This window comes from Peromyscus maniculatus, chromosome X (genome assembly GCF_049852395.1).
Source record: "Peromyscus maniculatus bairdii isolate BWxNUB_F1_BW_parent chromosome X, HU_Pman_BW_mat_3.1, whole genome shotgun sequence".
NCBI classification, from domain to species: Eukaryota; Metazoa; Chordata; class Mammalia; order Rodentia; family Cricetidae; genus Peromyscus; species Peromyscus maniculatus.
Window position 1 is genome coordinate 52,589,986 of NC_134875.1, and position 279,914 is coordinate 52,869,899.

The 279,914-nt window shown below is 37.3% G+C and overlaps 3 protein-coding genes and 1 pseudogene across 6 annotated transcripts; 1 reads left to right on the top strand and 3 right to left on the bottom strand.

Moving 5' to 3' along the window:
• Positions 1 to 7,139: 7,139 nt before the first annotated feature.
• Positions 7,140 to 40,274, bottom strand: LOC143270962 (uncharacterized). Its single transcript, XM_076562431.1, has 4 exons — positions 40,198 to 40,274; positions 9,703 to 10,053; positions 9,020 to 9,163; positions 7,140 to 7,314 (listed from the first exon to the last, which is right to left on the bottom strand). The coding sequence occupies exons 2-3, from the start codon at positions 10,037 to 10,039 to the stop codon at positions 9,045 to 9,047; spliced, it is 456 nt and encodes a 151-aa protein (XP_076418546.1). The 5' UTR covers positions 10,040 to 10,053; positions 40,198 to 40,274; the 3' UTR covers positions 7,140 to 7,314; positions 9,020 to 9,044.
• Serpina7 (serpin family A member 7) lies at positions 18,587 to 24,862 on the top strand. Of its 2 annotated transcripts, none has more exons than XM_042269149.2 (5): positions 18,587 to 18,643; positions 20,154 to 20,801; positions 21,744 to 22,017; positions 22,780 to 22,927; positions 23,622 to 24,862. In XM_042269149.2, the coding sequence occupies exons 1-5, from the start codon at positions 18,637 to 18,639 to the stop codon at positions 23,823 to 23,825; spliced, it is 1,281 nt and encodes a 426-aa protein (XP_042125083.2). In that variant the 5' UTR covers positions 18,587 to 18,636; the 3' UTR covers positions 23,826 to 24,862. The 2 variants fall into 2 exon arrangements, with proteins under 2 accessions (XP_042125083.2, XP_076417839.1); XM_076561724.1 differs by having other exon boundaries at positions 21,780 to 22,017.
• A 33,969-nt stretch (positions 40,275 to 74,243) lies between the features above and the next one.
• LOC102922648 (small ubiquitin-related modifier 1 pseudogene) lies at positions 74,244 to 74,610 on the bottom strand (annotated as a pseudogene).
• A 42,583-nt stretch (positions 74,611 to 117,193) lies between these two features.
• On the bottom strand, positions 117,194 to 225,397 carry Nrk (Nik related kinase). Of its 3 annotated transcripts, XM_076562818.1 has the most exons (29): positions 224,963 to 225,397; positions 217,924 to 217,989; positions 177,246 to 177,302; positions 175,941 to 176,012; positions 172,120 to 172,245; positions 170,460 to 170,570; positions 168,971 to 169,061; positions 166,655 to 166,785; positions 163,899 to 163,953; positions 162,483 to 162,561; positions 161,119 to 161,294; positions 159,275 to 159,338; positions 157,678 to 158,848; positions 155,112 to 155,210; positions 151,685 to 151,752; positions 149,243 to 149,337; positions 146,862 to 146,959; positions 145,248 to 145,609; positions 143,819 to 144,119; positions 141,800 to 141,980; positions 140,923 to 140,994; positions 138,851 to 138,994; positions 135,334 to 135,492; positions 132,478 to 132,582; positions 130,852 to 130,994; positions 130,452 to 130,601; positions 127,331 to 127,466; positions 124,217 to 124,356; positions 117,194 to 120,803 (listed from the first exon to the last, which is right to left on the bottom strand). In XM_076562818.1, exons 1-29 carry the CDS (start codon positions 225,017 to 225,019, stop codon positions 120,708 to 120,710), a joined length of 4,605 nt encoding a protein of 1,534 aa, XP_076418933.1. In that variant the 5' UTR covers positions 225,020 to 225,397; the 3' UTR covers positions 117,194 to 120,707. The 3 variants fall into 3 exon arrangements, with proteins under 3 accessions (XP_076418933.1, XP_076418932.1, XP_015843269.1); XM_076562817.1 differs by lacking the exon at positions 130,852 to 130,994 and having other exon boundaries at positions 132,482 to 132,582; positions 143,828 to 144,119; positions 224,963 to 225,396; XM_015987783.3 differs by lacking the exon at positions 130,852 to 130,994 and having other exon boundaries at positions 132,482 to 132,582; positions 224,963 to 225,395.
• Positions 225,398 to 279,914: the final 54,517 nt, after the last annotated feature.

A 279,914-nucleotide genomic window follows, 5' to 3' on the forward strand; every position in this document is an offset into this window, starting at 1 on the left:
CAGTCTTAACAGTGCATGACTCTACAACCTACAACTATCACTTTGCTTCAAATAAAGTTATCTTGTTCTTTCAGCAAATCTGTGTGAGCTCTTATTTTTAATGCTATGGATAAGAGACCAAGAACCTAACCAGACAAAACCTGGGCCCCATCCACTAGTAACACTTTTTATTCCATAATAATTCCACCATATAAGGACCCAAGAGGTTAAGTTTGAATTTATAATTCTTTGACTGCTATACATTTTACACTATCCATGTGGCAAGACCAACTACCACCCTTCTAGCCCCTTAGCCCGAGGTAAGCCTGTAATCTTTTGTCTCCACCCACTTTCCATCCCTCACATTGATAGGATACATCTATATGCATGTGAATACCTCAGGCCATGGTCTGACGTGGATATTCCAACAGTCCTCAGACAAACAAAAAATAATTACAGGCAGAGAATATTAAGATTAGGGCATGTACATCAGTTTCATCTAAAAATGTCATGTGGGTAGCAAAAAGCAATACAAACTCCTCAAGGTATGTCCCAAAGGCCACTGGGGAATAAGTAAACTAAATATTTAGTATAGCTGTGTGATTGTTTTGCTTGTTGCTGTGATGAAATACTTGGTAAGAAACAACATAAAAAAGGAAAGATTTACTTTTGGCTCATAGTTTGAGGGGATATAATCCATCATGGAGGGGGAACATGGCAGTTAGTGGCTCCATGGTGAAAATAATGTGCAGCTGGGACTCCTCATCTCTGAGGAACAGGAAGCAGGGAAGAGATAGGAAGTAGAGTTGAGCTATAAGGCCTTAAATCCTGTGCCCAGTTACCTACATAGATAACTTTCTATTGTTTTGCACTTCCATATAAACAATGGTGATCAAAGGACCTGTGCCTTCTGTCTCACTTGGTGATAAGGAATACTATGTGATTATACATTTTTTAACTTTCTTTTTTATTTATTGTGTCTTTCACATCATGCATCTCCATCCCATTCATTCATATCCTGTTCCTTCATATCCAGCCTCTGCCCTTGCAACCTCCCCCCTCAAATAAAGTAAAATTTTAGAGAAAAGAAGAGAGAAAAAATCAATCTCGCCATGGAAGCTGTAGTGTGACACAGAAAGTCACAGAGTTTATCCTTCTATCTCTATATCTTTACTTGCAAGTGTTCATTGCAGAGTCTGGTTTGAGGCCTCTCATTTCTGCTACACTATCAGTGCTGGGCCCTCACTGGAACTCCTCTTGGATATCCTGTTGTTGCCCTGTGTTGTGGAGATCCTGCAGGTTTGGACCTGCAGGTCCAGCCCCTTCACCTGCTCCTGCAGATCACAGATGGGGTGCATGTTGGAGTGGGCCAACTCATAACCCTGGTTTTGGGCCTGGGTAGTTGCAGGGTTGGTCAGCCCACCAGCTCTCCCTTGACTTACTACCAGGGTAGTTCACCCTATGCAGAGATGAGCAAGGGGCAGGGCCAGTTCTCCTGCTTTCATGTCCTTAGGATCAGTTCTCCCACACCTACTCCTTCAGGGCCAGCTCTACTGTGCTGCCCAGGCATGGCATAGGGGCCACTCTCTTGAGTGCTGTAGCTGATGAGGGGCAGGGACCTCAGGGCCAGCTTTCCCACCTGCCTCAGGCATTGATGGTGGGCATCTCTCCTATGTCCACACTGGCACATGACAAACAAGTAATGGGGACAGCTCTCCCATGCTCACAACTTCAGGGCTGACTCACCCACACCTCTGCCAACAGGATTCAGGATTGGCTCTATTGTGCTCTCCAGGCGAGGTGCATGGCCTGTTCTCCTGAGTGTTGCAGCTGGTGGGGGACAGGGGCAGCTCTCCTGCTCTTATGACCTCAGGGCCAGCTCTCTCACCTGCCTCAGGCATTGATGGGCATGAGGGGAAGGGCATTTCTCCCTCAATGGTTATACATTTTTTAATAATCAATACTAGTGACAGAAAAAGGTATGTTTTGGATGCATTTTATTCATTTAATTTTAATATATTAATTGAACATAGACAATGGTGAAAACAGTAAAACAAATTTTTTAAGGCCTCAAATATTCAGAATTTCATAATGCTTGGGGTGTCTGAAAGGGTAGGCTTGTAGATACACAAATATAAAAATATAATGTGCACATCAGCATGGGTGGAGGAGGGCTCACAATGCCCCACCTCTGGCTGAGGAGCTGTTGGCAGTTGATGGCTGTTGGGGGTTGGGGGAGGCACTTTTCTTAGGAGGTGTTTCAGTTATAGGTTGCCTATGTCCCAAATAATTCCACACAGAAGGGAATAAAGTGACGTATAGGACAATCAGTTTTTTTTTTCATTTTCACTAGCATTTATTAATTCCCTTACAAGATATTTCAGACATATGTATAATATACTTTGATCTTTGTAAATCTATTATACCCTCTTCCCTCTCCCATTGCTCTCCTTCATTTATGCCCAAACCCGACTTCTATTTTCATTTTCATATACTGTTTTTTTCTTTTTCTTATTTATTATTTTTGCACATATGCATACATATAAATACAACCTGATGGGTCCATTTAGTGTTGTCCATTTGTATATGTGTTTGGGGCTGACCCCTTGGGATTGGATAACCAATCATGGGGCTTGTCCCTGGAGAATACTGGTTTTCCCCAACTCAGCAAGAATTAGATGCCCGTAGCTCTTCATCTAGGGCTGGGGCCTTGTGAGAGTTTCTGCAGTCATGTCTCCAAGGTAACTGGTGCTGTCATTGTTCAGGTCTTGTTTCAAATGAGATATTGTTGAGATTTCATGGGTGTAGCTTCCCTGTCTGTAGGAAGTTCTGAAGGAGTGAAATCCTCAGTGAGTGTGTGGTGTTTGCCTGGGTCATGTCAAAGACCTCAGAGCTTCAGACCCATGGAGAAATGGCAAAGGCTACCCTCTTGAGGTGAAGCTCAGTGAGAAATGGTGAAGCCTTTCTCAGGGAACTGAGTGATTACAGAAAATGTCCACCTATAACTACTTCCCCTAGATATCAATGACCTGAATATTGCACCAGTACAGAGACTATTCTGTTGTGAGATATTTGATCACACTGTGAAACTCCGAGACTGTGTTAATAAAATTAACAGCCCAACTAGCTCATTTGGTAGAGTATGAGACTCTTAATCTCAGGATCATGGGTTCATGCCCCACATTGGGCACCAAATGTAATCAGCAGCTTTTCTGCATCCCGCCAAGTCCTGCAGCCACTTATCATTCAGAGGCTTAATATTAATTATAATTTTTTGGCTGATGGCTCAGGCTTATTACTAGCTAGCTCTTAATTTTAAATTAACCCACTTCTATTAATATGTGTATCACCACCATTGCTTACCAGTAATGCTCTGGCATCTTACTCCTCCAGAGGCTGCTGTCATCTCCCTTAACTCCACCCTTCTTTCTCCCTGTATTCAGTTTGGCTTTCCCTCCTAGCTATATTTGCCCTGCTATAGGCCAAAGCAGCTTTATTCATCAACCAATAAAAGCAACACATATTTGCAGCATACAGAAGGACATCCCACATCAGTTAACCTTGGATCAGTGGGCAGAGCTGGCAACTAATTGACAAGAATTAGCCATAGAGAGTACAGAGGACCCAGGGAGTCCCATAGACATGCAAGAAGTAGTAGGGAAGAATGTGTGGAAAGAGATGCACTTACTGGGAATCCAGTAAAAAAAGGGGGGGGAGGTCAGCTGGATACTCCCCCACTCTTTGATCTATAGCCTTTTAGCCCAGTATCTGACTCCTGAGTCTTAATTGGTAATAGAACAACTTAGATAAAACAACAATGCTCCTACTCAGATTAGCTAAAAACTGCCTCCTTGATCCAGCTGTATACCATAAACACTGACTCCTTGTTCAGCTGTATGCAATATCCTGTCTCCCTGTTCAACTATATATATTAAACATGCTGAGGCTCCAGGGTGTTGTGGTTTCTCCAGCAGAAATCCCAGTCCACCCAATCCCTGCTGTTTTGTTTGTGTGTATGTATGTCTTTTCTTCAACCACTCTCCCCTTATCAGGGCAAAGTCCCTGGAGCCATGCATGGATGCAACAGATGTTCTATATAGAAGACACAACCTCAAAGCAAACATCAGGGCTCTCTGGCTTTTACAATCTATATGACCTGTTGTTTGCAGGTGTAGAGGTTGTGTTACAGGTTCATCAACTGAGGCTGGTCACCCCATAGTTAGTTGTTCTCTGCTTTTTTTACCAGTTGAGGCTTTCTGTGGTGGTTTTTGTCTGCTGCAAAAGCAAGATGAGGGGTGAGAACCACACTTATCTGTGGGTAGAAGGATAAGTACTTACAATGCAGTTAGAAATTATACTGGTTTAGGAAAATGGCAGTTGGACGTTCTCTGGGGTCCATGACCTCACCAGTTGGCACAAATTTCCTGCTTTTGAGCAGTCCTAAAGTACAATTATAAGGATGTTGATTACCCCCAATATATAAGTGCCACTACTGCACCTTTGGGGACATTTTGCCTTGCTGGTGGTTATTGCGGCTCATAGGCTTTACTGCTGACTAGAACTATCGATTGTTTTTCTCCCTTGACAGCTTGCATAGCACCTTCTAGAACTATTGGAGAAGGCTTCCTAGTCAATTGTAGCTTGAAACCTCCAAGCCCTGTTTCCAAAGTGTGTGGTGTGTTCAGCAATAGGAACTTACCCTCAAAGTCTGAGAGGCAAGCAAAGGCAATGGCAGTAGACTATCATGTTCTGGGAGGTCTCTTGGACTGCCCTGACTAACAACTTGAAAAAAGGCATGCTGTGGATATTGCTCTATATAAATAAAACACTGATGGCCAGTGACCAGGACAAGGAGAGAGGAGAATTGGGGAAACAGGAAGAAGGGGAGAGACACTGCAGCCACCGAGAGGACAAACAACATGGAAAGACACCGGTAAGCCACCAGCCATGTGACAAGGTATAGATTTATAGAAATGGGTTAATTTAAGATATAAGAACAGTTAGCAAGAAGCCTGCCATGGCCATACAGTTTATAAGTAATATAAGCTTCTGAGTGATTATTTTATATGTGGATTGTGGGACTGCGGGGCTTGGTGGAACCTGGAGAGAAGCCCTCCAGCAACAAAGGCAGAAGCCATTTTTGTGTGTGTTATTGTTTGTCTATGGCTTTAGGGGTGGAGCATTGTGATTCACAAGTGGCATAAATTCATCTGAACTGTGTAACTATATATACATACATACACATACAATACACACAAGTATTATGTAGTCTTAGGTAAACATCAAATATGATTCCATATGGATTTTTCAAACTAAAGGGTATACTGTGAGACTCAACGGGCCACACTACAGCTTCCATGATGAGATTCTTTTCCTTCTCCAATTTTTTTGTTGTTGTTTGGTTTGCTTTTTTGGTGTTTCTTTTAAATTTTGCTTTGTTTTTTGGGGCGGGGGTTGCATGGACAGAGGGCAGATATGAGGGGGCAGGGAGAGAAATGAGATTGGGAAACATGATGTGAAATCCACAAAGAATCAATAAAAGTTTGAAAAACAAAACAAAACAAAGAAACACAGGATGGAATTATCCTAGATTTCTGTTGAATCTTAAATCCAATGATTAGTGTTCTTGGCTAAAGGAAAGGGTAGGAAGGAAAAAAGTATGCCATGCATGAGCTTTCCTCAGGAGATGTAGAAAACTATTTATTCACCCCAGATCTAGCACTAGCCAACCAAAGAAAAGATTCCATGCAAATACAGCTTGATGAACCAATGGGCTTATTGAGGTTATATATGGGTGATTCACCAAGCTATCTGAACAATTTACCTGAAACAGCTGAAGAATTCCATTCACCTCACGAATGACACATAAAATGCCATGCCTCTGAAGACTCCTCATGGGCCTCATACTTGGAGCAATGCCACCAGAGCCCCACACCTTACCAACATTCCACCTCCTACAGAATGTTGAGGAAAGAGGAGTCTTGGGAAGATTTCTCAAGGATTTTGATTCCCATAATCCCTCTGCTAGGGAAAGATAGCCTGATATCAGAAGGTTGGAGATGTAAATTATCATAGATGCTCTGATTCAAGATGGTAATGGTCATATCCATTCTGGAGGAAACAGATAAACATGAGAAAATCACATGAAAAGTGACCAGAAGTTAGAGAAGCAAGGATTCTTTCCTAAGCCTACTGAGTGAGTGTTCCTGGATTAGCAAGTTAATTTCAGACTTGTGACCTTCAGAACTGTCTGAGTATAAACTTCTCTTGTTTTAAGCTATTTGATTTTGTAGGAATACTTAATCACAGATTTATAAAACCAAGAGTACCTTCTCCGAGTGAATTCTACATCCTTTATCTTCTCAGATAGCCATTCTCCTAAATAAGATGTTTACTATTGTCTTACACACCTCTGTTCATCCCTTCTCTTCTTTTATTCGTATGACTCTGTTATCAGTATATGGTTCTTTTATACATTATAAAATGTGTATATATGACATCATAACATTGGTATATTTCTAGGACTAGCTTTCTCCCTTACCTATTTTCCCCACTTCCACAACATAATCTTTAAGCTTCCACATCTTTATGACCCAATTCTGAGGAATTCAAGTCTCATCCTCAGCCTTTATTTCCCTGTTCCATTTACTGAAGAGTCTCACATGAATTAACGAACACCCATAAAGCAGAAACTTGGCCTCCCATTGCTCTAATCTAGTGGTTTTTCAAGCATTAATGTGCTTTAGAATCACCTTCAAAGACTTAGAAAAACAGCTTTTCAGTTTAGCCTGACGATTTCTTTCTCAGCTTGTCTGTAGTGGACTTGTGTAATTGCATTTGTGCCAAGTACCTGGATAGTGCTTCTTTTGCTGCTGACATCACCGCCGCCGCAACAACCGCCACTGTCCAATGACACCATCTGGCTTCCAGGCAAGCCAGTACATTCATTCATCAGCTTCCTTGAATAGAAGCTAGACCTCTGCCTATCTCTTGAAATAAATTGTTTAACACTTATGTTGTAGTAGCTTGGGGCTACTAATGAAAGAATTTAAAACATAGTTGCAAATGATTCCCTTTAATATCTGCTAAGCCAAGACAAAAACAATATTAATAAATGGAGACAGTGTTATTTATGCAAAGAATCTTCTGCTTATGCTTATCAAATCTTTTATTTTGAACTGAACAGACATTGTGGGTTATAGGAAAATAATATGGGAAAAGAATAATATAACAGTAAAGTTAACTTAAAAGGGTGATGAACTTTGAACCACAATCAGTATTAATAAAATTCTCATGGGTTTCTTCCTTCCTGAATTTCGTTTTTATGCCTTCAAGCTGTAGGAAGTAATAAGGGATAATTAGCACTTGTAGAACATTAACATTCGCTAACTACTTTGCAAATCTACGAAAGCAGTCAACCCAACGTGTGTGCACTGTTTTAACATTTCTCCACACTATCTCTCCATCATAGCCTAGATCCTTGGGAATGAAAGTGTTTATACAGAATATGAAATCAATCCCCCTCCTACCATAGCAATTTCATTTTTCTCACTTTCCAAGCATTGAAAAATTCAGTTTTGGAGCCAGGCGGCAGTGGCACATGCCTTTAATCCCAGCACCCAGGAGGCAGAGCCAGGTGGATCTCTGTGAGTTCGAGGCCAGTCTGGTCTACAGAGTGAGATCCAGGACAGGCACCAAAACTACACAGAGAAACCTTGTCTCAAAAAACCAAAAAAAAAAAAAATCAGTTTTGTTGTTTGGTTTGGAGAACCTATTCTGGGATTTTAGTATAGTTTTCTATTGAAGAAAAAAAAAAAACCAAAAAAAAAAAAAAAACCAAAAAAAAAAAAAAAAACAACTCCTAGCTAGTCATGATGATGCACAGCTGTAATCTCAGCACTCAAGATGTGAAGACAGGAAGTTTTGAGTTTGAGACCAGCCTGGTCTCAAACCTATACAACAAGTTCTAGGACACTGTGGTCTACGTTATGACACTGTAAAATATTCACAAATCATACTCTCTTAACCCACAGGTTCTACACTGGTAAAAAGGATAAATGGAATGATGCAATTAGATATAAACTAACTACAAATTCATTGGGAAAATAACCTTCCTATGACTAAGTTTTTGGTTGACTGTTAGATAAAATAGTAATAATTTTGACTAAATGAATACCAGATACCAATCACAGTGATTCTAATTATTATAATTTTGTAAGTCATCGCAACCTCAAACATTCTTACTGTTAAAATAGATTATTTCTGTTCCTACAGGATGAAGTCTCAATTACTATATGTAAGTACTAATTTAGCCACTTGTTTTGGGTTCTCAAAATATCATGGGCTCAACTACCCAATGTGGCAAATCTTCTGTTGATCCTTACAGCTATAGCTGAATGAAAGGAAAAGAAGACCATTTGAGCTAGGCATATGACTTGGCAGTTAAGAGTGCTTGCTACATGTGCATGAGGATCTTGGTTTTTATCCTAGCACCCATGTAACAAGCTAGTCATGGCCTTGTGCACACCTCTAACTCCAGTACTGAAAGAAGAAGAGACAGGATCACTAGGACTTTCTGGTTTGCCAACTTAGCCAGAAAACCTTGAACTCTAGGGTCATAGATGCTGCCTCAAAGGAAAAAGGTGATGAAGGCATGCACCCTCTTCTGATTCCTGATTGCATACGTATGTACATCCCATGTATGAATATACCACACTGAGCCATACCTCACACACATACATACACATGTACACACTCAACCACACACAAATATTTTTTTAAAAAGAAAATAAAGAACATTTAAGAACATGTTGTAGTCTGTGCTGTCTAGTGTTCATTATTAACTTAACACTGAATTTATGAACTAATTTTTTAAATAGTTCTCATTATTTTGTTTACCAAGGAAAATGTGTGTGTGTGTGTGTGTGTGTGTGTGTGTGTGTGTGTGTGTGTGTGTGTCTGTGTCTGTGTCTGTGTCTGTGTCTGTATGTGTATAAACATAGACAGGAATGATTGGATATTATACACTGCATATAGATACCTGGATTGTAGGCTTTGTTTTCAGCTTAGCTTAGATTATGGTCATCTTTCATCTCCTGGTTTTCATTTTCATTCTCAGCATTTGCCTGAACTACAGCTTCTCTGGTCTCCTCATGGGAGCATTCATATGTATGGTCATTTCCTTCTATAAGTAAAGAAATATACAGAAATTAAGACTAGAACTTCCACAAAATTCTAGTTTACAATCAGCAGTAATACCTAGCACTGTACTCTCAGTACAAAAGTAGAAACAAACAAAATACCAACAAATATCTGGGTACCTTCCTTGGGGATGAAACTACATTTCTATAGTCCTCAGATTGTAGCTGAGGGCTGAACTGTAAGTGGTTGATAGTTTTCAGTAGCATTCCCCTCTCTTTGCAATAGATCTCACATCCTATGCAGCTAATTATTTCTGACTCTTGGAACAAGAATAAACACAGCCACTTGGGTCTGGTGATATTTGCTGCCCTCTCCCAAGAAAAATATTTATTTGCATTTACAAACTAATAAAGCATATGGTTTCCCCAGTCTGAGTGTTTTCCCAGGTCCACAGTAGTGTCTAACCACCACACAGCCTACATGGGCCCATGAGTGGGATGTAGGCATTACAATAGATATGTTGTATAGGAGGACATACCATATCTCAATTAAAGTGCCAAAATCCCATTGCACATAACTCACCAGTGCCTGTATACTCATAATAAGCATCATCATCATCATCACCGTCTTCCACATTGTGAATCCAGTCACAATCTTCCATGACCTCAGCCTGATTCTCCTCTTCCTCCTCCTCATCTATTTGCTGTGCATGAAGCCAAATGACCTCCTCCCCTTCCTCCACTGCCAGAGGTTCTTCCACTTCTGTTTCCAAAGCCACAGGGATCATGGCGTCTGGGACTAAGGACTCATATTCCTCAGGCAGCAAACCTTCTTCATCAACAATCTGATATGGGCTCATTTGTCTACCAACTCCAACCTGATGTCTTGGGAATGGGCTTCGCTCTTGGACATAAAGCATGGTTCAGCACACACCTGCCAAGAAATATGGTTGGGCTGCAGCTATTTTCTGGAGAGGGACACAGTTGGCCAAGAAGCCTTCTGGGAGGTGGTGAGGACAACTGTTACTTCACCCTGGGGCCTCAGATGAGCAAGAAGGATTCATGTTGGCAGTTGACATGGGTGTAACCTGGATGAATCATCAAACACTGTTCTATTTTTCTAACTTGCTTGAAGCTCATTTGCTGACAGGTGATGATTGACATATTTTGTGTCCAATGAATGACCTAGGTCCTTATCCAGTGGATTATCTTAGTCACCTGTCTTTTGAGACTTTAGGTTTCTGGGCTAACTTTAGATTCACTGATACCCTGCGTATTTGATAAATTTCACCATTGCCAGAAGAAGTAAAGTGTTATAATATGCTGGTACTTCGAGGCATGGTACACTATAATGTTTACCCTTCTGATTCCAACCCAGGGAAGACTCATGTCAACAGGGACAGAAGCATTAAAAATAGTATAGAAACCAGATCTTAATAGTTTTAGAAACCTCTCAGAAAAAAAGAGATGGAAATTGTTTGAATATTTTAGTGTTACTAAGCATATTTATTTTAAAAGCATGTAAAGTTGAAATATATGAATTTTGAATAGGTTGAAGAAAAGCTTTAAAAAAAGCAAAGCTGGAAGTCATGCAGCATGTAGCCTTTAATTCCAGCACTTGGGAGGCAGAGGTAGATGGATCTCTGTTGAGTTTGAGCCCAGCCTGGCCTACGTAGCACACTGCAAGCAAGCCAGAGATTAAAAAAAAATAGAAAGAAAAAGAAACCAATCCATCATCATCACTAACAATAAAAAAAATCAATGAAATAAACAGAAGCATAAGTTATTTAATGAATACTTCTCAAATTACACAAAACCTCCAAAGAGTACATATGAATAATATTTTGAAAAGCAACTATGCTATTATCAATAACTCCACCTCAGTTTATTCCTTTTTTTGACTCATTCTGAGAATGTGACCTTTACTCTGCACAGCAGAAGTGCTTTACTTCTAGTTAAAAATAAACTGTCATTTAGATTCTATCATTGCTTGATCACTATAAAACTCCAGACTGCCCAACTCAAGGCATCTGGAAGATGCTGGTTTTCTGCATGTTGCTTCTATACTGATTTATGTACAAAAATCTAGTACTTCTCTAAGAGCTTGGAAAAGGAGGAATTGAGACCAATTTTCTTCCCCTTTCAAGTTTCTACCATCTTCATTAAAGCTATTTTCTTTTCTCAACACTTGTCCCTTGGTCACTGGTCCTGGTGACATGCTTCTGAGTAGAAATTCGGTTAACAGTTTCTCAGTAAACAAAATAAGACTATGATTTGTCAATTAGCCCTTCCTAAGCCATGACCTGATTTAAAATATTTCTCAAGATTATAGAGACATCAGAGGTTACATCAAATTTTTTTTTTAAAAAAAAGAACAATATTTTGTGTATCATATTAAATTTAGAAAAACATTTTACCATTACAAACAGCTTCAGAAATCCCAGATTTCAGAAAAATAATACCAATAGATCTCTTTCATAACTTTAAACAGAGGTTGCAATGCTTTTAAATTTTGCGTCTGGTCCCACCTTAACATGAGAGCACAGAGGTCCTCACTCCTTTGGCTTAAATGTGAAAGGGAATGTAGAGAAGTTCTGTCTCACAACAAAACTGGATCACAATCACCTCATTCTGAGATGTAAACATGGTTTGATCCTGAGCTCTCTGATGTGACTTTTGGTGTGTTGTCATTCTGAGAGAGTAGTTTTATAATTTACCAAATTAATAAATTGGTTCCCTCATTGCTCCATAAGATTGCATTGAGAATCATTTAAGGTAACAAAAGCACATTTTGCATTGTGGTGTGCTACACATGCATAAATCAACAGGTTAAGTATCCCTTATCCTAGATGCTAAAAATGTATTTTGTTTTTTAGTTCTTTTAGACTTTGATAAATTTGTGTGTACATGATGGTATATCTTGGCAATGGGACTCAGGTCTAAAAGTGAAATTTCCTTATATTATATGCCCTTTATATGCATTTCCTGTATGTAATTTTCTACAATATTTTTGTGCACCTGCATTTTGACATTGACCTTTCATATAAGCACAATTATGAAATTTCTGCTTGTTGTATTATGTTGGATTTTTTTGGATTTTGAAGAATGTCAGATTTTGGATTTTAGGTGTATTAAACCTCTAATGCTTTTATCTCAATGTTGTATTTGTGTGAGGCCACTGATTATTAGTTTCTTAGGCCTCCAGAGAAAAATCTCTAATTTAGTTTTGGAGGAATCCATTTTCCCATATACAATATTTATTAGGGAAAGTGGTCCTTCTTTTCTAAGCAGCTTCTGTGGAGACTAAGAAATTTGCTCTCTGAAAGAAGGGATTTTCAGTAGACATTTGACTACACACTACTGTAGAGAAGCAGGACAATGATTTGGGTACTTTGGCTTATTCTAGAGCGCAGTGTGAGCCTCAACTTGCAGGACATGGGGTCAGAAAGAGGGACATGTAAGGGAAAATGGGACTTTGTGGTGGTATTGTGTTCCCCAAAATATTGTGCACGCTGATAAACTTATCTGGGGTCAGAGAACAGGACAGCCACAATATTAAACATAGAGGATAGGCAGTGGTAGCACACGCCTTTAATCCTAGCATTCCAGAGGCAGAAATACCTCTGGATCTCTGTGAGTTCAAGGCCACATTGGAAACAGCCAGGCATGGTGACTCACACCTTTAATCCCAGGGATTGATGGCAGAAAGCAAAAAGATATATAAGGCATGAAGACCAGAAACTAGAAGCATTTGGCTGGTTAAGCATTCAGGCTTTGGAGCAACAGTTCAGCTGAGATTCATTTGGATAAGGACTCAGAGGCTTCCAGTCTGAAGAAATAGGATCAGCTGAAGAATTGGCAAGGCGAGGTAGCTGTGGCTTGTTTGGCTTCTCTGATCTTCCAGCATTCACCCCAATACCTGGCTTCAGATTTGTTTTAATTAATAAGACCTGTTTTAATTAATAAAACCTTTTAAGATTTATGCTACAGGACTTGAAAACAGGATGGCACCACTGTCTCACAGAGCCTTTGTACCTTCCTAGGCATACAGATTCAATGTCTAAGTAAATGGGACCTTTGGGAAAAGCAGTGTTAGTCCTGTCACAACTTCTTAAACCTGGAATAGAAAGGAAAGAATCAAAAGGCAGAGGAAAGTTGTAGCTAGAGGCATGAAGGTGGCTACTACCATTGACAGCATGGTGAAACATCATATAGCAAAGAGGATTCCAGACTTACATCATCCTTCAAAGAAAAGCTGTCTGGGACATGTATTTGGTTTTAGCAAACTTACATTTGTCTTAATTAGGGTTTTTATTTATATGATGAATCACCATGATCAAAAGCAACTTTGGGAGAAAGCAGTTTATTCCACCTTAGAGTTTATAGACCTGAGGGAAGTCAGGGAAGAAACGCAAGCTGGAAACCTGGAGGCAGGAACCAAAGTAGAGACAATGAAATAGTGCCCCCCCCCCATGGCTTGCTCAGCCTGCTTTCTTATGCAATCCAGGAACACTAGCCCAGGGGTAGTACTGCTCACAGTGATCTTGGTCCTCCCGCATAAATCAATGATCAAGAAAACTATCTACAGAGGCTAATCTGATAGAGGCATTTTATCAATCAAGAATCCCTCTTCCCACATATGTCTAGATGTGTGTCAAGTTGACAGAAACCAACCAGTACAACACTGTACAAACTTCCCACAGAACAACTGGCCACCTTAGTTGTTAATGCGTTCATATTTCACTTCTGAGTAATGAAAAGAGCAAAAGCATCCTTCTACATCTCACAATGCTGCTTTGCCACGTGTAACTCAAAACACGTGAAGCTTTTTTTTTTTTTTTTTTTTTTTTACAAAGGAGGATACCAAGTCCCTGCTTTGGTCTGAGTGTTTGTGTTCTTTTCAGATCTCAAGTTCAAATCCTACACCCTGGCGCTTCAAGTCAAATGCTTAATGCACAAGCATGAGAACCTGACTTAGATCCATAGAAGCAATGTAAAAAAGCCGGGCAATGGTGGTACATGTTTGTAATTCCAGTGCAGGGGTCATGAGGGCAAAGACAGATGGATTGCCCAGGGCTCACTGGCCAGCCAGGAGACTCTAATCAGTGGGATCCAGTGAGAGACCTTGTCTCCAAAAGCAAAGTGGATGGAAGGAGCCTGAGGAACTACACCCAAGATTGTCTTCTTGTCTTAAACAGGCACATGCAAATATACTGTCACTCACATGAACACAAACTGGTACACAAACACACAAATTGTTTTTACAAAAGAAACCCTACTACTTGAGATGATAGTATTAAAAGAGGGCTTCCTAAGGATAGGATGAGGTTATGGTAACATACCTGTCGTGGATGGGATTAGTAACCTCCCAAAAGAGGCCTTGAGTTATTCCTTGATCACTTATATCATGAAGACATAGGTAGAAGGTACCGTCTATGAACCTAAAAGCATTCTGTGATGGTTAGTTTTAGATGTCAACTTTATCAAATACAGTAGCACCTGGAAAAGGCTGTGGGCATGTCTGTAGGGGATTGTCTGGATTGATTTAGGTGATGTGATAAGACCCAGTCCACTCTAAGCAGCACCATTCCCTGAGGTTGAGTCCCACACTGTATAAGAGTGGAGAGGGTGAGCTGAATAATAAGCATATATACATTCATTCCTGAGGCTCTTTACTGTTGGTGTGACTAGTTGCTTCAGACTCTTCCCTTGACGTTCTAGTAGTGATGGACTGTCACCTGGAATTGTAAACGGAGTAAACCCTTTCTCCCTTAAAATTTCTTTTGTTAGGATATTTTATAATATTAACAAGAAACAAAATTAGAGCAGATGTAGAATCTTTCAACACTGTGAATTTGGCTTTCTCAGCCTTGAGGATGTTGAGAAATACATTTCTGTTGTTTAAATACAACTCAGTTTATAGTAAATTGCTGTGGAAGCCTTCATGAACCAAGGTAGCCTTTTCATTTATCTCTGGATGGTGCTCATTTCTGCTCTGTGTAGTGGTTGTCATGCTGAGAAATTAAGTAAAATTAACATATTTTATGTAAATATGAGTGAGTTTAGGAATAAAAGTAGAATAAATATGTAATATTGATATAGGTATATATTGGTACTAGCACTCTAATTTTCTTCTCCTATTTCTACTCATTCTATATTCTCCATGCCCTTAACATATACCACATATGGTCACATTTCCTTATCTGCCTTATCTGGTTGTTTGACCCCAACATTCATTTCTTCTCTACATCTACATACAGAATGAGATCTCATTATTTCTCTTAGACTATTTGGAAGGACAAATATCAAGTAAAACCAGGGGGGAACATTTACAAAAGAAAGTAACTGAAGAAATAATAAACATTTGTAAAATAAAATTTGGAAGATATTGTATGGCAATAAATTATGACATTTATGAAAAATAACGTGGATAATATTAGATATGAGTGAATTAATTAATATGCTAACACTTTTAAGACAGTTCTGATTCACTTTGCTTAAGGACCCAGTTCTTGACTTGCCTTTAAGACTTAGATAACAGGAAAAAAAGCCACTCTGCTAATTTTACCATTCCATATCCATTATCTTCTCTACATCTATATCGTGATACTATTGAGACAAGCTTAACACAATGTTAAAATTATGTTAAATATGACTTTATAAGAGGTATCCATTTCATCTTAAAGAGAGAGTGTTTACTGAAAAAAGAACAGCAGGATGGAGTGGGCAGTTAAGTGAGATGAGAACCTGATTTCTGCTGATGAAATGGAGACAATGAAATGGAGTTTCTGGATTCCCAGTACGTGTCAGCTTCTAGTCAATACTTTTGTATGGTTTGGGTGATTTCAATGTGTCCCCTAAGGGTTCGTGTGTTGAAAGCTTGGTCTTCCTCATGTCAGTGTAGAGGTACTGGAAACTTTTTGAAGTGGGGCTTAGTGTTAGGCCATTGCCCACTGTCCTTAGGAGGGACTAAGTGCTTGGGGTGTCCTTGAATTAGTTGTTTTGTTAATTTGTTGCTTTTGTTTTCTGTCATTGAGACAGAATCTCATTATGTAACCTAGACTGGCTTAGAATTCATAATTTCATCTCTGTGCCTCTGTTTCCCTAGCATATATGTGTGTGTGTGTGTCCCTCATGGTTCCCTTAATTTTCATTGAAAGCCTGAACCTGTGCCATTGTCTAAATATACCACCAGAGGGCACAGGGTTGAAAAATTTCTTTCTTTATTTATTTTATTTAATTATCTTTGTTTCTTCTGCAAGGGTTTACTGGAGCTTATAGCATCTGAGAAAACACACAATATGTTGTTTTATTATAAGGGTTGAGTTTGAATTGAACTGGTAGTCAAGAGACTCAATCTAGACATGACTTTCTGTGTAACATATGTGCCATTGACCATCCTATATGTGAGATGTCACCTTACCTATTGAGTTTGGGCAGTGATGCCATGACATCACAAAGGCCACTTTGATGGGGGATGAATACTCTGCATTCACCTTTGCAATCTCAGTGTTGAATGTGCTGTTTTGTATACAGTAGGACTTTACTATATTTGTTTGAAAAGAAACAGTGACATGGTATAGTCACTTACACTGTACTTACCTCCTTTCCAAAAATCCCCCAGTGTCTTTCCAATGGACTTCAGTTAAAGTGTGTCCAATTTATCTTGGATTTCAAGTCCTTCCATAGACTATATGTAGGATTAACTTGAACTAGCCCTAGTTACTTCCACTGCTCCCTTGATTCGCATTGATCCTTTTTTCTTCAACATAATATTTGTGTTGATTATTTGGGAATTTCACAACGTGCACCCCATCACACTCACTTCCCATTCCTCCCAGGCCTGCCCCCTCAACCTTGTGGCTGCTCTCCCCAAAAGAAATAAAAAGACAAATCCAATTTGTGTTGCCCACATAGTCACTGGAGCATGCTCAAACTCCCAGTGGCCAGCACCTGAAAGAAAATGGAGTCTTTTCCCACCTCTACCCCTGCCAGAAGCCATCACTTGTGGAGAGCTACACTTCAGCATCCTTATCACAATTTTTAAGAATTCTCTTCAGTGGATCCCTGTCTAGGCTGTTACTGTGGTGGTGGTGATGGTGGGTTGGGGGTGGAGTGGGGTGGGGATAGGGGTTTTCACAGAACCCTTATATGCCTTTCTCAACTATGAGTTTCCAGTCATCAATACCACTACAAAAGAGGCTTCCTAAAGGAAGCCCCCTTGCCCTTTATAATCAGCAGGAGCATGGATCATGGATTTCCACGTGGTTTCTGGCCACAGCACAGACTATGGACAACCATATAACCTCCAGCATCAGCATGAGCCACTTGGACCTCAGTATGGTCTCCAGTGGCTGTACAGATCACAGACATCAAAACAGCCCTCTGCTGCAGCACAGGCCATGGACACCATCATAACCCGCAACAGCAGCAGCAGGAGTAGCAGCAGCAATACAAGACACAGACATCAACATGGCCTCCTGGGTAACATGTGGCATGGACACCAATATGGTATCCCGTGGCAGCCTAGCCCATGGATATCAACATGGATTCACTGAATGCCATGTGCATGTCTGTGATCTATGCTGCTGAGTGACCACATTGATCTTTAATGTAGTTCCTAGGGTAGCTGTTTGGGGGGCTAGGTGCTTTGTGTCCTGTCATGTGCTTGATCAAATAGCAGGAGGAATTACTGTTACTACTATCACTATACCTAGAAACTGACAGAGTCAAGGCTAAACTGGAGTTTCTTGATGAAATATAATTATTTTTCTCCTTCATTTGTTTGTTTTGTTTTGTTTTGTCTTTTGAGATAGGGTTTCTCTGTGTAACAACAGTGCTGGCTGTCTTGGAACTCATTTGTAGACTAGGCTGGCCTCGAACTCACAGAGATCTACCTGCCTCTGCCTCCTAAGTGCTGGGATTAGAGATGTGTGCCACCACTGCCCAGCTTCTACTGCTTCTTTTTGTGTATAGCACACAGTTAATCTCAGGTAGAAGATGTTTGTTTTTATTCCACATTATTGGTCCCTTCTGTACCATATTCTGGAGTTCTTGGGTTAGAGGAGGATGTAGTGGACTTTTGTGATCAGAAGACATGACTAGTTTCCCTTTGAGCATTAAAAAGTCTAGGATTTGACAACATTTTCTCCACTTATGCATAAACCATCCTATAGCACCAATTAAAAAGATTCAACAAGTCTGCATATATCTTTTTCTCAAAAGTCATCCTGTTCTGGCACTGTTTGGCGTTGGCAATAAGAACTGTTTTAAATGAGGGATGTATGTAGAAGCCAAAGTATTATCTAAAGTTTTACCCAGAGTACAAACCTTATTTTTTTTAAGCTTTTTTTTCCACTTGGCCTTGGTTTTGTGCATCAGCATTGGAAATGTCATCGCAACGTTCATGTCATGGTTAATTTGTAACTGAGAATGCTCTAGTTTTGCAATCAAGGGCATGTTATAAAGATGGAAAGGTAGGTGTTGCTGTCTGAGAGATGCAAGTGACTTCTTGGGCATGTGCTGTAAGTATTTTTTCTCCTTGGGAACACTGAACATTTCTTCCAAGACAGAGTTCCAAATAACTGAGTTTGAAGTTTGCAGAGTGGTCAGGAAGCAAGGTCTAAGAGTGGTCATCTGATAACTGACCTTCTAACCAGCCTTGATAACTTTGATTGGAAGAGTATTCTGGTGAAAATATGGAAATTTGATATAGAAGTGGATGAAGGAAGGCTGGAGGAGATAGAAGGCCCCCTGTCATGCTAGGAGCTGATAAAACTTAGGGAATGGGACTTGTAAGTAGAGATGGAAAGAAAAGAAAAGTTTTGGTAAGTATTCAGGAAGTATTCATTGGTCATCATGGCCACTAGAACTGGAGAATAAAAATGAAGCAAGCCCTTTGATATGGGTCTGTCTATAAACAGGGGTGCAATATATTGGACTATGGAATGAAAAAGAAAAAGGGGGTTGGGGGAGTTGAGAGAATGTGTTTACATTTGGAAATTGGGATTTCCCAGTGGAGGCTGAAGTATGAATGGGCAAACAGGGTGTATATGTCCAATAGCAGCTGGGTAGATGAGTAACAATTCAGTAAGACAGTATGGACAAGAAGGACATTTATAATACAGCAGTTGGCACCTAAGTTGAGACCACTCATGAAGAAAATGAAAGGCTTAGGAAGAGGCCCTGTACTGACTCCATGGATCTTTTTTCTAACCACTGGTGTATGAACATCTTTGACTCTACATCATGCTCCCTGCTTCTTTGTACTACTTCATGCTTAGAAAATTTTAGGACTTCCTCTCTAATTGGTATAAAATGGCATGCATACCTATAAGAATAAGATTGTTAAGCTCTGTTAGAAGTAAGAAATGGTTCTTTAGGTAGTACTAAAAGAAAGAAGTCTCTAATACAAGAATGTTATACCCTCACTTTCCTATCATTTGAAAATATTCTTGTGCCTCCCATACATTTCACAGGTGTGTGAATTTTGGCTTGTCATGTTGTACATGACTTGATGAACCATTCCTCTTCCATTCCAACTAGTCATTTCTTGGAGGAGTTGTTCTCATTTGGTCATATCACAAATGTTATCCTAAGAAAACACCAACTTAAAATACACACATACACACAAACCAAAATTCTAATGTACATGTGGCATAAACAGAGGGAGTGCTTGCTGTGTCTAATGATTCTTCATACCCATAAAAGTGCCCTTCATTCAAATGGGACTTGATTCCATTTCCATGAGTTTCATTATTTTCATGTGCTATTATCATATGTTAATGAATTCATGACATTGTATTTCTGTTGCCTAGGCCAGCCATTTCTCCTGCTCTCTTTCCAAAGTAGACATGTCACTAGTCTTTAGAGAAGAGAGAGACTATTTATCTCCTTTATTCTTTGCTGAACACAACTTCAAATACTTTCTTTTGTTGTATAAATCAAGGTGGGTAACTTTTATGTTTCTCTGGATCAGAAAGTATTTCATCTTTCTAAACTCCCCCAATGGTTATCTCACTTCATGTTTTGTAGATCATCTTCACTCCAGAATGTCAGTGTTCCTCTATCTGTTTTTCTTGGTATTTGGGCTTCAGGCTACAATCCATTGTGCACAATATAACAGCTCTGAAGGCAAAGTAATGACCTGTCATTTGCCCCAACAAAATGCCACTCTCTATAAGATGTCATCTACCAATGCTGACTTTGCGTTCAGGCTGTATCGTAGGTTCTCTGTGGAGAACCCAGATTGGAACATCTTTTTTTCCCCTGTGAGCATATCTGCTGCTTTAGCTATGCTTTCTTTTGTATCTGGCTCTAGCACCCAAACTCAGATTCTGGAGGTTTTGGGGTTTAATCTCACAGATACTCCAATGACAGAATTTCATCAGGGCTTCCAGCATTTGATCTGTTCATTGAATTTCCCAAAGAATGAACTGGAATTGCAAATGGGAAATGCAGTTTTCATTGGGCAGCAGCTGAAACCACTGGCAAAGTTTTTGGATAATGTCAAGACCCTCTATGAAACTGAAGTCTTTCCTACCGACTTCTCCAATGTTTCTGCAGTCCAGCAGGAGATCAACAGTTATGTGGAGAAGCAAAGCAAGGGGAAAATTATAGGCTTAATTCAAGACCTTAGACTGAACATTATCATGATTCTGGTGAACTATATTCATTTCAAAGGTAAGGCATTAAGACATCAATTTCCAGTCTAGTGTTAAGATAGAGAACTAGGGGGGATTTATGATCTCTTATCACTAGCATCAGTAGGTGTCCCTCATACCACAGTGATTTGTCACTATTGCCTCTATCTATGCATTGTGTTGGATCATTCCAGGATGACACGCAGCTTTGTATATGAGCCCAGGAAATTTTTAGGGAGATAACACTTTTAAAGATTCGGTTGACAATGTTATGAATGTTCTGATCATATCAGGCTAAAGACCTATAGTTTCTAAAGTATTTAATGAGGTGGGAAAAGCCTGTGCTTGGCAAGTCAACTGAATTTGTATCTAGGCATAATGTGGTCCCTACTTCTGTGCACATTGGGATACCTTGCATAAATAACTTTTAATATATATAAGTACCTACTATGTGTGATTATGCTGCAAGTATACAAATATATACCATTGATAATTTTCAGTGCTAACTTTTCCAGCAAGGCTATCTAGCCCTAAAGCTAGAGCTTACAGTGATTTCTGAAAGCATGGTGCCCAGATGATTCCTCTTGGTTTTATAGAACCTGTCTTTCATGTTTGGATGAGTGATTTTTTGCATAAGCCATACACCTATATATGATTAAAATGGCAGAACACTTTGTTATCTCATTTCACTCATTTTTCTTGGCACTCATATACCTTTTCATGGAAGGAGATACCATTTCTGATGGGTGTAGAAAGTATAGTGTTTCTAAAAATAGACTGTGAAGTCAAGCAGAATTGGAGGGGACTTCTGTTTTTGCCATGTGGTAGTTGACTGATCATGTCAGGTGACTTTGTTTTTCTGATCTTTAGTGAGTCACTTATTTATAATCACTTGGAAAACTGGTTGGCAGTATACAGTCTTAATTATTAGATGAATGACTAATGGTTTCAAAGAAACATCTCTTCTCTTTCTTGTTTTAAGCCCAGTGGGCAAATCCTTTTCGTGTATCTAAAACAGAAGCGAGTTCCAACTTCTCAGTGGACAAAACCACCACAGTACAAGTGCCCATGATGCACCAGCTAGAAGAATACTATCATTTTGTGGATGTAGAGCTGAATTGCACAGTACTTCAAATGGACTATAGTGAGAATGCTCTGGCACTTTTTGTCCTTCCAAAGGAGGGACATGTGGAGTGGGTGGAGGCAGCCATGTCAGCTAAGACACTGAAGAAGTGGAACCACTTACTGCAAAAAGGGTAAACAATTTAGAGGGTATGAGGGGCTGTGGGTGGGCCTATCAGTAGTGGAGGTGAGGCTACATTCAGAAGAAACCTAGAGGTAGGAAAATTACCCAGAAGCACGTGGCAGTAGTAAATGATGTTTAGAGTATGTCCAGTACAGTGTGCCTGACACTTTTCTGGATACTTTCCACAGTATTTCCTCTAAGCATATTGAGAAAATGCCAAGGAGACATATGTCAAATTAGAAATTCCCATAAAGCTCCCCAAAGTGAGTATGCTAGGATGCTAATACCTTTTTAAGGACCAAATAAAGCTTTGGGATGGATAAGAATTGATGTTGGCACAGAGTTGGCAGTCATTTTTAGCTAGAGCTTCAAGATAGAACACCATGAAAACCCCTGTGCACTACCCTTTGATCTTCATGCCATTAGACCCCTGTCCTTGCTCAGTACCACAGAGATACATTTTTCTGATAACAAAGGGTCAGGGCACCATATGTTGCAGTCCAATATTTTCTGAGTCTGAGACCACTTCTACAACAATACCTTCTGTGGTTATGGTACCATGTTAATGGTTGTCAGTGTTCAGAGGAGTAGCCAAGGAGAGAGGGAGGGAGAAAGGGAGGGAGGGAGGGAGGGAGGGAGGGAGGGAGGGAGAGAGAGAGAGAGAGAGAGAGAGAGAGAGAGAGAGAGAGAGAGAGAGAGAAAGAAAGATCTTGAGATCTTAAGTGTGATTAGTGTGGTGACTGTCATGTCTCCCTTTCCTTATTCCACACAGATGGGTTGAGTTGTTTGTTCCAAAGTTTTCCATTTCTGCCACATATGACCTTGGAAGTACACTTCAGAAGATGGGCATGAGGGATGCCTTTGCTGAAGGTGCTGACTTTCCTGGAATCACGGAAGACAATGGTCTAAAACTTTCCTATGTAAGTTGGTGGATGTTTTTTACTGTATGAGCTGGAGAGAACATTGAGAGTCAATTAATTCACCCATATCATTTAGTCAATACAGGAATCTCATGTCTACATTGACAATGTGATTCTGTTAGGTGACTATTATATGAGAGACATTCTTGTTTCTTAAAATAAGTCATTTTAGAAGTTATTTCTGGGTCTGGAGTGATGGCTTTGTAGATAAGAGCACTGTTTGTTCTTCCAGAAGATTCAGGTTCAATTTCCATAACCAACATAACATGGCAGTTCACAACTGTTCTGTGACTTTAGTCCCATGAAATTTGGTCTGATTCAAAAACACACATGCAGGCCAAACACAAAAATACATAAATAAATAAATGTAATTTCCATCCCTAACCCTCATGTTCTAAGATGACTAACGCAACGGAAAGTCTTATTGATCAGAAGTGACTCATGAGACACAGTGCTAGAGGATGTGAGAAAGGCACCCAAGAGATAACTTCTAGAGATGGAAGGTGATGGAGAATGAGATGCTACCCAAACAAGTAGTCCTAAAATCACAGAAATTCATTAACTACACTCATCAATGTAATATATTCAAGTACCATCAACATAATACATTGTATTTCGTTTTGTACTTCTCACACACCCCAAAGACTGTTGCCACTTTTTCAGGGGACCTTCAGTGTGTGTTCTTTTCTCACAGGCTTTCCACAAGGCTGTGCTGCACATTGGAGAAGAGGGAACCAAAGAAGGAATTGTTCCTGAAGCTGTGTCTCTGGATCAGGCAGAAGTAGCTCCTCTTTACCCTATTATCCGATTTGATAGAACATTCTTACTTATGATTTTGGAGAAAAGGACCAGAAGCATTCTCTTTTTAGGGAAGGTTGTTAACCCAGCAAAAGAGTAATTGGGGAAGAGGCCATTGAGTGCGTACATATTATAATGGGAAATAAACATTTAACATAGCTTGATGTACTTGCTGTGGGCTTAGGCTTTATGTCTTTTGTGCAAGGCATAAAGGTGGATTTCTTCTGGACTACATTGGCTGTGGAAGTGGCTAATCCTGTGACCAAACACATAGATAGTCAATGAACGATTGTTATTTTAGACTAGAGGAAGCATCAGTGTTAGTAAGTCATTGTAAAGCTACTCATCAATTAGCTAAATCTAGAAAATTTGACTGGGATTACAAATGCCTTTGGATATATCATCTGGACAATAGCTGTAATACAGGTCAAGTCTTCATATTACAGTATTCCAACAGCATGATCAATGAACATGCAAATGCTTTGGCTTGTATATGAGTTTCACAATAATGTCTGCTCTTTCTACCTATTCAAAATGAGTCTGTGATTATAGCTACTGCTAGTGCTAAAAAAGCTTCTTTCACTACACTGTCTAGCCAAAGATTGAATGCTTTTATCTAGGGATGTAGTGTTTGTTACCTAACATGCTTTCAACAAAAGAATGGAGAAAAATGAATTTCCTCATGCAAGCCACATGCTCACTAGCAGGTCTCCTTGTTTTTAATTCATAAAGTATTCATGGAGGGACAATTAATTTGCGCTGTATACTCTATTCATTATTTTTTTTTTAGATTCTTTCCAAATATTGAAAATCTGCCCCACTTGATCTCATGGAAATTTCCTGCTTAACCTATCTTTTTGTCTGTATTCCTCAATAAAATACATTTGTGTCCCTAAAACTTCCACTGCCTACATATGCTATTCTATCTTTACCCACCAAAGTAGATTTATTCTCAACATCATGTATTCAAGCACCCATATTAGAATTTAGAGCACAGATATCACAGTGAGTGTTAATTTTGTAGTAACCAAATTCTGTCTATTCCAATATTTCACTAATAGGAAAATAGCAATGAGTTTGTAAGTACTATGTATATGTGCTTCCATATTAAAATAAATAAATATGTTTAGAAATATGTTTATAACTTTTTAATCTTTTCTTATTAGACATATTTGCAGGGAGGCTTGAATATCTTTTCTATAATACTTACTTTGGCTTTGTGGATAAGGAATTGGAAACAGAGAAGGATAATGACTTATGGTACAGAAAAAAGTTCATTCTTGACTTGATATTTCATTTCACTGTAGTTAGATTACAATATTGGTTCTGTTACTTACACTGCTTTGTGATCTTTGGCAAAGCACAAAAACTCTACCACTTCTTTTCCTTATGTGTAAAATGTAAATGGTAGTAATATCCATGCTGTTATAACCTCACCAAATCCTATGAAATGTAGTGAAAATGCAAGACACCCCTCAAACAACATAGGCTATTGATGCTGCCCTTGGTTGCCTCTTAGAACTTCAATGTAAGACCTTATTGCTGAAGATACTGCACATTTAAGACACAGGACTTAGAAGAATTGAGCTAGAACTGACCTGGAAACCTTCTCCCTGAGGACTAGATATCTGAAGTGCTATGCAAACTGTCAAGGGAGAAAAGCAATCAATAGTTCTATTCAGTTGTAAAACCTATGAATCACACCAATGACCAGGCTGGTAGTGATGCAATAGTGTCACTTTTAGCTTTGAAGTAATCAACAACTGTTTAATTATATTTAAGGCCCACTCATTGGGAGGGAAGTCATGCCAGATATTGTAAACCTAGCTAATTTTCCTAGCTAGAGAGGTTATAGACCCTAGAGAACCGACCACTACCATTGCCATCAAAGCACTATAATTTTGAACTGTATGATAATACTTGTCTTTATATACACAAGTAAGTGTAGCTTTATCCCCTTATCAAAGATGCTCCTTTTAGCAAATATGGAGATGATTACAGAAATCCACAAGGTATCAATATGCAGAGAATAAGTGAATATGGGCTACTCAACCTAAACAGATATATCTATAACACAACTCCTGTTCCTAAGAGTCAGTGAACATTGTGGAAAGAGGGGGTGGAAAGATTCTAAGAACCAGATGACCAGTATGTCTGCTGCTACATAATGTCTTATAGACATGATAGGGATGCTACACACCCATGAAACTTCAACAGTATGGCTACTTAACATACCTGCATAATGATAACAGTTATCAGGCATGCCAACATGGATGGGAAAACTTTTACAAGGCCTCATCCCTAGATGAAGAACTACAGTCAATGGCTGTTGGGGAAGGGAGGATCAGTTTCCTCAAAGGATGGGCCTCTTGATATGTTATCCAATACCAAGCAGTTAGCTCTAAACATGTCTATATTAGCAATGCTAAATGGACAGTAGGCATGTATGCGTGCATGTGCACGCTTGTGTGTGTGTGTGTGTGTGTGTTATTAGTTACCTTTCTCTTGATGTCACAAAATACCATGGCCAGAAACAACTTTAAAAAAGTTATTTTGACTTATGGTGACAAAAGAGAAGTCCATAATGACAAGAAAGATATAGCAGCAGGTAACCAGAGTGGGAAAGTTACTGATCACATTTCATTAAATCGGAAGCTGAGAGAGCAAACTGGAAGCTGTATGAGGCTATATAAGCCTGCCCCTAGTGATGCACTTTCTCTAGCAAAGCACCACATCCTAAAAGTTACATACTCGCAGCCCCAAACAATGCCACCAACCAGGACCCAAGTGTTTAAATGTGTGAGACTATAGGGGACATTTCACACTCAGACCACAGCATTTCACTCTGTGGGCTTCATCCAGGCTTCTACTAGAATGGCTTATTAAGCTCTGCTTAGAACATTTAACCATTTTTCGTATCCAAAGTTCTAGAATCTCCCATAAAGCAACATGGTCAATGTGATGGTTAACTTTGGTTGTTATCTTGACACACCTTGGAAGACGGAACCTTAATTGAAGAATTTCCTCCACTAGATTAGCTAGTAAGCATGTCTATGAGGCATTTTCTTGATTGCTTATGATATGGGACAATTCCCTCTGTTATTGTATGCAATACTATCACTAGGCATATGGATCTGGTAGTTGGATGTCAGCCTGGGAACAAGCCAGTAATCAGCTTTCCTCCACAATTTTGTTTCTGCTCTTGCATAAGTTCCTGGCCTGGCTTTGCTTGTGACCTGAAAGCATAAACTAACATGAAATATTTCCTACCCAAGTTGCTTTTAGAAATATATATTAATATAACAATGATAGTTATAGAAAAGAAGGTCATGAACTTCAGAAGGAGTAGAAGAGACACAAGAGGAAGTGGATGGTAGAGAATAAAGGGTGGAAATAATGTCAATTTAGCATTCATGTACGAAATTCTAATTTGCTGTGAGAATGTGTATCCTGGAAATGGCAGGGAAGCTTCAAAAGTATAGCTGTCTAAACAAGACCAGAACAAGGACAAGACCCAAAGGGCATGCTATTGTGGAGAGGGGAAAATCTCATGGGGCCTTGCACTTAGATGAAGACTACAGGCAATTAAGAAATGCTGAAAGTGACAGAATTAATCTTCAGGGATGAGCCACCTAATTAGTTATCCAATACAAAGTGGTCAGCCCTGAAATCACACATATACATATACAGTAGTAACAGTAAACAGACTGAGCAGATTACATTTATATATACTTATATATGTATACATTATATGCACATACATATGTATATATAATGTATCACAACTAAAAAAGAGGTCATGAATTTGATAGGAATCAAAGGGTAGAGAACATAGGAAGGATTGGAGTGAGGAAAAGGAAGTGAGGAAAAGATATACTTATATTTCAATCTTAAATTGTTATTTTAAAAAATCCACAGCCAAGCACCATGCTGAGCTACAGGAGTCTAGTCAAAGAGATTGAAGAGGGATTATATGATCAAGGGCGTGGGGGGGGCAGGTTCAAGATTATGATGGGGAAATCTACAGAGACAACTGAACCAAGCTCGTAGGAACTCATGAACTTTAGACCAACAGCTGTGGAACCTACATGGGACCAGACTAGACTCTCTGCATACGGGAGACAGTTGTGGAGCTTGGTCTGTTTGAGGGACCCCTGGTAGTGGGATCAGAATCTATCCCTGGTGCATGAGCTGGCTTTTTGGATCCCATTACCTATGGTGGTATGCCTTGCTCAGCCTTCATGCAAGGGGGAGGGGTTTGGTCCTGCCTCACTGAATGTACCAGGCTTTGCTGACTCCCCATGGGAACCCTTACTCTTTTGGAAGAGAGGATGTGGGGTGAGCCGGGGGAGGGGGAAAAAGGGAGTGGAAGGAGGGATGAGAGGGGCATCTGTGGTTGGTATGTAAATGAATAAAAAATTCTTAAATAAAAATAAAGCAAATTAAAATTGGTTTATTTGAATAAATGATACAGGGATGTGTTGATGTAACTAACCGTCTTATTAAATAAGAAACACAGAAACAATGTAAAAGAGAAAGCCGAGAGGTCAGAGCTCAGAGCTAAAATCTCACCCTTCCGCCTGCAGTGTCCCAGCTTCCCGAAAAGAGAGCTACTTCCTGTCTGTACGTCTTTTTTATAGTATTATTGTTCTGCCTTCTCATTGGTTGTAAACCCAAACACGTGACTGCCTCATCACTGTCTGAATGTACAGCCCCCTAGGTCTTAAAGGCATATGTCTCCAATGCTGGCTGTATCCCTGAACACACAGAGATCTATGGGACTAAAGGCGTGTGCCACCACCGCCACACTCTGTCTATGGCTCTAATAGCTCTGACCCCCGGGCAACTTTATTTATTAACATACAATCAAAATCACATTTCAGTACAATTAGAATACCACCACAGGGATGAAGACAATATGACATGCACATGAAATGGATCATTTCTGTTTCTACAAGTATGTCTAAATCAGTTGAGGTGGTTTTAGCCAAGTACCATTGACTGGGTGACTATAAGCATCAGAAATTCATTTCTCACATTCCTATAAGCTTGGAGTCTAAGAACAGGCTGTCAATGTATTTAGTGCTGGTGCTCTTAGCTTGCTGGTGTCCATCTTCTTCTACTAATTTATATATACATTACATGCTGGAACACAAGCTAGAGAGTGCTCACATAAAGTTTTTAAAGGTATGCTGATCTTCATGAATGCTCTGCCCTAATGACCTAATTAACATCTAAAAGACTGTCTCCTAACACTATCAACCCGGGGAATAGAATTTTAACACACAATGTCAGTAATTTTAATCATCCCAGCCATAACACAATGTGTGAAAAAGTATCATTCTGTAAGCAATGAAAATTTCACTCTTTTGGTGTGTGGTGATACCATCTGTATTCATCTCTGAACCAAAATTTCCATGTTAGTCCACCCTCTGTCTATGGGGTGGCCAAAATGAACAGGGATTCTTCTTCCTACCTCTGTTCCATGAGCACAGGCATCCTGAAACGTCTAAGCAACATCCATGTCTTATTGTTGAATGCCTCTAAATTAAATTTCATGAGAAAATATTCGCCCCTCAGTTTTTATGATTTACAGATGCCCCTCTCCCAGCTTAGCACTGTAGAAACTGGAAGCAGTCTCCCAGTGGGTTATTAAAAGTCACTATTCTGTCCATCCGTTGTTTCACTGAGCTTTACATTCTTCCTACTGGGGACACAGGACACACCACCATAGAGGATTATGATTAAAGTTAGTTTATCGTATTTTAAGGGAACAAGCCAGTATTTCAAAATATCATCTCTGAACCGGAACTTCAAGCAAAGCTTAAGCAAGTGTATTAGTCAGATTTTCTATGACCATGACAATGTATCTAATAAAAAGTATGTTAAGGAAGGGAATATTCATTGGGCTTAAGGTTTCAGAGGTTCAAGTATATGATCACATTACTGAGTTTTTATTGAGGCACAACATCATGGCAGAGAGTGTATAGAGGAGAAAATCTGCCCACCTTCTGGCAGCCAGAATGGGACTGAAAATAAGGTGTACCTTTTGAAATCACACCCCAAGTGACCTACTTCATCCAACCAGATGTCACCTCCAAGCTACCATAAATAATGCTTTAACAAGCATTCCTATAGCTCATTTGGTGAATAAATATATACGAACTCATAGAGACTGTGGAAACACACATAAGACCTGCACATGTTCAAGCCAGACAGAGTCTAGCACTGAGAAGGGCAAGTGAACATGGTGTGGTGGTATTGTGTTCCCCAAAATATTGTGTACCTTAATAAACTTATCTGGGGTCAGAGAACAGAAAAGCCACTAGTTAGGCAGTGATAGCACACGCCTTTAATCCTGGCATTCCAGAGATAGAAATCCCTCTGGATCTCTGTGAGTTCAAGGCCACATTGGAAACAGCCAGGCATGGTGACACGCCTTTAATCCCAGAGAGTGGTGGTAGAAAGCAGAAAGGTATATAAGGCATGAGGACCAGAAACTAGAAGCATTTTGGCTGGTTAAGCATTTGACTGGTTAAGCTTTCAGGCTATGGAGCAATACGGTTCAGCTGAGATTCATTCTGGATGAGGACTCAGAGGTTTCCAACCTGAGGAAACAGGACCAGCTGAGGAATTGGCAAGGTGAGATAGCTGTGGCTTGTTCTGTCCTCTGATCTTCCAGTTCACCCCAATACCTGGCTCTGGGTTTGATTTTATCAATAAGAACTTTTAAGATTCCTGCTACATCTGGCGTCCAACGTTCGTGTTATGAATTCATGAAAAAGCTGTTTGCCTGTGGCCTTGTGAGCCTAAGCTCAGGCCCAAGCTACACTTGGCTGGTTGTGGTGGTGCAGGCCGGTAGGATTTGCTGAAGGAGACAGAGGCAGTAGGATCCCGAGTTTGAGTCCGGCCTAGGAGGCTTGGGAGAAGCTTTGGCCTGGACTGAGCCACAAACAGTGGTGGGACCATGGAAGCAGTGGCTACTGCTCCACTTTGCCAGCTCCTTCTCATCGTGTTGGTGACTGCGGTGATGCTGCTACCTGGGACAAAGGGTTTACTGCTGCTGGTTCAGAGGAGAATTGCCAGGACCATCGTGTTACAAGAAAACATTGGCAAAGGTCAGTTTGTAAAAGTTTGGCAAGACAAATGGTGGGGAGAAATTGTGAAGATTTTCTGTTCTAGGGAAGAATGTTCATGGTTTCGAGAGACAGACATTTATCAGACTGTGATTGCTCCAAACCACAGAGGAAGCACAAAAAAAAAAAAAAATCTGCATGGAACCATGACCACACCTAACAGCAACTTTGAAATCTTCAAAAGGACTATGGTAAAGCCATTAAGCTGATTAACACCACAGAAAGATCTGCTTTGGACTACAAACTGCTTAGGACAATTTTGAGATGGCTAGCTGAGATGATCCAGCCTGACAGACTACTTGAACAAGGACTTAAAACAAGCCCTGAACTTTCCTTTTATGCAGAGACTGGACAAATGATACAGGACTTGGCAATTAACCCCAAAATTTTCTTTTCAAGATTCCCTAAAGATATCTTCACCCCTAGAAAGCAAAAAGGAAAAGAGAATACAGATATGAGATAGATCATCGAATCTACTCTGAGAGAAAAGATAAAGAAATAATAGGATAAATAGGTAGATCATTGAATCTACACTGAAGAAAAGGGGGAAGATATAAAAATGACAAAAGGTAGACTACTGAATCTATTATGAAAAGAAAATAGAGTGGATATGGAGATGATAAGATAAAAAGGGAGATTATGGAATCTACTTTTAAAAAGGAACTACTTGTTTTAAATAAGATAAGTAATGAAAATTTTTTGGTCTGAGTTTATCAGATGTTACTGGACTGGACATTGTTACTATATATAATGGAGTTTTTTATCTGAATCTGTCAAATGTTAATGGACTAGACATCATTATTGTAATTTTTGGCTGTATCTATTGTATATACTTATTGGATAGTTTTTCTTGTATTAGTTATAAGCTTTCTTTAATTTTAGACAAAAAGAGAGGAAATGTGGTGGTATTGTGTTCCCCAAAATATTGTGTACCTTAATAAACTTATCTGGGGTCAGAGAACAGAAAAGCCACTAGTTAGGCAGTGATAGCACACGCCTTTAATCCTGGCATTCCAGAGATAGAAATCCCTCTGGATCTCTGTGAGTTCAAGGCCACATTGGAAACAGCCAAGCATGGTGACACACGCCTTTAATCCCAGGAAGCAAGCCTTTAATTCCAGAGAGTGGTGGTAGAAAGCAGAAAGGTATATAAAGCATGAGGACCAGAAACTAGAAGCATTTTGACTGGTTAAGCATTTGACTGGTTAAGCTTTCAGGCTATGGAGCAATACGGTTCAGCTGAGATTCATTCTGGATGAGGACTCAGAGGTTTCCAACCTGAGGAAACAGGACCAGCTGAGGAATTGGCAAGGTGAGATAGCTGTGGCTTGTTCTGTTCTCTCATCTTCCAGTTCACCCCAATACCTGGCTCTGGGTTTGATTTTATCAATAAGAACTTTTAAGATTCCTGCTACAACATGTGGTCCCACCTACAACTAAGAAGCTATTTGAAATTCATATCCGTGGCAAATGGAAAATTGGTTTTCTATAGTGCAATGTCACTGGGTATATCAACCATATTTGCACAGTATTTGCCCAAGATAAAGAAACAAAAACAAAAACAAAAAACAAAAAAATCAAACAAACATGTTTTTATGGATTTTTTTGTTTCATTTGTTTATTTGTCTTACTGTTTTTTTGTTTGTTTTGATTTTCTTTTTTGTTCATTTTTTTGTTGAAAGGGATAGAGATAGAGAGATGATGGATGGATGGAAGGAAGGAAGGAAGGAAGGAAGGAAGGAAGGAAGGAAGGAAGGAAAGAAAGAAAGAAAGAAAGAAAGAAAGAAAGAAAGAAAGAAAGAAAGAAAGAAAGAAAGAAAGAAAGAAAGAAAGAAAGAAAGAAAGAAAGAAAGAAATAGATAGGTGATAGAGTGACAGATAACAGTTTTGGGTGAGTTGAGAGGTAGGAGAGATCTGGGAAGAGTTGGGAGAGGGGAAACATGATTGTAATGTATTATATGAAACAAATTAAATAAAAATTATATAGAAAAAGGATATCAAGAAATAGGAACTGGCAGATTAGATAATGCACATATAACCAGCTTCCATATCTCTCTAGGGCAAAATCTGAATTCTAGTACATTTTGTTTGGTAAATTTAGTTCAGTGAAAGCTGTCATGAATCTCTCTGTCCAATGAATTCAAATCACCCACTTGAGTTCTCTGCCCCCTCCTCAGGTTTTTTTTTTTTTTTCAGAATTCCATCATGATTTTCTGTTATTTTTACTTACAGCTTCTTTGCAATTGTGGAAACCATCACTTGTCTTTAGAGTGGTTCTGTCTGTGTACCTAAATTACCCCATATCTCGTTTTTTCCCCCTCTGATCACCAAAAAAAGAATCTGTTTGTTGATTCTCCCAGCAGCTGTTCTCATGGAATTGACAATATCCCCATAGAATAAATTAAAGTTAAATTTTTGACACTGCTTGGAAAGGCGCTATTCTATATGGATTTTTTTTCCTTTAGTCAATATGACCTCTGTCAATTTCAGATGTCTTTAAAACTTGATTTTAGTTAAGTGACCCAACTTTACACAGTCATTCTTTATAGGAACATTTGCCTGCCATGAATTTACTCCATCTATATTCAGGGAGAAAAAGTTATTTATTCTCTGAAGTTTCCTGGAGTATTTGAATTTGTAGACTAGACTGAGGAACATTGTTTCATTTTTGTTATTATTTTTTATTTTTATTTATTTATTTATTTATTTACTTATTTATTTTTGTGACAGGGTTTCTCTGCGTAGTTTTGGTGCCTGTCCTGGATCTCACTCTGTAGATCAGGCTGGCCTTGAACTCACAGAGACCTACCTGGCTCTGCCTCCCGACTGCTGGGATTAAAGGCATGTGCCACCGCAACCCAGCTGAGGAACAGTGTCTTAAGCAAACATCAAACATGTACTAAAGACATGTGTCAGGAAGGTTGCAGTATTAAAGTAATAAGGAATGTTTTCAAATGCCCCAAATGTTCACTGGTATGGAATTGAATATATTGTAGTATATTCATAGAACATAGTGGTGTTCAGTCATAAAAATAGATTGATAAACATAAATATCTAAACAGGAATATAATACATGTACACACATGCACACACACACACACACACACACACACACACACACACACACACACACCATATCTTCAAAAAATGCAGCCTGATAAAGATGAAGACCACAACTAAATATGGCATTAGATTGGTTTAAAAAAAATCACAAAATTATATGCTTGCATTTCTGGAGACCTATTGTACAGAATCATGAACAGAGTCAATAAAATTGTACAACATACTTGAAAATTGATAGAAGATTGCATTTTAAATCTTTTTGTGATAGTTTACTTAAGTGGTGGCTGTAGGTTCTCCTCCAACTTTGATTTGTGGGAAGGTTTGGAAGGAGGGAAGGGAAGGGGGCAAATTGTGTAATTATATTACGATCTCAAAAAGTAAAATACATAATGTAAAAATCTTATTGTGATAGTTAATTTTGATTGTCAACTTGATTGCATCTGGAATCAACTAAGATATACACACCTCTGGGGGCAGGGGTTCATAAGGATTTTTCCTAAAAGGATTAACAGAGAGAAGAGTTTCTCAGTGTGGACTGAGGAAACCCAGATATAGGGAGACTAAAGAAATGATCTGTTGTTTTTTGCCCACTGTGGGGAACTGAAGAACCCTTGAGTGAATATATAAAGAATGGAGGAAGTTCTAAGCAAATGTGCATTGTTTGAGGCAGGCTGTGGTAAGTGCATCTGTTTGGTTGCTACTGCTGTTACCATCATTTGCTGATATTGGAATTCATCTTCTTCAGACTTCCAATGTACACTGAAGATATGAGGCTTTCAAGGAGTCTATTAGAGTTTCCTTGGCAGATTGATGCTGCTGAGGCATCTAGCCTTGTGGACTGAGAAGCTATTGGGTTCCTAGTTTCTCCAGGTCATTATAGGACTACCCAAACCTTCTCATGTAAGCCAATCTAATCAATTCTCTTGAAATATATACTAATTTTATGATTTCTCTTTCTCTAGAGAACATTGACTAATACATTTGTCAAATATAAAATGTAAAAAAAATGCTATGTGATATCCTACCAAAAATTCTGCAGATTTAATGACAGTCCCATCAAAATTCCAACACAATTCTTTGCAGAAACTAGAAAAAAACCTAAAACTTTATAAGGAAACACACACACACACACACACACACACACACACACACACACACACACACACACAAACAGGCTATTTAAAACACATCCTTAATGATAAAAGAGCTTCTGAAGTTACCAATATCCCAGATTTCAAGTTGTACTATAGAGCTGTAGTAATAAAACCAGACATGTTGATCTACGGAATTGAATTGAAGACACACACACCTATGGACACTTGGTTTTTGACAAAGAAGCCAAAAATACACACTGGAGAAAAGACACAATTTTCCATAAATAGTGCTGGTCAAACTGGATGGCTGCATGTAAAAGAATGCAAATAGACCCATATCTATTATCCTGCACAAAATTCCAGTCCAAATGAATGAAGGATCTCAATGTAAGACCAGATACTCTGAATCTGAAAGAAGAGAAAGTAGGGAATAGACTTAAACTCATTTGCACAGGGAATTACTTACTGAACAGAAAACTGTTAGCACAGGCATTAAGACCAACAATTAGTAAATGGGTCCTCAGGAAACTGAAAAGCTTCTGCAAGGCAAAGCAACATCCTACAGAATAGAAAAATATTTTTACCAATTACATAACTGATATTGAGTTAGTATCTAAAATATATAAAGAACTAAACAGACAGACAAACAAACAAAAAACTAGACACATTTAAACAGTCCTAAGAGAGACATTTATAGTTCCCGGTGCCCACATTTAAAAATCAGAAAAAGCAGTAATACATGGCCTATTGACACAAGTGAAAAGTTGAAAAAAAAAACCCACAAGAACAAACCAAATTCAAAGCTAGATGGTGGCAAGAAATAATAAAAATCAGAGCAGAAATCAATGCAACACAAAGCAAGCAATATAAAAAAATCAAAGACCCCAAAGGTTGGTTGAGAAGATAAACAAGATTGACAGACCCATGGCTCAACTGATAAAAAGAAAGAGATGACAGAAATTACCGGAATCAGAAAGGAACAGGGAAAAATTACAACAGACACAAAGAAATATAGAATATTATACAGGAATATTTTAAAAATCTGATGCCGGGCGGTGGTGGCGCACGCCTTTAATCCCAGCACTCGGGAGGCAGAGCCAGGCGGATCTCTGCGAGTTCGAGGCCAGCCTGAGCTACCAAGTGAGTTCCAGGAAAGGCGCAAAGCTACACAGAGAAACCCTGTCTCAAAAAAACCAAAAAAAAAAAAAAAATCTGTACCCCATTAAGTTGGGAAACCTAAAAGAAATGTATGAATTTCTGGATTCAGACAACACCCTGAAATTAAACTATGAAGAAGTCAACAGCCTAAACAAAACCATAATAAATGAGGAGATTGAAATGATAATAAAAATCTTTCCAGCAAAAAAGGGGCCAGTACCAGATGGGTTCACTGCAGAATTCTACTAGACATTCAAACATCTACAGGGAATCCTTCTTAAACTATTGAGGAGGAGGAGGAGGAGGAGGAGGAGGAGGAGGAGGAGGAGGAGGAGGAGGAGGAGGAGGAGGAGGAGGAAGAGGAGGAGGAGGAGGAGGAGGAGGAGGAAAAAGCAGAATGAACACAAGAAATACTCCCAAATTCATATACATATATGTCCTAGGCAATTAATAAAAAAGAGGCAATAAATGTAAAAGAGAGCAAGAAAGGGAATATTGGAGAGTTTGGAGGGAAAAGATATATGATGTAATTATAATTTCAAAAATAAAATACAAAATAGAAAGTTGTAGATTTTTATATGGCATCTTTACACATCATCTTTTTTTAGTTAACCCTTCCTTCCTGCCCCTTCATCCACAGAAAATTTAGTTCATATATAACCTCTTTGATGAAGTAATCTGTCATTCCCATAACTAGACTCAATAGCTCCATGTGACCTATGCCTGTAGCTTCTTATCGTGGCATCTAAATGCAATCTATTTCAGTAACTTATTTGTAAGTAACTAAATGGAACTGGGGGTCATTTTAAACAAATAAGACCAGACTCAGAAAGTCAAGGATCATACATTTTCTCTTGTGTAGACTCTAGGTCTAAAAAGGAAATGAATTTAGAAGAGGAATTAACAGAAAATAAGCAGGAGATCAGTGCGAGGGGAGGGACATACAAGTTTGTGTAATGGAGACATAAATTTAACTGAAGTATGTGATATACATGTGTAAAAATACAATAACAAACCCCACCATATTTTTCAGTTAATGTACATTAATAAATATATTTGTGTATATGTTACTAGTCCCATATGAAAAAAAAAATATACAAAGAAGCCCCTCCTGCCCGTAAGTAGTCGGCTAGATTCAGCTGAATCAGAGTAATTGGAGATGAGACCTGGCCTGAATATTTTTCAAGAACCTCAGCGATTCTAAAGCATAGCCATTGTAAGCATCATTTCCTTTGGTTTGAACCCTGTGCAAAGTTTCTGAAAGTTGAGTGAAGACTGTCTTTGTTAGCATTTGTTTCTAGCTTCCAGCAACAGAAATAGCATAAAGCTGTGGCTTATCCTGTGTTATCCTGGCAAAACACCTGTGGCACTCCTGTTAATATTAAACTGAGGCCACCCATTTCATAAGACTATTAAGGAACAAAAGGAAGTCACTGTCAGAAACAGAAGTAGTGACAACTACAGGCTCTTGAAACTGTAAGTTACGTTTTTTTTTTTTCCTTATTATAAGAAGTTATAGTTCCTTGAAAGTCTGTGCAGAGAGAACCCCTGGGTTTGGGGTTTTGACTGCTTTGCATATAGCATCACCTTAGAGAAAATGATGGATTAGATCTAGAAAAATTCACATTAGGTTATTTTCTATGGACAGAAACTTCATACAAAATTATGTGATATTTTCTTAGTTCAGTGTGATGGCTAATTTTCCATGTCAGCTCAGTTTGGCTGTGGTACCTTGACTTTGGTTACTGCCCTAGATGCTGCTGTGAAGTTGTTATTCTGATGTGATTTGCAGTCCACTAAGACTATCAGTGACTACATTCACTTGAAGGTCTATGGAAAAATAAGGAATTCTGCCTCTGGACTACTTTGAACTTAACAGTGAAGTAGTGAAGAATCAGCTTGTTCTTCCAGTTCCTACCTGCTGGTCTGTTTGATTCTCTACTTTCCAGCCCCCAACAATGAAGTAAGCCAATTCTCTCTCTCTCTCTCTCTCTCTCTCTCTCTCTCTCTCTCTCTCTCTCTCTCTCTCCCCTCAATTATATATATATAATATTTCTCCAGATCTTCCTAATACAAATTGAACATTTCTTTGAAGTAAAATATATTATTTTTCTGTAACAAGCCATATTGATGGATCATAAACATGCAACCCCTTTAATAGTTCCTTTATTTATCTAGTAACTCCCAAGCAAGTTTAGTCACTTAGGAAGTTTTCCTTTTCCTTTTGTATGAATGTGTGGTCCAAATTGAAATTGTCGTTTGCCTTATTCTAGCTACTCCATGATTTAACTAATAAGGAAGACAAGGGGTTGCTCTTGTATTAGCTTCATGCTCAAAGGTAGTTAACATCTGTACACAGTGGCTTCTGCTAATATTTCAACACTGGCATTTATCCATTCCTACTGCCATTGGCTCTATCATGCCCTGCCCTTCATAGGTGTCCCTTTACTCCAATGCCCAATGCCAACTTATCTTCCACTCCTCTGGTTCTTTGGCGAAGCTTTAGGCAGGGATTAGCATCTGCTCTCCCTACACCATACAAGGTTGTCCTCATGCACATGTGCATCAGTTCTTCTTTTGGCTGCCGTTGCTACTTTTCTAAAATACTATGTCTCATTCCTGGCTTGTCTACATAGGTTTTAGACTTTTGGAAGGCACACTAGTAAAGGAAGCTAGTAAAGGAAGATCCTTGTGGCCTGAACTTTCCTAGTGAGATGTCTATTCACTGCAGATAATGTCAGATCAAAGAAAAAGTCCATCCAAGTCAAGCTTGGTGAATCAATGCATTCACTGGGATGACTTCAGAAGCAGAAATGAATGGTTACTTGCAAGAATGTAGGTGGTCTTGGAAGAGCTGTATTACTGAAAGTTTTCACACCAACATGGCTGATGACCTCCCAAGTATCATATAGATGGAGTGCCCCTTTTCTATTATTTTGCCACAGGCCGACTCATTTTCTATTATTTTTCGTTTTTGTAAATACAGGTAACTACATGGGCCAAATGCTAAGCTAAGAATAGCTGCAAGTAATACCTGTGGGAAAGGCAGAGGAAAGCATCCAACACACCCACGCATGGGCCATGCAAACTGGCATAGGGGTGCAAAGTAAGATTTTCAGATCTTAAAATTAACAAAAGACTTGCAACAAGCCCAGAGAGCATTTAACTCAAGAAAACAGACTGACTCTCAGTTTGAAACAGCGAGACATGTAGTATTTCCCTTCTCCCAGCTACCCCCTCAACTCCCCTCCCCAGCCCTGCAGCAGCCTGACAATCTAGCATCAGTCAGGCCCAAGAAAGCTGGAAGGCTGTAGCACTGTAGGGAGCCCACTCCTGGAGAACCTCCTCAGCCTGTTTTAGATGACAATGGCTTATCACTGCACTAGCTTGGGATAACAACAAGTGGATGAAAGTGTAAGAAGAAAGCTGGGCAAAGAAATGTCTGGAATGGAGCCTAGAAAAACTCCACCACATCTGTAGAATCTGAAAGGTGGCTTGCATGCCTACAGCTGAGCACATGTTCCAGGCTCTGAATGCTTGAAAAGGACAGGTGGCTTTGGTACTAGCTGAGTTACCCCAGGCTCTCAGCAAGCAGGAAGGGAAGGTTCCTGCATCATAGTTACCTGCTTGCTGGAGAGTTCAGAATCACCCTAGCATTCAGACAGCACAGCCATGCAAAGGCTGCAAGAATTCCTGCCCAGGGATAGAGAAACTTCCATCCAGCCATGAGCAGCCTGCTAAACTGAGTGCAGACTCCAGAGCCATGCTTGCTGAGCAAGCAAATCACACCACCAAACCCAGGACCAGGAGCCCCAGAGTGTTCTGAGCTGGTATATTGTAGAGCAGTCTAGGGTGTGATAGAGGACATGGAGCCAGCTTTCCTTGAAGCCACAAGATTCTGTTTCAATGTCAAGGATGCAGTGACAAATAACAGCATGGTGGCGCCTCTGAGGAAGACCAGAGACAGATGGGGCATGGGATGGGGGTGGGGGGCCTCTGAAGAGAAGAAATTGGATCTCACCTGACAGAAGTGGGAGCCCTCCTTTTCTAAATCTTGTACCTCTACTGCACTGGAGTACCTCTGGAGCGCATGTGAATGATGAGATAGAAGGAATAGTTGAGAACCTGATGACTTCACTCCTTTCTATGATGAAACATTTAAAAGGCCCAATCAGAAGATAATGTCTATGACATGTGCCGAGGACAGCATTCTACAATACTACATCCTTCCTTGGGTTTTACATTCATTTTGTGCCCTTCCCCATGAAAAACCTTGCATTTTTGGAGGGCTTGATACAGATATATGATTGTTTTCATCCATTTAGAGTTGGATGTTAGATTGCTACATTACAGCAGTACTTGTTTATGCTCACTAGCAATTTGACTAATTATGAGCCTTTGAAGTAACTAGTACCCATTCAAAAAGAAGCTTCCCTGAGCATGGTTCAGAGCAGCAATAATCATTGGGCTTGAACACAAATGCTTAGAAAGCAATTAGGTAATTCGATAGGCAGATCACTTCCACTAACCAAAACAAGAGCAATAGTTTCTTCAGTAGGGCCTACGACTTCTCAGCTACAGATTTTTTGTCTTAAAGTGCCAAATATCTGGCTTCTCATGTGGAGCAGGCCTTAAATTAGTGATTCACTTGGTGCTCATACCTACCTCCTCCATCCTTCTCCTACCTGATCCCTCCTGTTCTCATTCCCACCCACTCCCAATCCACCCACAAAATCTCTTCTATCTCCCCTTCCCAGGGAAATCCAAACTTCCCCTTTTGGACCCTCCTTGTTACCTAGTCTCACTGGGTCTGTGAATTATAGTCTGGTTATCCTTTACTTACAGCTAATATCCATTTATGAATGAGTACATACCATGTTTGTCTTTCTGGGTCTGGGTTACCTCACTCAGGATTTTTTTTTCTAGTTCCATCCATTTGCCAGCAAATTTCATGATGTCCTTTGTTTTGTTTTGTTTTGTTTTGAGACAGGGTTTCTCTGTGCAGCTTTGGAGCCTTTGTGGAACTCACTCTGTAGCCCAGCTCGAACTCACAGAGATCTGCCTGCCTCCTGAATGCTGGGATTAAAGGCCTGTGCCACCACCACCCAGGGATTTTTTTTTTTTACAGCTGAGTAATACTCCATTGTGTAAATGTTCCACATTTTCTTTATCCATTCTTTAGTTGAGAGACAACTAGGTTGTTTCCAGGTTCTGGCTACGATGAACATAAAAAACAAAGCTTTTATGAACATAGTTCATATTACACACACACACACACACACACACACACACACACACACACACACACACACACACACACAGTATACAGTCTGTGTGTGGCTTCACAAATAAATATTACAGTGCATATGTGGAGGTCAAATGACAACTTGCAGGAGTTGGTTCTCTTTTTCTATCCTTTAGGTCCCAAATTTCAATTTCAGGACATCAGTCTTGGTGATGAATACCTTTATCTGTTGTGCTGTCTCAGTGGACACACAATCATTCCTCATGATCCACTGCACTTACAAAGGCTCCTGAGGATTTCCATACCCCAAAGGAGCTAGGCCTGATCTCATAGTAAAGGGGAGCAGGGGACATGATAAACTGCTCTTCCTGCTCCAGTTGGGTCTAATAGACTAGATTCTGGTATTATAACAGGACTCTGTTTCCCCATTGGGCACAGCCGGCTTCTAAAGTGTACTTGTATGGGTGGAAAATCCCTAACCGCGAGAGAGAAATATACACAAGGTCCTCTAGGGCGGTAATTTCACAACCATATGCCAAATTCTATCCCTTCCACCTGCACTACTCTATTTTCATATCTATCCACTTCTGGCCATTGCTCTTGATATTTCCTAAAGGCTGCAAAGCACAACTGGCTCTGGCATCCACCCAAGCCCACATATTCAGGGCACACTGTAAGAGGAACAATAAATCTACAATTCAGTGTCTAGCGTGGCTTCCATGTACTAAATCCCCTACCTCTGCAGCAAACTGCCACAAGAGGAAAAACCTCATCTGTTTGGTGAACTGTGGCACCCCTGATAAAGCATGAATGACAAACCAAAGAAGCAATCCCATTTAAGTCCAGTTTCCTGAACCATTGAGTATATTGAGCTCACTTACCACAACATGGGTGAGGGTTTATGTACAAGAATGGAGATAATCCCTAAACAGCTATGTTACCACGAAGTCCCATTCTGGCATGAGTGGAAACCACTCACTCCTATATAGTCTAGCTTACTCTGAGACCAGGTGCACCTAATTGGGGTTATGTGCAACTCAGCAGAGGCACAGGAGAGAGTGGCTATAACATCAGGTGAGGGTCTGATCACAATAACCCTTTCTATAAGGATTTTAATAGGACATTCTTATAGCTCATGCAGGTATTCATGGTTATTTTGAATTTAAGATGATAACAGTCATGCTATGGTCAATACACCATAACAATTCCTAAATATATCTGGAGGTTCCTTTAGCCTCTCCATTTAGGACTCAGCCAAGTTAAGTAGAAGATATAACATAAGAGCAGGTTCCACGTTCCTTTTTTAGAGTCTGGTGGATTAATCTGTGCTTCAAAGTAAGTGGAACAGAAATACCATTTATACACATAGTCTGGTATTTCTTAGAATGGGAGAAACATTCTGTTCTAGAGAACTGAATTAAAGATCTCTTGTATATACCTAAGTAGAAACCATATTTAAGACACATGTACAGAAGGAGGTAAGAACAAAGGCTTTTCTAAGTCAGTAGGACTAACCTGAGAAACCAGGGTAGCTAGAGTTTTCCTGCCTTGCCCACAGTCAGGAAAAATCTCTGTCACCCGCCAGTCCCACAGCCGCTCAGACCCAGCCAAGTAAACACAGAGACTTACAAACTGTATGGCCATGGCAGGCTTCTTGCTAACTGTTTTTATAGCTTAAATTAATCCATTTCCATAAATCTATACCTTGCCACGTGGCTTGTGGCTTACCAGAGTCTTCACATGGTGCTTGTCATGGCGGCGGCTGGCAGTGTCTCCTGCCTTTCCTGTTCTTTCTTTTCTCCTCTCTATTAGTCCTGCCTATACTTCCTGCCTAGCCACTGACCAATCAGTGTTTTATTTATTGACCAATCAGAGCAACAGATTTGACATACAGACCATCCCACAGCACTTCCCCTATTTTTTTTTTAAAGGAAGGTTTTAACTTTTACACATCTCCAAAGCCAGCTTGGTATATTGGGGAATTTGGGCGTAGCTTCTCATACTACTTCCTGCTGGAGGGGGGCGCTGTATCTTATGGGGACACAAAGAAAATTTTAGGATCATGGAGTAGTCCATGAGGCTGTATTGTCTGAGCCAGTTGCCTTGAAACGATTCTGGATGTTGGATCATCTGGGCCATGGTGTCATCAGAGACCTTTCAGGGGGTCTTGGCTGGTCAAACCTGATGTATCTTAATCTGGAACAAATCCATAGCCTCTGGCTTTCTGTAGAAACAAAAGCAGAGCCTCTTTTCCAAAGCAACATATCCTTATATCCAAATTTTGAAGTCAAGGTACCTTTAAAATATACATTTTGACATAACTCAACAGCTTTTCCAATCAAATGTTTTTCTTCAGTTACTAATATCAAAGACAACATAATCCAGATTCTCTGTGTGGTAGCCATCTTTACATGGCTTGTTTTTTATATTACCTTGAGCCTATTACTTTAAACTGTAGCCTTTTAAGCCTAAAACAGCACTGTGGCTGCTGGCTCTGCCCACTTCAGCTTCCCAACATGGCAGTGGTTCGTTTTCTGCCAGCTCTGGGAGCCATCAATTCTCAGAAATAATGGGTCTATGCTTCTATCAAAGCAGCGTGTAACACAGAAACCTCTTTTTGTTTTGTACTAGCAAAGCCTAAATCCACCACACAGAATGTGCCACTTGCAGAGGCCTCATTCCCGCCATACTGCAGGTCGAGCGCACACACCAGGAACCTGCCATAGTAGCTCAAACATGCAGGCTGCTGCTAACTTGAAAGACACAAGTAGGAACTGTTTTTAGCTCTGTTTCAGAATCTATTTTTTTTTTTTTTTTTTTGGTTTTTTTCAAGACAGGGTTTCTCTGTGTAGCTTTGCGCCTTTCCTCACTTGGTAGTCCAGGCTGGCCTCGAACTCATAGAGATCCGCCTAGCTCTGCCTCCCAAGTGCTGGGATTAAAGGCGTGCGCCACCACTGCCCAGCCCCTTTTCAGAATCTTTTTACTCAGGTTTTAGGTGGAAACTCTTGCCAACACATTGGGCGCCATTTGTAGCTAGAGTTTTCCTGCCTTGCCCACAGTCAGGACAAATCTCTGTCACCCGCCAGTCCCACAGCCACTAACCAGTCATTATATGACACAAACAATAATAATAACAATGTATACTTGTGGTATAGGGACATTGAAATATCAGAGCATTCATCAAGAGAAATCTTTTACTTAAGAAATTAACAACCTCCTGTAATAATACTGAAAATGACTTTGAAATTGATGATCAAGTCTTGCATCATGAAGATTAAGATATTGAAAGTGCACAAATGCTTTCTTGGTTTCTGTGCCAAGGTTCCTGAGTGTTCAGAAAACCCACTCTAAGTTAATGAATAGAGCAAATGATCTTCATTCTGGGTATCAACTTGACTTTGTGTATTTCCTTCACAATTCTTTTGAATATGGGCATTAGAAAACCATTGCAAATTCCTTGACAGACAGGGGTAAGTAATGTGGGGAAAAATATACCACTCTGAAGGAAGATTATCTAATTAGGGAGAACAGTGTTTGATTTAGAAAACATATCCCAATGTGAATCCTTTCCTAAAGAGTAAAAGGCAAGCTGCTGAAGGAAAGAAGTAGAGAACAGTTGTGATTTGTTACAGTATTTGCCTTTTATTTTCATATAAATCTTTATTTTAAAAATAAGTGATATCTGAAAAGACTATCATATTTATAGATTGGAATACCTAATATTTTAAAGATGACAGTTCCACCTGAACTGGTGTACAGATACAATATAGCTTCCGCCAAACTCCAAAGGTCAATTTTTCATTTTTAAATTAATTATATTTGCTCCAATTATGCTGATATGCATATGTGTGTGAGGGCATCCACTGGGATATGGAAAACCTACCAGTGGCCACACTTCCAAACAGTCAGTATCTCCTCAGTTGGGGTGAATCTTGGGAGCTTTTCCCACTTCATGTTTCAATTTTGAACTGGTTTGATCTTGTGTAGGTCTTGTACAGGTAAGCACAGGTACTTTGATTTCACAAATGCACAGCCATGTCATGTCCAGATGACAGCATTTCACAGCACTCCTTCACATCTTTTGGCTCTCACATTCTTTCCACCTCCTCTTCCAAGATGTTCCTGAATCTTGGCAGGGGTAGGAAGTCCATTTAGATGTCTCAACTATGACTGAACACTCTGTCGCTTTCCACCCAGTACTTTGAACAGTAATGAGTCTCTACAGTAACTGCTACCTAATGAGATAAACTTCTCTGCAGAGGTCATTTTTGGAGGGAGAAAAAAAAATCTCACCCTAAAATTCTCATGGTGTGTCAAAGGACTCAAAAATCTTAGGAAAGGATTTTATTATTAAGAAATGATATGAGGGTTTTTTTTTTTTGAGACAGGGCTTCTCTGTGTAACAGCCCTGACTGTCCTGGAACTGGTTTTGTAGACCAGGCTTGTAATTATGAATTATATTAATTATAAATGCTTGGCTGATAGCTCAGGCTTATTACTACCTAGCTCTTAAATTTAAGTTAACCCATATTTCTTATCTATGCTTTGCCACATGGTTTTTGGCTTGTTACCTCATCTTCTACATGTTTTGCTTCTTCAGTAGCTGGCTGGTGTCTTCCTGATTCTGCCTTCTTCTCCCTGTCTCTCTGTTTTGCTTTCTCACTCAGCCTTATTCTGCCTGGCTATAGGCCAAATTAACCTTTATTATCAACCAATGAGAATAACACATATTCACAGTGTACAGAAAGACCATCCCACAGCATTTTCCCCTTTCCATTTAATCAAATAGGAAGGTTTTCACTTTAACATAGTAAACTTTCATATAACAAAAACAGTTATCAACTAAGAATCAGTTACAATATCTAATCTATTTGTATTTGGCAAAATTAAAGATAATACTCGATCATCTATCTTTGTATGTCTAAAGTTTCATATCTAATTTGTCTTTTATCAATAACTAAGGAAAACAATAATTATAACTATCTAGTCTTCAACTCCATCAAAGACCCCAGAAGGATATAATATTACCTAAGTAAACAGGAAGTGCATTGTAAGCAACTTTCAACACTCTAGAAATGACAGAGACATTTCGCTGCCTAGAAAGTCACCCAAAGTTCTTCTGTATCATTGGGGCATACATCTTCAGCCTACAGGCCTAGAGTATCTGGCAGACATTTTAGTGAAGCAGGGAATTTGAAGAACTGTCTTACCTATATTAGCAAACTTCGTCAGTCATTTTCCTCTGTGTCCTGCAGAATGTCTGGCAGATTCTTCTGTGAAACAGGAACCTGAAGGACCATTCTGCCTTGTTTTGGCAAAGTTTAGTGGTCACTTTTCTGTGGGTCCTGCATGTCCAGTTTATACAGCATACTGTCAAGCAGTCCATGCAAGAACAGTTTCTTGTCCAAATGGCTAGCCTTTCCACATTGAAAGCAAACTCCACAAGGAGTTTCTTTGATACCCATCATTCTCTTTAAAGTAATTGGTGCTGCCAGGACCAGACATGAGCTGTTGAGAAAAGTCTAAGTTCTTAAAAATTTTTAACATGTCATATATTGTAGGTCATTGAAGTATTTGAAGATTACCTATCTAATTGAAATGTATCTTTGTATACCTAGAAAACCTAACTAATTATGCCTATAAATTTGACTATTATAGATGACTACTAATCTGTATTTTTAATTATACATCATATTTTTAAATGATTTGCATAAACATAATACCTTAAATAAGAGTAGAATTATCCACATAGTTAACAAAATTGACTTAAATTTGTACCACTAAACTAAAATCCATACCAATATAAAGTATTTTGAGATTAACAGTTGTTAATAGAAATATAAATTATGTATTGTACATTGTAGCCAGAAGTTTTCCTGGTCCTATTGGACTCAGAGCCACTCAGATCCAAATAAACACATAGACACTTACATTATTTAAACTGTTTGGCCTAATGGCTCAGGATTTTTGCTATCTAGTTCTTATATCTTAAATTAACCCATTTTTATAATTCTATACATTGCCACATGGCTCATAGCTTACCAGCACTTTACATGTTGCTTCTCATGGTGGCAGCTGGCAGCATTTCCTCTCAGCCTTCCTCCTCCCAGAATTCTCTTCTCTGCTTGTCCCACCTATACTCCCTGTCTGGCTACTGGCCAATCAGCATTTTATTTATCAACCAATCAGAGCAACACATTCACAACATACAGAACATATCCACAGTACTTCCCCTTTTCTTTTTTTTTTCAAAAAGGAAGGTTTTAACTTTAACATAGTAAAATTACATATAACAAAACAATTATCAAGCAAGAATTGCAGTTACAGTATCTAGTCTATTTATAATATCTAGTCTATTTGTATTTGGCAAAATTAAAGAAGATAGCCTATCTATCCTATATTTGTGAGTCTAAGGTTTCATATCTAACTTATCTTTTTTTATAATCAAGGAAAATTATAACTATCTAGTCTTTACATCAAAAACTTCAGAAGGATATAATATTACCTGAGAAATGGGAGAAGGATGTAAGCAACTTTTGGGAGTCTTGCAAGAGTAGACAGAGACAGCTGGCAGCCTGAACAATCATCCAAAGTTCCTCTCTAAAGTTTGGACATCTGTCTTCAGCCCACAGGCCTAGAGTCTCTCAGTCACTTCTCTCTGTGTCCTGTAGAATGTCTGGGAGTTTCCTCTGCAATGTAGGAACCTGAAGGACCATTTTGCCAAGCAAAGTTCAGTGATCACCTTCCTATGGGTCTTGGATGTCCAGTTGATACATTTTTTTTGTCAAGCAGTCTAGGCAAGAACAGTTTCTTGCCCAAATGGTTATTTTTGCCAAGAAGAAGATAAATTCCATATAGAGTATCTTTGATGCCCATGATCTTCCTTGACGTATTTGGTGCTGCCAGGAGCAGATAGGTCTCTTTGTCCAGAAAAGTCTAAGTTCTTAAAACATTTATTTTATTTTATTTTTTTATTTATTTATTTTTCCATTACAGGCAATTTATTTTGTTCTATTCATTCACAGTTAATACAGAAAATACTTGGAAACATTTCCATATAATGTTTGACACAGAAATCATCAAATAGAAGTATACAATGTTGACAGGAGGCAGTACATTTATAATTTATAACCCCAAATGTATTTATAAATTAGAAATGGAAAGATCTACAAATGAAATTATGAAGGTTCATCAAAGTCATTTAATCTGTCAGTTTCTCATTCATTTTTATGTCTTAATAATATTCTATTGTATGAATAAGCCACATTTTATTTCTCTCCAGTATTTGATAGCTATTTGAGTTGTTTTAACTTTTTTTACTATTAGCAACACACTGCTGTAAACTTTCATGTACATGTTTCATAGGTGCACATTTTCAGTAGTTTGAGGATATATTCCTAAGGGTAGAATTGTTAAGTAACAGAATAACAATGTTTTGCATTTTGACCAACCACCAAACTGTTTTGCCAAAGTGGCACACCATTTTACAATCTCACCAAATCCTTGTTTTTAAGGCTCTGATTTTTGTACAAAAGCATTCAATCATTCTGTCAGACCAAACCAGGAAAAGTAAGCTATAGTTCAGAGCTGTTCTATTCCATTTACTATGCAAGGCCATTCTTGGCGTTTGCAACTCTCAGCCCTTTTGAGTATTCTTGCAGTGTTCACCTTTTCCTCCACCACTTTTTTTTTCTTCTTTTTTTCTGGTTTATTTCTATCTATTACAAATGTATAAAAAATCCTCCATCAATGCTGCTGTTAGCAGCAGAACCTTGAGAAATATACCTTTGGTTTGCCTCAGAAAAGGAACACATATTGCACTGTAAAGTTTATAAAATTGGCGCAAAACATTGTGATAATGTTACAATATCAGTTTTAAGAGTTCAGTGACTAATGGGGAGCTGATGGGATACATGCAGAACTGTGAAAGCAATCTCACTTAGCCAGCTGTACACGTAGACTGTAAATCTACATTCAGATCATTTCTGAACGAAGACTATCATCTCAGTTTATCTGTTGAGGTCAACCAGGAAACCCTAGAATATACCTTGATTTTTGCAAAAAACAAAATAGGGGGAGGGGTTTCTTCAGCATTTCAGTCCACGAATAACAGTATCCTAACAGGCAAAGTGTTCTCTCACTGTCAACATAGAATGAACTGCTGCTGGAGGTCAACTTGGGTTTTAATTTGCATTAGCACTTACATGCATAGTAGTCCAAGTTGTTGACCTCATGACTTTAAAAAGTAACTCTAAAAAAGTAAAATGGCCCTTCTTGGAAGACTAAAGAAAGAAATCCAGCCACAGTTGTAAAAAATCTCATCAAAACAATATACCCTTTTATGAATTACTCCTCAATTAAAAAAAAAGTAGCCCCAAATAAGAAGCAGCTCTGAAAAAGAAAATATAACTTAAGATATTTGAAAAAAAAACAAGGTGAATACAGGTTCAAAAATAATTAAGATACATTTTCTTAAGGCTACCTAGAATTAGGTTTTAAAGAATTCTACCATTTCAAGTTTACCACTAGTTACTAGATACCTATTTACAAACAAGATGTTCACTTTTTTTGTTCCTTTATCAAGAGAAAAATCTACCTTCAGACTATGAGGGTGGTGATGGGGAGGGACCAGAAAACAAGATTCAAACAATCCCATGCAAATATCACATTTTTCAAATGGAAGAACTCCAAACTGCACTAGAAGTTCCAATCACCAAGACGCTTTCCATTGAAATGATTCAAGTACAACTACATGGCACCAAGGCCTAGGCCTAACATAGGCCTGACAAACAAGTCCTTGCTTTCTGGAAGAAAGGCCTCAAAAGTCCCACTCAATTCCACATAACAATACTTCAAAGATCAATTAGGTTTTCCTTTCCTTAATATTTTTGTTTTTGACTTCTAATCTTAAAGACTAGATTAAAACTCAGCTCATTTCCTATAAGGCATTGCTTCCCTTTGCTCCACGAAAGAGTCCACCAAGACCTCTTCCTCAAAACCATCCAGCCCTCAGCCTCCAGTCTGTGCCCGTGATGCATCTTTCTCAACATCCTGAAAAGGCAATGTAGGTAAAATATGCTCACAAACACTAAAACTAGCTGTCAGAAAGACGTAACTAGCTTTATAATTTAAGTTCCAAAACACAAATACTTGCAGCTTGATCTGCACTGACAATGTCGAAGCCCAGAATTCAACATTCACAAATTCTCATTCACACACACAAAACACACCATTATCACACAACCTGTGTCTTGAGAGAATCTTCTGCTCCTTAAATCTTTGGCCTCCCAGTCAATCCCAAGTTCAACCAACTTTAACCAAAACTTCACTTAGAATTTCACCAAGCTTTTCACCCACACATTAATGCCTGTCGCATCCTTCATCAACTGTCAAAATCTGAAGCCTGCTCAGAGATCGCCAGGTAAAAGAAAACAAATGAAATACACAGAGGCTATTTCAAAACAGAACATGACCATCATCCAAAAAAAAAAAAAAAAAAATGTCACGATTCCCGATTGGGATCATCTTTTGTTTCCCACGTTGGACTATTTCACACTCCGGCATTGGCCAAAGGACACGAGAGCTGGTTCTGGAGCATACAGTCTCTCACACAGGTGTCCCCAGAGGAACACCAGAGACAAAGTCACTCGAGGCCTCTTCCGCACAGAGACTGTCCCACAGGGGCAGTGAGGGAGGACACCCACTAGTCTGTGGAGATCCCTGAGAGAGCACGATCCTCAAAATCTGGACTGTACACAATTCACATCAGCCCTGCCCAGGCACCCACTGGAAGAAAGATGCAGCTGTTTGCCAGAACTCAGCACTCCACTCTAGATCTCTGCTGCCTTAGTCTCCGTTGTGGATTTCCGAGTTCTGGTAGTTACCTGGACCACTGAGGCATTGCCACAAGACTTCTTCTCTTTTGAAACATCCTTTTTCTCTAGATATTAGGATAGCTACACCAGCTTGTTTCTTAGGTCCATTTGCTTGGAAAGCCTTTTCCCAGCCCTTTACTCGGAGGTAGTGTCTGTCTTTGAAGTTAAGGTGTCTTTCTTGTATGCAGCAGATGGATGGGTTCTGTTTTCTTATCCATTCTGTTAGCCTATGTCTTTTTATAGGTGAGTTGAGACTATTGATATTGATGGATATTAATGACCAGTGATCGTTAATTCCTGTTATTTTTTTGTGGTTGTGTTGTGTTGTCCTTCTGTGGTGTATGTTGGTGTCGGATTATCTATTGCTTGATTTTTCATGGATGTGTTTAGCTTCTTTGGGTTGAATTTTCCCTTCTAGTGCTTTCTGTAGGGCTGGGTTTGTAGACAGGTATTGATTAAAACTGGTTTTATCCTGGAATATTTTGTTTACTCCGCCTATGGTGATTAAGAGTTTTGCTGGGTATAATAGTCTGGGTTGGCATCCGTGGTCTCTTAGTGTCTGCATGAGATTTGTCCATGATCTTCTAGCTTTCATAGTCTCTATTGAGTAGTCTGGTGTTATTCTGATGGGTTTACCTTTATATGTTACTTGGTCTTTTTCCTTTGCGGCTCTTAATATTTTTTCTTTGTTCTGTGTGTTTAGTGTTTTGATTATTATGTGATGAGGAGACTTTTTTTTTTGGATCCAGCCTATTCAGTGTTCTGTAAGCTTCTTGTATCTTCATAGGTATTTCTTTCTTTAGGTTAGGAAAGTTTTCTTCTATGATTTTGTTGAATATATTTTCTGTGCCTTTGAGTTGGTATTCTTCTCCTTCTTCTATCCCTATTATTCTTAGGTTTGGTCTTTTCATGGTGTCCCATATTTCCTGGACATTTTGTGTTACAACTTTTTTGTCTTTAGTGTTTTCTTTAACTGACGAATCTATTTTCTCTATCGTGTCTTCAGTGTCAGAGATTCTCTGTTCCATCTCTTGCAATCGGTTTGTTATGCTTGTTTCTGTAGTTCCTGTTCGTTTTGTCAGGATTTCTATTTCTAGCATTCCCTCAGCATGTGCTTTCTTTATTGTCTCAAATTCATTTTTCAGATCTTGGAATGTTTCTTTCATCTGTTTAATTGTTTTTTCTTGGCTTGATTTGATTTCTTCCCATTTTTTGTTCCTTTTTTCTTCCATTTCTTTAAGGAAGTTTTTTATTTCCTCTTTAATGGAGTTTTTCATTTCCTCTTTAAGGGAAGTTTTTATTTCCTCTTTAATGGAGTTTTTCATTTCCTCTTTAAGGAAAGTTTTTATTTCCTCTTTAAGGTAGTTTTTCATTTCCTCTTTAAGGAAAGTTTTTATTTCCTCATTGAGGGAATGTTTTATTTCTTCTTTAAGGGCCTCTATCATCTTCTTAAAGTCATTTTTAGGGTTGATTTCTTCTATTTCTTCTGTCATGGTATGTTTAGGTCTTGCAGGTGTAGAATCACTAGGTTCTGATGTTGCCATATAGGTCTTTATGTTGTTGCCTGTATTTTTGCAATGGCATCTACTCATCTTTTCCTCTGTGTGGTGCAGGTGGTGTCTGTGTCTGAGAGTGCCTCTCTTGTTCTAATTTTTAATCTTGGTTTAGTAGGGGTTCTTGGTTAAATTGGTGCTATTGGGCTGTTTCTTCAGGGGCAGCTGATTTCAGTTGGTGAATTATATACTTATGATTCTGGTGATCTGGTTTAGTGGCTGGGTAGCACCTTCTTGTGTTCCCAGGTCACGTTTCGTTCATTTGTCAACTCCTCAGCTGATCTTGTTTCTTCAGACTTCAGACTTCAAACTGTAGGCATCTGAATCCTCTCCCAGATGGGTTTCAGCTGAGCAGGGTAGTCTCACCAACACCTCCAAGTTGTTGGGTTTCACAGGATCAGCAGTTGGGCCCTGGGTTGTCCCCAGACGGAGTGCCCAGACTCGCCCTGGTTCCGACCCACGGAGATAGCCTCTTCCCCAGGTGTTGGGGCCAGGGGCGTCCCCGCTCCAAGCTGCGTCCGCCCCTCTCCGTCCCCGGGCCTGTCCACCCCTGTGGCCTGCCACCGCATCCACTTGTCTCCTCTGCCGGGCCTGTATGTCCCCCGTCAGCTGCCGCTGGGTCTGTCTGCCCCTGCGGGCCACCAACGGGCCTGTATGTCTCTGCTGGCTGCCGCCGCGGGCCTACCCACCTCTGCTTGTCACTGCCGCCGGGCCCATCCACCTCTGCAGGCCGCCACCGGGCCTGTATGTCCCTGCTGGCTGCCGCTGGGCCTGAATGTCCCTGTCGGCTGCTGCCACCGGGCCCGTCCACCTCCGCAGGTCACCGACCTGCGTCTGCCTGTCTCTGCCGCGTGGCCTGTCCACTTCTGTGGGCTGCCGCCGGGCCTGAATGTCTCTGTTGGCCACCGCTGCCGGGCCCGTCCACCTCCGTCTGCTTATCTCTGCTGCAGGGCCTGTCCACCTCTGTGGGCCGCCGCTGGGCCTGAATGTCCCTGTTGGCCGCTGCCGCCGGGCCCGTCCACCTCCGCGGGCTGCTGCCACAGGCCTACCTGCGTCTGCTTGTCTCTGCCATCTTGAATCTCTCCCTTAAAACATTTTAAATGACATATTATGTAGGTCTTTGAAGTGTTTGAAGATTACCTATCTGAAACATCTATTTATACCTAGAAAACTTAATATGACTGGAAGTTTGACTACCACAGAAGACTAATTATTATTTTGTATTTTTAATTATCCATTACAATCTAAATGAGGCACATAAACATAATACCTCAAATGAGAGTAGAAATATATATATATATATATATATATATATATATATATATATATATATATACAGTATAACAAAATTAAGTTTAAACTTGTATCAATCAACTAAAATCCAAAGCAATGTAAAACATTTCTAAACAAGTTGTTGCTCTTTAAAAGTAGGTTAATTAATCTACCCTTTTCTACCCTTTTATCCTATCATATGTATACTATCCCCTTTTCTTCTTTAGAAAGAGATTGCATTTATAATCAACCTATTTTAAATAAAAATATTGGTTTTTCTCTGTCCCACACCAGAGGGCTCTTCTGATATAGGACAGGAAAATCTTTCAACCTTTTTTTTTTTTTTTTTTTTTTTTTTTTTTTTTTTTTTTAGCAATATGCTTGGGTTTGGAGGAGTGAGCCAATTCCATCTCCAAAGCCAGCTTGGTATATTTGGGAATTTGGCATAGCTTCTCATACTACTTTGTGCTGGATGAGGGTGCTGTGGTATATTTGGGAATTTGGCATAGCTTCTCATACTACTTTGTGCTGGATGAGGGTGCTGTATTCTTATGGGGACATAAACAAAGTTTTAGGATAATGGAGTAGTCCATGAGGCTGTATCATCTGAGCCAGTTGCCTTGAAACGATTCTGGATGTTGGATCATCTGGGCCATGGTGTCTTCAGAGACTTTTCAGGGGGTCTTGGCTGGTCAAACCTGATATATCTTTTTTTTTTTTTTTTTTTTTTTTTTTTTTTTTTTTTTTTTTTTTTGGTTTTTCAAGACAGGGTTTCTCTGTGTAGCTTTGCGCCTTTCCTGGGACTCACTTGGTAGCCCAGGCTGGCCTCGAACTCACAGAGATTCGCCTGCCTCTGCCTCCCGAGTGCTGGGATTAAAGGCGTGCGCCACCACCGCCCGGCCCAAACCTGATATATCTTAATCTGGAATAAATCCATAGCCTTTTGCTTTCTGTGGAAACAAAAGCAGAGCCTCCTTTCCAAAGCAACATATCCTTACATACAAATTTTGAAGTAAAGGTACCTTTAAAATATACATATTGGTTCAACTGGGCAGTCTTTACAATCAAATGTCTTTCTGTAGTTAAAAATCTCAAAGACAACACAATCCAGATTCTCTGTGTGATATCCATCTTTACTATGCTTATTTTTTATATTACTTTTACTTTCTCTTTAAAGACTACTTTTTAAAACTATTTTTTTATATAACTGCATATATTACCTTTTTCTCTCTTGCAAGCCTACATACATTTTTACATACATTGTAAACCGTTTAGAGGTTTATCCCATTTGAATCTGTCTTACTGTGAATCTATTGCTGTAAACTGCAGCATTACTAAGACTAAAATGGCAGCTGTGGCTGCTGGCTCTGCCCACCTCAGCTTCCTAATATGGAGGTGGTATGATAACTGCCAGCTCTGGGTCTGGAGGCCATGTGTATCATCAACTCTCAGAAGCAGTGGGTCTATGCTTCTATCAAAGCAGCATGTAGCCCAGAAACCTCCCTTTTTTATACTAGCAAAGGCTAAATCCACCACACAGCATAGTATGCAGCTTGGAGACACCTCTGTGTAACATGGCGTATGTCAAGCCTGCATGCCACAAACCCACCATAGAGTAGCACAAGCACAGCTAACTTAAGAGAGACAATTATGAAGATGTTTTTAGCTTCATTTAGAATACTTGTTTATTACGTATTCTCTGGTTTAAGGTGGAAACTCGAGCTGTTGGGTGCCATTTGTAGCCGAATTTCTAAACAGTCTTATTAAATAAGAAACTCAGAGCCAAATACAGAGTTAAAGCCAAAGAGATCAGAGCAAGAGCCACCTCGCTTTAGCTTACCATCAGCAGTAGCTTCCCCAGAGAGAGAGCTTCTTCCTGTCTGACTTGTCTTTTTATTGCCTTCCTGTTCTGTCTTCTCATTGGCTCTAAGCCCAGCCACCTGACTTCCTCTTCACTGCCTGTCTATACAGACCTCCAGGTCTCTATGGTTGGTACTGGGATTAAAGGTTCATGTCACCACACTTGGCTGAGCCAGTTAAAGATAATTTTTTTATTTTATGTTTGGGCAGGTAAAATATACGTTATATATCTTGTTACTTTAGGTTTATTTTCTCAAGTCTGTAGTTAGGATTTCAGGGAGTCTTCCTCAATCAAACCTGATTTTTCTTAATCCAGAATGAATCTATAGTCTCTCATTTTCTGTGAAACAAAAATATAACCTTTCCCCCAAAGTGACATGCCTATTGACTTAAATTTTGGAGTCAAGATATTTTTTTAAATATCCCCAACTCTCTGTTTGGCTTTCCCACCCAGCCTTATTCTGCCTGGCTATAGCCCAAATCAGCCTTTTTTAATCAACCAATGAGAATAACACATATTCACAGCACATAGAAAGACCATCTCATAGCACAGGCTAGCCTCTAACTGAAAGATCTGCTTGCCTCTGCCTCCTGAGTATGGGATTAAGGTTTGTACCACCACTGCCTGTTGAGAAATTTTTGTATCACATGCAATATTGTCTGGGAAGCAGAGAATTGATGTCTTCCATAAGGAGGCTTAGAAACCTTCTTGGGAGTGAAGATTTATACAGATGAAGTCGGTGCTCGCCAAAATAAGTATGACTATAGCTCAGTAGTGTCCAAGAAGTTTCACTGAGAAGCATAAAGAAAAAGATAGAAGTACATTTATCCATAGCAATCTGTGAAAGCTTACAGATATTGGCTAAATACATTGACACAAGTGCCTTCACTTAACCTTTAGACTGCAGAGATCTTGCAATGAAGGGACAATTTTGGAAGACTTTAAACTGATTAAAAATAATTATAGTTTATCTGTACCAAGTTAGTTAAATATATGGATGTATAATCTAGTTTTTTTTTAAACAAAATCAGTAACTACAAAATGGACAACTGCCTTGCGATTCCTACAAAAATCTTTGGACAGAATATAATCTAGTAATGCAAATGAAGCAAATTGGAAAATGGCAAAGATGACACATTTGCTATTCATAGCACAGCTCATCATCCTGCACATTACTGTGAAAACAAAATGCTGATTGAATCTAATTTATCAAGGAGCTGGCTAAAATCATTTAAGCCATTGAGACAATTAGAACATGGAATTAATATTCACTCAGTGTAATGATCTATAGTTAATAAAAATTTCAGCTTCCATAAAAACAAAAACAAACAAAAGAAGTAGTGGGAGAGGAAGGGTACACACGAGCAATACAAATGGCTAGAAGGAGAATAGATCTGCTATTCAGGAGTTTACTCTGTGCCAGCCATTATACTAAGCATTTTACATACATTATCTTAATTTTTCACAAATCCCTATGCAGTAGTGTCCAAATAAGATAAATTTTCTTATCTGCCCTACTCTTGGCTGCATGGTGAAGGAGAATTCTGGAAAATATACAGCCAATGAGGGGTAGCTAAAATGTCTATCTATTCCTGTGCAGTTAAATGTGGTAATATGATTGATTCTTGTCCTAGACTGAATAAAGTTTTTCATGGTTGTAAATACTCTAAGCTGTGTAACCTGTGAATTTTAATTTACATGAAAAAAGAGATCTTGCAGATGAATAAAATTAAGGATCTTCAGGTGGTGAAATTAGCCTCAACTATCCAGGTGGCTAATAAATGTTCCTTTAAGAGGGGGGCAGAGGGGTATTTAATCACTGAAGAAGGTAATGTAATCAGAGAAGCAGAGAGAGCTGTGAAAATGCAATATTGCTGGCGTTAAGGTTGGATTAAGGTCCTATAGGTCAAGGAATGAATTAATTTTCTCCTAGTACCTCAAGATAGAATACAATGCTGCTTATCTCTTCATTTATTCACAGTAAGTCTACTTTGGATTTATGATCTCCAGAGATTTAAGGAGATTTTTTTGTTGTTTTCAGCAGAATTTATGATAACTCGCTGTATCAGTCATAGGAAACCTTATGAAAGAGCAAGGATATCAGCAGGATTACACAGCTCTTTGCACAAATCCCAGGTATTTTGACTTTATAAGCATTTTTTTCTCAATAAAATTATTTTATGACTGCATTGATACAAAGATGAACATGATCTTGGCTTAATTAACTGTGTCCATAATTATCATAATTTCTGGGTTTTTTTTTTGGTTCTGTGTTCATATGTGTGCAGGTGTATGTGTGTGCAGGTGGGGAACAGAGATCATTCCAGTTACATGCCATTCCTCAGGAGCTAGCCTGCTACTTAGTGACTGGAGTTTGACAAGCAGCCTAGGCAGGCTGAGTAATGAGGGGTCATCCTGTCTCCCCGCCACCATTTCAGCCTTCCTAGCACTGTGATTATAAGGGAGCCCCCATACCTGGAATTTTTTTTTGCATGGGTTGTAGGTCTTCATAGTTGTAGGGAAATCACTTTACTTCCTGAGATACCTCTTCAGTGTACCATTTTTAAATTACATTTATTTATTTATTTAATTTGAGGAGAAAGTGTGTACATATTGCACATGTGGAAATTAGAATATAACTTGTGAGAATGTTTCTTTTCACCATAGAGATTAAACTCAGGTCATCAGGCTTGGTGGCAAGTTGAACTGCCCTCCTGTTTTAAAATATATTGAAACCCTTTATGTGGATCCTATATTAGTTTGTTTTCTATCGCTGTGGTAAAACACCATGAACAAAAGCAACTTTTGGAGGAAATGGTTTATTACGTCATATAACTCTCATGTCACACACACTTCCTCACTGAGGGAAGGAAATCAAGGCAGGAACTCAAGGCAGGAACCTGGAGGCAGAAACTGAGCAGAAAACTCGGAGGAGCACTGGTTACTGGTTTTCTCAGCCAGCTTCTTATACCATCCAGGGGTAGTACCACCCACAGTGCAATCTGATGGGTGCATTTTGTCAATTAAAGTTCCCTCTTCTCAGATGCCTCTTGCTTGTGTTAAGTTGACAACAAAACAAACAAAAACTAACCAATACACTTGACCCATTGTCATTTGACACACAAATACATCACTATTAAATCATAAACTTTCCTTTCTTGTTTGTCTCTAAGATGATGTCAGATTAATATCACAATATGAAACATAACATAACTTTAAATGTTCCTTGGTCTTTTAAAAATTTCAACACTTTAAAAAGCCCATGCTAGGGAGCTGGAGAGATGGCTCAGTGGTTAAGAGCACTGACTGCTCTTCCGGAGTAACCCGGGTTCAATTCCCAGCACCCACATGGCAGCTAGCAACTTCCTATAACTCCAAGATCTGACACCCTCACACAGACATGCATGCAGGCAAACAGCAAATAAATAAAAATAAATAATTAAAAAAAGTCCATGCTCTCCTTTTTTTTTTTTTTTTTTTTTTGATTTTTCGAGACAGGGTTTCTCTGTGTAGCTTTGCGCCTTTCCTGGAACTCGCTTTGGAGACCAGGCTAGCCTTGAACTCACAGAGATCCGCCTGCCTCTAGCCTCCCGAGTGCTGGGATTAAAGGCGTGCGCCACCACCGCCCGGCAAAACTTTTTTATTTTATTGTTTTTTTTTATTGTTTTTTATTGTCCATGCTCTCCTTAAAAACCCAATGTCTCCTTAAAAACCCAATGTCTCCTTAAAAGTCCAAAGTCTTTTAACTGTGGGCTCCCATAAAATAAAAAAATACTTGAAAATTTTTCTTGATCCAATTAGGGGAAATAAACAGCACTGTCACAACTAAGTCAAAGCAAAACTGCTCCCAACAATGTAAATACCTGGGATCACTCACAATCTTCTGGTCTCCATACTAAGGCAGCTCCACCACTCTGGCTCTGCCTTTGATAGCACACATAGCATGACTCATAGCTCAGGCTGGCTCCAAGCCACAGCTGCTTATGTTCTTGGTGGTCACCCCACAGTCCTGGCATCTCCAATATGCTTGGATCTCCACAGGCTGCACCTTCGCCAATAGATTCCTGTCCTCTCTTTAGTAACTCTGACCGTGCCACATGTTGCCAAGCCTCAGCTGTTTTTTCATGACCCCTTCAAATCCTGCAGCTCTCATGTGGCCCAGTAACGTGGGAGACTCTTACAAATTACCAAGTTCAGCTGCCAGCATGAAATGCAGCCTTGGCTCCTTCTGGACCACGCCTTCTGTATGCTGACCCTGAGGGAATACTTCCAGAAGATTTCACTTCAACAAGGCTGGTCTCTTGTTAATCGTTGCTAATTTCTCAGCTCCAGCCCATCAACATTGATTTTTTTTTTCCCCTGTAAAGCAAAAGTTTTGTTTCAGTGGTTCTGGTCCCTTAATTAAAGCTTTAGCCCTAGAGACAAGAATCATGGATTCTTAATTCAAAATATCATACGAGCAGCTCTGACAGAGTATTTAGGAGACTCAACTTAAACTTCTCTATTAGACTCGTAAGCGAGGCCTCCATCATCTGCGCTGCTCTCCACACTGTCTTCCAAGTTCCCATGATAGTTCATTAACTCTGAGAACTAACGGCTTTTCCAGCCTAAAATCTCAAACACTTCTACATCCTCCTCTGAAACAACACAATCCGGTCTTTCATAGCAGAATCTTACTCCTCACACTAATTTCTATACTAGCTTGGGTTCGATTGTTGTGATAAAACACTGTGACCCACAAAAACTATTTCAGCACACTTCATCATGAAAGAAAATTAGGGCAGGAATTGAAGGCAGAAATATGAAAGCAGGAACTGAAGCAGAAGCCATGGAGAAACACTGCTTATTAATAGCTTTCTCCACAGGGCTTGCTCTGTCTGCCTTTTTATATCACCAAGGACCACCTGCCCGGGGGCAGCACCACCTACAGTAGGCTCGGTCCTCCCATATCAGTCATTAATTAAGAAATGTCCTCACAGACTGGCCTAAAGGCAATCTGATAGAGGCAGTTCCTTAGTTGATGTTCCCTGTACCTAAATGACTGTCGTTTGTGTCAAGCTGACAAAAAATGACCAGGGTGGTTACTATTTAGTAGATTTAGAAAGCAGCTAAAAGTGCCTTAAGAAGTGTATAAATTGCCATGTTGAGGCAGAATATATCTATAATGTAACCTTACACTGTGAGGATTTACCTTAGTGATAAATTTATGTGAAGGAAAGAACCAGACATTGAAAAAAGAAATATTGGTACCAAGCATGTATAGTGGAAGAATATTGGGTGAGTTTATCATGTGTGATAACGTGGAAATCATATCAAAGATGTACAGTAGTTGAATCTCTAGAAGCTAAAGATAATGTTGGTAGTGAAGACTTGTTTAGTTGTGGCATTTTAGCAAGGTAAATAAAGAAGCAGATGCATTTGAGGTTAAGGGAAACAAACAATAATTTACCATTAGTGGTTGTACTAGTAATCTAAGGTTGCTACAACTACATACTATAGAATAAGTGACTTAAGCGAAAGAAATCTATTTTCTCACGGTTTTGAAAGACTGAAGTCTAAGATTGAGATCCAGCAGTAGCATCTATATTTGGTAAAGGTTTTTCTCCTGGCTTGTAGGCATTTACCTTCTAACTGAATTCTCTGATGGTCTTCTATGTATGAAGAGAGAAAGTGATTTTCTTTTCTATTTCAATAAGGCCACCAACCCTATCAGATTAGGGCCACAACATCATGATATTATTGAATCTTAGTTGTATCCTAAAAATCTTTGTCTCTAAATACATTTATATTGGTGCTGAAGACTTCAACACATACATTCTGTGGAGACAAAAATATATCCCCTTGTAATGGCCTTATAAGTTTTAAAATGCCAGCTACTGCTGGATCCAAAATAGAATTCAACATGAAAATGTCTTTAAGTAAAAGGGTTAATTAATTGATATGCCTCAATAACAGAGAAGATATTAGAATAAAGAACTCTATAATCCTATAGGATCACAAAATCAACCAACTAACAATAATGGGTATAATCACTTTTTCAAAAGTCCAGACACTATCCAAAAGCTTCAGAAACTAGATACATTAATAATTGAGAAAAATTTGGTAGAATTAGAATAGAAAGAGTGATTTGTGAAATTTTAAATTGTATCGATTCCCCAACTCAATTCTGGCCTTCCAGACAACAGTTTCTTCTAAAGAGAAGTACCACAAGGAGAAGAATGAGCATTTTTCAGTGGATTGCTGTTACTTATTATTTTTTTTATGTCTGTGATGGCTCCCTGGAGGGAAGTCTGTGAATTTTTATTTTACCTTGTTATCTCACTGATGAGATGGCTATCCAAGAAATTGTTGTTGAAACTATTTAAAGATAAATAACATATGTTGGGGGAAAGGGCTAGAAATGAGGTCTTTTGGGGCATATGACTTCTCAAATGTTCTAGCATATTCTTAGGAATCAAGTAAGTACATATACATATGGATCCATCCTCAAGAAATTACTAGAACATAAACTTAATATCCTGTTCTGTGCAAACAAGAAGTGGCAGCTAAAAAGAGTTATAACAGCCAAACTAAGTATTGAAAACATGTCTTCATAAGTACACTGAGCATTAACCTAATATAGGAAAGCCTTTATTAAACACACACACAAAGAACATAGGCTTTATGAAACTAGTCAAGAAAAATAACTGCTGAAGTCTCAAATATAGTACAGAAGCTCACAGCTTGAATGCTTGGTCCTACTTGTTGGTGCTGTGGATATTGCTCTATATATAAATAAAACACTGGTTGGCAAGTGGCCAGGCAGGAAGTAGGTGGGACAAGGAGAGAGGAGAATTCTGGGAAGCGGAAGGCTGAGGGGAGAGACACTGCAGCCACCGCCAGGAGAAGAGCATGTAAAGACGCTGAGAAGCCACCAGCCACGTGGCAAGGTATAGATTTATAAAAATGGGTTAATTTAAGATAAAAGAACAGTTAGCAAGAAGCCTGCCACGGCCATACAGTTTATAAGTGATATAAGCGTCTGAGTGATTATTTTATAAGTGGATTGTGGGACTGCGGGGCTTGGGGAACCTGGAGAGAAGCCCTCCAGCTACAAATGGCGCCCAACGGCTCGAGTTTCCACCTTAAACCTGACAATATTTAATAACCAATTCTAAACAGAGCCAAAACCAGGTTCCTGCTTCTTGTCTCATACCGGCAGCTAGACAGCGCAAGACGCAGGTTTAAACACTATATGAGCAGCTAGATGCCGCAAAACGCGGGTTTGAACACTGGCGGGTTCCTGGCGGGTGCGTTTGACCGGTACTATGGCGGGAATGAGGCGTCTGCCAGCGGCACATTATGCTGTGTGGTAGATTTAGTCTTTACTAGTATTTAAAAAAAAAAAAAAAAAAAAAAAAGGTTTCTGGGCTACACGCTGCTTTGATAAAAGCTTAGACCCACTATTTCTGAGACTTGATGACTCCCAGAGCTGGCGGAAAACGTACCACTGCCATGTTGGGAAGCTGAACTGGGCGGAGCCAGCAGCCACAGCGCTGTTTCAGGCTCAGAAGGATGCAGTTTAAAGCAATAGGCTCGAGGTAATATAAAACATAAGCCACGTAAAGATGGCTACCACACAGAGAATCTGGATTATGTTCTCTTTGATATTCGTAACTGAAAAAAAACATTTGATTACAAAAGCTGTTGAGTTATGCCAAAATGTATATTTTAAAGGTACCTTCACTTCAAAATTTGGATTTAAGGATATGTTGCTTTGGAAAAGAGATTCTGCTTTTGTTTCCACAGAAAGCCAGAGGCTGTGGATTTGTTCCAGATTAAGATACATCAGGTTTCACCAGCCAAGACCCCCTGAAAGGCCTCCGGTGACACCATGGCCCAGATGATCCAACATCCAGAGCGGTTTCAAGGCAACTGGTTCACACAATACAGCCTCACGGACTACCCCATAGGCCTAAAAATTTTCTTTGCATCCCCATAAGATACAGCGCCCCCCTCCAGCAGGAAGTAGTAAGAGATGCTACGCCCAAATTCCCAAATATACCAAGCTGGCTTTAGAGGTGGAATTGGCTCACTCCCCCTCTAAACCCAGACATATTGCTTAAAAAAAAAAAAAATTGGTTAAGAGATTCTTGTGTCCCAAATCAGAAGAGCCCTCTGGTGTGGGACAGAGAAAAACCAATATTTTTATTTAAAACAGGTTGATTATAAATGTGATCTCTTTCTAAAAAAGAAAAGGGGATATGATATAGATATATAGGAGAATGTGGAGATGATGAGATAAAAGGGTAGATTAATGAACCTGCTTTTAAAGAAAACTTGTTTGAAATGTCTTACATTGGTATAGATTTTAGTTCATGTTTAAAATGTTTTACATTGGTATAAATTTTAGTTTATTGATACAAACTTTAAGTTAATTTTGTTATACTATATATATGTTTCTATTCTTGTTTGAGGTATTATGTTTATGTAACTCATTTAAAATTGTAATGGATAATTAAAAATAGATTAATAATTAGTCATCTATGATAATCATATTTGTAGCCATGTTAGTTAAGTCTTCTAGGTATACATAGATATATTTCAGATAGATAGGTAATCTTCAAACACTTCATAGACCTAGAGAATATGGCATTTAAATAACTTAGAATTCTGTTGACGTGAGACACAATTGCTCCTGGCTGCACCAATTTGATCCCGAGAGAATGTTGGGCTTCTAAGACATTTCTATTTGGAAGTTTGTCTTCTTGGCACAAAATGGCCTACTGGGCAAAGAACTGCCCTTGCCTTGATGGCTGACAGTACAAATGCAATGCTGTCCTTTCTGGACAAGCGGGACACAAGGAAAGCGACCACTGTACTCTGCCAAGACAGGGTAAGATGGTCTTTCAGAAATCCTGCTTCTGAAAATGGTCTGTCAGATACTCTAGGCCTATAGCCAATTTGAATGCACCAACAATGCTGAGAAACATTAGGTGACTGTCCAGGCTGCCAGCTGTCTTGGTCTACTCTTGCAAGATTCCCGAAAGTTGCTTGCATCCATCTACCATTTCTCAGGGACCATTATGTTCCTTCTCAGGTCTTTGATGTGGTTGAAAACTAGATAGTTGTAATTTCCTCAGTTATGATAAAAGATAAGTTAGATATAAAACCTTAAACTCACAAATATAAGATAGATAGGACATCTTCTTTAATATTGTAACTGTAATTCTTGCTCGGTAATTGTCTTGTTATATGTAATTTTACCATGTAAAAGTTAAAACCTTCCTTTTTAAAAAAAAGAAGAAAAGGGGAAGTGCTGTGGATATTGCTCTATATATAAATAAAACACTGGTTGGCAAGTGGCCAGGCAGGAAGTAGGTGGGACAAGGAGAGAGGAGAATTCTGGGAAGCGGAAGGCTGAGGGGAGAGACACTGCAGCCACCGCCAGGAGAAGAGCATGTAAAGACGCTGAGAAGCCACCAGCCACGTGGCAAGGTATAGATTTATAAAAATGGGTTAATTTAAGATAAAAGAACAGTTAGCAAGAAGCCTGCCACGGCCATACAGTTTATAAGTGATATAAGCGTCTGAGTGATTATTTTATAAGTGGATTGTGGGACTGCGGGGCTTGGGGAACCTGGAGAGAAGCCCTCCAGCTACATGTTGGCACTATTTTTAGGGTTTATGTGAACTTTGGGACATGGAACCTAACTGGACAAAGTGTTTATCTGGAGCTGGCTTCATGGAACGATGATCCTTAGAAATTCCTGGCTCATTCTCTGTTTCTTGAATGCTGTAATGTGTAAATCCTCTGAACATCTGCCACATACTACTACCACCATTGAGTGAACTGTTCTACTATTCATTCCCCAACAAAACTGTACTGAATCCTCTGAGATCATGGGAGGAAATAAATGATTCCTTTAAATTGTTTCTGTTGGGTGTTTTATCACAAAAAATTAGAAAAGTAATAACTAAATAAACAAGAGTAACAATTATACTAAATATGGATAACAACCAAACCCAAGAAATAGGATCTGATTTCTACAATTGCCTTTTATAAAATTCAAGTCTCAGCATTTGATAAGAAATTATACAGCATGTAAAGAAATGTGAAAATATAGCCAATAAATTGTGGGTAAAAAGAAATTAATAGAAAATTTCCTGGTAGAACACACATATTGAACTTCCTAGACCAGGTCTTTAAAATAAGTAATTTATACTCAAAGAGCCATTGTCAGATTTAAAAGAAGCCAAGAAATGGTACATCACTAATTAAAGCATAAAAACAAACCAATTATAAACATTGTAGTTGAAAATACAACAACCCATGTCCCTTACTGGATTCAGTAGCAGATTTGAATAGGCAGAAGAGAGTTGGCAAGGCTAGTAAAGATAGATTATCTGAGAATCAGAATGGTGAAATAAAAGAATGAATGATGTACAATATTGGTTGGATCGACATATAAATAATGGGAATCCTTTAAGGGAAGGAGGAAGCAAAGGTCTTTGAAAAAGTAATTATGGAGAAATCTAGCTGGAATTTGAATTAGAATAAAGTGAAAGAGATCAATGCTGAGATATGCTATAGTCAAACATTCAGAGGACAAATGGAATGGTGATCTTGAATACAGAAGTAGAGAAGCAACTTCTCAGTTCTATCTTTTTAGTACTAACTTACTTGTCATCAAAAATCATTGAGGATGAAGGAATTTGAAGGTGTATTTACAATAATGAAAAGCAAAAATATATCAAAAGAGTGTTTTTTTAATCCAGCAAACTATCCATTGAAATAAAGACAAATTACAATATTCCTAGACAGAAAAAAATTAAAAGGAATGTTATTAGTAGTGTTGCCTTAAATGAAATATTAATTTCAGGATGAAGTAAAAGACGATCAGCTAGTACCTCAATTCCACAGAAAGAAATTAAGAATAACTTCAAAGGTAAGAAAAAGAAATATATGGTTTGGGGGAAGGAAAAATTGTGATCAAATGCATTTTATGAAAAATATCTAAATAAAAATTTTTAGGAAGAAAAAAGATATGAATAATCAAATCTCATCTTTCAATCTCCAACAAAATTCCTATAGACAATAGAGTTCAATTGCCCATGGGAAGGGAGGGAGAGAAAGAGGAGGAATGAAGGGAGGGATGGAGTATACAGGAGAGTTTGAAGTAAAGGACATGGAAGTAAATGGAATGTGGAGAAGTGAAGATTAGTCTTCAGTCTTGATAACTGCCTTTCAAATGATGATGAAAGAAGAAATAAAGAACAACAACAAAAGAAATAAACTAACCTGCTGCTGATGACATTCTCGTATGCTTTATAACATACAGACCTGCTAAAAGAACCACTAAAGCTAGTTAATATAGTCAGTAGTATTTCAGGATGAAAAGCCAACATATAAAAGTAAGTCCTGTAGGTATCCATCAGGAATGAACAATTGCAAAGAAAATGTAAAAATTCCATTTACACTCATACAATAGAGATGAAAATTCCTGGAAATAGACTTTACCAAGAAATTTAAGACTTGTACACTGAAACTATGAAACATTGTTGGAAGAAAACAAAACAGACCTGAAATAAAAAGCTATCCTGGGTTCTTTAGAAAAATTATATTGTTAAGATGATATTATTATTATTTCTATCAATTTGTATACTCATTGTAATTCTTAGCAAGATTTTAACATCCTTCCTACACAAAGACAAGAATGTTACAAGGCTTACCTATCTCTATTTCTAATCTTATAAAAACCTGTCTTAATAAAAAGCAGTGTGGTACTGGCACTGATAAGCATGCAGCTCAATCAATGAAATAGAAATGAGAGTCTAGAAATAGCTTGTACTTTTATGGTGAACTGATTGATTTTTTTAACAGAGACTTCATGACCATTAAAACAGAAACAGTTGTCTAAGAGGATAGATGCTGGGACAACTAGATATCTATATGCAAAAGAACGATAGGACTCTTATGCCATATAGAAAAATCTATTCCAGGCACGAAAACTTCAGAATTAAAGAGTTTATAACCACAGAAGTCCATTGAGACCTGTCATTTAAAATGATGGACTCAATCCTTCAACAAAGATCAAAGGAAGGTTCTTTCATGCTCAACACAACTGGTTCAGATAGTGGCTGAAGATGCTGTGTAAGCTGCCAAGGGAGGGAAGGAACTGAGAGTCCTACCTGGCTGTAAAACCTTTAAACTACAGTAATAATCAGATGGCGAGATAGAAGGTGCAATAGTGGCATTCATACCTTGGTGGCAACTAATAACTGTCTAAATGGACTTAAGACCAGCTCAACAGGAGGGAAATCATACCTGGTACTAGACTACATTGGGCCAGTGAGATCACATATCTTAGAGGAGAACCTACTACCATGACTTTCCTAAACTAGCATAATTCATACATATATATGTATGTGTGTATAAACTTATTAATATACTTTATTATAAAAAATTAAAACAAATTTAAAAATTGCCCACCAAAATTAACCAGACTAACCTACTATTGCCACCTTACCAGCATAAATTCCTAACTGTATTCTAAATATGCATCCTTCAGGATAGGTGTGCCTCCCATCTCTCATCAAACATCTTAGTCAAAACAGAGAGAGCAACTGATCAGGGGGTTCTCGGCACCAATAGCTATATACGCAATACAACTCCTACACCCACGGACAAGGAACATTGTGGAAGAAGGAGCAGAAAAATTCCAAGATCCAGAGGGCTATGAAATGTGCTGTGAGATTGTTTCTTAGAAATGACAGGGAAGCTTTATCCATGATACCTTGACAAAACAGCTACCTAAACAATATCTGAGCACAGACAGCATAACTAGGCATGCTAACACATAAGTGATTAACCTCACCTAGACAAACAACCATAGGCAACTAAGGACTACTGAGATAGGGAGAGTTAATCTTTCCCAGGGAAGTTTAAACTAAAATCATTTAAAACCTTTAAAGACAAATTAGAAAATAAATCTGATCTTGAGAAAACTAAACAAGACAGAGCAAATCATGGAATGTAGTCTTGTGGGTAAAGTACAGTATTGGTTGGATCAACATATGAATAAAAGGAGACCCCAAAGGGAAAGAGGGAGAAAATATATTTGAGCAAATAATGATGGTGAAAACCTGCTTATATTTTAAAAGATATGAGTACACATTTACAAAGCAGAGACGAGCTGAGATGGCTCTCTGAGTAAAGTGTTTGCTTGGCAAACATGAGCTTGTGTCCCTAGCAACCACATAAAAGCCTGGTATGGAGGGATACACTTGCAATCTCAGCTCTGGGAAGTGCAGAGATAGTTGACTTCCTGGGGTTCTCTGGACAACCTGTCTACCCAATCATGGAACTCTGGGCTCAGTGAGGGACCTTGTCTCAACAAATAAGGTTGACCTTTGGTCTCCACGTGCACATGTACAGGCAAACACATACATACACACACATGCACACATACCCTGACACATGCCCACAGAAAAGTCAGAATGGGCTGTTACTAAAGAAAGAAAGCAGAGAATAATTGTTTAGAAAAGGGCTAGGTATGCTTGCAGGTGCACACAACTACTTGCCTGTAAATAGAGCGAAAGGTTACTAAGTTTTGAGATATTTATACTGCTAACAAAACCAGAATGTCAGTTTTAAAAGATAGACTTCCATTGGACAAATGTGTTGTTGACAAACAGTGGCATATCCATGGTTTGTGTTTCTCAGACTGACTTAAATCTAGATGGATGCTGTGACTTGTTCATATCAATATATTGGGAATGATCTATATAATCTGAGTCAAGAACATTAAGTGGCAGAAATTCCCATCATTGCTTTTCTCATTTAGTCTGCTGGATATAGGCTATTCCAGAGCCAGAGGGTACAGAATAGTCAGTCCTAAGACAGGAAGGAGCCTGGACATCCGAATCACTAAGTGACAAAGATCATAAGCCTCTTCACATCTTAAACGACATTGAAAATAAAATAAAGGAAAAATGGATCCTTTTTTTTTTTTTACAGTTTAGCCAAACTAGGGAGAGAGAGACTGAATACATTTCCTCCTTTTCTATATCAGTGTTAGAATTTTATAGAAAAAAAGGATGAAACAAAACCCAGGAAATACACATATGTTAATTGAAGTTGTCAGTGTTGTGTGAAATCTTTTCTGGGAAGTCAAATTCCTCCTCTAGCTAGAATAGCAGCTGTTTCTGTCCCCCTGGAATGGAATTCCTGGGGAAATTTTAATTCTTCAAGGTTCATAGTTTCAATAGTCCGATAGCCAAAAAGAGAGGCACAAGAATCTCTCTTTATAATATCTTCTCTCCTGTCATGGAACTAACAAAATGATCCATCTGTCATAAACAACTGCTTTTGATTTATACACGAGTGAAACAAACCACTAATTTATTAAGCCATGGAAACAGTGATAATGTTAATAAAACATTGCTCAGAGATAGAAATGTACCAATATTGTCCCCCTCATGGAGATGAGGAAAGAGAGTCAGAGAAGGCTAAGGCACTCACTCAAAGGCACATGGGTATTTAGGTGTATAATTACTACTGTCTCCTCTGGACTGGGATTTTCCCTGCCTCCTGGGAAATGATTGTAACAGGGGCAGTGACAGCAATAGTGGCCTTTTTCCAAAGTTACTTAGTGTTGCAGCAGAAAGCCAGCCACAAGGTAAACAGAAGGCAATAAACAAATGTAGTCAGAAAGCTTTACTGGGTTTTGAGAAGGAATCACCGGTTTCCCAGAAGTCAGTTAGGAAGTTGCAATATGATACTAGAATCCCAACATCTCCATCCAAAGGAAAAGCTTACAAATCCTCTGATGACACATTCATTGATTCTTGCGCTTGACACACACCAGTGGAAAGCCCAGAAGGGCATGTTTTTACGAGACAGAACGAAACATGACTCCATATGGACTGGACACTCTAAGTGTGGCACAAAAGAGTGCAGTGCTGTGACAAGAAGCTATTAGAAACTGGTAGCTACTTGGAGAGGAAGACTGTTTTCTACAGGGATGTGGCTCTTGGAAGACTCCCCATGCTCTAGTAGATGGTTTTATACTTAAGTCTACATAGACAGTACTAAGTGTACTCAGTGAGCTTAAAAAAAAGCATATGAAATTTGGAAGGAATAGTGGTATGGAGACTAGGAGAGAAGTTGGAGAGGGAGGAATGGGGATAGATTTGATCAAAGCACATTAAATTTATTGATAAAATTCTCAATACAAAAAAATTAAATTGTGGTGATATATTGTATACTCTAATAAACTTTGCCTGAAGATCAGAGAATAGAACAAGCCACAAGATTAAACATAGATGCCAGGCAGTGGTGGCACACACCTTTAATCCCAGTACTGGGAAGCACACATGCCTTTAATGGATGGGCGGAGAAAGGTATATATAAGACGTGAAGAGACAGGAGCTGAAGCCTTTTAGGCAGAGGAAGCTCATTCAGCTAGAGGTCTATGGGCTGAGGCTTTTTCTGGCTGAGGAGTCCTAGAGGCAAGAGTCAGCTTGTTCCTTTGTCTCTCTGATCTTTCAGCATTTACACCAATATCAGGCTCTGAGTTTTTTATTACGAGACCTTTAGAAATTTGAGTTATTTTCAACGAAAGAGCTTTGAGAACAATAAAGCTGGTATTGCCATTCCCAGCCAGCTCTGCCTGCTGGAGAAACTAATCTCTTCTCTCTCTCTCTCTCTCTCTCTCTCTCTCTCTCTCTCTCTCTCTCTCTCTCTCTCTCTCTCTCTCTCTCTCTCTCCCCCCCCCCCCCCCCGCTGTGATATCCTCCACTTCCCGGAATCAGGGAAGAAATGCCCCCACCCCCACAAGAGCTAAGTTGATTTTGCCTGTTGCTATCACTTACTTGTTTTGTGTCTCTGTAATGATTAACCTTGCTGAGGGAGATTTTGCAAGGGCTCGCTTTAGGCCGCCTCTCCCTTACCCACTATGTCGTCACAAATGTCATATTTACTCTCCATCTGTTACTGACAAACACAAGGCCCCTTTGCTGGTTGTGAGTCTGCAGTGCAGTCTACTGTGGAGAAACCCCCTGCAAGATTGCTTCACTCCCTCCCTGACTCCAGGCTCAGTGTGTCCCCCTCCCCCACTCCTTGCCTGCAAGGAGCAGGACCAGGATCAGGATGCTGGGGTTTGAAGTCAAAGGTACCTGAATACAAACCCTTATTCTACTAATTATCTCCTAGGGGAATCTGGCAAACTACATAATGCCTAGCCAGGTAACTTACAATAGCTATAACGCTCAAAAGACATTTTGGATCATTACATAGGTAGGAGATAGGGATAGGGTGCTTTTTCAGTTCAACTTTTCTCAAGGAGGAGTTTCAAAGTCTCAGAGAATCTAACAATTCATTTGAGTATATCACTACATCTTTGATGTGCTAGCATACATGCTAAGCTGTTAGCAGTAGTTAGGCCTGAATAGTAGAGGGGGAAAGAGGTAAAGGGGAAGGTAGGGATATGAGGCATTTAAAATTGAATTTTGTATACCTAACTTTTTCTAAATAGAGCATGTGGAAATTATACAACTTTAAAACTGTTTTTTTTTCCCCCTTCCAATAGCATTTTCTTAGGTAACTCATTTAAATAACCTTTCTAGGTGAGCATTTTATCTGGCTGAAATCTCCATGGTTAGTCATTACAACCATTTTCTTGGGTGTGCCCTTGACTCGCTCTTTGAGTTATTTTCTATTACATGGGCGAGAGGCACAATCTCACTGCTCCCTGAAGCAATCTGAGATCTTCTTTAGAGAGACATCAACACAGCTGTATATAGGATTATTGACTTCATCAAAGGAAAAAATGAGCCAATATGACCTGGAGTTGGAGTTTAGTGGGTGAATGTCTATGTGTAGGGGGTGTGGGGGTGCATTTGCATGTGCATGAGTGTGTAGATATCATAAGTTAACATCCGGTGTCTTCCTCAATCACTTCTCTCTACCTACCTAATTAATTAATTAATTAATTTTGAAACATGCTCTTATTATGTAGCCACTGGATGTCATGGTACTTGCTAGGTAGGCAAGGCTGCTGGTCCGGAAATTGACAGAGATGTGCCTCGCAACTGCTAGGATTAGAGGTATGCATCACCATGCCTGGTTCAGCCACCTTTTTTTTTTTTTTTTTTTTTTTTTTTTAGATTGATCTTCCTCTGAATCTGGGGTTTATAGATTCAGCTACACTGATTAGTCAGTAACTCCCTGAGGTACTTCTCCAGAAACGGGATTCCGAATTTGTGGTTCCCAGCTCTGTCTGCCTGAGTGCTGGAGATCTGAACTTAGGTCCTCGTGTCTGTGTGGCAAGCATTTTGCTGACTCAACCATGGCCCCGGCACTAAAGCTGGAGCTTATTAAGTAGAGGTTTTTGAGATAGATGGAAGCACAGGAGTTAGTAAGAAAGAGCGTTCCTGGAAAGAATAAGAGGCACCCAAGTGCACATCCTGACTATTTAAGGAAGAGTCTTAACTATCTTAGCAGTAAAAAAATATGCAATTTTAGAGGCTGTCAAATTACATTTCAAAGGGTTGCTACGGGAGTTTTCCCCCTCTTTTTTCCATTTTCCTTCCTTTTTATGGTCTTTAAAAATATTGTTTATTTTTAATGAAGTTGGTACAGACGATGTCCCTAAAAACTCATGTCCTAGGCCAAAAAGTACAAACAGGATCAAAAGGAGCAGTGTCTGTTTCGTACACTTCTGCATGAGTAACTGCTTTACTAACTGCTGATGAAAATGAGACTTTCCTGGGCCCTTCAGACAGCTTGTCTTACTCTTTTTTTCTTTCTCTCCAGTGAAGCCATCTTTGGAGTTGTTACTTTCACTGTATCTGCTTCTTGACTACAAACACTATACTCTTCTTTTGGTCCAGATCCTCAGATTTTACAAGGAGCTTCAAGTTGAGGGAAGGTCATTTTCCCACAGTTTAGTTCTGAAAGACTTCCATCTCCCACTGAAAATCACAGTCCAGGAGTGAAGCAACTGCATGCTGGAACTCCAGGGCCAATTGGGAGGTCATGGGAAAGCTCACACTGGCCGGTCTTTTTATCATCACCAACCTGGAAATGAATTGTCCTGAAAAAGGTGGCCTCTCTGTGCACACACAACACTTTTTTCTAAAGGGAGAAGGGAGATATTAAGGGAGCCGAGGTTTGATCACCAAAAAACCAGCACAACAAAAACAACCATTAATGAATATTGAACACTAGAATTCAGATTAGCAGATGTTCTAAAGAGCTGGAGTGTCAGGATTCAGTTTTCATTTTGAACACCACATTGCAAAAGAACCATTTTTAAAAATAAAAAAGGATTGAGAGGAAAGGAAAAAATAAAGAGAAGTGTCTAATGACACTCCCTCATCCCCTGGTTGTTCTTGATGAACTTCAGCCCCATTCCCAGTTCTTCCATCCCCAGTTGTTTGGGAGTATGCCAATCAATAAGTCTCTGTCTGTCAGAGAGAGATCTGAGTGAATTCAGTGGAACTCCTTCCTTGCCTTGACACTGCGAGTCTGAGTTTCTTGAGATGTGATGTCATTTTCACCCCAATAACTTTGAGTTTAATGTATTCCCCTTCCTTCTTGTCCCCCTAAGTCCTCAGTTAAAGGTTTTACCTCCTGGTCAGACATGGTGACAGTGGCTTTATCGGGCGGGGGTCTCTGCCCCACAGTGGCCTCTGGCAGGCAGACTCTCACGCTCTATTTTCCTTCACTTTTCAATAAGTGAAATTACAAGGTGTCTTCAGGGTTCTGTATCTTGGATTGTTTTGTAATCTGATAAACCATGGGTCACAAGGGTTGTACAAAGGTGTGAAGTAAAGGCATGTCCTTTATTGCAAATTAGGTTTCTTAATGAGATTCCTAGAAAATTGTAGGTTTACTGCTGGGAAAGAAGAAAGACCATATATTGCTTAGGTCTTAAGCATAGTATATTGGTGTTTTAACACGGTTATTTAAAATAGGTTTCTTTAAAAAGTTTTATTTGTTTTTATTTTATATGTGTCTTAGTTGTTGTTCTATCACTGTGAAGAGACATCATGACATCATCATGACAAGTCTTGTAAAAGAAAGCAATTGATTGGGACTTGCTTCCAGTTTCAGAGGTTTAGTCCACTGTCATCATGGTTGAGAGCATGGCAGCATACAGGCAAGTATGGTACTGGAAAGGTAGCTGAGAGCTATATCCTAATCCACTGGAAGCAGGCAGAGACTCTGGGCTGGGTGTGGGTATTGGAAACCCCCAAGCCAACTTCCAGTGACACATCTCCTCCCATAAGGCTACACTTTCTTCAACAGAGACATACCTCCTAATCCTTCCCAGACAGCTTATCAACTGGAGACCAAGCTTGTAAATACAAGAGCCCATGGTGGGGTGTGTGTGTGTCAGTCTAACTCAAATAATCACATTCCACTTCCTGGCCCCATTAGGCCTGTAGCTGTGTCTTAATACAAAATGTGCTTAGTCCCAGTGCAAAGGTCCCCAAAGTCTTTCTCAGACTCAGCACTGTTTAAACGTCCAAAGTCTATTCTGAGACTCTGAGACTCATGGAAATCTTGGAAATGTAATCCCCTGTAAAATCAAAGTAAAAAACCAGATCACATATTTCCAACATACAATAGCACAGAATATACATTACCATTCCCAAAGGTAGAAAAGGGCACATAGTGAGGAAATACTGGACCAAAGCAACACTGAAAATCAGCAGGGCAAACTACAAATTCTGTATTTTCATGTCTGATGTCAAAGTGCTCTTCAGACCTCCAACTCCTATCTATTGGAGCACATTTCTCTTTCCTGAGCTGGTTCCACACCAACTATACTACTTTACTTGACAGGTATCCCAGCATTCTGGCATCTCCAACATCTTAGAGTCTTGGAAAGCTTCAACTTTGCAGCTTCATGCATTGGCCTCTTTGAGCCTCAGCAGCTTTCCTTAGACATGGAGGGAGATTGCACAACCTCTTTCTTTATTCTTGACTCTAAAGTCAGAACTAAGTGGCCCCAAATCTGGCAAATTCCGCTGCAACCTAGGACTGAACCTTGAGCCTCTGGATTACTTGTATTTGCCTAAACTTTGCCTTGTTGAGCATGAACATTTCCTCCACCCCTGAAGCGTTCCTTCAATTCTTTTATACAAGTTGGAAATTTAGCTGTGTATGACCTTGCACTCAGGTCACCTCTCCTTTTATTCCACTTAGGATCAAGCATTTCTTTAAACTTTTGATCTCCTTGAGCACAGGATTTAGCTCGAGCATCACTCTTCCCCGTGTCCTTTTTCTCTTCACACTGCACATTTTGTATTTCTCCTAGTCCCACTTGCATTGTAGCTCTGCATCAGAGTGATTGCTACTAACTACATGATGGTACTCAATATTAGGCTGCCTTGAAATCTCCCCTGCCAATTCCATGAGTCCAGAGTTCTTCAATTTAGCCTCTGGCTGAGGACAAGGGCAAATAGCAGCCACATTCCTTATTAAAATATCACAATAATGGTCTTTAGGCCACTCACCAACATTTTTCCTCTCTGGAACTTCTTGTGCTGGGCTGTCACTGTCCACATTTCCCTTAGCATCCCTGTCTATGCTCCTACTCAGATGGTCCCGTAAGCCCAGCTTAAAGAATTCAACCATTTTTTTTCTAGACCAAATTCCTTGAGTCGGGGTGGGGGGCAGTTAGTGGTATGTAGTGGTTTGAGTAAGATTCACAGCCACAGGCTCATGTATTTGCATGGTGGTCCCATTAGTGTGCTGTCTGGGAATGACTGGGGGGTATGGCTTTGTTGAAGGAAGTGTGGCCTTGTTGGCGGATACGTGTTACTGGGAGTGGTCTTGGAGCTTTAGAAAGCCCATATTCATGCCAAGGTCTCTTCCCCCTCCTTGTTTGCTGCCAGTGGATCAGGGTGTAGCTCTCAGCTACTTCTCTAGCATATGTGTGTCTGTGTGCTGCCGTGTTTCCCACCACAGTGATCATGGACTCACCCTCAGAAACTATAATCAAGGCCCTGATTAAATGCTTACTTTTATAAGAGTTGTCTTGGTCATGATATCTCTTCACAGCAATACAACAGCAGCAAACCTAACATAATACATATATGGGCCTTTCACCTGCATGTATGTCTATGGACCATGTATGTGCAATGCCTGTGGAGGCCACAAGAGGGCATCAAATACTCTGGAACTAGAATTACAGATGTCTGTGCACCACCTGTGGGTGTTGGGAACCAAAGCAGGGACCTTTGCAGGAGAGGTATGTGCTCTTCTCAGCCATCTTTCCAGTTCCTAAAATACTTTCAGATAAAAGGAATGTTGTCTCTCCATAGGCAACCTTCCAGCAAGTGTTGTCAATGATGGCACGAGGCACCACTCTTCAGGGTTAAGGGCTCCTTTCCCTTTTCATGTTCCCTTTGGTTTCCCAGTGTTTCTATCCTGTTTCAAAGATATCTGACAGAAACAACTCAAGAATGGAAAATTGTACTTCAATTCACAGTCTCAGGGTATTCCAGACCATCACAGCAAGGAGGTCCCTGACAGCAGTGTCCACAATGGTCACTGTGGCAGAAGAGTGTGGTGTCTTCTTTCACAGGGTCAAGAATGAGGGGCTGGCTGAAAACTTTGAAAGGCTTTACCCTAATTACTAAGTCTACCAGCAAGGTTCCACCTTCCAAATATTCAATAGCCTCCTAAAATAGTGCCACCATCTGGGAACAACCTATGAGTATGTTGGGGACATTTTAGATTCCAAGTAACACTTGCTAAGTACTTTGCCCTTTGAGCACACTTAGGTGGGAAAGTCTCAAAGTTTATTTAATTGTACTTTCTTCCATGCCCCTACCTAAAATCATTACTGGAGAAAGTGTTGCCCAACAATAAATTGATAACCTCATATTTAAAGTAAGCTTTAATGCTGTGAGAAAACATTATTTTTTTTACTCATCCATTAAATATTTTTTACATTCTTCTGTCTTCAAACTTCCCACAAAATGGAGAATTTTTAGATTTATCACTACTGCTAGCTACTTGGCAACACTGTATCCATATCAGCTAATGCTTATTTCAAATATGAACTTCCCTTACTCTGGTCTAAAATCAATGGCTGCAACCATTATTTTATATCCTTTTGTGTACTTTTGCCTTGGGCTACATCTGTTTTTTCCTTTTTGTGTCCTGAGCATTTTTTTTTTTACTTTAGTATGCCATTCCAATAAACATACATATATCCTATCTTGTTCTATCGTATAGGGAACTATCTCATGACATCACTTCCTTATTTTTTTCACATCACATTCTTTTAATCAATGTGCAAAGCAGAAATTAAAAGTTTAACAGCAGGGGCTGGAGACATGGTTCAGTTCTTCCAGAGGTCCGGAGTTCAATTCCCAGCAACCACATGGTGGCTCACAACTATCTGTAGTGAGATCTGGCACCCTCTTCTGGCCTGCAGGCAGAACACTGTATGCATAATAAATAAATAAATCTTAAATAAAAAGTTTAACAGCATTTGAGTCTGCAATTTCCCCCTTTCCACTAATTTTATCTTACAATCCCCAGAGTTGTTACTTTACATTTGGAGCTTGGGCCCTCACGGACTAGGCTTTGGTACTCATTCTTCCTAGACCATGTAAAGATACAAATATGGAAGTTTACTTAAGTGTCCTCGCAGGCTCAAATAATTGAAATCTTGGTCCCCAATCCCTGGTACTGTTTAGAGAGGTTATGAGGAAGTGCAGCCTTGTTGGAGGAAGTTCATCATTAGAGTAGGCTTGGAACTTCATACCATCAACCTACTTCTAGTTTTTTCTCTTTCCTGCCTGTTAATGGAGATGTGAGCTATGAGTTTCTTGCTCCTGTCAGCATGTCTGTCCCTTCCGGCCATGCTTCTGCCAAGATGGACCCTTATCCCCCTAGAACCCTAATCTGAAGTAAACTCTTTCTCCCATAAATTGCTTTTGGTCCCAGTGTTTTCTTTTTTTTTTTTTTTTTTTTTTTTGGTTTTTTACGAGACAGGGTTTCTCTGTGTAGCTTTGTGCCTTTCCTGGAGCTCACTTGGTAGCCCAGGCTGGCCTCGAACTCACAAAGATCTGCCTGCCTCTGCCTCCCGAGTGCTGGGATTAAAGGCGTGCGCCACCACGCCCGGCTCTCCAGTGTTTTCTTATAGTCACAGGAATGTATCTAATATAAGTAATGGTGAAAAGCAAGGAAAGAAGATTTATTTAATGGAGTCACAATGACAAGAGGAACAAAACAAGTGGTCCAGTGATGCCTTATTTCTCCCAGATCCATCTCTGGGCCACTAGTGTGAGGTTCAGCTTTATATAGGATGCAAGACAATGCATAAATAAGCATTCCTGGTCAGGATCTGATCTTCCTCATCATTGATCCATAATCAATACATTATCATCTACATGAAGTTGTCAGCCCTGTGTGAAATCATTTTCTGGCAAGACAAGTAGGCCCTGTGTTGGGCCTCAGAAGCCAGACCTTTTCTTTCATATTGGGAGGCTCCTAAGGAAGTTCCAATTCTATGAGGTCAATTGTCTCTCTAGTCTAATAGCAGAAGGGAGGGGCACTCCTGCAAAAAGATTTATAATCTCATCTTATCTCGTCTCTTCTCAACCCATCTTATCCCCTGTCCCCATCCTATCCCATCTCATCTCATCTTATCTTTATCTCCAGCACTACTTTGCCTGCCCTCTATATGTATATTCATGTTTTATTACAATTTACATGAAGTAAGATAATTGTATTTGAAGTATACAGTTATATAAGCTTTCACACGTATGCAGTCTCAAAAGTCCACCTTCAAGTTGAGAAATGATACAGTCCACCCAGAGAGTTCCCACAGTTTAATCGAATCTTAAATTAAATTTAACTGTATTCAATATTTCATGGACAAATCCTTTCATGTCTAGATTCTTTAATTGCAAATCTTGACATGCCTTATGCTACCTTTGTATTTTTGAGTCTCACAGAGCCCCAAGTTTTAGTGATGAGTTCTCATACTCATTCCAGGAATGCTCCATGAAAGCTAGAAAATGGTCCTTCCAGGCTAGGCTCCCTATTGGCTGAATCACGTGGTGTTCAATCTAGCCTTCACTGGACAGGTTTCACATTCTCTGTGGTCTGTGAAGCTAATCAAAATCAGCCTCCTGTGGAAAGTAGGAATCACTCCATCCATCTTTCACCAGAGATTTCCCTATCACAGCCTTTGTTAGTCCCAAAGTTCAAGTTCCACGTGGCCCTGCATGGCATGTGGCATCTTCTTCCACAAAGCTGTGAGTGTATGTGACAAACAATTGTCAAAGTCATCTGTTCAGAGTAAAATGTTTTGTATCCATCGATTCCCAAAAGCCTTGGCATGACTCCCTTCCTAGTGGACATAGAGTAGGAGTTGATGAGGTTCAAATTAATGTATTTTAATTTACTGTTCTAGTTTTATTTCTGTGACTGCCATAAATCCTCTCCCCCCCCAAAAAAAAGCAACTTTGATGAGAAAGGGGATTACTCAGCTTACAATTCCAGGTTACAGTCCATTATTGTGAGAGGTTGGGGTATAAACTTTAAGCATCATATTCACAGTTAAGAGTAGATAGAGAATGGACATATGATCCTTGTTTGCTTGCTGTTTAATGTTTAGCTAGTCCTGTGTATTCTAACACAGTCCAGAGCCTGAAACTGGGGAATGGTGCCACTTACAATGAGCTTTATCTTCCTACATCAATTAACAATCAAGACAATCTCTCTCACAGATGTGCCTATAGGCCAATCTGATCTATGTGCAATTCCTCAATTTAAATTCTCTTCCCAGTTACATCTAATAAGTGCAGTTGCTTACATTGTTATATGTAGCACCAGCTTATTTCCTGTATTGCTGAGTAATATTCTGCTATATGAATACACTATAGTTTGCTTATTTAAATCCCTTTTCACAGACAGTGGGTTAATTTTCACATATGGGGCTAGTACACATCAAAGATGCTATTAACATTGTTATATAAGTATTTTGTGAGCACAGATTTTCCTTTCTCTACAGTAAATACATAGTAGTAGAATTGTTGGATTCTGTGTTGAGACTATGTTTAACTTTGTGGGAATCTGCTGAACTGTTTCCTAAAGCAGTAGTACTGTTTTGTGTACACTCTTCATGTACAAATGTTATAGTGGTTTCACACACTTGCTAACAGTAATGGATACCAATATTTTCTATTTCATCTGTTCTAGAAAGTATAATTTGTTTTTACTTTGACATTGCTTTTATTTTATTTTATTGTATTTTTATTTACAAGCATTTGGGTTTATTTTAAGCCTCCTACTATATTGATTATATGGCAACCTTTTTTTCATTTGCCACAGGTTTCTTTCTTTTATTTATTAATTAAATATTTTATTTAATAGTAATGTATGCATATAATGTTTTTAGATCCATTACACTCTCATCCCTCCCATTCCTCCCCTATTACCCACATTTTTTCTTCCCAACTTCATGTGACTTTTTCCCTCTTTTTTTAAAAGTTTAATACCCAAGGAGTCCACTCAGTGCTACCAGTATGTACACGGGTGCAGTGCCATCTACTGGAGCATGGGTAGCTTCTCTTATGCCGCATCCTTAAAGAAAATTAACTCTCCCAGCAGCTGTGTGCTGTCAATAGCTTCTCAAACTGAGGTGGGAATTCATGAGCCCCTCCCTCATCCACATTGGGATTTGGGTTGGCTCAGTTTTGTGCAAGGCTTGTACATTCTCACAGCTGTTGGGAGTTCATGTGCGCAACTGTGCTGTCATGTCCAGCAAATACATGTTCCACTAGAGACACTCACTTCCTTTCACTCTTACAATCTCTCCACTCCCTGGGCCTTGGGGAAATGAGGTGTGTTATAGATATCACATTTAGAGCTGAGCAGCCCATGGTATTTTCTTCTCTGCATTAATAGTTAAGAGTTTCTGTATTAATCACCATCTACTGCAAAAAGAACCTTTTCTGATGAGAGCTGATAGATGCCCAAATCTATTAGTATAAGTGTAAGAACTTAGGGACAGCTTATTATTATTCATTTAGCAGAATAAAAGAACTAAGTTCTTACCTAGGGCCTATGACAGAGCAATCACAGGTTTTTTCCCCAGGTAATAGTATTGATCATGGGGTCCCACTTACGGCAAGGATCTTAAATCTAATCAGAAAATGGCTAGTTTAGATGATAACATTTGTATCAGTATTGCACTGATGGGCATATTTTGCAAAGATAGCCATTATTAATAACTTGCATGTTGTACAACTAAGTAAGATTGATGATGACTTTTCTTCCCAGGTAGTGTGAATAGAACGTCTCAGCACTATGAAGGTTAGCCAATAGGAATGAAGCTTCCAGGTTAGTAATAGCTTGATTTTTCCATATCTTCCTCCTTTAATCTATTGATGAGTATTTAGAGATGTCACACAACTTTAGAAGGCTTTGTTTTCTAGGACAACATTTCGTTTGTAAAAGCAATTGAGTGGGGCTGAGGGCGTAGCTCAGTGGTACAACATTTTTTTGGAATGGACAAGGGTGTGAGTTCAAATACTAGAGCTGTGAAAAGGAACTGAGGAATAGAACAGAGTTCCAACTATTCTTAATTCTTTCAAGTTCCACCAATAATTATCATCTTGATTTAATGCTGTCCATTTCATACAATTCACAGCAAACAGTTTTGCATTATTAATAGCTAAAAATAATTGCTTACAATAACTTTAATTATTGGGCTTATACAATTCTAAGGACTTGATAAATGCATGATGGCATATCTATATCAAAACATGTAATTGCAGGTATCCAGGATAGTTTCTTTACTATCTAAAAGTCCCTTGTATTCTACCTGTGTATCTCACACAGGCTATCCTAAGACCTTGACAATCACTGATCTTTTACATTTTCCATATTTTTGTCTTGTCCAGAATTTCATATGATTTGGATCATATGGTATTGTAGCTAAAGTTTTCCTGTGTCTCGCCCTGTCCACAGCCACTCAGACCAAAGTGAACACACAGAGGCTTATATTAATTAAAACTGATCTGCCATTAGCTCAGGCCCACCACTGACTAGCTCTTACGTTTAAACTCAGCCCATTTCTGTTAATCTATATGTTGCCACATGTTTTATGGCTTTACCTGCGTGCCATTACATGCTGCTCCCTGGACGGCGGTCTAGCCTCTCCTGACTCAGTCTTTCTCTTCCCAGAATTCTTCTTGTCTGCTTATCCCACCTATACTTCCTGCTTAGCTACTGGGTAATCAGCATTTTATTAAACCAGTGTACAAAAACATTATTCCACAGCAAAATATGTAGTTTTTGAAACTGGCTTCTTTATCTTAGAAACATGCAGTAATTTTTCTCCCATTTTATCTTTTCATAAATTTGTCAATTCATTCATTTTTATCTGTAAATGAAAACCACAATTTGGTTGCTTGTTCACTTCTTGAAGGATAACATGCTTTGACAATTATGGATTAAACTGCTATAAACAGTCATGTACAGATTTTTGTATTTACATAGGTGATTAAATTGTGAGGGCTAAATTCAGCATTGTAAGAAAAATTTCCAAGTGTTTTCCACACTAGCATACTACTTTATAGTCCCACCTGTCCTCAAGAAAAGAGCCTGTTGTCAGTATTTGGCATTGGCAACTTTAAAAATATTTTTTATATCTTCACAGTTTTGAGTTGATACATTAATCTAGTTTTAGCTCTCATTTTTCATATGGCATGCTAGAAAAGCATCATTTACAAACATATATCCATCGGTTCAAGTTTTTGTTCATTTTAAAATTATTTGATCATGTTCAAATGTGTGTAATATAAGTTTTACCATGTTAACTAGTTTTAAATATATCACACAGTAGATATTGTTTAGTTCACATTTTTGTACAATCAATCTCCAGAATGATTTTATCTACACAAAATGAAACTTTATACATATTAAAGAGTCCTGTTTGCTCAGCTGCCTTCATTGTCTTCAGATCTTATTTGCTCCATTAAATTTTCTTTGTCTATGCATTTGATTACTATAGCATTTTATTTGTCTACTTTCATACATTTAACATTTGATTGTTTTATGGGACTGAGGGGATGGCTCAGCTCAGTAGTTATGATAGCTTGCTGTGCAAGCATGAAGATCTTGTTGGTCATGGTACTGTACACACCATTAACCCCAGCACTGAGTGGGTTGCAGACAGGAGGTCTCTGAGACTGCTGCTTTCCAGCTTTGTGTGTGTGTGTGTGTGTGTGTGTGTGTGTGTAAGGGTTGGGAGCTCTAGACTGAGGACATATCTTGTCATGAAGAACTAAGGCAGAGGGGGCTAGAGAGATGGCCCAGTGGTTAAGATCAGAGGTCTTGAGTTTGTTTCCCAGAACCCATGTCAGGTGGCCCACAACCAACTGTAACTCTAACTCCTGTTCCAGGGGGATCTGATGCCTCTGGCCTCCTTGGATGAGTACATACGCGCGCGCGCACACACACACACACACACACACACACACACACACAAGAGAGAGAGAGAGAGAGAGAGAGAGAGAGAGAGAGAGAGAGAGAGAATTAAAAATAATAAAAATGAATTTATATCATTTTTTATTTTTCTTTTCCCTCAAGAAAAGATCCTGTGCCTGGATTTGAGATTGTCAAATTTGATATATATTTTTGTTTTTTTACATGGTATCAGGTTGAGCTGGTATGTAGTTTTAGTTTACATTTTTTCTTATGAGATATAATATTGACATACATATATCCATATAGGGCCACACAAATACACAGTTAAAAGTAATAAAATCCATTACAAAAACAAGACATAGAATAACAGAGAAAATCAAATGTACACATAGACAGGTAGAACCTCCCCCCCCCCACATATATACATAAATCACACACATATACCATGCTCACATATACACACAGAAAAAAATAATTATTAATTGAAAGTGAACAAAGTTTTAGCTACAGAGAGGTGGCTCAGTAGATAATGTGTTTGCTGGGCCAACATGAGGATCTGGGTTCAGATCCCTCGCACTTGCATAAACAAAGAGAAGAAGGGAAAGAGGGTCTATGGCGTCACCAGCTCGGAGCTTTGCTGGTTAGTTTTTGTAAACTTGATACAAGCTAGTCACCTAGCAAGAGAGAACCTTGACTGAGGAATTGCCTGTAGGCAAGCCTGTAGGGGCATTTTCTTGATTAATGATTGATGTGCGAAGGCATGGGACACTGTGGGCAGTGCCACCTCTAAGTAGGTGGTCCTGGGTTGCATACGAATTCAGGCTGAGCAAACCATGAAGGTCAAGCCAGTAAGTCACACAGCTCTTTGGCTTCTGCTTTAGTTCCTGCATTTTGTTCCTGCCCCGACTTTCTTTGATTGTGGACTGTGATGTGGAACTGCAAATAAGCAAAACATGCCCACTCTTGCAAGTTGCCTTTGATCACTGTGTCACAATGGAAACCTAACTAAAACAGAAGGGAAATGTTTATTTATAGTGACTTATTTGCAAGATATTTATCATCGTTCGAAAACGTATTAGTGGACCAGTGAGGTAGACCAATGAATAGGGGCACCTGTCGATAAGTTTGACAATCTGAGGTAGGTCCCTGGGACTCAGGTAGCAGTGGTGGAAGAAGAAAATGAATTTCTATAAGTTGTCCACTGACCTCCACATGCGTTTCTGTGGCACATGTTAACACCCTCTCCATAGGAAATAAATAAGATGTAAAAGAAAAAAACATTCATAGCAACATGTACATTAGTGTTTGAACAAACAATTGAGTACTATAGCCTTGCCAGGTGGATCTGTAGCATTCCTCATCACAGAAGGCACCTTAGTTACTCTATTTTCTCCAGAATAAACTTTGTAATAGCTTTAGAATCCCTAGTGGCTCCTGTGATGACATTCTCATTTCTATTATCTGCAATCTTTCCCCAGTTCCATTGTACTAAAGATGTATCAAAGAACCATCTTTTCTTTTCATTGATTGTCCCCATTGTTTCTTAGTTTTCTTTTTCATTAACTTCTAGTCTGACCTTTATTAACTTAATTTGGGTTTTACTATCTATTTCAGGATTTTGTAGGTAGAAGTTGAGGTTAGCAACATGAAACCGTATTATTCAGAAAGGAAGGGAGAATAACTAATTCCAGTACTGTAGGCCCCATACTCTTTGTTGCAACTTCTGAATTCTGCCATCATGTTTAAAGAACATTCACACAAATACATACATGAATTGGTGTGGTTTGGGTTCCATAAAACAGTACTTATCAAAGTAGGGAAAAATCTGCCTTAGAACTTTGACTTCAGTTTGCTGATGACAGGTGAGGGTCAAAGGATGAGCATTTGCATTCCTCTTAAATTAGAGTTGAATGAGGGCACAGCTATAACTTGAATTCAATTTGCTGCATAGCTGATGAAGCTAATTCCCAATTGCACCAGTGGCACTACTTTTAATTTGAGAGTATTCGATTTGCAAGAGGCTTAGTCTGTAGTACCTAATATTTTAGGTTCGTTTGGATTCTAGTTTGCACAGTCTAAAATCCAAGAACTATAGGAACATAATTATTGCAGTTTTTCCTCTGTCTTCTCTCCTATTTTCCACTGATATAATCTGGACAAATATTCAGGCTGTATTTGTGCAATGAATCATTGGTTCATGTGAATTCTATTTGCATCTGGGGCTCAACTAGTTCGTATATACGGTCTATTTTTAGCACAGCACACACAGTACTCTTTTCATAGTGCACATTAGATTGTGTACCTCTCCTGTCTCAACCCCCTCCAAGAGAGTCAAATTTAAATCAGAGGCAAAGACACTGTCTTTATAATTGCCTACAGGGCCTTCAGCTTCTGTCTGCTATACTTAATCATCTAATCTCTGCTCCTAGAATATTCCTTTTGTCTTTTACTCCATCAATGTGGCCTTATTGATTTTCTGCTGATATATCAAGTATGATCTTATTTTAGGTTCTTTGCGCTGGCTCTACCCCACTTGGATTGTTTCCCCAGATATCTAATTGAGTATGAATTGAGTATGTTTTTCCACTCCCTTCAAATCTCTTCTTCAAAATCAGTTTCTCAGTGAGACTTACCAGAACAAAAGCTATTTAAAATTGCACACTGTTGGTATGTTTTGGCTTTGAACTTTTATTTTTAAATCAAGATTTATATATTATAACATAGATGAACTTTAAGGGCAATATATTAAGTTAAACCAGTCGCAAAAGAACAATTACTACATGATTCCGTTTCCATGACATGTATAAAGCGGTCAAACACTAGGAGCAGAAAGGAGATTAATAGTTCCCAGGTGCTGGGGGAGTGAGGAAAGAGGAGTTAAGGCAGCTAGAGTCTCAACTGGTGTGCTTTCAGTTCAGCCAGGAGGAAACGCTCCAGAAATATGTTGGAAGCAATGCACACTACTTTATTGTACACTTTAAGTTTCAGGCTGTGTCTTTTTCACAAACAGAAAAGAAATAAACAACCACAAATTAAATTTAGCCAATTAAATGAAATAGAAAAAAATCAATTTTGACTTCTGGTTTAATCTTGAACACAGAAAAACCTGAGCAACCACTGTTCCCATGCTCACAAAAACTGAAAGTTGAATGGATTCAAAACAAATAATATCTTTGCGCTTGAATTGTTTGTATTTCTTTTTTTTTCACTAAATATATAATTTTAGAAAAGAGGCTAACAAACTGCAGGGGAGGGTATGGGAGGAGTTTGAGGGTGGGTAGCTCTGGGGGCCTGAAGGAAAGAAAGGGAAAGGGAAGTGATGTAATCCCATTTCAATTCAAAACACTACAAAATTATCAGGCTAAATTTTCAGGGCAAATACCACATTTCAATATAGACAGACAGAGAACCCAGAGACTCACATCCAAGTTTTCTTTTTTTTTTACTGGGGACAGAATCCACTAAAGCCATAAACTGATGGGAAAACATAAATGGTGATGTGGAATACTGTGAGGAGAAACCTCTGGAATCAGAGCAATCAGAGGGTGAGATCACTACAGTTTCTGAGTTTTATCTCCAGAAATCCTGTCAGCTTTTCATAATGGAAAGCCCAAAGGACACCACTTTTTGGCAGGAGAAAGAAAAAGTATGCATTGCCAAGACCTGCTTTCCACAGGAACAGATTTTACCAGAACTTCATGGAATCTGAAAAAGTATCCGTTGGCTTCAATCTCCTCCAGTCTCTTTTCCCCTCGCCCCGCCTCTCTCCCTCTTTCCTTCCTACCCCCTCTCTTTTTGAGGGTGTCCTAGTCAACTTTTTAATTTTTTACTTTTATTTAAATTTTTATGTGGTATATTTTAATCATATTCTTTATCCTCCCCCAACTTATTCCACATCCTCCCTGACTCTCTACTCACCCAAGTTTATATTCATTCTCTTAAAAAAAATCCCACAAAATAGGAACAACAACACCCGCCCCCCCAAAAAATCAAAACAGACAAATGAAAGAAAGAGAAAAATCAACAAAACAAAACAAGAAAGAAAAAGAAAATTCATCAAAAACTTCTGAAGTCTGTTTTGTGTTGGCCAACTACTTCTGGGGATGGGGCCTGCCTGGGAGTGTGGCTGACATTCCTACCACCGCTGCTTTGGAGAAAACGGATTCCCCCCTTTTCCAGTAGGTATCAACTGCAAATAGCTTCTTGGTTAGGCACGGGACTTTGTGTCTGCTGGGAGTTTGACTGGTTTGAGCCTGTACAGGTCTTGCATGTGCTGTCACAGTCTTTGTAAGTTCACATGTGTATCAGTCCAGTTGTGTCTGGAAGATGCTGTTTTCTTGGGACCGTCCACTACCTCTAGCTCTTCAAATCTTTCCACCTCCCCTTCTGCATTCTATTCTGTAGTCTACCATTTGGCTGGAATGACAGTGTACTTTGCTGTTTAAAAAATAATAGTCCATATATGTAAACAGAGAGAAGTGGGAGATATTTAAATTGGTGGTGGAAAAAAAAAAGAACAACAAAGGACTTAAAATTGTGTAACCATAAAATAAAATTCAAGAAAAGTTCAGCCTGTTAGCACAGGTCTATATTCCTAGTTACTTAGAGGCTGAGGCAGAAAGGTTGTAAATTCAAAGCCTGCCGAGGCTACAGACTGAAATCGTCGCTGCCTGGGAACCTTAATGAAATCCTGTCTTAAATAAGCTAAAAGAAGCTATGGCTTAGCTCAGTTATGGTGCTTGCCTATCATGGGCTAAGGCTTCAGTCAATCTCAAATATCACAAAATAAATTAAAATACAAAGACAAAAAAAAAAAAACGAAAGAATTCCTTTTCAGGCATTTTTTTACTCTAAGACAATGATTCTCAACCTGTAAGTCGCAACCCCTTTGTGGGTCAAATGACCCTTTCACAGGGGTCACCTAAGATCATCAAAAAATATAGCTATTTACATTGCAATTCACAATAGTAACACAATTACAGTTATGAAGTAGCAAGGAAAGTAATTTTATGGTTTGGGGTCCCCACAACATGAGGAACTGTATTAAAGGGTTGCAGCATTAGGAAGGTTGAGAACCACTGCTCAAAGAACATAAAGATGTTTTCTTTAGGGAGAAGGGACTCTATAAGTAAAAAAAAAAAAATGGTTTCATATAGAAACGGGAAGAATTCCAGAAGAAAAGATACAGATGAAAGCAAAAGAAAACCCTATATTTTCCTTAATTGCTCTAAAAGGCACAAGACTGATTAAAGTAATAAAGACAGCACTGTATTACAGACTTGAAGCATATGGGGATGGGAAATGAATGGTACAAGTGCCAGGAAGGCCAGGCCTGAAGAATTTGATACACTCTTTTCAAAGTTATGTGTGATGCCTAAGAAGTGGGAAAGTGTTATCTGAAGGCAGGTTTAGGCTAATTAAGATGCTTATTGAAACTTAAGGTTACTCAAGGTAACTTAAGAAGTTTAAAAATGAATGAAATGTAAGCTCAAGTAAAACCAGAAAAGGCTAAAAAGAGCAAGTGCAATGAATGGAAGATAAACATGAAAGTTACTATTACTAATCGAAATGTACTAATTGTGATAAAGGACATAGCCTGAATACATCAATTAAAACACATGACATCAATGTAAAACAGGTCCTGAGTACATATTGTTTATACAAACTTAATAAGTTTATTGAGTAGGTTTTCACTATGTTGCTTGAACTGGTCACAAACTTCTAGACTCCAGTGATCGTCCGATCTCAGCATCCTGAGTAGCTGAGACTATGGAGTTCATTATCACCCCTAGCTAACAAACCAAATTTAAATAGAAAGATAAGGGATGACAAAGATATATGTGAATAAAAGAAAGCTGGACTTTTTATTAATTTCAGTAAAGCAAATTTGAGAATCAGGATGATTACAGACAAAAACAGGCATTACAGATAATAAATGTGTCAGGTATCTAGACATAATAATCCTTAAATTGCATTCACTTAGCAATAAAACATCAAAGTAGGAGACACAAAACTGCTAACCCTACAAATAGCAATAGATAAATCCACCTCTATATTTGGAGATGTCATAAAACTGCCAGTAGTCAATAGATTAAGTGTCCAGAAGCTTGGTAAGGATTCAGTAAATTGGAAAAGCACTAGTAAAATCAACTTGAAGGAATTGACATTAATGAAATATTGAAGTATCTCACATTATAGGCCACAAAGTGCACCTTGAACTAGTCCTTGGCAAACAAAAGATGGCTGGGAAATTGTCAAATCGAAGGAGATTGAACAATATATTTATAAATAAAACATGGATCAAAGAACTCTCAAGGGAAATCTAAAAATAGCTTGAATTACATCAACATGAAGATAAAGCTAGAAATTTTGTTAAGCTTCCAGACCAATGTTTGAGTAGCATTATATAGAAACGTATTGTATGGACTCATAGCTAAGGATGGCAGGTTGGGGAGGAGGAGCTGGTAGGAGAGCCAGCCTAAATGAAAAGTTGTATGAAAATTCACTATGGTGTAAGCTAATTTTAAAACACAATTTTGTTGGGTATCGTAGTACATGTCTTGCATATCAGTGCTTGGAAGTTAGAAGCAGGCAGAATCTGTGAGTTTGAGGCCAACCTGGTCTCCATAGCAATTTCCAGGACAGCCAGGGCTACACAGTGAGGCCCTGTCTTAAAACAAAAAAACAAACAAATGAAAAACCAAAACCCCAAATAATAACAAAAATAAAACAACCAGCAAAAATAAAACAAAATAAAAATAAAAGTTTTAAATGGAGCTTCAGTGGAGGTACTCTGCATAGGTGCGTAATGCCAACCCCAGAAGCTGTCACAGACTCACTAGGCTTTCTGCATAGCTACAACCCCATCTAAGAATACTGACTTGGCTGATTGCAACTAAGGGTTGGTGCTATGTTTTGGATATTAGTGTTGAAACTTAATGCTCAGTATTAAGAAGCCAATATCAGACTCCAGTCGGATAGAGCAGCTTCTAACCTAACTTTTCTCAATTAAGCTGCTTCTCAGTTACATATGTGTGTAAGCAGTTAGTCATTTTCTGTCTCTCCCTCCCACCTTCCTTTCCTCTCCAGATACGGTAACTTTTTTTTTATGGGAGAGAGAATATGAGCTAAGATGGCAGTTAAAAGCACAGACTTGATTCCATTTGATTTTGTTATTACTTTAAAACTGTTCTATACAGTATAATAGTATAATCTAGTAATATTCGAGAAAAAAAAAGCAATTAAAGGTCTGGGATGTAGCTCAAGGTTTCTTCTCATGAATAATGTGTAAGTCCGTGAATGTAATCGTTAGCACCACAGAAAGGGAAAACAGTCCCTGAATTTGAATAGGGGTAGTGGTCCAAGCTTTTAATCCTAGTTCTTGGGAGGCAGAGGCAAGTGGATCTCTGAGTTTGAGGCCAGTCTGGTCTACAAAGTGAGTTATAGGACAGCCAGGGATACACAGAGAAACCCTGTCTCAAAACCAAAACAAAATAGACTTCAGAATTAAATTTGATGCTTCTGATCAAGTTATTTTACTTTCCCAAACTTTATTTTGCTCTGTATGAAGCTGGAGTAACCAAATAAACTACAGAGATTAATTTGCTGTAATTTGGTCACAGCAATGTATATAAATTAACACATTTAACTAATTTCAATAAACGAAAAATTCTCTATTATATGTATGCACAGATATTTACATATACATGTACTCATATGCAGTGCTTTAAAGGGAAGAGATTCAATATTTCTGTAGCATAGTGCATAATTTTTCAGAACATTTGGATTTCTAAAGAGGCATTAATATCAGGAAAATCTATTTAAAATTAATTGTCTTTGGGCATTTCTATTAATATCCTTTCTTCACCTTGAACATATTTTGGAGCAAGATCTATGCTGTCCAGCCTGGCTTTCAATTCCTACCATGTCTGTATACTGTAATTTAATAATTACAGTAGTTATGAAATAGACAAATCTTATTAACCTTCTGAGTAGCTGGGATGATACATGCATGTGATTCACTGGCTGCAAACAAAATCAAGCTTGTTTGTAATCACAGGACTCAGGAAGCAGGAGCAGGAGGAATAGAAGATGAGAGCTATCACAAGCTCTACTAGCAAGATCCTGTGTCAAGAAGCACCATCCTCACTCCCAAAAGCTTCTTTTTATTCTCTGTACTTTTCATTTTTATCAGTCAGGTATGTATCCTATAATGATCATTGTATAATATTGTATAATGTCTTCTGGCCACATCCCTCTTTTCTTACCCCTCCTCATCCTACTTTTCTCATGCCTCTCCATTCCATTTGTGTCCATTTTCCCCAACAATAATTTCATTTCTACTTTTGCTTATTATATTCATGCATGATTTTAAATTACTATATGAAATCTACAAATGATGTATGAGAGAAAATATGATGGTTGTCTTTCTGAGATTGGCTTTATTCACTTTTCATTCTTTCCCATTTGCATTGTATACATACATACATATGTACATACATACATATGTGTGTGTGTGTGTGTATGTGGATGTGTACTTGTGTCTGTGTGTATATGTGTATGAGTCAGAACTTTACATTGGAGAGGCCAGAGATAGATGGCCCTATGTTTTCCTCAATAACTCTTCAATTTCTTTTTTGAGACAAAGACTCTTACTGGACCTGGAACTCATTGGTCCAGCTAGAGTGGCTGGCCAGCAAGCTCTAGAGATTGTCCTGCTTGCCTTCCCTTATGCTGTGACAAATTTAGGAACTGAGGCTTCTGCAGAAAGCAAGAAATTTACCAACTGCACCATCTCCCCACCCCCTTCTACTCTTATTTACTTCCCTTCCAAGTATCCTTCTCTCTGTTGGTTCTACCCCTTGAATGACAATGCACCACCTTCATCCAGTTGTGGCAACCATATTGTCTTTGGATTATGCCAGTTGTCCCAAGAGCAAAATGCCTGTGAGACAATGCCTCTCTTTATCATCACTAACTACTCTAGATAATAAGATATTGAGAAGTTAGATAAAAAGTAGAGCTTTCAATTATACATTTGAGGTAGTTAACAAAGATTTGGTAAATATAGTATAAATTCCAGGCATTTATCTCTTCAAGTCTTCTAGTATATCAAGTTTTACATATGTTTTCAATACTCATAGAGCATAGGCAAATTAAATGCAGGGAGAATGGAATTTTGAATAAAAAGATGACATTCTCTGGTGTTGCAATAATCTTGCAGTTGTTATAAATAATGTGGTATGCAATGGGATAATGAAATGATGTGTCTTTCACCCCTAGTCCTTCGGCATGGTCATGCCTACCACTCTCAAGCCTCAACTTCTGAGTGCTCATTTCAAACAACATGGTGAAACTTTGGGTGGAAAAAATAGCCTATAGTTTTATTGCTATAGTTAAAGAATCCTGAGTATCATTATATGTAACAAAATAATGGAACTCAGGCTGCATGGTTCTCAAACATGAGCTTATAGCACCACTTAGTGGTTTACATAGTTCATAGACACAGGTTTAAGAATTATTTGAAGAGATTCAAGTGGTCCTAATACTAAAGGCTGCTTCTACCTTCTACATTTGATCTAACACTTACTTAAAACAGGCTACAGTAGAACCATGAAATCCAAATAATAAATAGCTGTCCCAAGAGAGCTCAGGTAAGTGCCCCATGTTTGCCCTTTTCTGCTCTAGGTTAGGCAACTCTTCTGTATCAGCCTATTCTATTCCATTCCAACAACTGGAGTTAAACCAGTAGGGGAGTTAGAGAAAGGAGCAGTGAATATTCATATAAAGAAGTTTTGAGTAAAGAGACAATATTCAACCATGCCATGTAGAATACAGAAGCAGGCCTTTCACAGGAGAGGGGACTTTCCCAGTATTTTATAGTTAAAATAATATCTAGGTTTTGAAAATAATTTGGAAAATTAAAAAATAAGCAAAATGGTTTTATCCCATGTGTATAGGCATTCTAAGAGCACAAAGGGGCTGGACGATGAAAAGTAGGTATTTTACTCAGCCAGGTAGCATTTCTCACCTTAAAGGAACATTATTAATGTTCAAAGAGTCTATGCAATATAATTCACTATATATTTTTTTTCTGTTATTGTACATCCATTTTTGCACCTTGCATTAACACTGCTTATGCTGAGTGGTCATGTGCCCAACTAGAGAGGGCATGATCCTGATAAACTTTGGCTCTTGTTACCCCAAGTAGTAGAAACCAACCCTATTATGTTTGTGTCCGTGTCCATGTCCTTGTATGTGTCCGTGTCCGTGTCCGTGTGTGTGTGTGTGTGTGTGTGTGTGTGTGTGTGTGTGTGTCCATGTCCATGTGTGTGTCCGTGTCCGTGTCCGTGTCCGTGTGTGTAGGAATACATGGTAGCTCCCCTGGTAGGGCCCTAGTGTTAACATATAGGTACCATTGAGGGGCCTTGATCAGGATTGTTTTCTCTGCCAGTTAAAAACTTAAAAGACAGGACAACTTGTGGTGATATTGTGTTCTTACAAAATATTGTGCACCCTAATAAACTTATCTGGGGTCAGAGAACAGAACAGCCACTAGATACAGAGGCTAGAAAATGGTAGCACTCACACCTTTAATCCTAGTTTTCTGAAGGCATGGATCTCTGTGAGTTCAAGGCCACACTGGAAATAGCCAGGCATGGTGACTCATGCCTTTAATCCCAGGAAGTGAAGTCAGAAAGCAGAAAGGTATATAAGGTGTGAAGACCAGAAACTAGAAGCTTTTGGCCTGGTTAAGCTTCTGAGCAACAGTTCAGCTGAGAGGCATCCAGTTGGAGGAAACAGATTCAGCTGAGGAATCAACAAGGTGAGGTAGCTGTGGCTTGTTCTGCTTCTCTGATCTTCCAGCATTCACCCCAATACCTGGCCCTATATTTGATTTTATTAAAAAGACTCTTTAAGATTCATGCTACAACAACTCTCAAGCACAACAGGTAGCACCAGGGAAAAATCTCAGATAGCAGACAGAAACAGTTGATGAAGAAAGATAATTCATTAAAGGTGAGGAAACAACAGAGAGAGAGAGAGAGAGAGAGAGAGAGAGAGAGAGAGAGAGAGAGAGAGAGAGACCAAAACAGAGACAGAGAGATGCAAAGAAGAATGGAGACTTTAGAACCTGAAGTCAGGCTTTTACTCCAGAATGGGGGATTAACCATTTCTGAGGCATCCTTTATCCCTAATTTAGAGTTGATTACTTTGAACAAATACAGGGAGGCTGATAAGCCCAAAACTTTCATGTGAACATGTCCTGATGTGGTCCTTTTCAGACTGTAAACAGACAGTTCTCTCCCACTCGCCAGTTCCCAAATAACCACTCAGAGGCTTAACATTACTTATAAATGCTTGGCAGGTAGCTAAGGCTTATTATTAACTAGTTTTACACTTAAATTAACCCCTAATTCTTATCTATGTTTAGCCAAATGGATTGGTACCTTTTCTCAGTATGGCATTCTCATCTTGCTTCCTCTTTGTCTGGCTGTCGACTCCTGGCTTTGCTCTTCCTTTTCCCAGCATTCTTAGTTTGGTTGCCCCACCAATACTTCTTGCCTGGCTACTGGCAATCAGTGTTTTATGAAACCAACTCGAGTGACAAATCTTTACAGTGGATACGAGGATTATTCCACAGCATTGGCCCACCAGCAGTGGGTCCCTGCTGGCAGGACAAAAAGTCTTCCAGTACTTTAGACCTTTGTTTCAGGAGTGTTAATAAATCAGAAGTTTGTCATCTTTGTTATGTTTTTATGTTCTCTCTCCCTGTATATGCTATCACTGATCTTTATCTCACAAACAACATGACAATGAAGAAGCAGGATGGCTTACAGACCATGATAGTGAAGTACAGAATTAGGTAAAATAGTGTTCCTCATTCATGCTGCTGGGCCCCACATTGCTCTTTTGAGGAAACAATAGAAGGAAGCAGTGGAAACTTTTTTGGACCTTGATCAAATGCCCTTAGCTAATAAAGTCTAAGACCAGTTGACACTTGCTGGAATATATAGTTGTTGGCCTTTTCAGATTCTGCCCACTTTCTATAACAATGCTTCATTATATAAAGCTAAGCTCTGGGTGTTCCACATATTTAGAAAAGCATATGAAATGTGTGCAAGCACACCTAAGCAAGTGATGATGGGCAATCAATTCTTACAAGGAGGAACGGCAGGTACAGATTTTAAATTCTTGGGAATGTTATGGTTGGGTGAGGTACAGATGATAAGTAACAAAATACCTGAGGAAAAATCCTACAAAAACTTATGTCTATAAACATTATGATAATTGTTAGAATTTTGAAAGAAGGTGCTTTGAATAGATGGCTAAAGCTTCCCTTTGAAGCCATAAGGTTAGCACATGAAAATTTCAGTACCAATTGTAGACTACTTCTGTGGGAGTTCCCAGGTAGGGAAGCCTCTAAAACCACATCCTAATAGTCCATTATTGTTGGTTGTATGACAGAACTAGATGGTAAGTCATATTGTTGTAGACATGAAGATGGGATCTCTGGTTGAAAGACATAAAGAAATCTAATTTGGACTGAAGAGGAAGTTTGTTTTCAGCTGGCTAGCATTCTCACTATTGGAGGTACTATGTATGCTACTAGGGAAGAATTGCCACAAAGTCCTTGTTCAGCTACAGACACAGCATGTTAAATCCATCAGCATGTCAAAATGTGCCAAAAAGACAAACTTCCAAATGGAAATGTCTTAGAAGCCCAACATTCTCTCGGGATCAATTGGTGCAGCCAGGAGCAATTGTGTCTCACGTCAACAGAATTTTAAGTTATTTAAATGCCATATTCTCTAGGTCTATGAAGTGTTTGAAGATTACCTGTCTATCTGAAATATATCTATATATACCTAGAAGGCTTAACTAACATGGCTACAAATATGATTATCATAGATGACTAATTATTAATCTATTTTTAATTATCCATTACAATTTTAAATGAGTTACATAAACATAATACCTCAAACAATAATAGAAATATGTATATATATATATATATATATATATATATATATATATATATATACAGTATAACAAAATTAACTTCAAGTTTGTATCATAAACTAAAATTTATACCAATGTAAAACATTTTAAACATAAACTAAAATCTATACCAATGTAAAACATTTTAAACAAGTTGTTCTTTAAAAGTAGGTTGATTAATCTATCCTTTTATCTTATCATCTCTATATCGTCCTATATATCTATATCAAATCCCCTTTTCTTTTTTAGAAAGAGATCACATTTATAATCAACCTGTTTTAAATAAAAATATTGGTTTTTCTCTGTCCCACACCAGAGGGCTCTTCTGATTTGGGACACAAGAATCTCTTAACCATTTTTTTAAAGCAATATGTCTGGGTTTAGAGGGGGAGTGAGCCAATTCCACCTCTAAAGCCAGCTTGGTATATTTGGGAATTTGGGCGTAGCATCTCTTACTACTTCCTGCTGGAGGGGGGCGCTGTATCTTATGGGGACGCAAAGAAAATTTTAGGCCTATGGGGTAGTCCGTGAGGCTGTATTGTGTGAACCAGTTGCCTTGAAACCGCTCTGGATGTTGGATCATCTGGGCCATGGTGTCACTGGAGACCTTTCAGGGGGTCTTGGCTGGTGAAACCTGATGTATCTTACTCTGGAACAAATCCACAGCCTCTGGCTTTCTGTGGAAACAAAAGCAGAACCTCTTTTCCAAAGCAACATATCCTTAAATCCAAATTTTGAAGTCAAGGTACCTTTAAAATATACATATTGGTTTAATTCAACATCTTATTGTGATCAACATCTTTTGCAGTTAAAAATCCCAAAGACAACACAATCCAGATTGTCTGTGTAATATTCATCTTTACGTGGCTTTTTTATATTAATTTATCTTTTTTTGTCTCTTTCAAGCCTACGTATTGTGAATCTATTGCTTTAAACTGCCGTATTCTAAGACTGAAACGGCGCTGTGGCTGGTGGCTCTGCCCATTTCAGCTTACCAACATGGCGTTTCCCGCCAGTTTTGTGAGTCATCGGGTCTCAGAAATAGTGGGTCTAAGCTTTTGTCAAAGCAGTGTGTAGCCGAGAAACCTTTTTTTTTTTTTTTTTTAAATACTAGTAAAGACTAAATCTACCACACAGTGTAATGTGCCACTGGCAGACACTTCATTACCGCCATACTGCCGGTCAAACGCAAACGCCAGGAAACCGCCAGTGTTCAAACCTGCGCTTTGCAGCATCTAGCTGCCCATATGAGACATGAACCAGGAACCTGGTTTTGGCTCTGTTTAGAATTGGTTATTAAATATTCTCAGGTTTAAAGTGGAAACTCGAGCCGTTGGGCGCCATTTGTTGTTGGAGGGCTTCTCTCCAGGCTCCACCAAGCCCCGTAGTCCCACAATCCACTTATAAAATAATCACTCAGATGCTTATATCACTTATAAACTGTATGGCCGTGGCAGGCTTTCTGCTAACTGTTCTTTTATCTTAAATTAACCCATTTCTATAAATCTATACCTTGCCACGTGGCTGGTGGCTTACCAGAGTCTTCACATGGTGCTTGTCATGGCGGTGGCTGCAGTGTCTCTCTCCCCTTCTTCCTGTTTCCCCAATTCTCCTCTCTCTTTGTCCCACCTATACTTCCTGCCTAGTCACTGGCCATCAGTGTTTTATTTATATAGAGCGATATCCACAGCAGTCATAGTCAATCTCTTTCTAAAAGAAAAAAGGGGGATATGGAATGGAAATGTACTATATAGGTATTATAGGAGAGAAGAGTAATTATTGAATCTACTTTTTTGGAGTTTTTCATTTTTCTTTATTAAGAAATTTTCTACTCACTCCACATGCTATCCACAGACCCCCCTCTTCCCTCCTCCCACCCCCAGGCCTCTTTCCCAAGCCACCCTGCATCCCCACATCCCCCAAATCGAGGTGTCCCATGAGGAGTCAGCAGAGCCCAGCACACTGAGCCTAGGCAGGTCCAAGCCCCTTCCCACTGCACCAAGGCTGTGCAAGGCATCACACCACAGGCACCGGATTCCAGAAGCCTACCCACAGACCAGGGACAGATCCTGATCTCCCTGCCTGAGTGTCCCCCAAACAGTTTGAGCCAAACAACCATCTTCTGTACCCAGAGGGCCTAGTCCAGTCCCATGGGGGCTCCACAACCACAAGTCCATAGTTCATGGGCTTCCACTAGTGTGGCCGGTCATCTCTGCATGTCCTCCCATCATGATCTTGACGTCCCTCACCTGCAGTATCTCTCCTCTCTCTCATCAATTGGATTCCTAGAGCTCAGCCTGGTGACTCCCGTGGATCTCTGCATCTGCCTCTATCTGTCACTGGACAAAGGCTCTATGATGACAGGTTATTTGCTAGGCTGGTCACCAGAGTAGACTGGTCCAGGCACCCTCTGGACCACTGCCAGCAGACCAAGGTGGGGTCAACATTGTGGATTCCTGAGAGCCTCCCCAGCACCCTGCCTCTTCCTATTCCCATGATGTCCTCATCTATCACGGTATCTTCCTCCTTGCCCTCCCACTCTGTCCCTGTTCCAGCTCTACCCTCCCATTTCCCTATGTTCTTTCCCTACTCCTTGCCCTCTGCCACCCCCCCACCCCCCCGTCCACTCATGTAGATCTCATCTACTTCTCCTTCACAGGATCATCCATAGGGTCTTTCCCACCTATGGTCTTTCCCTGTTAGCTAGCCTCTCTGGAGTTGTGGGTTACAGTCTGGCCATCCCTTCCCTCCCATTTAGTATCCACTTATGAGTGAGTACATACTATGTTTGTCCTTCTGAGTCTGGGTTACCTCACTCAAGATGATATTTTCTAGATCCATCCATTTGCCTGCAAATTCCATGATATCATTGTTTTTCTCTGCTGAGTAGTACTCCATTGTGTATATGTGCCATATTTTCTTTATCCATTCTTCAGTTGAGGGGCATCTAGGTTGTTTCCAGGTTCTTGCTATTATGAATAATACTGATATGAACATAGTTGAACATGTGTCCTTGTGGTAAGATTGAGCATTCCTTGGGTATATGCCCAAGAGTGGTATAACTGGGACTTGAGGAAGACTTATTCTCAATTTTCTGAGAAACCGCCATATTGATTTCTAGGTGTCTGTACAAGTTCGCATTCCCACCAACAGTGGAAGAGTGTTCCCCTTTCTCCACATCCCTTCCAACATAAGCTGTCTTCAGTGGTTTTGATCTTAGCCATTCTGACAGGTGTAAGATGCTATCTCAGAGTTGTTTTGATTTGCATTTCCCTGATGACTAAGGATGTTGAACAATTCCTTAAATGCCTTTCAGCCATTTGAGATACTTCTGTTGAGAATTCTCTGTTAAGCTCTGTAGCCCATTTTTTAAATTGGATTGTTCAGTATTTTGATGTCTAGCTTTTTGAGTTCTTTATATATTTTGGAGATCAGCCCTCTGTCAGATGTCAGGTTGGTGAAGATCTTTTCCTATTCTGTAGGCTGGCGTTTGGTCTTATTGACTGTGTCCTTTGCTCTACAAAAGCTTCTCCTGTGCCAATTCGTTCCAGACTACCTCCTCCTTTCTCTTCTATCAAGTTCAGTGTAAATGGATTTATGTTGAGGTCTTTGATCCACTTGGACTTGAGTTTTGTGAATGGTGACAGATATGGATCTATTTGCAATCTTCTGCACGTTGACATCCAGTTATGCCAGCACCATTTGTTGAAGATGCTTTCTTTTTTCCATGGTACAGTTTTAGCTTCTTTGTCAAAAATAATATGTTCATAGATGTGTGAATTAATGTCAGGGTCTTCAATTTGATTCCATTCGTCCAAATATCGGTTTTTATGCCAGTACCAAGCTGTTTTTATTACTATAGCTCTATAGTAGAGTTTGAGATTAGGGATCATGATTCCTCAAGAGGTTGCTTTATTATACAGGATTCTTTTAGCTATCCTAGGTTTTTTGTTTTTCCATATAAAGTTAAGTATTGTTCTTTCCAAGTCAGTGAAGAATTGTGTTGGTATTTTGATGGAGATTGCATTGAATCTGTATATTGCTTTTGGTAAGATTGCCATTTTTACTGTTGATTCTACCTCTCCATGAGAATGGGAGATCTTTCCATTTTCTGATGTCTTCTTCAATTTCTTTCTTCAGAGACTTAAAGTTATCATACAGATCTTTCACTTGCTTAGTTAGAGTTACCCCAAAGTATTTTATATTATTTGTTGCTATTATAAAGGGTGATGTTTCTCTGATTTCTTTCTCAGCCCCCTTTTCATTTGTATATAGGAGGGCTACTGATTTTTTTGAGTTAATCTTGTATCCTGCCACCTTACTGACGGAGTTTATCAGCTGTGGGAGTTCCCTGCTAGAATTTTTGGGGTCACTTATGTATACTATCACATCGTCTGCAAAAAATGAAAGTTTGACTTCCTTTTTTTTCCAATTTGTATCCCCTTGATCTCCTTATGTTGTCTTATTGCTCTGGCTAGAACTTCAAGTACTATATTGAATAAGTATGGGGAGAATGGACAGCCTTGTCTTGTTCCTGATTTTAGTGGAATCGTTTTGAGTTTCTCTCCATTTAATTTAATGTTGGCTGTCGACTTGCTGTAAATTGCCTTTATTATGTTTAGGTATGTTCCTTGTATTCCTGATCTCTCTAGAACCTTTATCATGAAGGGGTGTTGGATTTTGTCAAAGGCTTTTTCAGCATCCAATGAGATGATCGTGTGTCTTTTTTTTTTCTTTCAGTTTGTTTATATGATGTATTACATTGACAGATTTTCGTATGCCAAACCATCCTTGCATCCCTGGGATGGAGCCTACTTGGTCATGGTGAATAATTTTTTGATGTGTTCCTGGATTTGGTTAGCCAGTATTTTACTCAGTATTTTTGCATCAATGTTCAGGAGGGAGATTGGTCTGTAATTCTCTTTCTTTGTTGCATCTTTGTGTGGTTTGGGTATCAGGGTAACTGTAGCCTCATAAAAAGAATTTGGTAATGTTCCTTCTGTTTCTATAGTGTGGAACAATTTGAAGAGTATTGGTATTAGCTCTTCTTTGAAAATCTGGTAGAATTCTGCGCTGAAACCATCTGGTCCTGGGCTTTTTTTGGTTGGGAGACTTTTAATGACCGTTTCTATTTCCTTAGCGGTTATTGGTCTATTTAAATAGTTTATCTGGTCTTGATTTAACTTAGGTATGGGGTACCTATGTAGAAAATCATCCATTTCTTTCAGAATTTCCATTTTTGTGGAGTACAGGTTTTTGAAGTATGACCTGATGATTCTCTGGATTTCCTCATTGTCTGTTGTTATGTCCCCCTTTTGATTTCTGATTTTGTTAATTTGGATGCTCTCTCTCTGCTTTTTGGTTAATTTGGATAAGGGTTTATCTATCTTGTTGATTTTCTCAAAGAACCAACTCTTTTGTCAGGGACCAAACATGGACCATGGAAAAGTACTAGCTAGGCCAGAGAACAAGCCCCTCCCCTAAACCAGATGCCCCCAAAGATAAAGAACAGGTCAGGTAGGTCAGGTAGCATAGCAGCAGAACAATGGGCCCTGACCAGTGACCTTACCACCTAGCACAACACCCTCACAACTTGCAAGTCTCCCTTCACCTGCACATCGTGCACCCCTTCCCTCCTTCCTGCCCCCTCCCCCTCCCATGCTATTATATAAGCCTTGCTGAGGAGAATAAAATGTGCAGCTTGATCAGAACACTGTCTTGCTGTCTTCTCTCTTGTCTCCCCATCGCTTTCATTCTCTCCTGCAGGTGGGTCGCCCCCATTGACACCCTGCTGGCCGGGGCAACTGGTGCTCAACGTGGTGGCTTGACCCTCGCCTCATTGGGAGTTGAACGTCCTTCTCCAGGAAAGTCCAGACGTCTGGTGGAGATATTTTTGCTGATTGTCCCTTGAGACCGCCCGACTCGACGCCCTTTCTTGAGGATCAGGAGGAGAGCGGGAAGGACGAGGTTAGTCTAAACTTAGGCTTAACCATGGGACAGGGAAGTTCTTCCCATGATCTTTTCATTAAGGGCATTAAAGAGGCCCTCAAGACACGAGGGATAAGGGTTCGTAAAAAAAAAAAAAAAAAAAAAAAAAGACCTCAACAAATTCTTTAGTCACTTAGAGGACTGTTGTCTCTGGTTTCCCCAAGAAGGGACGATTGATGTTAATGATATCCTAAAGGTTTATTAAAAAAAAAAAAGATTTAGGAGACCCCCTAAAAGCTGCCAACCTTATGAAATTCATTTACCATCAGACTATGATAAGCGGCAGAGATTCTAACTCCTCCCTTTTAGGGAGAAACCTGCTGTTACTTCATTCAGGGTCTTACTAGGAGGTAACACAGTATTATCACACTACCAGACCTTCTGAGAGTGTAAACTAGAGTTAATGAAGTTCACACTATGTTCTCCGTAGCAGCAGCATTGTCCTGTTACAAACAGGTTTTTTTTTTTTTTTTTGTGTGTGTGTGTGTGTGTGTGTGTGTGTGCTAAAACTAAATGGATCTGAGGGCTAACTTAAGCCCAAACTTGTAAATTGCTAACTAGGAGCTTACACCAGCAGCCATCATTTAAATAACAATTCGAGCACCACAGCCAGAGCTGGTTTAAAAACTAATGGCAACTCCTAGCTCTCCTAAAAAAGTGTCTTTCTCTCTCTTTCCTCATTTTGGGTTGACTTTTAAGTTCTTGGTAATTTACAAAAATCTTGGCCAAGTACAAGAACTTCAGTTAACCCCTTTCAAAAAAAAAAAAACAAACAGATCCTGGTTAGGGGACGCCCTACTACGACCTGTATGGATTCATCAGACCCCAGAAGACGTTTGGGGGTTGGAATCCTAAACATCTGCCTTCTTCCCTCTGAACCTAACTATCTGCTATCTGCATCTCAGCTCACTCCTGCCTGTGAGTCATCTCCACCCTTCTCACCTTGCCATTTCCGGTGGCTTGATAGAGACTGGGAGCAGCTGCTACGGAAAAAAAGAAAGAAAGAAAGAAAGAAAGAAAGAAAGAAAGAAAGAAAGAAAGAAAGAAAGAAAGAAAGAAAGAAAGAAAGAAAGAAAGAAAGAAAAAAACACCCTCCTTTGTTTTAGTGTTTTACTGAGCTTATCTCATTTCATGATACACCTTAAAGGATTTATTAAATTGTTACTCTCTTCATATACTATATTTTTGAATAAGAGTTCCTGTTTCTGTATTAAAATAACTTCAGTACAAACTTAATACTTTTAAGGCTAAACCTGACAGGTATAAAACCTAAGTTCTAAGCTTATAAGGACAACTAACTTATAAATTGTTAAGAATAAGTTTACTTTAATTAAAGATAATTAAAAAATAAAACTTGTTGATTGACTGTCCAACCTAAACTGTATGTAGTGCAAGTCATTGGGATAGAGAAATATAAGATATGAACATCTAGATATGTTATAAATGATACATGAAACTCAGTAAATAACATAGAGATACTGAGGATGTATGCCTAAGTTAGATCTATGGATGAAGTTTTTATTGAGGTCTGAGATAGATATATAGGCTTTAAAAATAAACTTATGTATACCTTAATACAAAAGTCTGTGGATCTCCTCAGAAGGGACACTGGGGCTAATTATAGGCCGTAGCTCCTCGGCTGTACAAGGTTGCCCTAGGGATGTTCGATTCTGACTTTACTGGAGAGATTAAGATCATTGTACAATTCAGATTCATACAGGGCAACTCCTAAGGGACCTGCTGGTGTGGATTCTAGTGATATGGCCTTCTGGGTTCAGGAAATTAAATATTCCAAACAAGTAAACACTTAAAATACAGGGAAAGAAGATAATTGGCTTGCTAGACATAAACATAGATATTTCTTATATTTCATAAAAAAAGATTGGCCAAGTATAAATTGATGGTATATTCTAAATATTGGGCATATAAAGCCCCCCACCAGCCCTTGAGTCACCCCAGTATTTGTTGTTTAATGAAAATCAGGCTTATAGACTGTTACAAGACCTTAAGAAAAAGTAAAATTTTATTAAAGCCAAGGGGAATCTCCTAGCCTGGCTTGCCATCTCCCATGGCCATCCCCAAAAATCAAAAAATAATCATCATAGATATACAAGATTGCTTCTTTACCATACCTCCTCAACCTAAAGATTGTCAGAATTTCACTTTTAGCTTGCCTACTCACCCTGCCATGATGGAGGCCAAAGCTGACATACAGAGCAGGAAATGCAAGTTCTGTTTATCCAGGACTCATTCATTGAGCAAAGTTCCTCATTATATATACAGATTAACTATCAGAACTGTCAGTTATAGCTTCCTCACAGTCCCCCAACCTATATGTATATATACATGTATATGTATATACATATATCTTACAATACATTTATTGTACAGATGATATTATATTTATATCAAACTATGAAACTTGTGAGTCTATAGAACGGCAAATAGCTCTACAGGATATACTGACACCTTTTCATATGTCTGTCCAACAATTATAAATTCTCTCCCTATGGAAGCTTACCCATGAGGCTTATGTCCTTATGATTTATGGTTATGAAATAAAAAATAATACACCATTTCTTTCACTGCTTTTTAATTTTAGGAATACCTTGAGCTCATATATAGACAACAGCCTTACATATACTTCAAAAGCTCTTAAGAATTGGTGATTAATTTTTCATATCCCCCACTACAGGTATTCCTCATCACCACCAGGCCAAGCCACAAAGTTACACCTAAGCCTCTCTGATCTCCTCACTGGTATTTAAAAAGGTCCTGATGTTTTCATAATGTCAGGAGGAGGATACATGTCTTTATAGGACATTGACCTGCCTTTATGAATCCTGGATTGCCTGGTCACACCATATACTAGGCCACTGCAGGACAAAGGTGCTCTAAAGCTGTCAGTCTGAATACAGGCTGTTATTTACCTGTAGATTCTTAAATATTGAGCCTTGAATATAAATAAATTGATACAATTCCAGATCCTTTTTTATGAACTGTTCATCAAAACTTATAGAAATATGATTAGAACTAATTATTCTGTTCTAAATGTATTTTATTAATTTTTGTCAAAGTATTTATGAGACATGAGAGATATATAAATAACACATTTCAGACTTCATTCTCTGGCTATCCTGATGTTGTTGAGGCTCCAAGGACTCATAATTCTGCTCTGATAAAGTTCACATGTCTAAGATTTTGTGTATTAAGAAGGTTCTTATAAGCTTCAGGAGATCACGCCTGCGGTGATGGCACGCAATCAACATTTGCCAATGCCCACAAGCCAAGAAGTACTGGGAGGAATACAACCTGACTACAGTTTATTGTATCTCACACTTACAAATTTTCTTTTTCTTCTCTGGAGGTGGGGTCAGACTGCCCACAATTGCAAAATTTAATGGAGGGAATAAAGCGTAGGATGCCCCAACCCGGTCCTGCAGTCACTCTGGCTGTCCTCCTGGGGGTCGGGGCTGCAGGGGCCGGTATGGGCATAGCTTCCCTGCTTTTATCTAATCAACATTATTCAGAGCTTAGAATTTCCATAGATGAAGATATAGCACAGCTTGAGCGAGGCATTTCCACCCTTGAATCCTCCCTCACCTCCCTTTCAGAGGTGGTCCTCCAAAAATGCCAGGGCTCGACCTCCTCTTTTTATAGCAAGGAGGTCTCTGTGCCGCTCTAAAGTAAGAGTGCTGCTTTTATACTGATCACATAGGAGTAGCAAGGGATAGCATGGCCAGGGTCCTGGGAAGGCTTAGAGAAGCGCAAAAAAGAAAGAGATCAAGAGCTAGGCTGGTTCCAAAATTGGTTCTCTGCATCTCTCTGGCATCCTCCTGCCCTCCCGTCTGGGACCTTTGGTTGGCCTCATTCTTGTCTTGACATTCGGCCCTTGGACCTTGTCTCCACTAACTCGATTTGTGCGCGGTCAGCTAGCTGGCCAAACTTCAGGCGAAACAAATTCAGGTTCATTACCATCGCCTTGATCTCCATGATCGTGGTCTCGATGAACCAGATAAAGACTCAATATCAGCACAGGCAGGCCCCTCTGCTCAGGGGAGGATGCACCTGTGCCTGGGAGCTGGAGCCCACTGCATAGGGGATTGAGGGTGCAGCTGGAACTGCAGAAGGCAGGGAGACTAAAGTGCTCCACCACCCTGGGTGCCTTGGATGACATGCTCTATTGCATGGCGGTTATGCAGACCCTATACTCTTTTCTCCCAGATTCAAACCCGCCCCCTGTAAAAAACTGCATCATTCCAGCTTCCTTAGGGACATGTGGGGACGCCTACATGGACTGACCATTAACAATAAAACTTATCAGTGATAGAGCCTCTGTCACCCCTCCCCCGTCACGGCAAACCAGTTGGGCCTCCTTTCTTTGTTTTGCTATACATATAGAAGGGGGAGATGTCAGGGACCAAACATGAACCATGGAAAAGTACTAGCTAGGACAGAGAACAAGTCCCTCCCCTAAACCAGATGCCCCCAAAGATAAAGAACAGGTCAGGGAGGTCAGGTAGCATAGCAACAGAACAATGGGCCCTGACCAGTGACCTTACCACCTAGCACAACACCCTCACAACTTGCATGTCTCCCTTCACCTGCACCTACAGCACATCGTGCACCCCTTCCCTCCTTCCTGCCCCCTCCCCCTCCCATGCTATTATATAAGCCTTGCTGAGGAGAATAAAATGTGCAGCTTGATCAGAACACTGTCTTGCTGTCTTCTCTCTTGTCTCCCCATCCCTTTCATTCTCTCCTGCAGGTGGGTTGCCCCTGTTGACACCCCACTGGCCAGGGCACTCTTTGTTTCATTGATTCTTTGTATTGTTCTCTTTGTTTCTGTTTTTTTTTTTTTCCTTTTATTTTATTTTACAATACCATTCAGTTCTACATAACAGCCACGGATTCCGGATTCCCTTGTTCTCCCCCTTCCTGTCCCCCTCTCCTTTCCCCCAGCCTACCTCCCATTCCCACCTCCTCCAGGGCAAAGCCTCCCCTGAGGACTGAGACTGACCTGGTAGACTCAGTCCAGGCAGGTCCAGTCCCCTCCTCCCAGATTGAGCCAAGTGTCCCTGCATAAGCCCCAGGGTTCAAACAGCCAACTCATGCAATGAGCACAGGACCTGGTACCACTGCCTAGATGCCTCCCAAACAGATCAAGCCAATCCACTGTCTCGCCTATTCAGAAGGCCTGATCCAGTTGGGGGCCCCTCAGCCTTTGGTTCATAGTTCATGTGTTTCCATTCGTTTGGCTATTTGTCCCTGTGCTTTATCCAACCTTGGTTTCAACAATTCTTGCTCATATAAACCCTCCTCTTTCTCGCTAATTAGACACCCAGCGCTCCACCCGGGGCCTAGCCGTGGATGTCTGCATCCAGATTCCTCAGTCCTTGGATGGGGTTTCTGGCACAACTATCAGGGTGTTTGGCCATCCCATCACCAGAGTAGGTCAGTCCTGGCTGTCTCTTGACCATTGCCAGCAGTCTTCACTAACCAAGCAAGTGAAGGACCTATATGACAAGAACTTTAAGTCCCTGAAAAAAGAAATTGAAGATGTCAGAAAATGGAAAGATCTCCCATGCTCATGGATAGGCAGGACCAACAAAGTAAAAATGGCAATTTTACCAAAAGCAATCTACAGATTCAATGCAATCCCCATCAAAATACCAACACAATTCTTCACAGACCTGGAAAGAATAATACTCAACTTCATATGGAAAAACAAAAAACCCAGGATAGCCAAAAGAATCCTGCACAATAAAACAACCTCTGGAGGCATCACGATCCCTGACTTCCAGTTCTACTATAGAGCTACAGTAATAAAAACAGCTTGGTATTGGCATAAAAACCGACATGTGGACCAATGGAATCGAATTGAAGACTCTGACATTAACCCGCACACTTATGAACATATAATTTTTGACAAAGAAGTCAAAAGTGTATAATGTTTCTGTTTTATTGATTTCAGCCCTCAATTTGATTATTTCCTGGTGTCTGTTTCTCCTGGATGAGTTTGCTTCTTCTTGTTCTAGAGCTTTCAGTTGTGCTGTTAAGTCACTAGTGTGAGATTTCTTCGACTTCATTATGTGGGCATTTAGAGCTATGAATTTTCCTTTTAGCACTGCTTTCATGGTATCCCATAAGTTTGGGTATGTTGCATATTCGTTTTCATTGAATTCTAGGAAATCTTTAAGTTCTTTCTTTATTTCTTCCTTGACCCATTGGTAATCCAATTAGGCATTATTCAGTTTCCATGAAATTGTAGGCTTTCTGTAATTTTTGTTGTTGTTGAAGTCTAACTTTAAGCCATGGTGGTCTGATAAGATACAGGAGGTTAATTCAATTTTTTTTGTACCTGTTGAGATTTGCTTTGTGACCAAGAATGTGGTCGATTTTGGAGAAGGTTCCATGGGGTGCTGAAAAGAAGGTATATTCTTTTGTGTTAGGGTGGAATATTCTGTAGATATCTAGTAAGTCTATTTGAGTCATAATTTCTGTTAGTTCCCTTATTTCTCTGTTAAGTTTCTGTCTGGCAGACCTGTCCATTGGTGAGACTGGGGTGTTGAAGTCTCCCACTACTAGTATATGGGGTTTGATGTGCAATTTAAGCTTTAGTGTTTCTTTTATGAATGTCAGTGCCCTTGTATTTGGGGCATAAATATTCAGAATTGAGACTTCATCTTGTCAGATTTTCCCTGTGATAAATATGTAGTGTCCTTCCAGATCTCTTTTGGTTGATTTTAGTTTGAAGTCTATTTTGTTAGATATTAGGATAGCTACACCAGCTTGCTTCTTAAATCCATTTGATTGGAATGTCTTTTCCCAGCCTTTTATTCTGAGGTGATGTCTGTCTTTGAAGTTGAGGTGTGTTTCTTGTATGCAGCAAATGGATGGATCTCGTTTTTGTATCTATTCTGTTAGCTTGTGTCTTTTTATAGGTGAATTGAGACCATTGATATTGATGGATATTAATGACCAGTTTTTGTTAATTCCTGTTTTTTTTTTTTTTTTTTTTTTTGGTGATAGTGTTGTATGTTTCCCTTCTTTGGTATTTGTTGGTATGGGACTATCTATTACCTGTGTTTTCATGGGTGTATCTAACTTCTTTAGGTTGGATTTTTCCTTTGAGTGCTTTCTGTAGGGCTGGATTTGTGGCGAGATATTGTTTAAATCTTGTTTTATCATGGAATATTTTGTTTACTCCGTCGATGTTGATTGAGAGTTTTTCTGGGTTGGCATCCATGGTCTCTCAGTATCTGCATAACATCTGTCCAGGACCTGCTGGCTTCTAGAGTTTCCATTGAGAAGTCAGGTGTTATTCTTATGAGTCTGCTTGTATATGTTACTTGTCCTTTTTCCTGTGCAGCTCTTAATATTTTTTCTTTATTCTGTATGTTCAGCGGTTTGATTATTATGTGGTGAGGAGATGTTTTTGGATCCAGTCTATTTGGTGTTCTGTAACCTTCTTATATTTTTGTAGGCATTTCCTTCTTTAGGTTGGGAAAGTTTTCTTCTATGATTTTGTTGAATATATTTTCTGTGCCTTTGAGTTGGCATTCTTCTCCTTCTTTTATCCCTATTATTCTTAGGTTTGGTCTTTTCATGGTGTCCCAAATTTCCTGGACATTTTGGGTCATCACTTTGTTGGTTTTAGTGTTTTCTTTGACTGATGAATCTGTTTCTTCTACCATATCTTCAATGCCAGAGATCTGCTCTTTTATTTCTTGCATTCTGCTGGTTATACTTACATCTGTAGTTCGTTCCTGTTCCTTTACTCAGATTTTCCACTTCCAGCATTACCTCAGTTTGTGTCTTCTTTATTTTCAGTTTTGAAATCTTGAACTGTTTCCCTCACTTGTTTAATCGCTTTCTCTTGGCTTTCAAGGGATTTACTGATCTCTTCCCATTTTTTTGTTTGACTTTTCCTTGATTTCTTTAAGGGAATTTTTCATTTCCTCTTTTAAAATCTCTAATATCTTCTTAAAGTCATTTTAATGGTAGATATCTCCTGTTTCTTCTGTCTTGGTATGTTTGTGTCTTGCTGATGCAGGTTCTGATGGAGCCATGTTGGTTTTTATGTTGTTGACCATATTTTTGCATGGCACCTACCCATCTCTTTTTCCACTGGGTGCAAATGGTGTCTGTGTCTGAGGAAACCTCTTTTGGTCTGATTGATACTCTTGATCCAGTGGGAGCTCTTGGTCTAGTCAATGGACTTTTTGTCTTAGGGAGCAGCTCTTAGTCCAACTGGTGCTAGTGGGCTCTGTCTCAGGGAGTAGTTGCAGTCTTACCGTGTGATGGTGGTAGTCTGACCTGTCTGCAGGAGGTCTGCCTGCCAACTGCCCTCTTAGTCCAGTTGGGTGCTGGCAGGCTCTGTCTCAAGGAACAGTTGTAGTCTCGGAGGGTGGGTGGGATTTGGGGGAGGTAAGACTTGGGTTACAGGGTCTGATGCGGGATGGTGGTGGTCTGTCCTGTGTGCAGGAGGTCTGCCTGACAACTGGCCTGAAACTGGAACTGCAATGGGTGGGGATGAAGGGGCGTAGGCTTGTGCCCCTGGGCCCAAAGTCTAGGGGCTGGGGTATTCAGGTATGAGGATAAAGACTCACTTCTTATTCCAGTCGGGTGCTGGCAGGCTCTGTCTCAGGGAACAGTTGCAGTCTCAGAGCTATTGAACCTACTTTTAAAGAGCAGCAACTTGCTTAAATTTTTTACATTGCTATGGATTTTAGTTTATTGATACAAATTTAAAGTTAACTTTGTTATAATGTATGTCTATTTCTGCTCTTGTTTAAGGTATTATGTGTATGCAACTCATTTAAGATAGTAATTTATAATTAAGAAATACAGATTAGCTGGGTGGTGGTAGCACATACCTTCAATCCCAGCACTCGGGAGGCAGAGCCAGGCAGATCTCTGTGAGTTCAAGGCCAGTCTGGGCTACCTAGTGAATTCCAGGAAAGGCACAAAGCTATACAAAGAAACCCTGTCTCGAAAAACCAAAAAAAAAAAATACAGATTAATAATTAGTCATCTATGATAATCAAACTTACACTCATGTTAGTTAAGTTTATTAGGTATACAAAGATATATTTCAATTAGGTAGGTAATCTTCAAACACTTCAAAGACCTACAGAATATGGCATTTAAAATGTTTTAAGAATACAGACTATTTTGAACTACTGGAAGCATCAATTACTTCAAAGAGGATGATGGACATCGAAAAAAACCCATTAATGGAGTTTGCTTTGTTTGTGGCAAAAGTTGACCACTGGGCAAAAATGTGCCCTTGCCTCAACCGCTTGACAGGGTGTTGTATAAACAGGACATACAGGACCTATAGGAAAATGACTCCTGAATTTTGCCAAAACAAGGTGAAATGGTCCTTCAGGTTCTTGCTTCACAGAGGAGACTGCCAGACATTGTGCAGGATATAGGGAGAAGCGACTGAGAAACTCTAGGCCTATAGGCTAAAGATATCGGGTGATTGTCCAGGCAGCCAGCTGTCTTTGTCATTCTAAATTTTTGGAAGTTGCTTACAATGCACTTCCTGTTTACTGATGTAATATTATATCCTTCTGGGGTCTTTGATGTGGTTGAAGACTAAATAGTTATAATTTTCCTTGGTTATGATAAAAGATAAATTAGATATGAAACCTTAGACTCACAAATACAGGATAGATAGAATATTTTCTTTAATTTTGCCAAATACAAATAGACTATGTATTGTTTTTCATCTTAGTTATTATTGTTTTTTCATTTTTCTTTATTAAGAAATTTTCTACTCACTCCACATGCTATCCACAGACCCCCCTCTTCCCTTCTCCCACCCCCAGCCCTCTTTCCCAAGCCACAACACATCCCCACATCCCCCAAATCGAGGTGTCCCATGAGGAGTCAGCAGAGCCCAGCACACTGAGCCTAGGCAGGTCCAAGCCCCTTCCCACTGCACCAAGGCTGTGCAAGGCGTCACACCACAGGCACCGGATTCCAGAAGCCTACCCATAGACCAGGGACAGATCCTGATCTCCCTGCCTGAGTGTGCCCCAAACAGTTTGAGCCAAACAACCATCTTCTGTACCCAGAGGGCCTAGTGCAGTCTCATGGGGGCTCCACAGCCACCAGTCCACAGTTCATGGGCTTCCATTAAGTGTGGCCGGTCATCTCTGCACGTCTTCCCATCATGATCTCGACGTCCCCCACCTGCAGAATCCCTCCTCTCTCTCATCAGTTGGATTCCTGGAGCTCAGCCTGATGCCTGGCCGTGGATCTCTGCATCTGCCTCCATCAGTCACTGGACAAAGGCTCTATGATGACAGGTTATTTGCTAGGCTGGTCACCAGAATAGACTGGTCCAGGCACCCTCTGGACCATTGCCAGCAGACCAAGGTGGGGTCAACCTTGTGGATTCCTGAGAGCCTCCTCAGCACCCTGCCTCTTCTTATTCCCATGATGTCCTCATCTATCACGGTATCTTCCTCCCTGCCCTCCCACTCTGTCCCTGTTCCACCTTGACCCTCCCATTTCCCTATGTTCTCTTTCCCTACTCCTTGCTCTCTGCCACCACCACCCCCTCCCACCCAGTTCATTCATGTAGATCTCATCTACTTCTCCTTCACAGGATCATCCATAGGGTCTTTCCCACCTATGGTCTTTCCCTGTTAGCTAGCCTCTCTGGAGTTATGGGTTGCAGTCTGGCCATCCCTTCCCTCCCATTTATTATCCACTTATGAGTGAGTACATACTATGTTTGTCCTTCTGAGTCTGGGTTACCTCACTCAAGATGATATTTTCTAGATCCATCCATTTGCCTGCAAATTTCAGGATATCATTTTTTTTTTTACTGCTGAGTAGTACTCCATTGTGTATATGTGCCATATTTTCTTTATCCATTCTTCAGTTGAGGGGCATCTAGGTTGTTTCCAGGTTCTTCCTATTACGAATAATGATGATATGAACATAGTTGAACATTTGTCCTTGTGGTAGGATTGAGCATTCCTTGGGTATATGCCCAAGAGTGGTATAACTGGTAGACTAGCTATTGTAACTATAATTTTTGCTTGATAACTGTTTTGTTATATATAATTTTACTATGTTAAAATCTTCCTTTTTGATTAGACATAAAAGGGGAAGTGCTGTGGGATATCTTTCTGTATGATGTGAATATGTATTGCTCTGATTGGTTGATAAATAAAGCTGCATTGGTCTGTGGCAGCTTAGAGGCAGGGAAATCCAAGCAGATATATGGAGAGAAGAAAGGAGAGGAGAAAGACACCAGCCCGTCACTCAGTGAGCAATATGCCATCAGACTGTCAATGCTACAGCCATGTGGCAAAACATAGATGAATAGAAATGGGTTAATTTAAGATGTTAGAGCTATCTAGCAAGAATCTTAAACCATTTACCATACAGTTTGTAATTAATATAAGCCTCTGAGTGATTATTTTATAAGCAGTTGCAGGACCGTGAGGCTGGGTAGGAGTGGAGAAACCTTCTGGCTACAGCCAATGATTCACCAAGCTGTACTTGAGTGTAATCATTCCCATGATCTGTCACTGAGGTCCTATATGGAATGGATATATGTTTATTCATTTTCCCTAGGCTAAGTAACACAACACTGCTCATGGAGAGTTACCTAAAAATCTTAAAGGGGTTATTAGTGGAACATGAATGAACCTATTTTTAAAAGTCTAAGTTTGTTGGCATGACTATATTAGATCATTCTTAAAAGTGAATGGAAAGAGGTAATTGATTATACATGGGAGGGGATGGGGTACAGACAGAATTAAAAGGTTATTGGAGACAGCTTCTGTGGGAGTGGGATAGGATAAGAGGAACTACAGTTTGCAAAGAAGCAGTAATCCAAATGTTCACAATACCCAGGGAGGAGGTAGGCCATTTGAATGTGATCCAAGGTGTTTGGGCACCTCGCCCAAAGACTCTCATGGATACTCATGCCCAGGAAACCTCAAAGCCACTTCAAGGAATCAAGTATTTATTTGGATGAGAGTAGACAACAGACTAGCGGAGCAGTATCAAATGTAGCCCATATTTTCCCAGCTTGTCATATAATTTTAACTTTACCTATGGAAAAGAACTTTACATTTTGGTTATTCTATCAGTTTTGAACTCCATTATGTTGATTGCTATTTCAACTTGAGAGACTCTTCTTTCTGGTTTGGAATACTTTTTTTTATTGGCTTCTTCCCTAAAAATAATTTAACTTCAATGAATGCATGGAATATATTTATTTATAGTAATGTAACATTTGTGGATGAAGACATATTCAAAATCATATTGAAAACTTTTCACATTTAAACACATCTCAGGATGATACAGTATAATTTGTAAAAAAAAAAAAAAAAGAACCACATACAAAACAAATGTTTGTATAAAACCAGAAAGTAAATGTCTTATTTTTGTGATGTTTGATGTAACTAAGAAAACTTTGTCATTGCCCATGAGCCTTGAACTATATAAAGGTCACAGTGGCCTCCTTTGTGTTTCTTTTCAAGGTAAATAATAAATTACGAAGATTATTTTGTTGACTTATCTTTAAATTGCAAGTTTGTGAGGATCTTTTGAAATGAACCAAAATGAGCCATATTCATGCAACCACTGGATCAGATGATCCTTGGAATAAACAACAAATGAATTTCTGAATTTCAAGTGGTTGCAAATAAAATAGCATGCAGAATAAGCTCAGCCTCCCACTGCCAAAGCCCCTAATTTTCCTTTATTTCATGCATTTATTGAACATTTTCCCTGTGACCAAATGAGGAACTTTAGCATATGGGTGGTATAGCCATAAGACAGCTCCAAATCTGGTTTTTCATTTATCTACAGTATTGACCAGCTTCTGAAAACATAAATTAAGAATTCATTTTATTTCTTTTGGAACTATTATTTTGAATCAGGTTGATATGTTTCTGACTATAAATAACATGTGACAATGCCATATTTATGCTCTCTTCTATTTTCTGTTATCAGCCTTTACAACCCCTCTTTTCATTGCTAATAAACTATATATATGTACTCTCCTCTTTGAATAAGGTTCCTACTTTTCATTCTCCACCAGACATGATGATACTGGGGTAGGATATGAAGGAAGGTAGTATTGACATTTGCTTGGGTTTACCCATACTGAATAACTCTGAGATACCTATGTGTCCACCACAGTGTTCCCTGTGTACCCAAAATATGTCATACTCTATCCTATTTGATTCTATGTCTATATGTTCCGCATATCTAGAGGAAACATTATTAGTTTCTATTTTCACAGGTGTAGCCTCAGAACAATTTTGCTAGATATTATGTGTGCATGTGTATGTTTCCTATATATGTTCACGTACACTTGGAGGGCATAGATAATCATCGGACATCTTCCTCAGTTGCTTGCCACCTTATTTTTTTCCTTATTGAATCAGAAGCTCTGATTTGGCTACAGTGGCTGGCCAGCAAGCTCCAGGAATCCACTTGTTACCTCCTCCCCCGGTGCTGAGTTTATAACAGTTTTACTATTACTTTAGGACTCCACATTGACACTTCTGAGTTTGAATGACAAAGTCTTTACTGGCTCGTATCCCCAGTCTATAGAAAGAGCTCTTAGTAGATAAATACAGCTTTCCTTGACCAGAACTGTACAACAGAGAGACCCTTGAATATCCTCTAATAGGTAGATTCTTACCTATTTTAAAGATATTATTCCTCTAATGAGCCCAAATTTCAAGACACCATGGTTGTGTATTTCAATAATGATACAAATCAATAACTGCAAATTTTTATTTAAGAAGCCAAACAATGATACATCACAGAGTTTTTGATCAAACAATTAGTTTCAAAGATTAACTCCATACAAATTGAATATAAGTGATTCAAACAGGCACATAACTTGAAACAAATCAAAAAGTACTTAAAAGATCCCACTGAGAGTGTGTGGCATTGTTCCTTATCTTATGGAGACTGTCTCAGATGAATGAATTGTGTTTTGTGTGTGTTTGTATGTGTGTGTGTGCCTGTGTATGTATGTGTATGTGTGTGCTTGTGTATACGTGTGTGATGGAAGGGGAAACAGAGAGATGTAGGGAGGGAGGGGTGGAGGGAGGGAAGGGAAGGAGGAAAGGAGGGAGGGAGAAGAAAAGAGGAGAGGGGAGAAGGAGGAGGGGAGGGAGGGAGGGAGAGAGAGAGGGACCAGAGAGAGAGGGAGAGAGAGAAAGAGGGGAGAGGGAGGGAGAGAGAGAGGGAGGGAGAGAGAGAGAGAGAGAGAAAGAGAGAGAGAGAGAGAGAGAGAGAGAGAGAGAGAGAGAGAGAGAGAGAGAGAGAGAGAGAGAGAGAGAGAGAGAGAGCAAGCAGAGGATAACATCCAGTGTCATCCTCAGCAATGCCATCCACCTGTTTGGAGACAGGGTCTCTCATTGGCCAGTTAGTTTCGACTAGCTGGCAAGCAAGCTCCAGAGATCTACTTGTCTACCCTTCTTTAGCACGGGACTGGAATTTTTATGTGATTTCTGGGGACTGGAATTTTTATGTGATTTCTGGGGACTGAATTTAGAGCCATAGGGCATGGGCTTTACTGATCTAGCTATCTGTCCAGCCCTCCAATAAATGAATCATGGCTTAGGTCTCGGTTTATCTCAGAAAGAATTTAATCTTCTGCATTCTGTTTGGGTGAAGGGATGGGGGTGTATGGGAAATAGTGCTTTGCTTATTGTAGTTCTTTGATGATTTTTACCTCTTGCTCTTTGCTCTTAGCATCTTTCTTTGTTTAAACTAATTCATTTATTGAGAAGTTTTGTTATCAGCCCTATCCTTTTTAGCGTTTTCTAGTTTTCAAACATTTCACAATATATCTTTTATTACAAGTGCTTTGGTAATAAAAAAAATTAAATCACCATGAAATCAAACCATACTTTCACCAGTGCTGCTCCTAACCTGCCAAAACGTTTATGCTTTAAACCATACTTAGAGTGGCCCTGGCTTTCAGGGGTGCCTCTCCACACATTTGTGATGTGCTGGGCCTTGTACTGTTATGAGGTGTAGTACATAAGTCATTTCTCCTATTACAAAGTATAATGGCTATGAAATGACATCGTTCCACTTTTCCTGATTCACCTGCCAAAGGCTATATAGATCACACATAGATTTACACCTAAGTTGGAAATATTCATTAGTGACATTTATTGCCGATGAACTACTTCAAATATTTCATTCTTTCATACTTGGCCACCCAATGCTTGCAGCTTCTTTTTCCTTGCTAGGTGCCAAATGTCTTTTCTTCATTACCATATTAGCCTTCAAAGCACAGCAATGCATTGGTAATCTTTCCTGTGTGCTTGCTTTGGGGTGACTTCACAGACTCTGCTTGCTATTTTCCTATGCTTGCTGGAATAATTGCCACAGAGAATAATGGGAGTTGAGCTGCTAAAACAGATTTTTTTAAATGTATTACTGCCTTAAACATATGATTTTAAGATAAAACTTATTAGAAGCTTAATTTTGAGTAAATATTAAGAAAAAATTCTTAAAAGGCTTTTCCTACATACTACTTTAAATGAGAAAAATTTCTGAAATCCAAACCTAGCAAGCTCCATTTGCTCAGCGATGAGGTACTTGCACCAATTTCCCCATGGCCTTTGGTGTACAAATTTTTTTAAAAAAAGAAAACTACTTCTAAAGTATTGATTTGACATTAAAGTTTGTTTACTTAAAGTAACTACTGAGCTTTAAAAAAGTAATTTGAATTGTAAACACTCAAGGATAAGCCAGTTTTAGGATCACATTATTGTGTCACAGTAACAGAAATGTGAATCACATTTAACTTGTGGATTCAGGTTCTCCTGTAAGCTGAACACTGAGCTCCTACACTCTTGAGAGAAGTCATAAGGAAAATCCAAATCTTCATTTCTGGCACAAAGGTTCCAGGAAATGATATACTGTCAGGAAATCACACACAGTCAGCTGCTTTCTGTTTTGGTTAACCAGGTAGTTTAAAAATTATTATCCCACTAGCAAAGTCTTCAGATTTTAGAAGCAGAACTAGAGGACTTATTGAGGTATACTTTGTGGTAGGTTCTGGAGTTTTTTCTCTTGCCCCAGAACTAACCATGGCATTGAGGATGGATAGGTATAAATCACGTTTTCTTACCAGGTAGCAGTTACCATAGGTGAGAAAATATCACCTATTTTTGGCGTCTATAAAATATTTGGGTATGGACTGGCATGAATTTCACTACATTTTGCAGACCTTAGTATACAATGAATGTTATTTTTTTAAAGGCTTACTTACCTACAAAAATGACTAAATTTGAGATTATCACTTAATTACTTTAATTTCTCAGTTTGCAGTGATAAAAACGTGAAAATGTAAGTATTAGCTATCAATGTTATTTTCATTTTGTAACATTGCTTTGTGTAATAACTGGAAGGGCATTTTATATAGTTAAATGTAGGACTGGGAAAATATTCAATGCTGTCTGATGGTCACAGTATTGGCTAGATAACAGAATTCAGAACTCACCCAGTCATGGGGACAGAATTTGACGCCGACTTTGAAGTATTAAAAAAAAAAAAAACTCTCTACAGTACATGTGTATTGGAGTTCAGTCCTGTATTCAAACTAGTAAATGTATTGTTTGGTCGATTAGATTGTCTAGATTGTAAAAACAGCTATTGCATATATTTGGAGCTTCAGGAAGGGGGAACCAAACATCTGAGGTTTTCTTTTCTTCTTAGATAGAGAAAACCAGTTTAACAAGGGGTAGAAAAAAATCACAACTGGTCTCCAACTGTGGATTTCTTGTGAAAAGAATCAGGTGGCATATCCCCCTTGATCACTGTAATTTTCTTTGTGCATGCAGGTTGTTCAACCTTAGTCTGGGCTACAAAATTCATTGTTTTTGTTTCTTAATCTAACCTTCACTTTTTTTTCTTTTGAAGAAGCTTACTTGGGGCCAATTCATTTGAAAGTCAATTGTAATTTATAACAGGTTTCTTTACTCCACGCTGTAAATCTGAATACAGATACTGTCCAAACTGTCCTAAGAGTGATGTTTGAATTCACAGTAACAAAAGTTACAAAGTTTGTGCAAAAGATATTGTACACCATTGGAGTACATAGAGCTTGCTATAGTTAATTTTATTTATAAAGCTGCATTTCTCATTGAAACTATTATGTGCTACATTAAAAGCCTGATTAAAGTGTTTCTAACGGTAAAACTGAAATGTTAAGATGCAATGGCATGTATGTGATGGATGTAAATGTTGTAGTAAATCACTGGAACCGTTTAAACAGCATAATGTTTGTGGAGCTCTTCAAGTTTTCCAAGGGTCATAAAGTAAACCCGGCTGTGGTGATTGCTCAGTGTAGAAGTGAAGAACAGCTTTAAAAAAATAAGAGAAAAACAACATCAGTGAGTTTCTAATCCATTTTAGCTAGATAATTAATAAACAAACAGTACCAGTTTATAACTACAATTTGATGTAATTAAAATATTAAACCATCTTATTTTGAATAACTTTTCTTTATTTTAAGGAACATAAATTTGATTAGTTTGGAATTTAAATTATGTATTTCAAATTATGTATTTCAAACCTTTTCATCATAGTCTATAGAATTATAATTCATATAGTTTATTATTTGGCTTTGTTTTCACTTTTAAAATTTATTCTTTGAGACTTTCATACACTGCACAATGAATTATGATCACGTGATCATTTTTAGCGTCCCCCCAACCCCTTCAACATGTTTCCTCCCATATTCTTTTTTTTTTAAATTTATAACCCACTGGGTTCAATCAGTGCTGACCATATGTGCACAGGAGTGAGGCCATCCACTGCTGTGGATATCATTCTATATAAATAAAACACTGATGGCCAGTGACCAGGCAGGAAGTAGGTTGCCAGGCAGGAAGTAGATGGGACAAGGAGAGAGGAGAATTCTGGGAAGCGGAAGGCTGAGGAGGGAGACACTGCAGCCATCGCCAGGAGAAGCAGCATGTAAAGACGCCGGGAAGCCACCAGCCACGTGGCAAGGTATAGATTTATAAAAATGGGTTAACTTAAGATAAAAGAACAGTTAGCAAGAAGCCTGCCACGGCCATACAGTTTGTAAGTGATATAAGCATCTGAGTGATTATTTTATAAGTGGATTGTGGGACTGCGGGGCTTGGGGAACCTGGAGAGAAGCCCTCCAGCAACAATCCACAGATCATGGGAACTTACCAGTGCCCTTCCCAAAGAATAATGATTCTCCTTTCCTTAGCAGCTACCAACTGCCATATCATATTTATAGTAGGTGGTCTTCTTGGGCTGAAGTTCCTTATTAGTTTTAGTTAACAACACTTTCCTTAAGCTGAGCAGGATGACACCAATGGACATGCCAAATTGGACTGGGGAAATCCCACAAGACCTCCACTCTACATAAAGAACTACAGGCAACTGAGCGAAGCTGGGAGCTGGAAGTGGGAGAGGTGTTTTCCCCAGGAAAGAGGACACCAATCAGTTGTCCAGTGCCAAAAGATCAGCCCTCAATACATACACACAGGTAACATTATATGAACTGAACAGCTTATATTTAGGAATACATATGCATATACATATATGCATGCAATAAAAAATAGTGAAAAAAGGGACTGTGAATTTGAATGATGGGGAGGAGTATACCGGAGAGTTTGAAGGGAAGAAAGAGAATTAAATCCTCTACTCATTTTAGTTCATTTCACTGAAACAGAAAATCATAAAAAAGTAGAAAATTTCTATAACTTCTTAAATATAAGCAGAAGTGGTGACAGAAAAAATAATTTTTTTCCTTGTATTAAAAGGGAAGACAATTTGATTTAGAATGAATTTGTTTTTATTTTTTGAGATTATAATTGAATTGCAACATTTTTTTTTCCATTCCCTAGTATAATGAGTTAAACCCAGTGGGACAGGGAGGAACATGTTGTGTAAATGTGGATTCTTCCATAATAAAGAAAATTGAAACAGAACACAGACATAAGTGTCAAATGGAAGACAAAGCTTTCTTATGTCATGAAAAGTTAAACTTAACAGGGCATGATGATGATAATGATGAACGTAAGACAAACCAGCTAACTTTAACACATTTCATGCGCCAAATACTCTGTAAGATGCTTACTATATACATATTATGTAAGAATTTTACCTTTGTTCCCCAGTTATTAATAGTTCCATCTTAGAGACAAAGGGATTAAGTTTTTAAAAGATAAAACAATGGTTGGTGAAAAGGCCCAATAGTACAGAGTTTGTATAGCATGTGTGAGGTCCTGGGTTCCATGCCCAGCATTCTCCCACCCCCTGAAAAAAGACACATAGGAAAGATCAATTCAGATTCTCTGGTTATCACATCTTGTTAGGCGACAGAGCCAGAACTGCAACCCCAAACTCTCTGATCTCAAACCCTGGCTCTTAGCATTACATTCCAAACTGGGCACCTTTCCTTGACATGCAGTGATTTTGCCCTGCTTTCTCTTCTATTAATTTGAAGTCTGTGTAATCCTTGGTAATGATTCTTAATCCTTTTAAAATTATTTTTTGAAAGCATTACTTCTTAAAATATTAATTTAGGTGATGAACTTTCCCATCTAGCTATTTTTAGTAGTTAACATGGATCAAATTTCACAGACAATTTCCAAGTCTCAATTTTAGTTTTCTTTCCTGTAAAATAGTCATCATTATACCTACTTGTGAAGATAAATTCAGACAGCTTTTAAAATAGCAAGCATAAAGCCTAACATATAATTATATATTCAACAAACGTAAGTACTTTTTCCTTCTTTTATTCTTGGAATATGCTGAAAGCTAGAAATAGAAGATTTTCAAAAAGCAAAGAAATGCTGGTCAGGAGATGGCAAAAGAGGATTTCTTACACACTGTTGGTGGGAGTGCATTATTATAGCTATCATGGAAAATAGTATGAAAGATCCACGAAAAACAACCAACCAACCAAACACTGTACAAAAAAGACAACAACAAAAAACCAACCCTAATAAACTTGCCATGTTCTCTGGCTCTAAGACCTTGGTATGTATCCACAGGATTTGGGTACCAGCCTACCAGAGATATTTATATCCATGGTGATTGGAGCACTATCCACAATAACTTTTGAGTAAATCTAGGCACCCATCAACCAATGAATAGACAAAAACCAAGAAAACAAAAACCCCCAAAGACTAAATCATCCATTTGCAGCAAAATATATAGAATTAGAGAACTTATGTTAATTGAAATAAGCTAAAAACAAAATATTAATGTTTTCTTTCAACTATCAAAGCTAAACCTATCTATCTAAAGATTAGGAATGATGTTGGGACTAAGGTAGATAAAGGGAGATCTGATTAGTGCACATGGAGGGCATGTACTGAAATAGCACAATGAATGTCAGTGATATGCACAATTAAATTATGATAATTAAACCCAAAATATTTAAATCATCCTAAGGAGGCAGATTCGCTCTCATATTTTTATGAAATTTCTTTGTATGAAAATGACTATGGATCAAAAATAATGAAAGTTCACGCCAAATAAAATATCAAAGTTTAATTAGGATATTACTAGAGATTTTTACTTCAAAATTAGGGTTCTTTTGAAACAAAAATTACATTATTTGCCTAATCTATTTCTGCTGCAAAAAGATAATTGTTTTTATTAATAAAAATTTAAAGTTTTAAATTGCCAGTTTAAAAAATGTATATTCCTAAATATTATGAGCAGAAAGTCTAATTACTGTCAGTGCCTGGTTTCTTTTTGCTTTACTGGAGGCTGTAAACTATACCTTGTCACCACGGGTACACAGGAATCGCAGTTTCTTGATTGACCTGCGCTTCAGCTCATTCTCGAGAATAGTGGACTGCAGGGACCGCGCTTCAATAGCCTTTTGGTCCCACCCGGTGATTCTCTGTGTACACTCAAAAGCTACAACACAAATGGAAAAAGAACATCTCAGTTTTGTAGCAGTAAGATAAAAAATCGTAATTACAGTTAACTATTAAGAAGTTAACAGTTACAGGTATGGTTAAACCCATCTGGTTTTGACCTTATTCTGAAGTCTGCCATTTTGGATGTTTTGCTGCTTAGGGCTGGTATTCAGAGTAGTTATCTATAGATTCCCACAGTGATCAACATTGACTTGCTAGATCTTCGTTCATCTTTGTATTCATATACTGTAAGACCACAGTCTAACACAAGGGTTAACGACTTTGTAAACATTCAAATCAACCCACGGCTTAAACAAGCAATAACAGTGTAGGTAAAGTACAGTGGACCCAATAAAGAACTGTATTGTAACACATATGGAAAACTGATTCATAAAAAAACTAAAACAAGGGGAACAGATTTAGTTCAGTGGCAGAGTGCAAGGCTCTGGGTTCAGTTCTCAGCCCTGAAAAGAATTAAAACTAATAATTATTACTAAATAATACCTTATTCAAATAATGACTTTAGTAACTAATTTAATTGAATAAACATTCCTGCTATAAGCAGAACTGAGGGTAATTTTATACATCTCAGGCTTTTTCTTGTAGAGGAAAACTGTATTACATTTTAAACTTTTAGGCCTATTTTATAATCTTTTGTGACAATATCATTTATGAAAATTCTATCTGAAAGAATACTTATTATGAAAAATCCATATACTTCATTGATTCTGTAAAGTAGTTTATGGCTGAAGAAGTAATATTAGTAAATATTTGACTTTCAAGTTACTATTCTTTATCAAATTTATGGGGAAGAAAATTTCCACACATAAATTGTAACATTTAAAATGACACAAAATTTAACTGCAGTCAAAATACAAAATGGGGCACTTTGATGAAAGCAAAATTCTTAATCTGACTATTTTCCTTTATTTTGAAGGGAGAAATTAGCATTAGTATAGCTATATCATTTTATAAGAAAAATGGCCTGTTTTCATCCAATGCTCTCGGGAACTCTCATTTACCTGCTGTATTCAACATTAAATTTACATAAAATAACTTATGGAAGACTAGGTAAACTATAAAAGTAACCAGCAAATGCGTACTGTGAGCAGTGTAGCTTATCTCAAAGAAAAGTGCAAAGCATGTGTTATCCCAGTTTTTATTATAATGCAAATTACTTACCTGTGTGATTTTGATATCAAAACTGTCACTAAATTATTATCATATTTTGACTTGAAATAACTTTCTTAGTGTAATTTTCCGCCCTAACTAAATTTGTCACAGGAAGTATAAAGAACCAATGGCCTGGCTTACAGTAACTAGTAACTTATTTAGCACATACGAATTTTAATTTTTTACTCACATGACTACTATATTAAAATAGTATTGTTCTAAAGAGCCACACAGAGAAAAATTTTCTAATTTAACATAGCCTGTCTACTGAGTCCACCACCCAGTGTTATATCATCACAGATCCTCTTAACCTAGATACTTACTGAACTAGTTTGGTTTCTGAAATGAGACTCTAAAATCTGGAAGTAGAGATTTTTGGTGAAACTTTCTACAATTCTTAAACTTCTATACAATTATTTGTGAATAAAGAACATTGTCCTTGTTATTGAAAACATTATAATTTAAAGAAGTATAAAATTTATTTTAGGAAACTCTGGATTTAAGCAGGTTGTAAAAGCAAGTTGTTTTCAGTTAGAAAACAGATTGAATAATTTCCTTGACATCAGTGTCATATTGTACTATATTCTCATTATGCACTAAACAAACAGTAATATCATGTATTTGTAGTGCTATAATTTGTTTTATATATACATGTCTTTCAAATTCTACCAGAGCTTTTTGATCTAGGTTAGAAATTTTCTTGCCCAGGGACAAAGATGTTGTAGACATTGAACATCCCTTTTACTCTTAGGATCATCTAGTGGCTTGAATATTAGGGTTATTCTCAGGTTCCTATTTTGACTTGGCTACCTGATTTTCATTTCTGGTTCATGTACTTTTTGAGGTTCTGGGGATGCATTCTTTCCCCAGGCTGCATCACTAGTTCCTACTTGACTTATTATTCCTGAAAGTATCACTATAAAAGATATAACATGACTCATCGCTTTTACTTTCTTTTGCCCTAGATCCATCAATTTGTACCATAAGCATTTAGTATCTGTCATTTATAACGGTTTAAAACCCTTTGTGAATTCTTACCTGTTTGAATAAATTAGAGCAGGTTTTCAGAAAAATCCTTAACATTGACTATGTATAAAAAAATTAAGATTCTGCAGATGCAATACAAAAAACTATCTCCCCATAGAAAATTGCCCAAAAATGAGTTCTTTCAAATTGGTCATTAAAACATTGTGGGCATCACTTTTCTACCCACTGTAGACATTTTGGGGGATTCTGGCCTCTGTCTGGATAGCTTTTCCTTCTCTTTCCAACTGTCTCTTCAAACACACAGACACACACAGACACAGACACAGACACACACAGACACACAGACACAGACACACACAGACACACACACACACACACACACACACACACACACACGGGGTGGGAGGAGAGCTGTCATAGATCTTATCATTCTACCCTTTACTCTTTCTAACATTTTAACTATTTGTGTGTATTTTGTTCTCTAGTCACTAAACGTACAAAAGAATCTCAAATTATTTTAATTTCACAAGCCAGCAGCCCTAGGCACAAAAAATGGAATTCTCTATGTTACCACAGGTATTCCAGAAAGTTCTGTCTTTTTATATAAGTGATTTCATACAAATACCACTCTATAAACAGGACATTGATGACTAGACAAAATAGAAGTACTTTTTTTTTATGTGTAGTACTTTAAATTACCCTTCAGTGCTTTAAGAAAAAAAAAACAATTCTGGAAACCTTATTTAGTACACATTTTCATTCTCTGAAAGCTTCTCCGGATCATCTGAGAGAAAAAGGAATTTGGTACATACCTACAGAAGACGGTATGTCTTTCCAGACTTCAAGGATCTTCTTGAAGAGTTGTTCATTAGCTTCCTCAGAGGCACCTTCAGCGTTGAAGGTGAGCATCACGCCAATTCCCAAGTAATTAGGTAAAATGATGATATTCTGCGATATAATGATTTCCAGGTACCGGGATTATGTTTCATAAAGATTTTTGTGTACAGAATTTTATCACTATTATGTTAATTGAAGTAACTATTACTTTAACCGAAGATCAAAAGATGCTCAGCATGCAGGGAGAAAGGTAATCTCTGTTTCTCAATTCAATAGAATAACATAAACTAAACATTTGAGAAGAGCTGGTTTCCATTAAGTCATCAGTTTTAATATTCTCTATTTTTTGTTTAGGATAATAATTTGGAAAAAAAGTAGAGCTGTACTTCCAACATAGAGAAATTTCTTGAAATGCCATAAAAGTATTGTACATTGTAATAGAAAAAATAATACAGTTCTGGATTTAAGATTCATTTCAGAAATTAAGCAATATTTTCATAATGAATGTGTGAGCTAAGTATCAAATCATATATATATATATATATATATATATATATATATATATATATAATTCTTGGTCATCAGCAAATTCATGGAAAAAGGGAAAATAAACCTCATAGAGCTTAAGCTTAAAATGTTTTAAGGGACAACTTTTAATACTGTTTCTGGCTTGTTTTATTATATTTGTCCCATATTCAAGAAAATGCAGAATATCTCATTCAAGTCACATAATGTTAATATAGGCTCTATATGCAAATTCAGAAGTATTGGTTGGCAGAATAAGGAAATACTAAGAGATAACTAAGCATTTGTAAGTTTTCAGATTCATAAATGGGACAGAAATCTGTTTAGAGCACAGATATTATGCCACTGACAGTATTTCTCTGATAATTTTTAAAAAAAAATGTGTTTTGCTGTTTTTCCAAATTAGCAAGTTACGGGGGTGGGGAAGGTCAGAAGCTATACTTGCCAAAGCCAGCGTACTCAGGCCAAGTGCTTGAGGCCATGTCTCAGCAACAACAATCCTCAAAACTAAAATAGGAATCCAGAGGCGAAACGCAATTTTAATGCGTTCCCTGGGTACTTGCATGAGCAGTTGAATCAGAAAAAAGATAAGAAAGAATGAAAGAAAATGCAAGAAATAAGGTTGTCTCAAAAAAAATCTATTTGTAATAAAATGGGACGGCTGCAAATCCAGACAGCCTCCGAGGTAATTTCCTTGCTTCTAAGGTGCTTGCTGAAGCAACGGATACTCTTAGCATGTGTGGCTCCCCGCACTATTAGAGTCTTTGTAACCTAGCGCTTGGGAGAAAATATTATTTTTAGGACATTCTCTTTCAGAAGGCACCCTCCTTTCATATTAGAGTCCTTTCTATTTTAGTGGGTCAAGACACTAGGGAATTTGTCTAAAAATATGTTTGCATATATATGAGGTGTCCTAATTAGGTCAGAAAATGATTTGTAAAATCTCTACTTTTTTCATTCTCCTTTCTACAGTTAATTAATTGATTTTCTAAAGCAAATAATTTCCCTGCTTATTATTTAGATTTAAACTTTTTCAGTGATTTTATTTTTTAAGCCAGTAACTAGTGTATCCCAGGCTGGCCTCAAATTTGCTAAATAAGCCAATGCTGGTCATAATATTACCAAACTTCCTGCCTACACTTCCAAAGTTATGGGATTATATGTGTGTATTAATATGCCTGGTTGAGCTTTTCAATAAATGTAGACTTAAACCAATACTCAAATATTCCTTGTTGCACTGGCTTCTGAATAAAGGTTATCTATTATGATGATAAATATAGGATGCAGGAATCTACAGAGATAACTTAAATGAAGAATAACATAGTTATATCAAAATTATTTTGTGGTTTTGGCTGAGATTGTGTTTAATATTTTCACAGTACAAATGGTAAATTGTTTATATAGGCAACTACTAGGTTACTAACTAATGATTGTTAGTTTTATCAAAATACCTTTAAAAATGTCTTCATCAATGTGCTGCTGATTGTTTTTATGTAATTGTTTTAATTGCATTATTGGAGATGTAGGCTGTATTCTTAAAAATGTTCAAAATACCACACAAATTGAGTGATATAAAGTATATAAATGTCTTGCCCAAGGATTTTATGTAATGATAAGCTGCTGAAATTTTAATATTCAACAAACTGAATATTGATAAAGGATGAAGAGAAAAACAATTGCTGGTAAAGACAGCAGTTTTACATATAATTCTCAACAAGGCAAAATCAATTCTACCATCAATATTTTGTATGATGAATTTGGTGTGGTATGATGTTATTGTCAAGCTCTTTATATTAATAATGAGTGTTTGTACAGCCATTCACAATTTAGATCTTGTGCTTTATTTACATGTTGAAAATTGTGGTGCATTTACTTTAAAAATATTGAATCTTGTCATCACAAATTTCCAAATATAATGAATATCATAAATGAATTTTGAAGTAATTTGCTATAGTCTATAGATAATTCAATAAAGATGGGATTGCACATAATTATGTAATTGTGCTATTGATTTCTTAACAAAGTATATTAGTATATTACAGGGTATAGAAATACTAAAGCCAACTGAAAAGCATCCTAGGATAATTAGTATAAATGCACAAAGATGAATGGATAGTGAATGTAGAACACAAAGCCATTAAAAGGAGGCAGCCCTCAATTAGTTCCACTTGATAATGGCCAGATGGTGGTGTGGGCTTGAGATTATCAGTTCTGGTTAATCAATATAACTCTGGATTTTAAAGGTTACATGTATTCATTATTAACAACATCATTATGTTCAAACAAAATCTGTCTGCAGACTGCACTTAAATATCTGAAATATGAAACCATTAGTGATTTTTTTTTTATATAGCAACACTTTCTGGCATGCTAAACTTACCTGTTAGATCTCTATACCCTCAGACATACATGTACATGCAGGCAAAACATACATGAAATAAAAATAAATATCACTTTTAGAAAGTAAAAGAAATAAAGGAAAATTATACTTTAAACCTTTGAGAATTTTGATAACTGAAAAAATTCAAAGTGTTTACAATAAGTTCTATGGAACTGAAGGTATTATCTTACGTTATTTGGCAAGGTCACATCAGACATAACTTCAGATTCTGCATCAATGATGTGATATCCATTAGCTGAGCTGAAGAAAATCTTCAGTGTTTTCTCAGAACCAATAGCCAGATCAACTGTCACTGGCTTAAGATCAAGAGTTGGAAACACCTGAAAATATAAAAGCAAATATGGCCCAAAGGCCAAAATGACATTCTGACTATGCAAAAATTTCCCTATTCTTTTGCCATATTTATGAGTTTATAAAACTCAGGTGGCTGTTTATGATTGGTTGATTGACTGATTTATGATCCTGGGGATTGAATCTAGGGCTTCCTATAGCCTACAATGACCAAGTGGTTAAGACCTTCAAAACCGCATATGGCCTTGTTCTCTCATTAGCTGTCCTTAAATTCCTTGCCTTGAGCTTCAGCAAATGAAGGAGCTCATCTGGTCTCTTAAACCGGTTCGCTGGATCAGCTGCCTGTATTTTTGCCAATATTCGTATATAGGCTTCATAGGACATGTAGTCTCCTTCGGAGTCTGCTGACTGATCAATGCATACTTGGTAAGGAATGAAAAAGGCCATACACATTAACCTATGATAGACAGACTATTCTCTAAGACTCCTATGGTGTATAGTCCAAGGAAACGAAAGGACAAACAGGATTCATTGCTAAGATCAGATTATGTAAAGGACTGAGCATCACAGGATTCACAACAATGTGGTCATGAGGTGGACATCAAGAATGGAAATGAGGACTCGGACAGGAACTAGCTAGACATATTGTTAGTACTTATCTCTTTGTTTTCCAGTTCCATACCAGGTAGCGCTGACAAGTCAGCAGACACCCAAGAATTAACTCATATCCAAATGTTGACAGCTGAGCCAAGACCCAATTTAGGCAGATCAGATCAGGGATGCTCTATCTGTCATGGTAGACCAATTGTCTATAGAGTAGCCTATTCTATCTAGAAAAGGGATACTCTGCAAACAGTGAAAATAGTTCTTGAGGAGTATTCATATGTGTTTTACAATGATCAATGTATATATGTGATGTGTTGTCCTAAAAATTAGAACATATAAATAGATGCTGACCTAAGATACAAATGCATTTCATGAATACCTTGAAGATTATCAGGATGTGCTCCTATCAGTCCTTTTTCAAACCTGTGTGTGGACCAAGTAGTTCAGTATCATTGAAAACATTTGTTAAAAACAGATTCTCAGGCCCCACTGCAGACTCATTAATTCAGCCTGGGGTTGGGTCCGAGATCTAAATATTTAACAAATGCTCCCACTGATTCTGATGCCTATAATAAGCAAGACAAAATAGCTACTTGGATTTCTAAAAAAAAAAAATCTGTCCTATTTGAATATAACTCAATTTATGGGAAAGGAAAAAAATCAGCAGCAGTTTGTTTGGGCCATTAGATGGCTAGTTTCCATAGCTGATCCATATAAGTTCAGTTAAATAGTAAGATGTAATGCATACTGTGCCTACTCACTCTGTCCCAGAACACTACTACAGAGAAGTGTCTTTCAGACCAGAAGAAATACTGACCCCCACTTCCTTCCCCCACCCATGTATTGTTGTAAGGATAGTTGGAGCAAACCTTTTTCTCCCAACTTCCAATGTGGCTTCCTTAGTATCTCCACATCTCATCTTACCTTCCCTCTGCTCTCCACCCCCCACTAAGAGAGAACAGGGACTTTCCCAGCTTCAAGTCATTGGGGTGGCACCTGAAGCCTGTGTTTGGGCCTCTAGAAGAGAAGATCTTCATGTTGACTACAGGAAATGGGAGTGAGGAGCTGGTGGGGATGTCCTGTAAGGGGAGGGGTTGGGGACTTCCCTCAAACTCTCCCTTGCTGTGGCACCTGTGGATTGTCTAAAAAAGGGTTAAATGATAATTATTGACATGACATATTCAAATTGCAATAACTGTAGCCGAATGGTATATATTTCCACATCTACATTCCAAACTACTATTTTGTTTATAATTTCTTCTTTAGAGAAAAACAGTATGATGCAAATAAAATGGTCACTCACTTTAATAGCAGTGCTTTCATCAAAGGATTTTGGTGCCCATGCAAAAAGGTGAATTGATGATTTCAAAGCAACTGCGATATATGTTGTTTCTTCATGTTGAACTATAATGGCAACATACAAAAAAGTCATACTTCAGAATTAGCAAGAACACTCAGAAATTTACATTTATTATCACAAATGAAATAACCATAGTGTTAAAATCAAAACTACATATTTTTAGAATAGCTACTTTGCTGGAGTTGTATTCTCTTCATTCAATATTAATATCACCGAATAATTCCATGGATTGTATTTATCAGCATTCAAGTGCATTTTATTCTTATTATACACTATAGCAAAATAAGAGAATAAAAATAAAGAAAGTAGTAAGGTTGAGTGACATAACTGTTATTTTATCACTTGGGAGGCTCAGGAAGGAAGGTTTTGTGTTTGAGGCCATCCTGGGGCTACATACCAAGAGCCTATCTCAGAAATCCAAGGGTTGTGAGTATTCTGGTAGTATGTGCAAAGCTCAGAGTTTCATTCTTAACAGAGAATAAAATATTAGAGAAATTCAAAATAAATGAAAAACTTTCCATGTTCATGGATAGGTAGATTTTCTTAAAATATAATTATCTAAAATAATCTTTACAGATTAAATTCAATCCATGTTGAAATCTCAATGATCTATTCTGTAGAAATAAAGAGGCTATTCCTAAATGTCACACACAATTTTATAAATGTTCTGACTCTTCAGAAAAGTCTTCCCAAAAGCTCAAAGTTGAAGTACACTCATTTTCTGATTTTAATGTTTACTATAAATTATACTAGTAGCACTTAATTCAGTTGTAAGAAAGAATGAGATTATATCATTTTCAGAAGTAGATATATCTAGAGATTATTATATTAAGTTAAACAAACCAGACTCAAGGAGACAAGCAGCATACATCTTTTTCTTACATATGTAATTTGTATTGAAGAAAAAGTAAAGGGGCTGGTGAGATGGCCCAGTGATTAAGACAGCAAACTGCTTTTGCACAGGATCCAAGATCATTGCCTGGCACCCTACTTGGACATCTTAAAACTGTCTGTTACTCTAGGACCTACAGTCTAGACCAATGGAATCTTGGCTGACCTTGTTGGATACCAGACACACATGGTGTACAGACATACATACAGGCAAAACAGTCATATGAATCAAATATTTTTTAAACAATGGGAATACAGACAAAATGAATACAATTGAGATTCACTAAGTGAAAGAAATCTGTTACAGAAGACCACAAAATACATGGATATTTTTCTGTTAGCTTCTGTGATAAGGCAAATACATAGAGAAAAAAATAGTTTAATCTTTTATCTAGTACTTCACAAAAAGTAGGAAAGGGGCCAGGCAGTGGTGGTGCACAGAGTGAGTTCCAGCACAGCCAAGGCTACAAAAAGAAACCTTGTCTTTAAAAACAAACAAAACAAGTGAAAAAAGGGAAGGAAATACTGTAATGGAATACTGGTTTCCTTGGAGAGAAAAATCTGAACTTTTATGTAAGAGCATAGTAATGGTTATTGAGTTGTCCACTTTAAAAAATATATTTCATAACATGTAAATAATTTCAAAAGCACTATTGATAGAGAAAGTAAAAGTTATACAAAGTGTATGCTTGTTTTATGTAACATCCCTCTTTTTTGGCTAGAATACTGCTTTTGTTCTGATTCTCTCCAATATTCTGTCTCTTGACCATATTTTCTTCCTCCTCTTTTAATTTATCTCTTCTACCATTCTACTTGTCAATGGAAGAAATGACTTTTGGTTGTCCTGGGTAGTAGTACCAATGATTGGAATGGACTCAGCTAGGAAAATGGACTTCATTTGTCCATTCAACTTGAGTACAGATTTCCAAGATTATCTTTGTAAAGATCTATCATTGAGATAAAAATTGCCAACTTAGTAAGAGGTAGTTGTACAATATAAACTCTTGGATTAGCATCTTGGAATATCTTTCACCTTTAGGGCTATCATATTTATATAATATGATTGCAGGCAGTGGTATTATCTGAAGCTATAATAAAGGATTTATCCTATACTTTAGCTTTCTAGATGCAAATTCTTTCATTTAATATTATATGTGTATATATGTGCACACATAAAAGCAAAAGGTCAGTTATGATATAATTTTTCTCTTGCAATTTATATAATGTGATTTTAGCAGTCGTTCACTTACACTACCAATTCTGCTTTAAGGGTCAATTGCTTCAGAGTAAAAGGAAACTGAGAATAGAGGGAATTTGATTCAGAAATGGAATAGACTGGGATAACATTATTTCATGGTTGTCTAAGACTCAGAACAGTATTCTGAGGCCCAAAGGGTTTATTACTCTATTTTCAGAGATATTTATAAAGAGATATATGACATGAAAATATTCTATAATGAAACATAAAGTATTAGGAGCAACAGTCAACAGATCACAGAAAAACTTTCAGATTCACTATAAAGTTTCCTGGTATTAGAGTATTAAATGGGATCATATTGTATTGCCATTCAAAGGAAAGGAAATATCACATACATCTCTGTAAGTTGCTAAAGATATATCAAGAATAGTTATAGTAAGGAAAATATTAATTTAATATATTAAGTGTGACTAGGAAAGGAAGAAAGAAGAAATAAACCAACTTTAACTCAGAGCTATTTCAGCCAATAGGTATGTACAAAGATATATAGAAAACTCCTAGGAAATGCCTTGATGACATTCACTCATATTTTCGTTCAAAATTGGAAATTCTTTCCTTTTTTTGTCTTGTCTTTTGTAATTATGAGCCTCTCCACATAAACGGAAGCATAAACTCTATAGCAAAAGTAAATGTGAAATGGACGTACGGACACTGAAGTGTTCACAGCCAGTCAGCTTATCAATAGCTTTACAAGCTTCCTCTTTCTTCAGCATTTCCTTCTGCCTTTTCTTACTTTCAGGATCATTATTCAGAATCTTGTTCCTCAGCCAAGTCAAATGGTACACGCGAAGTCTGTTCTTGCGGCCTGGTAGGAAAACATGATGTTTCAATTCTCTCCCTCTTTTTACATTCTAGAAATACAAAGAAGTAGGGCTGTGCTGCTCTCTCTTCAAAACCAAATTTTTGTTAAACTAAAAGTCACTTTTTAAAACTAACATGATATTCGTGTCTTCTGTTGGGCTCGACTAGTTGCCTCTGTGCCTATCTGAAGTGTATTCCACAAGGATAGGTTAAGACTGTCTCTACGCAGCCAACCCAACCCAAGGACTATCCATTCATTTGAACTTTCCTAAGTCTTGGCTCCTCTTCAGTTCCCAGACCTAGAGGCGGTTCCTGGTAATATGAATAGATAAGAAGATGTCTGAATGCTGACTGGGCTTTTGCAGCCAGGGAATTGGATTTCCTTGAGTTCTGTCAACCTAGCATGTTTAAAAATGAATTGGACACACTTATTTGTTTCTTCAATTCTTTTATCTTCTTAATTTTTATTTGTCTTTTAAGGCTTTTATTTTTATATACTTATAATGTATAATGTGGTATTTTTATTAATGTAGACATTGGTGCTGTGGGACGGTCTTTCTGTATGCTGTGATTATGTGTTGCTAGGATTGGTTAATAAAGAAGCTGCTCTGGCCTATGGCGAGTCAGGTTATAGCCAGGCAGGAAATCCAAGAGAGAGAGAGGAAGAAGAAAGGCAGAGGCAGGAGAGATGCCGGATTGCCATCCTAGGAGCAACATGTAATGGGATGCAGGTAAAGTGACAGAACACATGGCAATACATAGATTAATAGTTATGGGTTGATTTAAACTATAAAGGCTAGCTAGCAAGAGGCCTGCCATAGGCCATACCATTTGTAAATAATATTAAGCCTCTGAATGATTATTTTATAGGCAACTGAAGGACTGCGGGACTGTGGGACCGGGCATGACCAGAGAAACCTTCCTGCTACACATTGGGAAATAAGCATACTCATTAACTTAATTTTAAAACATTATTTATGGTGAGTAACATTCAAATTCTTCTCTTCTAACTATTTTGAGACACATAATGTGTTATTTTCCTTACATTCACCTATTGTGTCATAGAACAACAAAATGTAGTACTCTGATTTAAATTTTACCCACTATGTACCTGCTACTTTATATCACCTTTCATCCCCCTTTCCATTCAGTCCAGCTGCTGGTAACCATCAGTCTACCCTCAGCATCTTTGAGGTAATGCTTGAATTAATTATTTTAGTTTTTGAGATTATAATATAATAACATCATTTCCTCCTTCCCTTCCCTCTTTTCAAGCCCTCCCATATAACACTCCTTTCTCTCTTTTAAATCCATGGCCTCTATTGTCATTAATTGTTGTTACACACTTATATGTATATACATGGATATTCATAAATATATAAATATAACCTTTTGAGACAATTTTTATATTCTACTCATTAGTAATTTCCTAATTACTAATCCTATCAAGTTTTTATAATTTATTTGAACACTAAAGGCCCTATATGACTTTATTAATTTTTCTTTGTTATTTTTAATATTGTTATAAAAGTCCCAATAATAAGAATCTTTTTTTGAGATCACACTGGCTTCAAACTTGGAGATCCACTTTCCTCCTGAGTGCTGAGATTAAAAGCGTGTGCCTCCAAGCTCAGCCTACCACTAAAATTCTTAATGTGGTTAGTTTTACTGTGTTTTTATAGGGAAATTTAAAGAGGTGTTAGGGTTCAGAAAATTACACTTGTCATTTTATACTTAACAGAATAAGCTACTGAATAACTTCACATTGCATCCTTGTAAATTCTTTGCAGAGTAGCCTTTGAGGATCTTTATCTGAGGATGACTTTTTATAGTATTTGTCACAAAAATAATTTATAGGCTGAGGAATCCTTGATTACCATGCAAAAGGCCTTAGTTTTAAAACCCAGTACCAAACAAAAACAAATAGTTTTAAAACCCAGTACCAAAGAAAAACAAATTACAATTTGGTTAAGTTTAAGGATTGTGAAAAGGTATATCTGGGTTTGAGAAAATCAGATGAAAAAAAAATTCTCATCCAGACGTGTATAATCTCCAAGCTACCCAGATGTTTTCAAAACTAAATATTGCTTCTGTGTACCTGAAATCATTACAAATGATTCGTCATGAAATATGATTAAAATATTATGAAGTCTGAGTTTATCTCTAAAAAGTTTTGCCTTTAATCAAACATTGAAGCAGAATGAATCTTATCCAATCACAGCAATTTGCACACTAATATATATTCTACATATATCTTATATGTTATGAAGTACAAAAATTCATATAAATATCAGTGGTTGATATGGTTTTATTTGGTGGCCAAATCTTAGGTTAACCACTCTCATTAATTCATTAGTTGTCTTTTGATTTTCTGATACTAATACCTGTTTAGTGTTAGGTCTCAGGACAAAAGGCTAACTAAGGTGCTTATTAACAAATCAAAGGAGAAACTGGCTGCCAGCTTCTCCAAGCATCCCTCAGTCTCTACCTGTTACAGGGTCCTCCTGGCTGCCCTTCTCCCATATAAACATATTCTCCTATATTACATATTCTCTTCCACATATAACCCAGCCACTTGGCTACACCAGTCCTTTTGGCCTCTCAGCTGCCACTCCAGGCTCCCCTCTCTCCCCTCCCCTCTTTCCTCATGTGGCCCTGTTCAGTCTGCAGGTCATGTCCACACTGGACTCTCTCAGATGCCTCTGGCTGTGTTCTCCCTCATATCTACAATAAACCTTCTCCTCCTTCACACCTAGGAGCAGTCATGTCCTCATTTTATTTATTTATTTTTCATTCATTTAGTAGTCACAATTAATTTAACACCAACCTTACTTGCTTTTTCACAGTCAATGTTTCAGGTTCTGATTATGAAAATTATGAAAGATTATGAAAATCAACTACTGTTTGGGAAAGGTGTAGATGTTTTTAGGGAATCCATTCTTGTAACTAATCTTGTCTGCTTGCCCATGTAATATTAGACAGAGACAGGGACATGTCTTTCTTTTACCCAATTACTCATCCACTTGTGTTTTGGACACATCAAAAGCTAGATGGTGGATACTGGTGTAGTTCCTTGTGAGTAAGATTACAGCTCTGCAAGTTTGGAAACAACTCTGAAAAGAAACTCAAGGATGCAAATGTGGTTTTCTTGATCTCCAACCTAGGTTAAGTGCATCAAGATCAAAGGGAGTTTGTTTAAAGTCTAAATGTATAAGAAAACACAAGTAGGAGATTCTGCTGTCCCAATTAGTTATATTTGAAGTGTTTTCCTATGAACACCTTCACCCAAGAAAGCCTTTAACCTAGTTTGCAGTTCAATTACTCTGCATAATTACTCAGTTAATTTTAGAATTTAAACAAACCAGAGATGGTAATCAGCAAATTGAGTGGCTCCACGACTTGAATCTGGCGGAATGGTCTTCGCTTTATAAGTTTAATGATGTCTGCCTTTCCACTTCTGTCCATCAGGTACAGATTAGATCGGGTGCCCAGCAACAAATTGACTCCTGTTTAGATACAGAAAGTGCTGTATTAGCTGATTATTTCTATTAGTGTGTATTAATTCTATAGAAAGAGTTTTCACTGTGATGTTTTTATATTTATCTATCACATAATTTAATCAAAATCACTCTCATTACCCTTTCTTATTTTTCCTTCTCACTCTTTCTGGGTCCTCTTCCATTTCCCTAACAATCTCCACTCTATGCTTAGGACCTTAAGAAAAATGAAACTAGATTTTGCATATGAGGGGAAATGTGATTTTTGTCTTTACGCATTTGACTTATCTCAATATCCAGTTATAACCTATTTTCCTACAAATATGATTCTACTCTTTCTCATAGTTGAATAATAATACTGTACTACATATACGTGTATTCCACGTTTCTTTACTCTTTACTTACTGATTTTCTAACTAAATATATATGTATAAATAACTGCTTTGGTTATTCCAGTTTGCTAGTCTATATAAGATGACTTTTATAATTTCAGGCCAATATTAGCCTTCTTAATCTCATACTATTCAACTATGTATACTCCTAACAGAGTGTGTTACATTAAAATGTGTAAATAGATGTCCATACATACTAGCAATATTCTACTGCCTGCTGTCTATTGTGCTATCTGACATACAGAATATTATGTATACCATAGTGCTATATTTTAATTGTCACAAAGATTTCCAGAATGAATCAGTGTGGTGACATTGTATTTGTATACCCCAATAAAGTTTATCTGAGGATCAGAGGGAAAAACCAGCTACGATTGTAAACATAGAGGTCAGGCAATGGTAGCACATGCCTTTAATCCTATCATTTAGGAGGCAGAGTCTGTCTGAATCTCTGTGAGTTCAAGGCCACACTGGGAACAGAGCCAGGAGTGGTGGAACATGCCTTAAATTCCAACCCTAGTTAACCATAAAGGTCTGGAGGTCTGTACTGACGGACAGGAAGTGATGTAGCTGGGCAGAGAGAGGAAATGAGATGGCTGAACAGAAAGGCATATAGTGTGGATATACAGGAAGTAGGTCTCTTTGGAGGTTGAGGTGTTGGTGAGGTGAGGTTGTCTGTGGCTTGTCTTATTCTCTCTGATCTCTCAGTTTTTCACTCCAACATCTGGCTCCGGGTTTTTATTAATAAGACCGTTTAGCAATTCATGTACAAATCAGACCTTCTGATTAAGAGACTAAGCAAATTTAGTCTCTCTATATATACTTAATTTTGGTTCATTTTCTAGACATCAACTACATTTCTGGGTACTTGGAAGACTCAAGTGCTCATGCATTATTTATTGTCTGAGCCATTAAATTAGAAAATCATTGAGGATGACCATTTTCTTCTAAGGGCTCAGTCCCTATTAAACTTAAATTTCCTATTTCTTTGTATTTTTCTTTTAAAATCCATCTTCTGTTCAATCACACATAGGCAAAAATCTATGAAGCGTAAGTTAGAAGTTGATGTTTACTTTGGACCTTGGTTGTACTAAGTTATTTTATAGCAATGTACTATGCAGACTAGTTTGGGACAACGTATATATAATCTCAGCTCTATTGCTATGGTCATAATTTTCAGAAACAAAGAGTTGAAAAGTCTGTCAAATTTAGGATTTTATAGAGAGAACTTATGCATCCTCTATACTTAAAAATTGCAAGATCCTGCAGAAATCTTTCTTTTAATAAGTATGTACTAATATAGAAAACATTAAACTTAAATTGTCAAATGACCATAATGAAGCCTAATTTTGCATTTTCCTCCAGGTAACTCAAGTTAAAAAGCAAAAAGTGGAAGACATTAATTCAACAAGCCAGAGCAGCCCTGAAGCAATTCCTATCAATTCATTTGTAACCGACTGGTAATGGTAAAATATTTTACTTCTACAAGCTTCACGAGTTCTCTACATGAACATGGATCTAAAACAAAACCAAACTCAAACTTACCCCACAAAGAGCCACAGCAGATCTCAGATGAAAACTCCTTTTCATACACATGGATTAGTGGTTTGTTATATGCTAGGGAGACACAGAGTGGGTTAACATTTACTTCAGATGCTAGCTGAGGGGGTTTTTCAGGCACCTCAACAAATCCGGCATATACTACAAATGGAAAGGCATTAGGACAAATCACTGATCTATATACTAAATGTGCCAAGTATTTCCATAATGGAGATGGCCCTCAAAGTTTGGTTTCCTTATTGTATTTCATCTTTTATGTAAGTTTTAGTAAATTCTTAACTCATTAGAAAATGCAAATCGTGGTGGTTAAAATACATTGCTGAGTATGGATGTGATTTGTGGCTTTGATTATATTGCAAAACCAATAATTGAATAAAGGATTCCATTTCTTAATTGGGGGTCAAATCTAGTCATTGTAAAGATTCAGTGATAGCTGGGTGTGATAGCAAGGGCCTGTGATCCTAGGAAGATGAGGAAGTCAGTGTCAATAACAGTTACAGAAGGAGCTCAATGCTATCTGGGTTACATGAGACTCCCGAAAATGTAAGGAAAAAGAAAAGATTTCACTGAGGAGTAATTTAAAAAACTTATGTATGATTTGCTTATTTAAGCACATATGTTGTGGTTGGTTTTCTCCTTCTACCATGTGGGTCTAGGGGAATAAACTTGTTAGGCTTGATAGCAAATATTTTTACCTTACAACTCATCTTGCCAGCCTGAGGAATAATTTTTTTAAAGGCATTCATCAATCTCGTCTTATAGCAAATCAATATTCAAATTCTTTGATTTACCACACACCCTGAATTACTGTACGAGCATGTATAAGCATTCACCATGGGAAGATCATACCAGAAATACTTACAGGTGTCACTCGCAATGTCGGTATCAGAAGCAGAAGCAGATCCTCTGGAAGATGAGTGGATGATAGGAAAACCCACTGTTGCTGATGACTCTGATATATCATTCGGATTTTCACCATCAAGTGCGAGGGATGCGTTATCCAAGACAATTGAGTCTGAGGTCTCAGTTCCAACATCTGATTCCTGTAAGGAGACCAAAGGCCATTTTAATCTATTTGGTTAATATCAGGAAAATATGCTATGGGTGACTTGAAAATTTGAATGCAAAATCTGTAATATATTCATCCTTAAAACTCCATATTTACTAAAACATATTCAGCAGTGTCATCAGAGAAGTAAGCTATTTTTGGGATAATGTGAAGGGAGAATTAGAAGGAGCATTAAGTTGCCAAATGTACAATTTCAGATCTAATATTTGTGGAAATCTACCAGGTTCTATGCTAGTACCCCTATTTATCCATCTCCATGAACATTTACCACAACATAAAAAAAATACATTGTCTCTGATTCTGCTATAAGGAAAAAAACCTTAGAGAAATTAAAAGTTTTCTGGATCAGAGAGCTGGTATGTAGGGGATCTAAAGTTTGAAAGGAATCTAATCCCAAAATGTATATGCCAAATAACCACTTTGAAAAAAAGAGCACACCATGAGGATATCTCATCCACTAATTTAAGATGTCTACAGAGCTGGGTCTGGAGGCACATGCATATATTCCTGGCATGTGCAAGGCTGTTGTCATGAGTCTTAGGCCAGCCTGGGCTACCTAATAAGTTCCAGACTAACATGGGCCTACAGAGCTAGATCCTGGTCCTAAAACTGTAAAAAATTAAAACAAAACAATACAAAACAAAAAAATGAGAACACAACACAACAAAACAAAAAAGATGGCTTAAGAGAACTGATAGTAAGAAGAACCATGAGAGGATTGTGGTTCAAATGATCAAACAAAAGATATTAAAAAAACCCAACTTATAACAATCCTAGAGTAAACATAGTTCATGCTTCCATTGATGGAGTAGACACTCAAGGATAAAAGCCTCCAAGCGTTATGAATCTATATTCAATATGTGAAAAAATTAGCAACTCTCTGTTGAGGTTATTGAAGGTCAGGGGAAGAATTAGGAGTTAATTATTTGTGAAGATTAAAATCTACCAGCCTAGATGTCTAATTGATTAATTGGAAAACAAAAATGTGGTATGTACTCATACACAATGGGATTTTATTCAGCCACAAAAAAATGAAGTCATGAAAATTTCAAAATAATGGATGGGTGTGGAAATTATTATATTAAGGGTTATAATTCTACTCAGAGGAAAACATACTTCCAGTTCTTTATGATAGACACACAGATGCTAGATTGTATTGTGTGTGTGTGTGTGTGTGTGTGTGTAGTATAGATGTGTGTGTATGTAGTATAGAACCAGAAGAGATCATCGGTGAGAGGGACAGAGATTTTAAGGAAGAGTAATGGGGAAAATGGGTCAATAGAATACATGCGACCTAAGAGTTGAATGGAGGGAAAATGTATAGTTGAGGGGGAATGAAAGGAAGAGAAGGACCAACAAAAACTAAGTATTAGGGAAATGCCATATTGAAATCCATCACTTTATGTGCTACAAAATATTAATAAATAGTTAATGCTAATGGCTGCACACTATTGTATGTGTCTAAAATGTTATCAATTTGAATACTTGGAAAGTTTCAATATGTGTATTCTACAGCTATGAATAATATTACCAGTACCTTGAAATATTTCCCCAAGTGTATGATCTAACTTAAAATGACAAAATAAGTGTTTTTTGTTCTTGAAAGTATATAGGAACCATCAAATTGTATGTAATGAAGATCCCATGCATTTATAACTTAATTGTATTATTTTAGTTATTTCAGGATTTGGGATACAAGAATATAACCAATGTCGAAGAGCTGCAATGTTACATAACATGTGCTGATATACTTTTAAAAGAGAAGTACATTCTTGCTTTCAAATCTCCTTTTTTTTTTCAAATCTTCATTACCTCCCGTACATGTTCAAAATCCTGAAATATATGTTGATCCAGTCCTGCACCATCATTCTGTGAGTGAATTTCTTCATCGAATCCAAATGCTCCATGCTCTTCACTGCTTCCATTGGCTCCTCTGTATCTGTTCCCTCCATTGGCTCCATGTCCATCCTGGTTTCTAAAGGCTGCACTCGCTCCCCCAGCAGAGTTGCCACGGTAACCTTTGGCTCCATTGTTTCTATAGGGTCTGAAAGCCCCCTGCTGTACATTACCTCCACCACTGTTCTTCAATATTCCCCCTCTGCGATAGCTTGCTCTGTTACAAGGACATATTAATGAAAGAAGGCCATTCAATAAAAACACAAATCAAAGCTAGAAAATGAAAGAGAAATCAAATTTTACACACACACACACACACACACACACACACACACACACACACACACACACTCACATTATGCTCAGGAATGTTTTTGCTATATGATGTGAATGCTTTGGTCTTATATACACACACTTGAAAGATTCCTCAATTCCTTGCCAATATTAAATACTGAATTAACATGATAGCCACTGTCAATTCTTTGTCATCATTGTGGTGACAGAGAAAAATGAACTGCACTTTGTTATTAGGTATACGTGACTGTAATACTCATTTTCTTAAATAATTGAATAGTTTATCAATAACTTACCATCTTCTTAGTGATCACAGTGATATTAGAATATTTTTCTGCATTCTAGACTATGTTAATTTTAACATATGCTTTCACTTATTTACATATATACCAAGAGCTCTGCTATGGACCCTGGTCAATACTCTCACCAGAAAGTTCAAGTTAGAGGATGAGTAAGATAATCACATAATCAGGGGTTATAAATGTTAAGTCTTTTAAATGCCCAATGTACTTCATTTTGCATGGAAGACAATATTAAACATATTTACCTATGGTGATTATAAAAAGAAAATCTGCATGAAAATGGAATTCTTTTTAGATTTTATATCTGGGGAAAATATACAAAAGGACTTTTGGTAACTTCACCAATTAAATGAATAAAGACCATCCTAAATTGTTCAGATACATGACAAAATCTCAACTCTCTGGGAAATGTTTACCAATTCTTTCAAATAGTAGTAGAACACTTCATTTTTTACCCCATTTCTCATTGTGATTTTATGGGGAGGGAGATTTAGTGGCATTAATTTAAAGAGAAACACTGAGATAATCCCAGTTATCAAGAAACTAATAAATAATTGAATTTAAATTGTATATAAATAGTCTAGTTACATGTTCTACACCAGAAAAATTTAAAATACAATACCGAACACTTACCAATATGTAAGTACAATTAATTAATTATCTTAATGTTATGTTACATTTAAAAATAAATCAAATATGCCAATACTTCTGAACTTGCATCTACGGTATAATAACAGAGACAAACGAACCTTGGCCCATTGGTAGCAGCATCAAGATTATCATCTATGTCACGAGCAGACCCAGCATCATAGCCAGCACCACGGGCTTTACAGACATTTGCCTGATCAACCTGGTTATTCAAGTCATCATGGCCATTGAAATGGTCATAGGTATCTTCATAAGCATCATTAGAAGCTTCCTCATCACCATCAGTATTAGCACCAGCATCATAGAGTTCAACATAATCACCATCTTCTTCAGGTGGCTGAACGACAGGTGCAGGAATTAACCAATCATCCCAGAAGATTTCAGAGTGTGCATTACAGCCTACCCATTCATTTGTCAAGTATACAGGGGGTGATATTTTCCCCACTTTAAATCCATCTGGAACCTGTGTGCACAAGAAAGGTTAAGGTAGTCTCTAATAGCTTCTCATTTTCTTTAGATATTGGAAGTTTCCAAAATGACAACATTTTAAAACATGTTAAAATTATATTCTTTACTGAAACAAAGATGTCCACCCAATACATAGAGCAAATATTTTAGTGAAGATGAGTTGCGCAAATCCAAACATTAGTAATTAGTAGTGGACTTTGTAGATCACACAGCAAATTTACTCACTGTTTATTAACCCCATTGCCTGCTGAGGAGTAGACATTTGCTTTTGATGCTGGACAGTATGCTCTACACAAAATCTGTTTTTTTCCTTTGGTTTATCCTAACACTGAGATTAAAGTATCACTCTTGAAATAGATAGGTTATTTTCCCAGTTTTGTCTATATATGCCATATAGTATCTTAAATTATTTCTAATGCCTCCAAAAAGCTAATGAATACAAGTGTAATTCTTATGTTAGGAATAAACATGTATGTGATAGAGTATTATGAAAATAAAACAATATGATCTGAAAGCACACTGAAAAAGTTTAGGGAGGCCTTTTACTTATACAATCAGAAGACACAATTTTTACACTAATATTTTGATTCATTACCTAAGGAACACTATTAAACAACAGTCAAAAATGTAACTTATACCTCTTGGTCATAGCTTAGTTTCTGGAAGTATGTTTGTCAATCTTCTTTCCTATATATTCTATCTCTATTTTGTGTGGTACTGAGATTGAACCTAGAGACTTGAGTATGCTAGGCAAGCATTCTACCACCAGACTATATCCTCAGCACCTCTCATCAACACATTCTAACAAAAATGTGAAAATATAATATTGTTTAATCAGATAAGTGCTTTTTCCCATTTCAATTTTAAATTCAAAATTTTATATTCTGAGTACTTGCCCACAATGTGATCTTTAAAAATAAAGATTATGAGACACATTTAAACTCTTTTACTTTTCCATTTAAAAATATTTTATGTGTATAAGTGTTTGTCTGTATGCATATATGTGCACCTTGTGCGTGCCTGCTGTATGCAAAGGCCAGAATAGGGTGTTAAATCTTCTGGAACTGGAATTGCAGATACTTTGAGTCACCATATTTATTCTGGAATACAAACCCTAATCTTCTGAAAAAAAGTGCTGAGTTGAGCCTTTTGTCCATGCCTAACCTCCATGTTTTAAGGTCAGAAAGAATAGGCCAAACCAAACTGATACTAAAAATAGGTATAAATGCATTATGAGATAAACCTACATGGATATCAATCAGTAACTTCTGATCAATAGTAGAATAAGGCGGCGATGACTGGGACTTCCTCCTAGTCACAGGACTCTCCTCCTCAGAAGATGACTCTATGGAGTGCCAAAAAATACATTAGTAACAACAGCGATTTCACAACTGCTTCAGTGTGTAGTGGATCAATTCAACACATCACTGTTTTTCTTTAAGCCTTTGTCATTCTGTTATGGAAATATCACCTCATATTAAAACCTACTGTGGCTGTTATTCTGACTTCTGCTTTCAAGGGTACTAGCAGGCTCAGGTTTTGTTCACGCTATAGACTTACAAGGCATTTCGTCTTCAATATTTAGTGTACATTTGATAAATCTATTAACCTTCCCAGTTTTAACCAAGTTATGACTTCCCAAATATTTTTTTTTTTGAGACAGGGTTTCTCTTTAGCTTTGTGCCTTTCCTGGAACTCACTTTGTAGCCCAGGCTGGCCTTGAACTCACAGAGATCCACCTGCCTCTGCCTCCTAAGTGCTGGGATTAAAGGTGTGCGCCACCACCACCTGGCCTCCAAATATTTCAATAAAGATGAAGAGTGAGATAATGAAAATTATAAAACTTAACTATGTACCACACATAATTTGTGAAACAACTTTCTCTGGTGTTGGAAACATTCTGTGACTGTCTGGCTAATGGACATTTGAGAGTACTGAATATTAACCACTGGATCACCAGGGGAGATACTGAGCATCTGAAACGTAGCCAGTGCACCTAAAAATAGGATGTTCAAATGTTTATTTCAGTTTGGTTTAGTTTTCATTTTTATAATGACACGTTGTGTGGCTATTTACTGTCACATTGGACAGCACAATTCCATTATGATAATATTTCTATTTAAAATACAAGTTCTTCCAGTTTGTCAATATAGGTTTTGAAAAATGTGATGAGGTAAATAATATGTTGCATTAAAAATCCAGTGAGAATATTTAATAGGCTCAGAAATCAGTGGCATCTAGGTGAACATATTTATTATAAAAAGGTTTCCCAAAGGAATACTGGATCCATGCTTATTTCTAGGGATATTAACTATAAATATTACTGCCCTTCCTTTATCTGCAAACTAACTATATATAAGTCAAAGTCTAAACACTATAAATTAAAACCCATGCATTTGTAATGCTGCTATCTTTTTAGAATGTTATACACCATATCTTAGATTGTGCAGTTTTGCTGTTTATTATTTTTTCAGGAAGTAATTCTTTCAAGTCTTTTAGAGCAGAAGGAGACTGACTGTAAAGGTGGAGTGTCTAATGATTTCTCTGGCACATTGACAGTGAGGTGATTTCATCTCTGAGGAAGCCTAATCTGCTGGGAATCTCAGATGCTCAGTGTCATGCACACAACAGAGTCTCAGCCCTGAAAGGTTTAGCTCTTATTTGCAGACATAGTACTGCTTCTTTCTCCTATGTTGATGGATTATTTTATTTCAGAAAGGCAAGTGAATGAACTTTAAAAGTGATGTGTTTGCCATAGATTAGCAAATTTATACCTGGCCAAACTAGAAGGAAAACATTCCTAGTATTTTGCCTTATGTTTTCAGAACATCTTTTTATGTGAGAACACAGTATGAAAAGAACTCTTTAATCATATTACTCTCGTAAGCTGGAATAGGGTTTTAAAATTCAGAAATTTGAATATTTGGTATTCTATATCCCTTATGATATAAACATTTAGCAAGAATCTGAATCTGTATGCTGCAATTTTTATAAATAATGTGAAAGCTTGGTCAGAAAATGCCCTGTAATTAAACTAATCTTGCATGCTTAAAACTGGAAAATGTCAGATTTTTATGACCTAATGTACAATTTTTGATTTCTCATGTCTAAAAATGTATATTAAATTTCAAGTCTATTAAATGCACTTCATCAATGAAATATTTGATTGAAATTGATACCAAAATTTGAGAAGCACTCTTGGTATTACTTGATCAATTAATTTTTCATGTATTTTGAATAAAGCCATCACTTTGTAGCATGTAAGCAATATTTATGTGATATTGTCTATCATATTTTGGAGAGGTAAAATAAAATGACAAGTAAAGCTTATTCTCACAATTATTCTATCATATTATAAATGTAGCCTAATAAATTTTGGCTAGTTGAATAGTCTTTCAAGTTCTTTAACATATTATCTCATGTATAGGAACTAAATGAAATGATCACTTTCCATTTCTCAGAGGTCACCACTAACCACTCAAATACTGAATCAAACCAACTGCTTGTCTTAATACTGCTTGGTCTCCTTAATATTTTTCATTCATGCTTTCTGGAAATTCTTCTTTACTTTTGAAACATAAGCTGCTAAATATTAGGCCTATGTATTTAACTCTGAGTTCTGAATCACCTGATGCTGCTTGGTAATTCTGAGGATATAGGGAACTCCTCTGTCTGACGTCCATGGGCTGCTGAACTTCTTCGAAAAGAGGATGCTGAGAGACACTAAAATGATGAATAGACAAAAGGTTTAATGAAGATGTGTTTATAATGATGATAAGCATATTATGATGTTTTACCTTCATCTTTTAAAAACAAAAGAAAGACAGGAAGGCATGTGCCACATTCTAAAATGCTCAAGAGTACATTCAACTCAACACAGAAGGATTTTCTTAAAATTATATATCACACTGAAAAAAGGTGGAGCTCGGATATTATATTCAAATTGTAATTTCTGAAACCTTGTTTATCTATGATAGAGAAACAGTTTCCATGTGTGGAAACAAATAAAAGAAAGCACATTTCAATATAGTATACATTTTTTCACATAGAATATACTTTTTGTAAGTGTTCATAGCAATATTCAGATAAAAATACCAGATAACATCAGTAAAACAAAATCTTCTAGTGCATAATAGAGTTTATTTTTAAGATTTATTTATTTATTTATTACAGTGTTCTGCCTGTATGTGTCCCTGCAGGCCAGAAGAGGGCACCAAATCTCATTACAAATGGTTGTGAGCTGCCATGTGGGTACTGGGAATTGAACTCAGCACCTCTGGAAGAGCAGCCAGTGCTCTTAACCTCTGAGCCATCTCTCCAGTCTGCATAACAGTTTTAATATGGCAAATACAAACAGTTTTTTAATAACATATATTCCACTGTTAGCCTGTTTTTATTTTCCCATAATTCATGTTTTAAATACATTACTCCTGGTTGAATAGGTTTAAGTTTGGATACATAAACACATCCATTTTTACTATTAAATTCAAGTGCCAGTGTAGATATTTTATTTTATTTTTATTTTATTTGCTTTCAGTTTTCTATCTAGTAAGAATTTCCTTTGTTAATTAATTGTATAACAGACAAAAGATATTAGTATGGCCCATCACTTCAGAAAAAATTCAAGACTCATTTACAGTAATTTTATAAACTTATTTTTGTTTGTGAGTTCATTATAGTTTTATGCTTTTTATAAATTTAAACATACTTAAAGGAAACACATTTGTTAATATAAATTAATCCATTTGTAGACTTACCAATCACTCTCAAATTAACATTAAATTTAAGTTGTATATATGGAACTGTATTAAAATTATGATTGATGGCACTAACAATCTATTAAAAATAACCTCATTTTTTTCTCTTTGAGGTCAGAAGTATCATGGTAACTCAGGTTTTGAGTATAGAGAAAAAGAGTTCCCAATCTTACATTCTAATTTTTAAAAGTTTCTCCTTCAGGTTTCATGTGAAGATATAAAGTCAAAAGCTTTAAAAAATAATGTTGTATGGCTGTGCTTATTATATACAAATTCTCTGTTATCTGTCCATACTGTGCAGTATCTTTAATTTTAATTTCATTTCATTTGTATTTTTTCTTGAATATTTTACTGTATTATATGGTGAGTATATAATTAATAAAATCCAAATTAATTTACTTAGGGGCAAAATTGTTTGGAACACTGATTATGTCATACTTTTTTCAGTGTTGTGTGTGCACACACACACACCTAGAAGTACAAACGTGTCATGTTACATATGTGGAAATCCTAAGGACAACTTGTGGAAGCTGGTTCTCTCCTTTGACTGTGTGGGTTGTGGGAACTGAACTCAGGCCATTAAGCTTGATACAATGCGCCTTTACTCACCAAGCCACCTCACTGGCCCTGTCTAAAATCTTTAATATAAGGAATGTTCAATAAATATTTACTGAATGACTGACTGAATGAACCTAGGCTAAGGTCTCTTCATGTGAGTTTGGTTCATTTTAAAAATTGTCTTTCACACATAATGCGTTGCACAGAACACCTGACTTATGGACCCTAATCTTTGAAAATTACTGAATTCAACAATACTACAAAGATTAAAACCACAATGAACAGTTTCTATGTTGCACATTTCATCTTATTTATGGGACAATGATTCACATATTTGATTTTGACCTCAGAACATTTTCAGGCTTTCTGGTTCTGTGTCATTAGCTTCTGAATATATGGATAATTTGTTTCAATATGTTGTACACATAAGAAAACTTACCTGGCATTTATTAAATCCTACTGCTAAATGAATAGTATCAAATACATTGTTGTGATTACTTCTCTTACTATATTTTCAAAATTGTTAGGTAATTATTGAATTGAGTCACATGGACTAGACTATGGAAGCTGTTACTGGAAGATATTCTTATTGGATCACTGCAGTTAGGTTTTTAAATGTAAGCCAATTTTAGCAAATTGTCATGATGTGAGTGACAATTTAGTTTTGACTTCACATGGAAATTAATTTCAAAGAAACCAAGTTTGGTTTGTTACCTCACAGTTACCACAAGTAATTTAAAAACAGAAACACATACCTTGAAGAAAATTTCACACGGTGTGTACGATTCCGGTTGCAAGGAATAGAAGCAGATCTCTCTTGGACCTTAGAGATGCAACACAATCAATAGTTTAATGAAGTTCTTGACCATAAATTCTTTTGTGTTATTAATTTATTAGGAAATTAATTTCTTCACATATATTTCCCCAAATTCTAACTTAAAAACACAATTTTTTAAACAGAATTTTTTTTATAACTATAACCTTAGAATTTATTGACCAAAATTTCTGTTTTCTTTGAACATTAGCATAGGTGCAGACTCTGGAAATAATGTAATCAAAACTTTTCATTTTAGCTGGGCGGTGGTGGTATACACCTTTAATGCCAGCACTCGGGAGGCAGAGGCAGGCAGATCTCTGTGAGTCTGAGGCCAACCTGGGCTACAGAGTGAGTTCCAAGACAGGCTCCAAAGCTACACAGAGAAACCCTGTCTCAAAACAATACAAAACAAAACAAAACAAAAAAACCTTTTCATTTTATTGTTGAGTCATCATTAGCCTAGAAAAAGATAATGACGTTTCTAAAAATTTACAAGTCAAAATAAAAATCTAAAACCAGTTTACTTTTCAACCAAAAATTAAGAATTTAAGTTCAAACTCATGCCTGACTAAATTAACTCTAAATTTTCACACATAAAATTCATTATAGTTTCTTTGAGAAAGTATGTCATAATAAGTGTTCCAAATACCTTTTGCCTCTAAGTAAATTATTTTGTTTTTTTTTTATAACCATACACTTATTTACTATAATAAAATACTCAAGAAAGAGCGCATACAATGTTGGCTTACATCAATGGAGTAGATTTACTTTCTGTGAACAATAGTAGGCAGATCCATAGTCTGTTGCCTTGTCTCATTTAGGTTTAAATCACTAAGTTTTTACTCCCAGTAATTTTCTGCTATGCCCCCCAATAGGCCATTCTATCATGCAATAAAAAAGTTACTGGACTCTTTAGAGAGGAAATTGCATCATGTTTCACTTAACAAAAACTAGCATATTGTTAAAAAAATTCCTTTAATTTTTAGAACTGTACTTAGCCTTCATACATTAGTGTGCCCTATGAAGTGATTTATCAAAGTTGTCCTTGTACTTCAACCGATAGATTGGTGAGAAATCAAAAACACTGTCAGTATTTAATGTTTGGTTAACAAGCAATTCCAAATGTAACCAGATGTTTTGCAGCATGCATGATTAACATCTTGCTTAATAACTTTTTCTTATTTCAGTTTAGACAATTGGTATTATCCTGATCAACTCTATGTCTTTCATGAAGTTGATCTCAGGAACTTTCTATTTTTATTCAAATATTTTTATTTTTATTCTATACTGGATCTCCCTATGTTTTCTAAGCTGTCCTAAAATTTCAAGCTCAAATGATCCTCCTGACTCTGCCTCTCTCATAGCTGAGACTACAGATACGTAATGTCACCACAGCAGTGTCAAGAAACTAAGTGACACTTATTAAATGAATGTCAAAAATCACTAAATGTGTGTAATAGTAAAAAATGAAAAGACAAGGCTTAATATGACTTGACTGACGTTCTTTGTTATTAAAAATGGGAGACAGAAAATAACTAGTGTGAATTGCATATATTAAGACAAAACATGTTCCAAACCAAACAATGCTCTGTGTCAATGTCTTGCTCTGTGTCAATAACTACCATCTGGGAATACAAGCAAAGCCATGTGTTAAGGCAGCACAAACTGACACAATCCCGCTTATCTTCCTTCTGTAAATATTTAGTATTTATAAAACAATAAATCTTGCCAGGCGGTGGTGTTGCACGCCTTTAATCCCAGCACTTGGGAGGCAGAGGCAGGCAGATCTCTGTGAGTTCGAGGCCGGCCTGGTCTATAAAGCGAGTCCCAGGAAAGGCACCAAAGCTATGCAGAGAAACCCTGTCTCGAAAAACCAACCAATCAACCAAGCAACCAAACAAACAAACAAAAAAAACCTCCCCCAATAATCTTAACAAGTCAATCAAGACTTAGTAATTAAGAAACTATACTTCAAAAGTCTTGACAAATTTCATAGTGGACTCCTATGAAAGATCTGTGCTGATCATTAACAATGTGACTCCTAAACTACTGTCACCAGAGGAATGTAAGTATTATTTATTTATTTATTCATATACTAAATAATCTCAGTGACCAAAAATAATTTGGGATGTTGGCTGTTAGGAATGCAAGTCATGATAATGCTATCTGATCTAAATAATAAGTAAACTCACATCCTCAGTCTCACAAATATGTGTTATGAATACTGTATTATTTGATGTGGTCATCAAAACAGAAGTCACCCTGACATGTAATCATTTAATTTTTCGTGTGTGAGAAAATGAATCATAGATTAGCTGACCCAGATTTGTAGCTAATAATGCACCAAGAACAGACACTATCAAGATAAAGGATGACATGTGGTTATCTTACACTTTGAACTACTCACATTTTGATATGAAATAATTGTATTTTTAAAAAACGCTGAAAAGAATTCTTACTTGAACTATGTGCATATGCTAGATATTTTAAATGAAATAAGTTTGCAAACTTAAGAAAAATCAAAGTGATGCCATTTGCCAGCAATGATAAAAACATGAGCTTTTAAGGTAAAATTGTAAATTAGTATCTGTTACTGAGTACTTGACAGCTTATGAATACTCAATTACATTTCGGGTAAAATTGGTAGTGCTGTTTTGATATTGTGAAATGGAATGTAAACATTTGGGAGAATCTGTGAACTAATATTTTCCACTTGATGAATACATGAATTTAGAAATCGTGTATAAGTGAAATATCTATTCATAGTACAAGATATTGCAATGGATTTTAATATACAAATTAATTACATTAATACAAATTAATTAGTTATACAAAATTTTATGAATATGATTTTAGATTCCATTTGTCTAGTTTGGGCATGTTACCAAAGAATATGCACAAGTATCTGAAGGAAAATCTACAACAGTCACAATAATTTGACAATTTTATACAAAATTCCCCTTTCTAGCAATCTATAAGTAACAAGCCAGCTCTTACACATATATTTCAAGCAAAACACCATATGGCCACAGATTGAATTATGAAGTAGATATGAATATCCAGCTGTTTTCTATTAAGCAAGGCAGATTAAAAGGATCTGAAAATATGAGACAATGACACCCCTATAATAATATTTTGGGCAAGATAAATATTTTTCATTTATATTTATTTACCATGTTAAATGTATTTGTACCTTTTTATTTTTATTTTAATTTTCAGTAAGTTAGGTAGTTAATGACATAATGAAAAAGCTTTATAGAATTCTCAATATTTAAGATTATAAAGTGATCCTAAGAGCATTAAGTTTAAGAGGCACTTTTCTAGGTACTTATTAATGTCATAACATCTCATATTGAGAAATTTACCTCATTTCCTGTAGGATTTGGAACGTATGGTTCTATTTGGACTTCAGCCTGAATTGAATGAAACACTTCATCATTGTCTGATGAGTCATCTTCTTTATCCTTTGAAACAAAAATCATATAAATATTTAAATGTCTGTGAGAGTGCAAGTGATAGGAATAACAGAATCATCATCTTAATTCGTGATGAATAATTTCCAAATAAAATTATTTAAACACGTAGTTTCTAACAGTTTTTGGTTAAGGATCCCCTTTCAAGCTGAGGAAGGGTACCGAATGCTCACGAAAAACTGCATATAGTCACACACATTTGCATAGATTTGCAGGCCAGCTGTTGGGTTCCTGAAGCTTATCTACAGGTTCTCAATTAGGAATCCGATTTACCACTTGATTAGCACATAATCACAACCTGACTTTCACATTTGGGGAGTTGTTATAACTCTAACATTTGGTCCTGAGTAGAGGAAGATCTGTGATCCAGAGGTGCAAATAGTCCTCCTTAAATTAAGCTCTCAGAGTTAAGAAATTGTTCAATCAAATGAATCAACCACCATTATCTAGTCCAATTATAAGAAAAAATGTATTCATTTTTCCTTACTAGTATGGCAAAGCACTCAGACATGTCTCCAAATTCTAATTAAATTTCATATATTTCATATTCATGTATTTCAAAAGAACTATATCTTTAGTATGAAGAATTTTATTTCTTTTAAGTTATTTTTAATAATACATATAAAGATATGAATGCCTATGTAAGAATCCAGGCTCAGGATGATAACAATTGTTCACTGACTTATTTACATTTTGAAATAGCTTCTCATACATACATACATACATACATACACACAATATATATATCCAAAACAATGACAGTACCTAAGATCTCTTCTGCTAATATTAAGCATATTTCCAGGATAAATACAAGTCTTGTTCACTGATGAAAATCCCATTAGCTCTAATTGGTTAAGAGAGCTCATTGAGAACAGTCATTAGCTGTTAGATGCCTTAATTCATGCTACATACTACCATTTCAGACTCATGACTCCTCGTCTGCATATGATTTCTATCTCTTTATATTCTGGAAGTGATGCATCCATTTCTCCTTTTGAGTCATTCTTTTTCTGGTTTTTAAAATCTTGTCTCATGTAAATGTGCCAGGGAATTATCAATTGTTTAATTGATTTAATGTGCACACACCTAAATAATTACTTATCTAGATACTCAGGCAAGATTCATTTGTAATCACTACATGAGTTATTATTTAAGTGGATGTGGTTAACTGTTTAATCATCATATAATAATTCCTTTTATACAAATAATAGTAAAAAATTATTAGAAAACAACTATTCTCCTGTTTTCTGACCTTATTAATTTGCTTATTAAACCTATACATTATTCAATATCAGATTAATATTGCCAGATAAAATTCAACAAAGCCTGTCAAATTTTATTCACCTACATATGGGAGTTTTGAAGTAGTGAAGTTTTATTGACTGATCCTAAATGAGAAGTTAAGTTCTACTTGTTTTCTGGTCTGTGCAGTCACATCATTGAATAATTGCATAAAAGCATGGGTGCATTAAGAAGACAAGTAATAAATATGACAACTACTACTACAGAGCATTGTGGATATTAGTTTTGTTCTAATTTTTAAAAAGATTTATTTATTTTTATTTTAATTTATTTGTATATGTATTTTTGCCAACATGTATGGGCATAGTGTTTGTGGAGACCAGAAGGTAGTATCAGATTTTCTCTGAAACTGAAGTTATCGATCACTGTGAGATGCCATGTGGTACTGGGAACTGAACCTGAGTCCTCTGAATGAGCAAGTGCTCTTAATCTCTGAGTCATCTCTCTAGTCCTGACTTTTTGTTTTTATTTATCTCAATTTAAATGTCTCAAAGTACAAATAATTGTAATTCACACATGTAGTGCAATCCAGCATTCAATGTCAAGAAATAACAAAAAAGCAACTTCAAATGAAAAGAAAAAATATTTTCATTTATGTGTATGTGCCTACTTTAATTCATTTGCACCACATGTGTGCAGAAGCTCATGGAAGACAGAAGGTTTCAGGCAGTTATGAGTTGCCATGTGGGGTTCTGGGAATTGAACTTATATCCTCTGCAGGAGCAGTAAATTCTCTTGTCTGAGGAGCTGTATCTCTAGTCCCAGAAAGTTACATATTGAGGAATAAAAATGGAGGCAACTTTGGAATTTTAAATTAGGAATGTTTCAAGAGTCAAAATAATTATTTTAAGTGTTTGTATGCTGTCCCTTTACTGGTTCAAGGAGTAATTGGTAAAACAAAACAAACCCCTAATAATTAAGGCAAAACTCCTATAGAGATACATTAAACCACTACACGTATTATTAAAGCAATTTTTCCTCTTTTGATCACAATTATCTGGAGATTTCAGACTGATTCATTTGAAGTGAAAATTAGTAAATCTTTGTTAGAACATGGAGTATTTATTTCATTGTGCTTCATGGAGGAAAATTGTAGGCATTAACCGGCACATTTTCTTAATAGTTTTCACTCAGGAAAAATATCAAAATCTCTTACATTTTCAACCTGTCTCAATTCCTCTTCATGCTGATTAAAGATGTCCTCCCATCTACGCTGGCGCCGTCTCCTGCTGGCTTCTACATCTGAAAGTTCAAATTCCTCAATTCTCCACAAGGACTTTGCCCTGAACCTCTTGGGTGATAATCTTTTCACCAGTGCTTGCTTTAGACTAGCAACTTTTGACTTTTTCTTCCGTGTCTGTTCTGGTTGAGTGTAAAACGCATCTGATGACAAATTTTCCAGCAAGATTTGCAGTGGACCAAGTGGTTTTGAGATCAATGCATTTGGTGCTTGAAGTAAGTCCCTTGATAGTCCCTCTATCAGTGCTTGAACTGCACCAATAGCCTGTGAGGCCTCTAGAGCCCAGGCCTGTGCCTGAGGTGACTCTTCATTTTGTTCCCCTACTGGAATTAGCAGCTGTGTGTCCAAGTGAAGAGGCAAGAGCACATGATGGTTCTGTGACAATAAAGGCAGGAACACCTGGGCATGTACTTGTAGTACCTCAGGTTCCTTATCCTCAATCTCAGCTTGTGGAGGCTCAGCAGCCTGTTCTTGCACCTCTGGCTGCTCAGGTGCCCTATTCTGCTCCGGATTCTGCTCCGGAACTGGATTCTGCCTCTGCTGTTGTTCAGCAGCCTGGCCCTGCCTCTGCTCTTCAGGTGCTCTATCTTGCCCCGGAAATTCTTCTGGCACCTGGTCCAAATCTTTAAGCTGTCCAGCTTCTAAGGCCTCAGACTGGGCCTGCTGTTCGTTGGGTACGGGAGCCTGCATCTCTGGAGAATCAGGTTCTTTATCCTCAGTAGGGAGTGGCATGAGCACCCGGGCTGCTTTCTTTAGGCGGGGAGGTGCTTGAATCTGCTTGAATAGAGGTGTAGATGCCTTAGCTTTAACCTGAGCCTGTAATGGCCTGAACACCCGAGCTGCCACATGTAGGAGGCGCTGTGGTGCCTGAGCCTGCTTCTTCTGTAAAGGCTTGGGTGTACTGTCCTCAGCAGGGAGAGGCAGGACCCCCCTGGCTGCCCCTTGCAGTTGCTGAAGTGCTTGGAATTGTGGCTCTTCTTCATCAGGTAACCACCGTGGCTGAAGGGGTTCTCCATGCGGGACTCTAAGCGGTCTGCATCTGCTGCTACTTGGCACTCTCAGGAGTTCATGAGTGCAAGAAGGTCCTCTAAAATAAACACACAGATGACTGTCATGTAAAAAGAGAGTTCAGTGGAACGAGGTCATGCATGAGAATTGATTTAACTTTTAAAAGATAGAGCCCCCCCTCCACAAAGATAACAAATAATTCCTGCAATGTCTAAAATAGTCTCTAGGTAATATGTGTAACGCTAACGGATTAAATCCTTAATGTAGGTTGGTATTGCACATGATCATTCTATTGATATGTATGAAGTCATTTTGGAATAGTAACAAAAAGTCTCTAATATTTTCATACAATGTCTCATAGAAACAGAAGTATACTGGTTTTGTTGTTTGTTTGTTTTATACCAGAAAAGATTAAGTTGTCTTGAGCAGAAGGCAATAGCATTAAACCTATTTTCTTAGGTAACATGCTGCTATCTAAATTATATATTCAGTTTTCCCAACACACCTGAATCTCCTTGTGGCGTACTGTTCCTCAACAGCTGCTTCTCTTTCGAAGACCAGAGGTATGTCTTACAATGAAAAAGAGAAAGGAATGCATAAACAGTGTGTGAGTCTCCTTAGTCTCTTAGCAGCTTCTAAGGCTCAGGTTGTAGAGTGCATTCATACAGGTAAGAAAGACAGTAACAAATAAGACAGCTCTTCAAACATACTTCGCTGGTGGTGTCAACTCTCAAGCTATACTTTTGAAACACAGTAGAGATACCTCAGGCAGATTAGTTTCTCTGGACATAAGAAAGAAATTTTCTGGCAATCTGATTGCTGCAGTTCTAAAGAGATAAAAGGTAGAATAGAATAAAAGGGTGGGGAGGGACAAAAACAACTTTATGGTGTGGGTTTGATATGTAGAGCCTTGAACATTTGGGCTACCCCATATGGTCACTGATGGTCCCGAGTCTGCTCCAGAAGAGGCTTAATTGCGTGCGGGTCCCAAGCCTGTAGTGGCATAAACACCTTGGCTGTCCATGAAGTTGTTTAAGTGCTTTTCACTTAGGTAACCACCTTGACTGAGGGAGTTCCTCATGCAAGGCTCTAAGTAGTCTGCCTTTGCTTGTTTTATACTTAACATATAGCATTCATCTTTCCTATCAGCTGTGCTGTTACTACTGAAATGTGGAATCTTACAAATGGAAGAGTCTTTTTTTTTCAGTTTCCTGTTTTAAATTGTTTAGGACAGCTATAATTACATTTATGGAGTAATCTCCAAATAAATGGAACTTTCCTGTAGGTAATATTTTTTGAAATCTTGTAACCCTAGATTTTAGTAAATCATGGCTGATGTTCCTGTAGCAATTTGCGATGGCTGACCTGTATGATGCTGGTCCCAATAACTTCATTATCAGATGATCATAAAGTGCCCTGTAGTTCCCCATTTGGAAACAGGACACATAATTTTGTAGATGGGACAAGCAGTACTGCAGTCACTGCCACAGCTGATTAGAGATCTTAGCATGCTTTCTATCCTTTTCAAGTTCCCTCTTCTTCACTCCATAATTACTCTGGACCCTGTCTATAGTCCCTGAAATCAAATGCAGAAAATTCTAGAAAATACGAAATTGGAGCTTCCTGAATATTTTCTCGTACACTGAGTAAAATAATCTTGTCACTTTTGGCATCAGTAAGTGCAAGCTTACCTTTGTGTACATAAATTAGCTTCTTTAATTATATCTCAGAGTTTGTAATTAGTACATAAAATTAACTTCACATGATATATACAAATTATTTCAAAACTAAGTCATTAAATGTGCAATTATGAACACATTTATTTCCAAAGAGTTGATTAAATTGCTTTACTTAGAAGTTTACTTAAAATAATATAGCCACAATACAAATTCTATTTGAATCCGAGGCTTAAGTCTTGTAAATATGAATACTTGATAGGCATAATAGAAAAAGGTGAGTAACTTCATAGATAAATGCTCACAAAAGAGTAATCATGTGAATTAATGACACATAGCACTGAAAATATAAATGTCAAAAGGCTCTGTGTTTTTAACTTTCAGATTGTTTTTAAGTGTGTGTGTGTGTGTGTGTGTGTGTGTGTGTGTGTGTGTGTAAGTTCATGTGAGTGTGGGTACTTACAGACGCCAGATGTGTCAGATCTACTTGAGATGGAGTTGAAGTTGGTTTTGAGCCATCTGACATGGGTGCTGGGAAATGAACTAAGGACCTACCTCTTCCCTGCTGAACCATCTCTCCAGCCCCCATCAATTAAATTCTTAAACAAATATGAAACTAAAAACAACGAATTAAATCTTTTATCTGAATGATACAAAACTTTGCTGTCTCTACCTTTCTTCTGTCTCTTTTTAATGATTCCAGTAAGATGTTTTGTCAATGACTCCACAATGTGCCGTTCATTTTTAATATTCTCCACAAATGGGTGACGAAGCATATTTCCAGATGTAGGACGAAATAGGAAATTTTTTATCATGCACTTTTCCATGAAATTGTGGAACTTACGGGACCTGAAATCAATGAAGCATACAGATGAAAGACACTGTCACGTGCTGCACTGATCCTATCCTACTCCTGTGCTACTTTCAAGGTCAAATTGTCTGAAAGACATCTTTGATTTGTATTTGTCTTTCTATTAGCAAATATACAGTGTTGTAACAATATACATTATACAATGAGGCCCTTTAAACTCCAGACACAGAAGTCAAGTCAACAGACTTTTCCACTCTACAATAGAAATTTCAATGAATTTGGCATCATGTACATGGTAAAGCTCATGTAATAAGATGGCAATTGAAAGATTAATGTGGCATATGTTGTCAGGGAACATGGACTGGTCATATGCTGTAACAGGCATCCTCTGGAGTCAGAATGTTTTACTTCAAACAATTACTACCACAGAGGCTTCACTATGATTCCAAAAGTTAGGTATCACTAACCTGGACAAACTAAGCTTGTAAAATGGCACATGAAAAGCGATACAGTCCAAAAGTGTAAATCTATGTAAAAAGTTAAGTTCAGAAAAAGTGCCAACAATGAAATAACAATTCTCATCTCTTATTAATTTTTTTTTTTTTTTTTTTTTTTTGGTTTTTCGAGACAGGGTTTCTCTGTGTAGCTTTGCGCCTTTCCTGGAACTCACTTGGTAGACCAGGCTGGCCTCGAACTCACAGAGATCCGCCTGCCTCTGCCTCCCGAGTGCTGGGATTAAAGGCGTGCGCCACCACCGCCTGGCTATCTTATTAATATTTTTATTAAGCAAGAGTTTAGCTGGATTAACCAGCTTCATAGAACAGAATTCTCATGGTTGCCTGGGTTGCAGCAATGCAGAGGGAGTTTTTCAAGTCTGCGGATGTTTAATATAATGGGCTAACCAATAGGGATGCATATCTGAATTACTGACTGCATGTCTAGACACCATGAAAAATATCACTTACAGGTATCACTGCTTTGCCTCATTGCTACAGAAGCAGCTGAAAATGTCTATTAATAAAAAGATTGTAATATCCTCATCATGTATTATAGAGAATACTACTAATTTCTAGCTAATCATGTATATCTTGATGGAAACTGGCTATTTAGACATCCAAGTTAAGATACTGGAATACAGGACAAAAATGTTGAAACAAGAATGACCAAATTAATGAAAACTTTATTATAAAGTACTAAATCAATATATTTAAGAAATTCATGTTTACCATCCACTGGATTTGACTGTGGGAGCAGATTCCCGTAGAATAATGAAAAGGGCTTCCAGAGGCTGAAGATTACACAGAGCTGTTAAGGGAAACACATGAATTCAGAAAGAAAGTAAAGGGCAACTGCAGAGCCTACTGCTCATTCCATAGTCTCAGTGTTCACTCACATATCCTGTTAAATAGATGGTAAGAGATGAACAGTTATAAATAAATGTACAACAACTAAGAGGAAAATTTGTTTGAATAAAAACCTTACATTAAGTCAGTGTCTCCATTACCAGGTTTAACAAATCAATTAAAAACTAGCTATTAGAAAAATGGTCAATAATATTAAAACACTTTATACAATGTCCGGGAGAGTGCAAAACTAGGGAAATATATGGTCCAGATGGAAGTAAACTGGCCTGGTATACAGGAGGAATTTTTGTCCATATTCTGCTCACCATCAAGCAGAAGATTCACACTGTCACAAAAAAAGGGAGAGGCTTAGAAGCACATCTCTTCAACTTGTGGACTGTGGTGTTACGGTGTTTGAACACTACTATAAATCTTCCAGCCTCAGTGGAAAAGCCCCATGTGCTTAAGTCCCCACATATAACCTGAGAACTAAAAAACGTTCTGTTTTCTATTGGTAAAGCACCCTTTTCCTACTAAGTTTTTCCTCTTCGTTTTCTCTGTTTCTCTGGGAGAGCCTGATGTAAAGATCAAAGGATGATAATTTTCTTACCTAAATCTTGGAAGACACCATCTGATAATTGTGGTTTTGGGAAACTATCCCCTCTGAGATGATAATTATCATAACCTAGAAGATTGCTGCAGTTAAATTGACGAGTATCGTTTCCATGCAGAGTAAATACTCCAGGCAATAAAGGATAGTAGTGAAAGAGAAATTTTTGATAGCCTCCTATCTAGAGTTGCTCATGATTAAAGCAATTTTCATTGATTATCTATGCAGATGGCCTATCTCCTTGTGAGTTTAGAATCTCCTGGCCCTCACTCAACTTTCTAAAGAAGCTTGCCATTTTCAATCTCTATGCAAAACTCTTCTGCCCTCCTATGTGTTTGCTCTTTGGTCCCTTTTTGTTCTGTTACTTAAAATCTTAAAATAGAATTAATGCCAACTATCACATTCCGAATTTGAAGAGATGGATAGAAAGTAGATATCAAATGATAAGGTATAAGAAACATAAAATAATAAGATATATGTAATATATTTACATATGGTGATTTTTAACAAAAGCATTTGTTCATCATTGAAAACATGACCATTTATGGTTTGGTACATGATATGTCACATGTGTAGCCAAATAAAAGCTGACTGTCCCAAGTGTCAGCATCATTTTAGAGAGACAGATTTGTAAAATATACTTGCACAGTCTTTGAACTAGATCAACTATATCAAACATTTGTACTTACGAGGAGCCCCTTCAGCCATTTCAATTGCAGTGATTCCCACAGACCACACATCACTCTAAAAATGATAGCAAGAAAGCTACTATTAAAATGGGAAATTAGTATTAAGAATCTCAAAACCATTTTGGCTGGGATGGGATATCCATGTGAGCCATTTCATCAGTTTTCTATAATAAAGCTTGTTCTTCTTTTTTTTTTTTTTTTTTTTTTTTGGTTTTTTGAGACAGGGTTTCTCTGTGTAGCTTTGCGCCTTTCCTGGAACTCACTTTGGAGACCAGGCTGGCCTCGAACTCACAGAGATCCGCCTGCCTCTGCCTCCCGAGTGCTGGGATTAAAGGCATGTGCCACCACTTCCCTGCATAATAAAGCTCCTTTAGAGACTGAAGTTACAGAAAGGCTTTATCTGAGTTTGTGACCAGCCAGCACCTCACTGTACCATAGGTTCATAAGGAATGATATTCAGTGAAAGCCAAGTTCATCCTGGCTGCAGTTCTACTACTGCTGCACTTTAAAAATAAAAAGTAACTTTTTATAAAGAAGTCTTAATATGGAGAACCATAGCGTGTAATTCTGAGTAACTGATTTAATTATTATTATTTTTTTTGGTTTGGTTTTACGAGACATAGTTTCTCAGTGTAGTCCTGGCTGTCTGGCTGTCTTGGAACTAACTCTGTTGACCAGGCTAGCCTCAAACTTATGGAGATCTGCCTGCCTCTACTTCCTGAGTGCTGGGATTAAAGGTGTGTACTGTCCAGCAATTTAATTCTGTATATCTCAATTTTATTTATTGTAGAATGCTTTTTAATTGCATTTCATAGGATTGTTATACATGCACATGTACATATATATGGGTATATGCACATATAACATATATGTATATTTAATATACATGTAGATATATTTAATATTTTTAAACATTAATATACAAACAATGCTACATATAAACCATATTTGCTGATGTATTTTATATAAATCATTGGATACATATTTCATTAGCTCTTCGAATATAATCAATTCAACTTAGAGTCATTATGAAGCTCTTATAAATTATCTCTACCATTATCAACTGTACTTGGGTTTTCAAAGTATGAAAAGGGTGATGGTGAGATGGTTCAGTAGGTCAAGATATCTGCTGCCAAGCCTGCTAATTTGAGTTCAATCATCAGAATCCACATGTTGAAAGGAGAGAATTGACTTCTCCAAGTTTTCCTTTGAACTCTACACGTGTGCCTTTTCATGCACACAGCATGCAGGTGAATGAGCACAGATGCCATACTTAAATAAAATGGAGCTTTAGGAAAGGGTAAAGGGCACCATATTAGAGGCATACTGGCTGACCCTTAAAATAGTTGACTATCTGTGGAGCCTCAATTTATAGATACCTTAACTTTGCTTTTTAAGATATTGCAATCTTAAGTTTTCTTTTGATTATTTTGAGATTAAGTAATAAAAACAAGTTAAATTACTTGAAAGTCTGTAAAATTGATACAGATATAAGTCATGCAGTAAATAAGTTAAAGAGATTTATTTCAATAGTCTTCACAGCTCCCACTGTACTGCAGAAAGTGCAATAGGTTCTCAGTAAAATAGTTACTTTACAGAACAAGCAAAGGACATTGGAGGAAATGGCAGAGATGAAATGTAAATTGATTGATTTCAAGTATGGAGTCCTAAGTTCTGTAAAAAGAGGTCACAGTGAATTGTTTGGAAGACTTATGATGTGGCAAGTGAGAAAAGTTTCTCTAGTTTCTAGCAAATGAGGACTTTTGTTCCTTTCCATATTGATTTTTTGGAACATATGTTTGTATACATATACGTATACATGTGCATTTCAATTTGAGATTTCAGTAGAAATGTTCATTTTATTCCACTGATTTTCTGTGGTTCTGGAAATGAGCCAAATGCTAAAGATTTTCTCCAGTATACCAAGTAATTAAATTATTATTTTTATTTTTGAATTTACAAGGATTATTTGCCTTACATTTATTCTTTACATGTGGAACTGGTGATTAAACGTAGGGCCTCATGAATGTTAGACCTACTGGCCAGTATCATCAACCATATTTTTCACTCTTAATTTTGATACAAAGCTGACCTTAAACTCACTTTGTAGCTCAAGCAGGCCTAATACTCCTGCCTTAACTGCCCAAGTAGTTGGGATTACAGTCTTGAGACCCCAGTCCTGGCTTCATTTTATTGAGTTTAGAAATGCCTCTGTTTTTGGAAGTTAAATTTCCAAATAAAGCCATCTAATATATTTTTATAAAGATGTTGCCAATAACTTGAGCTAGATATTCCTTCCTGAGTCTGAAAGAGTGCCAATGTTCTACTTTGTCTTCATTATTAGAAAATATTATTCTTATGCATACTATGAAACCACATGTAGGAATAGAGACTATTTCTGATTAGAGGTTATTTAAAAGGAAGATCTACTTTTTATCCTCTTATCATTAAAATAGATATAGTTGGGGCTAAAGAGATAGTTCAGTGGTTAAAATCACTTGCTGCTTAATCATGAAGACCTGGATTCAGATCCCAGCACTCATGGTTACCTGACTGACAAGTAATTGTAATTCCAGCTACGGGGCATTCCATGCTATTTTCTGTCCTCTATGGACACCTGCACACAAATGTGTGTATACACTCACAGAGACACATAGATACACATACATAAAATAAATCTTAAAAATAAAATAAGATAAATGTAGTCAACATTATTTTTTCAAATCTCAATCCACTGTCTGAACTATGATACTCACTCTGTAATCATAGGAGCGTCTTGGGTCCTCATCACAATTAATCACCTCAGGGGCCATCCAGTATGGCGTACCAATGAAGCTATTTCTCCTTCCATTTGTTCTGCTCACTTGGGCACTCACTCCAAAATCCACTACATATGTCAAAATAATTAATCAGGAACACAAATCTCAATAAGTTATTGCTTTAACTTGGAAAGGCAATACAAAAGCCGCAATGGATAACAAATTTTCTTTCTGGCCCAGAAAACTTTACCAAGACGTCTTCTCCAGGAATACTGGGAAACGAGCTTTAGCTGCTATTTATGTTGGAATGAGACCCAACAGCACTGTTATAAATTTAACATAGGTTTGGATAAATGTTTATCATGAATATTAAAAATAAAGTTCCACTGATTACCAAAATGTGGCATATGGCATATGTAGAGCTTGGAACTGCCACCAAGCTGGAGGATAAATAGCACTACAAGCCACATCTTAGTAATGTAAGTACTGTTAACAGTTAGGAAGGAAGTCTCATGCCTGACATCTGAAACTCCAATTCTACTGATAAGGAAAAGTAAGCTTCCTGATAGAAGTTAAATAAGTATACAGGTCTTCTGAATCAGGTACAAAATTATCTGGACTGTCTATATCTTAGTTTTGTGTCATAAAAGTTCAGTTTCTTATTCATCTGTGGGATACATTGTAAGAAAATATTTAGTATGGTATCCTGAGAAACAGACAGAAAAGGGCTGAAGTAGACTGGGGTTATTAATTCCAAAAACAATAAGACAGGGATGAAATATGAAGTAGATTTTCAAATTTATAATGGTTTCTGGGAATCTGGAAGATGGTGAACAAAATAACTGAAAAGCAGCTTGAATAATTTAGTGGAATCAAAGAAAAATGAAACAAAATTAATAGTTTAAGACAGTCTTTCAGAGAGTATCTAACAAGAGGGAGGAATATTCCAAATATTTTTTAAGATCTTTGGTCTCTATCTAAACTTTAAAAAAGTATTTCTTTACATAATAGCTCAATCTTCCTACTCTCTCTAATAGCCAACTTTAAAGCCAATAAATACCTAGGAAGGTCATAAACTGATATATCCCATATATGCAGGGAAAGCAAGTGGGTAAAATCTACAAGAAATAATGGAAAATACAAGCTTTTAAAAGGAAAAGAAAATTATGATAAAATGTAGAGTTGAAAACTCAATAATGAAGCTGAGTGCGGTGGTGCACAATTTTAATCCTAGCACTCAGGAGACAGTGGCCAGAGGAGCTGTGAGTTCAAGGCTAACCTAGTTGACAGAGTGAGTGCCAGGATAGCCAGAGCTACACAGAGAGACTCTGTCTCAAAATAATAGCAGCAGCAACAACAACAAGAACAAAAGCAAAATAAAATTCAACAATAGAATAATTTGTATTTTCTTTAATTATGCAAGAAATGTATTATGGATATTATTATCATTTTACAATGTCTTCCCTGCTGCCAATTCTGTGCATTGCTTAAAACAAAGTTATGGAATCGAAAATCAAACTATTTAAGGATTTGCCTCATGAATAAAGTACATCTACATTAGTGAATAGACTTTGAAACAGATATTTAAGACACTTTGTTCTTGCAATTTCTGTTTCATGTTAAGAATGTTTGGCATTACCAGCAACTTGACCCAAGCATGTGAATATAGGGTACATATAGCTTGACAGTGTATTTCAGTGTACTTGATGTTGCCAGTTTTGCAGCTTATGCAAATGAGACATGGTACGTTTTCTCAAAACTACTGTTATTTCAAGAAAACACAATTACTATCTCATTTGCTCCACAAATATTCAATAAAATATTCTTAATGACCAAAATCTCTCCTCTGGTTCTGTTTATTTAGCAAGAAAATGGGAAATTCAGAATTTGGTTTCCATATTATTGCAACATCACTTCTGATCAAATATTTTCAAGGAATAAATGCAAATAAGCAATTTATGTCTAAACAATTGAAAGCTATTTATAGTCTTCAAAATACAGCTCGATTATGGGCAAGAATATTTTTTAAATGTTTAACACCTACCATGATTCAATCACTATAATAAGTATGAAAGCTATCTCTAACATAGTTTAAAGCAATAAATGACCAAAAAGTACAACTTATATTATATTTAAAGATAGTTTATATGCAGTTTCAAAGAAATCATTAGGCATATCCTTTTTACTTTAATGCCAATTTCCTGCCAAACAAAGTTTCAATAAAGCCCAAATAATAATATATTGGCACTGATATGATCAAAGGCATTCTTCTTCACTTTCTACCTCATCTAACCCTTGCCAGAGTGAACTTACCTAATTTTACTTCAGCGTTATGAGTCAGCAGCACATTTTGGCCTTTGATGTCCCGGTGAATTACTCGGTGTGCATGAAGGTGAGCTAAGCCCTGTACATACATACACATTTTAAAAGTCAGGTAAGTATATAGATACGTATTTTTTCCAGTTTTCTAGTAGTGCTTTTAAGTGCTTTTGGAGAAAAAAAAGCTTTTGTTAAGAAAAATGGTCCACATTTGGTTTTTCAAACAAAATTCTTTCTTTAGGCTGGAATGACTACAACCAGTTCCCAGAAATACTACTTTTGGCTATAAGGAAAGGAAAATAAATCAGAATACTCATGAAAGAAAAAGAACACCAAAAAGTAATATTTATATAGATTGGGAAACTCTATCCTCCTTTATAGCCTCTATATTTCTGACTAGCCATGACAGTAAAGACCTGGACATCTTAACTATGAACTGTTTTGTTCTGTTTCTTATCCAAACATTTGTTTAGTCTAAACTATTTTCTGGTGAGGTCTGTAGGCCTAGAATTGGGGGGAATATGGAAATTCATTTTAAAGTGTGTACAATTTGGGTTGGCTTACCGTGTTGGCGGCAGCCCATTCACCACGGAAAGAACCCCATGACCTGGCTAGACCATGCCATGGTATGCAGTGTTGCACTTCAGTGAGATCATGTCACACACTAGTTGGGCATTAATAATACATTTATTGAGATTTTATTCAGTGTCTGACATTGTGCTAAATGTTTAGATGGAGTCACTGCTAAGTTATCCTAGAATCCCTTTGGGAAATATGCTATCCTCCTATGTTATGGGTAAGGAAAATGAGATCTGGGGAAACCAAGAAATTGATTAAAGGTCACACACAACTAATATGTGATGAACTGAAATCCCAACTTGGTATATAGTTTGCACTCTTAATATATTTGTATTGTTATTGCAAATAAATTCAGACAAAATGGGAAGAATGGCATCCCAAAAGTGTTGAGGGTAATCTTCATTTTATTAATATCCTTTTCTGGTGACCCTTAATGACTTAAGCATTGAACACCGATTAAAGTTGGCTGACCAAGAAGCTCATTACTTTCATCCAATTTAATGTGAGAAGTAAGGAGAAATGTGGGGCTATTTTCAAATTGATATATGCCCATTTAAAAGGCTGCAGATGGTTTAGGGCCACACTGTAGAACACTAACTTTTCCTGATTAGACCTCATCTTAATCTATGATGATAGTCTTATATGCTTAAAAAATAATTAAGCCGTAATGTCAGTCCCATGATTTGATGAACATAGTAGCATGAATCTCACAGAGAGCCATTCAAGACTATGATTTGAGCTTTTGGGTCTTTGGGGGGATTCCTTATCCACAGGTTATGTCTAAAATTCTTAGTCAGGTGTACAGTACAAATACACACACACACACACACAAAAAAAAAATCATGTGTGTGTTTTAGAGTTAGGTTCTTTTAAGATCAGGGGCAAGGATTATTTGAATACTCACCTGAAGAATTTCTCGACAGATATAAGCAATCCAGTCTTCTTTTAAACTCTGATTTCTTGTCATCCTCACCACATCAGTGACTGAGCCTGCTGCACATAACTCCATCACAATCTGCAGAGGATCCATAAAACCATAAAATATTTTAAAAATTACAACAGTGGAATGAGAATTTGTGAAATTAGGTAAACCAGGAGGCACATCTGAATGTTTCGTTAGCAGGTGGGATTTGAACTAATCCATGGCATGTAGGTTTTGAAGGTTGTAGTTTGAGATACTTAGAAGGAAGATAATTCATGTTTATATATATAAAAGAACAAATGCCCTTGACCTTAAAAAGAAGTTTTTGAGGAGAAGAAGCCTGACTGTTGACTGGAGTGGAAAATAAAATAAGGAATATTTGAGAGACCAGTTTGCCTGGATGTGGAAAGTCTTCAAAGAATCTACAGCTCATTGTTAAGATTAGATTTGTTTTCATTTCTTAATGGGCTAGAATGACTGAATGAACAGAGTACTAATGTATCTGATAACGAGTTAATATTTCTAATAACTTTACATATTGTGTGAAAGTTAAATTTGTAATATTTTATGAAAAATATAATACACACAAAAATATTAAATATAGTAACCATGGAGTTGTGGAACATTATTTAATAAAATTTCAACTATGATTATCAGAGAATAGAGACTTCAAGTTCCCTGGAACATCTGTGAAAAACAGGGTTAATTTGAACACCTCTAAATTTGGTGGTTCTAAGAATGCTGTTATTAAACTAGAAGCATCACTATCATCTATGGACTTACTAGAAAGGCCATACTTCACACATATTTCAGAATTACTCAATTTAAAAGTCCGTGAAAATGGGCCAGCACTCTGTGTTATAGAAATTTCTCCAGAAGTTCCTGATTCATGCTAAAGTTTGAATTTCATTGTAATGTGTTGTTGTAAGCATTTCTCCATTGTCAATTGTCCACATTCCCAAAATCCACTATGTAGAATGTAGTAGGACTTTTTATTGACACTAGAAGATCCTGAAAACTTTTTATAATTATTAAAAAAAAAGTTATCCCAGTTTATGTCCCAAATACTCTGTTTTTAAAGATATCATTCACTAAAACTCATTATCTAAGACAGTAGAGTACAGGAAAAATTCTAGTAACTGTGGATTAGTTAGACTAGGTTCCAATAAGTTACTGAAATTTCTATTTTTTGATCTGTATTTTATAATAGCCCAACTATGATGACAAATCAATGAACCATTTAGCTATATTTATGCATAAGTGCACATATGTCAAAACACCTAATATGTAGCTATCTGTTCATGTCAATTGCTAATTCAAATTTATCCTCATCTGTTTATTATTTCTAGCCCATCATGCCACCTGGATACCAGCAAAAAGGAAAAAGAGCAAAGCTATAATTTACAATTTGAATTTTAAATTAACAGTGTTTGTTTTGGTCCTCCTCCATCCAATCGAAAAGCTCTTAGATGGGCATTTAGGCTACTCTTTCCATTTCTTATCATGCTGTCTAAAGGAGTCAGAATACATTTTGTCATACTGTCTTGAACAGTTGAGGGCTTAAGTTTTCTAGTAGGAAAGCAAATATCACATTGCGCTGGACTTTTCTTATGGAAAAAGACAAAGGCAAAGAAAAACGTACCCAAAGTTGATGTCTATAGCCAGGGGGACTCAGCTTGAAAAACGCACCATAGAAGGACACAATGTTTTTGTGGAAAGAGTACTTCCTCAGCAGATTGAGCTCAGTCCTGAGATCCTCCTCTTCATCCTAAGCAGTAAAAGCAGACAAGAAAGCTTTAAGCTATGTAAATTGGTGGCAGTTAGTATCAAAAGTATAATATATTTATAAAGCAAAATATTATAGTAACAGTATATTCTATAGTGATTCAAAATAAGACCTCAAGAATTAACAATGAATGGAAATCTCTGAAAAATTATAATTTGGGAGTAAAAAGAAACAATGAACTAAAGATCTCTTAGTCCATAAATTCTTATAATGTGATCCTAGAACAGTATCACTATACCTCGAGAAATTATTCAATAAATGGTGTCAATATTTTTCTAAATTTATTGAGATACAATTCACATATTATAGACTTTGGTCACTTAAGTGCATAAATGAAATTTTATAATATGTAATCTCTTCAGATCAGCTATTTCTGAGGTTTATACATGAAATATCCATTCATAAAGTAGTAGTATTTCATTTATTTTGGTTTACATTCAATCAAATTATGGGTACATTTGTTATTTCTACCTTCTGGGTACTATGAATAATGTTTCTATGAGCGCTCATGTGAAATTTCTTAATGTACATGCTTTCATTTCATTCTGATGATTCTAGTGTGGTTAATATTATGATGAAATGCCAAACTCATATTCAACAGCAACTGCATCACGTTGTCTTACCAACATAACATATATAGGAAGTTCTGATTGTTCCACACTCACCAATAGTTGTAAAATCTGTTCTTTGATAGTGAAATGATAGTATTGTGTGGTTTAATAATTTATAATACCCCGATAAAAAGTAGTTTCAAATTATCTTATCAATTTCTTTTTTTTTTTTTTTGGTTTTTCGAGACAGAGTTTCTCTGTGTAGCTTTGCGCCTTTCCTGGGACTCACTTGGTAGTCCAGGCTGGCCTCGAACTCACAGAGATCCGCCTGGCTCTGCCTCCCGAGTGCTGGGATTAAAGGCGTGCGCCACCACCGCCCGGCTCAATTTCTTATTAGCGTGTGTGTGTGTGTGTGTGTGTGTGTGTGTGTGTGTGTGTGTGTATTGCAAAACACTGAAATAAAAAATTCTTTGCACATTTAAATGTTGGGTTGTTTTTTCATTATATAAATGTAAGGTTTCTTTTTTAGATAATATAGATACAAATTATTCACTAGATAGTGGGTTTATAATTATCTTCACCCATTCTCTGAGTTGCCTTACACTTTCATATTTTCTTTGGAGAAAACACATTTTTACTTTTGATAAAGTCCAATGTATTATCGTTTTATTTATTAGTACTTTTGGTTTCAAATCTAAATATTCTTCAAATCAAAATCACAAGTATTTACTTTTATGTTATTTTCTAATCATGTTATGGTTTGTAAAGCATTTTATAGCTCTCGTGTTAAGGTATTTGATCTATTTTCAGTCAGATTTTTTCTCTTACATTCATAGAGATAGTAGAAAAAGTTGTGATTAGCCTTTAGTACATTTTAAAGGTATGGGTTCACTTGATGTTAATCTTGTAAAGTAAGCTTATAAACATTTTGTTTTCCTAATCATCATGTCTGTAAAACATGTAATGATCCAATCTCACTGATTATTTTCATAGATTCTTGTTAAAAGGTTGTAGTACACATTCTGTCAGAGTTGTGAATGCTAGTAAAGTAGCTAGAGACCGAAGTGATAAATACACAAGGCACATGGGTAAGACCTGATACATACACACAACAGCTACAGAGACGCATATGTGGAATTCGTTTTAATCTAAACAACTGCAAATTTTTCTTTCAAAATTTTTATCAATACATGAAACACATCTATCAATAGCAATGAATCCTTATATATCCTTTGGTGGACAGCATACAATTATAAACAATGGTGATATGGTTCTGGTGCTTAGGGGATGTTGAAGTACTCCTTTTAAGAATTATCAATTTATTGATAACCGAATCCACCTGATTAGGTGAGATCATTGAGGTGAAAAGCATAGTTTCAAAAGACAACTCTATCAAAAGATAAGTTGATCTTAGAAACGAGCAAGTACTCAAAGTATTAGTGATACTTTTCTTTTTACCATTGATTTTCCATAGTAGGAAACCTACTTACTCTTCCCAAAGTTTCATTTACTTAAAAAATACAGTAGAAGACACGAACATTTTTCTGTCTTCATAGGAGATCTATGTATGTGCAAATAACACACTTTTTAGCCAAAGTAATCAAGCTGATTTAGAGATGCTAACTGATTAGCTAGCAACGATGTTCCTTTACTAAAACATAATCACAGAATTCAAAATACATGACTTAAAAAAAATAAAACTTCCAAGAGTGGGTTTCCCACATAAATGTAAACTCTCCCAAAACAAATAAATGAAGATCAGATATGTTTGGAAAGCATTAGTGTGTTTGCCACTCTCAATTAACGGGAAGTTGAGCTTGTAAGAAACACACAAGTACATAATATCCATCAGGCCAAGTGGGTAATTTAAAACTCTCACACATCTCCCAGTAATATGATGCTCCAGTGTTTCCTGGCTCTGTGCCAGTTGATCCCAGACTAGTCTGAATACCCTGCTTTTTGTCAGAAGGCAGCTCAAGGATGCCAGAATTCCCTTTGTAAATTTACCAATGCTACAATTAAAATCCCCTTTTTACATGGAAAGAATACTAGAAAGGTCTTGGAGATTTTAAAATGTTTTTATTATTATAAACTTTTGAGGAAAACAGAATTGACCAAATAATTTCCAGTTTTCTTTTGTTTAGTGGGTTTTTGATCTACCAAAGCCAGTTATAGCTGCTTCCTGTTATGATACATTATAAACAAAAATCCTGTTGTGTAACAGATAAATCATGAAGGTATTTGGTAATGGTTTTTTTCAAATACCTAGAAAGACTCTAAATGAGTTTGTTTGTGTTATTAGAAAGTTTTTTTAATGTACATGACACTATATTTATTAAGGCATCAAGGCTGAAAAGTATCTGAACCTTATTTATTTGTCTGCAGGAGAGAAAATTAGAAAAAATTAATCAATGATTTATATTGATATGTACAATATTTTTGGTTTTAGGCTCATATAATATTTTGATAGAAAACAAAGTCGTTTGAAAACTATAATTCTGTATGCTTGAACTTATTCTAAAGCCAGTCATCATTGGGATAAGGGGGAGATCTCAAAAATTCTGCAAGGAGAAAGTGTTTCATAGTCCTTCCTGTGTTCAGGAATTGAACACAGGAATTTTGGACAAATATCTGAAGACTGTTAGGATAGGGACCATGTTGGCTATTAGTTTTGCAATATAAAGAGTAAGCATAATTTGCAATATAAAGAGTAAGCATAATTTGGCTCATATGCAATGATGTCTGTGACCAAAATAGTTGGACAACAGAAATTCATTCTAAAGAAGGTGTATAACATGTAAAAATGACTTTGTTAAGGTTACTTTTAGGAAAAAGTAGTTCTTGGTACAGTCAGCTCTTCCTCGGTTGCTTGCCAATGAGAAAGTTCTATACTCTGTAGACACACTCTAATTTTCCCCTGCAGCCAATAATTGACTACACCTTCTACTTTGACAGATGTTAGTGTTCAACTTTGATTAGTGAATCTATATGAATAGTAGAATATATACACTTTATCATTTCCAGCAGGAGCATATTAGAGGGAGCCCATGTAGAGATAACAATGAGCTGAAACCTAAAATTCAAGTCAAGACTATGGAGGGGCTAATGAAGACATTTACTACTCACACTGTATCTCCATCCAACAGACTTCTGATATTTATTCACTCTCACCCGCCTCCCTATTTCAGGCAAAGGAGTCTGGAAAACAACCAAGAAAATATTATTAGACCTACTAGTATGATTTTACAATCCTTTTTGCCAAAAACTTTGTGCTGCTTTAGCACTAAATTGTAGATCAATAAAACTTCATTCCTTTTTTGCTTTCCAATAATAGTATTAATCTAAAAATTTAGTTTCTTATGACATGTGTAAACTGGTCACTAAACTCGTGTTAATGGATGTAACTGACACATTAATGGTAATTTTATAATAGTAAAGTGTTATTATCCTCTTACAAATACAGGCAATAAATATTAAGCATCTATATTCTTAATTTTTAAATATTTCAACAAAGATTTAATGTGAACTCCTAAGGTAAAACAAGGAATTAAATATTTTACAGAGTCTTACTAAAAAAACATGGTGGGTTATTTGGAAACTATGGTTTATAAATCCACAAAACCTCCAAATCCCCTGAATCTCACATTGGTCTGCAACATTTGACATTTACTGGCAAAAGAAAAGTACTTGACTCTTTCTTCACTATTTTCAAAGTAACATTTCATTGTAGCATACAGCAGTTCCATTAAACTACACAGTCTTTCAAATATTTTTCCTTTAGGATAGAATGCAATAAAAATTTCTTAACTTCTGTTATGTTCATGTAATTATTTTGAGAAAGTGAATTACTCAAGCTAAAGAAAGAGGGCAGAAATCAGTCCTTTGCAAGTTCTTTGACAATAAATTATGAACTGTGCCACAATTTTATGAATGTTAGCAGGAACAGTGCCAATTAAATTGTCTCTCTTGCTTATCTGTCAGAAAATATATGAAAAATGTGCATCTCTGACAACTTCTTCCCTTCTACCTGTCATTGGGGATCTAATGGTCTCAATTCTCAAAAGAAATTATTGGAGAAAAAATATGACAGAGCAGAACAGTATTAACACAATACTAAAGGAAATATCTTCTTTGCTATCCCCAACAATTGATAATCAACTGAAAATAGAGGGGAAGATAGGTATTTCCCCAACTGGCTCATAATATCAAATATTTGGAATTTATGGTGTAAGTGAATTATTTTTAATGTGGAAATAAAACTAACCAGTAAGTGTAATACATTATTAACTGTGATTACATAAATGTAATTATTCCATATTAACTCACTAATATATAAAATCATAACTTGAAAACAGTACTTTTGGAGTTGTTTATCCCATGTACACAGTGTATTAAGCATGCAGACTACAGAGAGGACACAGTATTGATTACCTTCCGGGCATTCATTACTTTAACAGCCGTTAACGAACCAGTCTTTTCATGGAGTCCCTGATAGAAAGGATAGTGAAAAATGTTAAATGTTTGTTATTTACTCAGCTATAAAGAAACTAATAAAGTGAAATATATTATAATTAAATAAAGTCAAGATCATAGCATGTTAATAAGTAGGTATCTGTGTTTGTAGTGAACATAGCTGTTATCAACATTTATATAAATCCAAAGCACTTCACTGAAAATGAAGCAAGTTTATTAGGTAGCTAAGATGTTTGTGCATATATTAATCTGTGGACACAACTGATCATGTAAAATTATTATTTATTTAATATAAGTAATAGTCTCGATTTGTGTTTCACCAAAGAATCCATATGAAAAGCACAAATCTTCAATTGAAGATAACAACAAAAAGAAGACATTTTACCCTATACTTTTTGACCTACATGTATAAGTACTGTGCAGAGATATCTTCCTACTGAGTATTTCTTCATACACACAATTTCTTCCATAATGTCCACTGGTAAGAGTGACACATTTATGAAATATGTTCTGAAAGATTTTTTCTTATTGGAATCACACTGATTTCTAACAATACAGTCTTAGCCTAAATGCAAATCATAGATTTATAATAGTATTAATGTGAACATATAGAATTTTTAGTTAGAGCTTATTTTGTGGCTGCTGATTTTTTTAAAAAAAATATTTCATTCTGTGGTAATAGAAGAATTCCAATCCAGTGTTACTATGAGTATGTTAAGTGGAATGCCTTATACGATAGTTTTCTAGCAGAAAATTATTCTTGGACTATACACTAGGTTGAACAGTATTCTTACAAATTCCAAGTTCACCTTGTACTTCAGATTGCGACCTTATTTGGTTATACCTGCATTTCTCTGTAGGCACATTGAATTACAACTTTCCTTTCTTTGATTCTAAGAGGTTATTCATGGGTCAAACTGCTATTCTGTTCATACTACTATTCTGTGAAATATAAAGCATTTGGCATACTAGCAAAGATATTAATCATATATCTTCTCTGATTAAGAGTAAAATTTGAACTCCATCACCACCATACTTGTAAACACACATTAGTGAGGTACTTGAATGTCAGTAAGTGCTTGTACTCATGGTCTAAAGAATCAGTTTGTTAATAGCCTCGTAATCTGTGATTGATGCTCATTTTATAATTGCACACAATTATTTTGTAGTACAATTATACACTAAAGTGGAGTTTCAAGAATTTACTGAAGGGAAACTAGCTAGACCCTAGGTCTTGAAACCATTTATTAGGTTAAGACACAACCATTACAAGCTTCCATAGATGTCTAGTATATTCAAAAATACATAATTATAAATTGTTGCTATTAAGGTAACCTTTCAGAGTTTTCCCTTGTACACTGATTTTATTTAAACATCTACTATGAAATAATTTCAAACTCAGAGATTAGTTTAAAAATGCAGAATTCCTATGTATTCTTTTTCAGCTTTCTATAATGTTAGTATATTACACTGACCATAGTATAATAATTAAAAGTCAATATTGACAAGATACTCCTTTAAACTATATTACAGTTTATTTGAGATTTTTTTTGGTCAACCATTTTGGATAATGTACCTCAGCTTTAGTTTATCTGATGCTTTCTTGTAATTATTCTGGGGTTACACACTTGGAGTGAAGAACAAATAAATGAAGTGTCCCTTTTATCACATGTGTGGTAGAATATTATTTGAAGGTGTGTTACTTTTGTTTATGTTGCATTTGTTTAACTCTGTGAAGTCATATTGCTGTACCTGTGTAAAACACCTGATGGTTTAATAAAGAACTGGCCAATAGCAAGGCAGGAGAAAGGATAGGTGGGGCTGGCAGTCAGAGCGTATATATATATAGAAGGAGAAAACTGGCGAAAGGGAGAGATCTAGGAGCCAGAGAAGGGGAAGACATCAGGGGTCAGCCACCCAGCCACCCAGCTACACAGCAAGCCATGGATAAAAAGTAAGATTTTCAGAAGTAAGAGAACAGGAAAAGCCCAGAGGCCATAGGTAGTAGATGGGATAATTTAAGATAAGGAAAGCTGGCTAGAAACTAAGCCAAGCTAAGGTTGGGCATTCATAATAAAGAATAAGCCTCCATGTGTGATCTATTTGGGAGCTGTGTGTCAGCCCCCACCCCCCACCCCCCCAAAAAAGAGCAAAGAGCCAAAACAAACAACAATACACATGTATCAGGGTAAAGAGTATTACAACATAACAATTATGTTTTGACCTTGATCACTTAATGTAAGACCTGTGAAGTTTCTCCACGATTGAGTCACTGTTCTCCATGTCATAGTGTAATTCATTGGAAATGACTGACATTAGTCTTGCAGAAGGTTGCTGTTATTCTTGACCAGCCATTTACAGAATCTAGAAGCACCTTTCTGAAATAAACTAATTGTTCAGTAGTGCCATCTTGTGGTCTGCTGATTATGTGAAAGCTGTTGGCTGCTAAGAGCTGAAAGCTATGCTGTAGTGAGAGGAGTGCAGCATTTGTAATGCGGGGCTCAGTGTGGCCTTTACTTTTTCAGGTATGATTTGTGTTCTATGTCTGTGAAATTTTCTGTAAATAGATGTAGAAAATGCTAACAAATCAGATAGGCTTTGTACTCTAAAATATTAAGAATTTTCCTCAGCTCTACTGAGTATTGAAAAGCCCCAAATTATAAATTGGATTTCATTGTCCACTTTACCTATGGAAATATCAGTATACAGAAATTACTAGTTGTACTGGAATAATAATTCTTCTTAAAATATAAAACACTCAAAAATACTAGAAAGATAAACTGTCTGAAGTCACAATTTTTAAAATGTATATGCCTATAACAGGGAAAAGAAACTTCAGAGACTTGTTACTCGTATATGTTCTTGAATCCCTAATAGAATCTGTTAAAGGGTTCAAGACAATGAATACAGGCTACCATAAAAATAGACATAAATAAGGTCCCAAGTAACTGTCCTAAACAAATTATAATGCCTTCACAACTAAACCTGTATTCTCTTCACAGATCTATTTGAAATAACTCAGGAGAGAACATAAATCCCTCAATGTGCTAATTTCAACTTGGCAAAGATTTGTGTTCTTAATTAATTTAAGAAATCAAATAAATAGCATTATTTAGTTTGTTTCCTCTGGGAAAAGCAGTGTTCCTTATTGTGCTGTTGGTTTTCAATGGCTTGAAAATTAGTACCAGCATTCTTAACATATCTTATTAATAGAAAATGCTACATACCCATAAATTTAAGGCAGAGATCACATACAAACATCTGTATATATACTGTATATGTATATAAGTGTATATACTATTTCTTTCATTGAAGACTACCCCTTGACGTTCAAAAAATTTAAGGGGCAGTCATGAACACAATGGTGAGGGTTACAAGAAAACTTGCACTACCACTTCGAGGTCAGACTCCTTCAATTGCTACACTAAAGAATAATTACAATTTGGGAAGTCTTTTGAAAATAATAAAGTAAGGCTAATTTAAACACTAAGGTTCCAAAAGCAAATTTAGCTGAACTTGTAACTACAGAATAAATATATGAATTATCAGTGTCTTCATCACCTGACACTTAGCCTTACCAGCTTCTATTTGACCAGTAAGTCAACCACCTTTTCAAGCCCTTATTCCCTTTCTGCTGGCACAGATCTTTTCAATAAGCTTTTCTTCCTCTTTATTTTAAATTCTTCCCTTTGCCTTTGGGGCTGTTTAGGTGAAGAGGAATGTCTCTTCCAGTTGTTTGCTGATTTCCAATAGAACAGTTGGAAAACCTTCATGGAAGTGGTACAGATGTCAATTGGAACATGAATATGGCACAGCATTTGAAAATATCGGGGATTAAATTGTGGTCTCAATTTAATAGATTCTGTGGATAGAACTTCGTAAGCAAATACTATCAGGCAACGCTGAGTAGGAACACTCAACCTACTAAACACAAAAAAAAATGTTAAGAAATGGGGGAATATAGCAGAAAAATGAAAATGGAATGTCAGAGCACACCTGCTTTAGTCATATCAGAAATGTCAGTGGAAAAAAAATAGAATCTCGCTGAAAGGGAGAGAGAAGACATCACTGATAAAATAAGCCATTAGCTGTGTACTTTATGACTGGCTTTTGTTAGCTAATAGTCTGATGCAAGCCTCGGAATTGGTAAGGCACTGAAAAATCAGCACTGAATTGCAGTAATGATCAATTTCTTGGGGATTATACATTTTAAACCATAACAAATGATTTAAAATAGCAGTTGTGACAGCTGTGTTGGTAAAATCCATCATTCTGCAACAGTTAATTACTATGTTTTCCCCTAGAAAGAATATAGGATAGTTCTTGATGGCCTTGTAATTTTCATTAGACAATTTTTATATTATGTAGTTAAAGAAATTGTTGTGGAAAAACTGCCTTCTCTTCAGTCAGTCATTCAGAGTTCCTCCAGTTATTTGTTTTGCTTTCAGTTGGCAAACTGAAACCACACAATCTCCATGGCATTCTTTCTTTTCAGTTGGGCTTGTGTTGGAGAAAGACTACTCATGTCCATTCTATAACTGTGTGACTTGTTTTTCCTTTACATAGTTTTATCCTTCAATATCTGTTTTGACCCCTAGGAAAACATCCAACTGATCCTTGAAGGCCACCACCAGGGCAGCCATAAGCAGTATCTTGGAGTGCTTGTTGAGATAACATGGCTAACAGAATAGTTTCTATAAACAGATCTATGCAGAAATATAAAAGCATGTGGTTGGTTGAGCATTTTCAAAGGTTAGCAAGTCATATTTTTGCTTCTAAGCATGTCCTTCCAGTAACTATCACGTCAGACTGGTAATAAAGGTACTGTTTCTTACATGGATAGCTTCTCATTTTGTTTTCCTTTTTATCCTTCCATCATACAAAGTAGCTCAAGAAGCCCAAATTGGCAGATGTGTTCAGAGTAATCAGTGATTGGAGGTGTGATTAAAATCAGCAAAGATATCATGAAGACAGAGGGTGAGAACTGAGGCATGATTAAAATCAGCAAAGATATGGTGAAGACAGAGGGTGAGAACTGAGGTGTGATTAAAATCAGCAAAGATATACTGAAGAAAGAGGGTGAAAACCGAGGCCATATATGAAATATCAATCACTCTCCAAGAAGGAGCTGTAGTATATTTTGGAAGAAAAATGAATTTTTTGGGCTTCAAATTTAGACTTTTTAAAAATATGTTTTAAGGGACTCAAATATGCAGGTATTAGGTAAGTGATAATTACTAAATGACAAAATTACCAAGACTCATCCATTTTCATTCCCACAAAGCCTTGTATACTGAAAGAACACACATGGTGATCATTACATTAGACTGAGTGGCTGCCAGAGAGCATTATGTAGAATATGTTATTCAATATTTGCATGAACATCTCATTGCTACAAAGGTTTTGGCAGAGCATGTGTATCAAAATTAGAAAAGTCTTCCTAGGTGTGATCCCTCCCCACCTTATTAAAGAAAACTCAGAGCAGGCAAATGATTGTGGCTAGAAGCAGATGGAGCCTGAAACTGAATAAATACTATTGAAGCCTTGGGATGTAAGACTTCTACAGTCAAACTACTACAACTTTCATGGCAAGCATTGCAAGTTAAAGGGTGAGGATAAAAAGGAGTCATTTTCTCTTAAGAATTCTAACGAAGAAACTGTTTTAAAGCATTATAAATATTACTTCTTATAAATATTACTTATGAAACAGTTATTTACAGGCCACTACAAAGCTATGTCATATCTTTGCATAAAATGAGGGTAAGTTTGTACTTCAGTTACCTAAGCTACATAAACTTAAATTATATAATGACTTGATACTTTATGTGTCTGAGATCTCCTAACATTCCTTTTATCTAAAGAATCATTTACCTATCCACTTACTACTAGATGACAGATGTCTAAGGGCAATTTTAATTTTTATTCAATTTTAGGGTCATAGGCATTCAGCAAATGTGTATTGGGCTAAACCAACTTAATTGCAAAAAAAAGGAAGGGGATGGGCTAAGTGGTGAGTGTAGACATGGAGTGGTGGTGGGGCTATAGATAACTTTTTTATGCCATACAAATTAGGAGAAATTTAGAGAGACAGTACTGCCTAATAACCACTATGATACACTGAAATTCCCAGACACAGCCTGTTAAATGCTGCAGTGTTGCACGGTACTCCAGGAATCCAAAGACCATTGATTATCAGTAGGTGAATTTCCTTTCTTCAACCCTATAATCTTCTCTGTGGTTTCATTGTGAGGCCACTAAAAGTTCCAAGCAATTCTCTTAAGTTAGAAAGCCTCAGGGGTTGGAAAGATACATGCTAGTCCATGTCAGAGGGCAGGGACCTATTAAAAGTAAGCAGAGCCAAGGCTCTTGCCAAACCCACACAAGGTTGGTCTGTCAGGTAGTATTTCCTAATCCTCATCTGCGCTACTATGCTGAAACCTTCACTAACTATCTGCATTATATAGTATATAATATACATAGCATATAATATACTATATAGAATATAGACTGTAATATGTATATTATATGTGTTGAGATACACACATGTAATATATATATATATATATGATCAAGTCTAGCAGCCTGAAGTGGTGAGAGCGCCCAAGTACTTCACCCCTTTCTCTCTTTCTCTCATAGCAAACCATCCAATTACACAAACCTTGGCTAACTGTAGTAAATGGATTCATTCTGAACCAGACTTTGTAAGCAAAAAGCTACAGAAGCACCAGAATAACCAGACAGATTAATATTTTTCCTCTTCCAGAAATCTGGGACAGTCATGGTCATGCTCACTAGAACTGTGAAACAGTCGGAAGAGGGCCTTTGCGGTTCCAGTGGCTTTGTAGCTTAGGATCTGCCCTGTAATTTGAGGCAGTTATGTGTGCTTATACAGCAGCTTCAAGTGACTTTTATTACCCTTGTTATTACTCCTGCAGGGAAAAATAGGTCAAAATATGTAGTAACATCATTTGCAAATGGAGCTGTTCTCTCTGCTCTCTTTGACAGTATAGCACTCAAACAGCAAATTGCACAAAATGGATAATAAAGTTCAATACACTTGGCTAAAATTGTGTGTGTGTGTGTGTGTGTGTGTGTGTGTGTGTGTGTGTGTGTGTACTAGAAATATGTGAATAGTGGCTAGTGGGTAACAGAAATATGTGAATAGTGGCTAGTAGGTAACTTAAAGGATGCCCTCAATACATGATAAGCCAGGTCTAAAGGTGACAAAAATACAAACTCATTGAAGTTCTTTCTTACAAGTAGGTGGCATCATAAATCCTTCAGTGCTGGCCATTAATACAAATTCTAAGTGACAGTCCACAGGGATGAAAAGTTGGCTCAGAGGCTAAGAACATTAGCTGTTCTCTCAGAGGACCTGAGCTTGGTTTCTAGCATCCCTATCAGGTGGCTGACAATCTCCTGTAACTCTAGCTCCAGGGGATCCAACTCCAACACCATCTTTTGGTCCCTACTGGCAGCTGCATATACATGGCATGTTTATGAACACATAAACATGAGGGGGGGGTCTTTTAAAATGACAAGTCTACAATCTAGACATTTTTATGATAAGAAAACTACGACATGGATGACTCTAGGGCACACACTATCTCAAATCCACTGATTACACTTTCTGGGCATCATTATTCATTAAAATATAGTGAGAATATGATGAAGTAAAATAGAACTACATAACTCTCTGTGTATACGCTTTTAAGCCTACAACAATGATTTTTTTCCCTCAGAAGTACCATACATTACAAAAATAAGAGGGGATTTGGATACCAGAAGCCACTTGATTTTTCACTTTCCTTCCCCTCCCTCCTCTGTTACTATTTTTTCTCACTGTCACAGAGTTGTTACTTTTTTTTAACTAAGATATTTCTGGGCTTAACCATGAGATATTGTGTCAGGGCATGTGCAAGGGCAAAGAAACAAATCCCTTATAAGCACAGGTTCTAGCACAGAATGGCTAACGCTTTATCACAATGTCACAATGTTTGAACATAAACTGCTTTCTTTATGCAATGTGTGGCTCAGTTAACACTCACACAGAATGTATTCCATGTGTTCTGACAGATGTGAGGTGCAGTGTCTCCAATTCTATCAAGCAGCCGAACTAGTGAAAGAAAAGCATTGAAACAGCTGGGTGATGGGTGAGGAGAGGGTACAACAACCAAAAGCAACAGCTCCGCCTTACAATCTACCCACTCAAAAGCAGAGCCTTAACTCTCCCAGGTCTGCATATAGTGTGTTAAACACAACAACTCCATGTATGTCAAAAGTGTAGAGGGTGTCTATGACTTCAATAAAAATTTTTTATGTTGGGGGTAGAACAGATTTTATTTACGAAAATCATTGAGGAATGGTGGTTAATTTTAATAAGGCAATCTGGAAATGCAAGGTACTATAAGGGATTAAGACAATTACCCCAAAGAAACACACACTTATGCGAAAATATTCTCAGATTTGGAATAAAGGAAGAAAGATATAAAATGTCATGGGAGCATGTAGAGTACAACTTTGCCTTGTTCAAAATTTTGAGATTTTTCTTTCCTAATTCAAATTGTGTCATAATTTTTTTTACTATTTTCTCCACTACTAATCCCCAAATTTTTAATCTACACAATCAGTGATAGGATGAACAACAGATCCAAGACACAGTCTGAATCATGTCCTATTCTGGTGTTGTTTTTTACTTTTTCACGCTGTCTCTGTAGTTTTTAAAAGTTATTGCATATCCCCCTTAAACTATGCAGCAAGCCAGATGTGTTATATATAATCTAATGGTGCCAAAGAATTTGAACAAAACTCTTTTTACAAGGAGATTAAATAATCTCCCTACAAGTAAGTCAATTATACTAATATGTTTAGCAATATTTTGTCCAGGCCTTCAGCAAATATTTATGAGTTATGATGTGAATTTTTATTACTTGATATGCACTATCACAAACAAAAGACACTCGGATTAGATAAGCATCTGAGAGGACAAGCTTTTGAGTTTATATAGCAAAGTAGTAATTTGCCTCAAAATTATAGACACATTTCTGAATGCATCATAAAGATTTTTAGTGCATTTTGAAATTGCTTTCTAAATTTTATTGAATTTAGCTAGAGTATGTTCTGTAGGACATTGATCCTCTGAAATGTAATATTTTCTTTATACTTAAGCATATAGCTGTTGTTTTTTTAAATGTCCCATATGTGCATGTAAAGAATGGTTATTCTCTACCTGTTGGTAGCCGAATTCATCATAGTTCAAAGAGATCAAACATCCTAATTGTATTCTTATCAATTTTTGCCATCTTCATCTATAAAAATTCTGAAACAGAGGTCAAAGACTGCCATTGTTGGCTGGGCGGTGGTGGCACACGCCTTTAATCCCAGCACTCGGGAGGCAGAGGCAGGCGGATCTCTGTGAGTTCGAGGCCAGCCTGGGCTACCAAGTGAGTCCCAGGAAAGGTGCAAAGCTACACAGAGAAACCCTGTCTCGAAAAATAAAAAAAAAAGACTTCCATTGTAATTTTGCATGTACTGTATTAATATCTCCTTGTAATTTTACTAATTCTATCTCACTTATCTTAGGACATATTTTCTATTATTTTGCCTAAAAGTTCTTATACTTTAATATTAGAACAATAAACCTTAGTATTTAACTATGTATTAAACCCCTTATTGCTTATAAAAGTCAATGTAAACCAAGAAAGCAAATCCATTTGAGACTTCACAAAGAGAGGTAAAATACTCTCATCAAAATATCTTCTGAATTTGTTTCCTTTTTAAAAAACGTACCTAACTTTTATTGTTAGAAAGCTGTACCACCTAGAATACTAACTAAGTGAGGAATTCCTTGAGCCTATTTTTTTTTTTTTTGAGGAAAATAAGACTGAAGTGTATTTTCTCCTCAATTCTCCCGCCCCCCCCCCAAGAATGCCAGTATTGGAAAGATATAAATGAAGGGAAGATTCTGCCATGTATTTTGCCACAGGCATGTTGATAAGGCTGCAAGACTAATTACTTTCTTCCTAAACAAGTCTTCTTCAGATACAGAAATAGAGCTAGAGTCTTACAAAGAAAGGTGGCAAAGTGGAATGGTTTATTTTACTTCAGCCCTCTGATTTTGTATATTAATATACCAAATCCCATTAAGTTCCAGGCCAAATTACAGCTTTTCCATAAACTGCAATACATCAGGATTTGCCACTTGTATGGGCCTAAGCATTTGTTGCATACCCTAAGAGCTACTGGATCATACTGCTATATTTCTGCTTCAACAGGGCAATTAAAAAACAACTCGCTAAGTCTACTTCTGGGATTTAACACAAAAGTATTTTGTCTCTAAGGGTCTTTGCTAGTATTAGAGTCATGAGTCACTGTCAGCATTGTAGTTTAGAGGTTGTTCTTATTGTCGTGTATTGTACACTTTTATTTAATTGTAAACTATGACAAGTTGAAGAATATCTACATCCTTCGTGGGGCTGAAAGACTGAGCTCAAGGCCTCCTTAATGACTCTGTTTTCTGGCAAAAATCAATATTCTCTCCTCAGAATGTACTTCTGCCTCCCACGGCTTCCGCATTCACTATTCTCATCCTACAATCACAAGTAATGACTTAGATGCATTGTTTTATTATTACATTGCTTTAGTAGAATCCTTGCGAAATGTTTCTTTATGCAGCTGCAAAGGAATACAATAAGCAATTTTCCAAACGGGAGATGGGGAGATGGGCAGGAAATCTCTCACAAGGATGAAGGGAAGCACTGCTATACAGGAGAGTAAAAGGGGGGAGCTCTATCCTCTGACAGGGTAACTTAGGACTGTTTAAGTGTTGCATATTCATAAGCTGCTTTCCTGACACAAGAGTTGGGAGAAAGGGAACCAGAGGGGAAAAAAGGAATGAAGGAGAGATGAGAAAGGAAGGAATGCTTTATTCTTGTGAAAGAGACAAAATCAGGCAGAGTTGTGGTTTTTATATTAACTGATATTTGATGAATATTGGGAGACTGAGTAATGTGTAGAGCCAAGTAACTCATGTAACTGCTTCTTTTTGTTTTGAATTTGTGAAATGTCTCTACGATTTTAGTAAAATCTAGGTTCCCTAAATAACTTAGTTTTATCCTACTAAATTAATTCTGTCCTGACCAAGTGTTCCCTTACAGAAAGTCAATCAGAAACTAATATTATTTTGGCAAGTTTAACCATCAAATTCAAACAGCAAAAACTATTCAACCACTGAGAAATATAAATATACATGTGTGAGTATGCAGTTCACTTTTTATGTATATATTCATTTAACTTTGCACACAAAGACAGAAACAATTGTCTTTGCCGCTAGTTAAAACAAATGATGATTTCTATAAGCCTTTGATTTCTTTCTATAATGATTACACTTGATGGTTTCAGATATTCTGTGTTAATATTTTATTTCTTTTAACTTTAATGGATCTAGAAACTTGAAATTAAAACACCTGAGAACTTTCCTAATAAACAGATTGACTTGATTTGCAAAACTGCCAAGTCATAACTGGACTTTGGTCTATAGAAATCTCAAGATCTTCTCTATGTTTATGAGGTAACTAAATGTACTATGCAGTATTATATGCTAAATAATGTTTTCGTGTTTCACTTAGCTCTCTGATTATTAACTGTAACTGAGAACTGTAGGATATTTCATATTGTATTGATAATTGTATGGTCTATCCTTTGATGAAGAAATTAAATTCACAATATCTCTAAAGTATATAATCTAAATAAAATAGTAATATAGAAAAACCTTAACGTTCAAATTTAAATCTCTAGACTAATGATAAGTATGTTCATGCCACAGAATGCCCTTGTAAGGGAAAACCTTAGAAGATCATTCTCTTACAAAAATTGACTCATGCATTCAAGACCAAATTGACTTCTTTAGTAAAAGTGTCTAGGAAATGCTTCAACATAAGCCTTGCTTATATAATTCTTATAAATCACTATGAGGGGTGGTGAAAGATGACACTGTGAAAAATATTCAGGTTGAAAAGAAAAGTCACTTAAATACAATTCTGAGATTGCGTGGCTCCTTCCTTCATCTGAGAAATTTTAGAACATGAGACTTTCCTGAATAGACTTTACTTCAATCAATTTGAATATTATCATCATTAAAAGGGAAGAATGTTATGCTGGTTGATATTACTGAATTGACAGTCTTTCTAAGGAAGTTTGCAGGTACCAGTGTTGTTACACTGCAAGGAGAAAATGTCCAATGTTAACTTGAAGATTGTCTTCAAGTATATAGAAGGTCTTGAATGCTGCTATAAGTATAGCAAACTGATAAAAAAAATGAGATGGGTTTACTGACAGTATGAAATATTTTGACAAAACATCAGTAAGAAGTTATTGAAAATGACAATTTTGCATGTATTATTTTGCTCAACTAACCCAATAGACTGATATGTGGTCAGTCTGAATAGTGGGTGTTGCAACTGGGCTCTTTTCCTCAATAGCATTCAACAACAAAACTTCCCCCTTAACTTTTCCAAGTTTAGCATCCTTAAAATCATCCCTGGTGTCCTCACAGTAACCTTTTTTCATGATATTTAGCAAATTTAATTAATGTGATGCAATGACTTGGGTTGGGGTTTCATAAAATTCATATATTATACCGTCCCACAAAGTACCTACTTTTCCTTGTCTATCATCTATACAGTACAATTTCCCACCCCCAGGCCAATCCAAATAATGAATGGGATATAATATTTCTTGCTACATTTTATCTTTCTAATGACTAACATCTTTACTTTCAAACCAACCATTTATCATACAGAAAGTTTGAAAAAAAAGTATGAGCTTGCTATGTACTATATAGTGCTTCTCTGCCACAAATATATTGCCTACTAGAAATAAGTTCAGCAAATTTGCTGAGAAGCATTAAAGACGGAGTAAATACAACCATCCCTATACTGGGTCTAACATCTGTCACTAATTGTGTTCATCACAAATGTTGACTTAGGAAAGTAAAAGCCACAAATACATTCATTTTGGAGCCAACTTTTTCTCTATATAGTTTGTTTGTACATCAAATGATCCATATCCTGGTACCAAAATATTCTGTCACCCATCGCTATCCTTTGAAACACATCTCTGGTTAATCTCAGTCAAAGGAAAATCATGAGGAAGAAAGCATGTCTGAGACTTTAAAATACATTTTTCTTCCTTTTAGATATGGGTGATGACTTTCCTGTGATTCTTGTTTTATGAAATGTCTTATGATTAGGTTTAATTAGTACAGGATAATTATCTGGCTTCCTTTTCTTTTCCTGTTTGAAGTTTTAGTGGCTAATCAGTGAGGAATTCTTGGATTTTACAGACGGCATCAATGATGACACTTACATATTTTTTTTCCAACCTAGCTCCCAACTAAATCCAAATTCAAGGTTAAACTATTGTAGAGAAAATTGATTTATTACTCAGCTACATTTTCTTTCTGGTTCTTTCATGGTTTTGTTTTTATTTTGTTTTGCTTGCTTATTTTGAGACAGAGTTTCACCTTGTGGCCCAACATAGCATGAAAGTAACTCTGTTAGCCAGGCATGCTTCATTCTGACAGCAATACTGCATTGGTCTTCAAAGTAGTAGTATTGCAAGTGTGAATGACCACTTTTGGCCACATTACATTCAGTGTTAAAAGCCACCATTCTTTCGTGAATATGAAATTATCTCAATAATTATTTCACAGCAAGAAAGCCCACTTTGTATGTTACTATCTCATTTTTATGGAGGCAACATGTCTAAGCCAACTCCACGGCAAGCATAATTAACAGCACAGACAATTACACAAAGTAAGTTAAAATATTTATATTTATAGTGTATTGAGTTTTGTTGACAAGAACAGCAGCACAAGCCAATGGAAATTGTTGAATTCTTTTAACAAATAATACTAAAACTATGTTTTAAAAAAGTTCCTCTTCTTTCTACTCTATATAGACATTATCTCCAAATGCATGAACTACCCAAATACAAAAGATAAAACTAAAAATAGTAGAAGGAAACTTACTTCTTCTTAACTATGACCCCCATAGCCCAAAGAAGTAAGGTAAACATAAATAAATTGAACTTAGAAAAAGTAAACTATAAGGCAGGGGAGGCAGAGGCAAGAGGATCACAAGTTCAAGTATACCCCTGGCTACATAGTATGTATGAAGCCTACCTGGGCTACATGAGATCCGGTCTCAAAAACTGAAGTATAAAGACAATTCATGGAACAGGAGAAGATAATTATGTAGCTTCTCATGGACTTATATTGACAAATTATTTAAATATATTATTCAAGAAAGATACACAAGAAATAAATATGCTCATAGCAAGGTACTCAAAACTATTGGTTACAGGAAATGCAAATTTCTTCATTTCCTCTTGATTATCAGTTGCCTTATCTGTGAAATAGGAGTAACTTTTCCACAGAGGTTTGTTTTAGAAATTAGAAAGAAAAAGATAAATACAAAAAGTATCATAATGCTTGTCCCATAGATAGTAAGTACTAAACCATGACAAATCAAGTTCTGGCTTGAGCTTCGAAATAACATTAAGGACTCCATTCAAGATCAAGTAGTATTTCAAAATTACCACCAATAAATTTTGTATTCTATCTAAACTTTCTGCCTGAAAATGAATCCCCAACTATCTTTTCCACTCAAAAGTTAAATATATTGTGCTACATGCCCACAGAAATACTATAGAATGTGGTAAAATGATTTTGCTTGTGTGTCTCTAAGTGAACTTGAAAATCCATGGGATCGGCTTTGGAAAATGATTTCTAAAGTCATTGAAATAAGTGTACGCATCACTGGAAAGCTTTCTGGAAGAATATACCAGAGAATGTACTTTGCCTTGGTTCTTACTATTTACTTTTCAAAATCATCATTTTTATCACAGTTTTTATTTTGTGAATGCTCGTGTTATGCTTAGGAAAGTAAATCCAGTTCTGTAAAACATAACTAAGAAATATTACATAAATGCATTAATCATTCAAAGTTCACACAGATGCAGTCAGTGACATGGGTTTGTCTCCTTTCCCTATATGAAAGAGAGCTGTTTAAGCAAGCCAATGTAGCAAAGCAAGAAAGTAAAAGATTCAGATTCAGAATACAGTGCTTACTCATCTTAGCTACAATCTATTCTTTTGAGCACAATCCTCAAAATGATGGTGTCTTTTCATTAATTCAACTTTTTTCTTCCATACTAGCATGGGAAAAAAAATCCTCAGAAATTAAAGTAAAACAATCTTTAAAACTATAAAACTGGTAAGTCTTTCCCCTCCCCCCCTGCCCCAAATGTCCTGTGTCAACCAGATTCTGATTTTTGTAACTTGATACATCATTTCAACCAGGTGGCTCCATCTTGACCCAAGCACTGTTATAGGCAAACAGATGTTTCTCAAATTTCACATGACATTATCCATTCCACCTGTTTTTCTGACAGATGATTTACTTTCTGATACTTAAACAATTCTATTCCCCCATCACCCTGCAAATCAGGTCACTTCAACAGAGAACTGCCTTAGCTTAATGAGATTCTAATCAAGGCCCTTCAGTTTATACACACATAAACAAACTACAGAAAACGAAAGTAACCTGATGGTGTCACTTGGAGTAAGTATGTTACTGGCTAAGAATGAAATTATGCCTGTGGGACCTCAGTCTCAGTTCTTTCACATGTCAAATTTTATCTCTGATTTTTATGGGATGGGGTCTTGCTATTTAGTCCAAGCTGGCCTCACACTCCTGGGCACAAGAATCCTTCCCAGCCTTCCTATTTGTTACCTGAGAAAATTCATCTACATATCTCTCATGTTTTTTTCTTTATTTTTAAGCAGTTCATATATGAGTACTGTATTGATATCATTTCCCCCTCCAACTCCTTTAGTGTTTTCATACACATCCCTCTAAAATTCATGGCCTCTTGTTCTTTAATTATAATTATAGTTGTTACAAACATGTGTCTGTGTTTATAATTATAGCCAGTTGAATCCCTTTAATGTTGTTGTATATACATGTGTTTAGAGATGACCACTGCAACTGGATAAGCTATACAGGGGGCATATCTCTGAAGAAGACTTGATTCTCCCTCTCCCTCTCTCAGTAGCCATTAATTGGCTATAGCTCTTCATGGAGGAGTGGGGCATTGTAGGATTTCCCCCATCTATAGTGATATGTCAAATTGGCATTATATTTCAAGTTAAGTTTAGGCAATTGTATTGTGAGATTTCATGGATACAACTCCCCTGTCATATATAGAAGATACTATCTTGCAGCAAATCTTTTGGTTATTTGACTCTTCTGCAGGGTCTTCTGTAACCTAGGCTGTCCTTGAATCCCTGATCTTCCTGCCTTTAATTCCCAAGTACTGGGATTAAAGGGATATGTAACATTCCTTGCTCCATGGTGCACAATTATTGGATAGGTTTACTGGGTTATACTTGGGATATGTTTACTGAGGGATGTATAATTTACATCCATACATTTTAGTGTGTATTTTTATGAGTTTTAAGAAATACATGTAATCATGTAACTACTACTACTATATATAATTGATTTATAATTATATAACTGATAATTGATTTATCAGTTAATTGAATTTTCTATTTTACTAAATCTTTAGCTTAATGGAGGGACCACTAAATATCATCCTGTGTTTGTTGAATGTTTTCTAATATGTCAGAGTTCATTTGCTGATGAGGAGAGGAACGAAGAGTGTGAGGGAGAGGAGTCCAAGAGTCTCACCAACAAAGAGAGCAATTGGGACAGACAAAAAAGACAGAGAAAGGGACAAAGAAGAGGCATAGAAGCAATAGAAGTGGCACCATGAATGTGCCTTGTTTACATATTTTAAAATGCCAGTCTTGACAATTCATTACAGACATAGAGGTTATGAGAAGTGCAGCTGAATTGGTGCCCACCTATCCACAAATACCTGCAAATAGTTTTTTAAATTTGTTTTGCTGCCATTCTACTTGTTTTGTAAGTTATTTAGGTAATAAAACACCTATGCCCAGACAATGAGTCCTTCTGATTGGGCTTACCCAATTAAGATTTGATAACAAAACAATTAGCTGTTTTTCTATGAAGAAATACCTGCCGTGTGATGGTCTGTATGTGCTCTGATTGGTCAATAAATAAAACACTGATTGGCCAGTGGCCAGGCAGGAAGTATAGGCGGGACTAACAGAGAGGAGAACTGAGAGAACAGGAAGGTGGGGGGAGTCACTGCCAGCCGCTGCCATGACCAGCATCATGTGAAGATACCAGTAAACCACGAGCCACATGGCAAGGTATAGATGTATACAAATGGATTAATTTAAGATATAAGAACAGTTAGCAAGAAGCCTGCCACGGCCATACAGTTTGTATGCAATATAAGTCTCTGTGTTTACTTGGTTGGGTCTGAGTGGCTGTGGGACTGGAGAGTGACAAAGATTTGTCCTGACTGTGTGGCAGGCAGGAAAACTCTAGCTACAAATGGCACCCAACGTGTTGGCAAGAGTTTCCACCTAAAACCTGAGAAAAAAGATCCTAAAACAGAGGTAAAAACAGTTCCTAGTTGTTTCTCTCAAGTTAGTGGCAGCCTGCATGGTGTTTAAGCTACTATGGTGGGTTCCTGGCATGCTCACCTGCAGTATGGTGAGAATGAGGCCTCTGCAAGTGGCACATTAAGCTGCGTGGTGGATTTAGCCTTTGCTAGTACAAAAAAAAGAGGTTTCTGGGCTAGCTGCTTTGACAGAAGCATAGAACCACTATTTCTGAGAGTTGATGGCTCCCAGAGCTGGCAGAAAACGTACCACCACCATGTTGGGAAATTGAAGTGGGCAGAGCCAACAGCCACAGTGCGGTTTCAGTCTTAGAATGGTGCAGTTTAAAACAATAGGCTCAAGGTTATATAAAAATTAAGCCAGGTAAAGATGGCTCCCACACACAGAATCTGGATTATGTTCTCTTTGATATTCGTAACTGAAGAAAAACATTTGATTGCAAAAGCTGTTGAGTTATGCCAAAATGTATATTTTAAAGGTACATTGACTTCAGAATTTGGATGTAAGGATATGTTGCTTTGGAAAGGAGGCTCTGCTTTTGTTTCCACAGAAAGCCAGAGGCTATGGATTTGTTCCAGATTAAGATACATCAGGTTTTACCAGGCAAGACCCCCTGAAAGGTCTCCGATGACACCAAGGCCCAGATGATCCAACATCTAAAACCATTTCAAGGCAACTGGCTCAGACAATACACCCTCACGAACTATTCCATAATCCTAAAATTTTCTTCGTGTCCCCATAAGATATAGTGCCCCCCTCCAGCAGGAAGTAGTAAGAGAAGCTACATCCAAATTCAGAAATATACCAAACTGACTTTGGAGATATGTAAAAGTTAAAACCTTCCTTTAAAAAAAGAAAGAAAGAAAGAAAGAAAGAAAGAAAGAAAGAAAGAAAGAAAGAAAGAAAGAAAGAAAGAAAGAAAGAAAGAGAAGGGGAAGTGCTATGGGATGGTCTGCATGTGCTCTGATTGGTCAATAAATAAAACACTGATTGGCCAGTGGCCAGGCAGGAAGTATAGGCGGGACTAACAGAGAGAAGAACTGAGAGAACAGGAAGGTGGGAGGAGACACTCCCAGCTGCCGCCATGACAAGCAGCATGTGAAGATGCCGGTAAACCATGAGCCACGTGGCAAGGTATAGATTTATGGAAATGGATTAATTTAAGATATAAGAACAGTTAGCAAGAAGCCTGCCACAGCCATACAGTTTGTAAGCAATATAAATCTCTGTGTTTACTTGGTTGGGTCTGAGTGGCTGTGGGACTGGCGGGTGACAAAGAATTGTCCTGACTGTGGGCAAGGCAGGAAAACTCTAGCTACAAATACCAGTTCTCTGTAAATTGATATAAATGTCATCAAAGAGTTTTAATCTGCTTCATAATGATGCCTCTGCTGGTTAGATGGCATATATGAAGTAGGCCCCATAAAATTAAAATGTATATGTATAGCAGTGTTCTAACATGTAAGACATTCGCTAAGGGCCTTTCTCTCAGACTATATCACCATCATTAAGTAATGCCTGATTTATTATTAAATTTATTCTTAAATTATTCTATTCTATTCATCTCATTATTATGTTAGATTATTGGAATAATTTCCTTTATTTTTGTTTCTCATCCCTCACCTTGATATTGCACATATTAATATTATAAATCACTTCCAATCCTTTGACAAACAGCAGGGTTGGATTTCTAAGCTGTTTACATCCAGCTGCTTGATAGCTGGCTATGAAGAGCATTGTGAAACACAGGATCTGTATTAAGCTTCTGCTTCTTAATCAACTGCCTGTATTTTTAGAGGATTAAGATACCAACCAAAGATAGAGCAATATTGTTTTCCTTTTTATTACTGGTTTAAGTTAGTATACAAAGTAACTGGTTTCATTATAGCAGTTTCATACATACTTTTGTCTTATTTTTACACCTCCCTTACTACCACCCGGCTCTCCTGTTGCTCGTCTTTTTCTCTGTTTAATAGCCCCTCTCTACATTCATTGCACATATATTCCATTACCCTATCTTCTTTTCTCTTCCCTCATTAAAAATCCGTTGTCCAAAAAGCAGAATAGAGCAATAAAATAATAACTGCTTTAGAAAGGAAATAAACACTTGAAGTTCCTTTAGTATGTTTATTATGATATTGTATTGTCCTAGATTTGTTCAAACAGTCATTAGATTCAATTAACATCAATGACAAAACTTCTGATGGCTTAGTACATAACATGTTAGTTCTAAAAGCTGCTACAAAAATAAACTTACTTAAATCTTATGACTACTTGGTAGGCCAAGTCATATCATTATACCCACTTTGCAGATGAGGAAAGTAAAATCACTTAAGTGACAGAACCAATGTATAGATCCAAAACATCTGACTCCATATCTCGAGTTTTCAACCATTATATAACATTTCCTTTCACCATATGTTTAACGAATTATATTTGTTAAGGTTCTTGACTAATCTCAAATGTATTTGATTGTATGTCTAAGAAAATTGGACCTTTTATCACTGTAAGCGGTCCCTAGTTCCTTACTCTTTTTCTTAATCAGACAGTAGTACTGTGGTAATTAAATCGTAGTCTGGTCTATTTTATTCCCATTTACCAAAATTAGAATGGCCTGTACTATAGTGAACATTGATATTTTCATTATTTATTTTTCCAAGACAGGGATTCTCTGTGTAGCTTTGTGCTTTTCCTGGATCTCACTCTGTAGACCAGGCTGGCCTTGAACTCACAAAGATCTGCCTGCCTCTGCCTTCCAAGTGCTGGGATTAAAGGCATGTGCCACCACTGCCCGGCTCTTTCATTATTTTTGATTCCATGAATATTCAACAAGTAGCATGTGCATCACAATATAAATCCAAAGCTATTACATGCAAATATTGTCAAATATCCATATTTTTGGAATCTGATATTTTCCTGTAATTACTGAAAGCCAACCTCTGAGAGAACTTAAGAACCTTTATCAAATGGCATACCCATTTAAGCTATTATATACCAGAATAGAGTGAGTCTGGATTCAGTCAACTTGGGTAAAGGTTTGGAGAAACATAGGTGACATATTCTAGAGTATATAAAGGTTGCTGCTTTCTGTGACTAAAATGCGTATGTTTCATCTGAAGTTCATTAACCATATATAATATTATATTCATGTGGCTTACAGATGTTAATATTGCCTCAGTTTCTTAACAGGAATATATAAAACTTCAGCAGTAGCTCGAGGCTATGTGTCTTGAATGATATATTCAGCCAGTGTAAGCTAACCAAGAATTAATTTAGTCAAACACGTGGTTTGACAAATATTCTTTCTCTCTTATTCCCTTATTTACTTAAATGGATTCACAAAGCTGACTGGAACAATGGATGAATATATTTGACAAGAAAATAACAAAAGTCTTCAAATCATCTCCAAATTATCTCTTTGTAAATCTTACCACGAGAGCTTACAACTTTTTCTATCACTACTGTCAACTTCTGCCCTTTCTAAAAAAATCCTGCCCAGGTTTCCAGATCTGAAAGTTCTGCAGAAACATTTAGTACATTCTAAGCCATCATCACAGAGAAATTTACTGCAGAACGCTGTTACACTACTCCAAACCAGTGCATTAAGCTGCCATCACTAACTTGCCAAGAAAGAACTTTGTGAAGACTGTCCCAAAATGCTACTCGACTGTGTATTAAGATGTAAGGAACAAATTGCTTAAGTTTCCAATTCACTAACAGAATACATATGCCAAGCAGAGAAAAGTAACTAATTCTATAATCAAAACCAGGGCCACATGTATTTCTAAACTTTTAGGGATTTGTGGGAGCAGGAGAGTCAGGGTGTTTGCTTTTATCCATGCCCAAAGACATACTTTCATGGCTTATAATTTATTTTTATTGTGAAGGAGAGTCTTACACTTCTTCATTAAATCTATATGTTGTAAGATCTTAACCTGGAAATTTTTATGCCTAGTTCATCTTTTTTCTTCAGATTTTCCAAGTGGAAAGAAGACAATTCACTTTCCCTTTCATGGAATGTTGGAATTTTTAAATGATAAATAATTTTCTTTTCTAACCTGCATCTTTTTTTTTTTTTTTTTTTTTTGTGTGTGTGTGTGTGTGTGTGTGTGTGTGTTGTGCATGTGTGTTTGAGTTTGTGTGTCTTGTATAGTCATGAGATTGGGAGGGAGTTTAAGTAAGTTTTGCCAGATGATCTTGAAACTCCAAGAAAAATGTGTTTTCCTCTGTTTAGTAGCTGATTCTAACTGAAGGTTATATGTACCATGAGAGGAAAAATGTCAACTTCAAGGGTGGACTACAGCTAAGAAATGCTTTTCATCAGTGACATCATTTGTTAAATCAAGGTGCCTGCTCTACCCTGTTGGCACTCCCAACTCTCTCTGTTTCAATATTACTGGAATGGACCAAATCTTCTGCATTTCTAACAAGTTTTCTGGGTGATACTGATGCTGTTGGTGATCCAGTTCCTGACTTTGAAAATGACAACATAAAAGGAATGAATATATTCAAGTAGAATCTGCTAATTAACCACTTCACAGGTCATAAATGAAAAACTAAAAGGATGACCATGATGGGCCACTGAATGTTACAGGCTTAGCCAGAAGAGAAGGGAAATAAACACATGTAAATACCCACTTCTGTAATTCCATTAGTTGGATGATAGATTTCCAAAGGATGTAATGGGGTATTCAAAAATTTTTGAAAGACACTGCATTCCTCCTTCCTTTACCATCGGAATTGTTAACGTCTTGGGGCTTTATAGAAGTTTCAGCAGATTTCCAGTAAATCCAAAGTGACTAGATTTTAATTTTGTCTTATTATCTGCCAAGACTTTAGAACTGGCTTCTGGGCTTCCCTTAAGAAACTGGTCCACATGCCACTTAAACTGGCTTCCTTAATTGAAAACATTGGTGATGCTTTAGGGAATAGATGTCTAACATCGGAAGGGAGGAGTAAGTCCATGAGTCTGGCTTGGTTTAAATCCTGCTGCTTAGATTTGATATGTGCTTTAATCCTCCTTTTACATGGCCAAATATGAAAAGGAAAAAATATTAAAGTCCAAGGCTCAAGTTAACTGACCAAAAAGAAACTGGATGATCCAAGAATGGATTAATCAAAACCACATTTGAAAGGGAACATAGTCTCTGAACTATATGTACTCTGAAGACATCTAGAAAAACAGGCTTTATTGATAACTGGAGAGAGATTTAAAAGGTGATAGTAAAAGTCATGGTTACCAATGTCAAAGTCTCCAAATTCCATTTATACCCACAAACAGAACTTCAGCATTTCTCTCTTTAACAGTTAATTTAAAACAACCTAATCTACATGGCCATGTCCCCATTTTCTACATCCTTCAGTTTAAAATCCTTAGCTTGTGACCACTTTAACATTTTCACCGTATCGAAAAGGTCTCACAGTATCTGACCCAATGGTCAATTCCTCTTTCCACAAGAGAATGAAAAGACCTCATAACTCTAAAATGAGGTTCAGGTAAGCAAATAAAATACTGTGAGCAAAGAGATTGAGAAAGTTGTTTCTCCACTGGCTTAATGTAGTCTATTTTTCTGAAATGACAAATAAATTCGAACAGTTGCTTTGAATATACAGTGTGTGTTGTCTCTTCTCTGAATTGGTCAGATAAATCAGCTGTTTAATACTCTGTAATTTAAGGGCTAGGATTAAGTCCTTCAGTCTCTCTTTTGGTTGTTTTGCATTTAAATGAACTAGGGTCAGTGGAGGGTCATTCTAAGCAAAAGAGACTTGAGCCTGTAGGAGTGAGAGAACCAGGCTCCTTCCTCAAGGGCAATTGGATAACCTCTGGCAAAGTGTACTTTGCCTTCATCCCCCACCCCTCCCACATAGCCCTTAAGGCTCGTTCCTTTTACAGAGGTGCTACATCTGGCTTTGCTTTTCTTGGGAGCAACTCTCCTTGTTACGAAATTCTCCCTCTTAATTCTCACACAGCCATCAGAAATAATTTACCTGCCATGAACCTCATTTCCCTTGGGATTAAGGTGAGAACTAATCTCATGCACTAAACTGTTAATCAGTGGCTTAATGCAGTTCTTAATTTATAAGATGAATGTGAAAAGGTGATTTCTGGCAAGAAGACCTAGTATATGACTGTCCAATGATGGGAATTTGGAGAAATGTAGCAAATTGTTCTGTGGGAAATGATTTTGGTCTATCTTTCCAGCAAATCCTACTACATTGAGTCTAATCTCTACGTTCTCAAAACTTATTATGCTTAAGGTTGCTAGCTTTTGAATGAATCAATAAGCCCTCTCTGAGACTTCTAGTTCACATCTGAAGTTTAGCTTAGCAGTAGTTCCCAATGGAAAGATTTTCATGTAGACCTTGAACATGTGTTTGTGCAAAGGATTCCTCCAGGGGTGTGCACTCCAATTTAAGAACTTGTGCAGTACAAAAATAAGGAGATTATATTCCATTGGAGGGATGCAAGTCCAGGCCTGCTACTGACTCTGCTTACAATGTTGCTGAAACAGTTACTTAGTTCATATCAAATTGTGGATGACTCTGGAAAGAATGAAGTACTAAAATTTAGTCCATTTTGTGTCTTTCATTCTCCCTCTATTACTGCCTTATAGTCCTGCTAGCTAGGACAAATTACTTAAGATTTGACATAATAATACATAACATATGGACATAAACGTGGTGGAAAGTGGCTATAGAAAGCTAGGAACAAATTTTCTTTCCATATTTTCAGATTCTTTCCAGAAAAGTCTGAAGAAATTCATGGCAGTCGAAGTTTTTCACTGCACTAAGCAATATTAGTATCTAGAGAGAAAAGACTCAGTAGAGAAGATACAAAACAAAAGAACTTATCCAGAGAAAGATGCATGCCATGGGAATAATGTGTGCCAAAGATGGAAGATTCTTTTTTTTCTCATTGAATTTTGGTGACTATCAATAAAATTTCTTTATATAAATTGATTAATATTGTTTACTTGTGGCTATCATTCAAAAGATAGCAGAGAAACATTTGAATCACATCTAATTTCCAAAGAATTATATTCCCCTGGTAGAGTCATAAAAGCTAGTACTATGAGCCTGTATTAGTGTTTTAATGATTGACAATCTGGTACAGAAGCAGGGGAAAAGTGAGATATTTCTCCTTCAGCTCTATGGAAAGTGGCAGGATATGTAGATCACAGCTGCCTGCACATTCGAGTATTAATAACTGAGTGTAAGTAAAGAATAGGAACATGAACTTTCTATAAAGTATGAGGTTTTACAGACTTACTTATTTGACCTTTAGCATGTAATTTCCCTGTTGAGGGCTTGGGTTTTCTATTTGTAAATAAATGGTGAACCTATAATGTCTAAAGGGTTCTTCCCACTCTGACCTGCAGTAGAGTTTGATTCTTCCCAATCTATTTCAGCTTTCACAGCAGTATTTATTTTATTTTATTTTTGAGATTATAATACAATTACATCATTTCTCCTTTCCCTTTCCTCCCTCCAACCCTTCCCATATATCTTCTTTCGCTCCCTCCAATTCATGACCTCTTTTTTCATTAATTGTTGTTATATACATAAATGTTCCTAAACATAACCTGCTCAGTCTACATACTGTTACTTGTATGTATGTTTTCGAGGCTGACCATTTGGTATTAGACAACCATTTGTAGTAGTCTTCCCTGGGGAAGACAAAGTTTTCCATTCTCAACATTCCTTAGTTGCCTGTACCTCTATCATTTCCCCATTCTCTATGATAATAATATTTTATTATACAATTTCTAGTATTGGAGAAAAGTTTTTGCAAGTGTTTCCAGGGATAATAACAACTACATTACATAATGAATTTCCCTGTTCCTACTGTTTTGTAAAACTGAGCTTAAAGGAGGTTAAATGACCCACCCTCTAGCCATTCTACTCAAGAAACCATTTAACTCATAAAAAGCTAAATTCTGACCAGTATGATACCAAAGCACGTACTTCCACTGTGGCATGGGAACTGGAATAAGTTTGATTACAGAAAGGTGAGTCAAAATAAGTTCTTGCATTAACTTTTGTTAGCGACATGGAATTTAATTCATGAAAGTTATCTTCCTGGGCAGAACTCTTATCAAGAACATTAGTCTCTTAAGTAGTACATATATTTACTGTCTAATTATCTGGAAGAAAGCTTTTCCCTTTGAAATGGTACAGCACAATGTCAATAGCATATCTAATTTATTTCTGTTCTGGATAATTTCAAAACACATCGTGCACTGGAAAATTTGCTGTTGAATTGTTTCACATAAAATTTATTCTTTTAAAAAGAGCTTGTTCTTTATGACAAAATTTAATCCCGAAACATTGACCATTCAGAATAAGCATGTCATAAATGGCTACATAATTTCTCACATAGCTCCCCATATCCCCCATACTCCCCCAGGTAATTTGACTTCATTAAGTACCAAAAAGTTAATTCTCTAATTCTTCATCTTTGTTTGACAGGCGCAAATCTTTAAGTCTTACTAAAATTAAAAAAAAAAGAAGCTTATAGAGATCAGGACACTTGTATACACTTGGGCCTCATCATAAATGTGTTCCATGAGGCCATGGTGGCCCAACTTTTGTGTTGTCCCTGACCTGTCAAGGAGTAAGAGGCTCCATTTTTCTGTTTAAGAACTTTTTGATAATATTACACTGCATAGTTTAAAAGTGAGCACTTTTGTATGCCAAACAAATCTTGTTTCAAATCTGGCTTAGCAACTTGCTGCCTGACTTGAGGTAAATTATTTCACTTCACAACCCTTCAGTTTTATAGATCAAATAAGAATAGCATACATAGGGCTAGAAAGCAATGGATAACAATGCTTGCTGCCAAGCCTAAAGACCTGCATTCAATCTCTACTTGTTGGAGGATGAGAGCGTACTCCAGCAGGCCATCCTCTGACCACCACGTGTGCGAGACACACACACACACACACACACACACACACACACACACACACACACACACACACAAACACACACACTTAAAGAAAACAGACAACACGCATAAAACTACTTGATGGGGATGGTATGAGAAAGGAAATTATTTAAATCCCACAAAGTATATAGAAAATCCGGTATAAAGTAAGCAATTAAAGTTATTGTGTATTTTTATTACCTAGAAATCAAAACTTACTAATTGTATCTACATATCACCTTGATAAACTCTCTCTACTTTTAAATTAAGAACTATTTTTTATGAAGCACTAGAAAGAAAACTATTGGTGGTAGAAGGACAAACAAATGTCCCTGGGATGGTGACACTGCTCACGGTTCTTTTCTCTTTCCACTGGGACTCACCAAATACCCACATGGAATAACTAGCAATGTCACGTCAACTAGAGACCTCCTTGTGGATTTTTCCTAAAATTCACAAGTATGCTATTCTTTTGGAGACTGTCAGTTGTACTTGAGGGAGCATCTCTGGACCATTCTGATATATTTGAAAGGGGTGATGTAATGGCTAGATTTAAACAGCATTGCTACTAGTCTACCTCCATTCTGTGTTATATACAAACTAATGGCGTCTTATGTATGTTTCCTTAAGTTAAAGGTCCTAGTACCACATGTAGAAAAAGTGATTTATCACAACTCAACAAAGTGGACTGTATTTGATTGAGTCTTAAACAACACTAGTCTTTGGTGGCCAGTCTACCTGATCTCTGTAATAGAATATATGGTCTTTCGGCAGAAGAAAAATCAACATTATTGATCTATATTTGTTGCAATCATAATAAGTGATTGGGCCCATTTCAGGTGCAATTAAGGTGGACAAATACCGAAGAGTTCACCAGTCCAGAGCCTGTGTACATGTACAGTAAGAAAAAGAAAAAACACAGAGTAATTTAGACTAACTTTGATTGTCTTCTCTAGCATAGTAGAGTGAGCAGGCAAATGTTCTCCTTGGTATGCCAAGGTGAAAACTCTCCTTTGCTTGACTTAGCATTTAGTGAGGAAAGAATTACTCACCTGGACTTAGTGCCCCCTACAGCTGCCAGCAAAGCAGCTTGGCTATGGAGCTCCAAATGAAGCACAAGACAACATTTGCTAGAATCAGGGAGGAGTATCAGCTGTTTGGGGACTAGGAGACCAACCCTCCCCACCCTTTGGCAGCAGTTTTAGTTAAGCTGATTCAGCATTCCTTGTCATACCATAGCAGGTGGGTAAGACAGGGCCCCTCTTACTTCTTAATATAGAGTTAGCAAGCAATAAATCTGTGCCCGGGTAAAGCTAGTTCTGTATAAAGCTGGTAGGTAAAATACAGAACTTGCCCAGCTAAATTCTAGTTTCAGATGGACAACTGTCCATTTAGTATAAGTATACACCTTTGAGGCATGCTTGCACTCAAAATTATTCTCTATTCAATAATACTCAAATTGAACTTGAACACTCTGCATCTGGGGGGCAAACTGGCAACTCTAGCTCTAAAGACTCTTAAATTCTTCTATTTCTGTCCTTTTACCAACATGCTTTATTTTTTACTCCCTACCTGATCATCAAGTCATTAAAATATAATATTTAAATAAAGAAAAACAGAAACTGTACAATTAACCAACAAATTTGTTTTGGCTTCTGCAGAGAAGATTAAAGAAATGATACATGTTATCTAGCCCTTATCCTCATGGCTGTTTTTCAATAAAAGTCTCAATTAGGAATCCGTGAAGGCATTTAGCTTATCTCTCATTCTGCATGTTTTAATGCAAATAGACAGGAAGTCCTATAAACCTAGAGATACATCCTCAGGAAATGAATCTTTATTGCTATAACTCATGCACTTGAATTGTACTCTCCATCAAGTGAGTAGCAGTCTTGACAAATTAACTTAAAAGATAACTCAACAGAATCCCGAAGCCACTAGTATTTGCAAAGTTGAACAGGACTACATAAAAACTGGTGCAGAAAAGCAGGTCCTTTCCTTCCTCTAATACTTAAAACATATATACAAGTAACATTCTACAGATTGAGCAGATTATCCTTTGGAATATACATGTACATATTTATACATATATGCATGTAACAACAGTAATGAAAAAAGAGGCCATGAATTTGAAAAAGAGCAAGGAGGTTATATGAGAGTGTTTGGAAGGAGGAAAGGAAAGGGAGAATTGTTAAAATTATAGTAAATAATTATAAAAATGAGAAAGTTAAAAATACAAATTTTCCTATTTTATAGCATCTGAAAGGCCTTATAAGTTTTAACAGAATAATGGGCATAGTTATTTTTTTTCTGAACATTATCTTGCATAGTTTAAGTAGCCATGTTTCAAAGGATTCCTGTAAACTCTCCTGATTTCACATACTCGCACAAGTCACTGGTACTTTCAAATGCGTGGAGGGAATTGGGGATGGTTTATCTGGAAATTTCTGTCCTCATATCAGAGCATCCCATCTGAAGGGCCTCGGGGAAGGAAGCTGACAGGAAGTTATTGTTCTGGAATCTCCTTCTCTTGAGTCTAGGCATTCAGATGTGCCTGAGAAGTACCCAAAACCATTTTGGGTGCATATAAAACATCTATGTTCCATTTTAGTAAGGCTATAGGTGTACATAACAACAAAAAGCAGATCCCTTCCTTCCTCTAATACTTAAAACATACATACAAGTAACATTCTACAGACTGAGCAGATTATCTCTTCAAATGTCATTTAATTCTATTTGTGTATTTTCAGGGGTGGTAGTGCGTTCGTTGTTGAAGAAATCAGGTGACCTGATTCTACACTGCACTGGTTGGAGTAAACACGGACTCTGCACTCTACCAATATCATTACTCTATTTTACACTTCAACTAATTTACACCCTTTTGTTCATGATTATTTCTGCTGCTAGTGAAATTCAGGAGTGGATATTGTAATACCAAGTACAATATATTTAAAAGTATAAAAGAGTCATAAATCAAGCATACATAAACATAAACATAAACACACACACAGAGAGAGAGAGAGAGAGAGAGAGAGAGAGAGAGAGAGAGAGAGAGAGAGAGAGAGAGAGAGAAAGAGAGAGAGAGAAAGAGAGACACTAATAGTAGCATCTCAGGACCTTACGGTTGGAAAAGTAACCAGTAAACCAAGACAAGTTCTTTATCAATAGAGAGAGAGGGAGTGGGAAAGAGAGTGAAAGAGAAGGAGAGGGAACAAAAGAGACCAAAACGGAGTGGGGGAGGGAGGGAGGAAGGAGAGCAGCTAAAAAAATATACACTACTAAATCTTTTAGAGTTTAATATTTTGGACCATTTAATTTCTTTTAAAGCATAATAAAATTTAAGGTAGTTAAAAAACTGGCCAGTATGGGTAGAAGGTGAAGGGAAGCAAGGACGTTTGTGTGTTCTTATTTATATGTGTTTTTCTTTCTAATGGCTGCCAATTTTCCAAGTCAGGAAATATTTGTACATGTTCTAGACATCTTCCTGAAGGTATGAAGCTCTCTTGAAACCATCTTATTTGGCCATGCCAACAACACTACAGCAAACTACAGTATCCTGAGAAAAAATATACTCTTTCAAGCTTCCTAAATGACTCATTCAGGAGAGAGTAATAAAAAGTAGGGCTAATATTTCCATCCTTTGGAAATATTTATCTCTACACAGTACTGCCTTTTAAAAAAAGTCAGAATAGAAAGTTACTTAGGTGGTATAATTTGAAAGGCTAAGCAGGGTGTCGTTAGTTCTTTCCATCGAGGTACATCTGCAGAGAGCTCCCAGTAAAGTGCCATTTGAGAGGAAGTCACTTCCGTACACATCCTTTGAGTTCCAACAGAAAATGCACTAAGCACCATGTGTGTAAGGTGCCATGCTTGTTCCAAAGAGATTAAAAAAGTGGTTAAAATTGATTTGCTGGATGCACCCTTTTTAAATCATAATCTCTTTGCTAAATGATAGTTCTTAAGATAAAATGCGAACATAAATGTGGACAATAGAAAACAGACCAGGAAATTTCCCTTGTTATTTATTCCTGCTGTTTCTCCCCCCACCCCCCAACATGTGCCATTCGCTTTATTAAGCACTCCAGGAGTACAGTCAAAGTAACAAAAAATACACCTGGAGCCCTGCTCTCTACAGAAATTGCATAGCACTTTCAAAGACTACTTAATCTTTAGACATCCACTCTAAGCCTTCTAGCTGGTTTTATACTGTCACTGCAACACTATTTTGTGACAAGGTGGGAAGAATTTGGCTGATTACAACTCTTGTAGAGGTTAACCACTAGGGAAACCTCAAGCAGTTAAGTTCTCTTGAAACCTGCACCCCCATCTGAAGGGAACAATATAAGGGAAATCTTAAAAGGCACGCTGGATTCTCATCTGCACATCTGCAATGCTGAAGCCTTACTCTCTATGGCCACTTGTTCACCTCCCATCCTCTGCTACTGTCTAACCTTCCAAGTTAGAGCCACGTAACCCCTATGTGACATTTTTTTCCTGTGTTTCCTGGGAGAATTGATGTTCTTAAGCAGATAAAAGGGTCTCTAAGTTTTCTACAGCCTAGTCTTTATACATGTGACTAGAAGGACATCAATAGATATATTTAATATACACATTTAAAAGTGTTAATTTTATTGTTATTAGTTCTTTGAGAATCCCATTTAATGTGTTTTGATCATATTTGAGCCCCACCCCAACTCCTTCCATACCCATTACTCATCATTATGCCCCTCTTCTAAAAACCCATCAAGTCAAACTTGTGTTGCCCATATTTTCTTAGATATGTGCACTTTCACTGGAACATGACCAGGCTACCAGAGGCTACACTCTTAGAGGAAACTGACTCTCCCTCTCTCAGGCGTTATCAATTGCTAATGGCTCCCTAGCTCGGGATGGGACTTCATGGTCACACCCTCTGAATTTTCTTGTTGGAATTTCCCACCGATTACAAACCAATTATCCACAAGGCCCTAACTTTAAATGACTCTTTAGTGTTTTCCTTTCTCCTGGAGGTGACCAGTAGGAACAGTAACTGAGGAAAAATGTTCGTGGCCTCAGAAGTATGACTTTGAGCACTAGAAAATAGGAAGTGGCGACAGCAACTGCTTTTCAACTATCCCATGATTTCTGAGAGTCCGAGGAAGAATGCAGTCACAAACTCGAGTGCCCTTAAAAAGTCTACCTGTTTGTGCTCATCCAGTTCTGAAATTTTATTGAGTTCCAGAAAAAGGCCTGAAGACTGACTGTCTTAGGGCTCCTCAGGAAGGTAACAAAGTATGTTCCAGGGATACATCCTTAATGGTCTTCATTGTGACCTGAGCTCTGTGTTTTGTAAACATGTTTTTTTTTTTTTTTTTTTTTTTTTTTTTTTTTTTTTTTTGCATTTGGGGCAAACATCTATTTTCACCTGATATCTGATAGAATGATTTTATTCTAAGTGGTACATGCTAATATATTATATAGATCATATAATATAGTAGAGTTAAGAGCACACACCTAGAGATTGGGGAAATTTGGAGTTTACTTTGCCATTTCTAATTTACTACTTTTGTTAGTTTGTTCATTATCTCTTCCATCTTATGTTTCCTAATGTGTGAATGGACAAGGTACTCATATCACAGTGCTCTTGTGAGATTTCAAGGTAATAATGAAAAGTAAGAGACAATGTCAGCACTAAGGATTCAGGTCTCTAAAAGTGGGTATTTAAATCATATTACAGTATTTTTCTCAAAGTCAAGAAAAGCTGCCCTTCTCTGAGTACTCTAAGACCTGTGCTTTTTGATCATGGTGGTGCTTTTTTTCTGCTTTTTGCTCTTCAGAGTTAATGATTTATACAAAATGCCACTGGCAGTGCTTAGAATATAATCAGTCTTTTCTCCCTCAGGGGACTCTGAACAATCCAACCTTCTTTTCCTATTCATAAAGGGGCTCTGCCTAAAAAAGGCAACGTTATAGATGCTTTCTTATTTTGTAATAAAAATGACGCGTAAGCCACCACCATGATGCCATTATGTCTCTTATTTAAATAGCACAACAATTCATATCTCATTTTTCCCTCCTTTCTCATGCTTTGGTGTAGATAAGCAGAGGAAAATAAAACTGTAGCATAAAGGTCTGTTTGTATATTTTGGTTGTCCTTTACATTTTTCATTTAATTTTGCTGATAGGCTTCTTTGTAAGTTTTTACCACTGCAGTAACTGAGCAAAACAAATTTCTGAGAGCTTCCCCTTTTCTTTTTACAACCCTCAGAGAATCACAAAGACACAACTTCTAATGGCAGCGTTGGCACCACTCACAACAGTCAGTACCTTAGACATAGGGACACAAAGATGATAGACTTTTGAGAAGACTGGAAATCAGTTGGGGCTCATTCTTATTTCATTGCATTATTTCAATAATGCAAGTGTTACCTTACAAATTGTCATCTATTTAATAAGATGTGATGGTGACCAAGTAGGAAAATACTAATGGCTAAAACAAAACCAAAGGGACGGAATTTGCTCTGTGAATATGAGCGTGATTTATACATATGCTTACAACTTGTTCTTCCATATATTATATTGAGTACATTAATGATATCTTAGACGCAGAAATTCATACATTACTTGTTCTGTAATACTAACAGCTTCTTCCTTCTTCAAGACTGAGATACAGAAGTTTTGATAAAACAGGAAAACCAGGCAAACCTAAAATTCAGAGGCCTAGATCCTTTTCCACAGTTTGAGAGATGCCATTTCCAAGAGAGAAACACATCCTTTTCTCCAAGGCCTTTTAGACTCAGTACTTTCCATTAATTTGTTCCCTAGTCTCAGTTTATTTGGCATATGCTGGCCCTTTTCACCATCACACTACAAATATACAATCTCTGTTCTCTTATTTGTTTTTCAAGACAGGGTTTCTCTGTCTAGCTTTGCACCTTTCCTGGAACTCACTTGGTAGCCCAGGCTGGCCTCGGACTCACAGAGATCCACCTGTCTCTGCCTCCCGAGTGCTGGGATTAAAGGCATGCGCCACCACCGCCAGGCTCTCTATTCTCTTATTGAAGATAAAAAGACTCTTCTTGGAATCTCACTGACCAAAAGCTTCATTATACTCTCTACATCCAATAAAAAATAATAAATAACATTCCTATTTTATCTTTTCATTTGCCCACTCTAATTCACCTCTCTTTTTTTTTCTTCCTCTTATAATTATTCCTTCATTGAATGTGAGGTCTCAGTTAAGTAAACCAAGAAAAATGTCTGCCAATAGGTTTCTGATTATCTTATCACATTCTACTCAACACAGTATATGAGACATAGTATGTATTCAATAGCATTTTGGAAATTTCTATCATGAACGTTTTAAACATTCAAAACAATGCATTTATTATAATAGATACATTTAACATTTCTTTTTTTTCTTTTCTTTTTTTTTTTTTTTTTTGGTTTTTTGAGACAGGGTTTCTCTGCGTAGCTTTATGCCTTTACTGGAGCTCACTTGGTAGCCCAGGCTGGCCTCGAACTAACAGAGATCCCCCTGGCTCTGCCTCCCGAGTGTTGGGATTAAAGGCGTGTGCCACCACCGCCTGGCTTACATTTAATATTTCTTATGCTAGATCATTCTGATGTTACTTGAGAAAGACAAATCCTTACATCTGAGGCATATTATCAAAAAGGGGCAACATCACAGAAAGGAGGTGGAACCAAGGTACTGCACTGGAATTGGGATATTGTATTAAGAAGACACAACAGCTTGGTAGGCCTATGGCTTCAATTAAGCTTCAGCTTCAGCTCCTGCTACAGAGGCTTGCAATGCATGATAAAATACCCAGTGTTGTGTTCTCTGTGGGCACTCAAGTCATATTTGTTGGCTGACTTAATTGAGCTATATTTGCAAAATGGCAAGGATGTGAGGAAACTTTCCTACCTAAAAAGAAAGCATTCACAGTGCTAGACATTTGGTAGGCAAATAAACAGTATAATTTCAGCCTAAAAGGAAAAATATTCACTCTCCCATCCAATAGACCTAGTGGCTAGGCAACTCAAATGTCAGCATCATATTTCTGGAAATTAATTTTAAATATCATAAATTGTATGTCATCAACTTTGAAGACATTTCTTTCCTCCGTTTCTTTTCCCATTCCTTGCTCCAAATTCAAATGCAGAAAATGTAACTAATAAAGCTCAATCTCACCTGCTTGGTAAGGTTTGCAAATAGAAGCAATGTGTCTAGCAATATGTACAAAAAATTAAAATTTAAGAGCCACGCAATGGATGGAGTTTTTAAACAAGATGTCCACAATTAGTGGTGCATTTTCAGAGCAAAAACAAGTCAGGAATTTGCTCATGACTATAATGCCACACTATTATTTACCTGAATTAACCTTCTGACTACCAAGTGGCAGAATTCCCCACTAAGGTCTTCTAAGGATCAACGTGCAAGGTAAGCCTCAGCTTCAGAACCATCTATATAAATTTTTACTATATTTCAGATGAATTTTCCTTTGCTTGAAATGGTTGCCTTGAATCATTTAGCTCCTTTTATTGTCTTCATCACATCTAAATGGTAATGTAGGAACAAGTTTCAGATGTTAGCAGTTCAGTTGAGATCTCATGAAGGTCAAGGTCATTTTATTCATTCTGAAAGTCCTGTTGACTGTTTCACTAATATTACATACCAATGCATCTTTGCATTCTTTGTATTCCTACTGCCAACTTTTACCTGTGCAATGGATAATAATTACTCAGCTCATTATCAAGCCCATCATGTGGTGAAATAGAGGAGGAAACAGAAAAATGGGCTGAAGAATATTTTCTTTGGAGGACTAAAACATGGAACTACTCCAATGAATTGCCACTAGCCAATAATCAACTTCTAGTGGGTAGGACGGTAAAGGGACTACAAGATTGTTGACATTATATTGATGATAGTCAGACTTGCTTACGTTGTATGTGGTGTCAGGCACTATGTGAAGTGCCACACGAAATTCCGGCAATTATCATGTCTAGAACATTTATGTTATTGTTGAATAAATATGCAGAAAATTCAAGTGACATGCTTAGTGTAGGTTAAGATGGTCAAGTTGCCAGTTTCCACCCTTCCTCCCTAAAGGGTCTTGGTGTCTTGCTTAATATTTCATAAAATTACTGTGGCACCTCCGTATACATTGCTCCTTGAGAAAACTGAGTTGTATCCTGCCTCATTGAAGAATGAGTTGCAACTGATTTTTACCCTCTCTGGAGGGGTGGGAGGCATCACTCAGGTGCCATAGGTATGTACGAAAATTAGAGAACACCTTTGTAGACTGGATTCTCTCCTACCTTCTTAAGGGCTCTGGGGACTGAACTCAGGTCATCAGGCTTACACTGCAAGTGCCTTTACCTACTTAGCCATCTAACCAGGCCATAACCAATTTTCTTTTTGCAGCTATATCCTTCCATCGCCAAATATCAAATATTCTTCCAATTGAAATTACTAATCAGAAGCTATGAGACTAGCAGTTAAAGGTAGAGAGAAAATACCATTTCTAACCCTACTTGGAGAAAAGGGGAAGAGCAGTACTTTTCTCTCTCTCTTAAAATGAAAAAGGAAAAGGAAACCCACATTTTCTAGTGAAGCTTGTATTGGCGGGAAGAGGGACAGGGTGGGAAGATAGGTGTCTAATTAGAAGAAGGAAGGGAAAAGAGTTACTAGGTAGAGTTGAGTGAAACTTAGTCTTCATTTCTATGTGCACAGACCTCAGCAGACAGCTGGAAACCTGCCAGAGAAGGAGCCCTTGGAAACAAGCTGGAAGACATTGGAGAGACTTTGACCAAAACAAACAACAGCAGGGGATGTGGTTGGCAGTACCAAAAAGCAGAGGACTCTGTGAGTCACTCTTACATTAACTTTGAATGGTATCATATCTCCATTTTGTTGTATAGATTAGTTGTTTAACAGCTGGTAATGTCTAATATATAATAGTTGTATATATCTACATAAAATATAGACACGTTTTTAACTCAACTATGTAATATTATAGACAGAAAAGACAATCTAGCAAAAATATGGACTAGAAAAATTATCTAATATCTTATTAATCTAACAGTGTTATTCAATATTTTCATCTGCATATTTAAGATATAAGTGTAATAATGACTATTTTACTTAGCTCAGTAAGTATTCTTCTGTCATTTTACTAAATATTGTTTTACAGAACAGTGAAATACTAAGTATAAGGTAATTCCTTTCCATTAATTTTTTTATTATTTACAGTGTCACTTAATTTTTCTTTGTGGAAATAATAGCAACAATAATGGCAGTAATAGCCATCTTCACAGAAATCTACCATGTGTCAAACATTCTCTAAATACTGTTTCTAAGTTTCATTCAAGTTTGCAAGGTAAGTAGGATGAACTCTGTCTTATAAACAAAAGGAAATGTGTCATCAGAGGTTAAATGACCAATTCCCTGTCATACCTCTAAGCGTTGAATTAATTAGATGTGCCTGGTTCAAAGGAGCTGTCCTCACCACAATGTGCCAACTTTCTGCTGCAGGGAGCATCTTTATTCTTCTAATTTGGAGTATTTTATTAAAAACTTCTAAAAGTAGAACTATTAGTATAAAGAGGATAATCACTTTAAAACTGATGACTACTTACTTCATGTTGTTTTCTATGAGGGTAATATTAATGTATCTTTTTACAGAAAGAAATTAATTTGAGTTACAATGAAAAACAGTAAAGTCATGTGTGAGTGACAGAAAGAAATCTTTATGTTGTAAATAGAGCTTTAATCATCAACATCCCGAAACTGGGTTCTGCTTAGAAAATTGGACAGTGGAATGTATTTTTTTTAACCTCTGGATCTAAATAGTTCACATTAAATTCTTAGAAGTTAATGTGCTCTACCATACAACTAATGACTGCATCATCAGCATTCATTTAAAAGAAATGTAGATAGACTTCTCACTTTGGATGAGGATACGAAATCCAGAGACAACCATTCTTAGCCCAACATCAAGGAAAAAAAAATCTATCTAGAAAAGCATACTTTTTTAATATAGAGAGGAGTTTCAAAGCAATCAACAAGCCTTAAGTCTGAAGAAAGGTATGGGCTCACCTATGGCCACAGGGGGAACAGAAATACACACAGGCAGACATGAAGAAAGCATGTATTTTTTAGCTGAATTGCTAAACACCAAGCATGAATTTGCAAAAGTCTTGGAAAGAGATACAGGATGAAATTTGAAATTACAGACATACAGGCATCTGTGTGGATTTATGGCACAGACAAAATGAAGGACAAGGCAAGAAAATAAGAGAGGATATCTCTGAATCACACAGACATGGACACACACACACACACACACACACACACACACACACACACACCACACCACACCACACCACACTTCAGAAACTATGGAAACCAGATGGAAATGGAGTGACATGTTTATAATGCTGAGAAAAAATGTCAATTGAGCTCCTATGCCTGTAAATATCTTCCAGAAGTAAAGAAGTCATGTATTTCATTAGTAGAAACCTCAAACTGTAAGGAACATTCAGGTCTTCAGTCTTAAGCTCTTCATACCAGATATAAAATTGGATTTTCAAAAGAGAAATGAAAATTCTAGAAATGGTTAAACTAAATGTTGACATAAAAGGCATTATTCGTATTTTGTCTAAGAAGTTGACCACCCAATGTCCCCCCAAAAAATCCCAGTAAGTATGGAAACAATGAGTATATTCAATATAAATAAACTTATAGCACAATTATAGGTTTTTATTATATGTAAAAACAAAATTCATAATAATCATAATCATTGCACATCATCTGGTATACCACACAATTAAGTGTAAAGGCATTCCTTGGCTTACGTTAACATAAGATCTATACTTAAATGTTCATCGTGGTGATAGCTATATGATTACAAATATTTGCTTAACTCATGAGTGAATTTTATTAATTATATACTAGACACAGAGTTTTTCAAAAAAAATAAAAATTTCATGCATAACCTTTTTACCTTTTTGACTGCTCTTCTGGTGAGGACATCACAGCTCTGATGAATGCTTAATTCTTACCTTATTTCCAACATTTGGTGATGAAGAAGGCTGTATACTTCTTAGAAGAATTACAAACATACACACACACACACACACACATATATATATATATATATACACACATACATATATATATATAAACGCACCTCAAGAATTGAAATATTTATATAACATGCATATTATAAATGTGTCTGTCATAAAAAACATAAAAAGGTATTTTACTACCCATGTATTTGGTGTTTTATCACTATATCAGGAGGTAAAACTGAGAATGTTGCCAAGCATGAAATGAAACATGGCATAAGCAATATATACTTGGCTCTGTGCCATTATTACTATCTGTAGCTAATCAGTTCAGTTTATGTGTAAGATCAAAACTATTTGAAGAAAAGGAAACTTTTGTCCTTTTTATTGTCACTATTTCAGTTCCCTGTACTTGCCAAGCTTCTTTCTATACTTAGGGCCTGCCTACATTGCTCTTGCTACTATGTGGAATGTGCTTTGGTAATTTTTTTTTAAAAAAGCATCATCTCTCACTTCAGTGTAGGCAGATAAATTAGAGAAGAAGTCTCACTGGGAAGATGCTGCTCCAGACATGTCCTTATAGAGGGTACCCTTGTCTTGATGGGAAAGAAGATGTTTACTTTAGGTCTATATCAGGGCATTGCTGAAACAATCAATATAAATATGACCTGAATTCAGTGGGCAGTAAGGTTAGCCTAGGGACAGTAATATTGGTTTCAAGGGAAAGGCCTTGGAAAAATGAATGCTTCTCTATGCAGAACCTTATATTTTATAACATTACAAGACAGAGACAATAGAAGTTTACCATATTTTAAAGTATAAGAAGCAGGCTTGACTAAGGTGACAAGGCTACTTGCAAGTCCTTAATACTGTCCTACCCCTGGAATGTCTTAATGTCCACCTCAACAACACCTCATTTTTATCCTCCTGATATCAGTTTTTAACTTTTCAGGAAGTAGGTGCTGTGGGATGGTCTGTTTGTCAAATTGCTCTGATTGGTCAATAAATAAAACACTAATTGGCCAGTGGCCAGGCAGGAAGTATAGGCGGGATTAACAGGAGAATTGAGAGAACAGGAAGGCAGAGGGAGACACTGCCAGCCGCCACCATGACAAGCAGTATGTGAAGATGCCAGTAAGCCACAAGCCACGTGGCAAGTTATAGATTTATAGAAAAGGATTAATTTAAGATGTAAGAACTAGATAGCTAGAAGCCTGAGCCATTAGGCCAAACAGTTTAAACAATGTAAGTCTCTGTGTTTACTTGGTTGGGTCTGAGCGGCTGTGGGACTTACGGGTGACAGAGATTTGTCCTGACTGTGGGCTAGACAGGAAAAATCTAGATACAGTAGGTCAACACTGATCTTCCATTCTAAATGAATTTCCATGTTTTATACATCTATATTGCTATAAACTTCCTAACGGTTAATACATGACATTTAAAATTACATAGCTGTGTGTTTACTTACATATCATATGTGGGTGTTTTAAACAAGCCTCTATACATATGCATACTTAATGATATGTTTCAATATTGTAAGCCTCAGAAGAGCAGGAACTACACTTGTTTTATTTATTACTTCATTCAAAGAGATTATCATAGTTCCTAGGGGAATACTTAGTGTATAATATATAATCATTAAATAAGTGTAGCTTTTCTTGAGAAATTCTTTAGCAAACTTTATCTACACATTTGCAGACTCTTGTGCATTAATATAGAAAATTAACGAACTTTGCCTATCAATAATAAAACATTCAATTTAAAGTTGAATATAGATAACTAAAAGCCATTGATATATGTTATAAAACAAGTAATATAATTATTTTAGTACATTCTATTTGATTTCCCCCTTTCAATTAAAGATTTTCACTTTATTAATTTTACGTCTTATGTTCATTGGTTCAGCATAGTTTTTCCAATCCATTTTTGCATTAATAAACAATAAATTTTAAAATCTCAATGATATAGTCAAATTGTTTCACCTCTCAGATTTATGCACTATATTTTAGCAGTATTTTATTTGCATTGTTGGGGTTTGACTCACAATTACTGTTGTTATTAAAAAATTATGCATGAATAATTAACCTAGTTCCACTTACCAAATAGATTCTCCCATAAGTACCAAGACCAATGGCTTTATCTAGTGAGAATATTCCAGTTGGGTCCTACAAAAAGTAGAACAAAAATGGTCAGCTTTCTTGAAAACGATTCCAATCTGCATTGTTCCTTTGGAATTTACAAAATAAAAGGCACCCCTGAAACATGTTCTTTCATGACCCCATTTCCCAAAAGAATAGGTAACAATGTCCTTAGATTGAATATAGTCATTTATAAAAAAAAGAACACTAAGAACTCATGTAACCATACTGTAAAGTATATACAAGTAAGTAATTCTGAGTAAACTACATAGGTAAGTAAGATAGAAATAAGTTCACACACTTGCTGAAGAAGTATTCATTCATTATCTATTTTTGAGTTCTAACTAAATAGATTAAAAAGTTTAACATTCATGAATGAGAGGTAGATATTGGATGCAAAGTCTAATGAACTCATTTATAACCCTTATACTACTATCACTATATACACATAACAAAGCAAAAACCAAGGCATTATAAGTTTTGAACTAAAAACAACAACTAGTGTTGGTTTTGCTTCTTATATTCACATTTATATCAACTGAGTGTCTTTTCATCGTGCAAATTGATCAATAGTCTCTTGACTCTTCATATCTAAGAAAATGTAGTTTTGGATACAGTTCTGAATCTTCCATATGCATCCTCAAGGATTATGCCCTTACCTTGTAATGTAAGCATTGTTTTTCTGTTCACCAAAAACATGGTTCCATACATTTTACTTGTTTTATAATCAACACTAGAGATTTTAGAAAATTTTGTGTGAACCATGAGTAGATGTCAACTTATACAAGAATGGTAGAGAAATTAACAAATACTTGGAAATCCAGAAAGCATATAGAACATAAATATTTAATGATGCTATAAAATAATTTTATCACTGTGAAAAATGCAATATAAAAAAATAAACGGAAAGCACCTTAGTGAAAGGAACATATGTGAAGAAAGTCATAAATTTCTTAAGATTAGTGTGATATTTATGTGATCTAGCAAAACTGTCATAGGCAAATGACAACTCTGAATTCATCTTAGTCAACAAGTATCCAAATGGAAGGAGAGTCAGAAGAATTGAGTTTTAGTTCCAGAGTTGTTTTATTAACTATATAGCTCTGGGGAACTTTCTCTCAGGTTCCATTAGCACACATGGAAAACGAAGGCATTATATTCAATGTTGTCTGAGTTGTAATATTTTATAGGAAAAATATCATATTCTTTCATCCTAAAATCCAAATGTTTCCACAGGATTGACAAAAACATTGTCAAGGCAGCAACCCAGAATCATACTTTCTTAAAACACTCATTAAAATTAATAACACAATAAAGTCATGATTAGAAGCAAATAGATCAAGGCATAGCCACCTACTGAAAGTTAAAAAAAATGTTTAAATGACAGCTTTTATTATTTGATAAGCAAAGCATATTTAATATCTAGTATGTAACTTTTACTATGACTCTCTTGGAGATGTATGGGGAAGAGGTAAGCAACAAAGGAGTTACTAAGAACCAGGTTTTAGGGACTATTGCTTTAGCACATTCCTTTCCAAGATATCACTGAGAAGTTTATTTACACCATTAGCAATTTAAGAGAAACAACAACTGCTCACTTTTTAAAAATGCATTTATTTACTTATGTATTTATTTATTCATTCTGTACGGTGTGTGGGCACATTCGCACATGCCATAAATGCACATGTGGAGGTCACAGGACAACTTGTGGGAGTCCGTTCTTTCACCTTGTGGGTTCTGGGCATTGAACTCCAGTCTTCAGACTTTGGGGCAAGCACCTTTACCTGCTGAGCCATCTTGGAGGGCTGGGTTACTTCTTAAAACAATTAAACAAATTAGCTAACTCTTATTGGTAAGCTATTATTTTTATAAGTATGTTTGTGTTTAACGTGATAAAGATACCATGTTAGGGAACTCTCATATCGTCTGTTGATATAGCTGGTATCTCTGAATCTTCAGAAAAAGTCAGAAATTTATCTTATCCTCTTTCTGCCCTTCAACAATAATCTTATAGTGAGATTTTAAGTCAAGTATCTAAGTACTCAAAAGAGAAAATGAGGAACTGTACTGTGCAAATCACAGAAACCTTAATTTAGGTTCGTTAATGTTGTCAGAAATCTTTTTGTTCTCTAGTCACAAATAATGACATCATCTTAATTACCCTACTGCTCCCCTTAAATAAAATAACACATTTTTAAATTTCAAGTTTTAAAAGGATGTCAAACTTAGTATTCTTATGTTTTAAGGCTATTGTTTGCATTCATTTTGTGTGATGTTGTTAATCTGTCTCATCTCTGTTTTACAACTAAATGCTTACTAAATTCAGATAGAAAGAAGGAATACCTATGCTGATTTATAAATTAATACACAATCTTTCTATCTCATTTTCCATTTCAGCCAGCCCACGTTTATTCGGGATATAAAATAAGAAACCCAAATTCTTAGATCTTCTCTTAAAAAGTGAGATTTTTAAAAAAGTCAATTTATTTCTAAGCCAGAAACGATTAGGCAATTTTTAAAATTTTTTTTACATATTTCTATATATTTAAATTATCTCTAGCAAATTAAAATTCCTAACTGAGTTGCCCTTGAAAGCTGGAGCTTGAGAGTAGTTTCTTCTGAGGGCAGGAAGAGAAGGAAAGGCTGAGCACCCCAGTGGCTAATTTCTTAAGGGAACAGAAGAAGGCAGCAAAAGAACCACTAGAAGGCAGTGTTTCCTGGTCAAGGAAGACACAGTCCTAGCCTGATCAATAAAGCTGAATGCGCCTATACAAAGGAGGAGAGAAAAGTGGCACATGGTCAACACAGGTAGCAAGAAGTTTCAAGTGTACTTACATTCACGTAAAGGTTAGGGAACATGTTCCACCGGTTACACAGCAAGGGGAGTGGGATAAACACTTCAGTATACAGAGAGAGACGGCAAAGGATTTTCTTCCATCATGGAAAGAACTTGTGGCTAGAGTTCCTAAAATGTTGGTTCTAATGAGATAAGTACTAGAATGAAACTCAGAGACAGTGGCAGGGATGAGCTTCACAATAGAATCAGAGTCTTTATAGATCACTACTTCATAAATATTCTCTCCACAAGACTCATTTACAAATCCTCTTTTAAAAAAAAGACTCCTTAGGGCTAGTATGAAATGACGAAATCAGAATTTCCTTGGGCGATTCCCTTAAGATACCTAGATGATTATCAGCTCACGTACTCTGTCCCTGTGCACGAACCTCTGGAAAAACACTGTCCTAGAGACAGGGAACGTGGCTTAGGAAACGGATTGAATTGCAACATCAAGCTGAGGCAGTATTCTACGTGCAATGGATGGTATGCTGGATATGTCGAACCTTGCGCCCTTGAAGGCAAAATGGCTTCCACAAAGCAGCTAAGGGATTTGGTAAAGTGGGAAGCTTCTTGTGACTGAATGCGGAACTCATGTCTTGCCTTCTCAGTGAAGACTGGGAAAACTGGAAGTTATATTTAAATATAAGCTTAATGTATTTCAAATATAGTGTTTGGATCATGTACTATTTCAGATCACCTCTGCCACTACTGTCCTCAAAGCCTGTCTAATCCTGACCCCAATATAGATTAGGAGTACACAGGGGAGTGTCAAATACCAAGGCCAAAGCCACTAGGAATGTTATTACCATACTGGGCAGAGAAGGCTTGGGGGACAATCGTAGTGAAAGACTAGCTAGATTTGGAGATGAAGAAGATTGAGTTATGCAGGCTTACTAATTATACATACATATATAATAAATTATAAATTAATAAAAATGTAATATATAATAATAATTTAACACATGCAACATCGCAACTCTCTTTGCAAAGAAAGGAAGCATAAACCAGAAACCTCTGTACTTTTCTTCTCCTATAGGAAGTATATATTCAGTTAAAAATTGGGAAACGTTAGAGCAGGTCATTAACAAGTATGATTATGTGGTGACCCATCTTTACTACCAGCACTTAGAAAAGAAAGGCAGAAAAACCAGTGTCAGCTATATAAATAGTTGGAAGCCAGCCAGGGCTACATGAAACCCCTATCTTAAAAACAAAGAGTAAATATGATTAAATTGACCTATTCCTTGATATTTAATGGCTTTCTTACTTTATGTATCTAAGGCCCTAGACAAAAGGCCTTATAATTACATGAAAATAACATTTACAAATGTGAAATTTATGTATTATTCTCCTCTATGTTCACTATTGCTTAATGTTTTAGGCATAAAATATTATCTAATTAAAATACCAAATAATTTATATCACTTTTTTGTTGTTTTGTGCTATAGAGAGGGTCTTTTTGGAAGCTCAGGCTATTCTGGAACTCCCTATGTAGCCTGCACTAGCTCCAAAGTCATGGTCCTTCCGCTTCCATGACTCAAATCCTATTCCTTTCTTTAAATTCCGATTTGTACTCTTGCCCAAGTTTGTACTCTCCAGGGCTTCTGGTTTATGTTCATTTAATTGATTAATCACAAAGAGTACGTAATATAAAGATCCAAAACTTATATTTAATTGTACTTTCATACTCTGAAAGATTTGTATATACGTTTATGTGTGCCTGTGTAATATGGGAAGTGGACCCAGGACCTGTGCATGCTAGACATGCACTCTACAGCTCAGCCAGTCTATACCCAGGCCTCCAAGATTCTTTTTGATCAATTTGACACGTCAAGGTTTGAATATCTCCTCATTATCTAGCTGTTTCCAAACTGTTACACTTAGCAGGGACATATGCCAATATTCTGTCCTTCATATGTGTCCTATTGAAAATAAGTATAGCAAGGGACACCGCCCTATGCTGTTTTCTTCACTTGATCGTGTCTCTCTGCATCAAAATGCAAATGTCTATCTAACTTATCAATTCATCTATTCATTGACGTCAAAGTCTTCAGGATATAAGTGAAATGTAAAACAAAACAACAAACTACACCTCGGTGACTGAAGAAACAATGACTTTAGATCTCTACACCTTTGATATAAGGAAAATATTAAAGAGCATGTTGCTCTTCAGCTATATTTCTTTTCTTGGAATTTGAATCTAGGGAGAGGGGAGAATTACCCATGATTTGTTCAGATGGTACAGAAAATTATTCTAAAATAAAATTCTGAAATATAAGAATTTTCCTAAATTGAACCTTCCATGATGATTTAAAATGAGGAAAAATATCATTTGTACCCTTTGTTTTTGTCTTTTCCATATTCCCCAACATTACAAACCAATCTCATGTTTGTCTCCTGTACCCATGGCCACCCTCAATCCAATCTTGAGAACACTAATGTTCTAGTGTTCAGCCATTTTGCTTCTCTCATGGACTCTCGTCATGATCTGTATGTCCCAAAGCCATGACCAGGTTAGTTAATCCAGGGAATCTCTCCCCGACGTTTGTGGTTAAGACACCTTTACTTCTTTACTTTCTGTTGTCTGTGTTCTTTGGGTTTGGAACTCCCTGTGCTATCATTTCTATAAGGTCTTTCAGCTTGTTTACGTGTGCTTATACACACACACACACACACACACACACACACACACACACACACACACACACAGCCTGAGAATGTTGAGGAGGTGAGCAGGTCATTCACTGACTTTACAGTCTTATTTAGAACCAAATCAATCTTAGTCTGAATAGGAAAATTCTGCTCAGAAGGCAATCCACCAATTGAAGCCTCCATAATCCAGAAATCTCATGTATACATCCTGGAAAAGAAATGATTTCAGGTGTATGTGGGATGAAAAACGGTTTAATGTTTTTTAATTCTTTAGTCTTATTTTATGAAGTTGCAACAATAGCAATTCTACCAGCTGCCATTCAACAGTTTTGTATTGAAGTACGTTCTTTAATGACTGAAATAGTTTGCTAAAATATTACCCAAGTAGATCACCTCCCCTTACCACATACCATACCACATCTGCAAAATTATAAAATGAGGCCTTGAGAATGTCCCATTTTTAGGGAAGCAGGTATCTGCCATCATTAACAACAGGCATCTTTAAATGCCAAAACATACACAAAATTAATTAAGGCAAGATGACTTTGAATAGTCCTATAACTGCACGGTTAATATTTAGCTTTTCTCAAGGCACGGAGGCCAGTGCCCTGAACAACACATGCTTGGCGATCATTCCAGCACAGTGCCTGCATCATTCTCCTTTGGAGAGTCCAGGGGCCCTTTGCATTCAAGAGAGGGTGCAAGTGAAATGCCAATCTAAAAAGGGAACTTGAAAAATGGATTTGGGTGGGATCCAGTATCAGCCAGAAACCAGATGCCAATGAAATAAACGGTGTTGTTACAGTAGTAAGTCTGCTGTTTATGATGACTTTAATAGCTCACCAATCAATTTCAACTGGACATGGAGCAAAAGGAGACCCTGCACATAACAACGAACAAAGAATTATATTTCGTCATCTAAGGGACAGAATACATTGTTCTAAAAACTAAAAGGCATGTACAGAATTCACTTCTTATCCAGGCGGCGTCGAGTTCTTTTCGCTCCAGCAATACTAAATCGAGAACATTCTCCTGGTGAGAATCAAGTTTTAGAAACCGCTACTACAAAGTGAGAGCAGTGTGACTCCAATGCTTCAATTTTCTAGTGCTCATTACTTTTTTTAAAAGGGGTCACCCATAGGTAGAGATCTCCGCTGGCAAAAGAAGCAAAGGGGGTGGTCAGCCACTTGTCCTCTCCAGGAACGCTGCTATTACAAGTACCCAGGCGCTGCTAGACAAAGCGGGCTCTATTTAGAAAGGGCCCCACCCTTTAGGACCCACTTCTTTCTCCCCAACCTCACCCTGTCCCTTTGCTTTTTTGTGGCCTTCACCTCAACCAGGAGCCCAGGAACACTGATTGTGCATAGGAGCTTCCCTGGCCCATCCTGAGCCACAGCCCGTCGAAGTCCTGGCCTAGGCTGCTGGAGGGTGTGGGCTTTCTTCCCCAGGCTTCCAAAGCCTCGGAAAGAAGCGCACTATGAGGGCGATGGCCTGGAGTCCTTTACTTACCGGTAAGTGGCCCAGATCTGTCACCTCCTTGTCCCTCCAACCCCCAGGTCCTGCCATGACTTCGAGAAGAACCGGAGCAGAGCAGGAGACCGAGTCCAGCAGGCGCGCTGGGACTGAGTCTTTGAGGTGAAGGAGGAAGAAGAGTTTAGGGGGGTCCCGGGGAGGGAGGAGGGGATGGGAGAGAGGAGAGGGGAGGTGGGTTTGTGGCGTGGGAGAGGAGAGGGAAATGGAGTGGAAAAGAGCGAGCTGAAGGGAGGAGGAGAGAGAAGCTAAGAGTTTTCGAGAGGCGGGAAAGTAAGTTTGGCTAAGGGCAAGAGAAGAGCTCCAGCGTCCGTCCGTCCAGAGACGAAGAAGCCAGAAGGGTGCTCCGCGGCGAGAGCGCAGGGCGGTCCGGTCAGGGTGCGCCTTTCAGGGTGAGGAGGGGGGCGGTGCAAGGCGAAGGGGCCCGGAGGAGCTCGAAGGGGATTGGTGGAGCGTCACGTCGCCAGGTGGGCAGCCGCGCAGCGGGGAGGCGAGCCAGGGGGGCCCCGGGGCCGAGCGAGGCTCTCTAACGGTCTTCGGGCCAGCCCCTAGCCGCCTGCACTCCGCCCCCGGGTCCTGGGCTGCGCCTGCCGCCCCCGCCCCCGCCCCCGCCGGCCACTGTTCCACAGGAAACTTTTGCTAGGCAGCTGCCAGCCCCGGAAAACCGGTCCCTCTCAGCGCCGCTCCCAGTCTGGGCCCCACAGCTCTGCCACAGTCCAAACAACCCGCACCGTCATCTCCCCCAAAGAAACATTGTAACTTTCCTAGTGGTCTGGGTTCTCTTTCTGGTTCCCTCTAATTTAATTGCTCCCTTGATTGGAAAAAAAAAATAAGGAAATCGAGAAGGAAAGGATTCGCCCATTCGATTGGGGATCACACTTGGGTATCCCCTACTGTGAAGGGAGAAACGGAGTCCCTAGGGCTGCTACAACTTGATCTTTAAAGCCCCTAGCAGCTCAAGGAAGTACAGAAAGGACAACCAAAGTTCCTTCGATCCCCCCCCCAGAGACATCTGCATCTCCTCTAGCCCAGGGGCTAACAGGCGTCTGGCTGACGCTGCTTAGTCAAAACCACACCTATGAACAGGTGTTTGGGTTAAGGGACACAGACCCAAGTGTCAGCAGCTCTGGCTGTCCTGGGTCCTAAGTTTGCAGGCTTTGAGCTCGCAGTGAGCCCAGGAAGTTTCTGCTTGCTTTCCAGCCTCCAGCTTTTCGGTCCGGTTTCATTCATTCACTCATTCATTGCAAAACTTTTAAGGGCTCCGGAGCTGTGCGCCCCTGTTTCCCCACAAAGCGCAAGGAGGCTGACACTTGGTTCCTACAAGACAAACGTGATTTATCCTTAAGTGAGTTGCCTCTTGAAGCATTTACAGAAAAGGGAGCCAGTGCATAAAACTAACCGCATTCTAAGCTCTTGCGCACTACAAAGAACACTTTAGAAAATGTCCTGAAGCTGCTTGCATTCCCCGGAGCTAGCTTACTGTGCTTTGAGTACCCAAACACCAAGTCGCAATGCTATTAGGAATTTGTTTCCTATTTCTTTTTCTTTTTTAATGAACAAATTTTGTTACCTATCCTAAGAAGATTTATACGAATAATTCCTCCCACTGGCTTCGAGTTTATCATTTTTGACCCAGCTTCCGAACTTTTGTAATTATTCTTCTTATATGTTAGTGGATTTTGTTTATTTTTCTGTCCGTTTCAACGCTAGAGTTTGACTTCTTTACGATCCTTTATCTCAGAGTCTCCCTGAGCGCTGTAATGGCTACAGCTTGTCCAAGGAACCCGGTCTCGCTACTTAAAGATTCTCTGTTAACGGCAACAGAATAAATCAACCACCACCTCCTCCAAAATAACAAGCCTGGGTGTTCTGAATCGAATCTTCTTAAACCAAGTTACGTGTGTGTGTGTGTGTGTGTGTGTGTGTGTGTGTGTGTGTGTGTGCTCACAGAAATTACACTTTGAAAGAACTCAAATCTTGACAACTCTGCCACACAAAACACTATTCCTTTAAAACAATTTAAGATTTCCTTAATGACCAGTAAAATGCTTCTGCGTTTCCCTAAGTGTAAGCTGGAAAAATAACATTTCATAACTTTAAAAGGGAAGATTTGCAGTTCATAGAAAATTACAATTTTGTATGTATTTACTATTTTAAAAAATAAAGCTAGGAAAATCAAGAAATACAATTAAAGGAACTCTGAAGGTTATCCTAAGACAATCTTTCTTTGTTGAAGGGAAGACATGTTCACAAGTTGACATTTTTACCTCCGATGTTGTTTGCTGAATGTGGGGGGTGGGGAAATGCTCCTGTGGCCAACTGTTTCAGCCTAGCAAAGCAAATTGGGACCAAGCAAAAGAATTCAGAATAGATCTTTGTGCTTTCTAGTCGCATATTGGAAGCTGAAGGAACTTCTTGAGTCTACAGATCTAGTTAAAGTGTCTGGATGGACTCCTGTGGGTGGGGAGAGCGGAACCTAGATGTTAAACTAGAACTCCACAGAGAAACCTTTACTTTTTGTGGTTGTTGTTGTTGTTGTCCTTGTGAAAATTTTCAAGGAAAAGGAAGGCAAGGACGAATGCGAACACTTAGCCTATTAAGGTGGCATTATGGGGATTCTTGAGGCTCACTTGGAGAAAGTCAACTTGACTACTGCACCAGCAGATACAAATAGCACCCAACAGGAGGCTCAGCTCAGACCACAGTCTTGAAACAGAGCACCTGTTTTCCAACTTGAGGACTTCTCTTCCCCTCACCCCACAATCCGCAGTTTCCCTATCCTCTTCCCACATGTTTCTCCACCCTCCCTCTCCTTCCTTCCTTTCTTCCCTCCCTCCTGACCTCAACCGCCATAAAAGTAATCCTACTTTGTCCAGGGTCCAGGAATTTGTCAGATTGTGTTTTACCCAGAAATGATCTCTCTGCCCACATTTTAGGTCCCATATTTTTCCACACTTTCTTCCTCTAACCCATTATGTTTTCTTAAGACCCTGGGCCCTTTTAAACTTTTGGTTGTTGATATATTTTATAACTAAATTTTAAAAAATGTTTACCATATGCGCCACACTAATAGCTTTGCATGTATTATCTCCTTAATTTTGCTAACATTTTTCTAATGTATTCATTATAGTCTTCATTGTTTAGTTTGGTAAATTGAGGCAGAGAGAGAAGAACTGACTTGCTTAAAGCCTCACAGGTAGTAATTAGATGATCCTGGCTTCCAAATCAGGCGCTCCCCCTCCAGAGACCACTTGTCAATGGCTGTGGAAGGGCTGGTGCATATTTAGAGACTGTGTGAAGAGGAGCCAGATTCAAGGAAGCCCAAGGGTAAGTGAGATCAGATGACACTAGCTAGGCCCCTGAGCTATCCAGTTCCCCTTCCCCTATTTAGCCCTCAAGCTCTCCTAACAGAAATATCTTGGACTTTATAAAAAGAAATGGAACATAGGCATTGCCCAAGCGAAGCCTAGAATCAAAGAGCACCAGGAGGGGAGTACCTAATAGGGAAATTTCATGAATTTGAAACTGAATGTGTGTCCAGAAAATTCGCAAGCACCCTTTAGTGCCCTAAAAATCCCCCACTGGAAGACTTGCAGTGGCTTCTGAGTTGAAATTCCACCACAGATGGGGTGGGGCTTCATGAGCCCCATAGGAGACAAGCTATTAGCAGTTGTTGGCTGCTGGGGGAGGGTGAGCCAGTTTTTTTTCCCTGGATATGGCTCCTGGTAAGCTGTCCAAGATCTAGTGGAGGCCCTACACTCATACACACAAGGGCAGCACTAATTTGACTCAGTGAATTATAAAGAAAAGAGTGTAGGCAGTTTAGAGGGAGACATGGTGGAAGGGATATTGGAGAAATTGAAGAAGAGAGTCCACATAATAGAAATACATTGTATACATGTGTGAAATTCTCAAAGAATAATTAAAAATATTTTTGAAATCCATTAACATTTCTCTCAGAGAGATTTTGGGCTGGGAATGAACTGTATTCAGTGAGTGCTTGAAAGGAGGCTGTGTTTGTGAGAAACCCTCCTTAACAGATGTGCCACACTAATGGAAAGTAACAGCTAACTAGTTAGTCACTTGAAAAGAACACTGTAAAATGATGTAAAGAATGGTTTTGATCCCCCAGGGGCCCAGTGTGAATCTCTGTCTTCTTTGGTCTTGATAACATCTCCTCTCTCACAAGTCAATGTGCCTTTTAATAGAAAATCAAATTCCAAATCTGTAATTCCATCTTTGTAAAAGGAACTACATATTCATTTTCTTCATAGACTTGGCTTATGACAATAGTCTTGAACGATAATACTAAAAACACAGACATATTTCATGAAAAGTAATTTCTAAAGAGATTCCAGATCTCTCTAGAAGCAGAGGCAAGATGATCTTAAAAATAAAAAAGGATTTTCAATTGTTGTTTCTTTTCCTTCATTTATGCTTTTACTATCATGAATATATGCCAATAGATATATAATGTTACTTTAAAATTTTTGAATATTATAAAATTCTTTATTAAAAATTTTAAGTACAATACCTCTGCATTTGTCTTTAGAAAATATGCTCCAAGACCCCCAGTAGGTATCAGAACTCACAGCTATTATTGAAATCTCTACACACTTATTATTCTTTTCCTATATTTGATACCTGTTCTTGTTCTGTACTTGATACCTATTGTAAGGTTGAATTGACAAATTAAGAACAACAAGAAATTAACAACAACAACTAATGACAGAACAGAACAATTATAATAACATCCTTCAATGAAAGTAATCGGAAACATAAATCCATTATTTCTGGGATTTTCCAGTTGATACTTTGGGACCATAGCTCACTGTGGTTAAGTGAAGCCATGGAAAGCTACTGAGGATTAAGAATGACTACTGTAAACAAAACGTCTGTCAGTTATTAGGTTTTCTCTAGGAAGTCACTTCTCAAAATGAATTAATGTCTTAAAAACTTCTATTAGCGTAAGTTTATTGTGTACAGCACAGGGTCCTAGGAAGGAAGAGCGAAGCAAGGGTATATAACACTCCTCTTGAAAAGAGGATCCATACATATGCAATTCAAAACACTACTGGTCCATTATCTTCGAATTAACATGGGGCAGTCTATCTGAAAGTCACAAGAAGTCCTAGTAAGGGGAGGAAAACTTTGGGAACTGCTGTGCTAAAGACTTGATGAGATTTTGCTTGTGGAGACATCTTTGCAATGCTACAGTTTCTACAACAGTTCTGAACAATGTTGCTACCATGCTTTTTTATATTTCCTATGTGCTCCTCCTCTGGGGATAAAGCAACAATCCACTAGTTGTCAGGCTAAAGGTCATGAAATGTTCCTTCGGACCATAGTTTGCAGAGCTTCTGTTGCTTGTCATGGAATACTCTTAACCTCAGCCTGGTTTGATATGCTTGTTTCTAAAATGGGGCCCTGGAAACCTGATCCTGGATGAACATGATTTCATTGCTATTGAAAACTGGAATGCTATTCTTAAAAATAAAGTCAATTGTTTTATAAAAGAATTAAAGCAGGGACACCAAAACCAATAGCCAGATTTCTGAAATTCACCGCCAAGCTTCCTTTTCTTACTAGTCTTCTTGTTTTAGAAGATACACCTCAAATCCCTAGCCTAGGATACACTAGGATACTTCAGGATACACATTTGCTGTTGCTTGATACAGATACACAAAGGAACATGTTAATGTGAACCACTAATGAATGGTGAGCTTTAGTGACTATTGCTTAAGGTTTTAGGATAGTCTAGTAATACTGTATTGATATTGTTATGTTCCTACTTTAAGTGAGTTCCCTAAATTCTGAAAGTTTCAGACCTAATAATTTGGATTTGGCTGGGAGAGCAGTACATATTGACAACACAGGAAATTTGGAATTTACGAGTATCTAAAAATCAGGATTTTAAAAAAATTAATTAAAGTTAGCAGTCTAAAGCTAGAAAACACATATTTTTGAAAAAGGAAGGGCCAACAGAATTCTAGCACTTAACTTCAAGAAATTATCTATGTGGAAAAGGAATTTATCCTAAAAGCAGGATGGACAGCATTAGTCTGGAGATAAAGGATACAGGAAACACATAACACTGTTGTTGGGGCTACACTACAGACTGATAGAAGGACCTAGCTGGACAGGATGTTCCTAATTCCAGATCCTTGCACTGTGTGGGAGAAGCAGTAATGACACCATGCATACACACAACAAAAATCAATTTTTAAGAACGAGGATATTTTTTGTTCAAAATCACAATATATTTATGCATATATATGTAAATATCAATAAATTGCCCTCTGCAGATACACTTTAAGAAAATGTGATCCAAGAGTGATGGAAAAACAAATTACTGTAAATTCTTCATCTGTTACGTACTTACAATACACATGCATATATTCATATATGTTTTCATCAGATAAACAAAAGTATGTCAAGTTTCTTAAAAATATTTAAATGCTGTAAGCAGACAGTTGTGTAGCTTGATCTGCTTAAGGAACCCCTGGCAGTGGGATCAGGATCCATCCCTGGTGCACGAGCTGGCTTTTTGGAGCCCATTACCTATGATGGGTCACCTTGCCTACCCTTTGGGGGGGGACTTTGACCTGCCTCTTCTGAATGAATACCAGGCTCTGCTGACTCCCCATGGGAGGCCTTACCTTGTTGGAGGAGGAAATGGGGGATGTGTTGGGAGAGGGAAGGCTGGGGGTGTGGCAGGAGGGAAGAGAGGGGGATCTGTGGTTGCTATGTAAAATGAATAAAAAAATACTAATAAAAAACCAAAATAATATTTAAATAATTTAAATATATTAAATGCTGGCAAAATAACACAATTTCTTTGTGTGTGTGTGTGTGTGTGTGTGTGTGTGTGTGTGTGTACATACATGTATGCTTTGTGTAAAAAAAGAACTATGAAGAAGAATCACATACTTTGGGGGAGCTGAGTTTTTGGTAGAGTAATAATGATCCCATGGATTAGAAAAGGTAGCATAATTCCCTATGTACTATTTTGTATCACTGAAGTAATATTTCAGTTTTAAATAATCAGCCAAACATAATTAAGAGGATTTAAAGCTCAATTTCTGAATGAATACTTACTGAACCAAAAAATATAGTGACTTAGTTTTATACAGAGGTTGAAGAGGAAAGAAAATTGGTAGGGGTATTTGTGTGTGTGCGTGTGTGTGTGTGTGTGTGTGTGTGTGTGTGTGTGTGTGTGTGTGTGTTTAAGAACAAATCTCTAGGCTCAGAAAATAAAATATAATTACAATAAAAAACAACAAAAACTATGGTTTCGATAGTTATGCTCTTTGAAACATAATAGAAGGAGCACAAGTCTAGAAATAGGCAAAAATCAAAATTTGCAACAGGACAAAAAGATGGATTCCGGAAAGTATAGAATAATAAATGATGTTGATTCTGGGAGGCATTCTCACAGAATACTATTAAGAATGGCTCCTAAGAGATGCTCCCTAGGAGAAAGCAAAAGTTTACCTATAATGGGCTATGACAAACAAACTAGTTCCTTTCTTGTTTTGAATGGTGTAATTGCTAGCCTTCAGTGCAACTCCTAATAAATTACCCATCTGTATTCACTTTGTGTAATCTCCTCCCACATTATCTAATATCTGACCTTGTGGGGTCAGTAGAATATGGAGATCATGCTCACGTATGACTAGTAAAAATCAGGTCACAAAGATGTCTAAAATTTCCAGATTGTACAATATGATGGAAGCCATTTTCTAAACCTCAAGGACATTGAAATTTACCTTATGGTAAAATCTATGGCCAAGAGCTGCCACCAAGTTGGCAGCCATGTACCACTTTGTGAGTAGATTTAAGTTCCCAATAAAGCCAATATAATAACCAATATCCAAATGCAACATGAGAAACCTTAAGAATACATTCCCAAATTTCTGACATATAGGAAACATGAGAGAGAAAGAAATGTTTTTTAAGCAACTGACTTTAGGGATGACATATTATGAAGCACCAAATAACTAGTTGCCTGGGTTACTTATCAAGTGCACCATTACACACACACACACACACACACACACACACACACACACACACACTACACATATATTACATATCCATATGATTTCATGATCTATTATTGAATAAAATAGAATAATAGAATCAAAGCAATAATGAGCATATTAAAGGCTTCTTAACAAAAGAAAACAGTTTAACAGAAGGAAACGAATCAGTGTAAAATAAAGTGAACTTAGAATATTGATACAAAAATGCAAGAAGGGCTGGAGAAATGGCTCAGTGGTCAAGAACAGGTAGTTTTGCTCTTCTAGTGGATCTGAATTTGGTTCCCAGCACCCACATCAGGTACCTCACAACTGCCTATAATTCTAGCTCCAGGGTCATCTGATGTCCTCTTTTGGTCTTACTGGTTATCTGCATGTATAAGGTATACACTTACACAGACGCAATCATACACAGAAATAAAAATAAAAATAAATGTTTAAACCGGGCAGTGGTGGCACATGCCTTTAATCCCAGCACTCAAAGGGGGGGTGCGGGGAGTAGGGGGGAGAAGAGGCAGGCGGATCTCTGTGAGTTCGAGGCCAGCCTGGTCTACAGAGCGAGATCCAGGACAGGCACCAAAACTACATGGAGAAACCCTGTCTCAAAAAACCAAAATAAATAATAAATAAATGTTTAAAAGATTATTCTTAGAATAATTAAACATTTTAGAATAGCACTGTTCAAAAGAACTTTTGTATAATTGAAAATACTCTGTATCTATGTTATACAGCTATGCTAGCTCGTAAAAGCATGTGACCAAGTGCTTAGTATGTGAGGATTAATTGAATTAAAATTCAAAAGTATTTCATATTAAGATAAAATTAAATCTATATAGACCCATAGAGATAGTGGTCTTAAGATATTAGATCACTAAACTTCAGAAAATGGGAAGTAGACTCTAAAGCAGAGCTAGTCTAAAAGGAATGTGAAACAGATTTTGTATTCTTGGCTCATGGTTCAACTTATTCATTGATGTTTTCGGTGGGAACATGAAAGGCATGGATATAACTTTTCTTGATGAACCCAAAGTTGGCAGAATTACTCATTTACAGATTTATGTATTTTTCTGACTATGGTCAGAAAAAGAAGGGAGTAGAACTAGAGAAGTGATTTGGCTGAGTCATGGAGTAGTCTTTAGGGTTAGTTCAAACGAAAAGGTCCCAAGGCCAAAACAGGTTAGAGGAGAGAAGCAATAAATTGGACCTAGGTTTGGGAGGCAGTGAAGCAGAAAAGCTGAGAAGATAAAACTAGAGATGAGACCAGGGCTGACAGGAAACTGGAATGATGAATTAGCAAGGGGTTAGGAAAGGGAGACAGGGAGGCAGGGAGCGGATTGAAATGGAGCAAGGAATAAGCACAGATGAAGGGCAGTTTGTGCTGGCTTTTGTTTCCTTGTTCCTCCCACTTTTCCTCTCCCGCATGGTTTGCATTTTCTCTGGGCTTTAGCTGGAACATTAAAACTGCAGCTCCATTTTGAAGAGAATCACACTGTTCAAGAGCTTAGAATTACGGCCTTATACCAACCAAATTATATTTAACAGAGATATAAGTAAAACTCTGGCAGCTGAGCCGAGAAAGCAAGTCCACAAAGATGGAATCTCAGAAACCCACTCTAAAGAGGTAGTATTAATCTGGTGTTACAGTGATAACACAGGCCAATAAAACACCCAGATCTAGGGCAGTTGTCTAAACTGCTTGCTGAACTGCGTAAAGAACCCTTAGGAGGAGTAACTGTCCCAGAGAGTTGCATTTAAAAAAAAGCAGAGCAGTCACTTGACTAAGAAAAGGAAGATGTTGTATAATGGGGAGGGGACTCAGAAGCCATCTTTGGGTGCTTTTAATGGGAAGTCATAAAGAAAAAGAATTATCAGACAGATGTTATAAACAGGTAAAATTTGGAACAATTAAAGAACAAAAGTTCTGATAATTGGCACTATAAATAGCTGTTTTCTAAAAGAGACATTTCTCTAAAACTGGAAATATTTCAAGCTGAAGCTGGATAGATACCTGCCTTGGACTTGCACTTGGAAATAAGGTGGGTTAAAAGATAAATCAAACTAAAGAAACCGACTTTTCTAATTGTTTGAAGCTATGGTATTATTGTTCTTTTTTTGTACTGCACATTGTGGTCTTGAGCTGTTTATCCAGAGGACACTGCAATTTCTATTTCTAATGCAAGGGCATGTACTATCCTTAAGTCACACCCAGGAGACTACATTTTATGTAGGGTCACAGAACAAATGCTACATGGGCTAGAATGAAGAGACATAGCTGGCTATTTATACATATGGAGCAAGCACCAAGCAATGCAGACATCACCACCACTCCTTCCCTCTCTCCTTAACCCCCACCACGCCAAGGCATCACCATACTAAGAACACTCTTATCACAGTCTGCAAATACCTACCTCTTCAGTCTTCTCTGTTTTACTTTTTGGAGTGTTGCAACGTTAAGGAGAGTCTTCAAGGTCTGAAAAAGGCGGGTGGTGATTCACCTTTGGAAATGTGTCTAAATGATTGTGCTACATGTCCAACCATAAGTTACAGGACATACCTAGTTGAATCTTTATCTTTGAGTGCTTCCAAATTCAGAGATTGGTGCTTGCCCCACATTATATGCATTTTCCCCCAAGGATGCTGAAAGCATAGTGGTGCTCTTTCAGACATTTCCACTTATACTCTTTATGGTCATATATACTTTTATTGATTTTGTAACATGTCAAATCATACAAGGAAGTGTGAAGAAAATCCCAGTTTCCCCTTGCCCTCATCTTATTCAACTGAGATAATAAACATTAATAGTTTTGGGATAGTTTAGGGTTTTCATTTCCATAACTTTACTTTTTTTTGGAGTTTCTCTGTGTAGCTTTGCACCTTTCCTGGAACTTGCTTTGGAGACCAGGCTAGCCTCAAACTCATGGAGATCCGCCTGCCTCTGCCTCCCAAGTGCTGGGATTAAAGGCGTGCGCCACCACCGCCTGGCGCATAACTTTATTTTTGATCATACTAATATATGCAACCATACACAAAGATAGTTGCTATCCTGTATTTTGTAAGATTAGGAAGATATGAACATACTATATTTGTTATCACTGATTTATCATATTTCATATAAATTACTGACATTGGTTTTTTAAAAAATACAAGAAAAGATTTACAGTTTTTCTTATAGAAGAGAGGAGAGGGATTGTAGAAGCCAGAGGGGTTAAGCACACACAAGAAAAACCACAAAATCAACTAACCTGGGCTCATAGGAGCTCACAGAGACTGAACTAACAACCAGGGACCCTGCATGACCTTCTAGATCTCCTGTGCATAGGTGACACTTGTGTAGCTTGGTCTTCTTGTGAGGCTCTTAACAGTGGGACCCGGGGCTGTCTCTAACTTTGTTACCTGCTTTTGGGACTCTTTCCTCTTCCGACGTTGCCTAGTCCAGCCTTAATAGGCCAGGAGGTGCTTACTCTTAATGAAACTTGATATGCCATGGCTGGTTGATACCCATGGAGGCCTGCCATTTTCTGGAGAGAAATGGAGGAGTGGATGGAGGTTAAGAAGTGGGAAGGTGGAGGAGAGGGACTGGAAGGAGGCAGGAGAAATTACTGTAAAGCTGTAAAAATTAATTAATTAGTTCAAATATATAATATATCTAAATGATTTAGTTTTGATTATATTGAAAACTAAACTACTGAGTATACATCAAAAAATTCTATAGTGCATATGACCAATCATTAATATCCTCAATAGACAAGAACATTTACAAAATAAGAAAGAAAATAATCTGCTCAATAGAAATTGGATAAAACTACAACATTCAGTGCATAGATTTGTAAACTGACAATACATAAAGGAGAACCCACTCAGCTTCATTAGTAGTCATGGAAATACAAAGAAAAAGCCAATATTCTAAAAATTAAAAAAAATAGTAAAACCTCATTTCAAAACACACAAAGTAAAACTGTATAGAGGGATAGATAAACAACAACAACAACAACAAAATTTTAGCCTAATCTTTATACTGATATTCTCACTCTCTGTAAACTAGGAATACCAGTTAACTTAAAATTTACTGTGCACTTAAAACACATATAAACTCTTATCAGTGCTTATTTTCAATAAAGATCATACCTGTATAATTTTACTGGCTTTTTTTTTCATTTAAAAATTTTATGGGCATTTTGTTAGTCAATCTGTCAAAATCCAGACTTTTTTTTATTAAAATTGCATTATATTCTGCAAACTTACTGAGTCCATGTGTGTTGTTTGTATGTACATGGTTTCAGGTATTACAACTTTGTATTAGGTAAACATTCATGGGGTTCATCACAGGAGAGACTCATTTTCCTTCTCTAAGAACTCATTAGCTGCTTGCAGTGATTCATGTAGGGACAGGACCCCATGAAATTTTCATCCTTTTGCATTAGCATGTCTGTCTTGGTCTTTGTTCTATTGCTGTAAAGACACACCATGACCAAGGCAACTCTTATAAAAGAAAATATTTTATTGGGGGCTTGTTTACAGTTTCAGAGGTTTAGTTCATTATTGTCATGGCAAAGAGGGTAAGAGCATGGCACCATATATGGTAGCACACATGGCACTGGAGCAGTAGATGAGAGTGCATTTTGATCTGCAGAGAGAGAGAGAGAGAGAGAGAGAGAGAGAGAGAGAGAGAGAGAGAGAGAGAGAGAGAGAGAGAGAGAAACACAGGCCTGATATGATCTTTTTGAGAACTCCAAGCCCACCTCCAGTGACACACTTTGTCTAACAAGGTCACACCTCCTAATCTTTCTAATCCTTCACAAATAGTGACACTCCCTGGTGACTAAGCATTCAAATATATGAGCCTATTGGGGCAGTTCTTACTCAAACCACAAAACATATCTATTGATATTGTCATTTTTCAGGTATTGTTTATGGAGTCTTGTTTACTAGGCATTAAGTCCATTTAGATAGCTGTTGGTTGCCACCAACATATTAGTGCCACCTTTATGGATATCTTGCATTATTGGTCATTTTATAGTTCATAGATGTCCCAGTTTGCTAGGACTGTTAATTTCTTCCTTCCCTTGGTAGCTTGAATAGTACTTTCTGGTACTACAGAACCTAGACTGTAGGAAGGAGGCTTTTCTATTACAGTCATGTTTAACAATCCAAGTCCCATTTTCTATGTGTGGTGCATTTTCAGCAATAGGGCTTACCTTCAACTTCTAAGTAGCATTCAAGCACAACAGCAATAGGCTATATTGTTTTTGGAGTCATTTGGAGTACCCTGAGCAAAAACTTGAAAGGGAGTTTCTTGTGACTGGTATAAGAAATTTTGTTAGTCTATGGCACATGTGAGGAGTTGTCAGCCTAAGTGACATAAAGTGCGTATATGTATTACAGTATAATTTTAGGTAAGTATAATTATTTATGACTCTCGAGGCCTTATCAAAGAACCTTGATGTTATTTACACTTCCTCCCTCCTCCTCCTTCTGTATTGACCTCCTGCCCACTCCCCAGTTAGAGGCTCCCTCCCCATCTTTCCATTTCCTGTTTCATATCACTGATGTTCTGCTATTTCCCCATTCCCTTCTCAGGGTCTCTCTCTTCCCTCTTCCCACTTAGTTTCTGTGGTTACTCCTCTATTTGTCTTTCTAGGTCTGGGCTACCTCATTCAATGTAATATTTTCTTGGTCCATCCATTGACCTGAACTTTTCATTTCATTTTTCTTTACAGATAATATTCTGCTGTGGCTATCGCTCTGTATGCTGTGAATGTGTTGCTCTGATTGGTTAATAAATAAAGTGATGATTGGCCAGTAGCCAAGCAGGAAGTATAGGCAGGACAAAAAGAGAGGAGAATTCTGGGAACAGGAAGGTTGAGTCAAGAGTCACCAGCCAGACACAGAAGAAGCAAGATGTAAAAGTACCGGTAAGCCACAAGCCACATGGAAACTTATAGATTAATAGAAATGGGTTAATTTAAGATATAAGAACTAGGTAGCAAGAAGCCTGCCACAGTGGCCATACAGTTTATAAGAAATATAAGTCTCTGTGTTTTTACTTGGGTCTGAGCAGCTGCAGGAGCCAGGTGGACACAGAAAAACTCCAGTTACAATATTCTGCATTTTATATCCATTAATCAGTTGAAGGCCATTTATGTTGTTTCCATTTCCTAGCTATTATTAATAAGGCAGCAATGAATATGCCTGAGCAAGTATCTGTGGAGTAGGATGTTGAGTCCTTTAGACACATGTCAAGGAGTGATATAGCTAGGTCACATGACAGGTTTACTTTTAGTACTTTGAGAATTCTCCAAAGTGATTTCTAGAGTGGCTGTACCAGTTTGCATTCACACCAGCAGTTAATGAGGGTTCTGCTTTCCCTCAACCTTACTAGCATTTGTTGTCAGGTTTTTTTTGTTTGTTTTTGTTTTTTGTTTGTTTTTTAACCTTACTTTTTCTGACTGGGGTGAGATAAAATTGAATTTCCCTAGTTGCTAAGGTTGATGAACACTTTTTGAGGCATTTCACAGCCAATTTTATTTCTTCTAGTGACAACTTTCTGTTTAGAGCTCTAGCCCATATTTTTAAATCATGTCATTTGTTTCCTTGCCTCTTTGTTTTTGAGTTCTTAGTGTGTTTTTAGATGTTTATTCTGTCATGTGTATAACTGGTAAAGAGTCTCTCTAACTCTGTGGGTTTCTTCTTCACTGAACTGATTGCTTCCTAAGCTGAACAGAAGCTTTTTAGTTTCATGAGGTTCCATATGTCAACCTGTGGCTTTAATTCCTGTTGCAAATGGAGTTATATTCAGAAAGTTCTATCTAATAACTACATCTTTTAGGTTATTGTCTATGTTTTCTTGAATCACTTTGTTCATATATAAACATATATAATATGTGTATGTATGCATATTCTACATTTAAACAGTACTTAAATAAATTTACAGAATGCTTGCTGCAAACATACTTGCATTAGCTGCTTACCAAGAATTCTTATATCTCCAATGCTTTGCTCTGATAAATGCACCAATCTTCCTCCCTTGTCTCCTTTCTTCTTCCTTCCTTCATTCACTTCCTCCATCTTTCTTTCGTCCCCTTTCTTCCTGTCACTCCTCCTTTCCCTCTTTTTCCTTTTTCTTCTTTAAGTAAAAAAAGATTTCCATGCTGTTTTTTTCTTCATTGCAGAACTGTAAGCACACTTGATTATGGAGAATGCTTTACAATGAATTGATATGGTTAATTCTTTTTTTTTTTTGTTTTTTTTTTTTTAGTTTTTCGAGACAGGGTTTCTCTGTGTAGCTTTGTGCCTGTCCTGGAACTCACTTGGTAGCCCAGGCTGGCCTCGAACTCACAGAGATCCGCCTGGCTCTGCCTCCCGAGTGCTGGGATTAAAGGCGTGCGCCACCAACGCCCGGCATGGTTAATTCTTATTTTAAACTAAAACCAATAAGAAGTAGTATTTTCTTCAATTGTGTGTGCCTTAATGAAGTTGCATGATATTCAATATTTTCTCTCACATGTATGGGTTTATTGGAAAGAGGATGGCATTAAAAAAAGAGGCCTAAATAATGGGGGAGACAGAGTCTCAACTGGCTATCTCTTGTCACCAAATGAAACTTCCAATACTGGGATTGAGTTACATCTAATTTATTCATTGGCCAAAGTGATACCATGAGAAACCCCAAACAACCCAGACTGTTCCTGAGACAATAAGCTGCTCTCCACAACCTGACATCAGGGTGACAATGCTGAAGACGACACCTACACATCTCATTGAATATGGAATAGTCGAGTTGATACTTTCATAGAGCCTTTACCACAAGTTTTAGCGTCTTTGATACACGAAGGTACTCTACACAATACCAGAAGATAAATGTAAACACCAAGTCAGCTACATACCTTTTGATCTTGTGTCCTGTCTACAAGATATGCCAGGGCAATGGTGACGTAAAAATTGTGGGAGTAACCAAGCAAGATCTGATTTGATGTAAAGGACGACCCCATGAACTAGAACCCATACCCAATACTGTATGGGTGACTAAGAACAATAGATGAGATCTCCAGGGACAAAGGTAAAACCAAATGTTTATTGTCTAAAACAATAACAGCAACAGTAACAACAACAAAACAAAGTTATAAAATGACTCCTAATGACATTCTGCTATACTCAGATTGGTGCCTTATTCAACCACAATCACAGAAGCTTCCTCCTGCAGCAGATGAGAACAAATATGGAGACCCACGGCCAGATGTTACTATTATGCAGGTGGGGGGAAGTAGGCAGACAGACAGATAGACTTTGGAATATTCAGCCCTAAATGGAATGTCTCCATCAAATCCCTCTTCTCAGAGCTCAAGGAACACCATGGAAGAGTAGGGAGAAAGAATGTAAGAGCAAGAGAGGATGGAGGACACCAACAAAACGGGACCCTCTAAATCAACATGAGCAAAGCTCTTAGGAACTCACAGAGACTGAAGGAGCATGCATTAGGTCTGCACAGGTCTGTACCAGGTCTTCTGCACATATATTATGGCTTTCAGTTTAGTGTTTTTATGGGACTCCTGAGTGCACAAATGAGTGGGCCTCTGATTCTTGTGCCTTCTCTTGGGCTCTTTTCTTTCTCTTGGTCTGTCTTATCCAACTTTGAAGTGATAGGTTTTATTTTATCTTATTATATTTTATTTTGTTATATTTAACATTATCTCTCAGCAGCCTGCTCTTTCTAATGAGGGACAGAAAGAGAGTGGTTCCAGATAGGAGGGATGGCGGGGAGGAACTGGGAGGAGTAGAGGAATGGGAAACTGTAATTAGGATATATTGTGTGAGAGAAGACTTTATTTTTGATAAAAGGGGGAGGGAAGAAAAGAGGCTTATTCCAAGGCTTGCCATTTGTTCCATTTCATGTCACTTCAGAATCCTTTATTTCAGCTAGCACCATTGTATGTGACTTCACCTTAGCCTTGTAACAGACTGATAAGGCTTTCACTTAACACTGCTAATATGCCAACTAAAAGTTGAAGTCACCATTTTTGTACAGCATCCAGTTAGACTAGAATGAGAAATTATCATTTTCCTATGGAGTGATCTTTAGAGCAGTATGTCAGCAGCTTATTTATATACAGTTTTGATGATGACTTTATTGCAAGTACTGGGCAGTTCTTCAGATTTCAGGCCAAGATCTTCTCTGTCAGATGCATCTCAGTGAAAACATCATACTTCCAAGCATTTTATTTCTGATTCTTAGAATAAATCAGAATTGTAATAAGTAATCTTCATTTATTTAATGTTTAAAAGATGACTGGCACTGTGCTAACATTTTCATTATTTACCTCATTTGAATTACGTAGGGGTACTATCAACATCTTTTCTTTTCATATAAGAAAATGATGTTCACAGCTTTTTAGTGAGTGGAGTCTTAGATTCAGTTCTGTGAAACTTCATAGGTATTATCTTTTATGATAGGGGTCAGCAAACTTTTTCTACACATGATCACATAGCAAAAATGTTATGCTTTCCAGGCCATATAGTCTTTATTGTAACTAATTTACTATGTCATTATAACCCCAAAGCCACCTGAAATAATTCATAAGTAAATAAACATAACTGCTCGTGTGGAATTTTATTCAGACACTAAAATTTGAATGTCATAGTATTCTCCCTGTAATGAAATATTATTCTTATTTTTATTTTTTTCAACCACTTAAAATCTAAAAACTGTTTTTAGCTCATGGATCATAGAAAAACAGGTGGTGGCCAGATTTAGTGTGTGGGGCCATAATTTGCCAGCCACCAGTCTATGACATCTTAAAAGTTTGGAGAGCATACACAAAACCACAAACCTAAAGATATTCTACCATCATACATTTTCTTAATACCTCAATATAAGTCAGTCATTAAGTCACATATCGAAGCTTTTTTTGATGCTGCTTTTTCTATTCAGTGCTGTATATGTTCAGATTTTATCTGGCACCAGCTAATCCTTTTCTAAGGATCTATTCAAGTATTCAAGCATTCACTGAACAAGCCTGTATTTATTGGATTCTTTATTTTTTTTAAACCTGGCTCTTTATTTCTCACACCATGCCAACGATTTGTCCACTTTGCCAACACTTGTTCTATAACATATCCATCCTCCAACAGCTGTGGGGCATCTTTTACACAACAATTAATGTGTCTTATAAAAGTAACAAATATGTGACTTTTTAATGTTAAAGTGATTGAAGGATTATATGATTGTTAATGATTTCAACAATGGGCAACTTTACTAAAAAGCCCCAAGACATTACAATGCATGCCAAGAGATGTCCTATTTCCCATTCTGGTGTCTTTCAACGTTATTTGTCCTGAATTTCTCTACACAGAGATCTAGAGTAGCAAATGCCTTGCTTTTTACTGCCTAGCCTATTACCTGACTCATAGTAGATACTTGAAGTCAAAAGTTTTCTCTGATCCCACCTGGCCCTGGTGATATTTTATTTGTACTGAAATGTTATTTTATTTGTATGTTAATGAATAAAGTTGCTTGGGGGTCAGAGCTATAGCAAGCCATAGCAGAGGCCGGGTAGTGGTGGTGCATGCCTTTAATCCCAGCACTTGGGAGGCAGAGCTAGGCAGATCTCTGTGTGTTCAAGGATACAGCCAGCATGGAGACATACACCTTTAATCTCAATACCAACCACAGAAGACCTGGAGGTCTCTATAGATGGGCAGTGATGAGGAGGTCATGTGGTTGTGTTTACAACCAATGAGAAGGCAGAATAGAAAGTCAATAAAAAGGAAAAACACACAGGAAGTAGGTCACTTGCTGAGGAGGACAGCAGTGGCAGTGAAGGGTAAGGTTTTTAGCTCTTAGTTTTTGCTATGACCTCTTGGGCTTTTAACTTTGCAATTGGCTGTGTGTTTCTTATTTAACAAAATGGTTACATCTACATGGCCCCACAGTCCTGAAACCACTTATAAAATAATCACTCAAAGGCTTAATATTATTTACAAACTGTATGGCCTATGGCAGGCTTCTTGATAGCTAGCTCTTATAGTTTAACTCAACTCATAACTATTAATCTATGTATTGCCATGTGTTCTGTGGTTTTACCTGCATTCCATTACATATTGCTCCTAGGATGGCAATCCGGCATCTCCTCAACTCTGCCTTTCTTCTTCCTGTCACTCTCCTTGGATTTCCCACCTGCCTCTAATCTGCCTTGTCATAGGCCAAAGCAGCTTATTTATTAACCAATGGGAACAACATATTTTCACAGTGTACAGAAAGACATCCCATAGCACTCACTTGTTGAACTGACTAAATTTCTTAGTTTCCTTATAATACATAGAGCCATTATAAATGATGCCTCCTGATGGTATTTAATTATGACATGAATTAGCACCTTCTAAAGTACTTGCATTTCCAAAAAGCATTGTAACATCAAGTGCCCTGCCAGCATCCTACCAAGCTTTGGATGAGGAGAAAAACAGGAGTTGTTTTTGAAGCTTGTTCTTTGTGGAAAAAAAATGTGTGGTAGCCTGGAAAATTCCCTTTACAAGTCTAGAGGTCAATATCTCAGCATATGCCTTGAGCTAGTATATGCTTTGAAGATCATAGGTTGCCTATTGCTACCCTCTCACAGCAGCAAAGAGAAAAGTTCTTCATAGTATGAAGGGTTGAGCTTTATGTTTCCCTTTGCATTTTAAAAAAAGAATTATGGGGAAGGAGGTAAATAAACTTTCAGTTTTGGATATAGTTTCTTAGGGATCTGCATCTTTAACTATGTTCTAGAATTTCAGACTTTATGACTATCTTCTGCTCTGTGATAAAAATCTAGTCTTAGATAGAGTTTGAAAGATAGAGTTTGTTACTAGTTTAATAAAACTCTTTTACCACAAACTTAAAATAAGTTCAAGCATATGACTTACCAGTGGTAGTAGAATAGAAGTGTTTGTGGACTTGGAAAAAATGGAAAAAAGGAGCATAAAAGTATGTATAGAGTGAGGGGAGGTTGTTATTTCAGTAAGTCAGATAAGCGAGATACCAGTGTAAGTAGGAAGGAACTAGTCACAGAATAGTATTTCAGTTTATTGGAAAAAAACTGGCATTTGTTCATTTAAGGAAAGTTTATTGATGTGTAGCTAGAGTTTTCCTGCCTTGCCCACAGTCGGGACAAATCTTTGTCACCAGCCAGTCCCACAGCCGCTCAGACCCAACCAAGTAAACACAGAGACTTATATTGCATACAAACTGTATGGCCGTGGCAGGCTTCTTGCTAAGTGTTCTTATAGCTTAAGTTAATCCATTTCCATAAATCTATACCTTGCCACGTGGCTAGTGGCTTACCGGTGTCTTCACATGCTGCTGGTCATGGCGGCAGCTGGCAGTGTCTCTCTGCCTCAGCCTTCTGCTTCCCAGAATTCTCCTCTCTCCTTGTCCCACCTACTTCCTGCCTGGCCACTGGCCAATCAGTGTTTTATTTATTGACCAATCACAGCAATTTGACATACAGACCATCCCACAGCACTTTCCCTTTCTTTTTTAAAAAGGAAGGTTTTAACTTTTAATTGTAAAATATCATGTAATAAATTATAACTGTATATATGATATGAAAATCAATTAGACAAATAGAATAACAGCATATTTTGACAAGTGAAATAAAAAGTGTAGAAGAAAGCAGGGCTATATTAAGAATAGTTCACAACCCAAGACACATCCTCATCTAGTTTAATAACTTAATAAAGACTAGGATAATGTAATAATGGATAGTATTAGAAGAAGCTTACCATGTCTAAAGTGGTCAAAGTCTCTATAAACAGAGGTGCTTTCCTGATAGTAATATCTGCTAATTATGCTCTGCTTCACTCTGACATATTTTAAGTTCAAACTGGTTTCGGTGTGGGACAGGTTTTTGAAATGGGGATAATTTCCCCAATGCAGGTATACTCTTCTTTAACTGAAAGACCAGTTAATGATACACAGAATGAAAGGGGACTAACATTCATTGAACATTTTCTCTGAATCAGGGAACCAGGCACTTTACATACATTACTTCATTTCATTTTTGTAATAGCACCATGAAGCCTTTGTCAAAATTTTGGTCTTGTGGATGAATAGACTGAGATTAAGGAAGGTTACACTTTTTACAATTGTTTTAAATTTTTGAAGATTATAATATAATCACCTCGTTCTTCCTTTCTTTTACTCCCTCCAATGCTGTGGATATTGCTCTGTATAAATAAACACTGATTGGCTAATAGCCAGATAGGAAGTATAGGCAGGACTAACAGAGAAGAGAATTGAGAAAACAGGAAGGGAAGGGAGAGACTGCCTGGAGCTGCCACCAGGACAAGGAAGATGTAAGGTACCAGTAAGCCATGAGCCACGTGGCAAAGTATAGATTAATAGAAATGGGCTAAATATAAGAGTAAGAGCTAGACTATGATAGGCCTGAGCTAATGGCCAAGCAGTTTAAATAATGTAAGAGTCTGTGTGTTTATTTTATAGGTGGGCTAAGGGACTGGCGGGACTTGGCAAGAGCTGGAGAAAATTCTCCAGCTACACTCCAAGGCAGCAGTACTCAACCTGTGGATCAATTCACAACAGTAGCAAAATTACAGTTATGAAATAGTAACAAAAATAATTTTATAATTGGGTGCTGTGGGATGTCTTTCTCTATGCTGTGAATATGTGTGCCTCCAATTGGCTAGTAAATGAAGCTTCTTTGGCCTATGGCAAGAAAGCTTATGGCCAGATGGGAAATACAAGCAGAGATAAAGAGAGAAGAAAGGTAGAGTTGTGGGAGATGCCAGCCACTTCGGAAGGAGCAACAAGATGCCAGCATATTGGTAAAGCCATGACCACATGGCAACATATAGACTAATAGGAATGGGTTAATTTAAGATAAAAGGGCTAGCTAACCAGAAGCTTGAGCCATAGGCCATACAGTTTGTTGTAGCTTGACTTTTTCTCTCTGGGTCCCGCCAAGCCCCAGCAGTCCCGTAGCCCACTTACAAAACAAATATACAGATGCTTATATTATTTAAACTGATTGGTCATTAGCTCAGGCCTACCATTGTCTAGCTCTTACACTTAAACTCAGCCCATTTCTGTTAATCTATATTTCACCATGTGTTCTGTGCCTTTACCTGTTGTCTTTACATGCTGCTCCCTGGACAGCAGGCTGGCATCTCCTCCAAACTTCCACCTCCCAGCCTCTCCTCTCTGTTTGTCCCGCCTATCCTATACTTCCTGTCTGGCCAAACAGTGTTTTATTTATTCACAACATACAGGACACCCCACAGCACTTCCCCTTTTCTGTTTTTTTTTAAAGGAAGATTTTAACTTTCACATAGTAAAATTACATATAACAAAACAGTTATCTAGCAAGAATTACAGTTACAATATCTAGTCTATTTGTATTTGGCAAAATTAAAGAAGATATCCTATCTATCTTATATTTGTGAGTCTAAGGTTTCATATCTTATTTTTAATCATAACTTATTTTTTTTAGCCATCCAACTGTGTTTTTATTTAAGTCATAGTATTTAGCACACTTGCACTTCCTGTCGTCACTCAACAGACAGGGAATGTAGTATTCACTTGCAATTCACTAGGCCTCTTCATAACTTATTTTTAATCATAACTAAGGAAATTGTAACTATCTAGTCTTCAACTACATCAAAGACCTCAGAAGGATATATTATTACCTGAGAAATGGGAGAAGGATGCAAGCAACTTTTGAGAGTCTTACAAGAGTAAACAGAGACAGCTGGCAGCCTGGACAGTCATCCAAAGTTCTTTTGTAAAGTTGGGGCATCTGTCTTCAGCCCACAGGCCTAGGGTCTCTCAGTCACTTTTCCCTCTGTCCTGTAGAATGTCTGGGAGTTTCCTCTATGAAGCAGGAACCTGAAGGATCATTTTGCCAAGCAAAGTTCAGTGGTCACCTTCCTATGGGTCCTGCATGTCCAGTCGATACATTTTTTTCAAGCAGTCCAGGCAAGAACAGTTTCTTGCCCAAATGACTATTTTTGTCAAGAAGAAGATAAACTCCATACAGAGTGTCTTTGATGCCCATCCTCCTCTCTGAAGTAAATTGGTGCTGCCAGGAGCAGACATGTCTCACTGTTCAGAAAGTCTAAATTTTTAAAACGTTTTAAATGCCGTATTCTGTAGGTCTTTGAAGTGTTTGAAGATTACCTACCTAATTGAATTTTATCTATGTATATCTAGAAAACAACATGACTATAAGTTTGACTATCATAGAAGACTAATTATTACTCTGTATTTCTTAATTATCCATTACAATATAAATAAGTTACATAAACATAATACTTCAAACAAGAATAGAAATATATATACAGTATAACAAAATTAAGTTTAAACTTTTATCAATAAACTAAAATCCATAGCAATGTAAAACATTTTAAACAAGTTGCTCTTTAAAAGTAGATTCAAAAAAAAAAAAAAAACAAAAGCCGGGCGGTGGTGGCGCACGCCTTTAATCCCAGCACTTGGGAGGCAGAGGCAGGCGGATCTCTGTGAGTTCGAGGCCAGCCTGGGCTACCAAGTGAGTTCCAGGAAAGGCACAAAACTACGCAGAGAAACCCTGTCTCGGAAAAAAAAAAGTAGATTCAGTAATCTACCCTTTCATCCTATCATATCTATATCATATCCCCTTTTCTTCTTTAGAAAGAGATCACATTTATAATCAACCAGATTTAAATAAAAATATTAGATTTTCTCTGTACCACACCAGAGGGCTCTTCTGATTTAGGACAATAGAATCTCTTAACCTTTTTTTTTAAGCAATATGTTTGGCTTTAGAGAAGTAGTGAGCCAATGCCATCTCCAAAGCCAGCTTGGTATATTTGGGAATTTGGGTATAGTTTCTCTTACTACTTCATGCTGGATGAGGGTGCTGTATTCTTATGGGGACACAAAGAAAACTTTAGGATTATGCGTGAGGGTGTATTTTCTGAGCCAGTTGCCTTGAAACTATTCTGGATGCTGGATCATCTGGGCCATGGTGTCATCGGAGACATTTCAGGGGGTCTTGGCTGGTCAAACCTGATGTATCTTAATCTGGAACAAATCCATAGCCTCTGGCTTTCTGTAGAGACAAAAGCAGAGCCTCCTTTCCAAAGCAACATATCCTTACATCCAAATTTTGAAGACAAGTTACCTTTAAAATATACATATTGGCTTAACTCAACAGCTTTTACAATCAAATGTTTTTTCTGCAGTTAAAAATCCCAAAGACAATGCAATCCAGATTTTCTGTGTAATATTCATCCTTACATGGCTTATTTTTATATTACCTTTACTGTCTCTTTAAAAACTTTATTTTTAAAAAACTATTTCTTTATATAACTGTATATATTTCTTTTTTTTTCTTTCTTCTAAGCCTACATACATTTTTACACACATTGTAAAGCATTTAAAGTGTTGTTCCATATGAATCTGTCTTTTTGTGAATCCATTGTTTTAAACTGTAGCATTACTGGGCTAAAATAGCAGCTTTGGCTGTTGGCTCTGCCCACCTCAGCTTCCCAACATGGTGGTGGTATGTTTACTGCCAGCTCTGGGAGCCATCACCTCTTAGAAACAGTGGTTCTATGCTTCTATCAAAGCAGAGTGTAGCCCAGAAAACTCCTTTTTTTTTTGTACTAGCAAAGACTAAATCCACCATGCAGCAGTGTAATGTGCTGCTTTTAGATGCCTCATTCCCGCCATACTGCAGGTCAAACGTGCATGCCAGGAACCCGACATAGTAGCTCAAACCCACAGGCTGCCGCTAACTTGAGACAGACAACTAGGATACTGTTTTAGCGCCATTTTAGAATCTTTTTTCTCAGGTTTTAGGTGAAAACTCTTGTCAACCCATTCGGTGCCATTTGTAGCTTGAGTTTTTCTCTCAGGGTCCTGCCAAGCCCCAGCAGTTCCTTAGCCCACTTATAAAATAAACACACCGAGGCTTATATTATTTAAACTGCTCGGCCATTAGCTCAGGCCTACCATTGTCTAGCTCTTACACTTAAACTCAGCCCATTTCTGTTAATCTATGTGTCACCACAGTTTGTAATGAATATTAAGCCTGTGAGTGATTATTTTTTAAGTGGCTGAGGGATGGTGGGTGGGAGAGATTGGTCTGGCTTTCTGGGCAAGGTAGGACTGGAGAAATTTCTGTCTACATTTCGTTCCCAATGTGAAAGCAAGAATTCCCATCTAAAACCTGACTAAAACGGAGCTAAGAGCAGCTTATTAGTTTGTATGTCTCATGAGGGCTGCAGTACAGAGATGCCGCTGTACAGAGACACTCTGGCATTTGAGCTTGAGTATAGCATGGCAGATTCCTGCCATTGTACACAGAGGAATCTCCAAGGCACACAGCACACTGCATGATGGATTTAACTTTTGATAGTACAGAAAAATAAGGTTTCTGGGTTACACATTGCTTGATGGAGGCATAAACCCAGTTCTTCCCAGAGTTGGTGAGCGTGGCTCCAAGAGCTGGAGGTAAATGTACCTCTGCTTGAAAACTCAAGTGGGATGAAGCCAGCAGCCAGGGTTGCTGCTTTGGTCCTAGTCATGCTGCAGTTTAAATCAGAGGTCAAAAAATTATTACAGATACACAAAACTTCTAAATAATTTACAATATATGTAAAAATATCCATAGACTTGCAAGAGAGAGGAAAAGGAATATAGGCAGTTACATAAACAAATAGTTTTAAAAAATCAAGTCTTTAAAGAGACAGTAAGAATAATGTAAAAGTTAAGCCATGTAAGGATGGAAATTACACAAGGAATCTGGATACTGCATATTATTATACTGTTTTGGGGATTTTTAACTGCTGAAAGACATTTGTTTGTAGGGGCTACTAAGTTAAGCCAATGTGCATATTTTAAAGGTATCTTGACTTCAAAATTTATGTCTAAGGACATGTTTCTTTGGAAAAGAGGTTCTGCTTTTGTTTCCACAGAAGATGAGAACCTGTGAATTGCTTCCAGGCTAATATGGTTTGATCAACCAAGAGCCCCTGAAAAGTCTTCAATGATAGCCATGGCCCAGATGATCCAACATCCAAAATCAGCTTCAAAGAAACTGGCTGAGATGATCCATCCTCACAGACTACTACAGTCAGGATTTAACTATAATTCTTAATTTTCTCAGGATTCCCATAAGATTGCCAGCACCCCCAATCAGCAGGAAGCAGTATGTGAAGCTATACCCAAATTCCTAAAATATTTTTTATACATATTTATTTTTATTTAGAGGAGGTGGATTATAAATGCAATCTCTTTATAAAGAAGAAAAGATGACATTATAGATATGATAGAATGAAAAAGTAGATTATTAAATCTACTTTTAAAGAGTTATAACTTATTTGAAATGTTTTACATTGCTATGGATTTTGGTTTATTGATTCAAATTTGAAATTAATTTTGTTATACTCTGTATATATTTCTACTCTTGTTTAATATATTATGTTTATGCAATTCATTTAAAATTGTAATAGATATTTAAATACAGATGAATAATTAGTAATCTATGATAATCAAACTTACAATCATGTTAATTAAATTTTCTAGGTATACATAGATATATATCAATTAGGTAGGTGATCTTCAAACACTTCAAAGACCTACAGAATATGGCATTTAAAATTTTTTAAGAACTTAGACTTTTCTAGACATTGAGGCATGTCTGCTCCTGGTAGCACCAATCTACTTCAGAGAAGATCATGGGCATCAAAGAAACTCCATGTGGAGTTTGCTTTCTTTATGGCAAAAATTAGCCATTTGGGCAAGAATTGTTCTTGCCTGGACAGTTGACAGTATGTTGTATAAACTGGACATTAAGGACCTATAGAAAGGTGACTACTGAACTTTGCAAGGCAAGATGGTCCTTCAGGTTCCTGCTTTGCAAAAGAAATTGTCAGACATTCTACAGGACACAAGGAAAAGCAACTGACAAACTTTGCCAGAATGGATGGAACAGTCCTTAAAATTTCCTGCTTCACTGAAAGCTATGCCAGAAACTCTAGGCCTGTAGGCTGAAGATAGAATTCCCAATGTTACAGAGGAACTTTGGATGACTGTCCAGGAAGCCAGATGTCTCTGTCATTTCTATAATTTTGGAAGTTTCTTGCAATGCACTTCCTGTTTACTTAGGTAATATTATATCCTTCTGGGATTTTTGATGGAGTTGAAGACTAGATAGTTTTAATTATAGTTTTCCTTAGTCATGATAAAAGATAAATTAGATATAAAATTTAGACTAACAAAAATAGGATAGAGGATAGAGTATTTTCATTAATTTTGCCAAATACAAATAGACTAGATGTTGTAATTGTAATTTGTAGCTGGAAGTTTTTCTGGTCCTGCTGGGCCCCACGGTTGGGATGAATCTCTCACCTGCGTCCCACAGCTATTTAGTCTCAAGACATATAGAGGTTTATATTATTTACAAACTGTATGGCCTGTGGGTCAGGCTTCTTGTTAGCTAGATCCTATAATTTAATTTAACCCATTTTTATTAATCTATATGTTGTCATATGGCTGTGGCATTACTGATTGGCTGGCATCTTATTGCTCCTTGAGTGGTGGGCTGGTGTTTCTTTTCATTCTTTTTTAAATTCCATCTCTTCAGTTCAAATGTCCTACCTAACCTTATTCTGTCTTGTCACTGGCCAAACAGCTTTATTTATCAACCAACCAGAGTAACACATATTCAAAGTGTAGAAAGACATCCCCTAGCACTTCCCCTTTTCTATCTATTCAAAAAGGAATGTTTTAACTTTAACACACTAAAATTCCATATAATAGAACAGTTATCAAGCAAGAATTACTGTTACAATATCAAGTCTGTTTGTATTTGGCAAAATTTAAAAAAAATATTTTACCATCTATTCTATATTTCTGAGTCTAAAGTTTTATATCTAATTTATTTTTTATCATAGCCAAGGAAAATTATAATTATAACTAACTGGTCTTCAACTACATCAGAGACCCCAGAAGGATATATAACCTAAGTAAACAGGAAGTGCACAGTAAGCAACTTCCAAAATTCTGGAAATGACAGAGACAGCTGGCTGCCTGGATAGTCATACAAAGTTCTGCTATAACATTGAGTCATCCATCTTCAGCCTATAGGTCCAGAGTTTTTTAGTTGCTTCTCCCTGTGTCCTGTAGAAATTCTGGCAGTCTCCTCTGGGAAGCAGGTACCTGAAGGACAATCTTGCCTTGTTTTGACAAAATTTAATTGTCATTTTTTAATGGGTCCTGTATTGTGGTGATATTTTATTTGTGCTTAAATGTGATAAAATTTTATTTGTGCTTTAATAAATAAAGCTTGCCTGGAAATCAGAGGAATAGGAAAAATCATTATAAGTAAACAAAGAAGTCAGGCAATGGTATCACATGCCTTTAATTCTATCACTTGGGAGGCAGGAATCTGTTTGGATCTCTGTGAATTCAAGGCCACACTGGAAATAGCCAGGTGTTATGGCACATGCCTCAAATTAAATCCAACACTAGTTAACCATGGAAGTCTGGAGGTCTGTACAGACAGACAGAAAGTGACAGAACTGGGCAGGAAGAGGAAGTGATGTAGCTAGATGGAGAAAGCAAATCAGATGGCAGAAAAGCAAGGCATATAGGGCATATAGGCATGGGTAGACAGGAAGTAACTCGCATTTGGAAGCTGCCGAGTTGGTGAGGTAAGGTTAGCTGTGAATTTCCCTCTTTCCCTTATCTCTTTCAGGCTTTTACCCCCTATATCTGGCATATTTTTTATTTAATAAGACCATTTGGAAATTCATCTACAATGTATGTCCTGTTGATAAAGCATTTTGTCAAGGAGTCCAGGCAATAATATTTTCTTGCCCAAATGGGTAACTTTTGCCATGAAGAAAGCAAACTCCATATGGAGTTTCTTCGTTGCCTATCATCTTCTTTGAAGGAAAAGCCTAAGTTCTTAAAACTTTTTACATTAAATATTCTGGAGGTCTTTGAAGTGTATGAAGATTATCTACCTAATTGAAATATATCTATATATACCTAGAAAACTTTATTAACATGATTATAAGTTTGATTATCCTAGATGACTATTAATCTATATTTCTTAATAACTTGGCGAATCAAACCATATTAGCCTGGAAACAATTTTAAATGAACTGCATAACCATAAAGCCTTAAACAAGAGTAGAAATATACATACAGTATAACAAAATTAACTTTAAATTTGTATCAATAAACCAAAATCCATAGCAATGTAAAACATTTCAAACAAGTTGTTTCTCTTTAAAAGTAGATTCAATAATCTACTCTTTGATCCTATCAAATTTATAATATCCCCTTTTATTCTTTATAAAGAGATTGCATTTATAATCAATGCCCTTTAAATAAAAATAAACATTTTTAAACAATATTTTGGGAATTTGGGTGTAGCTTCTCCTACTATTTCTTGCTGATTGGGGGTGCTGGTAATCTTATGGGGATCTTGATTAATTATAGTTAAATATATATAATTATTACATATTAAGATTATATTAAGAATTATAGTTAAATAACTGTTTAGTTATATATAATTTTACTATGTTAAAACCTACCTTTTTGATTAGACAGAAATTGGGAAGTACTGTGGGATGTCTTTCTGTATGCTGTGAATATGTGTTGCTCTCATTGGATAATAAATGAAGCTATTTTGGCCTATGGCAAGAAAGCTCACAGCTAGCTGGGAAATTCAAGCACAGATACAGAGAGAAGAAGGGCAGAGTCTCTGGGGAGATGCTAGCTGCTGCTGAAGAAGCAACAAGATGCCAGCAAATGGGTAATGCCATGGCCACATGGCAACATATAGATTAATAGGAATTGGTTAATTTAAGATGATAAAAGAGTTAGCTAGCCAGAAGCTTGACTCATAGGCCATACAGTTTGTAATTAATCTTAAGCCTCAGAGTGATTATTTTATAAGTGGCTATGGGACCACAGGTAAGAGAGATTCGCCTGGACTGCTGGGCAAGGCAAGACTGGAGAAATTCCCTCTATAGTTTGGGGTCACCACAACATGAGGAACTGTATTAAAGGGTCGCAGCTTTAGGAAGGCTGAGAACAACCTTTATATATATATACTTACTTACTTACTTTTGTTTTTAAAGAAAGATAACAGAAAATTAAACTTCTTTTGATTCTGAAATCCATGTTCCTGTCATAGTTTTGTGATGTTACTAGTAATATATTACTTTGTTAAGAATTTTCGTTGTTGCCTAAAGGGATGACTCAGCAACTAAGAGCATTTTAGAGTCTTAACACAAAAGTATAAAACAATAAATGGCAACATTAGGTATCAACAAGCTAGACAGGTATTTGTGGGAAGATGGTGAGGATAGAGATGCTGTCTAAATGTCACTCTGATAATCATACTATGAATCAACATGTCTATTCTATTCACTATTCATAATGATAAAGAACAGCTTTTCTCCATTCATTACCTTTCACATGATATCATGATTAAATGAGGTAGAATATAATTGCTTATTTTGTTCATGAATTATTCTGATTGATAATATTACTAAATTGTATTTTTGGGAGGAAGAGGAAAAGTTTTGTTTTTTACCATAGAATTACTAACATGTGTCTCCAGTGTTTACATCTGCATACCATTTGATATCAACCTTTGGTTTGTTAGTGCCCTTTGAAGTTAACAAACATTTCTCAATGGTGAACTGAATTCAAGTGTTCTCATCTACATTTCCTGATTTGTGGATGCTATCTATTTTGACCATTCTACCATGATCAGTTTTTGAATGAATGAAATAGTTTCAGTTTCTAGAAGAAGATGTTGAATTCTAGATCATATTATGTAGGTACAAGTTTGAGGGTCAATTATAATGGTTTTGCATCAATAAGGACAGGGAAGGCATTAGCTTTTTCTAATCTTTAAACAACCTGGCAAAGAATATTGCTAGGATATTTCTTTTAAAATATTCTTACGAGAGAGTAATTTTAAAAACTAATTTTTCTCCAACTCTTGAGTTTAATTTGATGAGTTCCTCCATAAGGAACTTTCTCAATGAGTTTTGTACTTCTCCTTTTTTCCAATAGCATCCATTAGGCCAGGGAGGTTGGAAGAGATTAATATGTGTGTTATAGTATAGTCTTTGTCTCTTCCACCCCCTTATATAAACTTGAGTTTCAGGTCTCATTCATATTAGTTGTTAGTCATATTGAACAAGATACTCTGACACTTTATTTAACAATATCATCTATGTGTGTGAAAGTAGCTTTTCCACAATATTCTTGGACTAACAAATAAGGCCCTATATATATTTTTCATACCAAATTATATTGCATGTTCAGAGCCTCTTCTACAAAATCATGGTATTGCTTCTCAAGTAACATTTGGTATTACTTTTATTGACACACAGTGAATTTTATTTTAGACTAATCCTCAACAATATTTGCAAAGATCTGTCTAGCTTTCAAATACCATTTTATTTGTACTTTGGCTTGTTGGGTTAGAGCTTGGATTTCTTTAGTCTATGCCTTTGGCTTGGTATTCAAGTTCAACTATGCAAATGAAGACCTGAGCTAATGAAGATTTTTCTATTTTGATGTAATATTATTCAAATATTATTTTATTGTTTTATATTTATGAATTAAAATTTCAAAGGTAAGAATTGTTACTTGCTTTTAAATCGTGTTATGAACAAATGGTCTTGCCATAAGGAGAAATATTCAAAGCTAATTAACATAAATACTATACTTCATTTCTAAAGAACAAAAAGTATACTCAGTTACATTTAATGCATTTTCAATATGAAATATAGCTTATTCCTTTTTGCTTCCATGTTAGATATATTTAGTATCATTGAAAGAGTTTGTTGTTATGCAATTTATGTGATTTTGTAAGAAGGGGATAATCGACATTTCAAAGAGAAGAAAATGCAACCTAATAATGTGCCTTTGTTTTTCTCTTCTTGTATTTAGATATGTTACCATAGTGGCAACATCTTTTCTTTGGGAATTATTACCTGAAACAAGCACTGTTTTCCTTTATTTTCCACCTTCATTTTTCCTGTTTTTATTTGGTGATATTGTTTTGCTGCCTCTGTCATGTTCTAGTTAAAGAGTTTGCTCATTGGCTCTTAGTGTGACCACAGAAATTTTCTGAAGAAATGAAGGCTCCTGCTCACCCTATTCTATGTGAACACCTCCACCTGATCAGCCACCTGCTTGGCTAAATATAGAATAGGATTAACTACGCCATAAACGGATGAGTACATGTATGTAAATGACAATACATATGCATTACATGCTTTGTAATGCCCTTCTCAGGCAAAACAGTACCTTAATTCTTACAGTTCAATAATTAGTTCATCTTAGACTCATTATTTTGGCCTTCTAATAATTTTACGTATTCCATTATTTCCTACTTATCTCTTTAAGTGCCAAGAATATATTGTTGGGCATAGGAGAAGAACCTGTGGTACTGGGATAGCTCCTTTCCTTTCCTCTCGTCTTTTCTTGCTCCTTTCTCTTCCATCTCAAATACTGATTAGTATGGAACCTCTAATATAATGGAACCACTCGTATAATGCATTCTTTTTTGTTTGTTTTTTCGAGGCAGGGTTTCTCTGTGTAGTTTTGGTGCCTGTCCTGGATCTTGCTCTGTAGGCCAGGCTGGCCTCAAACTCACAGAGATCTGCCTGGCTCTGCTTCCCGAGTGCTGGGATTAATGCATTCTTTAAAACCCTAGTTTATGCCACAGTGAGGTTGCACATGCCTATAATCCCAGCATCCAGAAGCTAGAGTTAGGAGAATCAGGAGTTCAAAGCCATCACCATCTACAAAGAATGTTTGAAGTCAGCCTTTGCTATGTGACACCATGTCTAAAAAAAAATCTAGCCCTGCTATTTTGTTATTGTATTTGTCATGTAATTTGTCAAGATTTTGTTTGCTTTGGTTTTTGTTTTTATGTTTTTGTGTGTGAAAGAGAAAGAACATAAAGTTATGTGGGGAGGGGAAGTCATGATCAAGACATAGTTTATGAAAAATATTTAAATAAAGTAAATACCCACTAATTGTGCAAAATAATAACTATTTCCATTATGATATTTTTTGAGGCAGGGTTTCTCTGTAGCACTGTCTGCTCTGGAACTTCCTCTATAGACCAAGTAGGAACTTATCTACCTGTCTCCGCCTCCAGAGTGGGGGGATTAAAGGCATGTGCCACAACATCTTGCTTCATTATCATATTTTCATACCTGTGTTTGATCAATAGCCTCCATTTACAATTGTCCCTCATTCCATGTCTTACTTATTTCTTCCGTATTCCCTAACAGTCCCCCTCTACGTCTATTATTTAGAATTTGTTGTTGTTCGAGTGCACACATACAGTGCTACTCTTTCTGTCTTTGTGCATCGGTTTAGTTTAACTGATTATAATACCATTCAGTTCCTTCCATTTCCCTACAAATATGATAACATTTTTCTCAGCGTTCTCTCTCTCTCTCTCTCTCTCTCTCTCTCTCTCTCTCTCTCTCTCTCTCTCTCTCTCTCTCGCTATTCAGGATGCAGTGCTTAGCTACTTCTCCGGCACCATGCCTGCTATGCTTGCTGCCATGTTCACATCATATGATAACGGACAAAACCTCTGAAACTAAATGCTTCCACAGCTAAATGTTTTATTTTATAAGAATTGCCTTATTTACCATATCTCTTCACAGCAGTGGAATGGTGACTAAGACAATGGGTGTGCATACATCTTTATTGCATTCGGACTTTGGTTCCTGAAGGTAGAGAAACAGGGGTGATGTACTGTTTTCTGTTTTGGCTACACTAATTCACAACCCCACCCAAAAAAATATGAGTTCCTTATCTTTCACATTCTCACCAATAATATGTGTGTGTGTGTGTGTGTGTGTGTGTGTGTGTGTAATAGCCATTCTCAAAGAATGGCTCCCATTTCCTTGATGACTAAGATATTCAATAATATTTTAATATTTTTGGCTACTTATATCTCGTTGAGAACTTTGTTCTGTATATTTACTTACTTACTGATTGGATTTTTTACTCTTTGAGTGTTTAATTTTTGAGCTTTTTTATATATTTTAAATGTTAATTATGTGTAAGAGTTGCTGGCAGGGATTTTCTTGTGTAGTTTGTCTCCAGTTTGCTTGTTTCTTTTGCTGCGCAGGGACACTTTTTAATTCTAATACAATTGGTTTGGTTCTTTTTCTGTTGTGTTATTACAGTAGTGCCTCAAAATCATAGCATTTCCAGATGGACGACAGTTGTGGAAGATCTCATACTCATCTACGTGAAGCTGTAGGTATCTGTCCACATGTAGACTGATTCTAACATGATTGCTCTGTCTATTACTTCCTTTCTTATTGCAACCCAATTTAATTACTATTGGAGCTTTGTAAAAACTACTTAATGAACCTAAGCCTCAAAATCTTCATCTGTATAATGGGATAAATTACTTTCTTATTTATAAGAAATGACTATATAATACATTTTAAAAATCATGACAGAAACAATGGATTATTCTCTAAGATACTGTATCATCTTTCTTCCCTATGAGAATAATTAATATTTTAACCACTCCTATGGCCACTTTGTATAAATCTCTCATTCTCCATGTTATTTTTCATTTCTGTGCAACTGTGTGTTGTGAACAATAGGATGGGATTAGAGAGGCATAAGCTATCATAAAAAAACTGAATCCTACTATTTCTAATGCAAACAAAGAGCAGATTTTTCCCACCATTCCATTTGATGGGAATACAACCTCACCTAACACCTTGATTGCAGCCTTGTAAGACTTTTCCAGAGAGAACTATACCATGTCCATATTCCTAAGCCACATGATTGTGAGTTGTTTAAATTTGTTAAATGTGGGGGCAATTTGTAATGCAGCATGGTAGTTAACACAGACAGAAATATGACAGTAGAACATTTGATGACCAGATAATGTCCTTAAATAAACCCTTCTTCCATTCCCTCCTCTCAATAGATGGTATAGAACGTCTGAAAGTCAGTCATGTGGAACCACAGAACAGTACAAGAATAAGGGAACCAGAGTTCCTGTAATTATTGCACATACTACTCCTCTGGATCACCTCTACTACCAACATAACAGAAACATCAATACACCCATTTATACAATATTATTTCATTAAAAAATCTAGTCTTCCTTAGTCAGGGTTACTATTGCTGTGATGAAACACCATTACCAAAGCAACTTGCACAGGGGGTGGATGTAGTGTGTTATTTGGTTTATGCTTACATATCACAATTCATCATCAAAGGAAATCAGGACAGAAACTCTGACAGGCAGAAGCCTGAAGGCAGGAACTGATGCAGAGACCATGGAGGGGTGCTGATTACTGTCTTACTCCACATAGCTCTCTCAGCTTTCTTTCTTATAGAACCCCAGGACCACGGGCCCAGAGATTGCCCCACCACAATGGAGTAGGCCCTCCTACATAAATCATTAACTAAGAAAATGCTCTATGGATTTGCCTATAGCCTGTCCTTATGGAGGAATATTCCCAAATAAGGCTTCTTCCCGACCAATAACTCTAGCTTGTGTCAAGTTGACATAAAACCAGCAAACACGAGTCCTAACTTATATCAGATACTAGTTTTATCACCTGATATTTATGAAATACTGTTATATTTCTACCCTAGAATTCATGCAAAGTAACTTGTGCCTCATTTCTTGTCTTTGGGAAACATCTAATCTATTTTAAAGATTGTTTTAAGGGTCGAGCTAAATTTCTCTCACTAAATTCCATCCCCACTAGACTATTCCTCTTAAGCTTAACATTCCAGCTGTTCTAAAGAATGCCAAATCATTTGAATCTTCTTTTATAGAGTTCTAGTTTTCTTCCTGGCCTTTAGTGTGAACTTATGCAAGGTTTTACTGAGTTGAGGCCTCAGTCCTCTTATTGGCAAGAGAACAATAATAATAACTTCTTCCTAGTGTAGATTAAATAAGATAATACATCTAAAATATTTATGACTAGTCTCTACACAAGTACATAATATATAACTATTTAACTACAATTATCACTTTATTCAGAAGATCATCTTGTCAATGAATTTCTTCAAAACAAATATTCCATGTTCAGTGTGACATTCTTCAGTTCTAGCATGTTAGTATATTGCCTTTGAGGTCCCCCAGGGAAACATGCTTCAGTTTCAAAGAATGAATCTAAGTTTGGAATTGTTAGATACTAGGGCAGAATAAGACCTTTTCAGATACCCTTTACAGTGCTCTCAGTACAGGGTGTCCTTTCCTATACTTACCTATGACAAGATCAATAATGAAAAATAACATTTTAAAAGAATTTTGAAGGTCTTCATATGTAAAAACACTCTCTACTTCTAACTTAATTGTAAACACATATTCTTATACTGAGAGATAATTGTAGATATCACTCTTTATCATAGAAACTCCTTTTTATAGCTGAAGGAGACCTTCTGCACTGCACTACTAGGGAAATTGCAGAGAACAACTGCAGGAGGGATGCTCAGCAACATAGCTACACCTAAGGTCCAAGGAACATTACAGAAGAGGGGGCAGAAAGACTGTAAAGAGCCAGAGCAGGTAGGGAGGGTGTTTGCAGTGAGATTGTGACTTCTAGCTCTGGTAAGGAACTATACCCATGAAACTGCAACAACCTGGCTGCCTAAACAAGTTCTGAACAATAGTATACCAAAAGACATGTTATTGTTGACAGACAGGAGAATTTCAAAGGGTCCTACCTCTAGGTGAGCTACCAACAATTAACAACTGATGAAAGACTGAGAATTGGTCTTCTTCAAGGCTGAGAGTCCTGATTGGTTGCCCAATCAAGTGGTCAGCCCTATAAACATATACCTGTAGGCAACATCGATCAAACTGTGTTTATATGTTTCTTTGTTTATATGTATATGCATATGTAACAACAATGGTTAAAAAGACCGTGAATTGAGGAGTGAAAATGATGGGCTGGGGGATGGACACAGGAGATGCAGGAGGGAATAGATGGAGAGGAAAATGATGTAATTATATTTTAATTAAAAAAACTCTCCTCACCTTTCTTCATTCTTCTATTATAATGTCTTGTTTCTTCTATGCTAAGAAGATCTTTCTTGTTGGGTGTGCTGGTGGTGGATCGTACTGGTTATCTTAGTATCAAAAAGGTAAAGTAGGAAGATTGTGACTGTGAAGCCACCCTAGGCTATATAAAAGGACACAAATCAAACAAAAAAGCTCTTGCTTTTTAAATTTTAAAAGTATACTTTATTTGATATATAGTGATACCAAGTACATATTAAATAGTACCAAAATAAAATGATTTGATACAGTTTTACAATGGCAAATCAAGTTATAGAACCCGTCCTCCCACCCAGATCAATTAAAATAATAAAAACAACAACAACAACAACAACAACAACAAAACCCCAGTTTTTCTAAGTAGGCTAATGTAGCAAATGTATTCAGTGACTAGTCTTATCTAATTCCTATTGCATTAATGGTCAATGGGATCAAAAAGAAATTCCAACTTTCACAGTCAGTCTTAAAGCAATAACACCTGTTAGTTTTTTTCTGGAAAACAAATATGATTCTTGCTAACTCACTGCACAAAAAGTTGAATTCATATATCTACAATGGTGATATAGGTAACTGTGATAGAGTTGAAGTCACACAAAATAAAGCTTTATATCATCCTTCAAGACTCATGCATCCTTTCTCCTATACTATGTCCTTGCTCATCAATATTACTCTCTCTTGGTCTCCTTTCTAAAATTTTAAACTTGATCCACATACTTGTTTATATACATATGTCTTTATGTAACAGCCTAGGATCTGTACATGAGGGAAAACATACAAGTTTTTTGTTTGTTAATTTTTTTTCTGAGTTTGGTTCACCTTGATTAATATTATGTGCTGTGGGATGTCTATCTGTATGCTGTGAATATGTGTGGCTCCCATTGGCTAATAAATAAAGCTGTTTTGGTCTATAGCAAGAAAGCTTACAGCCAGGCAGAATATCCAAGAGAGATAGAGGGGTAAGAAAGGTAGAGTGAGAGGGAGACTTGATCCAGCCACCCAAGAAAGAAGATGTGCCTCCAGAATCCTGTCCTGTTGGAGTTCCTGTTCTTTCAGTGATGAACAGCAATGGGAAAGTATAAGCCAAATATATGCTTTCCTCCCCAACTTGGTCATGGTGTTTCATTGCAGCAATAGAAACCCTAACTAAGACAGAGTTCTTTAGTGTAACTAGAGTTTTCCTGCCTTGCCCACAGTCAGGACAAATCTTTGTCACCCACCAGTCCCACAACCGCTCGGACCCAACCAAGTAAACACAGAGACATATTGCTTACAAACTGTATGGCCATGGCAGGCTTTTTGCTAACTGTTCTTACAGCTTAAATTAATCCATTTCCATAAATCTATACCTTGCCTCGTGGCTTGTGGCTTACCAGCATCTTCACATGCTGCTTGTCATGGCGGCAGCTGGCAGTGACTCCTTCTACCTTCCTGTTCTTTCTTTTCTCCTCTCTATTAGTCCCGCCTATACTTCCTGCCTAGCCACTGGCCAATCAGTGTTTTATTTATTGACCAATCAGAGCAGTTTGACATACAGACCATCCCACAGCACTTTAGGGTTGTGCCAAGGAGTAGTGTGGCTGTGTCGTAGAGCAGACAAGACAGAGAGTGAAACAGAATAGAGAAACTAGAAATCATCTGGCAATGCTATGACCTCTTAATTCTTTGTCAAAGATTCTAAAACATGCAGTGCAAAAAAGTTGGCCTATTCAATAAATAATGTTGGAAAAAATGGGCATCCACTTACAAAAGAATGAAATTAAATCCACGTCTTTCACTATGTACCAAAATAAATAAATAAATAAATAAATAAATAAATACCAACTGAAAGTGGATCAAGAGAGAGGCTAGTTTAAAACCTGAAATGCGACTAGAGAGATGGTTCAGTGGTTAAGAGCACTGACTCTCCTTCCAGAAGACCTGAGTTCAGTTCCCAGCTCACAACTGTTTATAACTCCAGTTCCAAGGGAGTTGACTTCCTCTTCTGTCATCTGTGAGTACTGCATGCACATGGTGCACATACATTCATGTGGGCACTCATATACATAAAAAAATCTGAAATGCTGAGGCTAGAAAGATGGCTCAAGAGCTAACTACTCTTTCAGAGATCTCACATTGAGCAGCTCAGGTCTGCCTATACTTCTGGTTCCAGAAGAATCCCATACCTCTGACTTCCGCAGGCAATAGCACTCGTGTACATTCCTGCCTCCCCCATATACATAATTTTAAAAATAACCTTTAAGAACTAAAGATGAAAAAAAATAGAAGCTGAAACTACTAACGGGAAACACACGAAATAATCTTCAAGATACTGATACAGGCAAGAATTTCCTGACCAGTGTTCTGATAGCACAGGGACCAGTCCCGCACATTACTAGATGGGACTACACGAAATGAAATAGTTTCTGCACAGCAAAAGAAACAATCAGCAGCCCACGGAATAAGAGAAACTGGCTCTTTACCTGCTTTATTTATCCCAGAATTTATGAAGAACTACAGAAATTAAACACCAAGGAAATAAAACTCCCAATCAACAATTGTGCTAACAAAACGGAAAGCAACACAAATGGCCAATAACTATTTTTAAAAAGTATTCAATACCCCTAGTCATTAGTGAAATGTGAACTAAAACTCCTTATACCATAATGGCTACTGTAAAGAAATCAGACAAGAAATGTTGAAGACTGTGTAGGGAAAGAGGAAACCTTATTCACTGCTGGCAGGAGTTCAAATAAATAAAGCCATCATGGAAATTAGTTCAGAGATTCCTCAAAAATTAAAAATAGAACTGCCATGTGGCTCAGCTGTACCACAAACCTCTTTCTTACGTGCTCATTTGCCTGTTTAGATTCATGGAAAGACTTGAGTACAAAGAAACTCCTTTACTATCTCATCCCTGCATTATTTGCAGCCACACAGTGTATGTATTTAAAGATGAAATGCTGTTCAGATTTTGTCTCCTCAGTGGATTTTGTAGCTTTTGCTGTGGTGGTCATCTATGGAGTAATTAGTTTTGGCAAGTATTAGCTGGCCTTGTTTGCTGGAAGTCAGGGCTAGTCATATAATCTGATCCCAAGCTCATATGAATTCTTTCTGCTCCTCATCCAGCTGCTTTGGCTTGCCTGAAATGCTTAATACTAGATTTTTCATATGAATCTCTTTGCTCTCCACTCCACCCAAGAAGCTAGTTCCCTCAGGGGTGTGATCATAATTGGACATACTGGAAAATTATTTTAGCTCTAATTGATGATAAAGAAATCCTGAGCTGGCCCCAGGGTGCAGCAGACTCAGATACTCTATATAAATGAAGTTTAATAGAGAAAACAGCGTCTATAGACTTTAATGTTAATGATGAAATATAGTCCTTATAGAGAAGAAAGATGTTCTAACTGGCCACCACGAACTTTTAGTACAGTTGTCTTTCTTTTCCTGGTTTTGTGGCTATAATTAACTGTACATACAACTTTAATCTTCTTTTGAATGTTAGGGATATACATCCAAGAGGAGGACAATTTTTTTCATTTTTTTAATTTTTAAGATTATTGTTTAATTACATCATTTCCCCCTTCCCTTTCCTCCCTTCAACCTCCCTCATACACTCCTCCTTGCTCTTTTTCAAATTCATGACCTCTATTTTTATTATTGTTACATGCAATATATATATATATAAAATATATATTCCTAAATATTACCTGCTTAATTCATATAATCTTAGTCATATGTGTGTTTTCAAGGATGAACATTTGGTTTTGGATAACCAGTTGGTGTGTTTTTCTACAGGAAACGTATTACTGGATTCTTGGTGATCATAGATTTTTTAATTTTTTTATTTACTTGCTTGCTCGGGATCAATGGAACTCAGGTCCTCATGCTTGGGTGGAAAGCAGTTTACCAACTGACCATCTCTCAAGTCCTGATGGCCATAATTTAAATAATTGGAGATGACTGACTATAGATTGTAAGGCTATAGACAGAGATCAGCCAAGGTTTTCTCAACTGATGTGATAGCCCACCAATGTGGTCTTGAAATATGTTTTGCTTTCTATGTACTGTATTGGACAAATTGTATTCTATATGATACATGAAGAATGTATGGGTTTTAAAAACCTATTAATGTAGCCGGGCGTTGGTGGCGCACGCCTTTAATCCCAGCACTCGGGAGGCAGAGCCAGGTGGATCTCTGTGAGTTCGAGGCCAGCCTGGGCTACCAAGTGAGTTCCAGGAAAGGCGCAAAGCTACACAGAGAAACCCTGTCTCGAAAAAAACCAAAAAAAAAAAAAAAAAAAAAAAACCTATTAATGTTATTGGTCAGATAGAAAACTTTTGAGCCTTTATACATTGCTGTTAGGATTATATATTAGTACAATTGCTACAGAAAATAGTTTTATGGTACCTCAAAAGTGAAATACAATCCCCGTATAATCCATCAGTTCCTTTCCTAGAGGTCAACCCAAGTTACAAACACATGATACATTTATGAACTTCAACAATGTGATTCAAAATGAAATAAAGCAGATAGAAAAGGTCCTTTCTTGGTTTAGTTCACATGAACTATCCAGAATAAGTGCATTACTAAAGACCAAAGGCATATTGGAATTTGACAAGGGCTGGGTGAGTGTCTGGATAAAGGACTGAGTGCTTAATAAGTATGCTATTATGCCATTTTAATTTGATGTGATGAAAATGTTTTGGAACTAGATACTTGTCGAATGAATAACACTGCAAATCTAGTGAATAACTAGTGAGCTGTATAATTTAAAATGGTTAATTTAATGTCATGCAACTGTTACCTCAGAAATGTTAAATAAAATCTATAACTGGCTTAGCAAGGGGCCTTCTTGAGTTAAAGTTCCTTATTCTTGGACAGTATTAGTATCAGGCAAAAAGTTTCCTTAGGTCATTTAGGTTAACATAATATCTTGTTAAAACTCACATGCATACATTTAATCCCAGCACCTGGGAGGCAGAAGCAGGCAGATCTCTGTGAGTTTAAAGCCTGTCCAGTCCTCTACAAAGCGAGTTCCAGGACAGCTAGAGCTATTACACAGAGAAACCTTGTCCTGAAAAACCAAAAAAGGAAAAAAAAAAAAACAAAAGAAAGAAAAGAAAAAATCAAGGAATCTAACTGAAATATTTTTTAACGGATTGCATTTTATACCCAGTAATAGTATCCTGTTTTCAGCTTGATAGACATGTATTTTGTTTCATTTCTTTATTCTTTTGTATCTTCTTTTTTGTATTTGGAATTGCCATCTTATACTTTTCCACCCTAGCACACTTAATTGTTTTTTTATAAGTCAACATGTTACATCCTCAAGCTGACTCTTTTTTTTTCCTTTTTTCTTTTGTACTTGATATATTGAATATCTATCTCTTTACATTTTTCTTTCTTCTCTCCCTCTCCTTTTTTCTTTTCTTTCTCTTTCTTTTTATTGAAACAGAGACCCATGTAGTCCTGGATGACTTTAAACATGCTATGTAGTGAAAGACAACTTTGAACTTCTAAATCCTTCTGCCTCTGACTCCTTAGCACTCTGACTGTGCTTGTTTTTTAATCTGGTAATGAGGATAGGACCCAGAGTTTTGTGCATGCAATATAAACACTTCCTGCTCCAATGATTCTTTGAGACAGGGTTTTGCTATGTAGTACAAGCTGGCCTTGGTTTTGCCATCCTTATGCTTCATGCTTCCATGTGCTTGGGGTACAGTCATTTATCTTTACATCCTGCTCACATACATCTCTTAATGTACTTAAAAGACTTACATATAATTACATACTTACTTATCTATTTTCTCTACTAAAATATGAACTTCTTAGGAATAGGATCTAGATCCATTTTCCTCTTGACTCTGTTCCTAGTTGCTAGGAAAGTACAGAGCCTATAAGAGGATTTTAGAACAAAATTTTGTTGAAATAATTATACAAGTGACAGTATGATCTTGGTTTTCACAGAGGCAGAAGAATGGAAATATCATTGGAAACCTGGAGATATCCAAGAGTGATTTCAGCTGCCATAAAATTCTTTTTAAGAATGCTAGCCACAAAGAATCCTGTCTCAAAGCCTCAATCATTTATCTCTTCCCCAAACATAATGTCTCTGCTTTTTGTTCACAGCTTCTTCACTTGAGAAAGCTTCGTGATTATTTGTCCTGGCAAAAGTATTTCCTGTAGATGTTCTTAATGTAAAATACAGCATTCTGAGATCATGGGATCTCCACTGAGCAAATTTGTTTCCCACTTATATCTGCTGCCATGGATCAATTGTTCTGAAGACTTGGACACTTTTTTGTGACCTGTTTTTCTCCAAAAAAGACAACTCCCTCATCCCTAGAGCCCTTGGAAGTCTCTAGAAGCTTTAGTGAGGCAGATGAGTCCGCCAACATCAGCACTCTGCCAGTTTCCATCCTGTACATGTTTTAACCCTCGGGGTAGAGCAAATGCCTGGAGATATTCTTTCATAACATTTGTTTGGCAAGAAATAGAGAAAAAATGATAGCAGCCAAGGGTCACAGTTTCTACATTCTGAAAGACTATCCTTAAGCATAGTGTGCTTTTATTTTTGCAGAGTAAAATGTTCATTGCTTTGTGACAATTCCTCATATCATCCACGCTATATTTTGTTATTGATTTTGTTTAGTTGTTGTGAGTAAGGATAATGCTAGAGTGTACACATACTTTTCAGGTTTGCCTTATTTGATATTGTTAAATTATATCACCTACTTTCCCCCTTCCTATTTATCTCTCTAACTATGTTCTGTTATCAGTAGCTAAAGGAGGTACTTTTAGTATGGGGGACAACTAACCCTTAATGCAACTCTTATAAGGGTTTCTGGAGATGCATAAGCCCTTTGGATTGTTACCTTACTAACATTATGTCTATTGTTTTTCTAGGGAATATGTGCATTTTCTCCTGAAAAACATATCCATGACTTTACCCAGGTTTCCAAAAGTGGTCATAGGATGTGTTCAGAATTATTATCACGTAGAAACCTAAACAAATCTGCTTTAGAGGTATTCTTCGAAGGATAACATAAGCATCTTCGATGCTGAGAAAACATTCTACACATGACATTTCTCTTTTTTAAAGGGGATCCTCCTGAAGTGAGACTTCAATTTTTTCTAGATTGTTTTGCAATTGAATAAACCATCACACCTTCAAATTGAGTCTCCTTATTCAAACTTTTGGAACTTACAGAGCCCTAGCTGAGCTGTTGAAAGTCACATAAAAATCACCAGTTGTAGCTTCTAAAGGAGAAAACAGCAAAGGAACTGTTGCTGGACTTATAAATCTTTTTCAAATATTTGAGGTCCAGCTGTTATTTGGAGGTTGCTGGAGAAAATGTTCCAGCATATTAATATCTGTGAATTTATATGTGTAAACCTGTGTACATTTCTTTATCAATCTGCATTTATTCAGCTCTCTAAGATGATTTACACCCTCCTAGTCCCTGAAAACCCTGAGGACAGAGTGTTACACATACTCCCAATTATTTATGCATAAAAATATGAGGTTTGGCTATTGGACCCACTGACATAGCTAAACATTTTTGGCCTCCTCACAAGGTAAAGAGTGGAGATGTGGCGGTTTGTGGACTTACATTCCATAGTCTGCATTGGTCTGTGGGGGAAGTGAAGAGCGGGGAGAAAAAGGGCTCCTTCAACTTCTCGGGCTACTCTCTGAGAAACGGCTTCATGTGTTGAGGCACATCAGAACTGGGATGTGTTCAGGTTTTGTCAGCTCAGAGCTCTCATTTCTGCCCTTAGGCCATTCCCTTTCCCAACACTGCTCCCTATACAGACGCCTGCTTTGATTTACTGGGGAGTTAGTTCCATATGAAGAAGCGCTTATATTTCACACTTGGCGTTCTTGTATCTATGGTCACCATTCATTTAGACCTAACAGACTTTCTATTTCCCTACATTTTATTCCTTTTCTGGTCTTAGTGAAATCAGGAGCCATGACTTAGACATTGGCTTTTCTGCATGTCTAGAAAAATGCTCAGTATATAACATTCAGTATCTACTTATTTCTTTTCCATTCATTTGTAATTATTGTCCATTTATGACTTAAATGTATCTATCTCCATGAAAAGAAGTGGTTGGATATTAATTACAGTATAAAACCAAAGAATTGTCCAGAGGTAGCTTAGGTGTGCTACATTCAATCATTCTATTCTTAGTGGTAGCTACTTAGACTGGATAAGACTCCAGTTAGACTGGACAAGTCTCAAAGTCACCAAAATGGCATATGTCACTTCTGATGGGTAAACTAAAATATAAGGATATAAATTCAGTTTCTAAAATTGTTCTACATGGTAAAGTCAGTGTTGTTTAGTTCAAGTTAATTTGATTGCATGCATGAATGGTTTGCAGAAGGGAAATTCATGTTCACTCTTCTTCCTGTCTGATATTCCAAATAGTTTATTTGCCATATTTAAAAATGTAAATTCTATGGAGATCTGTATCCATGTTTGTTTTGTTTACTTCTGTGTCCTTGTGACCAAAACAGTATTTCCAGAGAGGTCTCTCAATGAAACTTTACAGACAAGCAATTAAGACTTTCCTGGGCATGGACTATATGCTAACAAAGCAGTATGCATTCTGAAAATGCAAAGAAGGTTTTGGAAATAGAACAGTTCTTATTATCTACAGTTATATAATAACACGTAAGAATAAGTGAAAAAAAGATAGAAAATTATTCTAAAGCACACAGAGAATAGGAATATCCAAATTATCTGGTTTTGGAAGCATTATCATTTCCTCAATTGAAAAACAAATGTGAATTAAATAAATTTAGAAATTGGAGACATAATAAGTCTATGTTAAAAATGTCAATGAATTAAGATACACAGTGGATCCAAATGAAGGGAAAGGTCAGGTAGAATTGGACTAGACATTGGTCTTGGAGAATAAGTTCCTCTTAACTTTGTGGTCAGTGGGAATATCTCAGGAAGAAACATAGTATATTCACATTTGTGGGATAAACTATGGGTTTATTCTGGTTAAGATGACTAATACATTTGCAGAAGAGTGAGAAATACAGCTGCCAAATTGAAGCATTCAAGTAGTAGGAAAAAGTGTTTAGAACAAACAGTTATTTCTGTCTAGTAGGAGTTTCTTGAACATTATAAATTCAGCATATGTCTCAAATATTACATATTTGTGTTTATCAGTGGTAGAAAACAAGATAGGGAGAAGAATCTATGGGAGTAGAGAGGAACACATGGAGTGAAGACAGAAATAGAGACAAATGAAGGTTAAGTAAAAAGATTAACTGATTGTGATGGTGAAGGTCTGTTAGAAGTCAATGCAGGTAATTCAACAATATGACTTTATAATCACTGGGCTAGAATCATGGATTTGATTTAGAAATTTTCCTTGTTATCAACTCCTTTAAGTCACACAACCAGAAATAATTCTGTTTTTCCCATCTCTGAGGGTTTGCAGCAACAAAATTTACCACTTTTCCAAGCAGCACATTCTGTTTATGGGTAGTCTATATCCTTAGACAGGACTTTCTGATCTTGGGCCTAAATTCGCCTCTTCATGAGTTCTACTTATTATCCTGATTCTCCCACAGGGACTACACTGAATAAATCTAATTTTGTTTCCATGTCATAGTCTGGCTAAATTTCTTCTTTTTAAGGAAAAATAAAAATCTCCAGTTCCTCCCTTCATGGCCGAATTTCAGGAAATTCATCGGCACCATCTTTTCTGACCTCTTTCTATACTGAAACAGTTCTTATTAGAATGTGGGTGCCCAGACATGAGCATAGCCTTCCAGAAATAATCTGTTTGCTGCTGAGTGATTTTCTTAGCCTGGGCATTTTACTTGCACTACTGTCTTCTAGCCCTCTGTTTGCTTTCTAAGCATCTACATCATACTGCTGACTCACTTCAACTTGTGATTTCCTAAAAGCCACAACTATGCAGTGGCTTATTGACCTACTGAACTTTCTCTTTATAGTTTGGGCCTTTCAAACCTGTTGGGATATTTGTGAGTGGAAATTTAGGGAGTTTGGCAGGTGGAAAAAAAAACCTATTCATTTCTTTAAAATGTTCAGAATTGCTTGTACTGGGGACATACGGGAGAATTGAGGGGCAGTCACTACTCACCAATTTAGAATTGTTGGAGGATCTATTTTTTTAGTGTAAACAGAATCACATTCTAATTTGAAGATGAATGCTGGTTGATATAAAAATAGTAATTGGAATAAAGATTACATTAATGTTTTCAAGGAAAGGGCATGCTTGACTAAGCTTAATGAGTAGACATGACTAGTAATTAGAGGCATTCTTCCTTGCATACATTTCATGGATGAAATCCATTAAAAACAGTTCCTGCCATGCTGAGTGTTGGAGATTAATTTGCTGAGCTAACTTTTTCCCCTATACAGTATTAGGCAACAATTCTACGACCTCTGTTGTGTGTGAACCCCCTTTCTAAGTACTTTATATGCTCATTTTACTTAAATTCTTGTTACTATAATCATACTACCAAGGAAAGTAGGGCACAAAGTAATTTGTTGATATTGAAATAGTCAGTAAATTCAAGTCTAGAATTTATGTATATTAATTCTGATTCTAGACTTGGTACTGATAGTTCTTCTCAGATGCAAATACTCATCCTAATCATAATATTATAATTTACATAACTGATACTATGTGGAAAATATCTTTTACCCCAGTGGTTCAAGGCTAGCCTGGGAATTTATTGATATCTTACCTCAAAATTTAAAAAGTTCCTTTTTCTAAAGAATGGGTATGTAGATCGATAGGGAAGTGCTTACTTTGTGTATATAAGGTCCTATATTTAGTATTAAATCACCACAATAAAATTTCCAAGTTGCTTTGGATAGGAAGTATAAGTTTAAGAACAAGGTAAGCTCCCATAGTATCAATTTATTTTCTTTCTTGTAAGTGGTGGTGGAGTTTACAAAGGAGAACTCTACAATTTGATTCTAGGCTCTTTGTATAGTTAGTGTATCTGGTGTAATATGGAGGATATATCAAATGCATCTGTATGGCATAAAGAAACTAGAAAGGATTTAACATTCCATGCATTGAAAAGAGATTGTCCTTTGCCTAGAATGAAAGATGATCATATGGACATTTATATGTTATTATATGGACAGTTATACATTTATTTTATTTTATTAAGATGTTAGTGATGGAACCCAGGGTCCTGGATGTGCTCAGAAAATTATCTGCCACTGAACTACACTCCCAAATCCTGCATGAATGCTTTAAGAATCTGGTCTTTGAATTGATGAAGGTTGATTAGGATAATGAAATGATTATGGTCAATCAGGAACTCATGAGTCTAGTTTTGGCTCTGTCACTAATTAGTTTTCTAATATTGGATAAGTGACAACATTTTCTCCATCATTAAAAGAAGAGTATTAGATGGCCTCCCAAGTTCCTTCCAACTTAAAACATCCCATGTTCTAAGAGATTAAAGGAGACCGATGTTGGGGAAAAAGTTTAAAGAACTTTCATGAATGAAGGAAGCATGTAAAGCTTTGGCTTCATCATTTTTAATCAACCTTGGGTTGTGGCTAGAATAGAAAAGTAAAGAGGAAGATCAATGACCCTCATCCTCCAAAATGTGGCTCAGAACTCGGTTTACACACATTAAAGGACAGGAAAGAAAAAAAGATTTCTCAAACCAATAAAGCTCATTTCATGTGAATTGGCATCCGTGCAAAATAAATGAGATGAGTACTTTACAGTATATCTCTCATAATAATCTGGCTTGTCTTGAAGCATTGAGTTTTTTTAAACAAATTTTTACTGCCTGGTCTATGGCTTTGTGGTTTCATCGTGCTCGAGAGAAACTGCTGACAACTTGTTTTCTGTTTCCACTGGCAGCATTAATGTTTTTAAATTGAAATGATAAATGGTTGGGTATGGTGCAATGGTTGTGCTTTGAATTCTATAGAGATAGTGTTCATTTCTTTTTTATGTACACATTCTTATTTCCAATAAATTTCCATTGTGTTAGAAAATAATGAACATTGTGTACTAATAAAAATCAATGAACAATTATATTCATTTTGATACTAATTCTCTCCAAAATGATCCACTATACCTTAGGCTTCTCTTTATTATGTGGGTGTGCATTGAGGAGACCAGCCAACTCTTGGGAGGAAAAATACTCCATTTTTTTCTATTGGGGAAAACCTAGAATATCTTCTTATTTAGTTTTTAGCCTTGCTTTTTGAAGCACTTGAGATTTATTGATTTGTATTTCTCTATATACATTGCCAAACACAGTGCTAGAGACCTGGAAAGACTCACTTTGATCTTAAGATAGCTTTGCTGGCTATGGCAATTGAGCACTAGCTGATAATTACAACCAACACCCCAAACCTTGGACTAGTTCTTCAGTGCCTTCCTTGAGTATTTGTAGCAATTCTTAAAACTTAACATCATCACATGGCCAAAAGGCTCTTCCAGAATCCAAACAATATTGAATACACCGATTTTTAACCACTGGGGAGGATGGGGCAATCACAAAAGACTCATGATGAGTAATATGGCATACATTAAAACAATTATTCACAAGAATATCAGCAAGAAGTCAAAGCACAAAGACCTATTTGCCTTGGGATTCCCATAACTTTTCTCCATATTGTCCAAATAACTCCCTCTTCTATGCTTGATGTATTTCTAGCATTACCCATGTGACCAACATCTTCAGGAGTTTTTCAGTTACTATTTTTCTTCCCTATCTCCTTATATTTTGCCAAAATTTACCATCAGTTTACTCATAATAGTATGTTTCAGTATCCCACAGTTATTTTGTCACTGGAGCAAGTCACTTCATCACTTCACCTCTGGACTTTTCTTTTTTCCTTTTTTGGTTTTTCCCAGACAAGACTTCTCTGTATACTTTTGGTTCCTGTCCTGGATCTTGCTCTGTAGACCAGGCTGGCCTCGAACTCATAGAGATCTGCCTGGCTCTGCCTCCCTAGTGCCACCACCGAGCAGCTGGACTTATTTTTAATGAATGGAATAAAAAGGTTGAAATAGGTGGCCTTGAAGTTCTTGTTCATTTCCCAAACTCTGTGACTTAATGTTTCACTTAGTCAATGCATTTATTTTCTCAATGCAGAAGTTCAGTAGAATTCTAAAGCATAGACGGTGGCTGCTTACTCATAATTTAATCTAGGGCATTGACAAAAGGCATTTTGGAAACTTCTTCATGAATTTTGATTATCTTCAGCTCACATTCCAAAAATGCCTACCTTTATTGCTTATGTTTTTAGTCAGCTGTCTGTGTTATATTCAAGGTAAAAAATATTTCTTAAATGGTAATTTCACAAACAGAAGAAATGTTTGTATTTTAGTTGAGAACAGATCTTCTTACAAAATAAACACCATTTTGAGAGATTTCTTTAGCCAATTAGTCTTTACTGTTGCTATAATCTCAGTTATACTTTCCTAAACAGGCCAGTATAATCAACTTTTCCAATATATTGTCTAATTGTAAAAACCATTGTCTCTCAAAAAGGGTAGGTATAGATCAGATTTTTTTTTAAAGTGAAGCGTATCCATCTGGATCCGTTATCAAAAGATCCCTAATCAACTCTTGGACATTTTAGAATTCTATAATATGCAACCAGCTTAATTTTGCCCAGGTTAAGGGAAATACAAACTGTGGTAGATTTTTATTTTGTTTTCTTTTGGCTTCTTTTTCTTTTAAAACAAAGAACAAAATGACAAATCCAAATTTGAGACATCTGGATGTTTCCCATCATGAGGCTTAAACATCTGCATTTTTTCACTTCTCATCCAGATGTTTTGAGCTTATGTAAACCTAGCTAAAGTAAAGCAGAATATCAAGCAATCATCTGGGGACTTTGATTAACATGGACAGCAAATCTGAATAATCCATGTTCTGGGAGTCCTGTTTTTTGTCTAGCTCAGAACACATTACTAATGAGGTCAAAGTTACTGTAGGCTTGTTCTTTCTATGGGCCAGCTAGCTCTGATCTGTTCCATGACCACAGAATGCACCTCTTGCTTAGCCGCGGTCCTTTGTCATCCAGGCAGTCAGGCATGAAACCAAATAGCTCAACTCTTCCATTTGAGAAGTACAATAAAGTGTACATTTTTTTTTTTTTGGTGGATGGTAGTTTGCTGTGCCATTTCTGTGTAGAATAATTATTATAGTGGTAACTTCAATATAAATCTTATGCTGTGCAAAGTACTATTCTAAGTGCTTTGCCTACAATATTCACAATTCCCTTATATATGTTTATTTTTTAAATTATAAAATGGAATAGAAATGGTAAGGAATTTTCTCTAGCTGAAAATATACGCAACTACTCTGGTTTCTAGATGTTTTCACACAACCACTCCATCAAGATGGTGAAGTACTCTTGGTTTCTGTACTGCTTGGAAAACTCTCTGAAAGAGGACAGAAACTGGGGTATTTCTGCATACTGAATTCATTCGTAGAGCTGCTGCTGGGTCTCACTCTGTGCCCAGTAAACGAGGCTAATCTAATCCTCATTCTTCCACCTAGAATAATAATTATAGGTATAAATGTAACCTTTGGAAAAAAAGAAGTTTTTGTTGGCAATGAGTAGGCATATAAAGTATGTGTTTAGGGAAAGGGATGTTGTGGTTAGGAGCAATGAGTTATATTGGGTGGCCTCATAGAACTAAACTGTCTGAATCTTTTGAGGAATAATGATTTGTGTAACTGGCAGCATCTTTAAGAAACTTTGATCTCTCACCACAAATATACTTAGAATCATAAAATCCTAGGCCCAAACAGGATGTCGAGAGATAATCTCATACATTTCCCCTCTTGTTAAATTGTAAAGTTACTTACCGAAAAAAAGCAAAGGAAAGATAACATGTCTCTTATTTTGTGATGGACTTCACAGAAGCTTCCAAGTTTCCTTTCCCATTTAACCAACAAATGTGATGTGATCGACACCTTGAGATGGGCCCTATTTACAGGTATTGGAACTCTAGCTGGAAACGAGACAAGACTACTGATCTTTAGAGAATCACCTTTTTTATTTTAACATTTGACATTTAAATTCTCTCTTTTCCCTTCCCTCTCTTCACATGTGTGTAGGTGCAAGTGTGAAGGAGTGGGAGTTGTGTGGGAGTAGCTCTTCTACTTCCACGGTGTGGGTCCTGGGGACCTAACTCAGGTAGTCAGGCTTGGCAGCAAGCACTTGAGCAAACTGAGCCATTTTGCTTGTCTTGACTTAATCATTTCAATGCTTTCATTTCAAGGTCATAATTCTTTATTTCAAAATGAGATGTGGAATTTAAATAGAACCAGACAGTGGTACTTGAGAACAAAATCCCATCGTTTTCTTCCTCATGAATTTGGAATTACAAGTGGAGCAAATGTACTTGTTTCTAAACCAGATTTAAAGAAGCACTTTGCCCTTTCAGAGAATTTATCTCTTCCAAATGCTTCGTAGAGTATTTCAGTACCAATTACACCTAGCACTGTGCTTTCTGTCTCCTTACCCTGCCAGTGTCAGAAAGCTCAGTTTAAAGCAGGGGTTAAACACTTACAAAGTTCCTTTGATCCAACTAATGTTTTTGCTTATTGAACTGCTTACTGTTTTTTTTTATTTCTGCTTTTTTGCACCACTATATCCTGTCTATTTCTTCTTCTTCTCAGTCTGCTTTTTGCTGAGGTTTAAGGTCACCACTTATCTCCAGCTCTCCTTTCAACTAGACTGTGAGAATTATCTCATAACTGGCTTCCCAGTCTCCATTTCCCTTCCTAATTCCCCCTAAATCTGCTTGCTCTAAGATGAATGCTTTAACATTCCTCCCAGTCTTACTCAGATTTCTGTTCTTGCTATCACCTGAAAAGAACTTTTTTATTCTTCCTTCCATATTCACATGTGTTATGCTCTGTATTTGAGAAATTCCCATTTCCACCACTGTTTTCTCTATACCAAACTTATCTCTTGCCCAAGTCAATACAGAATTGCCCATCTCACTTGTCACTGCACATGAAAAATATTAATTTTCCTATACTGAGAGGTGTATTACGGGCACTGCTGTCTTTATGAATGTGATGTATAAGCTATTTGAGAATAAGGATTGTGATTTAAAATTTTCCTATTATATTTTATGCACTGGCCAGTATACAGCAGGCACTCAACACATTTAATGATAGACTGTAACACCATCTGGAGAAAATATAGGTGAGAAAATAGCAGTGAGCATGTAGAAAAACAAATGTAGGTGGTTGTACATAATTTTACAAGTTCTGTTTACATGGTAATTAAGTGGAGTGATAAATATTCTTCTTAAATTGCTCTTGGCTGATTTCAGTTCCCTTTAAAGGCAACTTTGATAGTAAAAGAGTTTAAAGTGAATGATTAAGCTTATCAAACTGTTTCATATATTAATCAGAGGGCCTTAATACTCAAAACTCTGACCTTGTATCAGGCATCTCACAACAAAAATGCATGAGTAATAAAGGAATTGGAGCCAAACAATTTTCAACATTCGCTTCACTCTCAAAAAAGAAGTAACAGTGATTCAGTGTTCATATTTAACTGATCACTACAGGACAACTTTCCATCTTAGCTTTAGTATCAGTTCATTACCTCGCCTTGGGAAATGAATACAAGAAATGTGAAGATTTATATGTGCAATTTTCAGGGTATTTTCTTTGGAAAACACATTGTAAAAGTGAACTAGCTTATTCTCTCTCTCTCTCTCTCTCTCTCTCTCTCTCTCTCTCTCTCTCTCTCTCTCTCTCTCTCTCTCTCTCTCTCTCTCTCTCTCTCTCTCCTATACGAATATAAATTTGCCAGAACAGGATGTTTGGTGTCTTCTGCAACTTTTCCAACTTCTTGCCTTGAGACAGTGTCTCTTATTGAACCAAAACTTACCTTCCAGCTAGGCTTCAGGACCAGCTAGGTCTCAGAATTTTCATCTCTCTATCCTCCAATGATGGGTGTTCCTATGCATCCATGGTCAGGATTTTTCATAGGTGCTGGGGACTTGAACTCAGGTCTTCATACTTTCAGAACAAATGCCTCCCCAACCCCCAAAATGAAGCCATTTCCTCAACCTGTGTGTTAGTTTATTTAAAAATAAAATGTCAAAAGACAGCAGAGGCTTTGGACCTGTGATTCTATCCTCTTGTAAGTCCTATAAATACTACAGTTGTCGAAGCTTTTCCTCCCTATTCTTGTCAGAATATTCTTTTTGTTTTAGCTTATAATTTTCTAACTGATTACATTTTGTAATCATTTGGTTACTATTCATTTCCATTTCAGCACATAGTGAAGTCGTATAAATGTGTCTTCACAACTGAACTGTGCTCACTTCTCACTGCATCCTTCTAGCAGCTTTAAACTGCACAATATTATCACTCAATCCACAACCAAAACATCTTCCTTTTATAAGGATGTTACCTGGAGTCTCTGTGTCATAGTTTTGAAGGAATTCTTGAAATTAGGACAGATTTGGCTCTAATTCAATTAAGGTATAGAAGCAGTGGTGAGTGTTATATTCTTTTCAGAAAGTACACAGCAACATTATTTTTCTGGTTAGATCAGGGACCATACTTATCAAAACCACCAAGAACATGTTGTCCATATCCTTGCGCATTGTTTATGCTCAATGGAATGTTTTGATTTGTACATATTATCATTCTTTTTATATTCTTTCATTTTGGTTTTCAGAATGCTTCGCCTTTAAAATTCAGTTTGTAAATGTATTTTTGCATACAATAACATAATAATAAATTTGTTTTGAATGTGTAAGGACATAGTTGTAACCATGGTTTCCTAGATTTCCAAAAT

Bases quoted from the DNA above. Each gene is read 5' to 3' on its own strand.
- Nrk (XM_076562818.1), bottom strand. From the start codon at position 225,019: ATGGCAGGACCTGGGGGTTGGAGGGACAAGGAGGTGACAGATCTGGGC. The intron at 159,339-161,118 runs GTAGAGACAGCA...TTTCATTGTAAG, and splicing joins TAAAAAGAGACAGAAGAAAG to ACATACCTCTGGTCTTCGAA. The intron at 146,960-149,242 runs GTGATTCAGAAC...GGCACTCCATAG, and splicing joins GAATTACCAAGCAGCATCAG to AGTCATCTTCTGAGGAGGAG.
- Serpina7 (XM_042269149.2), top strand. The intron at 20,802-21,743 runs GTAAGGCATTAA...TCTTGTTTTAAG, and splicing joins GAACTATATTCATTTCAAAG to CCCAGTGGGCAAATCCTTTT. The intron at 22,018-22,779 runs GTAAACAATTTA...TATTCCACACAG, and splicing joins AACCACTTACTGCAAAAAGG to ATGGGTTGAGTTGTTTGTTC.
- LOC143270962 (XM_076562431.1), bottom strand. From the start codon at position 10,039: ATGCTTTATGTCCAAGAGCGAAGCCCATTCCCAAGACATCAGGTTGGA. The intron at 9,164-9,702 runs GTGAGTTATGTG...CTTTACTTATAG, and splicing joins TTATGAGTATACAGGCACTG to AAGGAAATGACCATACATAT.